General features: G+C 40.2%; 2 protein-coding genes and 1 long non-coding RNA gene across 8 annotated transcripts; 1 reads left to right on the plus strand and 2 right to left on the minus strand.

Moving 5' to 3' along the window:
* Positions 1-39,829: 39,829 nt before the first annotated feature.
* MTNR1A (melatonin receptor 1A) lies at positions 39,830-63,863 on the minus strand. Its single transcript, XM_041751282.1, has 2 exons — positions 63,635-63,863; positions 39,830-40,698 (listed from the first exon to the last, which is right to left on the minus strand). Exons 1-2 carry the CDS (start codon positions 63,861-63,863, stop codon positions 39,830-39,832), a joined length of 1,098 nt encoding a protein of 365 aa, XP_041607216.1.
* Positions 63,864-81,415: 17,552 nt separating this feature from the next.
* FAT1 (FAT atypical cadherin 1) lies at positions 81,416-209,591 on the minus strand. 6 transcript variants are annotated; one of them, XM_041753844.1, is made up of 28 exons: positions 209,244-209,591; positions 191,357-194,639; positions 153,284-153,598; positions 130,848-130,909; positions 126,791-127,120; positions 126,233-126,443; positions 123,899-124,038; positions 118,877-119,152; positions 118,546-118,756; positions 109,166-113,233; positions 108,418-108,614; positions 105,746-105,899; positions 104,666-104,908; positions 103,437-103,826; positions 101,804-102,018; positions 101,414-101,551; positions 99,353-99,496; positions 98,522-98,719; positions 97,117-97,918; positions 96,823-96,954; positions 94,770-94,927; positions 93,704-94,166; positions 91,650-91,803; positions 91,379-91,489; positions 89,201-89,832; positions 88,350-88,487; positions 83,785-83,820; positions 81,416-82,863 (listed from the first exon to the last, which is right to left on the minus strand). In XM_041753844.1, the coding sequence occupies exons 2-28, from the start codon at positions 194,619-194,621 to the stop codon at positions 82,235-82,237; spliced, it is 13,812 nt and encodes a 4,603-aa protein (XP_041609778.1). In that variant the 5' UTR covers positions 194,622-194,639; positions 209,244-209,591; the 3' UTR covers positions 81,416-82,234. The 6 variants fall into 6 exon arrangements, with proteins under 6 accessions (XP_041609778.1, XP_041609780.1, XP_041609782.1 ...); XM_041753846.1 differs by lacking the exon at positions 209,244-209,591 and adding an exon at positions 208,357-208,492; XM_041753848.1 differs by lacking the exon at positions 209,244-209,591 and adding an exon at positions 207,990-208,127.
* LOC121490157 lies at positions 173,356-177,340 on the plus strand. Its single transcript, XR_005987520.1, has 2 exons — positions 173,356-173,783; positions 177,129-177,340. It is a non-coding gene; the product is annotated as an uncharacterized LOC121490157 (long non-coding RNA).
* Positions 209,592-288,358: the final 78,767 nt, after the last annotated feature.

The following is a 288,358-nucleotide window of genomic DNA, read 5'->3' on the forward strand; positions in this document are numbered from 1 at the left end:
ATAAATAAATACAATCTTAGAAAAATAAAATGCTATTTATTTATTTATTTATTTATTTATTTATTTATTTATTTTTAACCCTCCCTTTTGAAATGTATTTTGGATTTTACAGATTTTCTGAAAATGACTTACAGTGATTTTCTGAAACTCAAATGGTGGTCAAATGCTAATATGAACACAGCCCTGCACAGAGGCTACCAGAAGCAACGTTGTCTTTATTCACTTCAAAACCAACTAACATCATTATTTACCAGGAGTCTGTGCCAGACCTAAAGAACACCTTTAAACCAAACAGAACTGAATATTCTTTGTTTATAGCAGAACCTTTATCTTCTAGTTAATTGAATTATAATTCTCTTTTGGCTGATGGAATTCTGATATTCTGCTTGAGTCCTAAACATGGGCTGGCTTATTAAGCAATGGTGGGCATTTTGTCTGTAGCATTAGAGTACCATTTACAATTTGGAGGGTCCCCCAAGATTTGGAGTGGAGAGAGGGAAAGAGTTAGAACAAATTGATATTTTACTACTGGAGGTAAAAGAGGTCTCAGGTCTACCTGAGATAATTGAGCCAAAGGAAGAGTATCAGTGAAAAGGAGGGGGAAGGGGAGAGAGAATGAAAGCAAGAGGGAAAGAAAGAAAAGCAACCCGGGAAGTCTCTTGATTACTGGGTTTGAGAGACAGAAATTCCAACTCCTCTGTTTTTTCTACTCCTAGACAGCTCTCTCTTTTCCTTCCCACCTTACACTAAGCTAAAGCAAAGCCTGGCTGGCTCCCTGGGAGCAGGACTCTATCCATATCTGTAACTCCTTGTTTCCACAGTTTGTGCCTGAACTGGGAGGACAGACCTGCTTTGTGTTTATTCTCATTTCTAGTTCCTCTCTCTCCTTTTTCTGGTGATCTCAGGAATAGGAGGTACTATTTCAGCCTCCAGGCCCATGCAGGGTATTCTAATCCATTTTGAGTTTGTTCTTATGTATGGTGTAAGCAAATAGTCCAGTTTCATTCTTTGGCATGTGGCTGTCTAGTTTTCCCAGCACCATTTGTTGAAGAGACTGCTCATCCATTGTAGATTCTTGACATTTTGATCATAAAATAGTTGATCATATAAGTTTCAGTTTATTTTTAGGTTCCACTGATCTCTGTGTCTGTTTTTATAAAGCTGATAACATATCGTTTTGTTTACTGTAGCTCTGTTATATGGCTTGAAATCAGGAAGTGTGATGCCTCTAGATTTGCTCTTTCTCAAGATGATTTTTGCCCCATGCTGGATATTCTAATCCAGACTCTTATTAAAGAGGTTTGGTAGTTAATTGGTGCTAGCTCAAAAATAAATGAATTATACTTAAATTTTCATTCTGCTACCTTTTTTCATAGATATTATATTATTCTCTTGATAAAAAAAAAGACTTAGGGAAAGAAGGAAGGAAGGAAGGAAGGAAGGAAGGAAGGAAGGAAGGAAGGAAGGAAGGAAAGAAAAAAAAAGGAAAAAGAGAAGGGAAGGTAGGGTAAGGTAGGGTTGGGTAGGGTAGGGTTGCCTTATAAGCCTGCATCACTTCAGAGTTCCTGGAACCCAACAGACCCCAGTGCACCAGTAAAAGCCACATAATAGCCACATGTAGTCTAAGAGTGAGTAGAGATGTCCGAGATGGTTGGGAAGCACCATTGCAGGCGAGTCCTCAGCTTTAGGGTGTCAAATGAGAAAACACAGTTAGTAATGACTTTTAATATCTTTTGTTAAAGAAGATTTTATTTATGTATTTATTTGAGAGAAAGAGAGAGTGGAGAGAGCAGGAGCAGAGGGAGAAGGATAAGCAGACTCCTCACTGAACATTGAGCCACACTTGGGGCTCAATCTCATAACCCTGAGGTCACAACCTCAACTGAAATCAAGAGTTGGACACTTAACCAACTGAGCCACCCAGGCTCCCGAGTTATGATGTCTTCTATTCCAAGGGAACACAGTCCATGGATGGGGGAGTACAGTGCCTCACAGGCAGGAGGCGGGAGAGCACTCTGAGGGATTTTGGCCAAGAGCAGCTTTTGTAGAGCTTTAGAAATGGCAATGAAGAAACGGCATGATTGGCTGGGGTTGCATATCTGACCTTTAAAAACATCAAGGAACAAGGAAGTAAGCTTAGATCCCAGTATTGGCTTGGAGTTTAGGAATTGGCTGACCAGATATACTGGTGAAGTGATGTTTCTGGTGAAGCAGAGTATTTACAGAGACACCAAAGTTCAGTTCATGAACACGGCACCCGGGCAGGAGCAGCTGCATCTTGAACCTAGAAATTTGTTTCCATGAGGAGCTGAAAGATTTTCAAAACAACACCAAGGATGCAGAGCAGTGATGGTGGTCACCCTTCGGGTTTGGTTCAAGGGCTGAGTGGCTACTTCCCCTGCAGGTCCACACAAGCCGGTTCCTTCATTAGGAGCAGCAAAGAAAGGCAACAGGATGAGGGAGCAGAGCAAAGACAGAGTCAGCACCCCACAGGCGCCCGAGTGGCTCTCCCCTCACTAGCTGACATTGAGCCAATATCCCTCCATCGAGTCACAGAAGGGCCCAGAGAATCTGACAAGAATAGGCTCCTGTCCCCATTCCTTCTATCCTTTGTGGAAAGCTGAGCGCCACCCTCTGTCATAGGACATTATAATTACCCCTGTTAGCAGTCTTTCATCTCTCCACAGTGGCTTTACTAACAATATGAGTCCTCCCAGCCGACTGGCAAAGGCATCCAGCCAGCAAGAAGGTTTCCAGGGAGACTCAGGGAGGTGACTGTGAGAGCAGGGAGGAGAGAGATGGAGGGGGAGACAGAGGGTAGCCGTGGGCTTCCTCCTGCACAGCTGTGTCTCCCAGGCCCTGGGGGCTGAGCCAGGCCCAGCAGGAGCCTTGACCCTACTTCCCAGGCTGGTTTCATGGCTCCCCTGCCAGTGAGAAGCCTCCGTGCCCCCGCCCCCCCAGGATCCATCTGAGGAAGTGACTGACCTTTGCAGTTAAATCATCAGTGTCCCCCCTGTCGGAACTATGGTATTGTCAGAGTGGGACGAAAGGAAAGAGTGACAGAACTGTGACACCTTTCTTGAGCAGAAAGTCTTGAGGAAAGGGAAAGAGATTGATGGAGGCTGTTAGAGGGGGCCTTCTGGGCCCTGGGGCCACACTGCCAGTGCCATGATCAGTGTGCCATGGAGAGCCAGTCACCAGGAAGCAGGGAGCCAGGGACACAGTGACATTGGGAGCCACTCAGCCTTGCAGACTGGTGGCCACACTCAAAGGGCCCTTTTGTCCACCACACCCCTCAGTGGGGCAGCAGGACCCCAGCCCCTGTCGCACAATGGGGGTTTCTGCCAATCTGGTAAAAAGGAAGCCTCGGTGGCTCGGTGGTTGAGCACCTGCCTTCAGCCCAGGGCCTGATCCTGGGGTACCGGGATGGAGTCCCACGTCGGGCTCCCTGCATGGAGCCTGCTTCTCCCTCTGCCTGTGTCTCTGCCTCTCTCTCTCTCTCTCTCTCTCTCTCTCTCTCTCTCTCTCTTCTCTGTGTGTGTGTGTGTGTGTGTGTGTGTGTGTGTGTGTCTCATGAATGAATAAAGTCTTAAAAAAAAAAAATCAAGCGAGGGCTTGGTTCCCTGAGGCAGCTTGGGACCTAGAGGCAAAGTGGCAACAGCCAGGAGAGCCATCCAGGGAGGGGGTGTGGGAGATAAGGAAAGCAAAGGTTCACACACTTTTTTAAGTAAAAGCAAGAAATCAGAATTTCTTTGATTTCCCACCAGTTTCCTATTCTAAAATAGAACAAAAGAGTAGAGGGATATATTTATTTTACCCTGCTTCCCTTTTCAAATGAAATAAAGAATGTAAGGAAAGTCAGGAAAGTGCTCCAGGCCTCTTAGCAAGTTGGGGTGGGGGGGGGGGAGGTCCAACTACAAAGAGAGAAAAGGAGCCACAAAGCGTTAATTTCTGCCAAAACCAAAACCGTAAACAAACCTCCTATAGCCCAGACTAAAGAGAGGTTCTGTTTTCACCACTGGCTCCCTGCGGGAGAGTTCTCTTAAGCTGGATTGGGAGAACAGAGAGAGCATGGGGTCGAAAATTGATTGAACACGAGCATGATGTCCAGAACAAAAAGAGTGTCTGCGGGATTCACAGGCGGCCTGTGCACAGGGTCCCCAGAGCCTTCCCGGCCCCAGGGGGTGGTGATTCGGGCAACTCACTTCTGAAAGTTGCTTTGTATTTTCAGCACAAATAAGGTTAAAGAAAAGATTTAAAAAAAAAAAAAAAAAAGACAAAGCGCTGCTATGGACAGACATACCCGTACAAATCAAAGATAACATTTTACTGCCAACCGTGGTTTATTCTAGGAACGGAAGATTGGTTCAACCTTTAAGTGATCAAGGTAGTTTGGCATCTCATACTAGGAAAAGATAAATCACACGATCTAAATAGATGCACAGAAATCATTTGACACAATTCATATTTGACTGTAACGAAAACGATCAGTAAATTAGAATGGAAGGGAGCTCTCTCTCGACCTGATAAAAAGTCACTCGTGAAGAGCTTTCAGCTTTCTCTCTGAATGCTTGGCCTCCGAGAACAGGAACAGGATGGGAAGACCAACTCTCTCACTTCTATATCCCACCACATTTGAAGTCCTAAAAGCAGAAAGGGGAAGAGAGAGAAAGAAAAAAAAGATGCACAGATTTCAAAAAACAACAACAACAACAACAACCCCAAAACCCAAACCTTTACTTATTAGGATTGTTTACATTAGTATTCCAAATAATTTTTTAAAATGCTATTGAAATAAGGGAGTTTAGTAAGTTTGCATAATCAAGGTCAATATAAATCAAATGTCTGACAGTAAATAACTGAAAATTCAAATTTAAAAAAATACCATCTGTAACAAAAATAAGTGTAATGTTTGAAGGTAAATCTAACAAAATATATGCAAAACTTACATTAAAGCTGTGAAACGTTTATTATTATTGAAGTTTAGTTCACATACTATGTTATATTAGTTATAAGTGTACAACATCTCAGTTCCACAATTCTGTAATTATTCACCGTCACTGTGGTAAGTACAGTCACCATCTATCCTATAACATTATTATAATGCTATTAACTCTATTCCCTATACTGTACTTTTAATCTCTGTAAAAATCATTTTATAACTAGAGTTTTTAACTTTTTAATCACTTTTTTTCTATTTCACCCATCCACCTCACCTACCTCCCCTCTTCTGCCAATTGGCAACTACCAATTTGGTCTCTATATTTAAGTCTGTTTATTTGTTCTTTGTTTTGTTCTTTAGATTCCACCTACAATTGAAATCATAGGGTTTTTGTCTTTCTCTGACTTACTTTACCTAGTATAATGCCCTTTAGATCTATCCATGTTAGTGCAAAGACAAGATCTTATTCTATTTATGGATAAATAATATTCCATTGTATGTATGTGTGTGTGTGTGTATATATATATATATATATACTATTTTATATATATATAATTTTATATACAATTATACAATTTTATATACAAAATATACAATTATATATATAATTTTTTAATCCATTAATCTATTGCTGGACACTTAGGTTGCTTCCATACCTTAGCTATTGTAGATCATGCTGCAATAAAGATTAAGTGTATATATATCTTTTCAAATTAGTGCTATTGTTGTTGTTTTGAGGGGGCTAAGTGCCCAGTAGTGAAGTTACTAGTTCATGTGGTATTTTAATTGTAATTGCTTGAGAAACTTCTATACTGTTTTCCACAATGGTTTCACCAAAATTACACTCCTACCAAGAGGGCATGAAGGGTTCCCTTTCTCCACATCTCCGCCATCACTTGTTATTTCTTGTCTCCTTTACATTAGGCATTCTGACAGGTGTGAGGTGATGTTTCATTGTGGTTTTGATTTGCATTTCCCTGATGATGAGTAATGTTGAGCATCTTTTCATACACGTATTGTCCATTTGTATGTCTTCCTTGGAAAAATGTCTATCCAGGTCCCCTGCTCATTTTAAACCAGATGTTTCTTTGGTGTTGAGCTGTAAAAGCTCTTTTTATATTTTGGATATTTAACCCTTTACTTGTTATATCACTTGCAAATATCTTCTCCTATTCCATAGGTTGCCTTTTGTTATTTTGGTATAGTCCCAATAATTTATTTTTGTTGTTGTTTCTCTTGATTGAGGAGGCATATCCACAAATATGTTGCTAAGGCCAATGTTTAAGAGATTACTGCTCATGTTTTCTTCTTTTAGGAGTTTTATGATTTCAGGTCTCATGTTTAGCTCTTTAACTCATTCTGAGTTTATTTTGTGCATGGGGTAAGAGGTCCAGTTTTATTCTTTTACATGTAGCTGAATTGTTTTCCCAACACCACTTGTTGAAGAGACTGTCTCTTCCCAATTACATATCATTGCTTACTTTGTTATAGATTAATCAACCATATAAGTATGGACTTATTTCTGAACTCATTATCTTGTTTGGCTGATTCATAGGTCTATTTTTGTGCCAGTAATATACTGTTTTGATTACTACAGCTTTGTAGTAATCTTCAAATGTGAGATTGTGTTACTTCCAACTTTGTTGTTCTTTCTCAAGACTACTTTGGTCATTCAAGGTCTTTGTGGTTCCATACAAATTTTAGGATTATTTGTTCCTATGAAACAATGCTGTTGATACTTTGATAAGGATAGTATTAAATCTGTGAATACCTTTGACCTGTGCAGACATTGTGATGATACTAATATTCCAATCCATGAGCATGGTATATTTTTCCATTTGTTTGTGTTGTCATCGATTTGTCTCATCAATGTCCTATTTCCAGAGTATAGGCCTTTCACCTCCTTGGTGAAATTTGTTCCTAGGTATTTTATTCTTTTTGTTGTAATTGTAAATGAAATTATTTTCGTAATACTTTCTGCTACTTCACTAATAGGGTATAGAAATGCAACAGATTTCTTACAGATTAACTTTGTATCTTACAGCTTTACTGAATTCATTTATTAGTTTAATAGTTTTTTGGTGGAGCCTTTAGGATTTTCTATATATAGTATCCTATCATCTGCAATGGTGGAAGTTTTTACTTCTTAACAATTTGACTGCATTTTCTTTTTCTTTCTTTTTTCTTTTTTTCTTTCTTTCCTTTCTTTTCTTTCTTTCTTTCTTTCTTTTTTTTTCTTTCCTTTCTTTTCTTTTCTTTCTTTCTTTCTTTCTTTCTTTCTTTCTTTCTTTCTTTCTTTCTTTCTTTTTCTTTCTTTCTTTCTTTTCTTTCTTTTCTTTCTTTCTTCTTTCTTTCTCTGAATGCTCCAGCTAGGATTTGCATTGCCAAGTAGAATGAGTGTGGTGAGAGAGAACACCCTTATCTTAGAGAAAAAGCGTACTTCTGATCTTAGAGGAAAAGTATCTTGTTAGGCTGTGTGTTCTTCATATATGACCTTAGTTCAGTTAATGTATATTCCCTCCAAATCTACTTTGTTGAGAGATCTTATCATGAACAAATGTTAAATTTTGTGAAATGCTTTTTCTATATTTATCAAGATGATCATATTCTTTTTATCCTTCCTCTTGTTAATGTGACATATCATGTTAGTTGATTCGCAAATATTAAATTTTCCTTGCATCCCTGGAATAAATCCCACTTGATTGTGGTAAATGATATTTTCAATGTATTGAATTCAGTTTCTAATATTTTGTGGACAATTGTTAAATTTATAATCATCAGAGATGTTGGCCTGCAGTTTTGTGGGATAGTTTTTGTTTGTTTTTTGGCTTTTGTTTTGTAGTCTTTATCTGGTTTTCATATCAGGAAAATACCTCGTAGAATGAATTTGGAAGTTTTCCTTCCTCATCTATTTTTTGCAATAGTTTGAGAATAGGTATTAACTCTTCTTTAAATGTTTGATAGAATTCATCTGGTCATTTGGAAAGCCATCTGGTCCTGGAATTTCATTGCTTTGGAGTTTTTAAATTGCCAATTTAATTTCATTAGTATTAATTCATTTGCTCCGTTTTCTATTTCTACCTCATTCTATTTTGGAAGTATGTATGTTTCTAGGAATTTATACATTTCTTCTAAGTTTTCCAGTTTTTTGGCTTTTATTTTTCATAGTATTCTCTTATAATCCCTTGTATTTCTGTGGTGTTAATTGTTCATTCTCCTTCTTCATTTTTGATTTTGAATCCTCTCTCTTGTTTCTCTTGATGAGGCTGGATAAATATTTATCAAGTTTGTTTACCTTTTCAAAGAATCAGCTCCTGGTTCCATTGATCTAGCCTCTTGTTTTGTTTTGTTTAGTCTATTTTATGTATATCCACTCTAATCTTTGTCATTTTATTCTTTCTACTAGTTTTGCACTTTGTTCTTCTTTCTAGGTCCTATAAGGGGCATGACGGGGTGGTTTAATTGAGATTTTTGGGCTTTTTTTGGTGTATGCCTGTATCCCTACAAACTTCCCTCTTAGAACTGCTTTTGCTCTGTCCCAAAAATTTTGGACCAATATGTTTTCATTACATTTGCCTCTATGTATTTTTTTATTTCCTCTTTGATTTTTTTGTTGGTACATTGATTATTTAGTAGCGTGTTATTTAGCCCCCATAGTTTGTCTTTTTTTTTTTCCAATTTTTTTCTTATAGTTGATTTCTAGTTTTATACAATTGTTGTTGGAAAATATGTTAGTTTGATATCATTTCAGTCTTCCTAAATTTATTAAGATTTGTTTTGTGGCCTAATAGAGTTCCATCCTGGAGAATGTTCCATGTCCACTTGGAAAGAATGTGAATTCTGCTCTCTTTAAATGGAATATTCTGAATATATACTAAGACCATCTGGTCTAATGTGTGATCTAAAACCACTGTTTGCTTGTTGATTTTCCGATACAGAATTCAAAGTAATGATCATAAAGGTATTCACTGGGCTGAGAAAAGAGTAGATGGACTCACTGAGAATTTCAACAGAGAGTTGGTAAATTTAAAAAAGAACCAGAGTTGAGGACAGCCCTGGTGGCTCAGCGGTTTAGCGCCACCTTCAGCCCAGGGCTGGATCCTGGAGACCCGGGATGGAGTCCCATGTCGGGCTCCCTGCATAGAGCCTGCTTCTCCCTTTGCCTGTCTCTCTCTCTCTCTCTCTCATAAATAAATAAAATCTTAAAAAAAAAAAAAAGAACCAGAGTTGAGGAATTAAACCCTGCTTAGCAGGGAGCCTGCTTCTCCCCTTCCTTCTGCTGCTCCCCCCCCACTCCGCTTGTTCTTACTCTGTCAAATAAATAAATAACACCTTAAAATATACTCTTATTATTTAAGTCAGCTATTCTTTTCCTGGTTGCTTCTATTCAAAGGAGCAAATAATTATATGTTTAGTTATATTTAATGTTATATTTTATATATGCTGTATGTTTGCATTCTAAAATACAATTCAACAGTAGAGAGAATATATAACAAAAATAAAAGATTGGCTGTTTAGCACAAGAAGCCTAGCTTTTGGCCTGTCTGGTCTTTGACACACCTTCCTCACAAAGCTTAGTCATTTCTAGCTTTTGATTTAAAGTAAGAGACTTTCATCTCTAATACAGGTCACCACCTTATTCATTTTCACATATTTAGAAATGTAGTTTATCTCAGAATTCATCTAAGGAGGAAAAGACAAAGAATAAGAAGCATCAAACAAGGAAAGGAAGAGAGTTCTCATTTAATAGAGAAATGTATTTTTACACCCTTAAGTACTGAGAGCAAAGATACCTCTTTGGCAAATCTATTCCCATGAGCAATCTCTTCCCATAAGAGCCATATACTTGCTGTTGAAAACATTTTGAAGGACATATGACTGAACTATGTTTAGAAAAATTAATATGACTTATTCAAGGTAAATATCTAGAAATCTTGCAGTCCTTAGGAAGCAAAAGAAGAATTCTATCACCTGACTACAACCCACAGATTTTCCAAAAACAGATAAAGCAATCCACTCTAATAGATGGTTGGCTAGTTAACTAACAGCTTATTTCCTATGCTGAGGAGCAAAAATTCTTTGAAAGAAGGACATTTTTTAAAGAGGTTGAAATAACATTATAAATCATATCACATTTGAAAGAAAGAACAGATATCTGTCTCAATGAGTAAAGCCACAACAGAAATAAGAATATAAGGCCCATGAAGGAAGGGTTTGCATTGTTTTCTACTGTAATCCCAGGGCATAGCACATGTTAAATAGTCCACGATGTGAATATGAGTAATGCTGCAGACAGAATTGGAGTTTGCATGCCCGGTGTCTTTAAATATAAAAAGAAAAAGAGAATACACTTAATCTTCTGCTCCCATAGTTTTATATTAATTATATCTACTCTAAATTTATAAACTTACAAACCACCTCTTGATGGATGATTTTATTATTCAACCTCTCATGAAGATTTCCAGGAACAAAGCTATCAGTTAGTGGATTAGACAAGGGTCTACAGAGAAATAGGACCAATAGGGTGTATGTGATGACTGTGTATCAACTTGAGTGGGCCCAGGTGCCCAGATATTTGGCCTGGATGTTTCTGTGAAAACATGGGGTTTGCATAAGTTTAACATTCAAATCAATAGACTTTGAATAAAGCAGATTACCCTCCATAATGTAGATGGGCCTCGCCTAATCAGTTGAGGGCCTTAAGAACAAAGACTGATGTTTCCTGAAGAAGGAGTTCTGCAGCTTTACTCATTGAGGAATTAAAAACTACTTAGCCGGGAGCCTGATTTTGTACTTGAAATGCAAATCAGAAAGCTTTTGTACTTGAAATGCAAATCAGCTCTTCCCTGGTTTCCAGCCTGCCTGCCCACCTGCAGATTTGGGGCTTGCCAGTTTTCATAATGACATGAGCCAGTTCCTTAAAATCAGTATATCCCCTTGCACACCTACTGTATAAGTCAAAGCTCTTCAGAGAAACACTGGAGAATCCTGACTAATGAGAGAGAGAGAGAGAGAGAGAGAGAGAATGAGAATGTTCAATTTTAAAGAATTGGCTCATGCAATCAAGGAGGCTGGCAAGTCCAAAATCGTACGATGGGCTAATAACCTACAGACTCAGGAAAGAGTTGATGCTGCAGCTCCAGTCCAAAGGCAGTCTTCTGGTAGAACTCTCTCTTGTTGGGGGCAGTCCATTTTTTCTTAAGGCCTTCAACAGATCAGATAAGGCTTACCCACATTATGAAGGTTAATCAGCTCTATTCAGTCTACTGATTTAAATGCTAATCCCATTTTAAAAATACTTTCACACAAACAGCTAGAATAATAGATGGGTGACTACATATCTGGGTACCATGATCTAATGAGGTTGACACATGAAATTAACCATCACAACACACATTTTTTACCTTTTTGAAAAAGTGCAATTAGGTGTCAAGGCTGAAATCTGCTTTTCATAACATCTTATTCATTAGCACCTGAAGCATCACATAAACCTTGACCACCTAGACTTCAGTTTTTTTTTTCTGAGGAACTTTATTACCATTCTAATCAGGTATGTTCTCCAAAATCAATAACTCAGTCCTTCAACATTTTCTTATCCATCACCCTGGGCTTTTCTACTCTGGAAATTCTTATCAGGAAATTAGAATATCCATCTGTGTGCCTCTACAGATTTAGCATCCAAATATGATAAAAATCACTATTTTCACATTTTATCCACATGTCTTCTCATCTCTTTAAATAATTCCAATAAAACCATCACAGATTAAAATCTATTACTGGAATCAGCTGCTTTCTTAATATAATTGAAATTCTGGTTCAAAATGGCATCCAGCTAGCATTCTCAAATCATTTTTTCTTTAACTTCTAACTAAAATGCAAAGAAAATCGAGGAGGAAAGGTTGAAAATCACAACACAAAACAGGCATCCTAATGTCTACTGTGTAACACATCAACAATAATCAGGAAAAAGATGAAACTGAATTGAGAAGAATCCAAGCCAGAATTTAGTACATCATATCAAGGTTCACTCCATAAGAAATAGGCCACTTTGAAAAGCTGAAAGTTTCATGTTTTCTGAAACTAAAATATGTGTAGCAATTGGTCCATGTTTCTGGAAAACGGAATTAATAGAAGTCAGACATTTTTTTTTAATTTAAATATTTATGAGAGAGAAAGAGCTCAAGCACAAGCTGGTGGGAGTCAGGGAGAGGGAGAAACACACTCTGGGCTGAGCAGAGAGCCTACCATGGGGCTTGATCTCAGGATCCAGAGATCATGACCTGAACCAAAGGCAGATGCTTAACTGACTGAGCTACCCAGACATCCTGAAGGAGTCAAACTTCTATCACTTTGGAAGATTTCTTTATGAGCTCTGCTATTGACAGTATTTGTGTCCCCCAGATATTCATGCACTGAAATCCAAATCCCCAAATTCATGCACTGATGGTATTAAGAGATGGGGCCTCTGGGAACTGATTAGGTTATGAGGTAGAATGTTCATGAATGGGATTCATGCCCTTGTAAAAAGATATAAAAGAACTTGTATTTTCTCTTTTTCTCTGCTGGCTAAAAAATGCATTCCAGTTACTATGGCCTTATAACAAATTACACCAGAACTCAAATGATAAAATACAACAACAGGAATTTGGGCCAGATATTTGGAGAAGTCAGAGCTAGAATGGCTAGTCTTTGTTCCACACTGTGGCATCAGCTAGAAGACACACAGGCTGGGGGCTGGAAACTTTTGAAGGCTCATTTACTCATATGTCTGGAGATTGATGCTGGCTATAGGCTGGGGGCCTCACTTCCTCTCTACTTGAGCCTCTCCCAATGGTCTCTCCCCACAGACTAGTTTGGACTTCCTCCAACATGGTGGTTGGGTTCTCAGGATCAAGTTGAGAGAGTGTATGAAAAAGAGAGATGGTATCACTACTTTTGCCACAATTTGTCAAAACAGAAAATCTTGGTCAGAGGAGGGAAAATAGACAGTCTCTTTTTTTCTTTCTCTTCACCTATTCCCCCCCCCCCTTACCCCTTTACCCCTAGTAATCACCAGTTCCTTTTCTCAGTATTTATGAGTCTTTTTGTTTTGTTTTTTTGTTTTGTTTTGTTTTGTTTTGTTTTTAGATTCTACATACAAGTGAAATCATATGGAATTTGGCTTTCTCTGTCTGGCTTATTGCACTGAGCACAATGCCCTCTAGGTCCATTCATTTTGTTGCAAATGGCGAGCTCTCATTCTTTTTATGGATAATACTCCGTTATATATGTATATATACCACATCTTTATCCATTCATCTATTGATGGCTATTTCCATTTCTTGGCTATTTTGAATACTGCAATAAACATAAACCTATATCTTTTTGAATTAGTCTTTTCATTTTCTTTGGATAAATAGTCAGTTGGGGAATGACTGAGTTGTATGGTAGGTATTTCTACTTTTAATTTTTTGAAGAACCTCCATATCGTTTTCCATAGGCTGCACCAATTTCCATTCCTACCAACAGCACATGAAGGTTCCCTTTTACCATATCCTCACCAACAATTGTTACTTCTTGTCTTTTTGATACTAGCTATTCTAATTGGTGTGAGGTGATAGCTCATTGAGGTTTTGATTTGCATTTCCCTGATGATGAGGGTTGAGCATCTTTTCATCTCCATTGACCAGCTGTATGTCTCTTTTGAAAAAATGTCTATTCAGGTCCTTTAACCATTTTTAAATCAGATTTTTTTTTTTTTTTTGGTGTTGAGTTGTATGAGTTCTTCATATATTTTGGATATTAACCCCCTAATCAGATATATCATTGATGTATCAAATATTTTCTCCCTTAAATGGATTGCCTTTTGGGGGTTTTTGGTGGGGAGCGAGTGGAGGTTGTTTCCTTTACTGTATAGAAGCTTTTTAGGTTGTGTAGTAGGTTCTGCCTCTGGATGGGAATGGAAAAATTCTGAAAAAACATGTAGGACTAGAAATCTTACTGCGGTTATTTGTAACCAAAAACAGTCTGACACATAATCCATCAACTGAGAGAATAAATGAAGACATTTGGGGACATGCAAGAATTTGGAAAGTTTACTACAAATTAAATATTTTCTAAAACGTCATTTCAAAAAATCACTCATAGCAAAATAAACAGATTAAATTTAGGAAAAAGAAGACATTTAAGGGGGGAAGGTAAGTTAAAAAGAACAGTAAACAGAGAGTAATGTCTAAGTAATTGATGATACACAATGTTAAAATCAATAACCTGCAACTAAAATTCCAGATGATTCTAATGTAAACATGTTAGAGTTTTCCTTGATTTTTTGACACTAATTTCAGATGCCAATAGGAAAATAACATAAAATATATGTTAGAAAATATGAGGATAACTACTTGATAAATAAAACAGCATCATAAAACAACAGTAACAACAGGAGAAGCAATGAAAATTGAATTAATTCAAATCAGATAGAAAGGAGTATAGGGGGTAGAAACAGAATCATGCTCACCCTGTTGAGAGGTGACAAATAAGATCTGTGGGGACTAGCAGAATTCCTGACCTGCATTTTGAAGTGATAGTGTCGACAGGGAACATAGTCAGGAGGGCAGAAGCCGTGGCACAAGCCATGGCAGCTGACAAATAAGATCTATGGGGAACAGCAGAACTCCTGACCTGCGTTTTGAAGTGATGTGTCAACAGGAAAGATAATCAGAAGGCTGGGTTTCCATACCACATGCACGCTTTTTCAAAAGTCACAGGAATTACACGTAAAAGTTGCCCTGGCTGGCAGTGAAACGGCTTGTTGGACTGCCTATAAAATCACCACTGTGTTTATTGTCATTTGGATCTTAAGGAGAAACACCATCCCTGAAAACTGGGTTAAGTGTACATGTAAGGGGGAAAAACATTACCAATTTCTGAAGATTATTATGGGTGTGAGATGATATTTTTAAAGCCACCACAAGTGTGGTAGTCATAATTTTTGCAGCTAGTCTCACAATCTAAATTATAAGATTGTAGATGTTTTTCTTTTTGCCTTCTTCCTAATTCATGTAAGGAACATGTCATGCTCAGGGAAGGAGTAAAATAAAAATGCACAAATTGTAGGGAAGAAAAGAAATGGAATAACTCCAAGGTATGGCAGGAGGAGCCCAGATACTGGCGTGCTAATAACTTCAACATTATTTACTTAAAATACTTTACCTGTCTCCTCCTGGGCTGCATGTTTAGAGTTTAACAAGAAGAAAAAAAAAAAAGACCATTTAGGGAGCTTTCTTTCTTTTCTTTTAAAGTATCTAATTTTCTCTTTTCAGTTAGATTATTTATAATCAATTTACTTTATTTCAAAAAGAGCCCAGAAGACTGACTCTTGAAATTTGAGCTGTAGAAATAGCTGCAGCTGGGTATTATGATAAAATGCTGATTTTGAAAGCACCTGGGAAGTAAACCATATTGATTATTATGAGCAAATGTCCTGTTTGATATATATCAGAGAAAGCCAGGCTGACATTGCTGTATTACGTTCTCCTAGAGAATGGCTTAAGTTGATTTTCATAGAAAGGAAGAAAAAAGCAAATACGGCTATGAGCTGATATATTTTTAACATTTCCTTTTGAGAAATATATGCAGACCTCTATTAACCTTTAATCCACCCACCTAATTTTTTCTCCTAACTCCCCCTATGACCTATTCCAGGCTTTTTGCTGACCCACTCACCCATTAGCATACCACTGGGTCTCATCAGACTCTCTTTTCCTTCTGTTTTTTTTTTTTTTCTCTCTCTCTTCCTTCTGAGGTCTCTCCCAGTCCAGTTTGTTCTTCAAGGACGAGTTCAAGGCCAACCTCCTATATGAGCTTTTCCAGACCACTCAGGCTTATAATTATCCCTTTTCTACAAATAAGGAACACTTCTTGACAAGAGCACTCGTTTTGCACTTGTATGAGTTGCTAGGGCTGCCCCAACAAATACCACAGGCTAAGTGACTTAAACAGAATTTTATTTATTTTTTCCCAGATCTGAAAGCCAGAAGTCCAAGAGTTAAGTGTTGACAGAGTTGATTTCATTCTGAAGCCTCTCTCCTTGGCTTGAAGATGGCCAGCTTCTCAGTGTATCTTCATATGGTCTTCCCACTGTGTTTGTCTGTGTTTTAATCTCCTTTTCTTAGGGATACCTAACCATGTTGTGTTGGAGCCCACCCTAACAACCCTCTTTTACCTTAATTTTATCTTAATTACCTCTTCTATTACCACTATCTCCAAATATAGATGGATTCTGAGATACTGGGGGTTAGGGCTTCAACATAATGAATTAGAGGAGACACAATCCAGCCCATAACAGTCTTCCTTCATAACACTACACCTTGATATTTCATCTTGCTGTTCCACATGGTTACCAAATGTTTATTTTCTGTATGATCCTTAAGAAGATGCAAAGCTTCAAGAACTAAGATCGAACATTTGTTTCTTTTTACCCTTGACAGCACTTTGCAGTAAGAAACGGACATCAGTGTTGTTGGAAAGAATGATGGTGTTTCTGCAAGTTCCAAATTACTCCTTCAAACCCTTGTCAGCTCCTGTGATACTCTCTTCTTCTATATTAATATTGCCCCCTTAGGACATCACTAACTCCGTAGATAAGAAATCATAGAATGGTGAGGGGTGGAGGTGGCCAGAGCTTTATCTGGAGGATGCAGGAATGAAGGGGGACAGTGCACTCATACAGTAATGGTGAATATGTTTCGAATGGGTATATTATTTGGTAGTGAAATAAGACTCACAAGTAATTATGTTCCACATTAATTTTATCGTATCATGTTCCCAAAAGTATCTAAAGAAGCTACCAAAGACAGCCAAGTTGATCTCATTAAATGGAATTCTAAGATCTAGAGGAGGTCTTTTTTAAGATAAAGCTTTAAATGTTTATTTTTCTTGTTGTTTACTTCTTTACTTCCTTACTTCTGTTGGAGACTGAGTCCAGGAGACTTTAAGTAAAACCTTAACAGTATTCTGTTGCTTATATAGTAGGGTTTTTAGGATGATAAGGGCCACTTAGATAGGTCAAGGGCTGAGACAATTTGGCAATAGGTCTTCTTACCACTATCTTAGCCCCATTTTTCCATCTGACAAATTCCTATTCATTCTTCAGTTATCCACAATCTCTGGTGCACTTCTGTATGAATTGTAGCTTACTTAAAATCTGCAGCCCCTAGCAGATTATGAAATTCCAAGGGCAAGAACAGTCTTACTCATGATCAAATGAACACAATGGAATGATGGGACACTAAGAGGGGTCAATGGGTCAGTAAAAATAATTGATTATACTAACAATAGCCTATAATTTGGGGCAGAGCAACTCAATCAATCTACTTGATCAGCTGCTGAATTATTTAAAATGTAGAACTCTTTCCTTTTATTTTTATTTTTGTTTTTTTTTTTAAAGATTTATTTATTTATTCATGAGAGACACAGCAAGTGAGAGAGAGAGGCAGAGACACAGGCAGAGGGAGAAGCAGGCTCCCTGCAGAGAGCCTGACGCAGGACTTGATCATAGATCCTGGGATCACAACCTGAGCCAAAGGCAGGCTCCCAACCACTTGGCCACCCAAGCATCCTTTCCTTTTCATTTCATTTTTTAAATTAAGATTATTTATCTATTTATTCATGATAGAGAGAGAGAGGCAGAGACACAGGCAGAGGGGAGAAGCAGGCTCTACGCAGGGAGCCCAACGTGGGACTCAATCCTGGGTCTCCAGGATCAGGCCCTGGGCTGAAGGCGGCGCTAAACCGCTGAGCCACCCGGGCTGCACACTTTCCTTTTAGTTACTTGGACATATTTCTAGATAATCTTAGACTGAGGTTCCACTCTATCCAATAAAACATATTTCTTTCAACTTCATATTAGATTCGCTACTAACACTACTAAATATTTGATTAACAGTCCAAGAAAAGCTCAACACTTTGATATGCCACCTTGTCACCTACAGGTCATTCTCTCAAAGTGCATAGCAGAATGCCTTCCTGTGGATACTCCAATTTTTCTGCAGAGTCATAGAATAAGGGCAGGGACTCAGGGTTTCCATCCCTGCCCCCATCACTTACTAGTTGTGTGCCTCTGGTAAAATTACTTAAACTCTTTGACTCTCAATGTTTACATGTAAAATGAGTGTAAAAATAGCCATACCTGCCTCATAGATTTGCTGTGGGAATTAAGTGACAGTAGGTGAACCAGAGGCACCACTTTATTTATAAGGTGCTTATTTAAAATGCCTGGTACTCACCAAGTCATATTGATTATTTCGATTAATCAGTTATTTTGTCAAGGACCTTTCACTTGGATGATAATCTATGTACACCCAAGTCCTAAGGCTTCAGGCATCAATTGCTCCTGGTTCCATGCTCAAGGGAAGACCTACCCCCTTTCTTCCCCAGAATCAGTTCTTAAGACCATTAATGAGGTTGGATACCCACTCTCTAAGTTCTAATTTCCTCATTCACCATCTTTGTTTCCAATCCTGCTCCCTTTCTTTCTTGTCTTCATGATTATCTTCTTATGAAGCCTAGGAAGCCTTCTAGGACATGGGGGACATGTGAGGGATGGGAGACAGGAACAGGAGCATGTCAGTTTGCTTCAGTGTCCAGGAATTGCCAGAAATCTTTCTAAGGCATTGCTCTTGGTTTTGAATCTCAGGCCTAGGCTGTATTTTGGCGCTTTTCTATATATTCTGCTAAGAGACTCCTCTCTGGATATTTTTAGGGTAGAACAGAGTCACTGTGTCAAAGCTATAGGGCTATTTATCTTTATATTTTTAAAGGAATTTCATTTGTGGAGTGTGTGTGTGTGTGTGTCTGTGTAATATTCATGAATGGATATTACACAGCCATAAAAAATAGGAGTTCTTGCCACGTGACAATTTGGGTGGATCTAGAGGGCATTATGCTAAGTGAAATCAATTAGATAGAGAAAGACAAATGGTATGATTTCACTTATACGTGGAATCCAGAAAACAAAACAAATGAATAAACAAAAAAACAGAATCGACCTTATAAATACAGAGAACATACTGATGGTTGCTGGGGTGGGGTGGGTGAGATGTGCAAAATGAATGACAGAGAGTAGGAGATTCAGGCTTCCACTTACAGAAGGAATAAGTCACAGGAATAAAAGGGCATAGAGAATACAGTTGATGTTGTAGTGGCATTGTATAGTGAGAGATGGTAGCTACACTTGTGGAGAGCATATAGCACATGGAGTTGTTGAATCACTATATTGTACACCTGAAACTAAAGTAACATTGTGTATCAACTATACTTAAATTTTTACAATATACAGAAAAGAAAAGTAGCCTCAGAACCGGGACCTTGGGAGTGCCAAGCAATGCTAAGTAAATAATGGCCTATTTAATTAAAATAACCCAACATTTCCTACCAGAAAAATAAAAACTTAAATAGTTTTAGTCCAGAAGAAAGATTTAAATGTTCAAAACAATGTTCCTTCACATTTGAATCCTTTTTAGTTTCAAAATGTTTTTTCATAATTACCTGATTTAATATTGAGCAATCCTTACACAGACAAGGCAGCCATTGCTCTTGACAATTTGTTGATGACACAACTCTAGCTTAAGTTTACATGGAATGGTATCCCAGTTCCTCTGACTCCTGATCCAGTGCTCTTTCCAATAATCTCACTGCAAATGAGAGAAAAAATGGAATAAGACAAAGAATAATCTCATTAAAGGCATCAATCTCTTCAAAGGTGAGAATCTAAGAACTCAATATGTAAGTACTCTAATGGCACACAGACCAAAAAGGGCTCTTCAGAAGGTCTTGAGAAACACCTTCTTTGAGCAAACATGGGCTTCTAGTGATAATCATATCATTAGAAACATCCACCCAAAAATTGTCCATGGAAATTATAAGGTCGTAAAAGAGCATTGCGAATATTATCAGTGGTTGCTAAAGTGGCAAAGTAAGAAATTCTAATGGGCTGCTGTGCTCCAGGGGGACTCTTTTCTATGAAGACTCATTATCTCAACCCAGCCTTTACAGATAATACAAGAATTTAAAAACCATGTGTGCTCATATTGACAGAAAAAACCCCAGATGAATAATAGGGTAGTAAGAATGCAAGACAAGAAATTTTTCCTTTCTAAGAATTATCAATATGTTGAAGAGCACCTTCACTTTTAAATTAGGAAGTGCAAAAATGTGTGATATGGTTTAGGGAAAAAAAAAAACTTCTGCTTTGGAAACTTCTTCACTTTTGCAAGTAATGGAGCCTTTCTGAATATTGTCAGAGATGTATGTACCTGGACTTTTCATATCACTTAATGTTTTTAAGCTGACTTTTAAAATAAACCTAATAATCATAAAATAATCATAATAATTGGTAGTTTTGAACCACAGATTTGGCAAAACCAGCAGAAACATGAATCATTTATAGTCAACCTAGAGGCTGGAGATATAGAAGCAGATAAGATATTCTCTCTTCCTTTCTGGAATTTACAGGAGTTAGGAAGAAGACAGAATGAGAAATTGGTGTTACTGGCATTGCAATTTGGTTAGCAATCCGAAGTGTACAGGCTGCTGTGGAAATCAAGGAAGATTTCACCAGGAATAATGTCTAAGCTGATACTCCCCACAGGAGTGATCTGGTGACCTTTTGAAGATTGATGACTCTCCTATGATTATCTTAGCCTTTTATTTTCTTCCAGCTTCAACAATGTTTATTGGAAAGAGCTGACAGGCAGGGGACCAGTCAGGAGATGAGATGGGCATGATGAGAAACTGTATAATTAGGATTATGACTCATGTATTTTACCTCTTTAAGCTCAAGTACTTAGCCTGGATTAAACAAATTTGGAAATCATTCTTTTCAAATATTGACCTAGCTCCATTTCCAAGAGCACTAGTTTGTTTATTGGAGTTACCCCTCTCTGCACACATTCATAGAAATCAGTAGAATCTATGAACAGTTTTGTTAGAAATGGGTCAGGGTGCTTCGATCCGGTTATGTTTCCAAGTAAGTCATTTTTCAAAGTTGTAAGGCCAAAGTAACACTATTAAAACAGGGGATTTAATCTTGTGTCTTACACAGCATAGTGACCTCTAACCTCTAAGAGGAATGTCCTTCAAGCACCAAAAAAGTTTCACAGTGAGTAATCAAAAAATTCACTGCTTGAAAGTAGCCATTAATTTAATCAGCATATTTTTAAAAATCAAGAATATGGGGTTCTATACCATTTCTTCTTCTATGATTTGTCTGCTAATTATCAGCATATCTAGGAAGGAATTTTTCCTCAGGAAAATTTTTTTTCCAAATTATAATGTTTTATCTTTTATTGTAGAGAAATATACATAATTTACCATCTTCACCATTTAGAAGTTCAGAGTGTTAAGTACATTCACATTGTTTGCCAAGACAAATCCCTAGATCTGTCTTGTAAACCTGAAACTCTGCATCCAATAAGCAACTCCCTAACCCTCCCCCCTCACCCCCTGCCAACCATCCTTCTGCTTTCTATTTTTATGAATTTGACTGCTCTAGAAAATCACAAAACTGGAATCATACAATACTTTTATTTTTATGTCTGGCTCATGTCACTGGCTTAATGTCCTCAAGATTCATCCATGTGGTAGCAGAGTCAAGAATTTCCTTTTTTAAAGGCTGAATAATATTCCATTCTATGTATAAACCACATTGTGGGGTTGTTTTTTTTTTTTAAAGATTTGTTTGAGAGAGAGAGAGAGAGCACAAGTGGGAGGAAGGAGTAGGCTTCCCGCTGAGCAGGGAGCCTGACATGGGGCTCAATCCTGGCACCCTGGGATCATAACCTGAGCAGAAGGCAGACAGTTAACCGGCTGAGCCACCCAGGCACCCCCACATTGTGTTTATCCATCCATCTGCCAGTGGATACTTGGCTGCTTCCACTTTTTGGCTTTTGTGAATAATGCTGTTATAAACATGAGCATTTAATTATTTAGGACACTCACCTCGAAGTGGGATTGCTAGATCATAGAGTAACTCTATTTTTAATTTTCTGAGAAACCACCGTCCTGTTTTCCATACTGGCTGTACCACTTTACATTCCCATTCTAGGAAAAATTTAAATTTCCAAGTAAAACTGTCAGTGAGAGTAGAATTAATGAAAAGTATATGTAGGTACATATTATATGCACAATCTTTTGAATAATTCTGTTGTCTCTAAGTTATTCTAGATGAATAATCAAATGAATTATATAAAATAAGACTGAAGCAATCATGTCTTTTGGGGCACTCTCATTGAAGGAAATCCTTTAAAAAAAAATAGAGTACATGGATTCTAAGACTGCAAAGATTCCCGTGCCGATGAGTACAACAGCGAAGGGTGCCTCCATGCTACACTGGGGGATTATACACGTGGGAGACTGGGTGGCCTGGTGTGTGGTGTGCAGGAGATCTTTAAGAACTATGGTTAGAATCAACACCTATGGGTACATGAAAGAAGCATGATTGTGCCCTCAATTAAATTGTAAAGATATCACAACAAAGGCCTCGGGCAACCCTACAGGGAGTTCTGGATCTAGGACAGGCCTTTATAATGGTCTCTAGTTGGCCTGGGTGTCCCAGGCCTCTGTACTCCGGCAGTCTTGGGACACAGATTGTCCTTCAGGAAGAAAGCTCAGTTATGGGTGAGGCACGCCTCCTTCCTCTACAGCATGGGCCCAAAGAGAGAATCAGCTGAGAAGCGTCAGCTCAGGATGGAATGCTGCTAGGCCCACCTGACCTTAGGGCTCCGTGAGTCTCAGCTCCTGATGAGCAGTCGTGGGTGTGTTGTCACTTGTTCCACGGGCAGTGCTCCATCGTTACTGAGGACTAGCAACCCGCCAGGAGCTCTTTTGCAAAGAAGTATACAGTTCTGCACAGCAGAGAGTGTCAGTGTGCTCCAGACCCTAGAGGTCTAAACCGTAATCATCCTCTTGGGGCTGCCATCCACTACACACACACACAGCTGTTTTTCTCACACCAGCGGCACTTCTGTTGCTGTAGCACCTGCCAAGCTGTATGGCCCCTCACAGCAGAATCAATTGTACCGGAGCCTGGACCTGCTAGACAGCTGTTCTTTGCTCTGGAAACCACACAACACTGGCAGCCTTGCTTGTTTACCAACTAGTATGTGGGGTAAAGTAAGCCGCCTCCAGAAACTGCAGTCATGTTTCCTTCTTAGTGGTGAGAGCTGCAAAGTGTAAATGTGTCCTGTATTATTGAGGGGGTGTCTCAGACCCCTGGACCACTAAAATCCTCACTTTTGGGGCATTCTGGGGTGCATGTATATTGTCCAGTCATCCAGTGTGCTTGCCACTTTTTGCTTATTTGGTCCAATTAACATAATGCGTCAGTAGATTGATGTGATGCTCTGTAGGATGTCCCAGTGATCCCAGTCCATCTAAACTACACTATGGGAGTAGGAGGGAATGGGAGATAAGCCCTAGTGCAAGACCATAAATGTGCCAAGTTCATGCAAACTGTTTCTGATCCTTTTTTACGACAGAAATGGGAAAGACTGCATTGATCGGATTAGTGGTTGCTGACGAGGTCCCTGAGCCATGTCACTCTGTTCCAACCCTAACACAGCTGTTGCAGTGGGCTACAACTGCAGTTTGTCGTAGCCCATTGTCATCCCCTTGGACTCGGCTGGCTTCTTTCAGGATCTGGCTGGTGATTTTAACATATCCCTGATTGCAATATGGTGTGCATTCCTGAATCCTTTAGGTTTTTAAGGTTGGCACTAATTTCTATTTCCTCCAGGATGTAATACAGACAGTTCCTGACTTAAGACATTTCGACTTAAGATGTTTTGACTTTATGGTGGTGTGAAAGCATTCAGGGGAAACCATACTTCAATCTTGTGATCTTTACCCAGGCTCATGGTTTGCAGTGTGATCCTCGCTCATGATGCTGAGCAGCAGCAGTAAATTACAGCTCCCAGACAGCCACCCCATCATGAGAGTCAACAACCAATACACATAAAACCATTCTGTACTCCTACGACCATTCTGTTTTTCACTTGCAGTAAAGTTTTCAATAAATTACGTGAGCTATTCAACACTTTATTATAAATAGACTCTGTGTGAGGTGATTTTGCCTGACTGCAGGCTAATGTAAGTGTTCTGAGCACATCGAAGTTGGTGAGGCTCAACTATGATGTTCAGGAAGTTGGGTGTAGTAAATGCATTTTTGACTTGCTATATTTTCAACTAATGATGGGTTCATTAAAATGTAACCACATTATAAATCAAGGAGAATCTGTATAGTTTTGAGTTCATAGTTTGGCTGAGGGGAAGAGGGCCAGGGATGGTTTCAGATTCTTCCATTTGTCTTTTCCCATTATAATAGCTCTTACCATTGGCCAAGGGACCAGTGTTGGGCTTCTGTCAATTACAGAGTATTTCCATTCTAGGTGTGTTTGCAGAACAGATACCTTGGTGCATCCCCTCCCCCTCATACCTTCACTCTTAGAGGGAGCACTTGTGACACTCTGATGACACATAAATGTCAGCCAGGACCCTGTATCCAGTTTTCCGACTATCTGGATATTTTCTTTTCCCCAGTGCACCACTGATGAAGTAAGCGACTGCCTGACTCTTTGGAAAAAGAGAGGCGGAATCATTACTATATGTACCTGCTGAGGTGTTTCCGGTTTGCTCTTTCTAAGAACCCAGCCTCTCCTTTAGTCAATGGGTTCGGAATCTGGATTCTAGTGTAGAAACTGAACGGGGGACCGTGGCTTTTCATTGAGGCAGCTCCTGATCATCCATCTTTAACTGCTTTTGATGTATAGATTGGTCAATACCTTTGCTGGCTGGTGCTGTGTTCTTATTAATCATGACCTGCCCTCTGGGGGTCAGATAGAAGGCTGCCCTTCCAACCTGCCATGTATTACAATGATTGTGCCCACCTTGCTCCTGAGGATTAAGCACTGCCACCTGGGCACCGTTGACATCCCGATAATCCCATTGCTATCGGAGAGTCTAGGTCTATATTGGCCTTTCCTACCATCTGCTGAGTCTACAGATCTGGATGCCTACGCTGAGCTTCTCAGTGATGCCCTTCTCACCGGTGACTTTCTACTTACAGCTTTAGTATAGGAAGTTTGCTTCAGGCAGTCTCATGGGGCATGGTCATCTGGTGGCTTTCTGCCCAACAATATGGCCACTCTGTACCCATTCTCTGAATCCTCTCATACCTTCTCACAGCATTTGCAGAGAATATTTGCACATTCCATCTCATGCTTAGTATGAGCTATCACTTTCTTCAAGCTTCCAAGAGCCACACTACCCACCAGTTAGCATCGTCTCCTTGGTCTTTGCCAAAGTGTTAAATGTTCACCCAGGAAAACAAGAGGATGTTTTCATGTTGATAAGCAACTGTTTCTACAACTTAACATTTCAGGTCCCCTGAAACAGCAACCTCAAGATCCACGTGTACTCCCTGGTCTTTGCCCATATTTCAGCAAACTGCCCTACAGTTTTTTGGGGATATAGTGTCTGTTCTCTCTTATTATTCCTAGAATTTTCCTAGCCTACTTTTGGTATGTTTTAACTTTAATTATAAGTCAGGTGGCCAGGAGAGAAGATGAGGGCAGATCCTCAGTAGGGCATTGTTGTCTTGTGAAGCAGAGGCTCCTGCATCACCTTCAGGCAAGGGAGGAACGTAGACTTGAACATGAAGAGTGATCATTTCTAGTGGATTTAGGGGATCTGGGTGTAATAAGCAGCTTCAAAAATGGCTTCCAGTATCCCCACCCCCTGGTATTCATGCCCTTTTGTAATCACCTATGTCAAATGTTGGCAGGACCTAGTGACTTGCCTCTAATAAATAGCGTGCAGCCAGAGTGTTGGGATGTCACTTTGGAAATGAGATCACAAAAGACCATGACCTTTTCCAGTGTCCCTTCTCCCTCCTGGTGCTGTTCACTTGCTTGTTCTCTTGTGAGCTTCTCTATGAAAAAGGCACACATGACAAGGAACTAAAGGCAGCCTCCAGACAAGAGCTAATGAGGGACTGAGGCCCTCAGTTCAAACAGATCACAGAAATCTTACCAACTGTTCAAGCTCAGAAGTGAATGTTTTCTACAGTCAGTCCCTGAGATGATCGCATCCTCAGGGGACACCTAATTGTAGTCATGAGAGAGACCCTAACCCAGACCAAGCTTTGACTAGCCCAGCTGAAGACCAGAACTACTGACCCACAGAAACTGAGCTAACAAGTGCATTGCCTTATGCCTGTACATTTTGGAGGAATTTGTCACATAGCAATCAGTGACTGATATGCTGGAGATTCCAGATATTTGAATGGACTGACCTAGATTTCCCCATCATAGTTTGTGTCCCACCCCTTCTAAATCTTAGTCCCAGCCTTGGCATAACAAGTTATGGTGGCTGAGAATCCCACCTCCTCTAAAGCTCTACTACTTGCAAAATTAATTCCTGAACCTGATCCTGAGTGTTTTTCTGTCTTCCAGCTAAAAGAGGTGAGAGTCTTAATATACTGCCAAGGAATCCTCTGGCTTTGACAGTTGGCTTTTAATTGGCATTTAACTTTTAGTTGTCTTTCTCCATATTATAGATTGCATTCCCTTCCATCAGTGACTCCGTCAAATGCACTGAAGGAAGCAGTTGCAAAAACTCTAAAGATCCAAAAAATTTATGCCTCCAAAGCCAACTTTTGATGTGGCCATTTCAGTTAGCAGACAAGAAAGAAACTCACAAAAGAAAACAGCTGTCTGTACATCTTATATCTGAAGAATCACACAACACCTGCAAAAATTGCTTAGCATGAGCAACTATCAATTCTTAGAGGTTCATTCTCGGTTCATTTTTCTATGCAGGGGTTTTACTCACAGGTATATCTGTATGCACTTTTGACCCGTACTTGAAGCAGCTGCCAGTTCTGCATTTGAGGATGGATTTTTGTACCCAAACTGAGAGCTCTGTGCAGGGCTCAGCCCCTGGGAAGATGATTTACATTCTGCAGAGAGGAGCCACCTCCAAGGTCCCTAGCTTACACTTACCTGTAAGTTCAATGAAACTAGAATGTTATGTGAACCTGAAGCATTTTCTGATAAAACTCATTTGTATATTTTTTATCTACTTCTGGAGAGGGTAAAAAGAGTATAAAGTCTATTAAATTTAAGAGTTCCTATTAAGATTAGCTTATGGGAACTGATAAGTACATATATAAATCTAACAAGGAAAAAAAACTTTTAAAAATGGAAAATAAATTGAACCATTTTAAAATTATGATGGTCTTTAAAAAAATAAAGATCTTTTCACAGAAACTAACAAACCAAGAAGTGCAGCTACTAGTAGCAAAAGTAATAACAAATAATGCACTAATAAATCTGAAACACTTCCAAGACTGGTAAACAAATGAATAATTGTACTTGGATCTGGATTCATTTAATACTCTTAATTAATATGAATCCTTGAACTATCTTGGTATCTTAGGTTGAAATGAAAGACATTAATTTCCCCATCAAAAATAGTGGAAATATATTTTATCAATTTAATGACTTTTCAATAGCAGTGGGGTTTTGAGACACAGTTAACACAATTAATCACTGTTTAAGAAAGAAATAAATGTGATATACTCCCATGTTCTGATTATCCCTTTATAAAATAAACAACTCGAGGTAAATTGTGTTTCTTCTGTGAGCCCACTCACCTTCTCACCTCTGCATTCTGATTACTCTAAAGTAAATTACGGATATATCACTCTGTGTGCAAATAATTTATTATGTATCTCTGAAAGACATTACTTTTTGTTTTAACTTAAAACACCATTATCACATCCTTTAAAGACTAATAACAATACTTTAATATTGTCAGTATTTAGTGTTTGCCTTTTAATCTTGTATTATATAATTTTTTAAATTATAGGTCATTTCAAACCAATATTACAAGTGGTTGATATGTCTCTTAAGTCTCTTTTAATATTTAGGTTCCCCTTATATCTTTTTTTCTTTCAATTATTTGTTAGAAAAGGTATTTTTTTCTTCTGTAGATTTTAGTATAGTTTGAAGTTTGCTGGTTGCTTCCCGTGATGTTAATAGGTGCACCTGTTCCTTATATTTCCTGATAATTTCTAGTTACATCAGATTCAGTTTTGAGTTTTTGGAAGACAAGACTACTTCACAAACAGTGTTGTGTACTATCACGTAGTTGTCTTTTTATGATGTTAGCTGCTGTACTACTTACTAATTATATGTTACCATGCCCTTCCTATGACATGGTGAGACCTTAGGAGAGCAAATACTGTAATATTCATCACTTTTTCCCTAATACCTAGCACAGTTTCTAGAACATAATAGGTGCCCAATAATTCCTAAATATTCAGTGAATCCAGGAGCTCATGACTCAGTGTCAACTCAAACTCTTTGTAGATCATAGGCAAAACAATTAATTTTTAATGAATTTCATGATTATTGTCTACAAAATGAAGAGATTGACTGAAACATCGCCTCTAAGCTTCCTTCAATGATCATATTAAATGGTCAAGAATATGAGCTATCTTGCCCTCACCAAAGGTTGGAAAAAGAAATAAAGGAACTCAGCCCATGTGCACATACTGATTAAGAAAAGAGTGTCCATCAACTGAAGACACAGTTAACACAATTAATCACTGTTTAACAAAAAAATAAATGTGATATACTCCCGTGTTCTGATTATCCCTTTATGAAAGGGATAATCCCTTTATAATTATCCCTTTATAAAATAAACAACTCGAGGGAAAAAAAAGCTTTTCCATTTTTTTAAAAAAAGCTTTTTACAGAAATGCATTTGCTAAATAGTGCAACACATTTGGAATAGGATAGAATTTGTTGGTTGCATCTTTCAAGCTAGACCTAACAATGTTCAATTAAATTAATCCCCTCCATGATGGATAAGAATATATAAATATATGATACTTGAACACGTATGAGTAGCTAATTTCTGCTGAGAAAAATGCTCAAAGCAGAAAAAAAAAGCCTATTGTGCATAAACAGGTGTATAACTTAATTATCAAACCACTCTCCATCCTTCAACACTATTTACTTATCACCAAATAACAGGAAAACAACCTAACCATCTTAAAGATAATGACAAGAAATCATAGTCATCTTTACATATATACATATATACATACTCACATAGAGCACAATTATTAGAACAGATACATACAAGCAAAGATCCCATTAAAGTTCAACTTCAGCAGTAACAAAGTATAGACATGCGTAAACAAAGTAAAAAAAAATGCAACTATATGATATCATGGGCTAATTTTTTCAAAAAATGCAAAAACAAACTGCCTTTTGAAAAAGTAGGCTCCATAGGTTTTAATTCAAATTTATCCAAGCTGCAAGAAAACAGTTAAAAGCATAAAGCAATGTCAGGACTCAGATTAATGTCTTATGCTTAGCTTTAAAAAAGATTATTTTTTATCTTTTTTTTAAGTTCGATTTTAATTCCAGTTACATAACATATAGTGTTATTAGTTTCAGGTGTACAATATAGTAATTCACTTCCACACACCGCCCTGTGCTCATCACAACAGTTATACTCCTTCATCCCCTTCACTGACTTCACCCATCCCCCCACCCCACCCCCTCTGGTAACCATCTGTTCTCTATAATTAAAAGTCTGCTTCTTGGTTTGTCTTCCTCACTGTTTTATTTTTCTTTTGCTTGTTTGCTTTGTTTCTTAAATTCCACATGTAAGTAAAATCATATGGTATTTGTCTTTCTCTGACTTATTTTGCTTGGTGTTATACTCTCTAGCTCCATCCATTTCGTTGCAAATGGCAAGATTTCATTCTTTTGTATAGCTGACTAATATTCCATTGTGCATATATACATACATAATATATATGTTCACATATATACACATATACACATACATACACACGTGTATATATGTATACATATATATGTATGTATGTACATATATAATGGAATATTACGCATATAATGGAATATACATACATATACCACTCTTTATCCATTCTTCAGTTGTTGGACACTAGGGCTGCTTCCATATCTTGGCTATTGTAAATGCTGCTATAAACATAGGGGTGCACGTATCCCTTTGAATTAGTGTTCTTATATTCTTTGAGAAAATACCCAGTAGTGCAATTGCTGGATCATAAGGTAGTTCTACTTTTTAACTTTTTGAGTTTTCCATGGTGGCTGCACTAGTTTGCATTCCCACCCACAGTTAAGGGGGTTCTTTTCTCTCCACATCCTTGCCAACACCTGTTGTTTCTTTTATTGTTTTCCTTAGCCATTCTGACAGGTGTGAATTTGCATCTGTGGTTTTGATTTGCATTTTCCTGATGGCAAGTGATGATGAGCATCTTTTCATGTGCCTGTTGGTCATCCGGATGTCTTCTTTGAAGAAACAAACGTCTGTTCATGTCTTCTGCTGATTTTTAGATTGGATATTTGGTTTTTGAGTGTTGAGTTTTCTAAGTTCTTTATATATTTTGGATACTAATCCTCTTTCAGGTATGTCATTTGCAAATGTCTTCTCCCATTCCATATGTTGCCTTTTAGTATTACTGTTTGCTTCCTTAGCTGTACAGAAGCTTTTTATTTTGATGTAGTTGCAATGGTTTATTTTTGCTTTTGCTTCCCTTGCTTCAGGACACAAATCTAGAAAAAAATTTGCTGCCTCTGTTCTCTTCTAGGATTTTTATGGCTTGAGGTCTCACATCTAGGTCTTTAATCCATTTTTAATTTATTTTTGTGTGTAGAATAAGAAAATGGTCCATTCTTTTGCATGTAGCTGTCCAGTTTTCCCAACACCATTTGTTGAAGAGACTGTCGTTTTTGCATTGGATATTCTTTCCTATTTTGTTGAAAATTACTTAACCATACAATTGTTGGCTTATTTCTGAGTTTCCTCTGCTGTTCTATGGATCTATGTGTCTATTTTTGTTCCACTACCATACTGTTTTGATGCCTCAAGCTTTACTTCTCTTTTTCAAGATTGCTTTGGCTATTCCTTTGTGGTTCCATACAAATTTTAGGATTGTTTGTTCTAGCTCTGTGAAAAATGCTGTTGGTACTTTTATAGGGATTGCATTAAATGTGCAGATTGCTCTGGTTAGTATAGACACTTTAACAACATTTGTTCTTCCCATTCATGAGTATGGAATGTCTTTCCATTTCTTAGTGTCATCTTTAATGTCTTTCATTAGCATTCTATAGTTTTCAGGGTACAAGTCTTTAACCTCTTTAGTTAGGTTTATTCCCAGGTATCTTATTATTTTGGGTACAACCATAAGTGGGATTTTCTTAATTTCTCTCTCTGCTGCTTCATTATTAATGTATAGAAATGCAACCAGTTTCTGTCCATTGATTTTTGTATACTGACACTTTACTTGAATTAGTTTATCAGTTCCAGCAGTTTCTTGGTGGAGACTTTAGGGTTTTCTATATATAGTACCATGTCATCTGGAAATAGTGAAAGTTTACTTCTTCCCTACCAATTTTGATTTTTTTTTCTTTATGTTGTCTGATTGCTGTGGCTGGGACTTGCAGTACTGTGTTGAATAAAAGTGATGAGAGTCAGATAAGAGGACCTTAGGGGAAAAGCTCTTACTTTTTCTCCATTAAGGATGATGATAGTGATGGGTTTCTCATAGATGGACTTTATTATGTTAAGGTATATTCCCTTTAAAACTACTTTGTAAATGGTTTTTATCATAAGTGGATGTTGTACTTTGTCAAATGCCTTTTCTGCGTCTATGAAAATGCTCATATGATTCTTATCCTTTCTCCTGTTGATGTGATGTATCATGTTGTTTGATTTGAGAATATTGAACCAACTTACAACTCAGGAAGAAATTCCACTTGATCATGGTGAACGATTTTTTTTTAAAAAGTATTGAATTCAGTTTGCTAGTATTTTACTGAGGATTTTTGCATTTGTGTTCATCAGAAATATTGGCCAATAGTTCTTTTTTTTTTTTTTAGTGGAGTTTTTGTCTGATTTTGGTATCAAGATAATGCTGGCCTCAAACAATGACTTTGGAAGTTTTCCTTCCTTTTTTATTTTTTGGAATAATTTAAGGTATTAGTTCTCTAGTAGATATTAACTCTTCTTTAAATGTTTGGTACAATTCCTCTGTGAAGTCATCTGGTCCTGGACTTTAGTTTGCTGGGAGTTTTTTTTTTTTTTTTTATTGACTCAACTTCTTTGCTACTTTAAAAAATTTTTTTATCACTGTATTTATAAATATAATTGCAGTACATTTTGGTGTCTGTCTGCTTTTGTTGATTTTGGTGGGAGTTCTCTGTGCCTCCTAGATCTGGATGTCTGTTTCCTTCCCCAGATTAGATAAATTTTCAGCTATTAATTCTTCAAATAAATTTTCTGTCCCATTTTCTTTCTTTCTTTCTTTCTTTCTTTCTTTCTTTCTTTCTTTCTTTCTTTCTTTCTTTCTTTCTTTCCTTCCTTCCTTCCTTCCTTCCTTCCTTCCTTCCTTCTTCCTTCTTCTTCCTTCTTCTTCTTCTGACTCCTTACAATGAAAATTACTACATTTGATAGAATTATTGACTTCCTTAAGCCCTCATTTTGCATAATGCTTATTTCTCTTTTGTTCAGCTTGTTACTTTTCACTATTTTGTCTTCTAAGTCACTAATTCATTCCTCTGCTTCTTCCATCCTGCTGTCCATTCTATCAAGTGTGTTTCTCGTTCCATTTATTGTATCCTTCATCTCTACTATGTTATTCCTATCTCTGTTTTAAAGGTCTCACTCATGTGGTCCACTCTTTCCTCAAGTCCAGTGAATATTCTTATGCTCATTGCTTTAACATCTTTATTTATCAAGCATGTACTTATATCTGTTTTGTTTAGATATCTGGCCATGGCCTTGTCCTGTTCATGCATTTGGGATAAACTTCTCTATCTTCTCATTTTGTCTGCCCCTCTGTGTCTGTTTTTTGTGTTAAGAAAGTCAGCTGTGTCTTCTGCTCTTGCAAGTAGTGACTTTATGAAGAAGAGTTCCTGAAGTGCCCTGTAGTGCAGTGCCTCTGTTCACCAGGCTCTGGTCCTTCAGGAGCATATTTTATGCGTTCTTTATGCACTACTGTTGTATCTGAGTCACTTTTCCTTTCCTTGAAGTCATCTGCACTGACTCTCTGCCTGTTATGGGTTGTGCTTGCTCTCTGTTAGTGGGACCCAAGCAGGCTAGCTCTTGGGCGGGGGGCATGCCACTGGGGAACTTGGGAGCAGGGAAGTTGGTGTTAGCAAAATACTGCTAGGCCACTAGTCCTATGCTGGATTCCATGAAGTGCTGTGGTGGCTGGTGCCTGCATGCCAATGCAGCCAGGGTGTACAGCTGGGCATGCTGTGGTTGTTCCGCTCATATTTAACTATTTTGAATTATCTAAACACTTATTCTCTAGCTCAATAGTCACAGAGTCAGCGAAGATATCATAGCTTCTAGGCACTAATACTTAAGAGTTCTTAGAGATTTGTTGAAATCATTATGGGAATAGAAAGTACAATTCATTTTTCCATTCCAAACAAAACTTTTTTTTACTCTCTGTTAATAAATCAGATATATTTGCATCACTCACTGGGAAGTCACAGTTCTATCAGAAATTAGAGCACCTGATTACCACAAGAAAAGAGAGGATCAGTATCTAATATCTAAAAGCAACAGTAATCACTTGGTTTTGAAATGGGCATATTAATAATAGACTCTTTGTCATCAAAGCACAGAAAGGTGTCCTTGTAATAAACTGTTTCCTAGGGTCAGACCATTATTACTTACAATGTAGCACAACATCTAAACAGCCTTTGATTCTTTAAAGCTATGGATGCTATTCATGGTCTGGAAAACCATCAACATTAAAGATGACACAAAAAGCAGCTTATTGGCGAAAATACACAATATGTATAGGTACACACAGGCACCCATACACAAAATCATTCTCCCATGTTAGGCTCTTTAATGGAAAAAAATATTGATAAGTAATTGCTTTTATTAATTTAAAATGTTTCTGTTCTAGAGATGGTAAATATTACAAAATATGATTAAGGCTTATGATTCTAAAATATATGTCCAACATTTCAAGACTTTGGCACAGCTAAGATCACACTCCTCTAAATGTTATAATTACCAGACAATCTCCTGGTACCCATTTAGTTTGTTACTGGATTTTTACTCTGTTTGTGACTGTTACATAATATGTACACTAAGATTTTGATTAAGTATCTCACCATTTGGGCCTTTCCCTATATCTTACAAATCTAATCTACATTCAGTCTTTGGTGTTTCAAAGACCTCTGCTAAAATAAGTACTCACTTATCAGCAACATAAATATTGAATATGATGAAAACCATTTTCTTTTCTTCTCTAAATTTTCACAACACAGTTTTAGGATATTTACAAAAGTTGTGATCAATATAGGAAAGCTGATGTTACCATTGTGGAGAACATAGCACTTTTTGTACTGTACAAGGTAAAATTTTTTTTAGTGGAGATTCCTTTTTTCAAGCACAAAAGTAGGGAAAAGTAAAAAGTGGGAAAAATAAATTTTAAAAATTATTTTTAAAAAGAAAAGACTGCTTATGCTCAGGCATTTCTCAAATATAATAATTTTGTAACTTAAACTGACTTGAAATGTACCTGTTTTATGCCAAATGTGTTTGCCTACTCACAGTAAAATATTTGATGATGCATCAGAGACAGTCAAAAAATGGTCAAAATTATTATTCATTACATAACATTCAGGCTGAATGTGTTTACTCAAGGAGCAATTATGGATTTAATATGTAAGATTGGTTAACCTCTCATATTACTTGCCAGAATATTTAAAATCTGGTAGTTTCTTCTGTCTTGTCAGGAAGAAAGTCATATTTATACATGGAAATGATTCAAACATAAATATTTGGTAATGAAATATACAGTAGAGTAGACAAACTGAAATTATTCCTCCCTCCCCTCAATCTATAGTACTTATTAGTCTTAAACAAATAAAATCATGTTTTATGTGATTATGTAGCTTACATAATAACATATAGGCAATATGTCCCAAACTAATCTCTTCCAACAGGTATGAGAAATAGAATATGTTTAGAAGTGACATTCTCTGGTAGCAAAAAAAAAAGAATCCTACATGATTTAAAATTTTCATAAAAGAATAGGGATCCCTGGGTGGCGCAGCGGTTTGGCGCCTGCCTTTGGCCCAGGGCGCGATCCTGGAGACCCGGGATCGAATCCCACATCAGGCTCCCGGTGCATGGAGCCTGCTTCTCCCTCCGCCTGTGTCTCTGCCTCTCTCTCTCTCTCTCTGTGACTATCATAAATAAATAAAAAATTAAAAAAAAAAAAGAATAGAATTGAGGCAGTCCTTCCAGTCATAATATTCCAATGATTTACTTAAATCAGAATGTTCAAAATCTTTGGTCTATCCATTTCAATTGGATATTAAGATAGGAACTTGAATTACATAATGCTAATAACTGTACATAATTCTAGCAATTGATCTTAGAAAAGACAATGAGATGTTTTGCTATCCTTGTAACAAATCAAACAGTTTTGTGTAGATTTGGCCTATCCAGAGTTTCAGATTCCACAGTGCTTTGGAAAAAAGGCATCTCCCCCTAATATTAATACTGGTACTATTTTCAGCCTCACACAGCCTCCAGACTATGCAGTAAAACGCTAGCTATAAGCAAGTAAAAATATGCATAAAATTTGTAAATGTGCCACTCAAAATTTTATTTCTTTTCATGTCTAACCCTCACTTACATCACCACTGGTACTCCAAATAGAAGGAAGACTATAAAATTATTACATTGATAATAACTCTGATAGATTAAAGAGGTTTAATTTAATAGAGGTTTATAGCTGATTAACACAACACAGCAAACTTCATGAGTTTGCTTCCTTGAATAATACAGTACATCTTTGGCCATGCTATTCACATACCAATTTGTACTAAACAACAGTCCATTTGATAAATAGTAATCTTGTAGCCTAAAAAGAGTTAATATTTCATGATTGGATTGTTTGTTTCTTTGGTGTTGAGTTTAATAAGTTCTTTATAGATTTTGGAAACTAGCCCTTTATCTGATATGTCATTTGCAAATATCTTCTCCCATTCTGTAGGTTGTCTTTTAGTTTTGTTGACTGTATCCTTTGCTGTGCAAAAGCTTCTTATCTTGATGAAGTCCCAATAGTTCATTTTTGCTTTTGTTTCTTTTGCCTTTGTGGATGTATCTTGCAAGAAGTTACTGTGGCTGAGTTCAAAAAGGGTGTTGCCTGTGTTCTCCTCTAGGATTTTGATGGAATCTTGTCTCACATTTAGATCTCTCATCCATTTTGAGTTTATCTTTGTGTATGGTGAAAGAGAGTGGTCCAGTTTCATTCTTCTGCATGTGGATGTCCAATTTTCCCAATCATGAAATGGGCAAAAGACATGAAGAGAAATCTCACAGAGGAAGACATGGACATGGCCAACAAGCACATGAGAAAATGCTCTGCATCACTTGCCATCAGGGAAATACAAATCAAAACCACAATGAGATACCACCTCACACCAGTGAGAATGGGGAAAATTAACAAGGCAGGAAACAACAAATGTTGGAGAGGATGCGGAGGAAAGGGAACCCTCTTACACTGTTGGTGGGAATGTGAACTGGTGCAGCCACTCTGGAAAACTGTGTGGAGGTTCCTCAAAGAGTTAAAAATAGACCTGCCCTACGACCCAGCAATTGCACTGTTGGGGATTTACCCCAAAGATTCAGATGCAATGAAACGTCGGGATACCTGCACCCCGATGTTTCTATCAGCAATGGCCACAATAGCCAAACTGTGGAAGGAGCCTCGGTGTCCATCGAAAGATGAATGGATAAAGAAGCTGTGGTTTATGTATACAATGGAATATTACTCAGCAATTAGAAACGACAAATACCCACCATTTGCTTCAACGTGGATGGAACTGGAGGGTATTATGCTGAGTGAAATAAGTCAATCGGAGAAGGACAAACAGTGTATGTTCTCATTCATTTGGGGAATATGAATAATAGTGAAAGGGAATATAAAGGAAGGGAAAAGAAATGTTGGGAAATATCAGGAAGGGAGACAGAACATAAAGACTCCTAACTCGGGGAAACGAACTAAGGGTGGTGGAAGGGGAGGAGGGCGGGTGTTGGAGGGGAATGGGTGACGGGCACTGAGGTGGACACTTGACGGGATGAGCACTGGGTGTTTTTCTGTATGTTGGTAAATTGAACCCCAATAAAAGTTAATAAAAAAAAATAAAAAAAAATGACAAAAAAAAAGAGTTAATATTTCAGTCTACAAAATTGTAAACTGGAAAACCAGGCACAACTGATCACATAGTTGCATTTTTCAGAGGCAAAAAACAGTTAGCTAAGGACATCCTACTTATTGATATTATAGTGAGAAAGCCAGTGATAATATTTTAAATGTTTATAAAGCTTCTACAGTGAGATTCCATTAGAGGAAATATGAAACTTTGACTCTGGTCTTTATGAGTTGCTTTTTCATTGTCAATATTTTAACTAGTTAGTCTTCTGATGTAGCAAAGAAAAACATTTTAAGATGTTAAGTTACATATCTGATGTAAGTGGTGAGATGCTCTACTAGGCAGACAATTTTTAAAGGACACAGTTTCTATTTAGTATTTTTGCTATTGTATAAACTAAGAAGCAAAATTCTATAAGGAGCAAAGGAATATACAGTTAACAGGCCACATAGTAATTTATCCCCAGGGACAAAATAAAAGTGTCCTACATTTTAAAAAGAGTTTAAGTACCATGGTTAATATTTTTAAGGTTCAGTTATCTGAAATTTGGAACACAAGTTTAAAAATTGTCCCTACAAATACCCACCATTTGCTTCAACGTGGATGGAACTGGAGGGTATTATGCTGAGTGAAATAAGTCAATCGGAGAGGGACAAACAGTGTATGTTCTCATTCATTTGGGGAATATGAATAATAGTGAAAGGGAATATAAAGGAAGGGAGAAGAAATGTTGGGAAATATCAGGAAGGGAGACAGAACATAAAGACTCCTAACTCGGGGAAACGAACTAGGGGTGGTGGAAGGGGAGGAGGGCGGGTGTTGGAGGGGAAGGGGTGACGGGCACTGAGGTGGACACTTGACGGGATGAGCACTGGGTGTTTTTCTGTATGTTGGTAAATTGAACACCAATAAAAATTAATTAAAAAAAATAAAATAAAATAAAATAAAATAAAAATTGTCCCTACTATTTAGTGTTGGTTCTGACTAGAACGTTTACACATAAATGATTTAATGGGTAAAGTTTTAGAGATAACTTACACACACAAATACACACCCCTACACTCCCCACCACGAACCATAATTTAGTGTTTCCTAAATATGCTTGATGGAAACAGTTATCACAGGAACATTTTATAACAATTGATAGCATTTCCAAGGAGATTCTGATTATCTAGCTATAGAGGTATTTAGCAAATATATCCAGATCATTTTTTGTTTTATGTATACAGTTGGCAAATCACTAACTCTTTCTACTATGTAATAGTTTTGTTGAAAAACTTTAAAACACAAGAAGCCATGGCTCTAATTTCCTGTGAAGCCCTCCTTCAGGTAACAAACCTGACAGTGTTGTCCTAAATAGCTTTTTTAGGATAAACTAGAGCCATAGTTTATGAAATCATAGTTACCTGTGCATTTTTTCCTAGACTTTTAGGATTATTAGGGCAATCAAATGCTGAAATGAATTATTAAAGAATATTTCTTTGAAATATCTATAAAAGAACTATCAGGGCACCTGAGTGGCTCAGTGGTTGAGCACCTACCTGCCTTTGATCCGTGCCATGATCCCGGAGTCCCGAGATTGAGTCCTGCATTGGGCTCCCCGCAGGGAACCTGGTTCTCCCTCTCCCTATGTCTCTACCTCTCTCTGTGTGTCTCTCATGAATAAATAAATACAATTTTAAAAAAATAAAATAAGAACCTTCTAGTTTAGATATTTACTTGCCCAAATAGATGATTAATATAAGACAAATTCAGCACTGTATACAGCTCTTTGATTCCTTGTCAATTTTAATTAAATTGATTAGATGACTTCATAAATCAACAGAGATCAGTTCAAAACAGCTTGAAACATGAATAATGACCTTCCATGACAAAATAATAAAGCAAATGTCTAATAAAGTCAAATAGAGTTTTATATTTTGTTATTGTTTTCAAATACTATGGCTATTGACACCTGAAAAAGAGTTCCTTCATGTAGCTAGCTCTTTATCTAGTTGAATGTACACCTTTTAATAGAGACCATATTCATGATCATGACTGTAGTTACCCAATGCTACCTACTGCCAAGGGAAAACTTTGTTGTGGTTGTTGCTGTTACGTCGAGGTATTCCCTGATTCACTTTCAGCCTTTTACTATTTAATGAATCAGTCATTCCACTTTTCTCTTTTTGTTCCATTTGCTTGTTTACAACTATGACACATTTGTTTTCCGACAAGAAATCTTCAAAAAGTGGAGGAAAAAAGCAATTACTTTGTGACATTCATTTGCAACAAAAGAAAAGTTTGCATACTCTTTCTCCACTCAAATACATTTAGCATTTTTATTTAAAATTACTGCCCCACACCCCTATCCCTGAACCATATTTTCAAATTAACGTGTAACTATCTTTATGTTCTGTATTTCTCTTCATAAGCAGAATTAGAGACTTATTCAAAAGGCTGATGGCATAGCAGTTCAATAAACTAGAGGCAACCTCTTAGAAGTGCAAGTTTTCTCCACTACTTTGTGTGTCTAGGCATCTGTCAAGAAGGAAGCAAACATGAAAGTCAGTAAAATCTTGGCGGTGCATATATCTTGCCAGAAGTGCTTTGTATTTTAAACAGAGTCCACTTTTATTAGGTTATTGTTGGCCATTAATGGAGAGGGTTTGCAGTTAACCCTATGTGCTACATCATTAGAACTATCCACAAAGAACATTCTGGCTGTACACAGTGAGACTATAATCCTTCTGTATTCCTTTCTGAAATTTTGATTCAGTAGTCCATATATAATTGCATTGAGACAGCTGTTGAAATATGCCATATAGTAACTGGCCACAAATAGCCACTCTGGGATCCTGGGTCCCACGCTGTCAGGGTTTGAAGCCACAGCGAGACCAATAAAATTTAGAGGAGCCCAGCAAATGGCAAAAAGTACAAAAACCACAAACATGGTGACAAAATTCCTGAAGTCCTGTGGTTTCATTTTGGGTTTACTGTCAGGTTTCACCCTCCGTCTGACCTGAAGAACCAGGATCCATATTCTCAGGTAACAGAAGACGACTATGGTCATAGGAACTATGAAATGGAAAACCACTACAGCTATCGTGTATGCTGAACTGATAGACTGTGCGAATGTGCAGGAGTAGATCCTTGGGTCATATTGCAGGGTTCCAGTGCGCAAGTTGGGCATGACTGCCACCAGCGTCAGCATCCATATCAGGAACACGTAGCAGAGGGAATTCTTGTTACTGTACAGCTTGTCATACTTGAGACTGTGGCAGATGTAGCAATAGCGGTTAATGGCAATTCCAGTGATATTGAATATGGAGCCGATGACACTCAGGCCCATCACGAAGCCACTGATTTGGCAGTGCAGATAGCCCAGATTCCATCCATTGTTAAATATAGATGTCAGCACCAGGGGGTATGGATAAACAGCCACCACCAGGTCTGCAACTGCAAGGCTCACCACAAATATATTTCCTAAAGGAGAAAGGTTTAGAAAGCACAGGTTATCACCAGTTTTATAGGGATTTCTTTGGTTTTCTTTCAGTTTTGTTTTTTTGTTTTGTTTTGTTTTTGTTTGTTTTGTTTTTTTACTTTTATTTATTTTTATTTTTTAATAATAAATTTATTTTTTATTGGTGTTCAATTTGCCAACATACAGAATAACACCCAGTGCTCATCCCGCTGTTTTGTTTTTTTAAGAGCTATTTCTGCAACTTAGTTAACCTGGCATCAAAGCTACTGCCATATTATAACTGAAATGGAAGCCATTTTTATCAGGAAGCAAGTCCACTGTTGGCCTCATCAAATCAATTCCACTGTTCACAAAATCCCACAATATGCCTAAAACAAGGCATATTCCATGTTCACAACTCTTGTTTTTCAAACGATTTTGGTTGCTGTCCTTGGAGAGCAGTGAATCCTTGAACCATAGTACAAGTTAAAAGAAAAAAAGGTTCTTTCATCAACTTTCTGAGTTAAAATATTGACTTCACCCCTTCCTAGTTGTCTAACTGGGACAAGTTATATAATCTCACCAAGTGTCTATTTCCTCTTCTACAAGATGAGGATAATGATAGTAGCCTCTTCATAAGGCTTTGATGAGGACAGATTGAGGGAATCCATGTCAAGTGCTGAGCAGTATCTATCATATGATAAGTGCTCAATTAATGTTGTTGGTATTCTACAACGCTCTCATCTCAGTCCAAAGGAAAAGGTAGAAATACTTCTAGATTTCATAAAGAACTTAAGGTATAAAAATTAAACCTAAATATTTTCTATGTGTTATTACATTTGAAAGTATAAAAACAAAAACTCTAGTTGAATTTTGTAAGATACTCCGCAACTATGTTCTTTACTTTTGTAGCTCATTTGCCTTTGTTTCTTACTATTCCTTCTGCCTTGAATGGCTCCTCTCTCTAATTTTTAAAATGCTACCCACTTTCCCAAATCCATCTTAAATGGAAATGCCCCAAGCCTTTCTTATTTGCCCAACGACATGGACGACCTTCCTCTTTCATGGGCTTCTAAATCACTTTATTCCACTTCAGTTAGATTAAACTGTAATAAATTTCATTCAACAAAACCTTATTAAGTGTATCAAATAAGCTGGATAAACAGGAATGAACAGACCAGGGATCCTATGATTCTCAAGCTTAGAAAAACAAAATTAAAAGAGAAGGAAGAATAATAAGAGTATGTGCAGAAAAAGAAGCAGCAAGGAATGGAATGAGCTGGAAAGAAGTGGTTAGGAATATTCCAGACAGAGTGACCATATATTTCATCTTTTATTGTATTTATTTATAAACTTAATTTCCCTATATTTCTATACTATAATACCCTAAGAATATGTCCTCTTTGTAATAAGATCTTGTATAGTAGTACCCAGTTGTGACTTTTGCTCAAATGTTTGATGGCAGTTATTAAATTGTCACCTCCCAAAATCTGCAATAAAACAACCTTTGTACTTGAGGTCCCTATCTGATTAATTTTATTCTACAGCCCTCCAAAAATTGTAAAGAAGTGAAATAAAATAGCAGCTGTGGCTAAAAAAAGGCAAGGTTTTGTCATTTAGGTAGGAATTTCAGATAAATTGTTGTAAAAACAATTTATTTGAAGACTGGTTACACAAGGCCAAATTAAAGCAATAAAAACAAATTTATTTTTCCCCACAGAACAATTTCAATCACCAATGAAATATTTAAATTCCAAAGTGGGCTTGTTTAATGAATTTTTAACTCAAAATGTATAATACTTTAAAAATATGTATAATATATGAAATTCAGCTACAGATTGTCATTGAAGCAGTCCATTTTTACCCAGAATGTCATGATGACAAACTGACATAAATAGATTTATTTTTAAAGTGCTTAAAAATAAGATCATAAATACTGTCATAGATTTCTTTCATAGATTTAATCCTCTACTCCATTTAGTTTATGGCAATTATGCTGCTTTTTTTTTTGTTCAGTCATTAAATTAATTAAATCATTAGTTTACTTTTACTTGAACTAATCCCCTTTTACAAGTGTTTCAAGAAAAAAATGTTAAGCTATAGACCCTATGCAAGTGTGGCTATCAGGTAGCTCAGCTGGAAGATTTATCACATTTGCTAGGTGTACGTAGAGTGTATATGTGGTGCGGAAGAGGAGGAATGAATTAAATTATCATGATTATATATATATTATAAGATCATCTCTTCCATATCAGCTCTATGTACCCCCAGATAGCAATCTATGCATTTTTATGGACATCCAACACTCCATTCAAACAGCACAGCAATACATTCTGAAATTTAAAATAATTTCAGTTAATGGCTAGCAATTCCTTATCTGTTGGATTTACTTCCCGTCCTTACTGCAGAGGAATTATAGATGCATAAGATGTTAAGATTGAGAGGAATATTCGTGATCACACAGGATAATTCCTACTTTTTAGAGATGATGAAAACAGAAATATGGGGTTAAGTTGGATGAAGTCATACAATTAATGCAAGACTGCAACAACGCTGTTTATTTGTTAATATCGCTCAGTGCATTTCCCTAAGAAAGTTCCCGTGGCCAGAAATAAGTAAGGGTTGGATATTGGGACCTCTGGCCAGGCAGGCCCTGGCTTAGAGCCTCTTCAGGCATAATTCTAAAAAAGCATCTTAGAACCAGAATGAGGGGAAGGGAAAAGCAGTTGGAGGTATACTGGTAACAAGGCTACACTGGTAACAAGAAGAAACAGCTGAGCGGCTCACACTGAGTAAAGACAGGCAAACTATAAGATGCTGAGCAAACATTCATTTTGGTGAACAAAACCTTAAACTGTAAGTGAAATATGGCACGGGTATGAATAAAAGCGGTTACTAGACAGCTGAAAAGCTGTCTTGTCTCAACTGCTTCATTCAGAACTTGTCCTGGGACTTCCCTCTGCCACTGGCCAAAGCAAGGTGCCACTGCTTCTCTGTTTACAAGTATTTCTCTTCTCACCGTCTTTCCACACCTCAAGCTCTTAACTCCATGAGGACAGTGCCCATCTGAGACCTCTTTCTCCCCCTCCATTAAGACCTGGAATACTGATATCTTTAAGCAAAATGTAGAGTGGATTTACACTGCATGGACTAAGCTGAAAGGACATTGGAATGCAGGGTTCCAGGGTCATGTTCCCCGACCAGAGACAATCTGCATGAGATGTAAGAGGTGAAAGTGTGCTCTGCGCTCTGAAGGTACCGCAGTGACTCTCTCTGGCTCTTTGATTCCTATCTGCTGGCCTGCAGTGATGGTGGGGGTACAGCGTGCAGCTCCTTCTCCTTCTCTGAGCTCCCCCCCTGCCTTGGGGAAAGTGAGAGACTGACAGGAGTTCAGTTCATCCTCCTGGGTCCCATCCCTTCCTCCAAGGCTCTCCTTGCTTTCCCTCTTGGCATCCATCTCTTATTCTCAGCTGCCTTCTCTGTGGACTTTAGGCTTATGATGGTTAGTTTTGTGTGTCAACATGACCACGTCATGGGATGCTCAGAGAGCTGGTTAAACATTATTTCTAGGTGTGTCTGTGAGTGTGTTTCCAGAGGAAATTAGCATTTGATTAGGCTAGATAAAATCCATGTCTTCCTCAGTGTGGGTGGGCATTATCCAATCCATTAAAGGCTAGAATAAGACAAAAAAGTTGAAGGAAAGGGGAACTCACTCTCTCTGTCTCACTACGTGGACTGGGACTGACACCATAGGTGCTCCTGGTCCTCAGGTCTTTGGACTCAGATCTAAACTGCACATGGTAGATGGGGGAACTTCTCAGCCTCCATAGCCAAGTGACTCAATTCTTCATAATAAATGTAGTAAGTGATAGATAGATAGATAGATAATAGATAATATTAATATAATCGATATATTATATAATATATAATTATATATACACGTAATATTATATATATACATATATGCATAATATAATTAATATATAATTATAATATATAATTAATATATAATATATTAATTAATATAGATATATTACCCCTTCGGCCCGGGGTGTGATCCTGGAGACCCGGGATCGAGTCCCACATCAGGCTCCCTGCATAGAGCCTGCTTCTCCCTCTGCCTGTGTCTCTGCCTCTCTCTCGCTCTCTCTGAATAAATAAATAAATCTTTAATAAAAAATAGATATATTAATATACTAATAGAATATAATACTCTCTGAACAGAATATATACTAACATACTAACAGAATATATTCTATTATTCTCTCTAAATATATTCAATTTATATATATATATATATATACACATACACATACTGCTACATATGGAACATGCCATTTCCTAAATAGGATATATACTAATATATTACTAGAATATAAATATATTCTATTCCTCCTGTTTCTCTGAAGACTCCTGACTCATACAAGGCCCTAGCACCAGACACAGAAGCAACAGTTTCAACTGGATTGTTTAATCACCTCTCATAATTGCTCAACTGATTTTGTTCTCAGACTGATTGAACCCTGACTGATACAGAATTTGGTATCAGTCCTTAAGGAGGGTTTCTCTGTAATGGTTCTGGGTTTCCTGGAATTGCTTCTCTAATAACATTAGATTTAAAGATACTAAAAATCTTATATATATATGTCCAGTAGTAAAGGGGACATCGGTAGTTCATGGCATGCAGTGGCAAAAAAAAAAAAAAAAAGTTACTTAAGTTATCACCTGTACTCGGGACGCCTGGGTGGCTCAGCGGTCGAACATCTGTTTGCCTTTACCTCAGGGTGTGATCCCAGTTCAGGAATCGAGTCCCACATCTGGCTCCTTGCATGGAGCCTGCTTCTCCTTCTGCCTATGTCTCTGCCTCTCTCTCTCTCTCTGTGTGTATATCTCTCATGAATAAATAAACAAAAATATTTTTTAAAAATTATCACCTGTATTCGCCTTCCAAGGTGAAGAATAAATTGGCGCATCACCCTCCTACCACTAAATACACACACAGACACACACCTAATTTTGACATGCTACCCCATTCCATTTGCCAACTAACCCAAAAAGCAGGCAGTTTTGAGTGGAGCCCAGAACAAGAAAAGACTCTGAAGCTGTTTTGCCATTTGACTCATCTGAATCCATGGTGTTAGGATTGTTTGTGGTAGATGTGGAGCATATAAGGCTCCTTTAGCAGAAGCACACATATGAGTGACTTGTAACTACAGACCCTGAGGATTGCTACATCCCTTTGCAGACTAGAATTCTAGTTTTTTGAGAAACAGTTTTTAACTTGCTACTTTCAGGCTTAGCAGCTTCTGAAAACTTGACAACAGACTATTAGGTGACAAAGTGTGATTGGAAAGATCCCTTATGGACAGTGTATTGTCTGACCCACTAAATCATAAAGTTGGCACTCACAGCATTGAAGAGAAGTGGCATAGACAAAATCTGGCTCAAGCAACCTCAGCAGAAGAAGACCTGTTCTTGTTTTGGTTTGGTTTGTTTTTTCAGGAGAGGATCTTGATGACATAACCTGTGGACATTAATGTTTCTTCAGCCTACACTGTCCCTGACCAGTAAGCTCACAACGTTATCATGCACCAGAAATAGAAGTTGCTAATGGGCCCGGCAACATAGAACTCATGAAAATGATCTGGTTTTAGCCACTGCTGTCCTACTGAATGCCCAACCTGTCAACAACAAAGACCAACACTGATATGGCACCAGTCCTCAGGAATATCAGCCAGACAGTGGTGGTCAGATGATTACATTGGACCATTTCCATCATCAAAGGGAGAGTTCTTTGTTCTCAGTGGAATAGAAGCATATTCTGGATATGGATTTGCCTTTCCGGACCTTAATTATTCACCAATCTGACATTCATAGAGCTGCAAGATGCCTTTGTCTTTATGATAAAAGCATTGCTTCTGACTGAGGAACTCAATTTATAGCAAATGAAACAAGACATTGTGGTAGAATGGCTTATGAAGGTTTAGTTTCAGGAGCAGCTGAATGGGCCTAGGGTAATGTCGCCCAGGTATAGTGTGTGTTCCAAATCAGTGACTGAATTCATAGATCAGAAAATCAAGGGTGGTAATGGTCATTTCTCTCTCATAATTATTCTAGTGACACCCTAGCAAAACATTTGCTTCATGTCCCCACAACTTTAGGTTCTGTTGTTCTAAAGTCTTGGTTCCCAAGAGAGGGCTATTCCACCAAGAGACAGAATAGTGGTTTCCTTAAACTAGAAGTTGAGACTGTCATCTGGCTACTTTGGACTTCTCAGCCTCCATAGCCAAGTGACTCAATTCTATAATAAATGTTACCCCGCCCCCCCCCCCCCCCCGCAAGGTACCGCAGTGGGCTCTCTCTGGCTCTTTGATTCCTATCTGCTGGCTGCAGTGATGGTGGGGGTACAGCGTGCAGTCCTTTCTCCTTCTCTGAGCTCCCCCCTGCCCTTGGGGAAAGTGAGAAGACTGACTAGTAGTTCAGTCATCCTCCTGGTCCCATCCCTTCCTCCAAGGCTCTCCTTGCTTTCCCTCTTGGCATCCATCTCTTATTCTCAGCTGCCTTCTCTGTGGACTTTAGGCTTATGATGGTTAGTTTTGTGTGTCAACATGACCACGTCATGGGATGCTCAGAGAGCTGGTTAAACATTATTTCTAGGTGTGTCTGTGAGTGTGTTTCCAGAGGAAATTAGCATTTGATTAGGCTAGATAAAATCCATGTCTTCCTCAGTGTGGGTGGGCATTATCCAATCCATTAAAGGCTAGAATAAGACAAAAAAGTTGAAGGAAAGGGGAACTCACTCTCTCTGTCTCACTACGTGGACTGGGACTGACACCATAGGTGCTCCTGGTCCTCAGGTCTTTGGACTCAGACCAGAACTGCACCAGCCTTCCTGGCTCTCTAAACTGCACATGGTAGATGGGGGAACTTCTCAGCCTCCATAGCCAAGTGACTCAATTCTTCATAATAAATGTAGTAAGTGATAGATAGATAGATAGATAGATAGATAGATAGATAGATAGATAGATAGATAGATAGATAGATAGATAGATAGATAGATAGATAGATAGATAGATAGATAGATAGATAGATAGATAGATAGATAGATAGATAGATAGATAGATAGATAGATAGATAGATAGATAGATAGATAGATAGATAGATAGATAGATAGATAGATAGATAGATAGATAGATAGATAGATAGATAGATAGATAGATAGATAGATAGATAGATAGATAGATAGATAGATAGATAGATAGATAGATAGATAGTATTTCCTCAAAAATTAAAAATAGAATTACCCTACGATCCAGCAATTGTACTACTGGGAATTACTCCCAAAACAAAGACACTAATTCAAAGGAATACACACACCCTTATGTTTATAGCAACATTATTTACAATAACCAAGATATGAAAGAGCCTAAGTGTCCATCAATTGATGAATGGATAAAGAAGCAGTGTGCGTGTGTGTGTATATAAATATGTATATTCTATATATATATGTAATATATCATGTATACATTATAATATATATGGAATTCTATTAATTATACTAATGTAACAATATACTTTATTATATTATTATATACTTTATATGATTATATAATATATATAATGTGATAATATAGCATCTTATATTATTATACATTGTATATATTACATCTAAATTTTATAGGTTATATATATTACATATTATATAACATGTATATATATATATGTGTATGAGAGAATCTGCTGCTCCCTCTTCCTCTGCCCCTCCTACCCCACTCATGCTCACTCTCTTGCTTGCTCTCTGTCAAATAAATAAAATCTTTAAAGAAAAAACTATGTTAACTCTATTTTGAGATAGTAGTCTTTATTTCCTTATACACTTTCCTTAATCTTGGAGAACTTGTTGAAATCTCAGCTTATATAAGCAAATTAATGGCATCCAGTGATATTTCTATTTAATCAGACAAGAGCTCTAAATCGCTAAATTCCGAAACACAATTACTGTCATTATTTAAAGAGGTACAATCATAGTATTGTCCTGTTTATACACTAAAGTTAAATGGGAGAAGAAATGAAATAAAAGTCAACACTACAAAAGTATAAATTAAGATTCTCATAAAGTTCATTTTAGAGATTCAAAATTTGACTCTATTTTTAGGAATTTAGAATGTAAATACTAAAGGTTAAACATTGTACTCTGCCTTAGAAATAAAAATATATTCACCAATCTTAATTCTACCCAAGTACTGAATAACAAAGAATTTATTTTGTTTCCCAGAGTGTTATATTTAAAGCACAATGAAACTTTAAGTTTAGCAATCCCATAATCCTCACAGCGTTAATATTGTCCTAAATTTGAAAGTGAGGAAATTAAACAAGTAATTTGCCCAAGGTCACATCCATTGGATGGCAGAGCCAGAATTTCATACCGGATCATTTGGTTCCAGAGCCTACATTCTTCAAAGGGAACACATCATCCCCCCAAATTGAATCTATAATAGAACTAATTTTCCACAGATAAGGAATGTTTCATATATAAAGTGTTGTGTATAAAACAACTATATATGTGTGTAGAACAACTGTATATATATAATATAACCTGTTTTATAAACAGACTTTTCAAAAAACTAATGTGGAAAGGGGCACCTGGGTGGCTCAGTCGGTTAAGCGTCTGCCTTTGGCTCAGGTCATGATCCCAGGGTCCTGGGATGGAGCCCGGGGTCGAGCTCTCTGCTAGGTGGGGAGTCTGCTTGTCCCTCTGCCCCTCCCCATGCTCATGCTTGTTCTTTCCTCTCTCTGAAATAAATAACTACGTTTTTAAAAAGTAAAAATGAAAATTTAAGCCAAATATTAAAATAAGGGTGAATTAGCTGGAATAGCATTTGTCTTGCCACAGCCCTCTGTCCCAAGCTCCAAAATTATCCTAAAGCTGGCACAGAGGAGACATCCAACAGGCATTAAAAAAAAAAAAAAAAAAAAGGAATGCATGAAGGATAAAAGCACATTATCCTTTTCAAGATCACATAAGAAGAGAGTTTTGTATTTTGAAATGTGTTAAAATCATAAAAGAGGAAATACTAGTTAATGATTATAACATTTATCATCTTCCATTTAATAACTAATGTTTTAAACTAAATGTTTTAAAATTTAAGTTAGTAGACTGGTTCTCAAACCTTCACTGACAGGTATTTTTCCAGGCTGTATTACCTTCTTCAAAAGATATGGAGCCAATGGATTATTTGCAAATAGCTATGCTTTGTCTCCATTATTAATAATTATTTTGAAGTTCTTTCCTTGATTATACCCCATGTGTTAAGTAGCTCTCTCTAAATATTTCCCTATTTATTACCTATTCTTTCATCCTGATGTTAATACTAACATCTTTTATTTGTGTAGTTTTTTTTTTTTAATTTTATTTATTTATGATAGTCATACAGAGAGAAAGAGAGAGGCAGAGACACAGGCGGAGGGAGAAGCAGGCTCCATGCGCCGGGAGCCCGATGTGGGATTCGATCCCAGGATCGCGCCCTGGGCCAAAGGCAGGCGCCAAACCGCTGCGCCACCCAGGGATCCCTATTTGTGTAGTTTTAATTTGAGTTTTAGCTACACTACAAATAACTTTTTAAAGTATTTTTTTAAAGATATGATTTTATTTATTTATTTATTTATTTATTTATTTATTTATTTGAGAGAGAGTGTGCACTAGAGAGCATATAAGCAGTGGGGAGGGAAAGAGGAGAGGGAGAAGCAGGCTCCCCGTGGAGCAGGAACTCCAATGCAGGGGCTCCATCCCAGGACCCTGGGATCATGACCTGAGCTAAAGGCAGACACATGACCAACTGAGTCACCCAGGCTCCCTTTCATTATTTTAATTTTTTTAATTATTTTAAAATTTTAATTGAAGTATAGTGGACATACAATATTTTATTAGTTTCAGGTGCAGAGCGTATGGCTCACCATTCATGTATATCACAAAATGCTCTCCATGATGAGCTTAGTTACCATCTGTCAGTTAGGAAGTATCTTCTAAAGCATGAGTACTTCAGGATTCAGCTCCCATCTACCAACCACCTTTAGATTTCTCTTGAAAAAATTTTGCACTTATAAACATGTTTCTTTGTATGCCTCATCTTATTTTTATTTGAAAATAAAAGAATTTTAAGTGCCTTGATTGAAAGTAATCTCTTTGAAAGGAAGATCCACGTTGCACACAAGTTTCACACGCTGTCTTGGATCTGACAAACCAGCAAGAATTTGCTGACAATTTATATTCCTTCTCATATTGTAGGTATGCAATAAATATTTATTTAAATGAATATTCAATCCAGTAAGCTCCAAAAGCACTCCAATATCAGAGCGGGTAAGCATCCTTTCAAGCCAGAAGCTCCACCACTCAAATCCAACCTAAGTAGCCTGAATAATATTCAGCACCAAGATTTGTTTTTCTTTTACTTGTCCCTTTTTCTAAGACTAAAGCCTTCAGTGTCATTGCCAAAAGTGGATAGCTCTGTAGAAGAATAAATCTTAGAGCATCTCAGCCAGAAAATCCATCATTTTATTCCCCAATTGCAGCATCACTGAATTTCACTGAAAGTTCTTGAGATGTCACATAGCGTCATCACATACCAGGTCAATTTGGTTAGCGAAGCTAGCCAAGTGAGAAAGGTGAGAAACTTAGGATGCTGATTGAGGAAGCATCTTTAGCCACTTTCAGAGAGGGCATGATTCTGGTGATACCATGCAGAGTTCTGAGCATGAACAACTACTTCTCTAAAAGCAATTAATTGGGGTACCTGAGTGACTCCATCGATAGAGCATCTGACTCTTGATTTCAGCTCAGGTCATGATCTCAGGTTCCTGGGATAGAGCACTGTGTTGGGCTCCACACTCAGGAGTCTGCTTGAAATTCTTTCTTCATCTCCCCCTCCCCCTTCCCGTCTGCTTGTTTGCTCTCTCTCTCTCTCTCTCTCTCTCTCTCTCTCTCTCTCTCTGTCGATAAATACATAAATCTTTAAAAAATAATAAAAGCAGTTAATTGCCTCTGGTAGCATAGAAAATCCTGACAGTGTGTGTATTTCCTTTTTAGAAAATAGGGCAGTTCTGTCATCCAGGCAACTTAAAACTCCTTAGGAAAAGGGAGGAAATTCAAACCACCTTATAAAGACGTTAGTATTCACCTCAAATATTCCAATTATCATTTCTCAAGGATACTAATAAAGAATGAGCAGAACAAGGTCCAGAGACTCTACAGAAATATAAATGACTTCCAAAGCAGATATTTCTTAAAACAGGTATTTTTTTCAATGGAAGTATAGTTGACACAGAATGTTACGTTAGTTTCTGCTTTACAACATAGTGACTCAACAGCTGTGTATGTGGTGCTGTGCTCACAAGTGTAGCTCCCATCGGTCCCCTCACACTATTACAACACCATTGACTACACTCTCCGTGCTGTACCTCTCATTCCCGTGATGTATTCAATCCAAACTGGACCACTGTGCCTCCCACTCCCCCTACCCTTTTTGCCCATCACCCCACCTCCCTTCTCACTGACAAACCACCAGTTCTCTATATTTATGGGCCTTTTTCTGTTTTGTTTTTATTTGGTTTTGGTTTTGGTTTTTTTTAGATTCCACATTAAGTGAAATCATATGGTATTTGTCTTTAACTTTTTTCACTTAAGTGTATTATCCCCTCGATCCACTCATGTTGTTGCAAATGGCAAGATCTCATTCTCTTTTGTGATTAATATTGCACTCTGTGTGTTTTTGTGTGTGTGCATATATGTGTGTGTATACATGTATATGTGTGTGTGCACGCCTACATGTGTATGTGTGTGCATATATATATACAGAATATATATATATCCAGACACACTACACATTCTTTATCCATGCATTTGTCAGTGGACACTTGACATTGTTTCCCTATCTAAGCTGTTAGGAATAATGCTGCAATGTATCTAGGGCGTATAATCTTTCCAGGCTGGTGTTTTTCCTTTGGATAAATATTCCAGAAATGGAATTGCGAGATTGTATGATAATTCTGTTTTTAATATTTTAAAGAACCTCCATACTGCTTTCCATAGTGGCTGCACCAATTTACGTTCCCACCAACAGTGCAACAAGGATTCCCTTTTCTCTACATCCTCAGCCACACTTTTTATTTCTTCTTTTTAATAATAGCCATTTTAACAGGTATAAGGTGCTATCTCATTGTGGTTTTGATCTTCATTTCCCTGATGATTAGTGATGTTGAGCATCTTCTCATGTGTCTATTGGCCATCTGGATGGCTCCTTTGGAAAAATGTTCAGATCTTCTGTCCATTTTTTATTCAGATTTTTTTTGATGTTGAGTTGTATAAATTCTTTCTATGTTTTGGATGTTAACTCCTTTTCAGATGTATCATCTGCAAATGACTTCTCCCATTTGGTAGGTTGACTTCAAGCTTTGTTGATGGTTTCCTTCTCTGTGCAAAAACTTTTTATTTTGATGTGGTCCCAATAGTTCATTTTTGCTTTTCTTTCCTTTGCCTGAGGAGACATTCCTAGAAAATGTTACAATGGCCAACATCAGAGAAATGACTGCCTGTGTTCTCTTCTCATATTTTTATGGTTTCAGGTCTCACATGTAGGTCTTTAGTCCATTTTGAGTTTATTTTTGTGTATGGTGTAAGAAAGTGGTCCAGTTTCATTCTTTTGCATGTAGCTTCCAAGTTTTCACAGCACCATTTATTGAAGAGACTGGTTTTTTCTCCACTGTATATTCTTGCCTCCTTTGCCATAAATTAACTGATCATATAAATGTGGGATTATTTCTGAGGTCTCTATTCTGTTCCATTTACCTATGTGTCTATTTTTGTGTTAGTACCTACTGTTTTGATTATCACCCCTATATATATTGAAACCTAGGATTGTGATAACTCCAGCTTTGTTCTCTTTCTCAAGATTGCTTTGGCTTTTCATGACCTGTTGTGGTTCCATACAAATTGTAGGGTTATATTCTGGTCCTTTTGAAAGTACTATGGTGTTTAATAAGGATGCATTAAATTTGTAGATTACTTCGGGTTATATGGAGATCTTAACAGTATGAATTCTTCCAGTCCATGAGCATGGGATATATTTCCATTTTTTCATGTCATCTTCATTTTTTTCATTAGTATTTTATAGTTTTTGAAGTACAGATCATTCATCTCCTTGATTATGTTTATTCCTAAGCATTTATTCTTTCTGGTGCAATTTTAAATGGAATTATTTTTAATTCAGATATTTTCAGATATTCTTCAAAGCAGATATTTTTGAAAACAGAGCCATAAATGTTAGTAAGAACTAAATGCAGGAGGTTTAATTTAGGACATTTTATCTTTGGTTAACTTTCAGGATTGCCAAGAGAAAAATGATTGTGAAAGCTAGCAAAAATAAGCTCCATCTTACCTGTGATTAAGTTAACGCTAGAAATTGATACTTATAAGATAAATAGCTGGTGGAACCAAAGATCAGATCCAAATGTAATCATGTAGATGCCCAAATTAATGAAGTATAGGAGTCCTAATCCACTGTCCTAAGGTTTCCAGGCAAATTCTGAGGATTACTTTGGCAAATTTGGATAAAATTTAGAGTTCTCTAATAATATACTACACAGACCAGAAACAGAAAAAAAAAGTCATGAAACTAAACAGTGGCTAAGAATGCAAGGGGAAAAATCAATAAAATGTCTAAAAATAAAAAATTCCCTTGAATCAATAATTGCAAATCTCATGAAGAGTAATAAGAGGAAAACATCAACAGTACCAACAAGAGCTCTATCAGATTGAGGATTACATTATACATTGATTTTATAAGCTTGAAATCATTTTCTAGGTCTGTACATACAGGTAGGTCATAATTTTTAAATAGTAACATACTTGTCTAAGGAAGTTATTGTAGCTTCCATAGCTGATTCATTTTAAATTAGAGAACAGCTTGGATATTTAGATAATCAGCCACTTAAAGGCTAGATATTGAAACAGCAGAATCTGAATCCTACTTGCTGTGGAGAGAAAATGTCTATTATGAAAGGAAAAATGGTGACATAAGAGAATTTGTGTAATTTCCATAATACTGCAAAAGAGAATTAGATCTCAAATGTTTAGTTTCTGACTGATTTCACTTCTTCTTGTTCATATCGTCCACTTACTTAAAAAATAAAGATAACATTAAAAATACTAATTATAGAACATATACTAAGAATAACATAATAATACCATGATTTCTGTAGTATTTTACAACTTCAAAGTAATTGGTAGAAGGACAGGTGGATGGATGAACAGAATCTAAATCCATCCTCCTAGCAACCCTGTGAGGAAAGAACCCCGCTGGACAGATGGCAAAACCAAGACTCAGAGAGACTGAGTAACTAGATCCAACACTTAGTACAAATAAAGGTATTGCAGATATACAAGACTCAGCCTGGGTCTTCTGATTTTAATCCCTGTGCTCCTTCCACTTTCACACTGGGTTGTGTGCTGGAATAAGAAATAGTGATCATTTATCTGTGAATTTGGGGGCTTTAGTTTTTTTTTTTATCTACCCAAGGAGATTTTATAAGGACAAATAAAACAAAATGTGGGTAAGTACTTTGAAAACTGAGACTTACTCTATGTGCATAAATACAAAGCGCTATATATTCTAAACAAGAAGTTTTTTTTCTACTTCATCTACAGAAATCAGATCAAAATAGCTGTCTGAAAAGTAAACCACAAACTATGATTTCACCAACTTCCTACTTTAATTTTCTCAAGCTTGGAAAAATGTTCCAAGTGCAAATAAATAAATTTTAAAAATAAAATTGTAGGACTGAAAAACTATATTGCTTTCATAATTGGAGTTAGCTTGAAAAGGTGCTATAAAATGCTCATAATTTAAACGTCATTGGTCATCAAAAGATGATCAGCAAGTTTTACAAAATCAGTTAAGGACCAGAACAATTTAAAAAAGACTGAAGTTTTATCACAAAAAGTTAAGATTTTCAATTAAGACACCAGAGCAGATTGTTGATGAATACTGTCTATCTGTTCTAATTGCCCATGTCTCAGAAGCTAGACTTTTGTTACAAATGTTTCCCTTATATCTGGTGTCCATGGATATTAAGTGAATCACAGGAAAGCATCACTTACAGTAAGAAGAGACTATAGGATCCAAACTGAATCTTTATAAAGAAAGATTTCTGAAAGGATAAAATGACTCAATAGTATTGTCCAAAATGTATTTTCTTTTTCTTTTGGGATTTGGGCAATTGGTTCATACACAGATATTTTATTTTGTTTTATGTTTTTGGCTTTAACAATCGCACAGAGCACTGGTGTTGAAATCACCAGTATATCATGTAACTAGTCACCTTTAGGACAATAGAGACATCCTAAATTGATTTTGCAAGAGACATTGTCTGATTCTTTGTTTCATAATGTGATGAAGGATTTATCTTCCATCCACTTTTGAACACCTAAGTGAGAGTGATGTGCTCACTCATGTGAACCCCCTGTTCTTTAGATGTGTGTTGCCACAAACTGAATAGTCAGGCTGGCTGCCAATTTATGCTCTTCTCCTGAGTGGTTACATGTTGAAGGGGTCACTGCTGGCCTAGAAGAGCCTATCTGATTGCAGGAGGACTGTTCACTCACACACACCACAGTCAGCTCATCATAAGTGTGTCCCCAAGCTCTTCCTACCCAAACACACAAGAACCTGCCTAAGTCACAGAGGACAACCCGTTGTTTCTGAGTAGTTGGTTACTTCATTCTCTTCCCAGAAGGAAGAACAAGATGGGAAATTTCTAAAATTTGTGTACATTTCTTGGGAAATAAAACAGGGAAAACAGATGTCATGTAGAGGTCTTTTTCTCCAGAAGATATGAGACAAGTGACCCAGAGGGTTTAGGACAAGGGAGGCACGCTTTCATGAGGACACCGTTTCCTCGGTCTGTGATGTCTGTCATCACTGGCTGTGTCTGTGTTAATGTACCCATAGTTCTTATTGCTAGTCGGTTTCATTGCAATCCAATCTCCAGCTTCATTGTGAGTTTAATAATTGTGTGAACAAAAGGATACCAGAATCAAAAAGGACTCACAGATATTATTCAACCCCATCATTTTACTGATGCAAAAACAGTCCAGGGAGATGATGACTTATCTTCAATTATAAATCCATTCAGTAAGGAAGACCTGGAGTCCAGTTTCTGGATCCATTCTCTTCCCAAGCTCCTCCCACACTTTCCTGTAGGACCTGATAATGTTTGTCCCTAACACAAGAGCACTCGACTGTGAGCACATGCAGACACTTATACTTGTTTCTCCCTCATCTCTGTTGCTAAACCCACCTCTTTCATCATGCCTTGCCCCTGACCTCTGTCCTGACATTTCTAAGTTAGGAAAGGAAGCTTCCATCTCTCCCTTCCACACCACTCCTCCCCATTCTCACAGGATCCCAAGGCGGTCAGAACTTAGAACAAGGCAGCTTCCTCTTGGGAGCTCATCAATGTCAGATGACCCAGCAATTCTGAGAATTACTTCAGTATATTGTGGTTTGAATGATTTTGTGGGCCAGCACAGAAGCCAAAATATCATATCATATATTCTTTTAAGACATTTATCAGTGAATTTCTGAAATATAATATGTTTATAAGTTCAAGACTATCTTTTTTGCTGACGCACAACAGATACAATTAGGAACCAGATACACATGTGACCTCTACTAAGAGATCAAAACTAATGATGGTGATTAAAAGGCACTGAAGAGCGGGAAGTAAGAAACAGAAGGGAAGAAAAAAGAGAAGGCAAAGGAAGAGAAGGAAAGAGAGCAAAGAGAAGATGAAGGCCGGGATACAGTGAACAGAATGGCCAAGGGCTCAGTCAAGGTAGCTATGGACACATTCAATGGGACCTAGCCTGGAGTACTAGTGACCTGATGTGAGCATGGCCACAGGTCATGAGAAGGCAGTGAGCCTCAGCCTTCGTTATCTGAGCAATGGCTACAAAAAAAGAAAGAGCCAAACCCAGTACAGACAACTATCTGCTTGCCAATAGTAAAAGAGAAAAATTGACATTGGTGGTTCCAGTACTTAGATTTGGCATAAATTCTAGTTCAAGTTGCGAATAATAATGCTTCCATCTATCAACACCCTCATTTCATTTCTCAAAAGTGATGTTCATGTGTGTATACATAAGGAAAAATACATTAGCCTGTGTATTTATGTTTTGTACACTTTACTGTGTGTGTTATGCCTCGATTTAAAAACAGTCTTTTTTAAGCTGGCACGCATGCCTGAGACTAAGCAGCTTAAAAACAGCCCTGGGCCATCCCAGGTCTAAACTCAGATCTCTGAAGCCCTAAGTCCATGTTCCCTCCATACTCATTGCAGCTTCTCTAAGTAGAAATGCAGGATGGATAGAGATAACACTGTGTAGGCCTGAGAGAAGCAAGTGCAAGCACTCTGGCATGGAACAAGAGTTACACTCAAGCATGTAACACAGCGTGGATGCTCCAGTCTTACAGTCATTCTGGGGAACTTTTTATGTCATTTTATTTCTTACAATACTGAGAGTTTACCCCACCATGTACCAGATTTTTTTAAAAAAGACTTTATTTATTCATGAGAGATAGAGACAGAGAGAGAGAGAGAGAGAGAGAGAGAGAGAGAGAGAGAGAGAGACAGAGAGAGAGACAGAGGGAGAAACAGGCTCCATGCAGGGAGCCTGATGTGGGACTCAATCCCAGGTCTCCAGGACTACTCCCTGGGCCAAAGGCAGGTGCTAAACCACTGAGCCACCCAGGAATCCCCCCATGTACCAGATTTAAAAATAATAATAAACTACCTCAGCTAAGTATCTCTCTAAAATATTATGGTGGCCCTATCTTCAGAAACAGAACACACCATATGGGGTTGGACCTTTCCTTGAATGCTCAGGATCATAATTAAGAAATACATCATTGGGCTATGCTGTTTTCAGGAGCAATTAATGGTGAGCAGAGCTATTTGCTTCTTAACAACTTGCCCCCCAAAGGTTGTATTGTTTAATTTCTCAGACCTACTTTTAGTGAATCTATTTCAACCAATGCTGTTGGCCACATGTGCTGTTCCTCTAAATGTGTCAGTCATCCCCCTAGTTTATGGCTTAAAACCTGGATGCTACTAGCCTCACTGTTGTACAGTTCTCTAAAAACAAATCAGCTATAGGAGAAAGCCTGTTATTATTTTTGCTTATTTCCATTTATTGGCTGTATTCTAGATAGGTTAGATGGCCAGATAAGTGAATTTTGAATAGGCAAGATATTATTGGACTCTTGCTTATTTATTTTTTTTTTAGTGAAACCTTACTTAAGCATAATGTACATAGAGAAAAACACACAAATTATAAGTCTACAGTTCAATGGTTTTTAACAGATTTCAACAACAAAAGAAGTTGTTTTGGAGCACCTGGGTGGCTCAGTCAGTTAAGCATCTGACTCTTGAGTTTGGGTCAGGTCATAATTTCAGGGTCCTGGGATCGAGCTCCATGTCATGCTCTGCTTCAGGCTCTGTGCTCAGGAGAGATTCTCTCTCCCTCTCCCTCTGCCCCTCCTCCCATACACTCTGGCTCTCTCTCTAAATAAATAAATCTGTTTTTTAAAAAATTGAAGTTGTTTTTAAAACACTTTTGTTAGGTATACCTAGATAAAGCACATAGCATCACCTACTTTGTCCTTTTCAAAGCATGCGCTATTTTCCATATGCAAAGTATCCTTTCCCACATGTGTGAGGCTAAGAAAATAGGTATTTTCTGTATTTGACAAATATGGAAAATAGAGGCTTGGATAACCGACTTCTCAGATCACAGAGCAGAGAGCAAAGATATTAATCGCACTGTTCCAGTGCAGGAATCTTCCCATTATTATGCAATGAAATTTACTCAGAAGGAGCAAATACAGTAGTATCAATTCTAGAATCAAAATGTGGACGGGAGAGAGCAGACATTCGGCCAGCACCTAAGAGCCTGATGGGCGTTTGATGCCTGTGTCTGCTCTTATTGACTAGTGTCCCTGAGACACGGGTGTTAAGCATTTTGAATTTTTTCTCTGGGAAGTCAAATGTCAATATGCTCTTTTGAGGCAGGGCAGGGGGATAAATAATCCTGCCATTATACTAGATTTCCAAAAGAAAGTTCAAAGCTTAGATGCCTTACTTAGCATTCTTATTTCTTTGTCATTTCTTCTATTCTCGTCTTTGCATCTTTTATCCCTAATACCAGCACAAAAATTTAATTGGAAGGGAAAAAGTGACCAATCATAAGAACTTTTGATAAGCATCCCCAAAAACTCCTTGGAATAAGCTACTTCTATCTGTTTCAAATTACCACCTATCCTAGGGAGCCTCAAATGGTTTGAATCGCAACAGTGGTACATCTGAATAAAAAGCCCAATTCCACAAATATGAAAGTTCAAAAGCTTCACAAATTAAAGCTCACTACAGGTCTCTCCGTTAGCTACAGAAATGTATTTTATAGATTTCCCTACTAAAAAATTGCTTAGCACATGAACGGAATACAAAATACAAAGTAGTTTGGAAGGTGCACTTCTTACAATTCTTTTTCATAAAACAGAAGCAGTAGAATTATTTCAGGCATGTGGATATTTTTTTAAATGGAAGTTCCTGCAAGATCCAAACTTCCCAAGTGCTGGAGCTGCTGCTACTAACAAAGCAGAATGGGCTCTAGGGGCAAACTGTGAATTTTATTCCCTGCTCTACCTCTTAGAGTATGCACGACCAATCAGTGTCCTCAGTCCCTCCTTTGCGAAGAGGCTAGCAGTGGCATCCCACCGCTGGGCTTCCCAAAAAATTCAGTTAACAGCTTTCAGAACTGTATCTGGCCCACAGGAAACTGCTTTTATTGCTAGAAGGGAAGAAGCCTCTTTGTTTGTACAGGGGAACAAAGAAATGCATTGGACAGGTCACAGCAAAAGTCCTATTATCAAACCCTGGTCCAAGGAATTAAAATAATCAGTAATGCAACAAAGAGATTGCAAAGCAGATTAACCTGTCATAAGCAGAGCCAGCACTCCCAGACCCCAGAGATAGAAGGGACTGGCAAGAAATCAGCCATAATGAGAAAGCAGGCTTCCCCCACAGCTTTGCTCCTGGGGATAAAAAAGATAATTCTTTTTTTTTTCTTTTAAGATTTTATTTTTAAGTAGTCTCTACACTCAGCATGGGGCTCAAACCTACAACCCCAAGATCAAGAGTCACATGCTCCAACTGAGCCAGCCAGGCACCCCAAGACAGATAATTCTTAAACCATGCTCACAGCACTGTGTTTTCTCATACCCTCTTTTTCTTTTTTTCACCCAATTTACTTAAACTAAACCAAAAGCAAAACAACTCACTCGTTTCTTTCATCCTCCCACCCCTACCCCCAGCCCTGGCAACCATCAATGTGTATCTATGAGCTTGGGTTTTTGCAGGGGTTTTTGTTGGTGTTGTTGTTAGATCCCACATTAAGAGAGATCATATAGTATTGGTCTTTCTCTGATTTATTTCACTTAAGTTTAATGCCCTCAAGGTCTATCCATGTTGTCACAAATGGCAAGATTTCTTTCATATATATATATTATATATGTGTATATATGTATTATATATGTATGTATATATGTGTATATATACATATATTGCACTTTGTGTGTGTATGTGTATATATGTTTTTTCTTCATTCACCTGTTGATGGACATTAGGCTGTCTCTGTATCTTGGGCATTGTAAGCAATGCTACAATGAACATGGGGGTGCAGGTATATTTTTGGTTTTTTTGAATAAATGCCTCGAAGTGGAATTGCTGGATCATATGGTAGTCCTATCTTTAATTTTTTGAGGAACCTCCATATTGTTCCACAGTGGCTGCACCAGTTTGCATTCCAGCATAGAGTTCCCTTTTCTCCACATCCTCACCAAAACTGTGACTTCTTGTTGATAATAGCAATCTGATGGGTGTGAGGTGGGTTTTGATTTGCATTTTCCTGATGATGAGAGATGTTGAGCATCTTGTCACGCACCCATTGGCCACCTGGATGTCTTCTTTAAAAAAAAAAAAAAATTCTATTCAAGGGCTCCTGGGTGGCTCAGTTGGTTGACTGAGCAACTTTTGATTTAGACTTGGGTCCTGATCTCAGGGATTGAGTCCCGAGTCCTCTGCACTCTGTTTAAGGATTCTCTCTCCCTCTCCCACCACCTCTCCCCCCTTTCGAGTGCACACTCTCTCTCTCTTTCTCTCTCTCTCTCTTTCAAAAAACAGTCTATTCTGATCTTCTGCCCATTTTTAAATAATTTTTTTTGCAACTGAGGTGTATAACTTCTGTGTCAATTTTAAATATTAGCTCCTTATCAAATATGATTTGCAAACATATCCTCCCATCCAGCAGGTTGCCTTTTCATTTTGTTGATGGTTTCCTTTCCTGTGCAGAAACTTCTTAGTTTGATGTAGTCCCACTTCTTTATTTTTGCTTTTGTAGCTTTTGGTGTCAGATTCAAAAGCTCATCACACAGACTGTGTCAAGGAGCTTCCTGCCTATGTTTCTTCAAAAGCCTCTTGAAGGCAGAACTTCTCTAGTTTAAGCCAATCGCATGTGAAATAAGGTTATTCAGTTCGTGTTATCAGGCAATAATCAAGTTAATTCTTAAACGACTCCCTATTCCAAGTATTATAGTGAAAAGGAGGGCCCTCCCAGGAGAGAGCTAAAGGAAATCACAGCATTGATCAACTATTTTATTAGAACAAAAATACTACTTTTGACAGAGGTACAAGTGCATGGTTCCTTCTCTCTGCCCCCACCTCCAAAATGTCAGCTTCTAAATAAAGAACTCGGCACCTCATCATCTCTTGAGGATCTGAACATCCCATGTCCTATGGAAAATCATCCCCGGTCTCCCACCAAAGATAAACCAATTTCAACTCATTGCTTGGAGGATAAAGCAAGTTTAACTCGAACACAAAATCCCCTCTAGTAGTATATTATATGTAAATATACTCTTTACTGCAATATTTCTATTTTTAAAATGGAAACCTATTTAGCTTGAAGGAATAACAATCATGTGTGGGAGCCCTGGGAGTCTTTTTAAGCAGTCTAAAAACTGAAAACTTTCCTGACAACAAAACTAAAGGAAAGCTCATTTCACAGCCTTATTTTTTTTCTCCTATTTTAACAAAGCAAGGGAAGACAAATTATATGTCAAGCCAAGCCATTGATAAATTCATTAATCTGATTTGGAAGGACTTTTTTTTCAGATTTTATTTATTTATTCATGAGAGAGAGAGAGAGAGAGAGGCAGAGACACAGGCAGAGGGAGAAGCAGGCTACCTGCAGGGGGCCCGACTGGGACTCGATCCCGGGACCTGAGCCAAAGGCAGATGCTCAACCACTGAGCCCCCCAGGCGCCCCAATCTGGAAGGCCTTCTTTTTTTTTTAATTAATTTTTATTGGTGTTCAATTTACCAACATACAGAAAAACACCCAGTGCTCATCCCGTCAAGTGTTCTGGAAGGCCTTCTTGAGGAACTTTCTGCCACCTGTATCTGATGTCTCTCAATCCAATAAACCTCAGAAGCTGATCACTGTACAGTGGGGTTTTTCCCCTAAAAAGAGAAACTGACTCTGGCAAAGTGTTCGGTCCTTAAGGGACTTGAGACCCCCTGTCTCATTGTGGGGGGCTGGGGGTGGGGAGGAAGAAGAGAAGGGGGGGAACCCTCCAAGGACAGCAAGTTAAAGGAAAAGCAAAGTGACGGGCTTCTGTCTCTCTCTCTCTTGGGAAAAAGCGCTCAAAGTCCTCGGGTTTTTTAAATAAAGAATTCACTTTAGCAAAAGCTAACTGACAGCGGGGGAGGGGGCCGCGTTCTGCCCGGGAACGGGGGCGGGGGGGGCCGTCGGGTGACCGTGGGGGGCTGCCCGGCCCCGGGAGCCCCTACCTGCGTTCCTCAGCTTCTTGTTCCGATACACGGACAGGATGACCAGGAGGCTGCCCAGGACGTCCACCACGATGGTGAAGATGAGGACCACGGCGAGCGTGCAGGCCACCCACGGGGGGCGCGGCCCCGCGGCGCCCTCCCCGCCGCCCGCCGCCCGCTGAGAGGCGTTGAGCAGCGCGCTGCCGTTGCCCTTGGGGGGCCCGCCCGGCGCGCCCCACGGCCCGGCCATCGCGCCCTCGGAGCGCAGCGCCGCGCCCCCCTCCTCCGCCCCCGCTCAGGGCTCCGCGGGGCCTGCCCGCGCCCCCGCGCCCGCCCGCTGGCGAGCGCTCCTCCGCGCCGCCCCGGCGGGGACCCCGCACCTGCAGCCCCGGCGGGACCCCTGCACCTGCAGCCCCGGCAGAGACCGCGCACCTGCAGCCCCGGCGGGACCCCCGCACCTGCAGCCCCAGCGGGGACCCTGCACCTGCAACCCCGGCCCGCCCGCGGACACCTGGCGGGGACCGCGCACCTGCAGCCCCGGCGGGACCCCTGCACCTGTAGCCCTGGCGGGGACCCCGCACCTGCAACCCCGGCGGGGACCGCGCACCTGCAGCCCCGGCGGGACCCCTGCACCTGCAGCCCCGGCGGAGACCGCGCACCTGCAGCCCCGGCGGGACCCCCGCACCTGCAGCCCCAGCGGGGACCCTGCACCTGCAACCCCGGCCCGCCCGCGGACACCTGGCGGGGACCCCGCACCTGCAGCTCCGGCGGGGACCGCGCACCTGCAGCCCCCGCGGGGACCCCGCACCTGTAGCCCCGGCGGGGACCCCGCACCTTGTAGCCCTTGCGGGACCCCTGCACCTGCAGCCCCGGCGGGGACCCCGCACCTGCAACCCCGGCGGGGACCTCGCACCTGCAGCCCCGGCGGGGACCGCGCACCTGTAGCCCCGGCGGGGACCGCGCACCTGTAGCCCCGGCGGGGACCCCGTACCTGCAACCCCGGCGGGGACCGCGCACCTGTAGCCCCGGCGGGACCCCGCACCTGCAGCCCCAGCGGGGACCCTGCACCTGCAACCCCGGCCCGCCCGCGACACCTGGCGGGGACCCCGCACCTGCAGCCCCGGCGGGGACCGCGCACCTGTAGCCCCGGCGGGGACCGCGCACCTGTAGCCCCGGCGGGGACCCCGTACCTGCAACCCCGGCGGGGACCGCGCACCTGTAGCCCCGGCGGGACCGCGCACCTGCAGCCCCCGCGGGGACCCCGCACCTGTAGCCCTGGCGGGGACCCCGCACCTTGTAGCCCTTGCGGGACCCCTGCACCTGCAGCCCCGGCGGGACCCCGCACCTGCAGCCTCGGCCCGCCTGCGCGCGGACACCTGGCGGAGACCCCGCACCTGCAGCCCGGCCCGCCCGCGGACACCTGCCGCCTCCGGCCCACCCCCCCCCCCCCCCCCCCCCCCCGGGGCCGTGCCGGCAAGCCCGTACCCACAGCGCCCCCGTGCGGGAGCTGTTCGCACCGCGCCGCCGGGAGCGCGGGCAGCCCCAGGCGGAGGGAGGAGCCAAGGCCCTGTGGCCGACCGGTGTGGCACCATCCGCACCATCGGGGGACAGAAGCCGTGCTCCCCAGCTCCCCCCGCGCCCGCCCCCACCCCACGGACTGCAGGGGCCAGCCAGGATTTCCATGATGTTCCCCCCAAGAGCTCCTTTTATCCTGATATTTCTTGAACGCTGCCCTTCACATCCGTGTATGTCAACTACCTTTCAATTAAAAATAGAAAGAAGTTATCCAATTTATAAATTCCAAGTTCCTGGGGCACCCGGGGGGCTCACTGGTTGAGCGTCTGCCTGTGGCCCTGGTCGTGATCCCGGCGTCCTGGGATCCAGTCCCACATCGGAGCCCGCTTCTCCCTCTGCCTGCGTCTCTCATGAATGACTTAAATAAAATCTTTTTCCAAGAATTCCAAGTTCTTGTCCCCAACCCCTGTGCATGCCTCTGGCTGCTGCCCCAGGTAGTCAGAAGGAGAATGAGGACGCTTGAAATGTCAGCTTGAGATGACGGAAGATTGCACCTGGAAGGCCGATCCAAAGCAACTATATAAACTTTTCATCTCGATTTCAAATGTCAGTGGATCGACTAGTTCTATAGGAGCCTCAGTCTTGCTTCAACAACCCACAGAGGCGGATATTCTCTGGCAGATTTCTTTCCGGAGTAGGACAGATCCTAGACACCTCTAGGCACCACACCCGCTCTCTCTCCCTGTGGACCCCCAAGTTTATGTTTGGCGCATACTCACCTGTAACCTTTAAAAACATCTTCACTTGGCCATTGAAGGTGTCCAGGAATTCTGCGACCTCATTATGCAACTACTGGCCACCAGGTCTTGGAAATGATTCCAAAAAAATTTGAAGTGTGACAAGACAACAGCAGCTGGAACTTTTCAATAAAGCAGCCAAAGACTGGTACTTATTAAGGAAATAAATAAATCCACGCCTAACCCAGGGTACCCCAGCTTCCATTTTCTCTTTGAGATCAATTCCCTTGCGTTCATTACTGTACTTGTTCATGAAGTGTCTTACATACTTGGCTCTGTGCTCATAGTCTTCCCCTCCAAATGGCAGCGTGGGCTGTGCATGCGTAAGGGAGATGCAGAAGTGAAATGCAGAGTTCACAAAAGAGGAGAGCGTTGAGGAAGGAATTTAGAAATTAATAGACACATTAAATGAGTTGAATAAGAGGATTTTTTAAATTACTAAATATTATTTCTTAGAAAAGTTTTAGGCTTACAGCAAAACTGAAAGTACAGAGATTTCCCATATATCCCCATCCCCACACATGCACAGTCGTGCCCACTAACTACATCCCACACTGCGGTGGTACATTTATGATGATCTGTGAACCCAGCCTGATTCACCACTGCTGTCCCAAGTCATAGTTGACAGTAGGGCTCATTCTTGGTGTTCTACATTCTGCGTGTTTGGTCAATTGTCTAATGATGACGTGTCTCCACCATTACACTATGTTCACTGCCTAAGAATCCTCTGTGCTCTGCCTTTTTTTCCCTCTCTCTCCTATCCCTCAGAGCCCCTGACCTTTTAAGTGTCTCCATAGTTTTTGGCTTTTCCTGAACATCCTATAGTTGGTATCACACTGTATGTGGCCTTGTCAGATTGGCTTCTTTCACTTAGTAACCTATCTTTGAGTTTCCTTAATGCCTTTTCATAGCTTAATAGCTCATTCTTTTTAATGCTGAGTAATGTTCCATTGTCTGGATGGACCCCAGTGTACTTATCCATTCACCTGAAGAAGGGCATCTTTGTGGCTTCCAAGTTTTGGCAATGAAGAAAGCTGCAATAAACATCCTTGTGCAGGTTTTTGTATGGATATAAGTTTTTAGCTCCTTTGAGTAAATACCAAGGAGCACCACTGCTGGAGCATATGTTAGGAGTGTGTTTAGAACCTGTCTCCCAAAGTGGCTGTACTATTTTGCATTCCCCCCAGTGATGAATCCACATCCCCATCAGCACTTGATGTTATCAGTGTTCCAGATTTGAACCATCCTAACAGGTGTGTAGTGGTATCTCATTGTTTTAATTTGCGGTTTTCCTAATGATATATGATGTTGAAAATCTTTTTCATGTGCTGACTTATTATCTGTGTGTCTTCTTCGGTGAAGTGTCTATTCAGGTTTTTGGCTCATTTTTAAAATCACATTATTTGTTTTCTCACTGTTTAGTTTTAAGGGTTCTTTATGTATTTTAGACAACAGCCCTTTATCAGATGTGTCTTTTGTAAATATTTTCTTCCGGTTTGTGGCTTATCTTCTCATTCTCTTCATGTAGTTGTTCACAGAGCAGAGGTTTTTAATTTTAATAAAGTGTAGCTTATCAATTATTGCCTTCATGGATTAAGTCTTTGGTATTGTATCCAAAATTCATCTCCACACCCAAGGTCATTTAAGAGTCGTCCCATGTTATCTTCTAGAAGTTGTAGAGTTTTACATTTTACATTCAGGTCTATGATCCACTTGAGTTAATTTTGCAAAAGGCACAAAGTCAGTGTATTTGCACGTAGATGTCCAGTTGTTTCAGCACCATTTGTTGAAAAGTCTATCTTTGTTTCACTGTATCACCTTTTGGTCCTTTTCAGATATCAGTTGACTGTATTGGTGGGTCTGTTTCTGGATCTCTGTTCTAATCCATCAGTGTATTTGTCTATTCTTTCACAAATACCACACTCTCTTGATGACTGTAGCTCTGTGGTAAGTCTTGAAGTCAGGTAGTGCCATTCCTCTGACTTTGTTCATCTCCATTAATACTCAGCTGGTTATTCTATCTCTTGCCTCTCCACATAAATGTTAGTATCCGTGTGTCTACGGACACAAAAGAATTTGCTGGGATTTTAATTCACATTGCATTGAATCTATAGATATAGGTGGGAAACTGACATCCTGACAATATTGAATTTTCTGATGTATGAACACAGGTTATGTCCGCATTTTTTAAGTTCTCCTTGGATATCTTTCATCAGAATGTTGTCATTTTTCTCATCTAGATATACATTTTTTAGATGTATACCTAAGTATTTCATTTTTAGGGGCACTAATGTGGAAATGGTAATATATTTTTTATTTCAAATTTTACTTCTTCATTACTGGTATATAGAAAAGCAATCAACCTTTGTATGTTCGCCTGGTACTGTGCAAGTTTGTTATAACTGCTTATTAGTTCCAGGCATGTTTTCGTGTGTCTTCTTTGGGGTTTTCTACATAGACAATCATGTCATCTGTGAAAAAGACAGTTTTATGTCTTCCTGCCCAATCCGTATACCTCTTTTTTTTTTAAGATTTATTTTATTTATTTATGATAGTCACAGAGAGAGAGAGGCAGAGACACAGGCAGAGGGAAAAGCAGGCTCCATGCACCGGGAGCCCGACGTGGGATTCGATCCCGGGTCTCCAGGATCGCGCCCCGGGCCAAAGGCAGGCGCCAAACCGCTGCGCCACCCAGGGATCCCCCAATCCGTATACCTCTTATTTCCTTTTCTTGTTTTACTGAATTAACTATCGATTCCAGTATGATGTTGAAAAGTAGTGGTAAGAGGTCGCATCTTTGCTTTGTTCCTGATCATAGTGGAAAAACTTCTGACTTCTTACTATTAAAGAATGATGTTAGCTGTAGCTTTTTTTTGTAAATGTCCTTTGTCAGGTAGAGAAAGTTCCCTTTATTCACAGTTTACTAAGAGTTTTTATCATTAATGAGTATTGGATTTTGTCAAATTCTTTTTCTGCATCGATTTCTATGATCATGTGATTTTTCCTTTTTAGCTTATTATTGTGGCAGATTACGTTAACTGATTTTCAAACGTTGAACCAGGCTGATCTACATGGGATTTATCCCACATATATGCTATAAATTTCTCTCTAAGCACTCCTTTCAATATATTCCACAAGTTTTGATATTTTCATTTAAAATTATTTTTTAATTGCTCTAAAGTTTTCCTCTTTGACCAATGTATTATTTAAAAATGTGCTGTTTAACCTCCAAGAATTTGGGGATTTTCTGTCTATCTTTCTGGTATTAATGTCTGGTTTAATTTCAGTGTGGTCTGAGAGCAGATAATGTATGGTTCCTAGTCTTTTAAATTTGTTAAGATGTGTTTTATAACTCATAATGTGATCTAACTTGGTCAATATTCCCCGTGAACTTGAGAAGAATGTGGAATGAGCTCTTGTTGGATTTTGTAGTCTGCGGATGTCAACTATGGCTAGTTGATTGATTGGGTTCTTGAGTTCAAGAATATCCTTACTGATTCTTTGCATTCTGGATCTGTCCATTTCTGATAGAAAAATGTTGAAGTATCCAACCATAATAGTAGATTCATCTATTTCTCCAGTTTTATCAGTTTGTGCCTAATGTATTTTGAGGCTCTGTTGTTAGGCTGCATACATGTGAAGGATTGCTATTTCTTCTTTATCATTATATAATGCCCCTCATCCCTCAAAAGTCTGAAGTCAGCTCTGCTTAAAATTACTATAGCTGTTCCTGTTTCCTTTTGATTAGTGTTAGCGTAATATATCTTTCTTCAGCCCCTTAATTTTGATCTACATATGTCCTTATATTTAATGTGGGCTCTTTGGTAGACAACATATTGCTGGGTCTTGTTTTTTGATCCTCTCTGACAACCTCTGTCTTTTAAGTGGTATACTTAGACTATATATGTTCAAGGTGATTATCGATACCATTGGATTAATATCTACTATACTCCTAGTTTTTCTATTTTTTGCATTTGTACTTTGTCATTTACTCTGTCTTTTGCTTTAGTTGAACATTTGATATGATTTCATTATCTCCTTTCTTAGCATATCAATTCTTCTATTTTTTAAAAAAAATTAGTGGTTATCCTAGAGTTTGCAATGTACATTTTTAACTAATCCAAGTCCACTTTTAGATAAGACAATACCTCTTCGTGGGTAGCATAGGTACCTTATAATCACAAAATATTTCTAATTTCTCTCTCCCATCCTTTGTATCATTACTGTCATTCATTTCACTTAGCTAGAAGCATTTATAAGTATATATGAGTACATAAGCATACATAATCAAATACATTGTTGCTCTTAAAATTTTGAGCAAACCCTAATCAGTTTGATCAATTAAGAATAAGAAAAAGAAGTTGTTATTTTACCTTTCTTCATTCTTGGATACTCTTCCTTTCTTTATGTAGATCCCAGTTTCTGACCTATATTTTCCTTCTTTCTAAAGAAGGTCTTCTAACTTTTCTTGTAAGCAGGCCTACTGGCAATAAGTTCCCTCAATCTTTAAGAAAGTCTTTGTTTGCCTTTGCTTGGAGAATAATATCTTGGTACAGAATTCTAAGTTGTTTTTTTTCCTCTCAACATTTTTAGTATTTCCCTTTACTCTCTTTTTGCAGGTATAATTGTTATATTTGTTCTGCCACAGGCAAGGCATTTTTCCCTTTTTTTGATCTTTAATTTTCTGCAGTTTGAATATACCTAGATATTGAAGGGCAGGAGAGTTATTTTTTTTTTTTGCTTGTTTGTTGCTGGGGGTGGCGAGTCGGGTGGGGGGGGAGGGGCTTGCATTTATCCTACTTCCTATTCTCCAAGTTTCCTGGATCGGTAGTCTGGTGTTAGACATTAATTTTAGGGAAATTCTCAGTCATTACCGCTTCAAATATTGTTTCTGTTTCTTTCTTTTCCTTCTGATAGTCTCATTACATATATCTTATGCTTTTTGTAGGTATCTTACAGTTGTTGGACATTCTGGGTTTTTTCAGGATTTTTTTTCTCTTTCCTTTTCCATTTTAGAATTTTCTCTTGTTGTATCCACAAATGAAGAGATTCTTTCCCCAGCCATGTCCAGTCTACTAATGAGTCTACCAAGACATTCTCCATTTCTCTTTACAGTGGTTTTGATTTCTATCATTTCTCTTCTTAGAATTTCCACCTCTCTTCCTACTTTATCCATGTGTTCTCACATGCTGCCTACTTTTCCATTAAAGCCCTTAGCATATTAATCCTATTTTTAAAAAAAAAGTCTGATCTGATAATTCCAACATTCCTACTATCACTCTGTTTCTGATGCTCCTTCTCTTCAAACTAGATTTGTCTTTTAGTTTGCCTTGTAATGTTTTGTTCAAAGGTAAACATGACCTATTTTATCCAATAGAGAAAAGGAACTGTGGTAAAAAGGCACTTAGTGAAGTAGTGGTGAGGCATGCGAGGAGGACAAGTGTCCTGTAAGCCTCCGATGAGGGCTGTTAGTGAGCCTGTACCCTTGAACCATGAACTTCTCTTGTCACGCCCCCTTACCCCCACCTTTTGTGGGACAGGATGGCTGGAAGGGATTGAATATTTATATTTCCTTTCCCCCACGTGAAAATTGAGAGCTGCTAGGAGTTGGGTATTTCTCTCCCCCACCCCAGGTATGTAGGTTAGGCTTCGATAAAACCCTAGCAGTGTAGATTCTGGTTAACCAGTTTCTCCCGAGGGTTGGCCTTGTTAAAAAGAACAGAATACTTTGGCATATTTCAAAATGTGTTTTCTCCTCACCCTGCTGGGAGCAGTAGAGCATTTTTTTTGTGATCTTTTCTGTGAAGGCCTGAAAGGGTAAACTCACAGAGGTGTGGAGGCCCTCTGTAACTGAGTCCTTCTGGAGTTTTTAACTCTCAGACATGTCTACACAGAACCTCGGGTAAATTGATTACACTTCAGATTTTCCTGTCTCACCTTGTGGGTTCCTACTCTGCTGAGCTGTGATTCTCTGTATCCACCTGTCCCTCTCTCCAGTTGTGGGGGCAGTGGTTTGCCTTGTGCCCTCACTTCTCTTATGGCTCTAGGAAGCATTGCTGATTTTTCATCTTGTTTAGGATTTTTACTTGCAGTTAGAATGGAGTGGCGACTTCTAAGGTTCTTATATGCCAGAAATAAGTATTTACAAAAATAGTTGATTATGACCAAATGGAGTTAATTCCAGAAAAGAGGATTTGTAGAGCATTAAAATATATTAATATACGTTACCATATCAATAGATCAAAGGACATAAATCACATGATCTTCTTAATTCATGCTAAAATAATATTTAAAAATTCTGTACCCATTCCCAATTTTTAAAACTTTCTATAACTTAAATAAGAAAAGAGTGAATACCATAAAGAATATTTCAAAATAATGTCTATCTTAGACTTAAAAAGAAATACAAAAGTTACCTTCCTCAAGGCTGGGTAGAAGAAGGAATGTCTGCTAATATCACACCTATTTAGCATTGTGCTGGATGCTTCTGATAATGAAGTGGGATTTTTAAAAAGTGTGAAAAATCAATATTTGCAGGTGGTAGGAGTATATATGTACTTTCTTAAATTCCAAGAAAAAAATGAAAGCACATAACAAGAAGATCTGCTATATATATAATCACAACCAGTATAAAATTACTGGGAACTGGTTTCATCAGCATTGTGCAGGGCAATGTGTAAATATTTTTTGAAAAACTCGAAACCTTGCTGAGGATCATGAAAGAAAACACAAAGGGAGAGACACACCATGTTCCTGGATTGCAAGCTTAAAAATTAATTTCCCAAATACTTTCTACCAGCCCAACAAAAATACCAATAGAGATTTTAAAAATCATGAAACTTCTTAAAAGAAAGTGTAGCAAAAAGGATTTGAATAAATGAGCGGGAGAGGGCTTGAGCGGCCAACATTAAAATGTCCATTAAAAGTTCCAATAACCAAAAAATAAAATAAAAAAATTAAAAATAAATAAAAGTTCCAATAACCAAAAGCATGTGAAAGTCATCAACAATTGAAGATAATATAAGGTATAGGTTTGATAAGGTTCATGTTTCACATCAGTGGGGGAGAGTTGGAATAGTTAAAAAAAAAAAGATTCATTTAAAGAAAATATAGATTTAAAAAAATAAAAGACAATGTAAGTAAGTACTTATGTAACCTTGGGGTGGAGAGAACTCTGATCTGGGAAAGAAGGTATTCCAGAAAATTCTCAATCTTTGAGAAAGTCTTTGTTTGTCTTTGCTTGGAACAGTAGTAGCTACCATCTGCTGCACACTTAGCCTGTCCCAGCTCTGGGGGAAGTATTCTCCATGCATTAGCCTATACAATCTGCTAGCAGTCCTAAAACTTTGGGCATTGCTAGGAGTATCTTCTGGGATGAGAACCCCGTGGCTCTGAAAGGTTGTGTGGTACACCGAAGGCCCACAGCTAAGATCATCTACCCTTGTTACTGAGCGGTACTGTTTCTCAGTCAGGATAGACTTAACCACACAAAGGTTAAAAGTTCTTCTGTTTTGAACAATGCCATAAATAAGTAAAAGCCAGATAGACCAGGGAAATGATTTGGAACCTATCATACAAAGTATCAATGACCTTAATTATATATAGGATTTGTTTTCAAATAAAAATATTTCAGGAACATAATTAGAGAATTAAAAACTCTAAAGTATATAAAAATATATTTAAAAATATATTAATACATAAAATATATGTGCAACCTCTCTTTGAGAAAGCAATAATCAAATGTATGGGAAGTTATCATTCCAGCTATCGCTTTTGAAAACATTAAGAGGAATGGTAGTTCCAAGTGTGATCAAAAAACTATTAAAATGTGAGAAAAAGCATTCCTGTGTACTATGTATAAATCTTAACTGCGTACCTTTGACCCAGTAATTCCACTAATAGAAAATAATTGGACACATGTTCAAATGTGTGTGGACATATGTTTCTTCCAGTATTGTTTGTAACATTTGAAACCTCAACCTCTTATAATTGGGGTTTTGATATATTAATGTAATAGGTGAATACAGAGGTATAGATGTCTCTCTCTCTCTCTCTCTCTCTCTCCCTCTCTCTCTCTCTCTCCCACAATAGAGGGTACATATAGGGAACCCCACAATCTCTCTGGGTGGGGATGAGGAAAGGGAAGCTGGGAAACCATGAATAGGCAAAGAATAGGAAATCTCCAAAAGGAAGGAGCTGGGGGGGATCCCCAAACTCTGACTGCCCCTGTCAGAAAGTGAGTGATGTCCAAAACCACACACATAAGGAGTGTACTCAAAGTAGCCCTAAAGACAAGGTCTAACTCAGACTAGAACGGCCACCCTAAAACAATGCCCATTGCTCCTTGGAGTCAAGTCAGATTTTCCAAGGCTTCCCTAATTTGGCCTTTCCAGCCTTGACCTTCCTAACTATCCTTTCCCTCAGCCAGGGCACCTGGTCTACCCTCTGAACTGTGACCTTTTCTCTCATTCCTCAAACATTGTATTACTCACTTCCTCCCTGTTTCCCTCACGTTCCTTCTACATGGAACACTCCTTCCACACCTTCCTTGGGAACCACTCTGCTCTCCCCCTGAGGTCAGGCCCCACATCTTGGTTATGCTTTCCTCCTTTGTGTTCCTGCGGTTCACTGTAGCCCTTTATGCTAATACCACAAGCCACACTATACCTGTTTTCTTGCTGGACTCCCACCACAGGACTGTGGGAAGCTGAGGTGATGGCTTGTGCTCAGTTGCATCCCCAGGACTGAGCACAATATCTGAGCTTCAGTATACACCAACAATTATTTGTTGAATAAAATGAGAGAATAAATGAATCCATTGCCTGCTGGCTTTAAGATGATGTAATTTCCATGAAATTATGTCTTTCATCATATTTGGAAACTTCTAATTTATCAGAAAAGACATTGCTATTTGTCAGACTAATGGATTTTTAATGCATTTGTCACCCTCAAGTTACAAGACATTTTCTCTGTATCTCTCCAGTTAATAACAAAGAGAAAGTATATTTTTTCAAGGAATTTTTATGTTCCATTATAATAGCTTAGTTAATATGGATTTTATTTGCTGGCCTGCTATAAGAAGAATACTACAGTTAGGAAGGAACTCTGGAAGATGTAAAACACAAAAATTCCAATTTTCTTTAGAATATATATGTGTTCACTAAATGTGTGCATCCTAGTTTCAAGAACTAAATATACCATTAAAGAACATTTTTTTGCCATTATTAATCACAAGGCTTCATTTCATACTAAGACAAGTGAAATATTGCTTGTAAAAGAAAATGAATAATAGCTCAAGGAATATTTGGAATAGTTGAAGTATTTCTTGGGGATACATGTAACAATACATGACAGAAGTAGTAACTACATGCAACTACATGGCAAGCGGTTATAAAATAAATGTACCCCATGATTTCAGCTGGAATCAGTAGAGTTAAAGGAAAGGGAAGTGCTTGTATGAGAACTGGACTTGGAATTGGCGAGGGGCTGGTTTGGCCAGAAAGTCCTAAGACTTCTCTTCCAACTCAGTGGCCTCCCGGGTGGACCCCAGGGGTACTGATAGTCTAAGGCACCATTCTCTGTGTTTCTTGGGTCTTTAGGAAGCAAGGAAGGTAGAAAAATGCCAGTTGATTTATCATCAAGTTCTACAGTGTGTTATAAAATTTCTAGTAGCAGGGATGAAGTGAAAAGCTGCATAAAACTAAAAAGAAGTTAAGGAAACTTTCCCCCTAATTGGAGGCATATGCAAGGATTGAGATAGGCAGAAAAAATGGGTGTGGTGCCATTTGAAAAAGAGGGAAATCTCATTGTCAAATGTTCAGGGAAGGGAGTAATGTTACCTGGGAAAGACAGGGAGCTCCTGTGTCTGCGCAAAGGGGCTGGAGAGGCCTCTCTTGCCCAAGGCAAGGAGAGCAATTGCCTCATTCATTTCTTCAAAATTTACTTGCCACCCCTCGGGAAAATTAACACAAGCATGAAATGCCTTAAAACACCTATTTTTTTCCCCCTGTCATCTAGGGGGCAGGTGCGATAATCAAAGATAGAGCTTTGAATATTGCCTGCTGTACTCAAATACAAGGTGATAAAATGGGCGTGAAGGAGCAAATGCACAAGCAGCATTCCCCATGGCAGATGGTCATGAAGACTCTTCCTGTTTAAAGAGATCTCTGAGCATCTGCCTGCGGCTCAGGTCATGATCCCCGGGTCCCAGGATCGAGTCCCGGGGAGCCTGCTCCTCCCTCTGCCTGTGTCTCTGCCTCTTTCTCTCTCTCTGTCTCTCATGAATAAGTAAATAAAATCTTAAAAAGAAAATAGCTATCTCTGGAAGCTCGTCAAGGACGTGATGGCCTTGGCCCTCCCTTGGCGTGGCACCAGCCGGGAGCCAGGAGTTCCCCTCCTCATCCACCCCTCCAGGGGCGTCTGTCCATTAGGTCTGAGCGGGACTCCTGGTTCTCCAGGGGGCTTGGATCAGGACCTGGGCCTGCACCCCCACCCCCGCCCCAGCGATTTCAGGGCAAATATGGACTGAGCACTGGTGAGAAACTGCAGTGAGTGAGAGCATGAGTAACCCAGAAAGGACTACCGTGCACCAAAAAAAAAAAAAAAGCATCTGAAATGGCCAAGTGCTGGGGAAGGCCCCTCGTTAAGAGGGGCGCTCAGCAGGTGCAAATGCCCCCGCGGGTGACAAATGATCTCACAGTGACACGGCCGAGGTCCCCTCTCCACCTCCGTGGCTGGGTGCACGCGCGCTGCTGCATGTCACCTAGGCCGCAGCAGGAGGCCCTGCGCTCAGTTCCTTTCGTGAGGCCCACAGGGGAGAGAAGCTGTGTTACGCCGTCCTCAACTGCAAATTACCGACACGTCATCCCCAACTCGTCCCCACCCCCCCATACTGTCACCGCTGAGGTGCTACAGATAAACAGGACAGTCAGATCACGCTGCCTCAGCTTCGAGTCAACACGCAGAACACTCTCAAGTCGCTAGGAAGAGTTTCTGACTTTGATTTCCTGTTAACTCCAAACGTGTGATTGTTCTTTCAGCATTTGACGTATTCTAGAGTATTTCAGGAGGTGGGAGTTCAGTTCTTATTCAATATATTGCTGCATAGCACACACCCCTTGACCACACTGACATTTTTTTCTCAAAGGCCACAATGACTACCCGTGAGCAAGTTTTGTTCACTTTTATGTGTGCAGGGTATAGCAAAGGGTAGACAAGTATTTTTAAATGGAACCCAGAAAGTAAATTGAACTGAGCAAATGAGTGAGAGTGAACAGATGGATGGATGGATGGATGGATGGATGGATGGATGCAGACCAAAGGCAGAGTGTGAGAAGGGGCACCTGACCCTCAGGAGCATTATTATTTGAATCCCAGGTGAATGGAGAGTATATTTTTATTTTGTTAAATGAAGCAGGTAGAAAAATAAGACACAGGTGGTAACCTGTAAACTTGACCCTAAACACTCATCCCATTCCTCAGAATGGGGACTTGATCTCGTTCATTCACCGAATGGCAAACATGATGCTTCTGGCTTTCATTGACTGGAGCAGAAACCCAGAAACAACTTCTGGATAAATGAATGGCAAAAGGGGCACCTTGAGACTTCACTTGCCCCCACATCTCCCAGTCTCCAAAGTGGAATGCAGTGATTTAGTGGAACACAGCCAAGATGCAAATGGCCAAAGAGCTTTGGCCTGGATTAGAGGCAATTAGTCAAATAATCTAAACTAGATTGGGAAACTTCCTTGAATTGTGGCATGTTCTGTAAAAGCACTAAGGAAATGCAACTTTCAGGGGTGCCTGAGTGGCTCAGTCGTTCAAGCATCTTGATCTTGGCTCAAGTCATGATCTCAGGACCGCCAGATGGAGCCCCAGTCGGGCTCTGCACTGGGCATGGAACCTCTTAAGATTCTCTCTCTTCTCTCCGTCTCTCCCTCCCTCCTCTGAAAAAAAAAAAAAAAACTTTCACAGGACACATTTTAAAAATAAACTGTTAAAAGGCTTCTTTGAAGACTGGGGGGGGCAGGGAGGGGAGAAAGAGTAACAGCAGTTAAAGCATTTGGTGACCCCCTACCTTGTGCCAGAATTGCTGGTGTGGACTCTGCCCTTGGAGTTTGGTTCCTTTCAGAGGCATTTCAGAAAGGACAGGGGGAAGCAGCTTTGAGACCAGAATCAGGGCTTCGAATTTCAGTCTCAACACTGACCTGTGGAGTTACCTGCAGGTGGTTATCTTGTGCCTGGGTTTCCTGATCTGGAAAGTGGGGATGATAAGGAGGGTCACTGGATGGATTTAAAGGGTTACTAATTGCAGAAGGTTTGGGATGTAATGAGCTCTCCTAAGAACCACTCATTCAGATTGTTGGTTTGATCCCACATAACCCCTGTAATTATTAGCTACACGTCTTTGTCAGTGAGGAACCTAAATAGAAGTGGTTGGTTAACATCCCACAGCTAAGAAGTGGCAGGGTGCAATCTTGAACTGAGCCCTGTGGCTCAGAAGCCAGCAGTCTCTACCTGCCACTGATGCTGAAGGCATGGATGTTTGCGGGTGTACCCTGAGGATCCATGGTTTTAAAAAGGAGCCTCCTGCCAACAGAGTTCAACCGAAGCATTAGGTGGCAGAGTGCCCGAAGAGGGGTGGGGGCTGCAGTCTGATCAGGTCCTGGAATGCCTCGCCCGGGGGAAGCAGGGCATCATCTGCCTCTGAGGCCCCAGGTCTCGGTGAGGAGGGTGGGTTCTGGCATCAGGACCCCCCCCCCCAAGGTCGAATGGGGCTTTACCACTTGCCAATCTTATCATCACAGACAAATGTGTTTCTCTTACATAAAATGCAAACGATGGTAGGAGAGACTCGCCCACAGTGTGGTTTTAAGGGTTATGAAGGCAAAGCTCTTGGAATAAAGCAAGGTGCAGACACCGGAGTGTGTTGCTGCTGTTAACCTGGTAAAGAACAAACTTCACTCGGTCATTCGTTGTGAGGTTATCTCCAGACCCACAATGTGACTCAAAACCATGGCACAGAAATTGTCAGACCACAGTTTTCAATGACCTGAGGGTATTTTTAAATTTTGTGAAATTCCCCATTAGACGTAAAAACTCAGTATCTGAGGTAATTCATAGAAACAATCTCAATCCAGTAAGAGCTTTATTAGTTGGGTTCAACCTTTGTGCATTTGAAACATTTGGTTTAAAGAAATGTGTTTTTAATAAGGTAAGTAAAATTTTGTTCCACCCTATCTTAAAGCATCTATTTAAAGTATACTTACCTTTGAAAGATGAGAAAAGGATTCATTTAGGGAAGAATTTAAGAACACAAATCACAAGAGCATCACTGAAAAATGTTTGCAACCCTCATTTTCAGATGGGCTAATTATCCGTATTTGGCAAGACAGTGGGGCCTTGCTTCAAGGTCTTTGACAGGCATGAGGAGATTGACCCACCATCTGGGTGGATGACTCAGTCCTCTTCCTACATTCTTCCCTTCTCCCTTCTCTTTAAAAAAATTTTAAGTAGTAGCTACAAACATTACAATGAATGGAAGCAATCGTCATTAGACATTATGAGGATTTGTTTGGCCCTTGAGACAACTGCATTAAACGGCTCTGGTTTAGAGACACTGAGCTCTTATCTTCCTTGTTCTTACAGACACCCCGCAGCCCTCATAGCTCTTTGTAAGATCTTTTGGGCCCAGTGACATTGGCGTTCAAATGCTCGTTTTCTGTCTAGTGTCACTTGAAAACGTAGCCTCTTCCAAGGCCACACCGGCTAACAGCACGGTGACAAGTGCATTCACTCCCCAAGTGTTCACACAAGCAGAGGTTTTCTTGGGGGAAAAAAATACTTGTCATTCTTTGCAAGTGGCTCATTCTGTTTGCAGCAGAGGCAGTAAACTGCTAGTGAGGAAATTAAATTCTGACAAACAACTCGCTCTCAGCTGGTGCACTAATTGAAATTGAACCTAATGCCTTTGATGAAGAGCGATCAGAAAGTACACAGAACGCCAGTCTGCAAAAGGGAAAGAACAGCCCACGTTGACCTTCAGAAAGTTACTTGAGCTGAGTCACTGGGCTGGGTGAAGGTGGAGAGTGCAGAGGGGAACCTGTAACCGGAGGTGGTGGGTGGGCGTTGGGGGTCGTTTTTTGGGTCTTACAGATCATAACTTAACTGTTCTGTTTCTATGAAGCCACTGGAAATTGAATAGAAATTCAAGCTAATTTTATGAAGATGATCCAGTGTTGACTATACTTTATTTCTCACAGAAACCAACTCAAAGAAGAGAAGAGAAAGCCAGATTTCCTACAGTTTTCTCTACCAAAGCTTCCTTACACCGAGACGCCGACCCTGCAGCCCGCTGGGTGGGGAGGAGCCTGGGCATCGCCCCCTGCAGCTGGCACCTCTGGTTTCCAGCAGCATCCCCCCTTCTCACCACTGTGCCATAAAAATATCATCTTCTGCATGTGCCGTGACAGGGAGCGGACAAGGTAGGGGGTTTTTGTCTTTTTTGTGAAGAATAACATACGCTAGATGACCAAAAAATAGGTCTTGGATAAATTAATGAAACAGTCACAGATTTTAAAAAGGAAAGGAAAAATTAAACAACTGCTTCAGAAAAAGGGGGCGTAGCAAAGTAAATGGAAACAAACATCATGTACTACACTTAGTGCAGCAGTATTTATACCAGCAAAACAAGGAGAAAAGTTACGGTATAACCATATTGAGGTGGGTTAGGGTCCATGGCCTTCTTCAAACATCACACTGAATCAGTATGCAAGTCTTAAAAAAAAAAGTGAGTGACCCCAGGAAAAATATATAGACCTAAAGATAGGAACGGGAAACAGAAAAACAGCTTAGAGTTGTAAGTGGTTATAGCAGAGGGTATGAGCTTGCTCTTTTTTCATTATACGTCTTTTAGCTCTGATGGTTAAACTCTGCATAGAGGATCATTTGCTAAAACAAAGAAAAAAGTATCTTTCTGCAGTTCTAAGAACGCATGATTCTTTGTCCCTCATCTCACAGTGGCTGGCACATAATAGATAATAATTACCTGTCAGATGGATGGATTTCGTGGTTTAAGTACACAAGGAAAATAGCTTCTCGATGTCCCATTAAATCATACACAAGCAGGATTGTGATTACAGAAGATGACATGCTATATACTTTGTTTTCAATAGAAGTCATATGTGAAGACCACCGAAGCCTTTAAATGATAGCCAATCAATAGTGAAAAAATGTAGAAAGGAAAACTTTCTTGGACTTTTAGTTGGAAAACACATAAAAGAGCGCGGGGTTAGATTTATACCTGTCGTTCTGAGCAGGGTCAGGTAGCCACGTACTGCCACCTAGTGGCGACATCTGTAAGTACCGCCTGGTGTGGCCACCGGACCTTTCACATTTAAGGCCACAAAAAGCTAATGTCTCTACATCCATCCAGAACTGAATCCTGAAGAAGAGTCTAAATACAGAGGAAAAACAGGCAGTAAAGCTAAAGTATTTTATTAATAATTTATTGTCAGTAAGAAAGACTGGCTAATGGTAGTTTTTCAGTAAAAACCTTTACAAGACCATTGCATCACAAATATACAGACACTATAAAAACTGTGTCATGATGGTTTTGGTTCTAAACAGGTATGCAGAAGGTCCCCGTTACACTTTCCAGTAATGAAAAATGCTTATAATTCTAAAATACACCCACTTATTTAAGACATGTCCATGTGGAAGATCTTTCCTCACCCTATGTACAGCTAGAAACGAAGGACTATATTGAAATGTCTTAATGAAATGTCACACTTCAAGGGAAGAGGACATATAATGAAACCCTGGTTATATTAAAATATCAGGGTGCTAGGTAATGACACTAACACCACCAAAATTCGGTCCAAAACAAATGCACAAAATATCTTGAAAATCTAGTTAAAACTATGGGAAAAAAAAAAAATCAAATCTGTACATAGAATTTACAAAAAAAAAAAAAAAAGGGAAAATTAAAATAATCAAATCTATATAAATACATGAATCATGCTAACAAGATGACAAGACTGATTTTCGTTTCATTACTTGAACAGACAAATGTCAATGCAAAAAGATGTTCCGAAGTGGCACAGCCAAAGTAAATATCATCCAATTACAGTAGGTTCAGACACTGGAAATGGCTAACTCGTCAAGAGGTGCGTGATTCAGTGCAGCCATGCCTGTTTTAGCTCACCAAAAAAAAGCGCATAAGCACTGCTGCAGAGAACGATGCGAAGATCATTTCTATAATAATCTCCAGGTTCGATAAGGTCCAGGCACTTTGGGGGGAGTCTGAGCATCAGACCTGCGTGTGTTGCTGCGCCTCTAGTGGAGGGACTGTCACCTCTTCAAAGTGACCATCATCTCCACTCTCGTAGTCACTCATCATGACCTCAGACTCCACTTCACAGCACGCCGACACATCCGAGCAGGAAGCCGTGGAGGCGTACACAGACATGGGCATGTTTTCTACAGTAGGGGCTTCAAAGTTTCTCGGATACCCTGAAGGGTAGGGGGCATAGGGTTCTCTACACGTACTGTTCTCACCACTGCCTGTTTTTTGAGGTTCAGACATATCGACGGGATAGAAATTGGGTAGATACTGATTCAAGTTGAACCTCTGCCGGTTTCTCGATGAAGAACCCAGACTACCTGCGGCGGGCATGTCTCTAGGAGGGTGTATGGACTCAAACTGTTCGCTGAATTCTGGGGGTAAGGGGGGTAGTTCGTCAGGCACGGGGAAGTCTTCCGGTGGTGGTGGAAAGTCACTCTCGATGTCGTAACCTCCAGGGTAATAGTCTGTATCGATGGCATTTGGATCTGCTGAGTACAGGGGGGTCTGTTCATCAATAACCTCGTAATTGGGGAATTCTTGGATATCTGGCAGAGGAACACTTGGCATCCAATCCGACGTATCCCAGTGATACCCTTGGTAGAAAAGAGAACAGATTTCATTGTCTTTCTTCCCAAAAGAGGCAGAAGAGCTCAGGGTAACACACAGAAGTGCACAGGCATCCACGGGTTCATCCACGTGGAGGCCTCTGGCCATCGCACTGAGGACCTCCCCACTAGCCACGTTTTGACAACCTCTTTGAACTAGGCCCTATTTCAAAATGTGGACTTACAGTTCCACGTAACTATCTAACATTTAAGGAAACAAGTCTGAGGAGAAGCAGTGTGCTAGCATCTCAAGGACATGCACTTTCCTACAAGCGATTCCAATCAGCCTTCCAGCTTGTCTCTGCCATTCAGAACCCCCTGCTCTATAAGAAGGCCACTGGTTCGGGCTCAGGACACAATGAAGGAGTTTGGTCCGTTAAAAAGACACTTAATGCAACTATTTAAAAATAATAAAAGTAATCTTGAACATGCTGAAATTTTAAAAAATTCCCTTATGGTCATGTTTATACTAAAAACTGTATTTAAAAAGCTACGAATGACATTAATATTGGTAGGTAACAACGCATGCCTCCAAACCAAGCAAAATGCAATCAAACACTGAAAAACAGAACACAATTTTTGATAGATTACAACAGTTTTTGTTACTTTTACGAGGACAAAGGATAACTTCCAACTATATTAAAAAAACAAACAAACAAACAAAAAAAAACAAAAAACCTCCCACTATGGGGATGGCTCCTCCTTTCCCTCCGCCCCCATCCCGGGATTACGACAGACAGGTGGGGCGACATGTGTTTAGAAGGCAGCGCACACACAGCTCTGCACTTAGTTACTGCGGCATCCACGGAGCAGACAAGTGAAGCAAGTCAGCCCTGGGGTCAAATCTTTACCAATTTTTTTTTTTTTTTTTTAGTGAGTATCAATGAACAACTGGCATGCATAAGTCACCTCTTGATTTGCTGAGGTCAGGAGCAGCCAAAGACTCTTTTGGTGGCAGAGTAGAAAGAAAAGAAAACATTTATAATTAAACCAGAAAGATGGCTGAAAAGGCAATCAAGATCATTACATAACACAACGCGAACTGTTTATCCAGCCCCATCGGCCATGGGCCTGCATCTAAACCATCACCTACGGAAGTTCCAAATGGCTGAGAAATGCACGTAGCACAAATGAAATGGGACGTGGGAGGAGAAGAAGAAAGAGGGATGATGAACTTTGCCAGGAAACTCAAATATGAGTTTACTTTCTTTTCTTTTGTTCCTGGCCATCTGAACCTGAAAGCACATAATCTGGTTAGGAGTCATTAAAGTCTACAGGCTCTAATCAAATGTAAATTGATAAGGGACTTACATGGCATCTTCGTTGATACTAAGCAATATTATAACATGATCCATGAGACTCATACTTTAGCACATTTCAGCCCTCGGATGTACGTTACATTCAGACAAAGTCACCAACTCAGGGACTCGTGAATGCCTAGAAGAACCCCTCTCCAAATTTTGCCTGCTCTGAATGTGACTTGATGTTCCCATGGCTCCCCTCTCTCTGGAAGGAACATGGGCTGCGCTTACTCCTGTCCCCACCCCAGATCTGCAAGGCCACTCGCTCCTTCAGAAGTTCCACTTCCTACACAGAACTCCAGCACCAGGGCCGCCACAGGGAGATGGAAATGCCATGTGAGTCAGGGCCACGCGGCCCCCGGGCAGGCTGCTTACCCTGGCTAAACTGCAGGTTCTTATCTCTGAAAGGGGAGTGGAAATCCCTTTATTAGGAGGATTAAATCAGATAATGTAGGTCAAGCCCAAACTCTTAGCTCTTGTCATGATTCTTATTCCTGGAAAGTAGTAATCGTGGTCCAAATATGGTCACTTCAGTGCTTTTCGGAACAAAACCAATGCCTTCCACGCATTCTACAATGTTCCTGAAAACCCACGTAGTGAAGAAATTTGGAAAAGAGAGGATCTGATTGATGGTTCTCTTTTAGGAATGTGAAGCTAAAACTGTAATGACCACAGTGGCTCTAAAAAATGAGTAAGCCGGTATTTAGTCAATGTCTACCTATAGAAATGTTTTTAAAGTCTACTGAAAATGTAGTTTCTTTTTCAAGAGAGGACTGACCACCTTTGTCACTCTATGGGAACTCGAATCTTAAAATTCAAGCCAGTATTTTCAACTTTAAATTCAATTTCTATTATTTTTCAATGAAGGAGATTCCAGGAAATAATGGTTTTATGTTCTGCTTTTTAAAATCTCATCCCTAATTTAAGATACAACTAAAATCCACTAGACAAAGTAGAGATTACTTTCTGATTCACCAAGACACAGTACCTGTTCCTAAGAAGGTGGGTGTGTGACTCCCTGGTACCACTGCCTGGCCCATCCTGTCCCGAAACCAACTCAACTTAATCCTGAAAACCTACATACATGCCCTCCCAAAGAGAGGATCCCTTACGCTTTCTGTAATCCTGAGGGTGTATACCTGCAGTTCTCAAGGTATGAGCCTGGCACCAGTAACTTGTCAGGAAGGTAAATCAGGCTTTTAAACAAGCCCTCCTTGGCGAGGTGATTTACGGTTTAAAAGCTACCAGGCTGTGCGATTTACATGTAATTACTCAAAACTTCAAGACATTAATAAAGGGCTGATTTAATTTAAAGTAACTATAACTTTAGGTGTTGATCAATGCCCTTTCATACAATTTTGAACAGAGAGATAAAGCTTCGTATTAATTTTCACTAAACCATATAATGAAAGTAATTACTTTCTACCATGTTCTATCATTATCCTTGATCACAGGGAAAATCCAGAAGGGAAGAGTCGGTTTTAGGTAATTATAAAAGCTGTATGTGAATGTTATTCCTGTGCAGAGAATTAAAAAAATTTTTTTTTAGCTAGGATGACTTCTAACCTTCTTAACACTGTGCCATGTAAAGGCAAGTTGTCAAGACCCCATGGGTCACCTCTGAGATCTACTTACATTCGCTACGTACTGTTGTTCACGATAACAAAGACGTAACATACGTAAGAATATTTCTGCAATGTATCTGGATTATGAATATACATACACACCTGCACAAAAGTAGTCAACCCCCTCAAAACCACAGATCATTTTTTTAGACACCAAACAGGCAGAAGCACACTATTCTAGCGGCAGTCACATTAAACACAAACACACAGCACACGTATTGTGACTATACCTTCTTCATTCACCGTGTCAACGACAGCGTTGACAAGGTGTATTACAGTCACTATGGAAGCTTGTAAAAAGGTACAAAAGGAGTAATTAGGAAAATCTTCGGTTAGAAAACAGTGCATTCAATAGGATTCTTTATATGATTATGCCTGACCCCTATACTCTTGCTCTTACAGATCTCAGACATTTTCTAATCAAGCTATATATATATATATATATATATATATATTAATCAAAGGAATAAATTACAGTATAATGTGGTTACTTTAAGAAATTTTTTAGCTCTAAGTTTTCTCACTTACGGATCTAGTCATGACAAAACAATCCTTATTTTAACATCTCATGGGCAAAAGACTTCACATTTAAACAGTAAAGTACTTGCTAAGCCAATTTTCTGGGTTTATTTAATGAATTTGCACGTTCCAAGAAAAATTGAGCGTTACATAAGAAGATAAAATATGTAATATAAATACAAAAACTGGCTTTAATTCTGTTCTGTGTACTCCCACTCCAAATTTCTTATCTATTTTGCAGACGGGCTAACAGCTGGAGACCTAACATACCAGCAGAGAAATGCAGACTGTCTGCCTGGCTGTTTCCTAGGTAAACTCCCTTTTATTTGTGTACCAGATTGTTTTAAAGCCTCGACGCCAAGATAAACACGTGTGCGTGTGGTAGACAGCACAGTGGCCCTCTGAGATGTCCACATCTAATCCTGGGAGCCTGTGAATATGTTACCCCATCCCTGGCAAAGGGGCTTATTTTGCTGATGTGATGAAAGATCCTGAGGTGGGGAGATTTTCCTGAATGGTCCGTATGAACTCAATGTATTCACACAGGTCCTGGAGAGGGCAGAGATCCCTCCTAGGTGTGTGTGGGGAGCTACACATGCCGGCCAGGAGGGGCAATGCTGTCTTTGCCAGAGGATGGCCTCTAGATGCTGGGAAAGGTAAGGGAGCAGATGCTCCTCTACAGTTGCCAGAAAGGCAGTAGTAGCCCTGCTAACACCTTCACGGGAGCCTACTGACCCGTGTTGGGTTTCCAAACTATAGAACTGCAGGATGATAAATTTATCTTGTTTTAAGCCACCACATTTGTGGTCATCTGTTATAGAAGCCTCAGAAAACTAAAATTCTTGTCCAGAATCTTAATACAGTCAATACAAACACTACTGAATAGGTTTTCTTCCTCACACTGCAATTTCTAGCAATTAACTTTCATAATTAATGTGACCACAGTTTAATGGTATTTAGGAGTAGTAAGAAGAATGGTGTTTCAGGGAAAGGAATTAGGAAAACACTGACGGGACTCTGAAATATATCTATGAAGAGCATTTAGAAAACTGACATTAATGTTTTAAATTAAACTTAATGAAAGAATTCAATTCTGTTGGTTTAATAAGCTAGAGCTATGCTCATATACTCCGTCCCTAAGTAATGCCCTGTTCTGACACCTAACATGCTTGAAATCAGAAGTAAATGGAGTAAACTCATGGCCATCTTTAGTCTGGAAAAACAATGCAATATCTTATGAACTATACATTACTCTGGGTTTAGAAGTAATGGTGGGTTATTTCTTTCAACCAAATATTTGAAATGTTTAAACACAATACATTTTTATGCAAAAAAAATATTAGTCAAACTTACTAATTCTGACCTTCAAAAATTTCCACTAAAAACTATTTTGTTATTGAATGTTGACAGTTTTCTCTACTGGTATGTGCTAACATGGCGAAGCTGCGCGTGAACGCACATTACCTAGGGAAATCAGAGAAACATAACTGGCATCAAAGATCCCATTGTCCAACTTTCTTCATTAGAAATATAATCCAACTTACTAGCAGGCTCTTAAACTGTGCTCTCAGTCAGTACGCTCTGATCCAAATGGGAGCTGGGGCCGCAGGGGAGTCAGGGGAAGAGACAAATAAAACCTTGTCATAGTGAAGGTGCTACCAGAGCTGAACATTTCCGACCAGCGCATCGCCTCCCGGGGTGCATGAGGATGGGGTTGGGGGTGGGGGATGACTGGGCTCAAGAAAGATACTGCAGGCATTTTTTTTAACCCCATAAAACCTCTAGAACATTTACTGTTGTGCAAAGAATAATCAGAAAAGATAGTAGATTTTCTTCCCTATTTCTGACAAGTTGCTGCAGTTCAAATACCTATCCCATAAGAACACTTAAATATTTTCCCAAGCAGATGTTCATGCAAGTTGTACAAGATGCTGTGGACTGGTGGTCCCCAGTGGGACGTGAACACAGTCTGAAACATCTACCGCGTTCCGCACACGGCGCCACGCCAGCAGCGCAAGCGCTTACTCACCATTGTCATCGCACGACTCCGACTGGAAGGAGCTGAGGGACTGCACCTCCGACAGGCTTTCCCGGGCGCTGTAAGGATGGGAAGGCTTTTCCTCCAGAGGCTTCTTGGAGAGACAGGGATCGAGATCCACTACTTTAGCTAAAAGGAAGAGATGACAACGGTCAGCACCATGAGGGCAGGGCCTCTGGTTTTGTTCACTGCTAGCACCAAAAGCAGCACCGAAAGACTGCCTGGGACTCATTTACTAGATAACAATGAAAAGATAAAAGGAGAAGCATCTGAAAAACAAAACCGAAACCTACAAACCGGCAACTACTCTCAGGAATTCACAGAACGGACGTTGTCAATAAACCCACTTGTGGAGATCATTAGTATGGGGAATTAGAAGTTCCTTCTAAGAACTACCTATAGCCATTTTTAAAGCATCGAAGGACATGTTGGGCCACTACTAAAAATATGACCACTTCTGCCCATATTCTTTTAAAAAATCCTAATTTCTTTGGCATAAAAAGCCCCCAAACTCCTAGTTGAGAAGCCATATCCACTACAACAATGAAATGAGTGTAGTCCTGTTCATATTAATATTCAGGAGAGACCCATCCCCTGCTTGGTGTAACATCACAGCCACAGCACTCAGCCAGGGCAGGTTTTTCACATCACACCAAAGGGCCCTGGGGTTGGAGCCTACTGACCCCGGCCAGAGTCCCAGCACTGGACTGGGACCACCGGAGCCTATTCACCCCTGGCAGAGTCCCAGCACTGCATTGGGACCACCGGAAGCTCAAGCAGAATGTTTAAGGGCACCGCTGGGCTCAATGACGTTTTACTCAGAGGCAAAGAGCCGGTCTTACTGTCATAGTCGAAGTCCCAGCTGGGCTTCTGGATGGAGTCGCTGTCCGAAGGGGAGTTGGAAGGGGGCGGAGGAGGCAGGTTCGGGGCCACGCTGCAGACGGCCACGGCCTTGCGGTGTCCGTGCCCAGACTCGGGGTTGAAGGTGCTGAATTCCGGGTGCTCTGGGATGGCAGATCCTTCGAAGGAATTGCGGTCCAGGTTGTTCCTGGAGTCGCTTGGAATGCTTGGAGTGTAGGAGATGGGACGGACGGGCACCTGGGGGGGGATGTCGGAGTAAATGTTCTTGTTGAGCTTTGAATCGAAATACGGTCTCTGCAGGAACGCGGTGGCGGGGCCCAAGTGCTTGTCCTCAGGTGTAGCCTGCTGCTGCTTCTTCCGACTCCTCATCTTGCGGCAGAGGACAAACACCATCACCAGCAAAAATATCCCCACGATGAAGACGAGAATGCCTATGCCTTCGCCCAGCCCGATGTTCCACGGGGTCGACACGTACTGATTGGGCGTGGCGTCCTCACAGTGTCGGCCCCTGTAGTCCTGGCTGCAGTTGCAGTGGTAGGAGCCGTGCGTGTTCTCACACAGCGCCCCGTTGCGGCAGGGGCTGGCGGCACACTCGTCGACGTCACTCTGACACCTGCCAAGAATGAGGACAGGCGCTGGCCATGCGGGTCCCCATAGGTCAGCGCCCAAGGACGAACCCCAAACAACACATGGGACCACTGGAAACCCACTACCAAAGATGACAATAATTACAACAAGTGGGGGGAAAAAAACACCTTTCGTGGAGTACGTTAATCACATGAGTCTATACTTGGTACATCTGGGAGATAAACATTATGGCAAGCCATACTGAACTTTTCTGGGATGTCACAGATGAGCAAACCAAATTCACAGGCTAAGTATGCAGTTTGTTTCTGATTCTCTTTGTTTAGAATGTGCATTTTTTAAAGACTTTATTTGAGAGAGAGAGAGAGAGGGAGAGAGCATGCAAGACAGAGCACAGGTCGGGAGGAGAAGGAGAAGCAGACTCCCGGCTGCACAGGGAGCCGGACGTGGGGCTCAACCCCAGGACCCCGGGATCATGACCTGAGCCAAAGGCAAATGTTTAACTGAATGAGCCACCCAGGCGCCCCAAGAACCTGCATTTTGATACACAGTACGGTGAAAACACTTCTGATAGGCTAGCTTCAATTTCTAAGAAAATGTTCCTGTTTGGAAATAGGACACTTCTGTAAAAACATGTGAAAGGCTAGAAAACTGTTCCATTTTAAAATGTTTCTCCTGCTAAAAGCCTCCCACAGCCCCTCCTCACCTGTCAAACATTTGCAGGCCACCCCGTCCCCTCTGCCTTTCCATATGGGTGCCTGACGCTTTTCAGAGCTTCCCTCCTTTAATAAAACGTATCTATTGACCTTCCCCCATACCAACTGCCACCGGAAGTCTAAGACCCCTCTGTCAAATATATTTAGTGTTAACTGACTAGAATTAGGAAAGTCAGCTTATGAACTAAGACCACATGACTGATGGCAAAATTGAAGACTCTGACCACCGCTGAAGCAAAAGCCATGCAGATACCTGCACGCAGCTCACACTCAGAGCCTTCACGCAAGACTGATAGCGAACGCTTCAGTGAGGCACGAGGCACTTACAAATAACATGCACAGAGTAACTTTTTTAAACTGAGCTAGTGAAAAGCCATCTGGGAGCTAAAAAAAACCTGCCTCTTTCAGTGGGCCAGCAAGCACCTCTGTGCCTCATTTTCCTCCCCTAGAAAACAACCATCACCTCTTAGCATTATGCCAGGGATTATAAAAGAGGCCAAGAGTTGAAAAGCGTTGCTAGATGGCTACGTAAATGTTCGTTACAGCGTATTATGGAGAGGTCATTGGCATCCTGCCTCAAAAGACAGGTGACAACTCCATGTGTGTCTGCCTTAATAAACATGTACTGCCTGTTTATAAGTTTAATCTCTGAATTAGAAATAGATATTTTCAAGCCCTATATTGTATTTACTGCTCAGTACTTTAAAGAGTGAAAGGATAAATTCTACAAGGACCTAAGGGTGGGGAACATGAAATTCTAAAGCCATGTCACCCAAATTAATAAAGTTCGATTGCATCTGTGAATTGATGGGACACGAAAGCGAGGTGCAAATACAAATTTTGGATGAAGCCACTTACCTTTCTCCCCTGAAACCCGAATCACACTGACAGACAGCACCATCCAAACTATCAAAACATGTTCCACCATTTTTACAGGGCTCATCTTTGCAGTATGGGCTCAGCTGGCACCTGGAGGAGGAGAAGGAAATATGCATTAGCCTCACACTTTGAATGCAAATAAATACCGCACGACAGAGAACAAGTAGATGTAATCCTATATATATAAAAACAGTAGGCACTTTCAGAACTTTCATTCTGTCATTTTGACAATTAAGAGAACCACACCCACCTCTGACCGGTATATAATCCTCGGCATTGGCACACAAAGTCTCCATTGTCCACGATGCAGGTGCCACCATAAAGGCATGGGTTGGAGGAGCAGGGGTTGACGCTCAGCTCACAGTACGTCCCTATGAACAAGGCACTGCATTTGCAGTAATAACCTGCATGAGCAAAAGGGAATAAAAAAGTCCAATCATTCAACAACGCAAGAAATGTATCTTAGTATATTGGTTTTTACTTTTATTTTTTTTATTTTTATTTTTTTTAAATTTTTATTTATTTATGATAGTCACAGAGAGAGAGAGAGAGAGAGGCAGAGACACAGGCGGAGGGAGAAGCAGGCTCCATACACCGGGAGCCCGATGTGGGATTCGATCCCGGGTCTCCAGGATCGCGCCCTGGGCCAAAGGCAGGCGCCAAACCGCTGCGCCACCCAGGGATCCCCTGGTTTTTACTTTTAAAAGAAGCATTAGGGGGTGCCTGGGTGGCTCAGTTGGTTAAGCATCTGCCTTAGGCTCAGATCGTGATGCCAGGGTCCTGGGATCAAGCCCCACATTGGGTTCTCCGCTCAGCAGGGAATCTGCTTCTCCCCTGACCCCCAGCTTGTGCTCAGTCTCAAATAAAATGAGAGAGAGAGAGAGAAGTCTTAATTCTCTGAGACCCGTAGAAGTTAGTAAGATTCCCATTCCCTCTGGATAAAATGTTGTCAGAATCAATAAGATAGAACTCCCACTGTTGGTATAACCAAAACACAACGAGCTGCAGAAAGAACTCCTAATTAGCTTTAGTTAGTCATAATTTATGTGAGGTTACTGGGCCAAGCTGAGAGAGCAGGGAAAAACAGTCCTTTATTTGAGCGACCTTGCAGACTGACAATACTTACTACTGAACAGCCTAATTTATTTGCAGCTCACACACTTTTGAAGGCTGAGATCATAATGTAAAAAGCCCTCGGAAGACCACGAGCAACCATCAAGGAAAAGGGATTATCATATTTGTCCAAAGGAGCATAAAGAATGTCAGACTCTTGCAAAGACTGTGTGACATGGGACAGAGCACGGGGTAGACCTTTTCCCAGTGTCTGTCTTTGGGGAAGATGGCAGGACTGCACTTTCCTGCTCTCTCTGAAGTTGGGCACGGCTGTCCAAGTTTCTTTCTTTGGCCAACGACGTGACCCTGTGAGCTAGAAACTCGACAAGCCAGTATGTGGCTGTCACATCCCCGTCCTCCTCATGGTAGCTTCCTTTAGCCTCACCCCTGAGGGAGTCAAGGAGGACAGCGTCCTCGCTGGCCCACCTTGGACATGTGATACGAGCACAGTACGACTTCCATGCGGAGTATTACTGTGGGGATAACCTGTCCTGTTCTTTGCATGCAATATCACAAATACTTCCCAAAGAAAGTTAAGAAAAAGCCGAATCCTTTGAAATCCCTCTGATGTGCTATTCTCATTTTGCTCTATTTATCAGGTAGCATGACTGTCCTTTCCTAACACCTATTACTGGTATGGGAACAAACGGGGCCAGGTTACAAAAAACGAAAACTCTCCTATGCTAAGGCTTCAAGGATAGGACTGGCGACACCTCAGGAGGGTTCAAGGCATTCTGGGAAACCATATGGCATTTATAGCAAAACCAGCAGCCCCTAGGTGCTGAGCCAGCAGGTCAAAGCAGGCACCAAGAAGGACTAAGTGTACAATTCTGAGTCCCACTGGGCCAACGTCTACGTGGTTGGAAGGATGTGCAAAAATGATTAAGGACCAAGAAGCAGAGTTGGCTGTGGATTGCCCGTGGTTCCCGGTGCGGAATGACAAGTGTCTGGACATAAATCCTATCAAAGCACCTGCTGTGTGTCTACAGAAGCTCGGCCTGTGAAAACCCGCCCCCTCCAGCCTGGCTGTGGGGAAGCATCCTGAGTCAAGCCCTGCCCTGGGACCCCTCAATTCCAATACTGACCAAAGTATCTGACACCATCTGGCTGCGAAGGAAAAAACGAAAAGACCTGAGGAACTTCACGTGTCTAGCCACAAAACGCTTTGAAGATGACTAACACGAAGCCTACCTCCTGTAGGTGATGGATGGCAGATGCCTCCGTTCTGGCAAGGGCTGCTGGAGCAGTCTTCCGTAGCTGTTAGCAAGCACCCAGGAGAGACGTCCACCCATTCTTCAACGTGAGCGTAGCTTCTTGGTTTGTTATTTAAGGGGAGCTCCTGCCCATTCAAATAAATGGAGTCCATACAGCCCCTGAAACCGTTACCGACTTGGGCGCTTCTTCCATGCCTCGTGCCTTGCTGACGGATATGGCCACCGAAAAACACATGGTTGTCCAGGTTTAGGGTTTTCAGAGTCCCAGGGGCTGTGCCTGATGCAGTGTGGACCTGGTCCAGAACCAGCCTAGCGTAGTTTCCATTCACTTCCAGAGACACTGCATGCCACAGCCCATCATTGACCTGAATGCTCTGAACGGACACAATTCCGGGGCCGCTGCCACAGTCAAATTTGTACTGTAGCCTTCCGTTATGAATCTGTGATAACAACAATTACCATTCACATTACTCTCTCAGAACCTTCCGTTCTGAACTCTGATCACACATCTAAAGGAGAGGTATGTTTAGCTGCTGAAGGAGAGGCTGTGCATTTAGGCACCACAGCACACATGCTCATCTGATCACTGCACACAGCCTGAGAAAAGTGCCAAATGCACATCCAAAAAGCATCATGGGATTCACCAACCATTAACTGTTAACTGAAAAACCACCAAAAATATATTATCAGGTACAATCAAAAGTGAATCATGAATTGAAAAAAAGATCATTACCACTTACAAGCACTTGTGAATGCTTTCTATAAACTCCCTATAACATTAATTAATAAGATGTAATACCAATTTTTAGAGTTTGAATGTTAATGTCACATGACCTAAAAACGTGAGGAACAGTAGCATTTCTATGCTACTGCAGAGAAAAAAAGAGCTCTTTAACCCAAAAGTCTTAAACTTAAGAGAGGTACCAAGGAGCTATTTAAAATGTGGAATAAAACCATTTCCCTTAATTTTGTTTTCAAAAATGGACAATGTGAATATAAAATGGTATTTTGTGTTTTTAAAGTCTTCAAGTACAAAAATATACCTCCAAGATGCTGTAGTCGGTCCCACGTGCGTACATCACAACTGCATGCGCCGAGTATGTTCTGAGCCTCATGGTCAGTTTCATCTCCAATTTGTTTTCATTTTCCATTAGACGGTATTTCACAAAGCTGTTTCCAGTAAATGTTACAGATGAACTCCCTGTGAATCACAAAGAAGAAAACATAAATCAGAACCAAGTTGAAGCATATCTGTAAAAGTGAGATTTTCCCCCAACACTGACGCACATTTTTATTTAAGGTTAAAACATTATGAAATCCAATTCAATGGAAAATGTCTATTTGCTTCAATAAAAAGGAAAGCATAACTGGATTTCCTTTTGGAAGAAAATTAGACTCCTGTATCAGAGAGAAATGAATTCTAAAACAACGAAATACCTAAATATAAAAATGTTCAATACAAAATGAGAAGACAATTGAGAAAAATATTTACAGTTTCAGGTGGTTTGGGGAAACTTTTCAAGGAAGATATAATCCCCAGTCTCCAAAAATGTTGAAAATAGTATCACTCTCCAGAGGTGGAAATGGTATGTAAAGTTATACAGAACTGACAAAAATTAAATTTCAAAATGACAAGAGATACTGTAAACTAATCAAAACATCAGTACTACACAGTGGGATGGAGATAATGTTCACGCTCACAGAACACACGGAATGTTCTACATACAGAAGACAAGAAACAGACAAATAACCCCGACAAGCAAGCAAAGAATACAAACAGGCCAATCCAAGAGAGGGAGTGCTAGTAGGAATAAATAAGACTTTCACAAGAATCTGGAAAAATGCAAACTAAAGTAACTAGATAGCATTTCATGCCTGCTGGATGGGGAATTTATTTTTTAATTGAAAGCCTTACATTGGCAAGAGAATGGGGAGTGAGACCACCACACACGACTGCAAGGGAACTGGTGTAACTTTCTGGGGAAACTAACATAATGGTATATTTAAAAATGTAGTTAATCTGATGCTACAAATCCTAGTTTAGAAATAAATTATACTATAAAATAAAAGCACCAATAAGACTATTACGTATAAAAAGTACTTTAAAAAAAAAAATTGAGAGCAGCCCCAGTGGCTCAGCGGTTTAGCGCTGCCTTCAGCCCAGGGCGGGATTCTGGGGACCCAGGATCGAGTCCCATGTCGGGCTCCCTGCATGGAGCCTGCTTCTCCCTCTGCCTGTATCTCTGCCTCTGTTTCTCAAATAAATAAAATCTTTTAAAAAATGAAATGAAATGAAATAAATGAAATAAGTAAAATAAAATAAAACAAAATAAAATTAATTAATTAATTGAGGGCAGCCCCAGTGGCTCAGCGGTTTAATGCTGCCTTCAGCCCAGGGCGTGATCCTGGAGACCTGGGATCGAGTCCCGCATCGGGCTCCCTGCACAGAGCCTGCTTCTCCCTCTGCCTGTGTCTCTGCTTCTCTGTCTCTCATGAAAAAATAAAATAGAATCTTTAAAAAAAATAAAAAATTGAAGTATAACTAACAATGTTGTATGAGTTTCAGGAGTACCACACTATAATTCAACAACTCTGTCCATTCCTGAGCACCTCACCGTGATTAACTGTAGACAAGGATTCATTTTTAACACAAGCAAACATCTTTACAAGCTCGAGCTCTATAAACAAGGAAAATGTCAAATAAACTAAGGTACAGCCACACTCAAAAGCATGAGGCTTCCGTGCGTGGATGTGGGAAGATGCCCACAACATACAGTAAGCCACAGTAAAAGCAAGCAGACTGTGAGATGTGGTAACTTTTTGAAGAATGTGAGAAAAAAAGCACACCAAATGTGTACATATGGGACCACATGTTGATATGAGCACGATCAGAGAAGAAGAGCCTCCCTCGTAACTCGGGGGTGTTATTACATGTAAGAGGAAGGAAAAGTTACTACGGCTCCTCAATCATTTGTATGCTTGACCTGTAAGGAATACACTTTACAGTACCTGTCAACCCCAATAAAGAAAACGATGGCAAGAAACACTGAAAGCGACTTTTAGAAATAGAAGCACGCTTCCTTACTGAACTCTTACCTGGGCACTGACCGAACCGGCCCCCCGGGCAGACGCAGGTGTATCTGTCCTCTCCGGGGTCAGTGATGCACTCAGATCCCTCTGGGCATGGACTGTCTTCACATCCGTGATGGACAAGGGGGCATCTTCCCTCTGTTTAAAAAAAAAAAAAAAAAAAAGAGAGAGAGAGAAGGGGGCGGAAACTAATTAACAGAAATTTCAAGAAAATGATCATTATTTCGTTACTGTGTAGCCTTTAGAGGCTGTACATGAAGTGATCTGTGCCACCTACTATCGGATACTCATGTGTGTTACCTGTGCAGAGACACACAGCTGTTCTGTGGTGGCGCGGAGTCACGAAACTCAGTCTGGCCGTGCTATGCGTGGACATAACGTTTTCATCCACGGTTACCTTCTCGTCACAGAATTTCCATGGGCAATCCAGTCCTGCACACAGCTTCTGGAATACATCCAAGATCCTAACACCAATGATTTCCTCAATGTCGGTCACGGAAGAATTAATCTTGTGCAGGAGCTGTTTTGTTGAAACGTGGGCACCACCTGATTTCTCTACAAAGAGTAAGACATCCAGATGTGGATGAGGTTCAGAGGGCTGCAAACTAACAATCTGTATGTCGTTCCTCCTTGCACCCAAGATGTTCCGTAAGGCTCGCTGGAAGTTGCGCCAGTAGTCGCCAACAAACTCCTCCGGAGTGAGATTGGCAAAGCGGATGGCAATGGTGTGGTTCAGCATCTCCTGTGTTATCTGTCGGATGTGCACTGTGATGTCCGCCACCGTTGTAAACTTCCCATCGGTGACGCTGATGTTGAGAAGGTACTGCCCTATGTCTAGTTTTTTGTGTGCTATCAGCTTGCCCCCTGTGCTGGAAACAGAGAAGAGCTTGTCCATCTGGGGATCGAGACTGTAGCTTAAAGTGTCATACACGTCTTGGTCTGTTGCATGAATCTTCCCAATGACACCCCCTGAGTATTCCTCTCCAAAAGCAGTAATGAAAATTTCTAGTGGTAAGATTGCGGGTGGGTAGATGCTCTCCTCAATGACCTTAATGTCAATATAGGTCAGAGATGACAACTGAGGCTTTCCATTATCTGCCACCTAGGAGGAAATGAAACAAAACAAGCTTTGTCTATGTCATTGTTTACAACTTCTTTATTTTTAAAAGATTTATTTTATTTTATTTCTTTGTTCATGAGAGACATAGAGAGGCAGAGACACAGGTAGAGGGAGAAACACGCTCCCTGTGGGGAGCCCAATAATATGGGACTCGATCCCAGGAGCCTGGGATCACGACTGGAGCCGAAGGTGGACGCTCAACCACTGAGCCACCCGGGCATCCCTGTTTACAACTTCTTAATAAAAATATATTTACGTTATTCACACTTTAAAAAATGACCGATTATTACTTATTTCTCCATTTCTTATTTCCTATCAAGGAAAAGGATAAATACTTCCTCGTGGCCCTTTTGCTAATTCATAAGGAAGGTCAGCTCCACCAATGTGTATGATCAAGTAACCCAATGAATAAATCAGCCCCCTCACAGTGCCCTGGGATAAAAACAAAGGTGTGGCAAACAAACAAACAAGACAGTTCTATTCATTTTGTTTTCTCATGAAAGTAAGCTATTCACATACAAGAAGACAGCCGCCAAAGGAACGCTCCTCCAGGAATCCACAATAACATCACAAGGACTTTCGTACCTTAACATGCAGTAGATAACGATCTTTCACTTTCCTCTTTATGGTCCCTGACGTCAGGAGGACCCCCTGCTGGTTAACGTCAAATGCTCCATCATCATTCCCACTCACAATGGTGAAAAAGAAGGGCGGGCCATTATGAGAGGAGTCCTTGTCGGTCACGATCAGCTGCAGTACACTGAAGCCCACAGGCTTATTTTCCTGGAGGGTCAAAAAAAAACGAAAAACAAAAAACCCACGATTTTCAACAAAACTAAAGCTATGTGGTAGCAGACACAGGCAAGTTTTCTAGAACATGAAGTATACTAAAAACAAGGCCTGGTTGCTGCTCCATTTGGCAGGAAGAGAGAGAAGAGGAGCTGCTGCTGGTGGTGGTGGTGGTGTTGGTGGCGAAGAGAAAGAGGTGAAGGGAAATGGAGAAGAGAAAGGGGTGAAGGGAAAGGCAGGGGTTCGGAGACCAGAGGGGAAGGGATGTATAAGAAAGGATGCATGGGGAGCAGAAGCGCAAGAAAGATGGAGTAGGAGCAGGGGAGACGAGGGAGGAGGTGAATTAGATACTCTGATGCTTCTCAAATACAGGACAGCAGAAAATAAGATTAAGGATCAAGCTAGTGAGAATCTTAAAAAGCACAAAAAGAAGAGAGAAAAGCTTGGCTGTTATCTTGAAAATGCTCAGCTCTTAGTATTGATGGACTAATTTTATTTACTCTTCTCATTTTCCTAAAAAGTAATCTTTGGAAAAGATAGGTACTTCAAATGAACAACTGAGGCCAACAGAAGAACTCGTTTCAAAAGGGATGTGTTGGAGGAACACCGTCAGCACCCCAAGATTACCTGGATAATCACACTGTAGTTTCCCTTGGAGAAGACGGGAGCATTGTCGTTGACGTCTGACACGTCGATGTTCACGGTGGTTGTGTTGACCCTGGGTGGACTGCCGTTATCAGACGCCTGAACTGTGAGTGTGTAACCTGAAATCTTTTCGGACACAAGACAGAGAGAACACATGTCCACCTCACAAGGCCCAAGAACAGGCCCGGAAGGGCAGATCTGAGTACCCGTCCTCACTTGCTCTGTCTCGCACGTGGGCAACTCCCCAGCCTACAAACAAGCACACTGCAAGTACCTACAGGATGGGACATATTCGCTCAACAGGAAAAGTTAGCGATGGTGGTTAGATTCCCTGATGCCTCTTGAAACATACTCATTCCATTAAAGCTTTCTAACTTTAAAACCGATTAACGGAAGTCATAAAAGAGATAATATAATGAGAAAAGTGTTGGCAGAGCTCAAAGGCTGTTGCTTTTGCAGTAACAGGGTTGGCAAGTTTCTCTAAGACCCAAAGAGGACTGTGAGCCAAAAGCTGAGGGAAGATGCTTTCCACCCCCGAGGGCTTACTCATCTTCAACACCAGACACTCCGCATCAGCCTCCCCCATCACTCAAAGTAGCCAACTGTCTAAACCCCTCAGGACGGTTCTTCGTGACCCCCTGTACAAAGGCCGTGGCATCGAGTGAGGCGCATTCTGTCCTAGGGTAGTTAAGCTCCCCCTGTTAAGCTCCCTCCTCCAGTAGGAGAGTTGGAAGAAGCCAGAAAGCCGGTTCAATCCCAGAGTATGTTCTGCAGAGTAAGCCCTGCAAGACGCTCCAACAGGCAAGGGCAATGCCTGGGACACACGACACACCATCGCACTAGACATCCGCACGCTGAAGGTGCGGACAAGCACGTCAGTAACCAACACTACGTGCTCTTCGGCCAGCAGTGCAGCAACTGCTAGCCTAACAGCGGTGGCTCCCTAAGCCTCCTGCAAAGTCCTTGCTCAAAAGTAACAGGTCACAACAGGAATGAAGGAACTGAGACTTGAGCTCATCACCGTCTCCCCAATTCCTCTGGTCTTAGCTTTACCTGTTATTGTTCTGGAACGACACTCTATTATCGCCAATGTCCTTTCAATTCACTTCCAGATTTTGGGACCTCTCCAGGCAGCTCCCTGTGTGTGGGCGGAGGTGCGGCCGGCTTTCCCTCGGTTGCTCACATTTACCTCACTGCCCCACTGCCTCCAGAATCCTCTCCAGAGGCCTGTGCCATTATCTGTAGTTCCAGCTTTCAGGTTTCTGGAGTAAAATCTCCAAATACTGGCTGAAAGCTTTTCCTTACACGTGCCGTCTGCCACCAACCGCCCCACGGAAGAGCAGAGGCCGGGCCTCTCCCAGGGCCAGCTCACAGCCTCACGCGGCCGGCCCCCTGGATCCGGGGTGCCCAGCCACAGCCCACGGGCACCACGGCCTCCTCCCTTCAGGCCAGGCCCCTGCAGCCCCCAGTCCGGGCCTGGCGCAGGTCTGCCCTCCTCGCACGGGGACCCACCCCTGGACGGTGACAACCAGGCTTGCAAATACTCGGTGCCACCCCACTGCCTGCAGTGTCCAGTCCGAGCCTCTGATTTGCCCCCAGCCCCCCTTTCTTGGTAGGACTCCTCTACTCCAGTGCAGCCTAAAGGGTTCACCTAAACGTACAGCGTGTCCTTTCCCTCCACGCAGTTCCTCACAGGGACTCCCCTTCTCTCAGCGACTATAGTTTTCTGAGTCTCTGCCATTACCGAAAACCCAGCAACTGGCTCCATGAAGCTCCCCCCAACACTGGAGGCAACACAAGTTTCTCCCTGAATATAAACTTTTACTCCAAACTCCTACCAGTCAGTCTGAAACACGTCTGACGTTCCTGAGATTTTCATACTGGAAATGCTTTCCAACTGTGCCTTGTTTGTCAGGGCCCGAACAAGGCTGGTTCCTACCCTTCTCATACTTCCCCATCGTGTCACAGAGGGGGGCACGCAAGGAACATCTCTGTCCAGGTTTGGTAATCAGTAAACAATTTAAGCCACACTTTTGCACATACCGTTTCCCGGTCTAGAAGCTTGGTCACTTTCACTTCTCCCTTGGCAGGGTCAATCGTAAATGGACTTCCTTGGTTGCCATCTATGATCGAATAGCGGATGCGGCTGTTGGAGGGCCCATCAGTATCATCAGCCATGACCTAGGAAACACCACACTGATGCTCAGGAGACAGCTAAGGAAGGGACTGGCGTCTAAGCCAATCTCTGCTATCAACAGCTAGCTATTACAAGGCAATCATTTACCACAGAGTCACTCATCGACTGGGAGAACAGATGACATTTCACAACTTCCAATTATTTTCGAGTAAGGCCACAACAAAAACTGGATCGATCCTCCTGAAATTTCTTGCAAAGTCCCAAAAGAAGAACACGGCAGGGGAGAAAATACACACCGTGATGACCGACTGCTCGAGAAGGGCATCCTCGCTGATCACTGCCGTGTAGGTGTCTTGGCTGAACACGGGGGAGTTGTCGTTGATATCGGTGACGTTGATGTTCACAGTTGCCACATCACTCAGGGAAGGCGTACCTCCGTCAGTGGCTTCTACAGTCAGGTAATATTCATGGGAGCTTTCATAATCCAGATTCTCAATGATAAATATGGCCCCTGTAAGAGAAAAGCCAAATGACGTCCGGGACTTTCAAATGCCACCACTTTCTCCCACTGTGCTGGAGACACACTGCTAAACAAACCATTTCTGCTTCAGAAGTTACTTATCCTCTATGTATGTTTTCTAACTTCTTAATTCAGCAATTACAAATCAGGAAGTTGCGAATCCCTGGGTCTTATTCATGTCTCTGTGATATTTAAATGGCTCTCCAGTCAACGCTACATCCCACATCCCACCATAAAAATGTTTTTATTTCTTCTCCCTTCTAAACCACAGTTTACTACAGATGTCACTCTATTAACCTAAAAAGGAAAACATAAGAATTCTATTCTTTGGCCTTTCTTTTCTTTTTCTGTTTTTCTTTTATAGAAATGTACATCTCTTTTTTCTATCTCCAGAGTAACTACTTACATCTTGTCATTAAAAACAGAATCCCTGGGACGCCTGGGTGTCTCAGTGGTTGAGCATCTGCCTTCGGCTCAGGTCATGATCCCACGTCCTGGGATCGAATCCCGCAGCAGGCTCCCTTTAGGGAGGCTGCTTCTCCCTCTGCCTATGTCTCTGCCTCTTTCTGTTGTGTCTTTCATGAATTAATTTTTTAAAGTTAAAAAAAAAAAAAAACCACAAAAGACAGAATCCTTTTTTTTTTTAGGTCAGAATCCTTTTTTGATTTAATAATTTCCTGAGCATCCTTCCTTATAGCTCACCCTACAAAGGAGCCCTAAAAAATAATAATTCTATGATTATTTGTGCATTAAAAGTACATTTTAAAGTAGTATCATCACACACCTACTCTTCATCTGGAATGGTCACACACAAATACAGCTTGAATGAAGTGACTTTTTACAACGTTTGAAGACTTCTAGCTCTTTTAGACCACAGGTCAACAAGACAGTGAAAGTGTTTACGCAGCAGGAGTCAATAGCTCCTAGGACTCTTGACCTTGTCGATAGTCATTCAGTGTGGTTAAAAGTACTTCAGCTATTCTATCTAACGAGCATAATGAAGACGTCAATTTTAATGAGTTATCAGATGCCTCCTATAGCAACTAAGATCAAAGAGGTCGAAGCTACTGTTTGGCTTAAGAAGCTACCTTCACATGGCTTCAATATGGGAGAGAACAAGGGGCCACTACACAAGATCCTCTACAATCTTCTACTCTTTATCTTTACTAATTTACTACATCTGACATCTTGACTGAATTACTCGTGTGCGATACTTTAATTTTCCACTTAAAAGTTCTAAACCACTTTGAATCCCACTTAAACCATCAACACAAAGAAAACCTGAGTTTTATCTTTTTAGGGTATCTAACTGCTGATTTATGTCTGCCGCTTTGTATCACGTAGAGTGCTGAGCCATCCAGCCTTTGGAGCAGAATAAAGGGCTTCCTCTCATTTACAGGGTAGGTTACCTGTTTTAGAATCTATGCTGAATTTTCCATGTTCATTTCCACTTATTATCGAGTAGGTGATTTCTGCATTTGCTTCAATATCCCGACTGGCTGCGTACACTTGAAGAACTTCTGTTCCGATGAGAATGTCCTCAGACACGGTGGCACCATATTCACGGTATTCAAACACGGGTGGGTTGTCGTTGATATCCAAAACTGACACAACAAGAGTGCCAGTTGCTGTCAACCTCCTTGGGAGACCTTGATCTACAGCTTTCAAAGTAAGGGTGTACACTGCCTGCAGTTCTCTATCCAAGGGCTTTTCTAACTGAATGATTCCAGATAGTTCATTAATGGAGAACTGCCCATCAGCAGAGTTGATGAGTGAGTAGGAGATCTTCCGATTCAGTCCTGGTAACACATGACAGACATCACATCAGATCGTTTGATTTCAAGGAATTTAAACAATTAAAAAAAAAAAAACATGTAGTGTGTTTTAAAAGGGAAAATGCTAACACATGTTCCTAGACATTCTTAGGACTATGATCTTTAAAAAGCAAACGTTTCCATTAAAAATTGACTAATTTAAATATAACTTCATCATTATCTGGCTTTTTAAGACTGTGTTCTACAGGAATGTCTGCTATAATACCCAGCAGCTCTTTTACAAGAAAGTCTATTATTTAGCATCAGTGTCAAAGATCTGAGAAGTAACATTTTTGTTAGTGCTCTAATTCTTCCGTACTAGTAGGACTTAAGAAATTATTTTTATTCTCTGCTACAGAAATGTTAGAAACATGTATCCTAGAGCATTATACTCTCCATAAAAATTGCGAAAGGTCTGTAAAACTCTAATAATGTAACATCACTTCTGTTCTATTTCCACATTAAAATTTCTACATCACTAAATCGTTTATTCACAAAATAACACTTCACTTAATTAATTCAAATGGATATGAAAATCAATTAATAGAGTCACTAACCATAATTTTAGGGATACCACAGATGTCTTAAAATTTTAAGTACATCGGGCACAATTTTGAAACTTGAGATATTCATTAAAAATGTAGACTTTTTTAATGAATTCATGATTCTAAAGAGTTCATTCTACTTTTAATGCTGAGGAATTAAATAATACAAGTTATTCAATATGCCTAACATAAGATAAGCTAAAGAGACTGAACTTGAGATGTGTTTTGGCCCAGAGGTCCCTATGATCTTAGAGCATGGCTTAAAGGCAAGAGCATCACCTAGACCCCCTGCGTCAGCGTCTGTGGCCTGCACTCTGGTCAGCGGCGTCCCGGGCTCTGTGTTCTCGAACACGGTGATGGTGTACAGGTCGGCGGAGAATTCAGGGGCATTATCATTCACGTCTTCTACCGTGAGCATGATATTTGCTTCACAGAATCTGCCCCCTCCATCTGTGGCCTTGACGAGAAGGTTATACACTTCTTGCTCCTCACGATCAAGAGGGGCTAATGTTTTCAGTTCACCTAAGAACAAATCAAAAATAAATGGATTTACCTGAAATTTAAGATGTGAACTGCAAATGCACCTCCTGTGTCTTCTCCTTTCCTCTTACAGTGACAGAATTTTGAAGGCACCGTTTTATCAGTGACAGGAGTAAACAGCTGCAGGAACCCAGAGAGATCCAGGTTTCCAGACCCTGCTGGGTGCTGGCTCTTCACATCATAAAGACTTTGAGGCTAGGACCTCTCAGGTTATATATAATGTCAAAGAAACACACACACACTCCGAAAAAGCGCTACCTAACTTGCCAAATTTAAAACATTTTTAAATTGACTCATAGCCTCATATGTTCACAATTAGTTCTGGGGGTGGAGCTGCGAAAAAACTGTTACTTGGACTCCCGACTTTAACAAGACACCAAATTGTAAGAGGGAAAGCAATCTTAAAGATTTAAATACAAATAGAATACCATTAATAAAATACCATTAATCATTTTAGAGTATGCTAAATTATTAATGCATGCCCATGAATTCAAGAAAACTATATACAAAATGGATGAAGCAGAAAGTTTGAGATATTCTTAAATTTCTGAATTACTTTTAAAAAAAGAAGTTGATATTAATCTAAATTTTAAATCCTTGGTTCAAGTGGGTGATACTGTTAATTTAATTTTTTTTGTCTCACCCCACATTTTACACACAAAGCTGTGTAGATTTCTAAAAGATGCCAATTTTGTAATATCAGAGTAAATTTTACAGGAACAAAATGTAATTTCAAATTTCACACGTGACCTAAAACCACCCACATGTATGAGATGACTTTGTTGAAACAGTTAATTTTGCCCCAAGTCCCATCTTTACCTGTGTCTGGATTTAGTTTGAATTTTTCTGCACCTGGACCAAACAATGTGTAAGTAATTTCTGCGTTGGAGCGGATGTCTGCATCTGTAGCGGACACCTGCATGATCAGCTTCCCAGGAAAGGCATCTTCTGGAATCGTGTCTGAGTATAAAGTCTACAAAGATTTTAAGCAATATTGTAAACATAAGACATTAAGTTAAGGTTAAAATGACTTGCCAAGGGAGTAAGAGGAAAAAAAAATCATTTAACTTCTGTCATAGAAAACATGGGAAATGACAAAATTTAAAATCCACAGAGCTGTTTCTCTTATGTTAAACACATTTAAAACAAAAATATAAGAAATGAAATAGATTTATAAGAAATATGATTTTATAAGAAAACGGGTTTTTCTTAAACACATTTAAAACAAAAAGGAGTCATGAAACAGGTAACAACTCCTCTGTATCCCTGGAACAGTCTAACTTGACATTTAACTAGAGAATTCTGAATACTTGAGTATCTGAGTTGGTTTCATGTTTACCTTAAATTCTTGTAAGTAGTATTCCATAGTTAACCAAAAATTAGGAGAGTAAATGCCTGTTACATCATGTCTACTTCATTTCGATACAGGAAATTTATTATTTGCAATCTTTCCTAACACATGATCAGATAATTGCAGTTGAGAGATCTTCATGTCACGGGAGAAATCAAAGAATCCCCAAAGGCCCCCCGGGGTGGGGGCAAGTGATGCTGGGACCAGGGCTCTTCTGCTACCCTTCCCTCCCCATCTGACCGAACTCAAACATAATAAATGGCTATTTCCAGTTCCAACTAATTAGAAATTCATGCCATAAACCAAAACATAAGACAAACAGGTTAAGATTTTGTTAACTTTTTAACATGAGCTCAAATTTGAGGTAAACTACATTTTATGGCTCATGAAACAGGATATTTTGCAATACCGATGATTTCAAATGATCTAATGTTCTTTTATTATTCCCAAAGATGACAAGGCATCATATCCAAGTAATATGCCAAGTGTTAAAAACACACACACACATTTATTTTCTCTAAGACACACACAGCCAGCATCCTCTCCCCTCCCCCCCCCCCCCACCCACACGAAATACTACTGCCAAAAAAGTCTCCATGTGGGTTGGAGTGAACACCTCATCCCTCTGGAGCTCCCCCTTCCCTCCTGATTGTGCTGTATCCCCGGAGCACGGCTCTGTCCCCTCCACAGCTGCGACTCTGCCCCCATCCTCCCCCCCTTTTTTAAGGCCATTTAATGCCTCACTCTCCCCAGCCCTCCCCTCATCTTCCACCCTTCTTTCCTTGGAATCTCCTCTTCCTTTGGGGGCCAAAGCTATATACTTATGAACACACACCCTCCCCAAAGTCAGGCAACCATCTACATCAGGATCCCGAGCCCACTGCCTCCAAAGCCCATCTTGAGCCTCCAAGTTCTGTTCCACATCTCCATCATCCGCTTAGCAGCCACACCTGTACTTGCTGCTGTCCCGCCTCCTAAAACTACCCCCACCCCTCATGGAGGAAAGGAAATACCCCTATGTACACTCTTTGTCCCTTTTTGTTATTAGCCTCTCACGCAGACTCCACTGTCAGGGATCCATGCAAACTGCCGGTTTATGGATCTGTCCCTAATCTCCACCTGCATCCCTGCTGTCTCTACAAGTCTACAAAACCTGGAATGTCCCATTACCTTATAATTAAGGAGTCTGAGAGGAACACAACATGCCTCCTCTCAAACCAACTCCACCCCAGGCTTGTATCTTTGGTCTTTCTCCCTCACTCCTGGAGGAAATAGCAGAGGCAATCCTGATCTGACATGCGTGCCATTCTGTCACATGCAGGCAGCACCAAGGGATCAGCTTGTCCTCTGCTCTGTCTTCTGTCCCTACTCCTTTTGCTGCCACTGCCTGCCTTACTACCCCCTGCTCTCACTCGTGCTAGCCCTTATGCACACGACACCACCAAACTCCTCTTCTGTAAGGAACTCTTTGTTCCTGTCATCTCCACCTTTCAAATACAAAAGGATTTGAGTCTCTATTATCTCTAGGATCGAGTCCCTATTATCTGTAGGATCAAGTCCCAGTTCCTCTGCTTATCTAACCACTACCTCCCAAAGGCTGCACTGCTCCTCACACACTGGCTGCAGGGCACAGCTGCTTCAGTGCTCACCTTGCAGCCTTGGATGGGAAGAGCTCCTCTTTCGGTTATTTGTTCTCATGTTAAGTGGGATCCACAGCTACAGAAGCACATTCATTAACCTCTTAGTTTCTCTGGCATGTAGAAGGGCAAGGGCCCCCAAAACCAGCTTGTTAAAGCAAAAGGAGCTTTGTATATGATCTACTAATCGGGTGTTTCCTCCAAATAATCTCATCCCCCAATAAAGGGAATGAAAACTTCACGGAACAATTTAAGAGTTAAACACAACTGGAACCCTGTCCAACATTTACAGTATGTTTGAGATTTTTAAACTACTTAGCATTCCCCAAAATAGTTCCAGAGCTAATCCAACTCTTGACCCACTGAACACTCCTCTGCCTCAACAATAAGAGGTTTAAAATGTGAAATGTGTCCGAATTATACCTAGAAGCACATGACAGTCCTACTTAAACGGGTTAGGAAATAAATTCAAATTCATAATATATAAAGATAGAAGAGCCTACCTTTTCACAAATTGGACTGTTGTCATTTGCATCAAGAACTTTCACTTCAACTATGGCTTTTGATGAGAAGGTCCCATCAGTTGCTGTGATAGTCAGAAGATAATTGTCCCTTTTTTCCCTGTCTAGAGGTTTCTTCACATAGACCTTCCATTCATTCTGTACATTTTCAATAGCAAACTGGCCCAAAGGATCTCCTCCTATTAATAAACCAATGGAGGAGGAGGACAAATTTGTTGAAATAAGGAAAGATGTAAGTAACTGCAGAAATAAGCTGCACAAAATATATATAATGTTATGGTTTAAAAGAATTAATGGTTTTTAAAACAATTATTACATTTAAATTTGGTATATTGCCTTTCCCACTTACCATCCGCACCCCAAAATCAAGGCATTAAAATGTATATTGAAACAAAGCAGTAAGCTAAATAAAATGTAAAGCCTACTAAACAATACTTTAGCCTATATTAGCCTATATTGAAACTATAGTTAACTATATTTATCATATGCAAAGTATAAAGTTCCGCAGAAGGAATCATAAAAATAAAAAACAGTCAACTGAGAAACAACTGTTAGGTTTCCTCAAAGAACTTGAAATGTAGCTTAATAGATGTTACTTCTACTTATGTTAGACATAATTTTACTAAAATCATCCCCTTAACTCCCAATGTACCTAAAACATGTATTTCAAAATTTATGCCTCTAGTACAATGTATTTTTTAACTTTAACCATTTCATTTAAATGTCTTACCTGTTATGTAATAAGCAACTTGTCTGTTAATTTCTTCAGAATCGGCGTCCGTGGTGCTTAAGATGGCAATGACACCGCCTGGTGGATCATCTTCACTCACAGTCCCTTTATAAATCTCTGCTGTGAACCGTGGGGGGCTGTCGTTGACGTCAGTGACAGTAACATCCACAATGGCCGTGGAGGATAGCTGAACCTTTTCACCATGATCTGATGCAACCACTTGGATCTGGTAACGGTCTCGCTCTTCATGGTCAAGTTCCTTCAGGGTTGAAATCCAGCCCGTCTCCATGTTAATGGCAAAAGATTCGATGACTTCAACACTTTGTGACTGGTCTAGACTGTACATGACTTGGCCATTGGTTCCTGAATCTAGATCAGAGGCCCTGATCTGGATGACCCTACTCCCTGCTGGCAGGTTTTCAACAATAAATGCCTCATATGGGTTAGACTCTAAGACAGGACTGTTATCATTTGCATCTTTCACTTGGATACTAACGTCCACAGAGGCCACCACTTCATAGTCCTCATGAGTGCACCTGGCAAGTATGGAAAACTGGTACCACTTAGTTGTCTCATGATCAAGACTCTTCTCCAGTTTCAGTCTGCCACTCTGTCTGTCGATCACAAAGAACTCATCCCTATTACTCTCAGGGGTATTCCCTTTGATTAGGCTGTAAAGAACAGTCCCGCTATGTTCTGCTCGGATGAGATCGATCTCTGTTCCGATGGGCATGTCTTCTGAAACTGTATAGGTATAAAATGGCTCCGAAAATTTTGGAAGTTGTATTTCTGGTGGAAGTATTTTAACATAGACGGGCACAACAGATTCTTTTGATGGAGACCCACTATCCACAGCTCTCACAAAGAAAGTAAAGAACTCATTTTCTAAGCCAATTAAGCTTTCTTTTGTAGTAATTATGCCAGACAGTTTGTTAATTTCCAAATTCTCTTTGACACTTTCAGAATCTGCTTCGATGGCATAGGTGACATCAGCATTGGACCCTTCATCAGCATCACTTGCAAGGACTTTAATGACTGATGTCCCTTTGGGAGCATTGGATCCGATGTCCACTTCATACTTGGTTGCTCGAAACTGGGGTGCATTGTCATTGTCATCTGTGAGGATGACATTAATGGTGCAGAAGGCGACTTTTCCTCCAGCATCCTTAGCCATTAAACGAATCGAGATTACTTTCTCTGCTGGGGTTTCTCGATCAAGTTTCTCCAAAGTAAATATCTGTCCTCTCTCATTGGTGTAAAATCTGTCTTTGGCAAAGTCATTTACAATATGGTAAGTAATGTGACCGTAAATACCAGAATCCCCATCAGTTGCTTTAACCTCAATCACCAGGGTGTGTAAGGGAGCATTTTCAGCTAATTCCACTTCATATTCGCTCTGAAGAAAAACAGGACTGTGCAGATTGCCTCCAATTACAGTTATATGAACCTGAGCTGAACTCCTAAAAACTCCATCAGACACAGAAACGTTAAGACTATAAAATGGCTTCAAGGTGTGCCGGCGCAGGTTTGAAAGTGTGATAATCCCCGTTTCACTGTCAATGACAAAATTCTTATGATCATTGCCAGACAGAATGGAATAGTCCAACTTGTCTATGTCGGAACTGTCTGCATCATAGGCTTTGACACAAGTCACGAAATGCCCATGGATGGCATGCTCACTAATTTTGGCTTCATAAATCTGCTGGTCAAACAGGGGCGGGTTATCATTGAGGTCCGTGACATCCACCGTGACGATCACATCACTGCTCAGAGGGGGCATGCCACCATCCACAGCCCTTACAAAAATCTTGTGCTGCTGGAACTGCTCATAATCCAAAGCTCTGACTAGTGAAATGAGGCCAGTGCTGCTGTCTATGTGAAAGTGATCATGACTCTTGCTATGATTCCCAAACATATGGTATGAAATTCCTCTATTGGGCTCTGAATCAGAATCTGTTGCCCTAACTTGAATGACAGACGTGCCAATGACAGATGCCTCAGACAGGGTCGTGGTGTAAGACTGCTGAACAAAGACAGGAGGGTTATCGTTGATGTCTTCCACGATTATGTCAACAAACACTTCAGCATGAGCACCAGTCAGGGAGTCGGTTGCTCGTATGCTTAGTTTATATGCTGGGTGGGACTCAAAGTCCAGAGGAGCTATGACATTTATAACTCCCGTGTTGAAGTTAATAGTAAACTGGCTGAAGGGATCTCCATCTGTGATGCTGTAGAACACTTTCAACCCTTCTGGGCTGTTGGCTTGTATATGGACAACCGGACTGTGCATCTGGATATTCTCTGGAACCTCTGCACTGTAGAAAGGTTTTTCAAACACAGGCATGGCTTTATTCATAACAGTGATGGGAACTATAACTTCAGCTGAAAAAGCTGGATTTCCTCCATCTTTTGCAACCACTGTGATGAGATATTCTTTATTTAAGGTGTCAGGTTCAAATTGCTTTTTCAATGAAATTTCACCTGAGGATCCAATTTGAAAATGTTCATGATGTTCCTTAAGGTAGTAATGTACTTCTCCATTTCTGCCACTGTCTCGGTCCACGGCGGTCACGTGGCGAATAACATGGCCCACCACGGTGTCCACTTTAACAACAGCATAGTAAGGAAGGTTGACAAACACCGGTGCATTGTCGTTTTGGTCTTCTATGATGACCTTGACGACCACGTGGGCCACCACCGAAGGCTTCTGCTCTTGGGTCACTTCTACGACTACATCAAATGCCTCCTGCTGCTCACGATCGAATGGTATGCCAGTGGTTGACAGGACTCCTGAAGTCCGGCTTATTTTAAATCTGCGATCTGGGTTGAGGATCTGAAAAAACAAAGGCTCGTTGATTGGGTTCCCAATGGCAGTAATGACAGCTAATGTTCTGGCTTCGGTGGAATTCTCTTTCACTACTGCAGAGTAGACATCCTGGGTAAACTTCAGCTGACTTTCTTTGCTTTCTTTCACATTAATTTTCACAGAGGTGAAGCTTACAAATCTGCCATCAGACACTCTCACAGTGAACTCGTAGCGGCTTCTTAACTGAGTTGTGTTCTGTACAGTTATAGTTCCGGTCCGGTAGTCCATAAAAAACTTCTCCCCGATGTTGCCTTCGGTGATAGAGTACATTAACTGTGAGAAGGCACTCGAGTCAGCATCTGTAGCATTTACTGTGATGACCTTCACTCCTCTGTATGTTGGCAACAAGAGAGATGCTTCATATAATGATTTGGAGAACACAGGAGGGCAATCATTGATGTCAATTACACGGATAGTCACATTAGCAGCGTACTCAGCAAATAAACGTGGTGTCCCCATGTCATGCACTTGTACAGTAAAGTGAAAAGTACTTGTTTCTTCATAGTCCAAACTGAGGACTGTATGAATAGCACCGGTGCTGGAATCAATAGCAAAATATTTGTGTATAGATGGTTCTACAATGTGATAAACAAGCAAAGCATTTGATTCTTTGTCAGCATCAGTTGCTCGAATCACTAATGGGGCATTCTTGTCTGTTAGGACCACACTGTTGATTGAAGCTGATTCGCTAATGAGTCCTACATATTCTGACTGCATAAAGACTGGCAAGTTGTCATTTTCATCTTGCAGATGCACTAGAACAGTTGTGTTAGTAGACAAACCAGCCATGTTAGTTCCTTGGATAATCAATGTGTAAATGGGCAAAGTTTCAAAATCCAGGGCTTTCTGAGTGATGATACTTCCAGAATGTGGATTGATATCAAAAACTTCAGCTACATTTCCATCTTTTATCTCATACACCACTGATGACTGACTGTGGGCTGTCACCATTCCAACAAAACTTCCAATGCCGATAGTTTCACTGATTTCCACAGAATATTCTTTTGATGTAAACTTAGGAGAGGCATTGTCTGCGATCGTAACAGAGACATGCACAGACGCTATTTCACTCATTGGTGGATTGCCTTGATCGGTAGCTTTTACCATTAAGTCATATTCCACTTGGCTATTTCGATCTAATTCTCTGGCAGTTTTTATAGAGCCCAGGATGGGATCGATTGTGAAAGAATTTCCAATATTTCCTAGGAGGAGGGGGAAGATAAAAACATGTTAGAGGAAAATACAAGGACCAATACAAGTCATAGTTGGAGATGCAGAAACAAAGCTATCTTTAGAAGTGATATTCTATAATTAAACAGAAATCCAGGGGTTATCAACATTTGAGAGGAACTTGTTTCATTTACAGCCTCCTTAAAGGTGGCAGACTTTTCAGAGTTTTGTTCATAAATTATGAAAAGCAAGAAATAGAAGATAGATTACTCTACACCAAAAGCCGAACTCACTCACTATTGGCTGAACCAGGATGTGATGTGGAAAGAAAGCATGGTTATCCTTTTGTAAGGCCATTAATAATTTTCCAACAGTCCCTCAAAAACTTGGGAATATACTTCTAGTTTCAGCCTTTATCACCTGCAAGTTCTCATGGTTCTTATTCATTATGAAAGGGAAGATGTCAATTCACTAAGAAAATTTAACAAGCTTCAAGAGTGTTGTCCCTTATTTCAAATGTTCAGGGAATGAAAAATGAGCTTGTGTACAATCTGCCACCCTATGTAGGTTTCAAAGATTTCAGTACTATTCCCTTCTTAATCTTTTTTAGGTCAATCTACCCTCTATGTCAATGGTTCTCAACTGGAGGTGATCTTATCTAGATGAACATGCAACAACATCTAGACACATTTTTGGTTATCACTACCTAGGTAGGGTGTGCTACTAACACCCGGCTGGGTAGAGACCAGAAATTGCTGCTAAACTCCCTACAATGTACCGGACAGCCCCCACAACAAAGGGTTTTTTGCTTCAAAGTGTCAACAGTGCTGAGACAGAGAAACTCTACTCTAGAATAGACTGTTTTACTTGTTCTCTCTGGACCTTTCCAGCTATACTGAATAGGTGTATTTAGCTTCAAATGCAAAATAGTCCTGGTTTTGTATCATCATGGAAATCTTTCTAAAGACATCAGCAGTTCACTCGAGTTTAGGAGTTTACCATCTTTTCGGATGGCATGCGGCAGTGTTGGGAGGGTCTTCAGGTTCGATCCACCTACCCACCCACACTTCATCCCCTGTCTCACAATAGTCCAGAATCCAATCTCCTAGTCACAGAACTGAATTTATTTTCCCCAAATGAACAATTACATTTCCCAAAAGAAAGTTGACTTGCCACTTAACTGCTTTTTCAAGTTCTGTTTTCCTGTAGGCTTGCAACTGCATGGGGCATGTCATAGGCCAGAATGACTTATTGTGATTTGCAGATTTGGAGATTGATCAAGCACTCCTTTCTCTACACCATTACTAGTAAAAACACCTCTTCTATAGCCTTCATTTCCTTAATACATTTTCCAACAATCCATGATACAATTTTTTTTCTGAGGCCAGATCCAGTCTGGCTTTCATTAAGCCTGCCTGGCTCTGTGTCTAGGCCCCACGGCCTTGCGTCATATCTGCAACAAGGCAGAGGCCCAGGCTTTCTCCAGGCCCTGAAGCTCTGAGCTGAACTCTTGCACACAAACAGCATAATACTGCCTCTACCACGCCTCACAGACACTAATTTCTGCTTGTCTGCATTTATGAGTCAACAGTCCCAGATCCTCTCATTGTGCTTGAGTCAGTCATCAGAACTCCAAGGACCTCTCTCCTACCTGGGCATCACCCCATTTTTCAAAACCATGACTGGTCACCTGACTGATAGGGAGACCATGAAAACCTGTGGACAATGCTCTTCATCCCCCACCCCTTGGGCTTTCCTAGGTCTGCACTAATGAAGCAGTTGACCTACCATATTGTACGTTCAATCATCTATACCACTTTCTCTTATTTTTATAGTGAAATTGAGCTTCAAACAACACAAGGCCCTACATAGCGGAATGAATAGATTTTATCTGCACTGAAGCAAGCTGGAGGGGTTCGAACCCGCTACTTTCCATACAACATACTGCCTGCCCTCCAGCCATGCTGGCTCCTCACTCCTCAACCAGATATGTTCTCATCTTAAGATGACTGTGTTTGCTGGGTCCTCTCTGGAACGGTTTTCCCCAGCTATTCTCATTGCCCATTCATTCATTCATTCATTCATTCATGTTTTACTCAAATGCTCCTTTGCTTAGAGAAAGTGATGGTGAGGTCTTCCTTTATCTTCCCAATTAGAATGGCTATTTCTGTTCCCTTACCCTGTTTTATCCTTCACAGCACACATTGCAATGTTCTTATCTGTTCTCCCACTAAAACGTAAGCCCCATTTAAGCATGGCTTGTTTTATTCATCACCTTATCACCTGTACTTAGAAAAATGCCTGACACATAGGAGACACTCCGTATATATTTGCTGAGTGACACAACTTGTACACATGTATGGAAAGATAACAAGGCACTATATTTCTATCTTTATTTGGGTTTCTTTTTCTGCATTTTATGTCTATCACTACCGACAACCACTTGTTCGATTAAGCTCTACCTTTGAAAGTGTTAACAAAAGAAAATATGTACTAATAGTTATTTCTGATAAATTTTTGCCAGATGTCAAATTCAAAAACATTCTTACCTGGAATATCTTAACAAGAAGGTTAAACAGGAACCCAGGCAACCAATTAACACATGGCTCCTACATACATAGATGCTGGGGCAGAAATCATGAGCTTGGTGGATGGGAAAGCAACACGTTTATGTGGAAGCACACTAGTGGCTGAGTGTGCTCAACTGCTGAGTGGCTTCAACATGCCCCTGTCTGATGTAGCAACAGGTCCATTCATCAACTACTGAAATACACATACACTATTTGTGAGGGAATGAACAGGGCAGTGGTAGAGTACCAGGTTGGGGGTTTAGTCATTCACGTTAGCTGGAGATACTGGTGGTTTCTAAATAGCCTTAGATTGTTCTATTTGAAGAAAGCAATTATCCAAAGATGTGAATCTGTGCTCATCAGCTATGACTGTATTACACACACATACCCCAAAGGACATGTCACGAAGCTGTGAGCAGAAATCTATTTCTTCCCACTGTGCACATGCTGTGGCCGCTCAGTAAAGTGCTGACCACCTGACAGTTGGCCCCCTGAAGTGGGAAACCTAAGGTTTCAATTGCAATTATATTTAACCTAAGTGTGGGGAAGAAAATCAATTCTACTCAGTAAGTGTATGTATGGAGTGTCTTCTATTTCGAGGCATTATAACAGTTTTGAAGTTAATAACTTTAAAAAAAAAAGAAAGAAAAGAAAAGAAAACCCCATCAGTCCAGAGTATGGCCCTGACTGTCTCTAAATACAGAAGTCAATTGTTAGGGAAAATCTCCTTTAATTAATTCTTTTCCCCTAGAGACTCCCAATCAGACCAAACCTTTTTTGCTTAATAGATTGCTGCTAATTAAACATGCAGTGTTACAGCCTGAATTTATAACTAGTTTTCAGAACTTTATTAAATGTAATCTGACACAAAGGAGAAGCAGGTGAATATAAGGAACTTAAATGAAAGGAAAAATGACTATTTTACATTTGCTACTATTCCAACAGATTCATACACATACACAGACACACGCTCCTGCATTTTAATGGTAGCTGTTGCCCATAAAGTAATTCTTCAGCACACTTTTTACATTACCAAATCTATAAAGATTATCTTCTTAGAAGTCCGAATTCTATATCGAAATAGGCCCTTGGTATTATCTATTCTTTGAGTGGAGATATAGTGCCATTCTTGGAATACCCAATTACTAATCCCATCAGTCATTACAAGCATTTCAAGAATGCACATGCCTTCAGTCAGGCACCAACAATCATATTTTAACCACCCAGTTGTTGAAAATTATGTGAAAGCTAAGGGAAAAGTTTAACATTTTCTCCTACACAAACCCAGGCGGTTTGTCTATGAGAAAATTATTTTACTGAAGTGCTCAGGCATGCACAAATGGAATGCACTGTTTTTTTAACAGCTAAATTTCTGAACCAGTGGAAAAACCTCATCTTTGTTCAAGGCGCTAACTCTACTACAGTTTAATCCTAAACTACAGGCAGTATGTAAGATCTTCTTATTTGTGGGTAATGGACTAAATTTGGTTGTTTTCAGGGAAACAAATGAAGCTTCAAATGTATTAAGAAATAAAAATAGTTTGATCACATAATACACATCAATTAAGTGGCTTTTTTAAAAAATAACTCTCCATGTGCTCAGCTTTTGATCATATGACCTATAGTTAATGTTTACCTCTACCAATTCTACTGCCTAGGAAAGGCACAATTTTTAAATATGCAGAGGAAGGAAGTTAACAAATCAAGTTAAGTAGATGATATTCTAAAATCATTATAAGACAAAAGAATGAGAGAGTCTATATTCTTTGTACTAACAATTACCTTGAGAGACATGGAAAAATGGAAGCAGCCTTCTTGATACTTCATCACTTACTCATTTTATTTGGCATGAGTAGAGAAGGTCCCAAAACAAAATGAATTATGACTAAACAAATCTTATGTTCTAAAGCAGATCCCCATTTCAATCAGTAGCTCCCCTTTTGCATGAAATACATTCATGGACCAATGACAGCCTCTACTTATAACAAGCTCCTAGTATAGCACTTGACGCATAAAATATGCTTAATCAGTCCACAGAATGAATAAATGTAAGACTATGAACAGCAGCATAAAAGATAACAGAGAACAAAACATTTCACTTTGCTACAACTCTTTCTTGGTGACCCTCCTTGTCACCACCAGCAAGACTCTGGGTCTCCTGCCCTATCATACCTAGAAGGAATGTCCAAGGCCCTCCTTGCCCAACTCCAGCAGGCTGCTAAGCTTTCCAACATCTCTAGTCCAAATCGCAACCCTGGGGCCTGCTGCAACAACCAAACTCCACAAATGGAAACTCAACTGTTAAAGGTACATGGGGGTGAAAGGGGCAGAAAAGCTAACCCTGGGACAGAAGAGGGCACGACACCCAGCACTCTGTCATGGAACTTCCTATTGAGCCCAAGAAAAAATACTGACTACAAGATAAATAATTAAGGCAGTGGTTTCCTAAGAGTGGTTCATAGTTAACAAATACTATGAAGGAAAATTCTGTATGGTTAAAACACTGCGGAGACACTGAATTGGACCAAATACAGCACTGAGGAACTTCTCAGAGTCTTGAACAATGCTAATAATGTTTTTTTATTGAAACTTAGGACTCTCTTTGCTTTCTAGTGAGTTAAAAGCTAAAAAGAGCCTTCTTTCTCCTAATATGAAAAAATGGTAGCTAAAGATTAAGCAATTTTTACAGTGACACAAAGAAATGTTTCTACACATAGAATTTTAGAAAAATGTACTTTTTAAAGTTAGCCTACTGAGAAGGGCTCCAAAAATACCTGATTCAATTGAATACAGCACTTCTGCATTCTTCCCCTTGTCCTTGTCCAGAGCTGTAACCTGCAACACCACTGAGCCAACTGCCGCTGATTCATAAACCCGCCCTTCGTAGGAGGAACTCGTGAACCAGGGGGCATGGTCATTGGTGTCACTGACGTTAATAACAATCCGGGCAAAGTTGCGCTTTACAGGGACATCTTGATCCCGCACCTGAAAGAATCAGTAGGTTATCAATACTGTTGGAATTTCCCTATAATTTGTTAAAAATCCTCTCAAACATATGGAACCCCTTAGGAATCAAATGGCAGCCAAAAGGGTAGAGAACCGTACCATGACCGTAAGAACATGCTGGTGGGTGGCTTCATGATCAAGTGTTTCAGAAGTAGAAAGAGAGCCCGTGGCAGGATCAAGACGAAATTTCTTAAGACTCAGTGGATCGCTGCTGCTCTGCAGAGTATAGATTAACTTGTTTTTCTCATCCTTATCCACAGCACTGATTTGCAAAATTTCTGTTTCTGGGATTGTGTCTTCAGGAATAACAACTTCATATTTTGATGCAGAAAACTGAGGACGATGGTCATTTGTATCTATTACTTGGATGAATACCTAAAATGACAAAATGACTCACATTACAGTAATATCTTTAATTATGATATTTTAATATTTACAGAACTAAGGGAGAAAATGAGATGCGCAGTGAAAATTGATTATTTTTTAGCACAATGAAACACAAAATGAAAAATAAAAGCAACAAAAATCTAGAATAAAATATATTTTTTTAATTTTCCATTGATCTATTTTTTTTTTTTTAACTTTTTTTTTTTTTTTTAATTTTTTATTTATTTATGATAGTCACAGAGAGAGAGAGAGAGAGAGGCAGAGACACAGGCAGAGGGAGAAGCAGGCTCCATGCACCGGGAGCCTGATGTGGGATTCGATCCCGGGTCTCCAGGATCACGCCCTGGGCCAAAGGCAGGCGCTAAACCGCTGCGCCACCCAGGGATCCCTCCATTGATCTATTAACCAAGAGTAAGATAATGAAGACCTTTCTAAATTCCTGAAACTCACTTTGGAGATATGTGACACCTTTCCCACACTTCCTTCTGACTGTACACTTAATTTCTCTCAGGTCTCCACAGGAGAGAGATTCTAGAGTACCTGGGTAATAAGAGAGACTACTTGAGCAGGATTTACAGAAGATAATTTCCTATGTCAGATCTGAATCTCCAACGACCAAGCTAGCGAGGTGAGTATGATAGTAGATAAATACTGTATTTCAATTTCTTGTTCTAATCTTTGAGACTCCAAATTCCTACTGATAAATTAGAAATGTGCTTTAAAAAAATAAAATAAAATCTTTATTACATTTTTGTGATCATAAAACCTACATATAAATAGTAAACACATCATTATAGTTTTGTGATCATAAAACCTACATATAAATAGCAAACACATTCATTTCCTAGAAGTAATTTAAGTACACTGAAAAGATAAGCTCTCTTAAATGTCAACATAAATAAAGAGGGAAGAAAAAGCCAGTCTCTTAAAAAAACTCAGTCTTAAGATGAATTAGAAGTATTTGTTTTACTTCAACAGTAAAAGGATTAATTTTCAGATTGAAAAGATGGTAGTGATTTCCACCATGCCTTATCCACACACGATTATAAAGATGGTTTATAGTTATAAACAAGAAATCTGAGCTTCTTTGGCATGTGTGGAATAAAAAGGTTCACCAGTCCAAACAGTACAGGAGGCCAAAGTCCCAGGAATGCATAGGTTAAGCTATTAACCACACTGGTGCTAGCACATGAACTACAGATCTTTCCATGAAGACTATACCAGTGTTCTCATCAAACACTACATCAGTGATGGATTTGTAACACTAAACTTCATATACATACTAAATGCATTCCCTAAACCACAGGTTTTATGTGAAAGTCACATAAACATTTGAAACTACAGACCATTTCTTAAGGTCAATGATGATTCAGAAGAGATGGTTTTATAATTTCTCTAAGTTAAATCATTATATATTCATTTCCACTATAAATTTACGTATTACTTTTCTAATGGAGGGAGTATTGGGCAGAAGTAGTTTAATCCTGCTCTAAAGTCAATTAATCATGACTAAATAGGAGCAACCAGGGTAAAAACAACCAATTTTGATATGGCAATTCTAGTGAAACACATTCATAGGGCCCCTGTACACTCAGCACATACCTACACATTACTGGGGTGCAAACAAATGTGTTATAGCCCCTGCCTGCCCTCAGGAAGCTTTTAACCTCAGCAGGCGAGGTCTTACACATATGAAGCATAATGAGGTTCCACATATTATCAAGTACATTATCAAGTAAGTTTTTACGAGTCCAGATATGGTGTGGAACATTCTGAAAGCTTGTAAGGAAGAGATAATACGGCTTTGCCTGCATAAGTCTTAGGTTGGCAGATCAATGTATACAGGGAAGGGGCGAGGACCTTGGTCAAAGACATAACGGCAAGAAGCCACATCAAACACCCTCTCTTGGAGACTGGTGAGAAGGACATGGAACTAAGGGATGGGTGGGGGGTAAGGAGAAGGTGGCATCTAGTACGCAGAACCCTGACTCCAAAGCAGAGGCTGGAGAACTATATCCTGGATGCACTGAACTACCTGTCAGAGGAAGTTCACCTTTGCGGCCTCTTCCCAACCACGCAGGCCCACTCCGGCAGTGGGCAATGCGGGGTGAACTGCAGGGACAGAGGATGGAGACAGGGAGGGGACTGAGGTGTCAAGCAGGGAGTCCAAACCAGTGCTGATGTGCAAGAGCGAATGGTCTGTGAGCATGCACGGACAACGGACTCCATGGGCTTTCGATGCAAGCATCCCATGTACTACCTCATTTACCCTGCAGAGTGCCCTCTGAGGATAAAATCACTATGACCAATTTCCTGATGAGAAAAAGGGTACACAGAGGGTTACAGCCACTTGCCCACAGACAGGGTAAGAGGCAAAGCCAAGGTTCAAACCAATCGACCTGCACGTACTGTTGATCCTCGAGAAACCAAAGGGAAATAGGAAAGCAAAACGGTTTCAAAGAAAGAAGAAGCCTTAACTGTATTTGCTAAGTTACCCTGAGATACCAGAAAAAGCAAAGTGACTCACAGTAATACTGGTCAGCATCTAAGCGGAAAACGGCAGGCCAAGAAAGCAAGGAGCAGCGCTGTTTCTACAGAGCACCAGGGATTACACTAGGACACCCCCTCCTGCCCCATTGCCCAGCTCTACTGATGATGCACCAAGGCTTAACCCCACAGCGCCCTCCCCCCCCCCCAAACCTCTGATCTGCCATCCGCTGCTACTGACCTGCACACAGCAAAATCTGCCCTGCTGGTTCCTGAGTTTTACCGACAAACCTGAATCTACCCTGTGTTTCAGTTCTTTTCTTTTTTTTTTTTTTTAATTTTTATTTATTTATGATAGTCACAGAGAGAGAGAGAGAGAGGCAGAGACACAGGCAGAGGGAGAAGCAGGCTCCACGCACCGGGAGCCCGACGTGGGATTCGATCCCGGCTCTCCAGGATCGCGCCCTGGGCCAAAGGCAGGCGCCAAACCGCTGCGCCACCCAGGGATCCCCTGTGTTTCAGTTCTTTATCAACCCAATTCCTATCTCTGTGTTGCTCTTCAGGTGGTATTTTGCTGCTCTGTCCTCATCCACATTCTTATCTCCCTATTCTCTGACCCACAAGGAAATCGAAACCTAATTACTGACTGTCCTCTTTGTCCCATAGGTCAGTCTGGGCCTTGTAACCACTGATCCTCGCTCGACCCGCCCAGCCAGCAATTCATCAGAATATCTTCAAGACCCTCTGAAAATGACTCAAAATAAGTTACAGAGGTATAAATGAAGCACTAGAACTTAAGATATTCTGTGTTCCTGGAAAGACTGTAGTCTATTTCCTGGGTTTTTCAGGAAATTCTAGTCAACCACATTTGACTACCACATTTCATACTAACCTTTTAACTGTACTAGCTAAAACTACAATTACCGGGCAAGGGAAACAGTGCTACTGATTCATTTAGTGATAAGCAATAAATGCTACGGGTAAATATATCATCTTCATTAATGAGAATGCGCAGCACAGAGGGCCACTGCTTATTAAGTCCCTTTTGCTATATTTCTGGTTAGAAATTTATTTGAACTGGTCCACATACAGCTATACCTTTAAAACTTTCAAATTTTATCCTGTTAAATTTATTATAACTCTTGATGTTTTTATTCTCATTTTCATGTTCTAAAGTCTAACTTCTATAATGAGAACAGTTCCCAACAAAAATGAAAATTTAATACTGTACTAAAACTTGTACGTGACAATCTCAAAATGACCCCAAAGCATGGTAACATGTCAATTTTAAATCTACTAAGGATCACAAGTGTGAGAAAGGAATAAGGTCTTCTCAAAACTGGTTCTGAATCATCTACTTACTTATTAATTAAAAAGACATCACAGACTCTTATTCTTCAATGCAACTAAATGATTTAACAGATGACCTGTTTCATTTGAGATTTAAAATAGTATCATCTAAAGATAAAAAACTGGAATTCAGAAGCATTTTATCTTCTAATACTTACTTTCTTCCTTTTGTCTTTTAGGACACAGCAGATTACAGGTAAATATTAGCCTCCACCACCCTAGGGGGTAAGCTCTCTGGGGGTAGGATTTTGTTTCCCAGTATTCAGCTTCTAGAACAATACCCAGCATATAACAAATGTTCAACAAATTCTCAAGCAGCCCACACCGAGAATCAAAGAGAATTTAGATTTAATTTTTAGGGTTTTAACACTGAAATTTGAAATCCCAGTAATCTGGCCATCTCTTAATCACTCGATAGGAACAAATAAAGATGTTAAAGGAATTAGGAGAACAATTTTATCAGCCATTTTATGCAACCTTAAGGTAGCCAGAAGGGGAAAAAAAACTCAAAGTGATTTAAAAGATAATTAAGCCTCTAATGAGCTTTAATGAAAATCACTTGGACAATTCATCCTCAATAGTAATACCATTTATATTAATACTGTTTGAAATTGGTATAAAATTTTGATTTTGAAAATTAAAAGTGGGGTTTTTTTTTTTTAAGCCTTCTTTCAAAACTTCTAAGACTGGTTAATTACAGGCCAAACCTAAATCCAGATTTGCAGTTAATTTTCTTCCTGAAATACAAATCCTCGGCGTGTGTTATGCGTGAACTCTCTTGACACAGTAACTCTTCCTGGGAGCCTCAGAGGGCAGACTCAACCGTTCATACCGCCCGTGGACCCTGAAATCCTAACAGTCCTTCTCCGACAAATGCATCATTAGTGATTCACTTACCTGTGTAAGGATAGTGGTGGTTCCATCTGTAGCTTCTACTGTGAGGTTATAGTTTGATTTCTCTTCCGCATCAAGAGGTTTGGCAACAATGATGGTCCCGGTGCCCTTGTCCACATCAAAGTCACTGTCATAGTTGCCACCTAGTTGAAGTTAGGGCAGACAGAAAAGTATGAAAATCTGTCATTTCTTTGTGGCTTTCTGATTCTTCATGACAGGGGAGGAAAAAAACCACTTCTGATACATTGCTCAAGGTGATTCCAAGGAGCTTTCATTTTGAAAAAACAAGAAAAAAAGGGCCCATTACAAAGATAATGCCTGCTAAATACACATTTGGGCCCTACTAACTGTCCTACTGAGAGGAAAGAAAGCAACTCTGAAGACAGAAAAACACTGCTAATATTGCCAATGAATTACTTTCAATTCGCTTTTTCGGGGGTTCTGAATAACACTTTAATTTATATATCCCAGTAACTATATGTAACATCCTTTACTAAACCAAAGTCAGCCATTTAGATGTTTAATTACTCAAAATACATACACCTGATGCACGCTGCCCTTATAATAAATTAACTATTAAAAACAAATGTTAAAATAGTGACAGTTGACGTCAATTACTCCTGGCTCTTAGAGACATGAAATGAAATTTTCCCCATTGTGGTCAAACACAAAGCTTAATGAAGCAAAAGTTTCAGTACTACTAACATTACCCAAATGCATTCCCAATTATGTTCTAGATAAAGCTCTCTCTTCAAATCCATTGAACTTGAGATACTTTTACCAATGAAGTGAAATGGAATGAAAGTAAACTCATAATGTCATGATGATGTTCTATTACTAAATCTTGCCAAAAAGCCACAGAACACCACACATGGAAAAGAAAATCTTCAGTTCCACCTAAAACTAAGGACCACCTCGTAATGTACTAGAAGGCAGCAAGTTGGCAACTGGGATGGGTGACCACATGCACACCACAAGAACAAAGGACGATGAAAGATAGTCACTGGAAATTAAAAAAAAAAAGTTCTAAAAACGGATGCTTTCATTTTAGATCTCATAATCTGAGGCAAATTATGTGATCTCAGCAGATACCTTCTGCTGTACAGTTCGGGTCACAAGTCATCTGAAAGATGTAAAACACTTCTCTAGCAAGCGTGTCTCCTGGCACAGCCACAGAGGAAGCGAGCAAGCATGGAAAGCAAGCAGAGAACAAGGAAGAGCGGTCAATCAAACCAGTCCCCGAGGCAGGCAGTGTTACATGGAGTTACACGCTGCACCACAGCAACCTGGCCCGTCTGGAAATGTGACAGCAGTTATCAGAATGCAAACACACTATTTGGAGTGTATATAGTTCATTGTGCAAATCATCCTTTTTTTCTTTAGAACGGAAGTAATGGTTTCATCATAGATGATGACCTAGACAATTTTGTACAATGACTCAAAGTGGGAAAGAGCCTCACTGTCTGGTGTGGGAAGCGGTAAAGCCCGGGCCACTTGCACCCCGGGACCCTGGCAGCCCACGTCCAATCCCCTTCAAACGCTGACACAGCACGTGGGGCGAGGGTGGCCAACGGGTGCAAGAGGGGGAGGGGATACGAAGGACCGACTGGGGATGAATCACAATACGTACTTAGGCTTTTCAATAGCCTCATGATTAAAATAATGTGAAGAGGATTTAAAAAAAATAAGATGTCAAAGTCTAAAGTGCATTTTCTTTTTTAAATGTGTTAAAGTATGACATTCTGTGTCTAAACTCAATTAAATGGAAAAGAAAAATGAAAAAGTGATTTAGGCATTTAATCTTTATTATAGGGTAAACTAGTCTCAGGGACTCTGCTTCCCACATTCCCAAAATGTGGTAAATAAAACTAAAAAGGCCAGTTGGCACTGTCATTTTTAAGTTACACAATTAAAATCTGTAAGATTATTCCCTATAAAATACTGACATGTGACAGTCACACAGTTATTTTAAGCATTCAAACCACATTCAGTAAAAATAGCAATGTGCCGTATGTTATACATAAAGAAGGAAAATTAAGAAGTTGTGCTTTAGGACCAAAACATTCAGATTTCTAACTTCTTGAGGCCCTTTTGAAAACCCTATTTTTACATTAATGATATGGTGTATACACAGCATCTATTTTAAACAACTTTATTACCTACTGGGTATTATAAAACATTTTGCAATCAAAATACTGATAATTTAAGACAAATTCTCCAGTTCTAGGTCTTACTCCCAAATTTAAATCCTGAGACATATACAGAAATCAGAAAACCAAAGACAGGTTTTCCTCAGTGTAACCTATATAAGGACAATGAAAGCTGAGGAATCCTTACCAATGATGTCAAACCAAAGAGGCGTGCCAGGAGGCTCAACAGTTATCACTCCAATCATGTGAGCCACTGGATCACTTTCCATGACAGTAAAGGTGAAAAATGGTTCTTCAAATGAAATCGGTTCCACTGATGGCTTGGGTTTGGAGATCCACTCAATATGGAGTCGAGTGGTTGATGACTTTTGGGGGCGACCATTATCAACTGCCTTAATCTATAAAATACAAGCAGAGGGGATGAAGGGAGCAAATCAGAAGTTACATCCTATGACTGAAACACAGATCAGTGTGGTCTTAAACTGAGCCAATTTCAAACACTTAGTATATGTATCCGTATTTTCCCCATGTTTAAGGTTTGATTAAAAAGAGCAACCTCTTCATGCCACACTCAACAAATGTAGTAACTGGAATGACAGCTGAGAAGAGAAAACCAAAGCCACATGTCCCAATGTTAGGTCAACAACGAGGCCACTTATTGAAGAGAAAGTTTTAAGAGAGGGGATATTAGACCAGATTAATAGTCCAAGTACGTAAGAAATTCAAAGACTACATCTTAACTCACTGAAAGAATATCATATTCTCCAGCTCCAGAAAACTTCTTGGATGAAACCACTCCGGTTTTTGGCTCAATAAAAAATTTGCCGTGCTCGTTTCCGTCTTCAATGCTGTAAGAGATCTCTGCGTTGGGACCGTCATCTTTGTCTGTAGCTATAACACGATAGATGGGCTCGCGCTTGGCGTTCCTTTCTCGTTCTGGTCTTTCCCGCTCTGGGAGCCTGATTTTGTAGAACTTTTGTAGGAACTGAGGTTTGTTGTCATTTTCATCAAGGATTTTCACGATTACTCTTGCAATGGTGGATTTGGGGGGGCTACCGTTGTCTGTCACAGTAACCTGTTTTTGAAAGGTAACAGATCAACAGATGTTTTTAAAATAGAACTATTTAAAATAAAAAAAATAAAATAAAATAAAATAAAATAAAATAAATAAAATAAATAAAATAAATAAAATAAATAAAATAACAGAACTATTTAAAAAGGGACTACCTTCCTCCTAACTAATGATACACCACATATGCACAGACCTGTAAGGCTCACAGCATACCATCTCCTCTCCTTCTGACAACAGCCTTGAGACTATGCCATGTCCCATTCTAGACAGGGACTGGGGGGAGCGAGGAGAGGGCCAAGAAAGAGACAGCACTGAGTCCTGGCTCTCCCCTCACCACGCCACCCCTCCCTACTCAACTGCAGCTACGACACGAATGTCACCAAGATGGCAAGCTATCAAAAACAACTTATTTTTAAGCCAAGAAGAGATGCATGAAGGTTTGGCTTTTAAATAGAGTCCTCTGAAGAACACTGTACACTCTATACACTAAAAAAAAATATCAAATCTCCAGATATTGCATTAAAAACTTTCGTTTTTAGGCCTCTACAGTAACATCAGGTAGATCATCAGTTCAAAATGTATGTGAAGTAGCATGCCTTTTAATAATAGCTGTCACCATTTTGTTTTATTGGATTCTCTTCTTGTACAGAGAAGTTCTCCATGGTTAATACGGATATAAGAATTTTCATTTCAGACCCACTTACTAAATAAGATTTTCAGTAAAAGAAATGTAAAGTAAGTGTCATTCTAATTATTCATGTATTGAATTTAGGAATAAAAACCCAAGCCTTCAGGACTGTAGTGGCGAATGCTTCCATATGCAGTTTCCCCCCAAATCAAATGCCCACTTTTACTCTGGTGTGGACATTCAAGATCACAACCTGAGGAATAGCTATTTTTCTCTGACCACATCCTCCAAAATGAATGACTGAAATACCAAAAATATTAAATTAAACTGAAGTTTTCTGTGGAACTATTTTTTTTTTTAAGTTTGGGGAGTGTAAATCCTGTTGCTTATAGAAGTGTGAATAGATTCCCGACGGTACCTGCCAAGAATATTTAAGTAGTTGCTTAAAGCACATGATTGACCTTCCCACACTCTCAAAATAAAACAAAATCTACAATTACTGTTTAATTTTACTCTCTCAAAACATTTCCTTTTGATCATTTTTCCTATGATCTTTAGGGAAAAGAGAGAAAATTAAAGAGAAATAGAAGCGAGCACTATATTTTGTGGTAATCCTCACCAAAGCGTTCTTAAGGCTGGGTTCAAATAACCAGTAGCCAGTAACACAGCTTTTAACACAGGAATGGAAAAAAAACTCTCCTTTAAAGACAAATCAATGCCAGCATTGGCCCTCAACTACACCACCACAAAGGACTACAAAAAACATACAAGGTATGAAAACAAACTATTACAAAGTCATATTTCCCATTAACATCTTAATATTATCTTCAAAGTCCTGAGTATCTTCTACTTGCTCCCAAGCAGCCTTGGATGTTGACCGTGAAAAGGTGGCTCTAGAGTGAGGCACACAACTGGACACCTGTGCAGCTCTAACCAGGGTGTGGGCCATAGGGAGATGCCAATGCCTCTGACCTGCTGCTCTGAGGGCATGCCCCCATTTCCCTTTTTTGGGAACTGTATTCTCCCTTCTGTCGAACAATGTAGTGACCAGATCAAAATTCTAAACTCTGATCAGAAAGAAAATTCAAGGGAACTCCATGACTTATGACTAACACTCGGATGTAACACATGACGAAGCTATTAACTATAGGGGCACCCGGGTAGCTCAGTCAGTTAAGCGTCAGACTCCTAGTTTTGGCTCAGGTCATGACCTCAGGGTCCTGGGATTGAGCCTCACGTTGGGCTCAGGGCTCAGCATGGAGTAGGCTTGAGATTCCCCTTCTGCCTCTGCCCACTCCCACTGCTTGTACATGCTCTCTCTCAAAATAAAGAAATACAGAACATAAAGACTCCTAACTCTGGGAAACAAACTAGGGGTGGTGGAAGGGGAGGAGGGCTGGGGGTGGAGGGGAACGGGTGACGGGCACTGAGGGGGACACTTGACGGGATGAGCATTGGGTGTTTCTCTGTATGTTGGTAAATTGAACACCAATAAAAATTAATTTAAAAAAAATAAAAATAAATAAAAAATAAATAAAAAATAAAAATTAAAAAAAATAAAGAAATAAAACTTTATAAAAAAAGGCAATTACTAGTTCTAACAGTGGCTGTGAAACCACCTTTCTAGACATGATACTCATGTGCACACACTACAGAGCTATAAAAGTAAATATTTTATTGACAAAGTTAGAAGTGCGACCAATGATGAAAATGAAATGAAGCAGGCAGCATTATGAACAGCAAAGGCACACAAAGAAAGAACTAAATGCTAATAAAAATAATAATAAACCACAGTTTAGGACTTTCTCAAGTACCCAGAGTAGAATGGAAGACTCATGCAGGTGAATCACAACTCAACAAGCATGTGGTCTCTTCTGGCTCCAGTGACTAACACTGGCCTTCTACACGTGGCAGAGAGAAGTCCACAGAGGTTCCGTGTCTGCCCTACTCAGTTTCCCTCTCCATGAGGCTACCTCTCCTCAGCCTCTTCCTGGCTTGTAGGCCCTACACACAGCAATCACATCAGGCCTGACCCCCACAAGACGCTCTACCTTTCTCCTCCATGTGACTCCCATCCCCACCCACACACCCTGCCTCTGGTCCACCAGCATGCCAGGAAGCAACAGGCTGTGTTTCTCCTTTCGGGGACTAGAAAGGCATTTTAAATTAGCCGTGAAAATGAGAAGCCTATGGGAAGAGACCATCTGATAAAAGTGCATGTCAGTCTTTAATCTTCTATTTTTGAAAATGTTTCAAAAGCACAAACTTTCTACAATTCAGTTTAAAATGCAAACAACAATGCAATTATTTAAGAACAATGACGATGGAAACTAGAAGTTATAGTTGAACTAGATCTATTATAAAAAATATCCCAAAAACAGAATACTGAGGAAAAAAATGGAGAAAGCATACAGTATGGGGGGAGCGGGGGAGGAATGGGATAACTGGGCGATGACACAAGAGAGGGGGCATGATGTAAAGAGCACTGGGTATCATATGGGAGTGTTGAATCACTGATCTCTACCTATGAAACTAATAATACATTACATTTAATTAACTGAATTTAAATTAAAAAATTAAATACAAAAAAACAGGAAAAGAAAGACATACAGCAAAGTTTCCCTTATGTAAATGAAAAGAAAATTCAAATAATTTTGTTCTCAGTTTGTTTGCTCTGGATGTGAGCACAAAAAATTAACACAGAATTTAAAACAATGGTCTTGGGCAGCCCGGGTGACTCAGTGGTTTACTGCCGCCTTCAGCCCAGAGCCTGATCCTGAAGACCCGGGATCGAGTCCCACATCAGGCTCCCTGCATGGAGCATGCTTCTCCCTCTGCCTCTATCTCTGTCTCTCATGAATAAATATAAAATCTTTTAAATAAACAAATAAAACAGTGGTCTTGTGTTCTGGGGATAGAAAGGGATTTAAGGGGACGTGACCTACACTTGCTGAGGTTTTCTTTCCCCTTTATTTTGGTTTTTAATCATGACCAGAAGCTAATATAACTAAATCATAAGAGTTATGAATACTAGTTAATGTGAACAAGAATGCTCTTTCCTATATTTATATTATTTTTTAAATAGTTCAAAAAATTGCTTACTTCTAATATATGTTCATCTTGCTGCTCTCGGTCCAGTTTCCTTGACGTCGTTGTGATAAGACCTAGAAAATGGTAACAGTTCATTAATCCTTACAAATAAATCCTTACAGTATCTTGTAATTGAAACCACACTGAGTGTAAAAGTCTGAGCAAATCTCTGGGTTCTGAAGGGGGGTAAAGTGATAATCCAGGTCCAATTATTTTATTTACACACAACATACTTTCTCATTTTAATGATTCTTAAACACAGTAGATGAAGGATGAAGAAAGTGGCAAAACTCAAATCAGTGACTTTTTTTTAACGGTTGGAATAAACATTTTGTCAGAAGAGATTTTTCAAAAGTAAGATGACGTTATCCAGGTTTTCAAACTCCTCTAACTACTGCAGTGATGATTAAGAATTAACAGAAAAATCTTCTATAACTATATTAAAAAAGGGACCACTGGAAAATCTAATGTTGACTATGATTTATTACCTTTGAATCATTAACCTTCATAAGTGAAGAACCGTTATAAAAGTAATGTGATTTTCCAGGACACACTGCTCAAGTACCAATTAATTTCCAGTGAAAGAAAACAAAAATGATCCTCAAAGAAACCCCATATTCTTTATTTGATTTTTCTATCAAACTAGAAAATCCATAGTTTCAATCTCTAGAACTTTAATAACAGTCGGCTAAACTATCAACATGTGTTGAATCCCGGAGGACCATTAAAACTGATTAAATATATTCTGTACTTCACACAACACAAAATTCCCCCAATCACTAAAATATCTTCTACAGCCTGTGCTGAGTCTGATGCCAGATCTGAAGCTCAGGTAAAATCTAATGTGGCAAGACACCTGCCAGGAACCCCCTTTCTCCCGCCCAGCTTTTTGAGGATTTTTTTCACACAGGGAAATACTTCAAATAATTGATATTTAAGAACAGACTTTATTGCTATAATTGATTTTCTCCTATTATCCTAATTTCACACAACTACCAATTAAAGGCTATTCGAAATGCTTCTTTAAATTTGTAAATGAAAGATTTGTGTTTTCAATTAATCTGAAGTATTTTTTTTTCCTTAAATAGTTACTAAGAATCTCAATCAACATTATATTCCCCCAATTTAAGGAAGCAAGGTGCTCTTGTTAACAAAACAAAAGACTACATCGTAGACTAGAATCTGGGGTTTTTCCCAAACCATACTTATAGATTAAAAGAGAATGCATTACAATGGAAGGAAAATGCTTTACAATGCTTAATGGTGTGAAAACACTGCTTTAATGTGGCACAGGTTTGATTTTCATTAGTCAAAAACCTTTTAAAGTTAATTCCTCTTTTTTCCTATCAAAAGTTTACCACTTTCTGATTGTGGTTTTAAGTAATTCAAGAACGACAGGAAATCACTGTGATTAGGTCCCATCTAATTGTCCTAAGGTGCCCATCAAAAAACTGTTATCAATGGGGCAACAGCTTGGCACTTTCACAGCAAAATAGCATCCTGCTTCTGTAGAACCTAATCATTTGTTGCATGAATATCCTTTAGCAAATAAGTTTCTATAGCAAACAAGTAACTATCCATTAGCAAATAAAATTTCCCACTTTACAGTTTACTTATAGCACAGACTGCTCACAAAGGATGTGCCCACATCCATGCTCCAAATTCAACATAAAGACAAAAAACAAACATGTAGGTTTGTTACTTGCACTCTCCATATGTTTCAAATTAATTCTCCTCTGTTAATGCAAATGGAACATTAATTTCATTCAAATACAATGAATTCTAATGTTCCTTTCTTATACATTTTTTTTTTCAGCCAGTTACTGCTATCTCCACCCCTTCACCTCCCAGCTTAGATATCATTTCTGAGGCCTGCCCTGACAGGTGTGGCCTGGGTCCTGCTGCTGAGTTCTGAGCTCTGACATCTGCTCTCTCGTAACATCACCCCACGGCACTACAGTCACGCATCTTGAGGTCTTCTTTTGTAGCCTGCAAAGCCCATGAGGACAGAGCCTGCCTTCCTTGTAGATCTTGGTTATATGGCTACATCTCTATTACTCTAAAAAAAAAAATACCTAAATGTGTGAACACATGAATTCCTTAAAACCATTAAAAGATCAGCATTAAAAATATTTGAGTGACACACACACAAAACTACACTTGGAAATAATGATACACATTTATAGCTTTTCTATGAGCTAACAGAAAATGATTTAACATGCATTTATGCTGTGACAGGTGGTCCAGGTGACGGTGGCATCCAGCAGACACGGAGAGGCACAGATGTCAAGTGCGGGGGGGGGGGGGGGGGTAGTTGGAGGCAGGCAGATTTGGGTTATACCACAAGCAGAAGAGGATGTGAGGAAAAAAAAGAGAATGGTGGGCCAATGTTTTATGAAAGCAGGTGACAGCCATGTTTAGAACCATGAGGAAGCCTAGGGAGCATTTGGCTGAAAGAAAACTGTGTGTCCCACAAGCCCAGGGCAGAGAATTTTAGGGAGAAAGTGTCTCCTCCAAGTAGGTCAGGGAAGCTTAGAAGAGAAACTAAAATGAGAGCCAGGGAGGCAGGAAGGAGACTAAGAAAAGTACTTCTCTTATGAAGAGGAGACATGCTCACATTGAGCGATGTTTTGAGCAAGTACACACATGAGGGATGATGAAGATCTAGACCCGGGCTCACCAATACAGTGGCCGCCAACCTTGTGTGGTAACCGAAATTTAAATTACATGTAAAATTCTCATAAACACATAATAAGATATTTCAGATGAACAAGATGACCTTTCTTTCTAGATTCACAACACTCAGGCCAAAAGAAATCCTACGGGAAAGTGCTACATTGCTTTCTTTTGCCTAATACCAACCCCAGGGGGAGGCTGTGCATATATATGCATGGTGGGGAGGTGGGGGTGGCAAGAGGTGCTGCACCCCCTAAGGGGAAATTCATGCTTGTAAAATTTGCATAGAAAATGAACTCTGACAAGAAAACAAAATTTCCTAAGGAAGCAGGACAATATGAGGAAAACCATGGATAGTAATGGGAAGTACCCTATACCTTAAAACAGTTGACCCCATTAGGAGGCTATACCCAAATATGCAGAGCTCTAGCCACAACACCTCCGCTGTGGAATCCATCATGCATTTCATATTCATTTCCACTGTGATTCTGTACATCTCAATCCTACTTGACAAACACCTGTATCAAAAGATGAATCCCAAGAATCCTTTTCCTACATACCCAGGACATGTTATTAACCCTGTTGCTATTAAATACCCTAATAAGTATATCCCTTTCTTTCATTTTAAACATTTGTGCTCATCTTTAATGTTTATTACAAAATCCCAGGAAGACAAATACTTAATAGAAATAGCACAATTTTAGAAACAGCATGATATTTCAAAGCTAGAGAGAAACCTTCAAGATTATTGAGCTCAGCTGCCTAAGCCAAAGGGAAGTTAAATTGTCTCAAGGCCACCAGTAAGTCATTAATCAGAGTTAGGATTAGAGTTCAGTTTTCCCGACGCCCTAATGAGACGGTTTGGGGTTTCTTTTCCTCCCCATCACCCTGTACTGCATAACTTACTGCACTTTGGTATTTTAAGTCTCCATAAACTCTGAACTGCGACTTACATAAAATTTGGGAGAACACACACACACACACACACATCAGCAATAATCATTATTCATTTAGTAGGTCAAAAAAAGCAAGTTAGAAAGTAAAATGAGTGGACAAAGCAAGAAAATATATATGCAAATGCTGCCTTTTGCAACTGTGCTTTATCTTTTCTGCGGAGCACTATTAAATTAAAAATAGAAATGAAAAGAGAAAATTTCTTTCCTTGGCCTAGAAAAACATCTCATTGTGTAGACCAATATTATATAGAAGAACTGAGTTAGCAAAAATACTATATTCTCACCCACTAGCAGCTACCAATTTACCTCATAAATATATGTAAAACTAAGAAACCAACCTTTCCTATGGTTGAGGATCATTAAAAAAAAAAAAAAAACTCTTCATAGCTTTTCAATACCACATTAGCATTTAGAGACGAGAACCATTTAAGAACAGTTAAATTAACTGTTTCAATACAAAATTTTACTCTTTGACGTTTCTTATAAATCAATACTAAAAACCACCTCCGAACTTCCCAAAGTTTAAGAGATCAAATGGACGTCACAAAGCAGGTAGCACATCAAAGTCACCATGAAAGGATTAGTAGGTGAAGATAACATGAGACCATCCACAAAGGTGGAGCTATATTTAGGTATTCGTTCAACTGCTCTGTGGCATGCACTAAGAAGGTCTTGTTGCCAAGGAACAAAGGTGAAGGCAAAGACCACATTCAGGAAATAATATGAAAGTGAGACTTGAGTGTAGAGTTCATATAGAACACAGGGAGAGGCAAGAGCTCTTGCTGAGGGCTCTCTAATCGAGGAGAGCTTTAACTTGGCTGGATGATGAGAAACACATAGTCCTCACAGGTAGTCTAGCCGTCTAGACTACTAGACAGTAGTCCCAGCAGACAACCAGCCCAGCACCCAATATGCAAGTGAGGCCATCCAGGACCAGCCAGCCTCAGAGCCAACCAGTCAAATGAACACTGCATGAAAAGATTGGTCAGGCCTGGACAAGACCAGAACTGCCCAGCAGAACCCTATACTAAACTATAGGTGGTGGTTGTTTTAAGCCACTCAATTCTGGGACAGTTTACTACACAGCAGGAGCTAAATAATGCATCAGATGACCTCATCTCTAATTGTTATCTGACTTCCTAGATGCCAAGGTATTGTGCTATGAGCTTTGAGTAAATTATCCCATTTAATCCAGATGGATATAAGTGGCGATATCTGTATCATAATAAATAAATATACATTTTCACAGGTTCAGAGAAATTAGACTGCTTACTCCACATCACTCAGCAAGGTGCGGAGCTGAGAGTTCAATACACTCAGAGCACCAGAGCCTGAAGTCCACAGTAAGGATGAGGGAAACGAGAGGGGGAAGTGAAAGATCTCGTTCTATAAAAGATGGTTTGAAACATCAGTGCTGCAGATGTAACTACATGACAGCCAGGGAAGGAGGAGTGGGAAAAATTTCCAAATGGGATTAAGGTTCAACACAACAAGAAAGCAAATACTAATGATAAGTAGTAGGAGTTCCCAAAAAACCAAAACTGTATTTAAATTTTAAAAAAAAAGGGCAGCCCGGGTGGCTCAGTGGTTCAGTGCTGCCTTTAGCCCAGGGTGTGATCCTGGAGACCCAGGATCGAGTCCCACATTGGGCTCCCTGCATGGAGCCTGCTTCTCCCTCTGCCTGTGTCTCTGCTTCTCTCTTTCTCTCTCTCTCTCTCTCCCTCCCTCTCCTAAATAAATAAAACCTTTAAAAAAATAAATAAAATGAATTTTTTAAAAAAAAGGCTTGGTTTTGGAGAGAAAACAGTATGGCCATGTGTTCACCTTGCTTGGCAGGAAATTTACTCTGAACCATTTTCCAATGACTCTACTTGAGAAGAAGCAGAGGAAGGGGAAAGACCAAGGAAGGGGTGGAGGTTGGGGGGAGTCTACTCACCTAATTCACATTTCCCATTTCTCTGATTATTCTCCTCTAGTCCCTACAACTACTTTGGCGTTTGTACCCTTTTGCTCATTTTAGAATAATGCATGAGCTACAGTAACAGATATTGTAGAAAAGTAGCATCCAACAGAACTTTCTGTGATGGGCAACTTCTTCAATGTCCTCTGAGGTAGCGCCCAGCAGATGTGGCTGCTGAGTACTGGAGGCATGGCTCATGGGACCGCAAAGCTGAATTTTTAAGTTAATTTAAATAATTTAAATAGTCTCCAGTCATTTCCACTCTTTCAGGGAGGATCCAATTTTCAAATTATCCCTGTCAAAACCAAAACCTGGTAACGACAATATGCCAAATCTTTCTCTGTAGTTAGAATTTGAAGCAGTGATTTCACGGCAAATATATTGGTATCAAATTCTAAATTCTGTAAATATTTGTCTTAAAGAGTGAAGAAGCAACAATGTCCAAGATTCTGACATGCTGATGCTGCCGCACAATGCTTCCCTCCGCACATCCCTTCCCTTCTCCTAGTCTTTCTCACTTGGGCTCAGCTGGGGACAAAGAAACCTGGTTGGTTGGTGGTAGTTTACAGCTTCACCTAAGCACCAAAAAATCAAGAATCTCTGTGTTGAAAGACTCGGGGGGCGGGGGGGGGGAGATCAATACCAACTTTTATTTTTAGCTTCTGATTTCTAAGAACTAAAAATTAACCAATGGCATGTATGTTCATATGTTCATAAGCACTGTTGATGCTGTCATAAGGTTTACTAACTCAAAAGTCACCCACTTGTTCAGTCTGTGTTTAGTTATTCAATCCATTTTTTCAGGACTTCTTCTCTGAACACTCCATGACACACAAAGAAAAGCTTAGGACAAGGCCCATGTCCTCAAAGGCATGCAATTCATTTGAGGAAACTAGCTCTTAGACCTAAAAGGTACAGACAAGTATTAAACTATGGTCTCATAGCTCACTTTTTAGGCAACACTAATGGTGTCCCCTTCCAAGCATCTGGCTCTGGGCTAGGCACTATATTGGTCATTCTCAATGAATAATCACAGCAACCCCACAAGGGAGCGAATAATAGATGATCTTACGATACTGGAGGCTGGGCAGCCCGGGTGGCTCAGCAGATTAGCGCCACCTACAGCCCAGGGCATGATCCTGGAGATGCGGGATCAAGTCCCACATCAGGCTCCCTGCATGGAGCCTGCTTCTCCCTCTGCCTGGGTCTTTGCCTCTCTCCCTCTCTCTCTCTCCTCTCTGTGTATTCTCATGAATAAATAAATAAAATATTTAAAAAAAAAAGATACTGGAGGCTTCTGAGGTATACAGTCACAAAGCTAGTAAGTGGCAGGGCAGAGATGTGACCCTAAGTCCATCTGCCCCCAGAACCCAAACTCTTAGCTCACACAAATAACCTTAAATTGCATACACCATAATTATATATTTAGTGTGTATAATGATCACATCACAAAATTATTCAGTGAACACATAGGAGCTTCTTACATTATTCTAAGACTACCTCTAGCCATCCAGTCTGGCTTCCTTTGTGAACGTCCTCAAGACTCTGTACCCTTTTTACAGAGCTTTATTAATCACAGCACTATTGTGATTAGCCCCTTGACTGTAGGTATGCAATTTAAGTGTATTATTTTCAACTGTTTTCCCCGATTTTGCTGGAACACTTTAATATAGCCAGTTCTTTACTAAGTTCAGGAACTTCAACTGTGGTATATATGGTGGTAAAATAAGTATTTAGTTTAAGACACTGTGATTTCCTTAGGAGTTGTTACTACCATGATCTGGAAGTCTGATTTCTACCTTCCTACTTTCAATTCCCATCTCTTTTTAAATATTTATTTATTCATGAGAGACACAGAGAGAGAGAGAGAGAGAGAGAGAGAGGCAGAGACAGGCAGAGGGAGAAGCAGGCTCCATGCAAGGAGCCTGACGTGGGACTCGATCCCAGGTCTCCAGGATCACGCCCTGGGCTGAAGGTGGCGCTAAACCGCTGAGCCACTGGGGCTGCCCTCAACCCCTATCTTAGCAAGGACTGCTCCCAGGACAGTCAGTGCTTCAAGAATCAGCAACACTAAGAACAACTGCGATAAAACTGTAATACCCCAGTAAATAGGCTGTTAAACACATGGTTCAAGCAAGTTTTACAAAAACTAAAAAGGTAATATATGATACGTGATATGTGTATATGCCTTCATAAAAGTCCAAACCCCAAATTTAAAAATTAAAACTTAGAAATATGACAGTAGTATATCTTTTACAATTTTTTTTCCAATACTTCTTTTTACAGAGGAAGGGGCTGGGCAGAGAGAGGAAGAGAGAATCTTAAGCAGGCTCCACACCCAGCACAGAGCCGATGTGGGGCTCAATCTCACAGCCCTGAGATCATGACCTGAGCTAAAATCAGGAGTGGGAGGCTCAGGCGACTGTATCACCCAGGCACCCCTCTACTACGTTTTTTAACCAAAACTTAATAAGAGTGTATCATATGTTCTAAAATGTACTCTTACTGTAAAAACTAAGCTTCCTAGAGCCAAAGGACATTTAAAAGGAAGAGGAAGCTGACTCTCAGTTCTGGAGGGAGCCTCCTAAACTACTGTGTCTGAGAGCCAGACGTAAATTAAGTCTTCCTTTTTAAAAATTAATATATAAAATATGCAACAAATTGTACACAGTTGAATCTTTTTAGTATTTTTCATATTCTTTCCTCCCCCATGGGAGGAGTGAAATTAAAAAAAAAAAAAAAAAAAAAAAAACACCCTGGGGACACCTGGTTGGCTCAGTGGTTGAGTATCTCCCTTGGCTCAGGGCGTGATTCTGGAGTCCCAGGATGGAGTCCCGCCTCAGGTTCCCCATAGGGGAGCCTGCTTCTCCCTCTGCCTGTGTCTCTCTCTCTCTGTGTCTCTCATGAATAAATAAATAAAATCTTAAAAAAAAAGAAAAGCCTAAATATTTTTCAGTAACCCTATTAACAATAATTATAAATACTAGCTTAATGCCTTTAAAATATAAAGCCCTAATTAGAAAATTATTTCAACTAAAAACCAAGAGAGAGAAAAACCCTTTTATTCTGAAGAAATTAAAACAATTTCTTGCTGCCTTTTTCCCCCATCTATTTTCTTCCTTCCTCACTGCTCTTTTAAGAGTTCATTTAACAAGCACCATGGGCCTCGGGGTACCGTGAGAATAATAAAGAAAAAATGTTTCAAAAACTATTTACCCTGTAAAATATTCTTTGTCAGAAAGAATTTACCTGTGCTTGCCCTACATTTGCCACAACGATCCTTTCTAGTTTAGCCATAATGACCTCTCATTCCTCTTACATATATTATAGGCTATGAAAAAAAAAACACAGTAAAATGCCTCTACCAGGAAAAATTAACACAGATGCTACAAAATAAATAGAGAAGATAGGAGAGGTCAGAAGGTAAACAAAAGCATTTTAGAACTTTATGGGGGAATGTATTTTAAATTCTGGGCTCATGATGATTTTTGTTTTTTAAACTTCCACTGTACACTACTGAAATACAGCCTGCTTAAATTTGTTAAGCTACCAAAGAACCACAAGGACTAATCAAATGCATGGAACACAGGGGAGGAAACACAATCAGTACTTATTCTACTTTGTTAAATGAAGTATTAAAGCGAGGAAAGCACAGTGAGACAGGAAAGCAGGAGACAGAAACTGGAGAGTTCCACGCAGCACGTGACTGCCGCTCAGTAAATGCTTTTCCACGGGACAGAAGACCTTACACATCAGTTCCCAACCAGCTTTAATAAAATGAAAACGTTCTCAGAACAAGGCTGATGACAACAACTCCAAGTGACAAAGATCCCAGCTCGAGTCCCAGGTGACCATCTACATCTACAGTGGGTAGATGGAGGTACCCAGGCGGTAGGACGGGAAACTGGACCAAAGATAGCATTTCTCGGGCAGCCCGGGTGGCTCAGCGGTTTAGTGCTACCTTCAGCCCAAGGCCTGATCCTGGAGACCCGGGATCGAGTCCCACGTCGGGCTCCCTGCATGGGGCCTGCTTCTCCCTCTGCCTGTGTCTCTGCCTCTCTGTCTCATGAATAAATAAAAGCTTAAAAAAAAAAACCCACCAAAATAAATAATAAAATAAAATAATAAAATAAAATAAAATAAAATAAAATAAAATAAAATAAAATAAAATAAAATAAAATAAAATAAAATAAAAATAGCATTTCTCTGTTCAAACTTTAAAAGACTCCTCTTCCAACAGGTGCAATTGAAAAGTCCTATGAATTCCACCATTTTTTAAAAATCTTTGTCAACTGTAAAGTGAGTCTTGAGCAGCAACCACACACTCACTAGCACGTCTGGGTCTATGCTGGATTTAATAAATGGGTATGGGTTGGGCCTGGCCCTGGAAGCCCTAAGCTGAGCCCGAATGCCCACCCACACGGGCAGGCACCCAAGCACCCACTCGGACAAGGCAGGGCAGCCCTGGAGAGACAGGCAGGCAGGGAGGCTGGGCATCGCTAGCTCAGCCCCATTCTAAAAATACAGATTGCCTTAGAGGCCGAGAGAGGACTTTGCATTTTTCCTGTAGTTATCACTCAACATCCACCCCCCCGGAGCTTCAGACCATGAGCTCAGAGATGCTCCGCAGAACCGCGCGGTCTTTATTTAGGTGGTGCAGGGCCGAAGCCCGCACGTAACCGGCCCGCCTGGAGCTCCGCCGGCAGCTGCGGCATCTGAGCGGCTACTGTTTGTCACTGCAGTCCTGGTGCCGGCAGGATTAGGCTTAGAGCCAAAAATGGGATTCTATTCATAGACTGTCAAGGCTGCACAGGCGCTCGGGACTCACTCGGTTCGGGGTTTCAGAGTCCCATAGAAAATCCTTACTTACAAAATGAATCCAACGACCAAATCTAAAGTCACACGGGTAAGTGCCTGGGTAGGAATTTATACCCTGAAGTCTCCAAGACCTCTCTCTTCTGGCTTTAATTCCATTTTACTAGCTGTTTCTTGTTGAAACTTCATGGTATTAAAACCTAAGATAAACACAAGATCAAAAGCCACATGCATTTTATCAGGAATTGCCTTCAACATTCCTATAAATGTCAGATGCAGCAGAGGTGGGGAGGGAAAGAAACCCAACCCATTTTATAAGGGCCACATCATGTTGAGAAAAAGGGCACCTAAATGGAAAATCTGAAAATACTGGTCCTTAAAATAATTTTGAGAAAGGCACGTAAATGGAAAATCTGAAAATACTGGTCCTTAAAATAATTTTAAGAAATAATATTCAGCAATGTATGAAAAAAAACAAACCCAGAATACTCCTTTATAAAACTTATCAGAAGGATTCATTTCTAACAGATTTTAAGAGGAAAAGCGTATCTTCTTCATCAGTGCAAAGCACTGAATAAAACTTCTTTCAGGTTCTTTCTTTTTTTATTTCACTATAAAATAAAAAATAAGCAGGAGGAACAGGTAAGAAAAATCTTTAGACTTTTCCTTAAAGTATCTGCCTGGAAAAAGATTACAAATAGGTAAAAACTTTTTTTTCTCCTTAAATGAATTCCTGCCATTGTAAAGTGACTGGCCCTTTATTTCCTTCCTTTGTGGCTATCAAATGTTACCGGAAACCCTTGGAAGTTGTTTGCAGCTGTAGCTACTTCCTATTGCACTTTGTTCAGCCTCCGTTCCAGCCACAATAAAACACCATTTACTTTGAGAAAAAAAAAAAATATATGGCAGTATGATACTGGACTAGAACACGGATGAGTACCCAGCATCCCTGCAAACCTCTAAGTCACACAATTGTCTTTACCATGCTTTAGGGATTACTACACATAAACTACACATTCACACACGCACACGCATATATATGTATATAACTTCTATAAACACCACCAAATCTTTCTGAAATCAAATAAACATGTCTCATACTGAACTTAAAATAATTCTACATTAAACACACTATCCTACATGTAAATAAATGAATGAAAATCGGGGCCCTGTATAAAGTTGTCCTCTACAAAGCATGTGAAGCTGTCATTAGGTATTTGGAACCATGACTATCTTAACTCAGAATAAGGGAATAGGAACAAAACTGGAGAAAGTGGTCAAGATCTGATAAGCATACTTACGGCCAAATGTGAGAGCGGGCATTTCAACCTCTGAAATAGTTTTAACAGGATACCCCAGCACACACAAAAAAGTGTGAAAATCTCAAAACTTGGAAATACTCTATTTTCTAATGAGAAATAGTTTTTTTTCAAAGGAGAAGAGAGCTAATAGTCTGTCATCAACGTGCTAAATCTTATCTGAGACTTTAACCGTGATAACTAATATCCTAACTACTATTCTTTGAAGAATAACTTTAATAATCTGGAGAAGCAAACACAGATTGTTTGGTTTGTTAGTATATACTGCTTAGCCATGGGAACAGTTCTCAATTTTTACTTGATGACTATCAAATAAATAGTCTACCCCTGAGAAATAAATCAACAATTTAACTAGTCCAACTAATAAAAAGACCTGTATATCAGGAGCCAAAAAACTACCATCAACCTGTTTTTGTATGGCTTGCAAGCTAAGAATGGCTTTTACATCCTTAAAGGGCCGGGGGAAAAAAATAAATCAAAAGAAGACTATATTGTGACACATGAAAAATACACGAAATTCAAATTGCAATGTCCATAAATAAAGTTTTATTGGAAGACAGCCGTGCCCATTCATTTTCATTTTGTCTTTGGCTACTTCCACTCAGTGACAGAGCTGAGTGGCTGTGACAGAGACAGGATGGCCCACAAAGCCTAAAATATTTACTACCTTGCCCTTTACAGAAAAAGCTTAATGTTCCTTGCAGTACATGGTTAATAAAACTAAGTTTAAACATCTAGCGTTATTTAGAAACTTCATGCTCTTTGGTCTAAAAATATTATAAAAATAAGATTAGCCTAAAAAGCAACCATTATGTCATAGAGGAATTCCTCGACACAAAGAACAGAGAAGGTACAGAAAAACTGGTTCCCAAACCACATTTACATCCCAAACCCACAAGCACACCGGGCGAATGTGGGAGGGGCTGTGCTCCCAGAAGTGGCAGTTAGGGAATTTATGTCTTTCTGGCGCCAACCCCCAGGTGACCTTTACCTCTCTGAAGTCATGTAATTATTTGTAAAATGGGAAAAACACCAATGGGGAAGACAGCAGACTCTTGGTACTGTTTGCAGCTCCAGCCGTCTCCCAGGGTTTCTTGTAAAGAAGAAGTATGTGAGGTTGCTTGTCAGAGATAAAGCTCAATGCACCTAATACATAATAAGCTACACTTGTCAGCAGCCCTCTGACTCCTAATGAAAGTTTTGTTCCGGCCTGATCCAAGAGCGAGGTCAAGGAACAGCGGCAGGGTGCAAGACTGGTCCAGGAAAGATCAGAGAACAACACAGAAGGGCGGCAAAGGAAGGAAAGCCACGGTTTGCTGGCTTCTCTTTGGCGGTCTTTTTCAAGCTCAAATCTCAAAGGTAACAGGCATGAGAGAGCCTGATGGAAATCAGCCTGAAGAGAGAGAAGCAGCAGGACTTACACGATTCAAACTGTGCCATGTGCTCCAGATCCAATAATGAGAAGAGATCAGCCTCCAAAAGAGGTGAAATTTTAACTCTACAGAATTGATAAAGGAAAAGCTAAGAAAATAGCTAAAAGCCTCCAACTCGTTTTTAAACCATTTAAGATTCCAAGGGGATGGAAATGGATCCAACAGCTGTCAAAGAGCCTAAGCCCTTTTACCATGCACACGCAGAGACACACAGAAATCACACACTCACATATATTCAAGAAGAATGCCTCTCCTTTGACTTACCAAACATTTCTGATGCATTTACTTTTAACCATAAAAATTGTTTTCAGTGTATTTGTTCCCAGACAGGAAGATATACATCCACAAATAAGAAGATATAAAAATATATTTACTAGACAGCGTAAAACCAGTGGATCAGCAAAATGGGTGGTGAGATGGACGTGCATATGCACAGATATTTCTATGATAATGTGGCAAAGTCCCCGATAAATAAAGTCATTTTCCTAAAGCACAGCATCCAAAACCATTAAGAGAAAAACCCAAGATGGGTATCACTTCATGTCCTATGACCGTACCTGTCTAGAAAGAATAGGAAAAAAACAGTTATGTCTTCTTGTTTGTATAGAAGGGAAACAAACTGCAAACACTAGCTGCCTCAAAGTGTTTCAAAATGTAGGTTTTATTATTCAAGTATGGTGAGGCCCACAAGTCAGGAGACCACTGTCACTCAAGAGAGAGTTGGTTATAATCCCCAGAGGGGACACACCATGCCACACAGGGGCACTCAGGGACACGCCAGGTCGGCCAGGGGGTAGAAGGAAGGAGGAGAGAGCACGGGAAAGAGACTTTGTTGTGGGTTCCACAAAATACACAAGCAAAGCAGAAGAAGCAGGTTTAGGACTGGCCGGTTTGAATGATCTCAGTGGGCTCTGGAGCAGAGAGGGCTGTGCTGGTTGTCTGATACCTGAATCTGGGAGATTAAGGCAGGTGGTCAGATAGGGGCTCAAACAGAGAACACAGCTAGATAAAGGAAGTGATTCCAATTATGGGTTCTGGACTTGCTTGTATGCATATGAAAAGTGGATCCTATGCAATCTCTATGCGATTTCAGTCTCTGCCCAGGTCAGGGGGGCCCTAGACAGGAGAGCATCAAGGAGAGAGAAAATAAAACCTAATTAATATATTAAGGAAGAAAACAGTGTGTCTATGGAACTGAAAAGGAACAAAAAATTTCCACTGGATACCCTTTTGTACCTTTTGAATTTTGTACTCTGAATGCACTATTTATAACAGGTAATGTAATTTATGTAATTTATGTTCTACACACACAGGCACACATGCATCTGTGCACAAACACACCTCTGCTTTCCAGCCTTCCTAACTAGAACACAGTGATGATGGATGGTTCCAGCCAGAACTTGAGAATCCCCATTCTGGGCATTAGGCACAATACTGTGATACAAATCTGGGGATGAAAGTGTACCACAAACAAACCCAGAATGTTGCTGAGCTTCTACTTAAGATAAACCTAGACACTCAATTTTCACTCCTTAAAAACATACCAAAAAATGGCTAAGACGACTCCTACTAATTACATGAGGTTTTAACAGTATATACATATTTATGGAAGTTCTAAATTGAGTAAGCTTTTTTTTTTTTTTTTTTTCCCCCAATTAAAAAGCAGTAGCTAAACTTCCACCACTTCCAGCCAGGGGGGCAGATTTAGCCTCCACCAGAAAATAAAACAAAACAAAACAGACAAAATAAGTGAAGTAAGGGTTTATGGGACATGAGGTAACAGACAAAGACAGCCAGTCCTCCCTGAGATGGGAACCTACAATGTCCCAGCTTATAGCCTCAAGACAGTTTCCAGACAACTGTCCCCTCCCAGGTGAAAAGTGAAGAGAAATGCGAGTATATGTCCACACAGAGACTTCTTCCTAAATGTTCACAGGAGCTTAATTTGTAACAGCCAAAAAGCACAGGAACACAAATGCCCAACAACAGGTGACCAGATAAATTACAGTGTACCTAGGCAAAGGATACCCCACAATAAAAAGGAAGATCCTTTTGGTACTAAAACATGCAGGAATCTCAAAGCAAATACATTAAGTACAAGAAGTTTTTCCAGGAAAAGAGAGTATATACTCCATGAGTCCATTTCCATAAAACTTTAGGAAATGCACATAGTGACCTAAAGCAGATGAGCGGTTGTATGAGGATACAGGTGGACAAGAGCTGGGGGGACGGGGAAACAAGAGGCATGGGAATCTTTTGGAAGAGACCGATGTGTTCACTGCTTGAGTGTGGGAATGGTTTCACAGCTGTATTGCTAGGTCAAAACTTACCAAACTGTTGGCTTTAAATGTGTGTCAGTTATACTTCAGTACGACTTTTTAAAAATAGATAAGAGAATAAAACTATGGTCTTTTCTAAAGCACGCCCGCACATAAAAGTAACAACACTTCAAAATTATCTGCAGATTGTGAAAGTAGCATATCACGCCTCAAAAGTTAAATTGTTAATACGGAGTAAAAAGACATTTTGCTACGGTGGTTTCAGTTTCCTGAGGCTGCTTGTAGAATCATGAAAGCTGTGAGGTGCACACTGGTCCCTATTGTTCAGGACTCCCCTTCTCTGTCCTTGACATGCCACAGAACGAAGCTATAACACGTTTGTCTGCAGGAGCCGGGCCTGTCAAGGCTCAGACAATCTAACATTCTGTGCTCCTGCCTCTCTCCCACTTGAGCAACAGCGGGATTTATGTTAAAAGAAGTAAATTTAACAAACAAAAAAGGACTTTAAAATACAGAGAACCGATGCTGCCAAAGAGGAGGTGGGGGCAGGTGGGAGCAGAGGGGGTTTGCGGGTGTTCTGGGGGGGGGTGTAAAAAGGAAATTTACCCTGACATTGGATGTAATTCAACAAAACATGTTAAAAATTCATGGTGTCAACAGAAGTGTGTCAGGAAAGGAAAAGAGAGCAAGTCTCTTCTGCTTGTATACCCTGAAAAAGGAAAGCCCTGCCCCCCAACCCACCCCCTCAATTAAACAACATAAGAACATCCAAAATGAAGAAAAACAGTTCCCCGCACCATGGTCAAGCACAAAAATGTTCAAACCTGCCGCTTAGGACCCAAAATTCAGATTACCAAATCCAGTCCTAGGAAGGTTTTTTGGTTTTATTTTTAGGTTTTATTTTTTCAAAAAACTATTTTGTCCTAATAAGACAAAAGGAGAAAAAAGTGGACTGTGGACATGCTTCCCTCCTCTCCAGAATGACTCAGTGAGGTCACCTGTTTTAGATTTCTACAAAACATTCTGAGGAATTACAGGCACATTCTTAAAAATAGGTCCTTATTTATAAAAATAACGTAAATATTGTCTTTCAACCGTTATTCCGGTATTGAAGATTTTCCCAGCGCATTCTCCCCCATACTCCTCTAACTTGATCGCCTGGCCGCTAATGCTCATCACCACATCAAACTGTCCCCCAACATGACGAACATCCCCTACCTCTTCTCCAACCGTCCACTTTCCCGACCTTCAAAATCAGCCCAGTAACTTGTGCAAGGGGCCTCACCCTCCTAACTACACCCACCCCATCAATCTGTTTCTCACCTCCTCCAGAGTTGTTTATCCCAGTCCAGGGCCACACTACCCCGTACCCACAGAAGTTTCCGTTTGCCATTTCACGTCCATCGACTATGAACTTTCCAAGCATCTCTTAACATGCTATATACAGAGGAGAGGCTCAGTAAACGCTTGATGCAAAAACACATGACTGAATGGCAATGAATTTAAGCTTTCTCTAGTCTGCTGGACATCCTGAAAAATCACCAGGGTCCTGAACTTATCTTTACCACCAAGGAGCAAGTGGATGCATTTTATTCCATCAAATGTGTTTATCCTGGATCAATTTACTAAAGTCTTGATTAATGCAGTTAATAGAGCAAATGTAGCAGATGTGAATGGAAGAGGAGGTGGCATCTTTCCCATAAATGATTCTGAGTGTCTGCACTCTGTAGACGTCCCTCGACAGGCGTGCAAAAAGGCTCGTCACTAATCACTAGATGGAAGGACCAGGAAGCCAGGTTTCCCCACGATCCCAGAGGTGAAAGCCTCACTCCTGCCCAAATCCCCTGATTTCCAGACCACTGATTTTCTCACTCAGCCATTAATTATTAAAGAACATGATTTAGGGTCTCCAGGTGGTGTTATGGTCAGTAAATCACAGGAACTTTCTTCTACAAGACTCTTTCATCGGCCTCCACGATCTGCCCTCCCATAATACCGACCTACCCATTAAAAATAGGTCTGCTTTAAACGTTTTGAGCAAGATGTATACTTTGAAGCATTGCAGTTGGGGCCCTGAGGATCATGCTCAAAGTTTCTGCTGAGTTGGGGGAACAGAATCATCTGGAGACAGGCCTTGTATAGCTATGCTTAATCTTTAATAACGAAGAAGCTAAAATACGGTTATTTCTTGATCTTTAGAGACTTTACGCGACTTGTGAAATCATTAGACTTCTTTACTACCCATACAGTTTGTAATATACTTCACAACAAAAACATTCTTGCGTTCTAACTATAGTTATTCCCCACTATTACCTGTCTTCAACTCATAAAAAAAAAAATAAAAGCTTCCTGTAATCCTTATGAATTTGCTCCTGTGGCCCTAGCAGCAGGATGCATGTGCTTCCCACCCAGGGGTTTCTGGAGCTGGCTGTGGACCCCCTGGAGGGGATTTATTATCCCTGAAGATCAAGAAGTTGTCTCAGCAAGACATCCCCTCCCAAGAACTGTCAGAATAGAAAGCTGTAACAGAAGATGCGATGCCACATTAATCACATTTCTTCGACACACATCAGCAGAGCAGGGCTCTGGTCCTTTCAGAGGCCCCAGAGATCACCAAGGTTTCAAGGCTGCCCACAACAGACATCAGTTCTTTAAGCGTCTTTAATTACACATTATGCCCAGACCTAGAGCACTGCCTCAGATGTTCAAAAAGCACAATTACTGCTTGCTTGTTTGCCTGTCTCTTCACAGAAGATTCCCTCTAATCTAGAAGAGAGAAGACACAGGGAAAATGAATACACTTTAAAGTCTAATTCGTCAATTTTAAAATTGGAGATAGCTATATTCTGAATTATCGTCCTCAAGACTAACTTCTAGATTCCTACTGCCTCCCAATTTGACTCTGAAACCCTGTGAAATTTTTATAGACTTCTTATCTTTCTTCTTTTGTGTTTCATAGTGCCTTCTAATTTTTTGGCTTGGTTCTCTTTCATTTTATTTCACAAAAATGAAGCTGAACTTGGCTACTGCTTGTGCAGTAAAAACACTATGCAAGTGTGCTACTTCAACAAGCCTCTTGTGAATCATTTACAGATGCTGATTCCAGTCTTCATGACTCTGTATAATCTCTTCATTCCAGGCCTTTCTCATGGGCTCAGGCTCCTGCAGCCTACCCCCAATGCTTCCAAAACAACTCTCAGATCTTGTCTCTCTCTTCTGTAATTAAATTCATATATGGCTCAATTATTTTTTTTTACTTTATTTTTTGGTCTTCATTTCATTTCCTCATAAGTGCACTCTTTAATTCCCATCACCTCTTTCCCTCATCCCCCCACCTCCTCCCCTCTAGTAACCATCAGTTTGTTCTTTAGAGTTGAGAGGCTGTTTCTTGCTTTATCTCTCGCTCTTTTTTCTTCTTTGCTCATTTGTTTGTCTCCTTAAATTCTTCACATGAGTGAGATCATATGGTATGTCTTTATCTGACAGACTTAATCATTACACTTTATAGCTCCATCTATGTTGTTGCAAATGCCAAGATTTTGTTCTTTCTTATAGCTAATACTCCATTGTGTGTATGCATATATATACACGTGCGTATGTATACATACACACACACACACACACACAGACACCATTTCTTCATTTATCCACTGATGAACAACTGGGTGGCTTCCACTGTTTGACTATTGTAAATAATGCTACTATAAACATCAGGGTGTACGTATCCCTTTGAATTAGTGTTTTTCTATCTTTTGGATAAATACTCAGTAGTGCCATTGCTGGATCATAGAGTAGCTCTATTTTTAATTTTTTGAGGACCTCCATACAGTTTTCCACAGTGGCTGCACCAGCTTGCATTCCCATCAACAGTGCAGGATGGTTCCTTTTTCTCCACATCCTCACCAACACCTGTTGTGTCTTAAGTTGTTAATTTTAGCCACTCAGGTATGAGGGGAGGTCTCATTCTACCTTTCATTTGCATTTCCCTCATGATGAGTGACACTGAGCATCTATCTCTTCATGTGTCTGTTGGCCATCTGGATGTCTTCTTTGGAGAAATACCCATTCAAGTCTTCTGCTCATTTTTAAATTGGATTATCTGTTTTGCAGGTATTGAGTTGTAGCAGTTCTTTATATATTTTGGATACTAGCCAATAATTAGGTATGTCATTTGCAAATATCTCCCCCCATTCTGTAGGTTACCTTTTAGTTTTGTTTCCTTTGCTGTGCAGAAGCTTTTTATTTTCATGTAGTCCCAAAAGATTAGTTTTGCTTTTGTTTCTCTTGCGTCAGGCGACATATCTAGAAAAACGTTGCTATGGCCAATGTCAAAGAGGTTACTGCCTGTGTTCTCTTCTAGGATTTGTATGGTTTCAAGTTATTACATTTTGAGTTTATGTTGTGTGTATGGTGTGAGAAAGTGGTCCGTTCATTTGCATGCTGCTGGTCCAGTTTTCCCAACATCATTTGTTGAAGCAACTGTCCTTTTCCCATTAGATATTCTTTCCTGCTTGCAGTGTCAAAGATTAGTTGATCATACAGTTGTGGGTTTATTTCTAGGTTTTCTATTCTGTTCCACTGATCTATGTGTCTATTTTTATGCCAGAACCATACTGTTTTGAAGACTGCAGCTTTGCCCTTCTTTTTCAAGATTGCTTTGGCTATTTGAGGTCCTTTGTGGTTCTATACAAATTTTAGGATTGTTTATTTTAGCTCTGTGAAAAATGCTGTTGGTATTCTGATAGGGATTGCGTTAAATGTGCAGACTGCTTTGGGTAGTAAAGACATTTTAACAATATTTGTTCTCCCAATCCACGATCATAGAATATCTTTCCGTTTCTTTGTATCCTCTTCAATTTCTTTAATTAGTTTCTTACTGTTTTCAGAGTATAGGTCTTTGACCTCTTTGGTTAGGTTTATCCTAGGGATCTTATTATTTTGAGTATCACTGTAAATGGGACTGTTTTCTTAATTTCTCTTTCTGCTGCTTCATTATTGGTGTATAGAAATGCAATGGATTTCTGTACACTGATTTTGTATCCTGCGACTTTACTGAATTCATTTATCAGTTCTAGCACTTTTTGTGGAGTCTTTATAGTTTTCTATATACAGTTATCATGTTGTCAGAAAATAGTGGGAGTTTTACTTTTTCCTTACCAATTTGGACACCTTTTATTCCTTTTTGTTGTCTGATTGCTATGGCTGGGACTTCCAGCACTATGTTGAATAAAAGTGGTGAGAATGGACATCTCTGTCTTGTTCCTAACCTTAGGGGAAAAGCTCTCAGTTTTTTACCATTAAGGATGATATTAGCTATCCTCATAAGGCCTTCATTATGTTGAGGGAATGTTCCTTCTAGACCTACTTTGCAGAAGGTTTTTATGATGAATGGATGTTGTACTTTGTCAGCTCAATCATTCTTAAATCATTTTTTAATTTTTTTTTTTTTTACAGAGTGTGCACATGCATGCGGGTGGGGGAGGGTGGTGCGGAGCAGAGGGAAGAGAGAGAATCTTAAGTCAGCTCCATTGTCAGAGCAGAGCCTGATTGGGGCTCAATCGCAGGACCCTGAGATCATGACCTGAGCCGAAATCAAGAGTCTGATGCTTAAATGACTAAGTCACCTAGGCACCCCCAACTCAATCATTCTTGATAATCAAACCTCATTCTTTTTGCTTATCAAAGAGACACATCAAAATTCAGCCAGAGCTAAGGCATAATTAACTCACAAAAAATAATCTCATACATTCAAGATTAATCTTGTACTTAAGTTTACTTTCAACAATCAAGACAGACTCTATGAATGACAAGAGGTTTAAAAACAACCAACATTTTAATATGCTTTTTAGAGACAAAACATATACACTGATCTCTACCTGGTACAGTGGTTTTGGTACAGATACTGACCTCAATCTTCTTTCTACCTCAAAAATAAAATTCAACAAAGAACACAAAATAAGAATAGTACAATAAAGTGGACAGCGAAGACTGGTAAGGAAGTGGAAAATGCCTCTTTAATTTTGATTTTTGCATATTATTATATATCAAATAGACAACCCAGTAACTTAACAGGCCAACTCCCCTAGAATAAGGAAAAGAGATAATTACCAAAGACATGATGGCGGTATATACATACATTAGTCAATCTCCCTCTTCAGAACATTTCGTTAACCAGATTCTATTGAAAAGTACATCACTGAACCATCCCTACTTTCAAAGGCCAGTGATCTATTCGATAAGAAGTTTTCTTTCCAACAAATAAACAATCCTCACAATGTCATATGGTGATTCTGTCTTAAGTGCGATTAAGAAATCACAAGTGGAAGCTCTTTTTTGTGTGAAATAAGGCAAAAGAGAAGAACTAATAAAAACAGAGATGCTGTCAAATGTAAAAGAACAAAGATTAAGAGTTGATACTGATTTCGGAAGAGTATTTTGGAGTCAAGGAGCTACCCACTTACAAGCAGGGGGTCAGACCCTGGGAAAACAGAGGGAAAACCTGATGTATCAGTTCAAGAAGGTAACTGCTCCCAATCTGAAAACTGTTTAATCTTGATCCTCTCTTGCCTGCAGAGCCACAGAAATACTCTATGAAAAAATTCTAAAACCACACAGAAAGATACTGCGAATTGTGAAATTCCTTTGATAATTCTTCATAAAAAGCAGAGTTCAGAACACTGAACACTTAGCAGCAGTAGAATCTGCAGTGAGTTTAAGATATATCACTAATTTAGGAGCTTTTACTGAAACACTGTATTTGTTTTTTCACCTGAAAGTGAAATTCCACTAATGAGCAAAGTCATAAAATAAGCTCTATAAAAACAAGTTCAAAGGGGATAAAGAAAAACATTTGGATTAAGTTCTCATCAGGAAATAAAGCCTTGTTTGGAATAACTCAAAGGGGAAATGATTTATCAAAATAAAGAAAAGTGGTAAAATTAAGAAAATTCTTAATTTCCCCGCATCCAGAAGTGTTAAGCATAAAGGTTTCACACACTATCGATACATACCTGTTTTAGGATGTATTGAAAAAAATCCTTGTGGATTTCCACTTGTAATTTTGTACATCAGTTTGTCATTAGAGCTAGAATCTGGATCAAATGCCTCTATTTGGACCACTGATACATCCTTGGGAGAATTTTCTATTATTTCTGGGTAATAAACAGGCTCTGATGTCTGCGGTGCATTGTCATTGACATCCTCAACCTCTATGTAGATCTCTATAAATGAGGAGAGAGGCACCACACCCCGATCTGCTGCATAGACTGTTAGCCAGTAATGCGAGGTAGACTCCCGGTCCAGTCGATCTGAAGTCTCTATGACACCTGGAAAGAAAGAAGACAGCATGTCGTCAACAACAACAACAACAACCTGCCTCGTTGACCAAGTGTCAACCTAAATAACAACTCTTTTTCTCAAAGGCTTGTGCGTCACTTAGAGTTGCATGCTCTCGGGCACATTAGCCTCTGTTTCTTTCTGTAAGATGGAAACAACAGTATGTTCACAGGTTGATTAAATGAGCAAATACACACATAAACAATTAGACTAGCATCCTGTGGGTAGTATGGTCTGTCCAAGTGTTTATTATTATTAGTGTTAGGTGTCGGGCACCATGCAGAACCCTTTACAAATAGTATCCCAGTTAAGTCTCAAAATAACCCAAGAAGATGGGCACTAAGAGATCAGCTAATGGCCCAGTGCTCTGTGTTTCCAAGGATGAAATTTGTGAGATTCTCTATTTTTCCTAAAGGTTAATCAGGGACCAAGAGACAAAATCAACAAGCCATGATCCAGGTCAGAGCCCCCAGTCTGGGGGCCTGCTTCCCACACTGCATTCATGTGACTGCTGCTAGAGTCTAGATACAGAGGCGACATTCCTCGGCGCATCGCAGTTTGTTATACACAGAGTACAGCGTGTCAAAATCCAGAATAAGGGTCTGCTCAAGTCTCTTGCCCATAGAATGAAACCCTTTAGTTTCTTTTAATGCCCCCTTAGGCAAATGGCAAGACAACCAGTGTGCTAAAAATATAAATTCTGCTACAATCATGAGTAAGCTCCACAAGGGCAGAGGCCACATCGTTCTTGAATTCCAACTGGCAGAGCCTGCACCTTCCCCAGAGCCCAATAATTACTTATTCAATTACTTATTCAATTAAATAGGTTTATATATTTACTTATCTATTTATTTTTTGTAAATAGATGCCTTATGCTGAAGATGGTACAGAAAGTTCCTCAATTGGGACCCAAACTAGAACACAGTTCCTACTAAGTCAACCAGTAAAAGATGAGTTACAGGATTACAAAGAGGGTTAAAGTGTCTGTAATGTTCTGGCCCAGCCACTGAAACCAGTCAAAACCTTACTCAATTCCAGGATTAACCACTTCTCAGGATAATGATAAAGTGGAAATATCCATTACTCTTAGGGAAATCCCACCTGTTTATTCAATGGTGTGATCCTGTCCTTTGGTGTTCCTGAAATATTGCACTTCATTTTTTTTTTTCTTGTGCATTAATCATTCTGAATGAATGCTACTTTTGAGGATTCAACACTATAGGATTCAGGTTGGACTTTGGAAATCCTACAACTCTAAGCATTACTGGTTACCCATTCAGCAAACTACTACAGGAAAAAGAATAATTTTTTTTTTTTTTAAGATTTTATTTATTTGTCAGAGAGAGAGAACACAAGCAGGGGGAACAGCAGGCAGAAGGAGAGGGAGAAGCAGGCTCCCCACTGAGCAGGAAGCCCAATGCAGGGCTGGATCCCAGGATCAGGGGATCATGACCTGAGCCAAAGGCACATGATTAACCAACTGAGCCACCCAAGTGCCCGAAGAAATGTCAATTTAATCTGCACCGAAAATGAAACCGTGTTTATCTCAACCAAACATAAATCTGCTTTCTTACGTTTTGATCACTGCATTAATGTACATCTTTACTTATGTGAAGCAGTATCACAAAAACTCACTTATTTCGAGTGTCAGATTATCGTATCTAACACCCCCCCAAAGGTTTACAAGGTATAAATACCAAACTTAACCAAATATTAAAATGTGAACTAGATGACCATGAAATGAAGACCGCTATTCAGAAAGCATAATTATGTACAATGGTTTCATTAATTCTTAGCAAACCCTCAAAATGGATCCATAATATTCCCATGAATAATGAACAAAGCCTCACAACTCTTAAATAAAAAGGAACTAACTGGTCTCCCTATGCAGCAGAGGTAACTGTCAGAAAAATCCAGCATGTTTTCCTTTTTGTCTAATCCAAACATAGTCTACGTGTATCCAGTCTGTTCACTAAATTAGTAAAACTCTACCTGTTTTTGGCCTGAAAGAAGAGTGTCCTTAGTGACCAAGGGAAAAGTAATGTTTTCCAGTTTCCCTTTTCATCACCCCCATCAAGGGGTGCAAAGGAAGTCAGGGAATAACAGAATGTTCTCTCTACTCAGATTGCATATTAATAAATGAGTGTACATATGTTCTTTGTGCTCTGCCATTAAAATGTAACATGATTCCTCTGACAGGTGAAGAATTAGCAAATTTCAAGAAGAAAGCTACATGGTTGGTGTTTGTATTTACCTCTTTCTGGCTCTAATACTCCCTTCATGTTGCTATCTGCTTTTTTTTTTTTTAATTGTGTCCCTCTAAGTGTGATCTGTAGGCATTCAGTAACAATGATAATTACAGAAACAAATTTGTTCAGTGTTTACTGTATGCCAGGCACTATGATAACCGTCTCACACTCACTACTGTGTTGTCACAGCCAACCTGACTACATATATGGATCTATCATCCTCAAATGGCAGATGAAGACCTCAGATTAAGAGTGATGAGGAACTTTCCTGGGGTCATAATAAATGGCAGAGCTGGAGTTCAAACACCATGAACCTTTGACGTCAGTGCCAACAAAATGCCACTGGTCCAAGGTAGTACGACATAAATGTAGTAAACAAAATATAATGTGAAAACTCTAAAAGGACAAGTCAAACCTATTTTTTTTTACATGTCAGTATTCAGAAGGATTGTATTAAATGTTCATTCACATATAATAACTTTCTCCAGTTTCATGGTGGAAGAAAAAAAAAGAAAATATATAATATTTGCAGTTTATATATAAGTATCTAAATTACGTAAGTATACAGCATATAAGTATATATAAGTATATAATGTAAAATACAAATACAAGGTTTAAATCACAGGCAAAAGCAGCTATTTCTTTTCCATCAAGTTTCACTTCGAGTCTACTCTAAGTACGCGGACTGTAGCATACAATTATGGGATGCCTTCTGCTGGGAGCCACCCTTCTCCCCGCTATCACCTGGCAAATAGAGGATCAACTGTATCCTTCTTTGCGTGACCTTGTAGCCACCATCAGGAGAAGTTGTTTCCAAATCCAAGGTAACTCCCAGATATTTCTTAACATTAAAAGTTAGAGGACAGGGATGGCTAGGTGGCACAGTCGGTTAAGTATCTGCCTTTGGCTCAGATCATGAACCTGGGGTCCTAGGATCAAGTCTCACATCAGGCTCCCTGGTCAGCGGGGAGTCTGCTTCTCCCTTTGCCCCTCCTCCTATTCATGCTCAACCACGCACTCTCTCTCTCTCTCAAATAAAATCTTAAAAAAAGAGAGAGCAAAGTGGCTCTCCTCAAATATGGGAGAAAACCAGGATGGTATTAATTAGCAATTAAAATATTAAATATGCCTAAGAGAGATGCTCAGATGTTCATCTTTCATGAATTCATGGAGTATATATATTTATATCATAGTAATTGCTAAGATGTTTATGTTTACATGTATTTTAATTATTATATCCTTGTAAAAAATTATTTAATACAGCTTAGAGAGAACTGTAAAATAAAGTGAATTTTTGATGCCAAAGGGAAAGGAGGGCATACTGAGTTATGTCTTCTAACAAGAATGCTCAAATTCACAATAATTCAAGTCAGCCTACTGTATTTATAAGTATTTTTTAAAGTACACAAAGGGCTTGCCTAGGTACTTCACATGCATTAAATCACTTACAGGACACACACATACTATAAGATGTTCACCCCAGCTTTACAAATGAGGAAAGAGGCTCAAGCCCTAGAGGGGCTAAGAAACATGCTCCAATCAACAGTTGTGGGATCTGAATCAGACGGTCTGATTCCAGGACTCAGGGTCTTCACCACAGGCTAGACTGCCATGACCGAGCCCAGCATCACGGTCACAGGTTCCACGGCACCAAAGACACTGGGGACCACCAGGGGCTGATGCCATGAAGAGAAGCTGCAAGTTTTCAATTGCTTACGTAAAGGTGCTCCCCCCCCCACCGCCCCAACACCTGAAGGACAATAAAAGAAAGGAATATTCAAGGACTCTGGCCACAGAGGTTCGGGGAGAGTGCCTAAGTCTTATTCTAACTGCTGATTCTACTTCTAAGCACTATTTTTAAGAGCAGAAAGTGGGAAAAGACCTCATGTATGCAAAGTTATTTTATGTTCTGCTTTTTCATCTCCCTGCTCAGTCACGATGTGCATCTACTGAAGACTTCCAGGCACGAAGCACCACACTGAGCTCCACCTTGACCCGGGGAAGAGCCAGAAGCGGTCTGGGCTACACAGGGACAAAGAAAGAGTAGCAGATCTAGCCTTGGCGACCTCAACAACAGTAGACCGGCAATCCAACAGTGCAACTCCCTTGTTTTTATAGAAAGCTGGAAGGATCTGCCAAGTTTAGGAAGCTAAGCAGGTACAGAGTTTAGAATCTAGAATGAGGCACCTCCTCAGTCAGGGGCTCATCAGAACTGAGCATCTGGAAGACAAGCAGTGTCCACACTCCCACCTGTATCCCCAATCCTCCCTGTAGCCGCCACCAACATGGACAGATGGATTCCCTCTGTAATTTCAGCAGTACCTTCAATCATTCATAAGAGACAAATCTCGGGGCACCTGGGTGGCTCAGTGGTTGAGCGTCTGCCTCTGGCTCAGAGCGTGATCCCGGGGTCATGGGATCGAGTCCCATCTGCTTCTCCCTCTGCCTATTTCTCTGCCTCTCTCCCTGTGACACTCAGGAATAAATAAATAAAATCTTTAAAAATAAAATAAAAGAGAAATCTTCAAAATTCTACACCGAGGACTCCATCAGTACCTTTGATGCCAGAAAGTGACAACCAAAGCTCCCAGCCAGCACTGAAGTGAATCTACTTTATTCTCAAAACTTCACCTCCCTCCTATCAGTCTCTACCCATGACCCCAGCTTCCAATAACCACCTTTTCGGCACGTTATAAATTCCCTTTTCCTAAACAATTCTCTAACAACTACAGAACCACCAACGACAGCTATAAATTTCCAAACTCCAGTCTTGAAGATACCGCTCATTAACACATGCCACATTAATACCATATTTATTTGGCACATGTGTCCATCCACACACAAACTCTTCCCTACATCTTCAAACTTCTTGCCTTCTTTCTCTGCCATCTCTGCTCTTATTTTTGTTTCCTTTTTTTTAAAGATTTTATTTATTTATTCATGAGAGACACACAGAGGCAGAGACACAGGGAGAGGGAGAAGCAGGCTCCCAGGACCCCAGGATCACACCCTGAGCTGAAGGCCAATGCTCAACCACTGAGCCACCCAACCCCTCCTTCCCCTGCTTTTACTTTCCGAGGGGCCAAGAATAGCATGCAACTCGATGATCTGTAAGCCTGGGCTGTAAGAGCAAGAGAAGTGGGAGCCCAGACCCTCCACAGGTCTCTCCAACCAGAAGATCAAGAGCAAGGTTCTCCCGAATCACGAGGTTCTGGTACAGTAGGGGAGGTCAGGGTGCTGCTTCGTGATTCTGGGATGTATACTGTGAGTATGGAGACAAGTTTAGACAAGCCTGTTATATGCACCACCCAGCAATGTTACAAGGAATCATTCCTTTGCTTTAATGAAACATGACAGAGGCAATAAATGACTAGCTTTCCAACCTCAAGAATACAATGAAGACATTTTCAAGAAAAGTTGTTAATAAGCTGAGAAATTTGAAAGAAGCCGGAAATCTGGAGCTCTTAAAGTAAAAATATTTATCATTCCAAACATACCCTCTAGGATTTCAGAGCCACCACCAGATGTCACTATGGAAACTGACTTTAGAAGTGCATACAGTGGAACAGCTAGACTGAAAGGGGAAATAAATACAATGTAATTTTGTTAAAAGAGCTTGACCCATGTAGTTGAAAAGAGCTCACAGCAAAATGTCTTTCTAGAAGATTCATGCCTGTCCATATGTAATAATTAGGTACCGATGCTGTCTTTTTCATATCCTGATTATCCCAAGGTTACAGGCTATAGTATTAGTTCCTCAAGTAAATGATTCAAAAGCACAGAGAGGTTTCCAAGAATAAACCATTCCTGCTACCCACCACTGATGGCTAATGGCGTTAACTCGAATATTTGTCCTTGAATAGGAAAGGCCAGCACGTCCTCCAGCTGACACGTCCTCCAGCTGACACAGGTGGAACAGGATGCTTTCAACACAGTGATTTTTAAGGCAAAAAGTAAAATTATATGTAGCCACTATACTGCCAAAAATGTTTTAACTCAAATTTCCATGGCCACAGAACATCTTTCTTCCTGGAATTTTCTTTGTTTAACAGGTCTTGGCCCCCTTATCAAGCCCCAATGCCAAAAGTTTCAACAAAACCTTGCTATTTCAGATTCTTCAGCTACTCCAGCTCAAAAATACTTAGCATCAGCAGCAACGGCCGGGCAACAGAAATTTGCAAATCTTTCTCTCCTTTCTGTTAGATCATGCCACATGCATTTTGTTTTTAATTTTTCTGGAACCAAGCTGAAGGCAGCAACTGTATGAAAGCCTCTTTGGTCAATCACAAGAAAAACAAATCATGTTTTGTTTTAAACATGAAATACAATTTTGGATAATATTTTCCCTGTGGCAACAAGCAACTGACTACTTCTTCCTCTAATTCTGTAGTCTTCATCATACACAGAATAACTCTTCTGGAAATAAATGTTTTCCCAAGTATAAAAACAATACTCAATTTTTTTTTTTTTTTAGATTTTTTTTTCAACACTACTCACTTTAAAAGAACAGATACTTTCTACACACTGGAGATGCAATATCTATGTGTCTGCAATTAATCCATAAATGGTTATAATTTTTTCCTAAATATGGAAAACCCAGAAATCCCACAGATGTCATATTAAATATTAATCTGCTACAAGACATTCTGCTTTGAAATTAAATTTTAAAAGCAGACTATAGGCTCCCTCTTAAAATGCAAACCATTTGAGGGCAGGGATGTTTTGCCTGTTTTGTTTGGGCCTGGTAAATAGTGGGTGCTTGTTAAGCATGTGTTGTTGAAAAAAAGGAGGTCCATCACCAACCAACCAGTTAAGTCTAAGAAACATCCATAGCCAACACAAACGAGCAGGAGGGGACAGGAGGACTAAACGTAATGGGGGAGCCTGGGCAGGATCCTGGACCAGAAAAGGCACACTGGGAAAAAGCTGAGGAAATCTGAAAGAACTCTGGGCTGTAGTTAGTAAGAATGTATCAATATTGGTTTATTAATTACAATGAAAAGACATACTAATGTACAACATTAACAGGGGAAATTTTGTGTGGGATGGGGCTCAATTTTTCTATTTAATGTGTTTCCTTCTTTAAGGGATAAAATGTCCAAATTTTTATCTCATTTTCATTAAGTACTAAATGTTATATATATACACATACTTTTATGTGTGTGTATACACATATATATAAATCAACTTTTTTTTTTAAAGTAAGCTCTACACCCAACATGGGGCTTGAACTCATGACCCAGAGATCAAGAGTTGCAAGCTCCAGGGATCCCTGGGTGGCTCAGGGGCTTAGCGCCTGCCTTCAGCTCAGGGCATGATCCTGAAGTCCCAGGATCAAGTCCCATATCGGGCTCCCTGCATGGAGACTGCTGCTCCCTCTGCCTGTGTCTCTGCCTCTCTCTCTGTGTGTCTCATGAATAAATAAATAAAATCTTTAAAAAGAAAAAAAAAAAAAGGTGGGGAGTTGCAAGCTCCACCAACCCAACTAGCCAGGTGCCCCGTCCCTATAAGTGAAATTTTTAAGTGCTTGAGATCATACAAATAGAGTAAATATCCCATGCTTCTGATAAAAAGAAAGGTCAAAATAAGTAAAATGAACCAACTAAACAGCACCCCTCATGGGCCAAGCAAGCTGCTATGCTAGACAGTTATACTAACACACTGCATAGTTCAAGATACCTCGCTGCCCTCTTACAGCTAAAAACCGAGTAAGTCATTTTGTAAAATCGTCTCTCTAATGTAACTAAAGACATGGTACTGATTATTACCGTGACTCGATCTTTCAAACCAATGACTTGCTTGCTGTATCATTTGATGAGAAGCCATTCATGACTGGAAACACAGCAAGGGAAACATTAATGATGCTGCTGCTGCTAATATTATAACCACAAACACATATACAGAACTCATAATGTGCTAGAAACTATTTTAAACACTTCTCATATATTAATTCATTTAATCTTTACAGCAACTCTATGAAGTAGATAATATGCTCAACCCTATTTCACAGAGGAGGAAACAATACCAACAACTTGCCCAAAGTCACAGTTTGTTCATGTGGACCTGGGATTCCATCCCAAAGACACTGGCTTCAGATTATCATGCCACAGCACCTCCCAGTCTCTGGCTGTGCCCTCTAATTAGAAAGAAGCATGAAAATAACCGAACACAGCCTGCAGTTTCCAGAGAAAAAGTCCTGGTTTCAATGGAATGTAAAAAATGTAATGACCAGATGGGGAAAAAAAAAAATTGGTTTTGCTGTCTTCACAACATTCAGGGATCTAGGTGAAGGATCTGATGCTAGAAGCCTTGTTGTTCTGTGCCATTAAGGCAGGAAGTACAATTCAAAATTTCAGGAGAGGGGATCCCTGGGTGGCTCAGCGGTTTAGCGCCTGCCTTCAGAGCAGGGCACGATCCTGGAGTCTCGGGATCAAGTCCCACATCGGGCTCCCTGCATGGAGCCTGCTTCTCCCTCTGCCTGTGTCTCTGCCTTTCTTTCTCTCTCATGAATAAATAAATAAAATCCTTTAAAAAAAAAATTTCCGGAGAAAAAGGAAAGTATTTTAACATCTAACAGTATATATGATACAGCTTTTTAATAAAGATGTGTATATTAATTACACAGAAAAATGCCACTGATATATAAATTAAGAAAACAGATGAGAAACAAACCTTTATAAAAGCATATAAAATATGACCCTGGTTCTGCTTAGTTCTGTTAAAAATAAAAACCACATAAACACACAACACACTATTATATGTGCGGGGGTAGGGGGTGGGGCTTATAAATAAACAAGAAGATGGAGAGGCAATAAAGTCAATCCAGGGGCGAGCCAATTTTTTTAATGTTTAAGTTTCTGTAACAATGAATTTTAAGCCATATTTAAAATGCACATGATAGAAAAACCATTAAGGACCAGCAGTCCTTTAAAAGTTTTGCCAGTATAACCTCCGCATTTTATTTTCCCTTTATATTTTTAGATATACTTTCTTTCCAAGTATTTATCGGTTTCATTTAATGTAAATAAATGTGTAACAACGGACAGACAGCTTCAAGAACTAAAATTCACAAGTATTTATATAGGAAACGACTTACAAAGTTTCAGGTCTAGGAAATTCTGTAATTATATAGCCCGGAGTTAGGTCATAAATTAATGATTAAAGGGAAAGCTTTTTATGCAGTAACTACCAATCTGTTTTTTCATTATTTAAACTGCCTATTTCAATCATCTTAATTAAAATGTAGATCTATCAACTCTTTCAATTAAAATTGTTGCAATAACTTTAAAATTAGCTGAGGAAGCTTTCTGACTTGCAAACTTACTAAAACATATTAATTAAGTTCATAATCAGATTTTAAGCATCATGTTTCAAGTCCAGGGATTTCTTTAGCTTTGCAGAGTCATTCCCATGGCAAGCTCTACTAAACCATGTTTTCATGCTTTGTTGAGAAATGATTCCAAGTTCTGATTTCTATGTCAGAATCATTAATATTGTTAATGAGGGCTTTCATGGATAAGCTCTCTTAAAGAGGATCATCCTTGGATATCAAAAGTAATATCTGAATACATATTAATTGGATAAAACTACATACACAAGACAGTCTTTAGAGGCATTAAAGTTCAAAGGATATATTTCACATACCTATGCCAAGGTTTCTAGGAGTTTGTTGTATATGTTAGAAGCTATACACACGTTCAGTGTTGGTTATTTTTTCCACGTTTATTAGATGCACGCTCAGCAAATGCCTTATATATGCCATGTTATTTTCTTTAAGATTTTGAGAGAGAGAGAATGAGTGTGTGCAACAGCGGGGGGGAGGGGGGCAGAGGGAGAATGCCAAGCAGACTCCACACTGGGCATGGAGCCTGATCTGGGGCTCGATCCCAGGACCCTGAAATCATGACCTGGAAACTTAACCAACTGAGCCACCCAGGGCACCCTTGCCATACTATTTAATCCTCACAACTACTCTGTAAGCTCTGTGTTTTCAGAGGTTTCAAGCTGGAAAGTCACTTGTCCAAAGTCATTTATTCACCATCATAAAAGGAATACATTCATCAATGAATTATTTAGTGAATTCCCTAACCAGTTAGCCATCATAGAACTTATATTTAATAACTTGTTTCAGCCTCAAAAGTTTATTAGCAAATTGCCTTAAATTACCCAACTGGTTGCAAAGAAGAAAGAATCCAAAACCAGAGCCCAAACTCCTAAGCACCAAGGTGTTTCCCTCTGCTTTTCTTACTCCTATGGGATAGCAGGGCTGTGATTCACCAGAGAGATGGGACTCTCAAACCTTGGCTCTTTCCTTCTTAGCTTGTGTAGGTGATGTCCATTAATCCATCACTATCAATGAAAAGAAAAAATAACACATAACAGAAGCATTTGGCCATGGAAGAAGGAAGAACAGGACTTAAAAGTATAAACCCCACTAACGGTGGCCCAAACAGATCCCTACACAAAGTTCAAGAATCCCATCTAAGTTCAGGATAAAAAAGGAAAAAGGACATGAAATAGAATCCAACACTGTTCTAGATTCAGTGTATTCAGTATTCTAGAGTTAGTTTACAGTTGGACCTTTGAACAACATGGGTTTCACATGCATAGATCCCCACTTAAACATGGATCTTTTTCGACAAACGCAGTACAGCGCTATAAACGTTATTTTCCCTTCCTTATGATTTTCTTAACATTTTCTTTTCTCTAAGTTACTATAAGAAAACCATATATAATACTGTTAGCACACAAAATATGTGTTAAATTGACTATTTTATCAGCAAAGCTTCTGGTCAACAGTAGGCCATTAGTAGTGAAGTTTGAGGGGAGTCAAGTTATATGCAGATTTTCAACTGCCAGGAAGCTAGAAGGTAGAAGCACTCTTAATCCCCACATTGTTCAGGGGTCGACTGTATTTTTCCCATCATCTTGCTATGTAAAAATTTAGACTGAATTTATATTACATACAACATAATAGGTGGTATATGAGGCACGATGTAATACTGAAGATCACTGTGAAAATATCAAAATTGAGCTGTGAATGTAGTTAGTAACTTTAAAATACTGAGTGGTGGGTGGTAGATCCAGAACTCTAAATGTTAAGCCAGCTATGTAAGTTTTCTATCAGATAAAAACTGGTATTTTAAGGAATACCCCTTTTTGGAAAAATAAATCTTCAGTGACTTTTTAATCTAGTCCCAATATTTAAGTAACGGGTTTTTTTTTTAAACTGTATCCTATAATATCCTCTTCATTAAAAAGGATTTTATATTGCTTATAGTGGCCTGGATCTTGCTAGAAATTAATCTCAAAACTGGCATTACTGATTTACACTTTCTTTAATTCATTCAACAAACAGAGTTCCTACTGTTCGCTAAGCATGGCATAAAGGTGCTAAAGAAACCAAGAGTAGTATAATAAGGTCTTGTGGGAAAGATAGTGAAGTAAAAGAATAATTTATTCCCTAGAACAGTGAAAAGAGGAAGAAAGCACAAGTATTTGAGAAGGGCAACACAATCATTTAACAACTAGCTATTTTAATACTTTCTATTTATTTTATAAATATTTTTTACACAAAAGGAAAATAAATCTTTCCTCAGGTTATGAGTCCCTGCCTGAATTGGATGATGCAACATGTAATCAAGTAATTGAGAAAAAACTGACTGCAATTGAGAAAAAACTGACTGCAACAATTCTATTTGGTAAGCAAAGATAGGGAGAGGAGGTGAACATACACCAAAATGGTGCACTAGAGGGATGAGTAAATTTTTTCTTTGTGTATTTTCTAATTTTTCTACAAGAAATACACATGCACTGCATAAAACTATTGTTTTTAAACCTGCATGGATAAAGGATTAATCCAAAGCGTATTCAACAGAACTGAAGAAATTTCAGCAATGTAAAAGCAACCTTTATAAGTAAAGAGTGACTGACAGGTTTCCATAAGCCTAGTAACAACTGCCCGAAACATTTGTATTGCAAAGTATGTCTTTGCATGAAGAAGACAAGGCACTATTCAGTGATTAAAATGTCAGCTGAAATGACTCAGCCTCATGCCAAACTCCTTCCAGCAGTCCCTTGCTAAAGAAGGAAAGGAATGAGATCCCTCTGCTATGTTCAAGTACTGCACTGGCCACTGTATAAACACAGCTCTTTCCAGAAGAGACCGTTGTCTCCAGAGTCCTAGAATGCACAAGGCTCGTAGAAGAGCAAGTTTGCCTTTTTTCTACGGTTTGTTTAGGCTTCTATAAAACAGATTCTAAACACAGAAAACGGCACCTATTTATTTTTCTTAAAATAAAACCTAAGACCCACAGGCAGTTCAGTCATGCCAAAAGGAAGGTATGTTTTACATGAACTGAACACCAGTCGAAGCAAATACAAATCCCCCCTCCCTTTCCTATCCATTCCAAAGACATCTTTCCTCACTTTTGATCCAAAAAAAAAAAAAAAAAAAAATCTGTATTAAATTCTATTTTAACTACAAAGCAGTATTTAAATTTTTAAAAACTCAAATTATTTTGCAAATTTAAAAGGGTAATTTAGAGGCAATATTCAGCTACTTTAAATATCCACTCTGCTGCCAAACCCATTACGTGTAAGAACTCAGAAACCCGTTATGCCTCAATTTCCTCAAGTAGAAAATGAGGAAAATAGATGTAGCATAAGGACTAAGTGATCAGTATAAAAAATAAATAATTACTACTAATAATCTATTGTGATGCTCAAGAATCTAAAGTGAAGTCAAGATTTAGGAAGACTCTTACCAGAAGTGTAACACCTTAATTCCTAACCTCTGTTCTCACAAGGATGCTACTATTACTCCAGGGAGTTAACTCACTAACAGAAACTACATTATAAAGTAGTGTTTAAAACAGAACTATTAGAATCACTTAGCCACCAGGAGACTAAAACACTCCAAAGTGTTCTGAACTGAATACTGCAGAGGAAAAGTAATTCAGACCACCGTGGCAACATTTTCAATAGACACATAAATAATTTCCATTGATGGTATAAAAAATATGTTACGTGTGCACAGCATGCATCAATGCTGCTCAAATGGCCTCTGAAATCTGTTATTAACTCTCCCCTAAACCCCAATAAAGTACAGTGACTTTTATGAGACACTATAAAGTCCCAATTTCAAATATGGCATGATAGTCCAAAGTAGGAAGAATCACATTAGAAATTCCTGGAGCAAAGAAAGAACATTATGTCCATCTTTGCCCCAGATACCATCTCCTGCCCCACTTATTTTCATCAAATTTTGATCAAATTTCAGCAAGATTCCAATAGTTGCTACAGATCATGAGTTAAAACGAACTAAGTTCAACAAAAAAACGCTGCTAGAATGTACCATGATCTCTAAAAAATTTATTTGAAGCATAAACCTTATACCTACGTGTGTCAGTTATCCCTTAGCCACCCTATGTACAAAACAATTAGGATCACATGGAGATGAGGCATGTCAGATACCTCCTTAACTAAGAACTGGGAAGAAAACCCAAGATCCAGGTAACAGGAGTATGAATCATATGCCTCCCAAGACTTTTCTCAAACTAACAGTAACTTACCTTCTGAACTGCTAAAGACTGTCAATGTTTCTAACTCAAGGTGTTTTATGACCTAGACACATAAAGACTTTTTTTTTTAAACAAAAAGAATGCTTCTGACAGAAAAGAACTGGCTTTTAATGATTTCCTTTATAAGTAGTTAAAAACAGCAATCTCATCCAAGGGTTTTTATCCCAGAGAATAAGAAAGTCTATTACCAAAGGGGAAAATTGGTTTGGCAAACCATCAGAGTTGACAGGAGTGGTAAGAAAAATAGAAGAGCATTTTCCTTCCTTTCTCCTTGGTACTGGCGATAACCTGCTCTCACTGGGGTCCCCAAGAACCAAGCATAAAGCCTGGATGGGGAAACAAAATGAGCAACAGAGTTGTGGCTCAGTAAGACAGTCAGCAGTAGGGGAAAAGAAGGAGCCTCTACCACAAAACTGGAGGAAGACGAGCTGCTGGTCCCCTCCCGGGTTAAGGCAGGGCCACTCCCTTCCCTGGGACAACTGCCCGGTAGCCTGGCCATTCACCTGGGGGCACAGACCATGCACCTGCCTCCCCACCACCTGACACCACCTGGCCCCTGCAGTTCTCACCTCCCTCACCTCCACTTCAGGCCACACAAGCCTGTTCGTATTTCAGGGGCTGTTCTTCCCAAGGAGCAAAAATTGCCCTCAACAGTCTCAGCTCACACTGCCCCCCTAGGAGCTTCCCTGACAACTCAGTTTTAAAGAAGGTCTCATTGACAGCCTACAAAAAACCCTGGATCATCACAATGCCCTGTTTAATTCTCTCCACAGTGCTTCTAAGCTGCGTGTGTGTCTGTGTCTGTCTTCTTCAGCCTGGGTTTATTACTGGTCTCCTCTCTCTAGGAAGAAAGCTCCACAGGCTCCAGAGGGCTGTGTGTGTATGTACACTGCAGAAACCCCAGCACCCATGAGCTGGCAAGTGGGAGGCGGTCGCTAAATGGTCATCAGCAAAAAATAGATAGATAGATAAATAAATAAATAAATAAATAAATAAATAAATAAATAAATAAAATAAACACCAATAAAAAAAATGGCTATCAGCAAGTGAATGAATGAAGGAACTCTTTATCAAGGCCTTTTCCAGTGTCTGAAATCTTACTTCTATGACATACTCCCAAAGCTTCCATTTCAGAGGCTGCTGGTGATTTCTCCAAAGTCCCCATCCTTTGGAGAGCCAAGCAGGATTTGAGTCTGCTTGACACATGGATTCCAGGGCCACTAAGACTTCCCATCCTCTTCTCCATCCCCACATTCTCATTTCCCCACAACCTCCTGCCAGGCTTCTAGCAGAGTCCAATAAACTGGTTCTTCTCCCTAAGATCACAGATCCATCAAGATCATGAGGGCTTGCTGTTTCATTCTCTCTGCTGACCTTCTAGAATTACTAACCCTTTTATAGCAATCAGACAGTACTTCTGAAAATGGTTAAATTCACACAGTAGCACCCCAAATCTTCACTGAAAAAAATTTTAATGCAATTTTAACAAAATATTACATATAAAATTTAATAAAACTGTACTGTCCTGTTGTTTTCAAGAGTTATAGCACAGTAAGATGACTACTTAATTAATTCCACTGAGCTAACACACAGGCATCCTGTAATTCACGTAAGCAAATAATTGAATAAGCAAATTAATAGTTTAGTAAACTAGAGATATATGCTTACCTACTTAAGAAAACAAGCTATAATTTATCATATTTATTTGTATTTAAGAATGCATTTATTCTAGGGGTGCTTGGGTGGCTCAGTCAGCTAAGCATCTGACTGGGGTTCAGGTCATGATCTCAGGGTCCTGAGTCGAGCCCCATATAGGGCTCCCTGCTCAGTGGGCAAGCCTGCTTCTCCCTCTCCCTCTGCCCGCCACCTTGCTTGTGCTCTCTTGCATACACTCTAATAAATAAAATCTTTAAAAAAAAAGAATATATTAAATCTGTAAGAAATTCTTCATTCCATAGAAACTATCTACCCGCTCAATTTGGTCATTATGAACTACAGATATTAGACAATAATAAACTATATCATCTTCTCTTTAAAAAAAAAAACTTTTTTTTAAAAAAGTTTTTAATTACATTTTTTTTAAGTCCATGATGTGGACTGAACCCCCTCCCCAATTATACTCTACCCACCCCGGATGCAGGTTCCACCACATGGTACATATTGGTGCTTTGTGCTTGACACTGAAATGAGTCTGTAAAAAGGCCAGGCACGGCTGTGAGAGGGGAAGGAGAAAGTGCTTTTGCAAATTTCCTGTTGGCTCTCATACAAGACTCACTAGCTACTGTTAACTGTGCTTCTTCCTGAGAAATGTGCCTGCCTTCCACACCTGAACATTCCAACGCACAGAAAGTAGAACTGGCACTTGGCCTCTTTTCAACAGGATGAAATAACTACGAAACTTCTTTATAGGAAACTGTGAAATAATTACCATATACCTTCCAAAGCAATCAATATTCTTTTCAGAAGTCGATGACCATATGTTAATCATTAATTTGGGGTTAACAGGGGATGGAAAAAAAAATCACTTGTCTCTTTACCCCACCAGTTTGAATCCCAGCACACTGAAACATCTTCAGATAAATAATTTAAATAGGGTAACAGAACAAATATGTAACCAATCTAAATTAAAATGGTAACCTCTGGACACTGTAACATATTAAACCTAAGAGGTGCCAGTTTTCATTTACCATTCTGTGTTCAGTTTGGACTAATTGAATATGTCAATCTCTTATTGTTTTTGGCAACTTCTTTTATGTCCAAAATCAAGCCATGAATTTCAGGAATTCAGCAAGCAAGCCCCTTCTGTGCATGAAACACTGTATCTCAGAGGAAGAAAATGAACCAGTGTCCTAATCCCTTGGGAAAAAAATATAAAGTACGTAAGCCGAAGTCTCAAAACCAAAATGACAGAGAAGTAACCAAGCAGCACAGACCCATCTTATCTGGCCTGTGATTCACCTCACCTTTCTTTCACTATAGAAGGGCACTCCAAGGGCATTACCCTTAGATGAAACAAAGCATTCCAAAAAGGCAAAGGCATTCACATGGAGCTCTTTTCACAGGGACAGCAAGAACAAGCCTTACATTTCATGAATGAATAAGCTGTAATGAAGCATTTCTGTGTCCCTAAATAAAATTTCAAATAGCTTATAGTGTGTTGCACTGCAGAGAGCATTAAATGACCATGACAATGAGAAAATTAATAGGAAAGCCAAACTTCCCTATTTTTCAAAGTACAAACATAAAATATATGCAGGCCAAAGATTTTACTTTAAATGAAAAATCTTCATGGGGATGTTCTTAAAATCACAGACTTACAACCAGCCAACAGAGGCCTAGGCCTGCCTGAGGTTGCTTTAGGCTTCTCCTGACTCTTCAGGTAAGGATTATGGGTTCAAAAACAAAACAAAACAAAACAAAACAAAACAAAAACAACTTTTTTTTTTTAAAACGAAAGTTACCTTTTCCTTTGAATACATCTCAGAGGTTCTTTTCTTCAACTTTTGAAGCATTTAGCCAGTAATTTTCAACCTGAATAATGCTTTCTATATATGGAGTTCTGTAATTAACACAGATCTCTGATTTCCATAAAGCCAACCTACATTTGGTTACTTTAAAAAACAGTGAAGATTTTTTGTTAACTTTTACAAGAGACTACTTTATTCCCTCCAGCCTAGGTAAGAAGCACGCACTCCCCAGTAAAAAAAGAACACAAGGGCAGACCCTGTTCTCACACCATAAACACATCTAAGTTCACCTTATGGATTTGTAGACGGGTCCATTTCTAGGCAACCAGGTTGGGGGAATCCGCTGTAAGGAAATCTGCTTCCCCTAGATAAACAGTCTAATTGTAATGTTACAAAAAACTAAAATTAATCAAATCCCTACTCTAAATTCTTTGACTCTCTGACTCACTTTTAACAATCCCTAAAGCTTGAATTCAAATATGTACAGGAAGTAAGCATTGGAAGCATTGGAAAATAAAGCCCTGAAGAGCTGTAATCAACCAACTGTTCCATTAAAACAGACAACCACTGTCTGGTTTAGAAAAATAATGGATTTCTTACTTCCAGATGATTAAAGATGCATCCATTCAGTACGGCAGCCTTTAGAATGAGTCCCCCAAGGCAAGTAAGGCAGAAAGTTTGTGTACCATAATTATTTGTGAATTTTCTTCTCCATCCAGATTCTGAAGAAACCATGTAGAGATTTTTTTTCCTCCTTACTTTCTCCCATCTTTACTAGTAAATTAGACTTTAAAATAGGTTTTATAAGTCACTGCAATTATAAGTATGCAGTATGAAGCAAACAAAACATATTAGTGAATTTCTGAATGAGTACTCTTTTTCTTTCCCAAGGGCTCAATAAAATCACCTCAGTATATTTAAATCAATGTATTAACTTCATAATATCTGGACACATAATTTTAATATTTAATTCTTAGATCCAATGCCTAAATCATCAACTAAAACGTTACCACTTTTTTAAAAAAACTGTTCTCTTTGCCCAATTATGTTTTGAATAAAAACCTGTGTTTTATCTGTGTCATACCCTTTCCTGGGTACTTCACTTGAGTTAATAGCTGTCAAGAATTGCTTGTTGCCTGATAAAAGATCTTTGATAATTTGTTCTGAAATCATCCCATGAATAAGATAATTTGTCTCAATTCAATCACTATGCTGCTGTGTATATATTAGCTATGGACTCAGGTTAGTGAATCAATTTACAAGGACCACTTAGGGAATATAGAGAGAAGAAACTATATTTGTGGTTGTAACAGTAAAATCACTTTTTTAAAAATTACTGAAGTATAGTTGACATGCAATGTTATATATTAGTTTCAGATCTACAACAGTGTTTGACAATTCTAAATATTACTCAATGCTCACCACAGTAAGTGCAGTAACTGTCATCATCCAACATGATAACAATATTACTGACTATATTCCCTGTTCTGTGCTTTTCATCTCCATGACTTTTTAACTGGACATTTGTACCTCTTAACCCCATTTATTATTTGGAATCCCTCACAGCAGCTAAAATTAGAAATTCATACTAAACAGAGTCTTTTATAAACAGTAGCTAACCAAGGGAAATAAAAAGCTTCCATTTTTAGAGGTCTCCCCACAGGACCTTTATCTGGCAGACAGGAAGCACCCATTCTTTTAAAAGTTACAGAAATAAGCCTTAAGAGGTCATTGGAGACAGAAATCCAAAAAAGCTAAGCAAATCAGAATACGGTCTCAAAAAGTTGGCTTATAAAAGAGTAAGAGTTTTCAAACATATAAGCCAGACACAAAACTAACAATCACCATTTCATATCATGACATGTAAGCAGACACAAAACTAATAATCACCATTTCAAATTATGATAGTCCCCTAAATGAAGATTTTTCCACCAATAATACTGGCACCTTTTCAGTTAGTTTTTAAATCCAAACAGTGTCAGCAAGAATGCTGAGATGAATACTCTCAAACTGCTAATGAGACCTTTCTTTCTGGATGAACATGTGGCAATTTGTCTGGTATCAGAAAGCTTTTTAAATGTCTAGTTTCTTTGACCCAGTAATTCTACTTCCTGAAATTTAGGTGAGGGCAAAATAGAAATACATCAACAATTAAAAATGTTAAATGTTCTAAAATTGGGTGTTATTATACATATTACAGTTTATCCCTCTAATGGCATTTCCGTACAATCAAGATTCACATTCTGTAAGAATACTTAAGACTCATAGAAAGCTGTGCATAGGTTACAAAGAAGTCAACAATATATATATGCACTACATATATATATATATATATATATATATATATTTTTTTTTATCCAGTACCTGGAACTATAGAGGGTATGTGTGTGTGTGTGTGAGTGTGTGTGTGTACATACACACAACTTCAATAGTGCTCTAGGCAGTAGAATTTTATGTTTTTTCCTTCTTTCTAAAAAGCCTCCATTTTCCCAGACTTCTACAATGGTAATATATTGTTTTATTTGAAATTAAAGCTCATTTTAAAATGTGGGTTAGGTCTCTGCCAATTTTGCCCAAATAATCAACTCTTCAGAGGAGAAAAAGGAAAAATCAACATTATATAATCATTTTCAAACTCCCCTTCCATGACCTTTAAAAGGACTTCTAAAGCTAACAGACTCCCCAGCAGGAAATAAATCTGCCGCTGAAGGGATGCACCCACCGAGATACGGCAGGATGCACCGTGAGCGGCTTTGGCAACAATTTCCTTCTATTATTCCTTCCCTTCCAAGTCCTTTTCAATTCAAGGAGAAGCCTGAGGAAGTTAATAGGTCCTTAATACGTGCTCTGCGGCCTGAACTGATTCCTGTTCACAAGGTAAGAGCTGAGACCTCCCCCCACCCCCATGGCCCTTTCACACGGGCTTTAGCAAATCCCCTGCCGGGGGCCAGCCCCAGGGCAGCCCAGTCTTCCGCAGGCCAGGCTGTGACCTAATCAATGGGTCCCCAGCAGGACAATCCCTACATTCAATAGTCCTGAAGAAAGGGACAGGGAGTGGGGGAAGAGTTCAGGCTTTACTGAGGAATGCTATTTACCTGTCACAGTGATGGTTCACCCAACAGGGGTTTAAAAAAAAAAAAAAAAAGAAAGAAAAGAAAAGAAAAAAGAAAGAAAAAGAAACCTGTAGGTAGTACTTCAGCAGATTCCTGGCCAGCAGCCAGCACAAAATAAACATATTTACTTAAGCTTCATTCACAACTTGTGATGTGAAACTGTTGAAGCCCAAATGGAAACAGGTAGATCTGGGATATCCCAGGGCAGCAGTAATGGGAACACAGAGTAAACTAGCAGCCTTTGTCCACTTAAATCCCGTGCAAAGTCTCAGGACTAGTCTAAGTAGGGCCAAAAAAGTCATCTCGGTGTGCACATCCAAAATTTACCCAGAAAATTCCAGTATCTAAAAATGTGACTTTTTAATTCCTAAAACAACACTGAAACAACACAAGTTTACATAAGAGGGACTTAATAGAGCCCATAATTCCGAAAAGAATAAAAAATAAGGGTTTTGAATTACTTATGCAGGTTAACAATTTTGTAAACCCACAGGCACTCGTTTGTTAGTGACTAAAGGTGGCTTTCACTTGGAAATGGTAGACCTCACCTAATCAAATATTTTCCAAACTAATTCTGTAAATTTGTCTTAAGACATCATACTTGCAGAGAAAGATTTGCATCTCATAGGTCAAATCAAATTAGAATTTCTCCCAACCCCAAATATGCCTGCAAAAAAGCAATTCTGAGTGGGGCAAACTAAATAACAGATGTTTATCCTGAAAAAAAAAAAAAACGCACTTGAGTCACTCAGAATTTTATAAAAGCTATCACTGGACAATTTTTAATTGAAAACAAAATCCTAATTTGAAATTAACTGTTAAGCTGTTTTCCTACATCCATTAACACAAAACAAGAGAGAGCCCGAGTCAAATGGTTGCAAAATGAGTTTCCATCTAGCTTTGACACTAGTTTAACATCACAAGAATTGCTTTACTGTAATATTTTAAAAGCCATGCCAGGATCTAGGCCATCAGCATCTTTGACAAAGAAATTTTCTGCAACACCAGCATAATGGGTTTTTAACATCCTCACTGAATGCCATTAGAAGAGGGTATCTGACTCCCACACAGCACGGAACTCAGAATGCAGAATGACTTAACCCTTTCCACCTCCCGTAGGCAAGGACACACCAGGACACACCAGCCAGTTGCAAGGGGATAGGCCCTGAAGCCACCACCTCACCTGGGTAACAGCCTTGCTTTGATCCACAAATATGCTTTAAAGTGGCTAAACTCTACACAGATCTCTAAACTGATGCAGTGGTAATGGATGGTGGAAATGGGCCTAACGCAAATTGAAATTTGTTCCTAAATACAAAATACACATGGATTTAAAGATGTCAGGTGGATATCAGAATGTAAAAGATCTCATTAATATTCTTCTATGCTGATTTCATGCTGAAATGACCCTTTCGTCTGCTAGATTAGGAAAAATTTATACACTATTTGTTAAAATATTATATTCTAGGTCAGCACCTCTAACCTTAGGTTTCTTTCTCATGAAATCTACATATCTGTTCTACAACCTCAATTTCACCTCATGTGAGAGTTTTATTTTAATTTTTTTTAAAGATTTACTTACTTCAGAGCACGTGCATGCCAGCACACTTACATGTGCCTGAGTGCAGGGGGAGGGTGGCAGAGGGAGAGAGCGTATCTTCAAGCAGACTCCACACTGAGCATGGAGCCCAATGCAGGGCTCTATCTTATGACCCTGAGATGATGTCCTGAGCCGAAACCAAGAGTTGGATGCTTAACCAATTGAGCCACCTGGGCATACCCCAGGAAAGGAGCTTTATCAGAAACTTGATCGTTTTGATATTTAATTATCACTGAACTCTCTTAGGCAGCGAACAATGAGCATACACTTATGTTTTACTGAGGCCACTTTTTTTTTCACCTCCAAAGATTCTATTTACTTGCTTGTGTTTCTAATGTCTTTGAGGGGGGAAAAAAAAAACCTAATTGGCCCTAACAGAACCCTATAAAAGACAGTGACAAGTTTCCTTTTCCATATACAGGTCAATGTGCTCAATGACATTAATTCCCCCAAAAAGAAACACCAGAATACTTAGTGAATTAGTACAATTAGGAGTTTCTGTTTCAAATTCTGTGATTTCTCTTTTAACTCATCATGCAGCCTTTCTTCCTATTCATTCTGTTGCAAAGTCCCCTAACAATTCTAATACAAGCCAAATTTAAATAATAGTAAGCAGCACTAAGATACATCTTTAAGTTATTTTTAATACACTGCCACTTAAGCTGAAACTCAGCAAAAATATCAGGGATGGGTCAGAAGCCAAAAGATACCAAAGCAACACTCCGGTGTTTCCCTCTCTACTCCTGTTTCTTCCTTCACATCCCCTAAATCATCCACCTCCTTCTCATCCAACGTCCCCCATGTCTTTCTTCCTCTAAGAAAAAGCAATAAATGAACAAAATAATTTGTGACAAATTCATTAGCAAGAAAGGTGGTGCTAATGAGCAAAAATAGCATCTGCAAGCAAAGGGCCACTATGAACAACTCCCTGCTGCTTTTACTCCTCAACCCATCTCTTCCTCTTGCATTAAAATGCTGTTCAAAAACTGAGATTCTCAAATCCCCTCAGGGGCAAGAAACTTAAGTTTTTATTATAGAAACTGAAACAGTGAAAGAACAGAGGACTACTACTGCTTTGGTATCGTTAAACCTCTTGGAATACTCCTGGTTTCTCTTACTTAAAGTTCAGCTTAAGTGGAAACCTATTAAAAATAACTTGAAGAAGCTCTTTAATACCACAAAATGTTTTAACAGTATTAAACATCTGAAGCATATAGCTAACTAAGGTAGAAATTTCTTAAAACACCATGGATATTTTCACAATTTTCAAAAGGCTTTAAATTCTGCACATTTAATATCCAAAAGGAATATCCTCATTAAAGGAAAAAAAAATCAGTGTCTCTGCAGCAGACTAAAAAATGAGCCCAATACTTTGCAACTCCTCCCATCAAGAGGTGCAGCCTATTTTCCTACCTGCTGAATCACCAGACTCAGGTGATAGAATGGGAGAAGTGAGTATGCATAAATTCTGAGCCTAGGCCATGAGATCTAGCTGCTACTCTCTTCCAGCTCTTGAAATCCAGGCTAAGCAGCAGATTGACGACAGACACAGGCCCTAGGAGCCCTGGCCCCAGCCAACATCCAGTCAACTCCCAGAAGCCAAGCCACCAAGCTGAACAGCAACCGATGTAGCGGGATCAAAGGACAGACCCAGAGAGGTCCAGCCCAAATTGCCAACTACTGAACTGTAACCTAAATAAATGGTGGCTGTTTGAAGCCAATACATTTTAGGGCAGTTTATTTCCCAACAAAAGGCTAAATAACACAATTCTCTATTACTTTTTTTTTTTTTTTACAATATTTATCATCAACCCACATACAATAATAAAGTTCCAACTGAGCTTTGGACCGGTCTACACTTAATCCACCACATCTTCTAATCTCCCTTGTCAAATCTAACTGAACCCGGCTCTTGTCTCCCCATTTCTGTAACTCTTCACCTGTTCTCAAGTGCCAAATGGGCCTCCTCGAACAGAACTCTACCAAAATATGCAGAGAAAACTCTCACAAAGGTTTTCAGACCTTCCTTTAATCATCCTAAGGGGTTCTTTATAAATTAGAAAAACAGAATTAACCGAATAAGCAATTGCTGTCTATTGACATGGATGAAAGGTTCACAGAATTAGTCGCCAGGGTAACAAAAGTAGACCATGAACAAGCGAGAGATTTTTTTTAAAAAAAATGTTATTTAGATGCACTCATTTAAGTGAGAAAAGTATTTTTAGTTCTTACATAATTTATTCTCCTTCAAATAGTCTCATCATTGGATTCCCCTTAATTCAACGAGGCTTTAAAAGAAGGGTTGCTTATCAGTAAATAGCACCCCATCTACAGAAACAACCAAAGATCTACAAAACACTCAAATAGCTTTTTAAAAGGTTACATCTATATGTGTTCAATTTAATCCAGGAAAAGGACAGTTTCAAAGACTCTGAATCTCTAGAAGTAATTACTTCTTTGAAACTTTAGGAAATTCATCAATAATGATAACTAACAAAAATAGATGCTACTAATCTGAAAGTCTTTCAAAAGTTCAAAAATTTGCCACATAGTGTACAACGTAAATGGATATTCATCTTTTAGACTTAAAACAGAAGTGTTTTTCAACCCAGAGAATGCTAGAGGCAACAGTGCCATTTTACAGGTCAAGACAACAGCAACACATCATCTTGTATTATGCACCTGCAAAGTCACAGATTTTAAGATTTCTAAGATTTCTAATTCTAGGCTCTGGTATTCAATCTGACATATTAAGTTGCTTCTCCAGAGGACAAAATATAAACAAAAGGAAACTGCATTGCTATTGAAGTTTTGTTAAGGATGTTGTTCTAATTTTCCTGTTTTTAGCTATTTCAGAGGTAAGGGGAAAGAGGGCTTTTAAATGAAAGAGCAGTTTTATCTGCATTAAAAGGACAAGCAGACCTATTGCATGTATGACACTTCCACTGGATACAGAAAGGAATTCTAATTGGGAATAGAGAACAAATTTTAAAGGTCTTTCCCAGTAATAGTTTCTAAGGAACTGGGTTTCCTTTTAATATTCTATAATAGTCTAACTCACTTCCAAATCATATTCATCCATCAAGTGCCTGATGGGTGCCTTCCATGTGCGAGGTACAGTTCCAGGCAGTAGCAACTCAGGACTGAACAAGGCAAAGTCCCCACCTCTGCACGTAAGGCTTACAATGCAGAAGAAAAATGACAAAAGCAGATTTTTAATATGTTAAAAAAATCACTCTTGGCATATACTATATGTAAAATGCCATTTAAAAAATCATGAACCTTAAATTATAAAACTTTATAGTCTCTAGACGTGATGATCCTTAGTTTGACTTCTTTCTAAAATCAACAGCGCTGAGCTAATTAAAGCCAAACATGGGTATTATTCTTATTCATGCTTTCCTAATCAGCTTTCATCTTCTACAGGAGGCTAACACACTATTAAGAAAAAAATACTTCTGTTAAAAAAAAAAAGGTTTAGATCAACCCTTTAAAAGTAACTGACTTCCATTCTGATGCTTCAGCCAACAAACTAACTCACAATTTACATAGCAAATTCATCTTTCTTCCATTAAAAATGTAAACACCTTCAGCTGAGCAACAGATCAAAAGAACAACATTATGTGACAAACATTTACTGGGTTTATCAAAAGAAGAACATCACGGAGTAAGTGTTTACTAAATACCAGCTGTGTGCCAAGCACTGTCAGAAGACAAAGATGTCTGAGACTGCCTGATGTCAAGCAGCTTTAAGTAAAGATGCAAATAAAAATATTATGAACTGGAAGCAAAGGAATTTTAGAGAAACTTTTACCTAAGAATTTATGGTGGGATTGCTTTAAAAATATTTTAAAGCTAACCCAACTTTAAGATTTTATTTCTTTATTCATGAGAGACACAGAGAGGCAGAGACATAAGCAGAGGGAGAAGCAGGATACCAGGACCCAGGACCCCAGGAACATGACCTGAGCTGAGGGCAGGGCAGACACTCAACCACTGAGCCACCCAGGCGTCCCAAGTTAACCCAACGTTACAGTCACTTTCCAAAAAACTGTTTCTGCTTTCAACTAACAGAATGTCCTCAACTTATGTTAAAGAAAACATTACTTCATGAAAGATTCCAAAATTACTGTTTACAAAAAGTCATCTCCAGGGGTCAAAAAACAGACTGACTTGAAGTGATAGGAGTATCAATGTCCATAAATCACAGATGAGAACATTTTGTCACACACATATTTGTTCCGTCTGTCACTGTAAAGCTGTTTTTTGTTGTTGTTTTGTTTTGTTTGTTTTTTGTAAAGCTGCTTAATGCTCCTTTTAGATGGCAGGAGAAAACTCTTTATTATAAGAAGAGCCACCATTAACAAGTCATTATTTTTCAAATTTTTCCTTTTGTATGGAATAAGGGACTATTTACAAAACTAAAATAGGCCAATTAAATCCCAAATGCTCTGATTTTTAAGTCCATTTAAGTAAAAAGACACTCTGTTAAGAAAGTTAACTTTATTATTAGAAGTCTAACAGGTCATTTTATCTTAATAAATAAAGGCACACAGGCTGAGCAACAGAGGGTCTCCATGGTAAACTAGCCACACAGGAGATCAGATCCTGGCCTAGAGGGTGGCTTACCTTAAAAATGGATATACTGGGCAGCCTGGGTGGCTCAGCGGTTTAGCACCACCTTCAGTCCAGGATGTGATCCTGGAGACCCTGGATCGAGTCCCCTGTCAGGCTCCTTGCAGGGAGCCTGCTCACCCTCTGCCTGTGTCTCTGCCTCTCTCTGTGTCTCTCATGAATAAATAAATAAATAATCTTTAAAAAAAAAAAAGATATACTGAGTATTATGTGTATTGTAATTATTTTAATTGTCTTGTACACTTACATGAGACAGGGCTATCTGATGATACAGGCTTGTAAAAAACTATTCTAAAGGCTACGGTATCACTTGTAAAGAGTCTTGAATGACAGACTGTCTTGAATCATTTTAAGCACACACACAAGTACACAGAAAAGTGGTTGCCATGTGTCTATTGTAAAGGTTGATCTACCTCACCTATAAAATAGAAATGACACCTACTGTGTAATAAGCACATTTTAGACTAAGTGGCATGAAGTGTATATAAAAATAGGCTCAGGCTATTGAGCATCTTTCAAATGCATGTCACTACCACTGTCACCGTCGTCATCATCATCAGTATCATCTTCCTCCTTGCTATCTGGTCCTCCTTTATGAGAACTCCTGAGGACTGGCAGCCCTGGAAGCTCTAGAATAGAGATCCAAGGACATGGAGGTTTAGCTTTTCACAAGCCACCTGCTATTACAACCAAACTGCAAGTCTCTGAAGACAAAATATACAGCTTTCAACAGATTCTCCAAAGTTTCTGTAATGCTAGAACTATTAAGAACCATTGTCTGGAAGTCTAGAAAGAGACAGGTGGTGGAGGAAAGGTTTCTCTCCATCTTATGACTACCATTATTGATACAGTAGTACCATCAGTTTGTTGAGTAAACAAGCGCTCTGCACTGCCCTGCCTGCCTCGGTGCTAGGGAGAGGCTAGAGGAGTTACTCTGTACTCTGTCCTTTAGTTCTAGAAGACAGACAAGAAAGAGAGAATACCTGACTTGTGACAGAAGAGCATTTGCAAAGTGCCACGAGAGCAAAGACTACCTGTTTCAAGAGAGGCAATAATGGCTTGTTAGGCCAACCTAACCAGTATTCATCAAGCGCCTTTTATAGGAGTCTGGTGGTTAAAGACTTAGCATCTACCCACACAAGAAGCAGATGATTTAGAGGAAAAAGGACAAATAAACATTCATACCAGAGTGATACACTAATACTAAAAGAAAGTACACACGAGAAAAGAAGAAGAATGAGCTCCATAAGGAGGACAAGGCTCGTCAGGAGATTTACTCCGCAGAGTTAGGGTTAGTAAGAGCCGATCAAGGGATCAATGTGTCCCCCAAAGGCTGGGAGATAGGACACAATGGGGCAGAGCAGGGTGGAGGGCCTGGCTCCATTTGGCTAAAGCACAGGGGATGAATGGGAGCCAAGGAAGGAGAGAGCACACACAAGGGGGAGGGGGAGGAAAGTCTCCGAGGCCACAACACCCTGTGTTAAAAAGCTAGGGCTTTCTGTACGGGAGACGCCAAAGGGTTTTAATAAAGATCCGATGATAGATGAACACCTCTGCTTCAAGCTTCATGTCTGTATGACCACAATACCCTCAAAGCACCACACTTCAAACCACATCAATCTCCATTACACCACGTAAACACCCACACACACGATTTCAAAATTCAATGGCACAAGGTCAATATGTACCATAATCCCCATCACTGGTCATATCTTTAGAATTTAATACAGGCCCTACATGAACACAGCATATTACCATCCAATTTTACTCATGAATTATTGGGAAGATCTGGGGAGACAACTTAGGAAAAGAGCTTAAAATAGGGCTGTACATAGTAAGCATTCAATTAATGTGACCTACATTTACACAGGGATGGTGATAAGGGCAAAAAAAAAAGCTCACTGGTGGTAAAAATATGGTTAAATAACCACAAACTAGAAAGAAATCTTCTGAAACCATGGAAATTGCTGGGTAACTTTTATCAAAAAAGGAAAAAATTAATTAGGCTGAAACTAAAAAGATTACATTTAGTACCTCTCTTGGCATGTGAATCCTGAACTCTCTTCTGGGCCACCTGGATGCCTCAGTGGTTGAGTGTCTGCCTCTGGCTCAGGGTGTGATCCTGGGGTCCTGTGACTGAGTCCCACTTCGGGCTCCCTGCGTGGAGCCTGCTTCTCCCTCTGCCTAAGTCTCTGCCTCTCTGTGTCTTTCATGAATAAATAAATAAAATCTTAAAAAAAATAAAATAAAAAGACTCTCTTCCAACAGGTCAGCTCCCTCAGCCACGTGGAGGCCTAACAATGTAACAGGTTCCAGACCATTATCAGATATTCTGGAGATGTCACTGTTTAACTAGCAAGGCAACTTCACTGCTAAGTCTGACCCTGGAAGTGCATATGTGAATAGTTTCCTAGACTGTCACTGCTGTTACATGGGGTAACTGCCAATTCGACAAGTACAAGCATGTGCCCTCGAAAAGGAAGCTCTCCAAGCCCATTTATTCCTAGTAACAAAGACATGAAAAGACTGTGCTTCGAAGCATTATGTCTTGGGCAGCATGCACTATTTTTAACCAACATGGCTTGATTTTTTTTTTAAAAAGTGCCATTAAGGTAACTGCAAAGTGTACAAAATAAAATCTAATAGATAATGAAACCTTGACAAATACAGCCTTATGAATTAAAATAATCCAGAGTCAAAACAAAAGGGGAAAAATGGCAAAAAAAAAAAAAAAATTCCAACAATAGACAAACACCCAAAGGTTTAGAATCTACTCAATTTTCATTATTGGGCAATGCAGACAATATGCTGGGGGGGGAGGGGCATACCAAGCCAGATATTAACTGAGCATTAAATCTCTATCCACAGAGGCTATTCATCAAGTAATGGACACTCAAGTCTTAAAGGAGTCTTGGAACATAAAAATGGTTCCTTGCCAAGAGGGCTGAGAAGAACAAGTTCACTGGCACAAACCAGATGGCCAGGGAGGACAGATGCTGAAGCCAAGACCTCAGTAGGAGGACACTGCCAGAGACGAGGACTACAGGGAACGTGATACAGTGGGAAGGGGGTGGGGGGAGCTGTACATTAACTTCAGCTATTCAGCGGGTTAAAATTGGTTTTAAAGGTTAGCCAGGACCCAAACAACCACCTAAAACATGGTTTTGATGAGAAAAGGTTCCAATTAACATCCTGTACTGTTCACAGAGGCAGCATTATTTATAAGAAGATTAGACCTTCACAACTGCAAACAGGTGAGACACTAGTCCATCTCCACTAGACAGTGAGACCCTCTGTACTCAGCATGAGTCCCTCACTACCGATCACTTCATTGGAATAATCTTAAATTGCTTAAACACCACCCTATGTATTTCTAAAATTCTGTTCATGTCAACATGCTAAAGACCAACATGCCACCTTGAGAGGAAATGATGGAAGAAGACTGTTAGATCCAATACTATCTGGGATTCAGGTCTCCAGCCCAGCTCAGCTCAACCCAGTTCAGGATCCCACTCAACTAGTAGTTTTCAGGGGCGCCTGCATGGCTTAGTCAGTTAAGTGTCTGCCTTCAGCTCAGGTCAAGATCGTGGGGTCCAGCGATCAAGCCCCGCATCCAGCACCCTGTCCTTCTACCTTCCTCTCCCACTTGTGTTCTACTCTCTTAAATAAATAAATAAATAAATCTTCAACTAGTTGTTTTCAAATAGGCTTCCTTAGAGCATCTCTAGAACACTCTACAAAGAGTGAGAGGCAGTGAAATGTAGCCTTGACATGCACAGTCCTGCTGGTTCTGCCAACTGGTATCCAAGAGGTCTTAGGCAAGTGACTTAGCTTCTCTGTGAACTGCCCTCATCAGCAACATGGAATTGTATCTATCTTGTAGTCATGACAATTAAATAAATTAACATATACAGGGTGTTTAGAACAACACCTGGTAGTAATAGTAAGTGTCTGTGGTTCATTTTACTGACATCTTTCATCATTATTATCATAATCACTGAAAGCACACGGCCAAAGGGAGCATATTCGAAGTTGTTTTTTCTACTCCAACCCATCCAGATTCTGGCCCTCACCAACATTTAGGATTACATAAAGGCACTGCAAAGCTTCACCGCATTCTGCTTCACAGCATCATACCACCTGTATGTCAGCCTTTAGAGATTTACAACCCAACTCCTCCCCACAAGTATTCAATCAGGACTCAGAGCATTAACTTGTTAAATACCATACAAATAACTAAAGACAAGCGGATCCTGTTTTCTCTGAAAACAAAATGAACTTCCTTAGGATTCCTCATTAGACTCTATTTGCACCTTGACATCCTCCAACTTCAGAGGAGGATCCTGTCCCCAGCAGAAATTACCAGGCCCTCCCTGCCTGGACTAGGATCCTCACACGCACAAAAGAGCAAATTTTTACTCCTAAACAAAGCAATGGCACATTATCAGAATACAATTTCTGCCAAGCCCTGATTTCCTATCTCACTGTGGCTAAGAAATTGGGGTCTTTTCTGCTCAATGTTCCTAGGAAGAGAACAGAGAGTAAGAATACCACAGCAGCTGCGGCCACACAAGGCAGGAGATGCCAACACAGAAGCCCTCTCACCAACAAATCTGTGAACTCCCTGAGTCTCTGTTCAAGCCCCTGCTGCCAGGAGTCCTCGGCCCAGCTCCAGAAGCTCCAGAAGAGGTAATGGGTCCCCGCACAGCACACCACACTCCTCAGGACGGCCCAGCTTTCAGCCACTCTCAGACTTTTTGGTCCTAACAGAGGCCATGAATATACGGTCCCTGGCATTCTACTTCCTGTCAGGACAACAGGCCCCAGGAAGAAAACATAGGTCCCTGGTTGTATGCGTAAGATCCTACTTTAAGTTGGGAGAGAAAGTTTTTTTTTTTTTTAAACTTAAGTAATTAAGATAATAATTAAAATATTCAGACTTCCACCAAATCTGAAAGGAGCCCCAGAAACATTTTCCCTTTTGCTGAGGTCAACAGTAAGGCTAACCTGGCCTGGAATGCCCTTCTAGTCCCACTACACAAATCCATTCATTCTGTGCCCCCTAATGAAGGAGAGCCGGGAGCTAGTCTCCAAACGGGTAATCCAGAAACCGTGCAATACCACTCCCTCATGATGTGAATGCAACCATGATCTCTTAAGAGAAAGGTCCCATATTTCACGAATGATGATTTATCTTGTTGCAGCAGCTGTACTTCCATATTAATTCTTTGCAAGTCTTTTCACCGAAATGTAAATTTTAATTCTGAAACCACAGCTGGGATTCTAAGGGCAACACAGAATTAGTAAGTTTAGAAATTTGCTCTTATCTTAATGAAAAACATGGTCTCCCCAAATAAGTAGATGTGGAAGAGGGAAACACTTACTGGGTTGCATTATACTAACAGCCAAAAACTGAACCAAAGTACTCTAGTCGGAAGGGAAAACATACTTAATGGCATCCTACTCCAGGACATATACATCAGGGGAATAAGGCCTCAACTATCAGCAGTTTAAAAAAAAAAAAAAAAAAAAAAAGATCTTTCGGCTAAGCATTTTTCTAGGCAGTTCCTTAAAGACTAACAAGAAGCTGCACCTTTTTACTGATGCCCAAGTAATAATTAACTTGCATGTGTACCTATCAGCCAAGAACACGAAGCTGACTTTATTCCATAAATCTGGGAGAGAGATACTCCAGATTCTATTCTGCTCAACGTTGAAGATTATAACAAAGCTGGTTGGGCACTTATTTGCAGTGAGAATGAGGGTAAACGCTGAGAAGTATAAAGTCAGACAAATGAAAAATCTAAATGTGACATTACACACGCTTCGGAGATCCTCTACTAACATATTGTTAAATCTGCTTTATGACCTTCTTGGTAGATTTTTCAGGAGACAAAAGGAGGGGGGTGGTAATTTTAATCAGAGCCCTAGAGATCAGCTCCCTAACAAGACCTATTTCCCAAATTGTTTCACGGAACCTCCAAACCTGAAGTGGACAATCACGTGGGCGTGGATTTGTCAGAACAGTTCATCAAAACCCAGAGGCCTCTCCAGGAAAAGCATGTGACACAGTGAGAGATTATCAGAGGAGTCAAATGACAATCACCCCCACGCTGCAATCCCATGTTACCTCCCTGCAAAGCCAATTAGCAAAATATGTACAAAATGCAGAGCTAACAGGACTGTACATTTGGCTGCGTATTTTAGGTAGTTCATAGAATTTCTGTTTCAAAAAAAAAAACTAAAAAACTACTTTTCAGGGGATGTTTCACATGTAAGTAGACTTTTTTTTAAAGAAATAGAGCATAAAAATAGTAAGAACAAATTCAGATTCCTGATTATATTGTTCTATGAAAAGAACACAAATGATACACATATTTGACAATGCTGAAATAGATAAAAGACCCCCAAAACTTGTTATTCAACCAACACTATAGTTTAAAGTTAAGTCAAAAGCAAGACACGAACAATTAAGCGGACAGGTTCTTGATCCTACACCAGCCCTTGTCACTAGAAGACAAAGTAACAGCACAGAAGAAATGGGCAATGAACAGCATATGAAGTTCCAGGAAGATGCTATTAAGCCAGACCCAAGCCAGGCCATCTCCAGCCCACGCTGACTTTCAGTGTCAGGTCCTAGGGGGTCCCCACCTGTGTTCCTGAAAGCCCCCTACTTTTCTTCATCGGACAGGCACCTCTCCACATTTTCAACCTCCACTAGGAATTAGTTAGACAAGCCCCAAAAAAGAACATACCTAATTTTAGTATTTCTACTGCACAAAACATATTGACTTTTCCTGAAGGAATTCTACACTGTGATGCCAACTGTCTTGCCAAGAATCTCTAAAATAACCCGGGCTGATAATTCTAAAATAAGTAGAGATGATAATTCTACTGCCAAAAACATCTTATAACGTATATAGGCCAATGTGTAAATACTATTGTATCACTATTGTATCAATTCCAAAAAACACATAACCATTAATCTACGGTATATTAAGTATTTTTTTTCTGTCAAGCCAAAGACTGCAACAGATGATCGAGAAATTTCCGACTTTTCACCTTCATATGTCAGTATTTAGGGAGACACACACCAGTTTCTTACACACTTAACAACCCTGCAGCCCAGTCTCATTTCACCCCACAGTCCCCACTAAGTTACCAGGAGAAAACTCTGGCCTTGCCATTGAGCTCTGAAAACTACTACAGGTTTCAGAACACGGCCTTGTTTGGTCGGTTGCCTTACTATCCTGCTAGTAAGAATATCCCAGTCTCTTAAATTTATAGACAAAAAAATACTTATTTCTAAGTGAGTCTTTGAAAAGCAACAATAGGGACGCCTGGGTGGCTTGGTCAGTTAAGCGGTTGGCTCTTGGCTTCAGCTGAGGTGATGAGATCAAGCCCCACATCAGCCTCCATGTTGAGCATGAAGCCTGCTTGACGTTCTCTCTCTCCCTCACCCTCTACCCTTCCCCTGCTCACGTGTGTGCACACACACTCTAAAAAATAATACATACATAAAAAGCAACAATAAAGGGACACCTGGGTGGCTCAGTGGTTGAGCATCTGCCTTTGACTCAGGGCAAGATCCCAGGGTCCTGGGATAGAATCTCACAACAGGTTCCCTGCAGGGCACCTGTTTCTCCCTCTGCCTATATATCTGCCTCTTTCTCTGTGCGTCTCATGAATAAACAAAATCTTAAAAAAAAAAAGCAACAATAAAAATACTTTTCCCACTTGAAAGAAAAACCCAAAAGGCACTGCTCATATAATTAAGTCATCAGGTAATGTAAAATAAGATTGTGGTCCTATTTTTGTCTCAACTTTAACTTGTACCAATTCTTTCTAGGCTTTCAAGAGCTACTTCAGAAAAGGGGGGGGGGGGGAGTAGGAATAATTATTCTTAGGAAATTCATAAACATATGCATTGTTTCAGCTGCAGTTCTTAAATTTGGGGCATTCTTCTACGTTGATGTTGTACCTGAAAATTCAAATTAATATTGGAGAGGAGGACAAAATATTTATATATTCTACTCTTCAGATGAGCGACTATAAGAAAATAGTGTGACCAACAGAAGCCAGTAAACTATTACTTAAATATCTGGCTATAAAACCCACCTGCATCCCCAGGGGTGTGCACCTAATCACAGCTGGTCCACCCGAGACCCACCCTGAGCACCAACCCTAGTCGTGTCCCCACCATGCAGTCCCATTCCCGCTCCAATGAGATGCAAGAAAGGGATGGTGAACCGGGAGAAATTCGCCAAACTGCAAGCACAGGTGCATGCTGGTGAGAAAGGAAATGCTCGCCCAGAGGTGGTTCATAAAACAGCTACAGCAGATGATAAAAAAAAACTTCCGCTCTGCTTGAAGTTGGAGGGGTAAACAGTATCTCTGCTACTAAAGAACTATGTTCACAAACCAAGGAACGGGGGGGATCTGCTTTGGCAACGCTGAAGCACAGGCATCCCTGGCCGTGAACACTTCCGCCATTCCAGACCATACTGACGCCGCCCAGCATCTTAAAGCAACTGGGTGCCCACAGTCTGACCAGTTCAGGACAACTGGCGGAAGCTCTGCCCACACAACCTGTGGACAGCAAGTACTACCTGCTACTGGAGACCAGGATGATGGTGATGCTCTGGATCTCTTGGAGAATTCAGAACAAGCAAAGTAAAATGGGTCAACTTCTAAAGAAGACAGAACCTGAAGAAGTTACTGGCAACTGTTATATTATACTAGCACTTCCTTTTCAAAATGTTGTTCAGGGATCCGATAAAATCTAGAGCTCTTAAGATTTTTAAGCCCAAACTCCTTGGACATGGTTTTCAGTTTTTGCTCAGACACAATTCATTCTTTGCAGCTAATTAAGCTGAAGAAGCCTGGTAATAAAGTTTGGAGCAAGGTTAATAAAGTTCTCTACCTAGTATATGGTTTTATTTTTTATGGCACGGACAATGTACACAGAAAGCAAAGTTATTTTATAGAAAGCTAATCGTGACATGTCATATGGCTGATAATCTGATGAAATCTGATTAAAGATTTTAAATAGCAGTAAAATGTAAAAAAATAAAAAAATAAACAGAAATCTGGTATTGGGATACCTGGGTGGCTCAGCAGTTGAGCATCTGCCTCCGGCTCAGGGCGTGATCCCAGGTCTGGGGATCAGGTCCCACATGGGGCTCCCTGTGCGGAGCCCGCTTCTTCCCTCTTCCTGTGTGTCTCTGCTTCTCTGTGTCTCTCATGAATAAATAAAATTTTTTAAAAAAGAAATATGGTATTTTATACATTAATTATACTGAAATTAAAAAATAAAGACAAATAAGTATCTAGAAACTTAAAAAAAGAATTAAAAAATAAAACCTGGTATTTTAGATGAAAGGTATAAAAAAAAAAAACAAAGGTATATAATCCATTGATACTTCTATATACCATGCTACTGGTATATAACTCATTAGAAAAAAAATTCCATGAATAAACAAAAGTACATTAAAAATATTACAGCCTCTAAAATGACTCATTTCTAGGATAATAATGTTTCTTGTACTTTATGCATGTTAGATATACACATGGTTGGTGGGGTGGGTATTAACTAAAGAATTTATTTGTGGGATTACTGAATATAAACTTAAAAAGTTTCAACGTATTAAGAAAAGCATCTTTTTTTAGAATGGATATAGTCATAAAGGAAATACCAATGAGATTAATAAACTGAACTCTATCTATGGCAGTTAATCTAGCACTGTGATTACTACCCACAGTTTCCTTCTTTTCCACCACCATTCTCAGAAGGCAGGACATTCAAACCCAAACTAATCATTAATTTACTCAATCATCCAACATTTAATGAGCAGCTTCTATATGCCTGGTACCTGCTTGCTAGGGCTGAGTAAACACATGAGCTAAAAGCCTGTCCTGAAACGTGGTTTGGGGCTGAATTGGCTCCCCCAAAATTCATGCGTTCAGGTCCCAAACATCTCTATCTCAGAACATGATGTAGATAAGAACTTAAAAGAGAGAAATAAAATGAGCTCATTAGGGTGGTCCCTAATCCAACAGGACTGTTGTCCTTTTGAGAAGAGATGAGGACACACACATACACAGGGACGATGGTGTGAAGACACAGGGAGAAGACAAACCAAGGAGAAAAGGCTCAGAGAAAACCATGCCAACACTTCCAGCCTCCAGAACTGTGAGAAGAGCAATGTCTGTGGTTGAAGCCACCCGGTCTGTGGGGAGGAGACTGACACAGAACTGTAATATCCATGAAAAGCAGCTAAATTAGAGATGTGCAGGAGGTGCGAAACAATACACACTCTGGCATAAACCGGCTGTCTTGGGTGTTCTGGCTTCCAGGTGGAAGAGAATCCTAACAAAGCATTCCTACCACTTCCAAGACATGAACAGACCCTACCGCATGCTGGGCAGCTCTGTCAGGTTCTTTCACTTTACCTCGCATTCATCCTGCAGCCATTCTGAGCGTCCCCATCTGACCCAGGAAGTCGGTTTCCATAAGATAATTAACCTGTCAAGATCACCCCACGAGCAACCGAAAGAGCCAAGTCCCTTCAACACTGCTCTACCCTACATCTGCCTCTCAACGAAACCTGGAGGGGCTCCCACGGAAAGCAGCCCACACCCGGGAAGGTTTAGCAGAGGGTCCTCTCTGTGCACTGCATCATCTCGCAGGTGTTCAATAACCTCTGCAAGGCACGCCAGGTAGTGGTGGGGGCTGTTCTAAGTCTTGCAAACACACTAGCTTGAAAAGCTCTGGAATGCTTTCTCAAAGTTACAGCAAAACCACAGTGATGCTTCTGATAATATAGAGCACAAACTTAAAAGATCAGTATCACTGGTGACGATTTCAACTTCCTCCAGTGTGTGTGTGTGTTTTTTTTAAACCCATTTTATCCCAAGTCATTCAAGTTCCTCTGGTTCCAAACTCACTGCTTACAGCACACAGAGCCACCTGGAAAAGCAGAAAAAGCATGCCTGTGCACTTCCACGTTGAGCCCGGACAGAGGCCGAAAGGCAACAGTAAAGCAGCTAGCGCCAGGCAGACGTTCACTTTAGGAAAACCAGAGTAATAAGAATATATTTACCGGTTTCTTCATCTATTTTGAAAACACCAACCCCGGAACCATCTCTAATGGAATAGCGGATCTCCCCGTCTCTTCCTGTGTCCTCATCACGAGCAGATACTGTCATTACCGAGGAACCAACTGGGACATCTTCTTTCACTACACCCTTTTCCACGAAGCTGGAAAACACTGGTGGGTGTAAGTTCTCATTCACGTCAATGACCTCAACTTCCACATAGCAAGTGGAAGACAGAGAAACCGGCTTCCCTTTGTCTTTGGCCCTCACGGTGAGATTATACACTTGCTTCTTCTCAAAGTCCAAATGCTGCACAATTCTGACGGCTCCACTGAGTTTATCCACATCAAAGTGTCCTTCTCCGTGGTCCAGAAGACTGTACCTCACTTGGCTAGACTGACCTAAGTCAGGATCATAGGCCTCCAACCACATGATTATGGTTCCTTCTGGAAGGTCCTCCCGAACTTTCACACGGTAATTAGGTGGAATGAATCTAGGTGGGTTGTCATTAACATCCTCCAATGATACTTTCAAAAGCACAGTGGAAAGCAACTGGGGCTCTTCTCTGGCTTGATCCCTGGCCTCAATCTTTAAGTAATGCACCTGCTGTACTTCTCGATCCAAAGGGTACACGATTTTAACAACGCCGGTCATGCTGTCAATGGAAAATTTATCTGTGTCTGTAAGAATAGAGTAGGTCACGTGTCCATTTGGCCCTAAATCTTTATCTGTGGCTTCGACCTGGATGATTTCACTATTAATCTCTTTGTCTTCGCTCACTTCCACAAAATAGCTCTCCTGTAAAAACTCCGGGGGATTATCATTGGCATCCAGAACTCTGATGTCTATGAGACGCCAAGCGGCCTTCTGTGGTATACCAAGGTCAGACACTGTAATGTTCAGGGTGTACTTGTCCGTCGTTTCACGGTCAAGCGGCGATAAGATTTTTAGCATTCCAGTTTCCATGTCAATAATGAAGCAACTATCCTCATTTCCTCCAGAAATAGCATAGACCAGTTTTCCATTGAAGCCAGTGTCAAGGTCAGTGGCATTCAGGACAATTATGTTGGAACCCACTGGATGGTTTTCCTTTACCTCGATGCCAGTTGGAAGGGAACTTCTGAACTGTGGAGTGTGCGCATTGACCGAGTGGGAATCAAAGAAAACATCCTCGACCTCTCCCTGACTGTGTAACTTATTGGCCTGCAGGAGCTTCTCCGCCAGCATTTTGGCAACGCCAGTCTCTTCACACTGCAAGTGGACTGGCTTGCGGCTGGCGGCCACCGTGAGGTTGATGTATAACGGCGTGGCAAAATTCTCTCCATCTGTAGCTGTGATTCTCAGGCTGTGAAAGGACACCCTGGTCCCCAAGCCTTCCAGGAGCGACTGCTTCAGGGACAGCACCCCAGAGTTGGGGTTTAAGCTAAACAGATCCAGTTCATTTCCAGCTTCAATCTGGTATCGGACCAACTGAAGTTCATCGGCATCGATGGCAGAAACGGTAGTTATTTGCTCCCCCACACCTAGATCCCTGGGAATCGTTCCCTCACAGTTGATTTTCTCAAACAAGGGCGTGTTGTCATTCAAGTTATTGAGGGTCACTGTGGCAAGGACTTCGACTTCCCGGCGGTACGGCAAGCCCCAGTCGGATGCCCGGATCCTCAGAGTATAAACTCGAGGCATGAGCTCATAGTCCAAGTTTTCTGAAGTACTCACAGCACCGGTGAAATGGTCAATGACGAATGGCACGTGATTTAAATTGGCAATACTGTAAGTCACATACCCGTTCTCCCCCTCATCGGGGTCTACGGCACTCACACTCATGACAGCCGTACCAATGGGCACATTCTCATCAAAAGAGGCTTTGTAAGCGGTCTGGGTAAATTCAGGGGGATTGCTATTTGCACTTAAGACTTTAACCAAGACTCTGGTGGAGGCTCTTCTGTCACTGGTTGTCACTTCCAACTCAAAATGGGACGCCTGCTGTCTTTTAACTGGTTCTAAAATGGAAATGAGACCGGTGTTGTGATTTAAACCAAATTTAGCTTTTCCAGGTGTACTTTTAAAAACATACCTCAGATGAGAATAACTGGGTGTGGCCTTCACCATGACCACGGGTGTATGAGAAGGAGCAAATTCACTGATTTCCACTCTATAAACATCCTTTTCAAACTTGACCGGGCCGGCTTTGAACTGTGGAGAAGCCACATGAATTACTTTTACAGAAGAGAACTGGGGAGGAGTTCCTTTGTCTTTAGCCTGCAGTGTCAGATTGTAGCCAAAAGGATGACTGTCCCAATCAACGCCGCCAACTGCTTTGACTTTATATTCTTTACTCCCCGGAGAGGACCTCACCGTTTTAAACTGCTGAAGGAGGTCACCGGCCACAATGGTTAAGGAAGCTATTTCCCCATTGGGACCCTGATCGCAGTCATCCACTGTTACGATTGCGTACGTTGGGTCCTTGTCCAGTTCTGATGGTGACAACGTCACGGCTGTTATCACGGGAGCACATCCGTTGGCCTGTTCCACATGAACGGTCAGCTTGGCCATGCTGCTGATACCACTGCTACCATACAATTTCATCCCACGGTCCACAGCCAGAATTTCCATTTCATAGAGCTTGGTCTCTGCGTAATCAAGTCTACCAGTTAAAACTACTGTGCCACTGGTTGGGTGAATAGCAAACATGTCTGTTCGGTCTTTGAAACTATAGTAAAACTCTCCATTGGTTCCTATGTCTGCATCTGTGGCACTGACTCTTGCAATACTGGTCCTTATGGCTGTGTTTTCGGGTAAGGAAACACTGTACGAGGTGGGTGAGAAGAGAGGTCTCAAGTCATTTGTATCCAGCACTTGCACCCTGACCTTGGCTCGTGCTTCAGCATTAGTATTTTTTTCAACTGCTTTGACTATCAAGGTGTAATGGTCTTTCACTTCTCTATTAAGAATAGCTGTATTTCCTCCTTTGGTCCTTATTCTTAAGAAGCAAAAGTCTCCAAGAACATACTCTTCAGCTTTGAAAAGGTTTTCATTGTCTCCAGAAACAATTTTGTACCTTAACTCCCACGATGGATCTGTAAGGTAAATACCCATCTTCACAGGATGCCCAACATAGGTTTTAGCTGCGGAGTTTTCATGCACGGTGACATTGTAATGGAAGTGTGTAAACTGGAGAGGGATCTGGGCAAGTGATGGGCTTCCGTCACCATCTCCAAAATGCTGCAGGAGGAGGAGCAGAAGATAAAGCAAGTCCAGGGATCTCCCCATTGCTTAACTCTCAGGAGCCTAAAGCAAAAGAAAGAAAGAAGAATCATGACCTCAAAGAAATAAAACAAAACAGTGAAAACCTGTTTTGTTAGTTTGCTTGGGACGTCACGTTTTAATAAAGTATTGTATGTCTGTATGGAATATAAATAAATGCAGTAGTTTTTAGGATTCTTTTTCCTGTTCCCCAAGTATCAATACCTCGAACACCTCTGTTTTTACTAAGTTTAGGTAAAATCTTTTCTCATACTTTGATGACTCAAAGAATCTTAAGGAGCATCAGATCAAAGCCTGCCAACTCTAACAACTAAGTTGTATTCTTAGACTTAAATCTTCAAGGCAAACATAACCAACTGTTAACAAAGGGAGATAACAAACATGTTTTAGGTTTACTTATATGTAATAAATACCGGAGAGCCCACAAATTTAATGCCACTAAAGTATCCTAAGCCCAAGAAGCTTTGAACAATTAATTTAGAATAACAAAAACTCTGAAAGGTGATTTCATCTGACCTCCCACAATGACATTCTGTAATCCTATTTCAAAATTCATCCTGAAATAATTTTTTAAAAGATTTTATTTATTTATTCATGAGAGAGAGAAAGAGAGAGAGAGAGAGAGATTGAGAGAAGCGCAGAGACACAGGCAGAGGGAGAAGCAAAGCAGGCTCCACGCAGGGAGCCCAACGCGGGACTCGATCCTGGGTCTCCAGGATCACACTGTGGGCTGAAGGCAGCGCTAAACTGCTGAGCTACCCGGGCTGCCCTGAAATTATTTCTTTGTAGGAGTAATTAAGTTCACTCCCTACAAAATGTAAGGGTTTACTGTCTCATTTAGCACCACGTAACTACTTAAAGATATTAAAATAATTATAAAATAATTACAACACTTTGATCCTGAGGTCACTTCTAAACCAACAGGAGTCCAAAAAGAGCCCATTTACAAATGGAAAACAGCAGCTTAATGTCAAGCAGAACTTTTCCTAAGTCAGCAAAGCAAATCTCAGCAACCACATTAATGTTTTATCTCCCACTGCTGTCAACAACCAGTGTTCACAACTGAATACAAGACACACACATACATACACAGCTAAGGTGTCTAAGCTAACACATGGAGAGGGCCAATCAACGCAACAAGGCAGTAGGCCCTGTGGGAAGGTCAGAGGGTACAAGAGAAGGCAAGGGAGCATTTAAGAAAGGGTTGCCTTTCAAGTGGGAAGCAGGCGGTCCACTGGGCTGGCCTGCCGGGTGAGCAGGACAATTATTTTCAGATCAACTGTTCCTCTAAATACCTACAAATTCACCCTACAAATCAACAGAGCCTCACAAAACATCCCCAGTACACTCAGTAGAGGACAGCATTGCACCTCGACAAAGTAACTCCCAAATGAGTATTCATAGAACATAAGTCCCACCCAAAGGTGAAAGCAGCCAGGACACTGGAGGACTGGTTTCAAGGCCAGTTGAAATTAGCACCCCAGCATTAATTTACTGTATCCTAACTGCGCCACTGCCAACTTTGCCCCATTAGTCATTTCATGAAGGGGGGGGTGGAGCCCTGATACACACGAAGCAATAAGAAGCCTAATAGATACTAAATCATACCCCAGTTGGGCACCTTAACTTGTTCTTTAGCTATCATGCCATGTCCTCAACAGATAAAGTCAGGAAATTACAAAGACTTTTGACCTCCAGGAGAACAATTATCATTTAAACAAAATAAGAAACCAGTTTTCTCCCCAATCTCTTCAGTTGTTCAACAGTTCTAATATTCAGGGCAATTTTAACTATGTAATGATCAAATAATTTTGTCAAAACAAGGGAAAACTTCAATTCAACCTACAGGTATAGGGAATGTGCGACAAGACAGACCATGTAAGGTACAAAGAACTAATGACTATTTCCTGATCCCGAGGCATTCATAAACTAGGAACAAAATACACGTATATATGGACAGAAAATGCTTTTAAAAACACTTAAGAAGCTAACGTTAAACACGCATTGTCTTTTGTTTTACTAGATTAGTGCTATCTTTAGAACAGAGTATTAGGCAGGGTTCTACAGCAAGCAGTTAAAATATTGTGGCTTAATTCTACATATAAAATATTATGCAGCCACAAAAAAGAACAAGACAGCACTCTATACATTGCTATGTAGACATGTCCAGATAGGTTAACTGGCAAAATGAAACTGATCCCATTTATGTTTGTAAAAAGGGAGGGGAGATGGAATTGTGTGCACGGTAGGTACATGAAAGGGCTGAAAAATGAACACAAAAACTCTAGACGGATAAAAAAGTAAACCATCAACAGTGGTTACTGCTGAGGGAATGTTCATGCTACATCTTCACTGTTCTATCTGAATTTTTTCAGCAAAGGTGCATGTTATCTGTATCAATCATTCACTCCCCTCACCAATTATTTGACTCATTCAAGGAGCATTTAATGAATACCTGCTATGTGCTAGAAATAGTTCTAGATGCTGGGGATACAATAGTGAGCTAAACTGGCAACAAATCCTCATGGAAGACACGTTTCCTGGTGAGAAACAAGCAAAGAGTATGCCGCATGCTGAGGATGAGACAGGGAAGAGAAAAATAAAGCAGGACAAGGGACTGTGGCCAGGAATCTGAAGGGAAAGAGAGAACCCTATATTCAAAAGGCCCAGGGCACATTTTAGATTTTAGAATGTTCAGTATTATCCTGGTCTCTACCCATTAAAACCCCCTGAGAAGCAAGAGACAGAGAAACAGCAGAGACCACTGTGGCTGGGGTACCGTGAGGGCAAGGGGAGAGCTATACAGGGAGGATTTTTTCCATAAATTTTTAATTTTAGAAGTATTTCCAATTTATAGAAAAGTTATGGAGATAGCTTCCCCTGTTATTCACAGCTCAATTATGGTACACGCCTTACAACTAGTGAACAAAGTGAACGAGCACTGATGCACTGTGATAAACCAGTTAGAAGATTATTGCAATAATTGAGGTGACAGGCCTTGGTGGCTCAGCCCAGAAAGGCTAGTGCTGGAGGTACGGAGCAGCAGTTGAATTCTAGATCTATTCCAAGATTTGTGGATGACTTGAAGGGGCAGAGGGGGCAGGGGAGGGAGTGAGGGGAGAGGAGAGAGAGAGAGAGAGAAGGAAAACAGGTATCAAGATTCCAAGGACCCTGTGCTGAGCAAGGGAAAGGAGCTGCCAGGCCCTCGGAGAGGAAGAGGATCTAGGGATTAAGAGCAGGAGTTCAGTTTCAGAAAGGTCAGGTGGAAATGCCCACTGTTACCCAAGCAATGAGTGGGCAGTGTGGGTGAGGTCCGGCCTGCAGACCCAAATTTGAGATTTGCCTAAATAAATACGGATTTTATTTGAAGCCATAAAACTGAATAAGACCAGGGAAAGAATACAGATCAAAAAGAACATTAAACACAGATCCCTGATGGTCCCCAAGAACTGGAGGACAGACGAATTGATTAAGAACCAGCCCAAGAGACAGGACACAGTCACTGACACAGAAGCTCTGAACAGTGGCGTGGGAAAGACAATCGGTCCATCAATCTTTGAATAGCTGAAGCCTAACATCAGAACATGGAAATGACCCTGAAATACCGGCTGGTACCACTGCTACGCACACTGCTGGCTGGCCCCGGAGGCCTTCACCCTGCCCCAACCTCCCCCCCACACACACACCCCCCTAAGCCCTGCCCAAGGGAAAGGCCCAGCACTCCGCAGCACCGTAACTGTTCTCTCCCCACAGCATCTCAGCCACTGGGCAGGGCCACAGCAGGACCCACTCTTCTCTCTGGACTACCCCCTGGGGGACCACACTCATCACAGAAACCCTTCGAACCCTGGAATGGACTCTGCAAACCTGGCTGATGGAATGCCACTGTGATTAGAATCAACTGTTAAAGGAAATCCTTTTGATCAGGGGGAAAAAAAAAGTCCGCTTTTAAGTAGGAGATATTGTTAACATTTTGGTTACATAACTCGGAACTGTGAACTCAGGTTCTGCTACAAAACGCCACCATCAAAGAAACAGTGGCTATTCCTCTATGCAGAACAAACAGTTAAGGTTGAAGGGGGAAGGAAAAAGACTCAAAAAAAGATACTAATACCATTTCATCTGAGAAGTACATTACCTAGAGTTCATGCTTATGAAAATTAAAATGATTTTAGCTGAAGGCTACACTTTGATATTTAGAAGGTGATCATACTACTTGAACTCACAGTCAGTTAGGATTTCTTAGATGCGTTTTGCGAAGTGAAAATCAGGAGTGTTTACTTAGTTCAGCCCTTATGGAAAAGGGCCTCAGGTCCAAAGCTGAAATATCTTTAGCATAGATTTCTGAAAATCCATAAATGAGAGAAAAATAATTTTTCCACTAGAAATCGGATATTAACATGCTCATATTTCTTCATTAGGGAGACCTTCACGTCAAGTATTCCAAGTCAATTACTGTGACTGCAAATTCTTTGCAAAACAGGACGCAGCCCCAGTGCTGCGAAAAATTCAAATACTTAGATCTAAAGCTGAAGATTGAGAAATGTTTCATAGGCTTCCGAGAGAGGATTATGTGGGACGCAGCATTACACATGCATAAAATCTATTAAATGTTGTACATTCATTATTTAGAGGTCCCAATTCTTAACACACCATTAGCCCTCCAGGCTATAGGGAAACAGTATCAATTCCACCCGTGATGACAAAAATACACAAAAATATTCACATGAAGAACTCTGTTCTCCCTCAGCGTGCTCTCCCACATACTCCCATTCTGTATCAGCAGCAATAAGAGCATCACTTATTACTGAAACTCAGAGCTTAATGTTCAGTTTGAACAGCGTCACATTTTAAAAGTACTTCTGATTTTGAAGATGTCTAAACTGCCCAGAAGATTACGTTTTCAAAGAAAAACGTCACAGAGTTGTCAAAGACAACGATATGAAATGTGACTTTTTAAAAAATATTGTATATTAGGGGATCCCTCCCTGGGTGGCTCAGCGGTTTGGTGCCTGCCTTTGGCCCAGGGACTGATCCTGGGGACCTGCGATCAAGTCCCGCATGGGGCTCCCTGCGTGGAGCCTGCTTCTCCCTCTGCCTGTGTCTCTGCCTCTTTCTGTCTCTCATGAATAAATAGATAAAATCTTTTTTAAAAACACTGTATATTAACTAAACATTTAACGGTCTCTAAAATCATTTATAAGAGTCAAAAAAAGAGATTGTATCATACTAGGGAAGTCTGTTTCTCAACTCTAACCAATTCACAGCTTTGTAACATTTACAAGAGGAAAAATAAATCATTTTCCTAATAAATTATAATAGCCATGAAGAGTACTTTTAGAAGTATCCATTGTTACACTGTGAAATTAATGGGTGGATCTTTATTTCCTGCGTGCATACTAGATCTTTGTAAGCCGTGTTAAGATGTTTGTCAATCAGGGATCCCTGGGTGGCGCAGCGGTTTAGCGCCTGCCTTTGGCCCAGGGCGCGATCCTGGAGACCCGGGATCGAATCCCACGTCGGGCTCCTGGTGCATGGAGCCTGCTTCTCCCTCTGCCTGTGTCTCTGCCTCTCTCTCTCTCTCTCACTGTGTGCCTGTCATAAATAAATTAAAAAAAAAAAAATTTAAAAAAAGATGTTTGTCAATCAGAATGGGGGGCGGGGGGCAGCTATGAAGCCAGAACTGAACAGCAGCCGTAGGCTTCATATATATCATTTAACTGCTTCTGGTAATTCTGCATGTTGTTAGTTCTGATTGGAGCTGCAATAAGTCTGATTACCCTAAGCGATGACTTGATTTAAATACTGCCTTCAAATGATCAACAACTGATTCCAATTTAACTCAGAGGCGTCTTCGAACTACTGACAGCGAGAACTCCAAGCCTCTCCCCTCAGTACATGAGAACTTTTTTCCAGAACTTAAGACCTTAAGGAAGTTAAAGAGACCTCCTCCTTTTTAAGTGGCCTCCATAGAAAATCTGCTATGTAATTTACCTGCTTTGAGCCCACGAAACCTCTCGAGGTATGTGAAGATGACGGTCTCCGGCTGTTCTGTGCTACTTGACATCAAAGACGAGACGGAAGGAAGCCGGCGGCGCAGGCCCTTCTACTAGGGAGGCCTGGCTACTCCCTTTCCTCTCCTGCTTCTACAGACAAGACATGACCCCTATGTGTTACTCACCCTCCAACCACTTTCTCCTCACCCAGGCTCCAGGGCAAACACTGCTCACCGAGAAGCTCCGTAAACACAGTTTACGCCTCTAAGATCCTCTCACCTAATGTATTTTTCTCTGCAAAGAGGAATCCTTTAAGTGTCACCTTCACGGGGCAGCCAGTAATTAACACTGGCCACTTCCCCCACTCCCAAATCAGGGAAGGGTTACTCCTGGCCAAATTACGATTACAGTCATTTCTGGGTACACGTACAGGTATTCCACTAAATGATGGATCAGGAATGTGGATGTTCCGTGTAAGGTAAGAAAATGGAAAGGCACCACGTAGAAAGTCCCTCCTCTGCCTCTCCCTGAAATGCTCTCTTCCCCTGTTCCCCCTTCTTCCCACCTCGCAGAAGGGATGGGACCCAACCAGCTACAAATAAAGACGCCCTGGGAGGCCGTAGGACGCTGCCTCTTCTGAAGTTCTCCCCTAAATCATCGCTCCCTCTGGAACACCACACTCAACAACTCCATCACAACAGGCCCCTGTTGCAGCGTCTACACACTACATCCCTACTTAAGAACAAACTTCATTCCAACCTTCACTTCCTACAAACTCACACCTTAGGTTTCTCTTTCTCGTTCAGGGAAAATTCTAAAAACATTCTTGCTCGGGGCTACCTGACTTCTGCCTCCTGTAAAGAGGCCATCTCTACCCCTGACTGCTCTACAGGGCCTCACACCCATCCTGGCAACACAAACCGCTTCTCCCGGTGTGGTGTCGCAAGCCAATGTCAGATCAGATGCCCTTTCCTCAGCACTCCCTGACTCAATGTCACACTGCTCACGCCACCGCCAGCCCCAACACCGCTGTGTCCTTTACATGTCACAGACTGCCTAAAACGTGGCAATCCACCACATGTAGAAGATGAAGGACAGTTTCCCTGATTCTCTTCCAACACTCTTTTATACTTTCACCTTCACGTTTGCCATTACAAACCTCTTCCATCTCTTTTAACACATGTCTAAGGTATTGTCCTTAAAGACCTCATCCAATCAGACCTCATGCCCTGATTGTAAAGGATCGTTCTGGAATCCCACATTCCAGCCTTAACCACCACCCCCCGCCCCCCGCCTTAAAGAGCGGGCACACTCCTCCTGAGATACCATCAGACCTATGTGACACAGCCTCTCACGCACTCGCAGTTGCAAAACACCAGCCATTCCAACCTACTTTTTCCATTGTACATTTCTATGCCAGAAGAGTTTCGACACTTCCCAAATCACAAATCACTCAGGCTTGCAACCCAAGAAATCAAGTAAGAAAGATGGGGCTGGCAAACATAAAAACTGTGATCTAGCCCTGGCTTTGTCCCTAACCGACAGTGCAGATTCAAGGAAGTTAGCTAACCTTTGGGATCCATTTCTTTATTTGGAAAACTAGAGACTGCACTAAAATCTTTAGGGGTGCCTGGGTGGCTCCGTGGGTTAAGCGTCTGCTTTGGCTCAGGTCATGGGATCCTCAGAGTTCTGGGATCGAGGCCCAAGTGGGCGCCCTGCTCAGTGGAGAGTCTACTTCTCTCTCTCCCTCTCCCCCTGCTCGTGCCTTCTAATAAATAAATCTTTAAAAAAATCTTTACAGCCTCCTCCCACCAGAGAGACTCCTCTCTCCCCACCCTGCCCCCACCACTTCCTTCTTTCACACACATGCTGATCTTTTAATTCTATCAAACCTCCATATCTAAAGTTATTGAGACTTCTCAAAAATTGTTCCCTTTCTCTTTCTGCTGTTGCCATCTAGTCCTTATTTGTATTTGCTCAGATACAGGAAAGCTAGGATTTCCTAGCTTTCCAGTATGCCTGCTTTCTGGCGCCATTACTCCTCAATCTATGGGCCACAATCAAATCTATCTCATGAAAACTTCTTTGCAATATCAGCCCCTAGTTTGCAACTATTCAGTGTTTCCCCTTAGCCGGCTTATTTTATGAAGTGTATTCTTCTTGGCCTTATAGTAAAGATCTCTTATAATTTTACCTCTACCTGCTTTACTAATTGAATCTCTAACTTACTTTTCTCTTTCAATCCATAAAGGCATCCTCCCCACAGGCTGGGAACAACCAAGCTGTCCAGAGCAGATGACACTGCCTAGTGGTAACGGCTCCAAACTCGTAAGATTTCCATCCCCTGCCTTCTTAGAAAAGGAAAGCTGAACATGATGGTTTTTTCTGCCCTTCATTCCTCACATTTATTTTTTTTTAAAAGATCTTATTTATTTATTCATAAGACACAGAGAAAGAGAGGCAGAGACATAGGCAAAGGGAGAAGCAGGCTCCCAGCGGGGAGTCCAATGCAGGACTCGATCCCAGGACCCCAGGATCACACTCTGACCAACCCTGAGACACCCAGGTGTCCCACATTTAGTTATTTTCACCTCTCTCTTCTACCTTTCTTTCCTTCCCTTCTTAGCGCCTACCCCCATAAAAAAAGAAAAAAAAAACTATCCTGTCTATAAAACAATGTAAGCCCAGGTCATAGATTTTCTATGTTCTACTTGCACAAAAGTTGTAAGGCATGTTAAAACGGGTTTAAGGAGGCATTTATAATAAACCAATCAATGCTTTTCCTAAAGATGACATGGTATGCTTTGGCACGCCACAAATCATGTCACAACTAAAGTTTCTCCGATCTGCTTTCCACACGTCATTTCCTGTCCTTGAATTATTCCCTTCTGATTCACTCTTCCCTCAGAAATCACCCTATCCTAATATCCATCTCGGCACCCATGCCCAGCTCACCAAGGTGCTGGGGTGAGCCACCCTGCCCTTACCATGCTGGATACAACCGACTGCTTACTTGTCCTCCCCCACTGGACTGTAAACTCCTTGACGGCAGGCAGTGTGATTTGTTCACCTTGTTATCCTGTGTCTGGCCCAACGTTGGGCACAGAGGAGATCCACGGCTGCTGAGTGCATGGAGACTGGAAGGCAGGACTCAAGTAGGGGAGGGAAGGGAAGGAGGGATAACATGGGGAAATACACGCCCATCCTGAAATTAACAGAAAATCCAGGTGCAATCACCAGGCCAGTAAGGACAGTGCAGATGGCTGCCCTGGAGATGGCTCCGATTTCTAGCAGCTGAGAGAGAGGTCACCACCCACCTCAAAATGCTTCCAAATTGGCTGTAAGAGATGCCAGATCAGTTTCTGTGATGCAGAGCTTATTTTGAAGCGCTATGCTCGGTCTATGAAGGATAAGAATTAAATACTGCCTGATTTTCCTAGTTTGTAGAAAGGCATTTAACTATAGATTTATCTCCACACATATAATAAACTTTGGCAACTGAGCAAGAACTTTGGCAATTTTATTTAAATCTGGGACTCAAAGAAAGTTTAAAAAAAAAAAAACTTCACAATGTGAAATAAACCGATTCTTCATTGGATGGAATACATCTTGAATCAGAAGACAAAATGGCAACTCACTCATCTTAGAAGGAGTGAATCATCTAGAATCACATTTCAAAAACTCCTTTCCAGTGCCTTAGGATAAACTAACACTTGCAAATTGACCAATTAAGTGAGACAAAAAAATACAGTTTGGCTTCATCATCTATATAATTTGGTCAAAAGCAAGCTTACCTACTGCAATTTCCCACTCATAAAGATTAAACAGACACCTAGCCTTATGGCTTCCTGCTATTAACTCAGGTCCTTTAGGCCACAAATTAGGCCACTGAGACATTTAATGCAACGATAATGCACTAATTTGATTCAGTTTACTGAGTCTATGTAAAATCAGCCAAACTTCGGTGGAAAACAGGTGGTGGCAGACTTGACAGGGAAGTTCTTAAATAACCCATAAGATCCCTTTCACCTCTAACATTCAAAGAAATAACTGCTTCAGAGGTGGCTCAAGAGCTAAGTCTACAGAAATGCACTAAAGAGGCAGGGGAGCTGGGGACCAAAAACCATATTAGTTTACACATAATTTTCAGATTCGCCTTTTGGCACTTGTCCACAACATGGATTAAATGATGTATTAACATGATGATAACCCACTGGGGGAACTTCTAGTGACTAATTAAAAGATACAAGGAATATACAGGTGGCCTGAGCACTTTTATTAAGTCCCCTAACAATCTCACTTCCTTTCAGAGTGACAAGGAATTTGGCTCACTTAAGATGTTCCTTTTTCAAGAACTGGGTTCCCTAATGCACACTCTATTCAAATCAAATCTTATGCTGAACTTGTTACACACCATGTTTGCCTTAACCTAGAGTTATACCAAGTGCTTTCTTTTTAAATTATGTAACGCTTCAAGTATTTTAAAATCCATTTTAAAGTCTACTACTACACTAAGTACAGAGGAATAATAGTTCTAGGTGTCCCTTTAAAATTCAAAAATAAAGCCAAATATCATATATATGATAATACTAAGGTACACAACTGCAGAAACATTTTCATGAGTAACTGTAACAACTGGACATGTTGGGTAACAACCACAACTCTCAGAATAATATGGAAAAATAGTACCAGAACCTACTTTTCACTCGTGCAGATACCTAAAACCTACCTCCCAAAACGCAGAGCCTTAAGAGGCTGCCTTTATAAAAGATAAGATCATTTGCCTTTCAATTTTTTTCCAATTTTAACAGTCACTGTAAATATCCAGTATAAAGGAAAAAAAAAAAAAGTAAAATCAAATCTACCAAGCACCAGTTCAACAAAAGCCACTTAATGAATCCGTAGTTCAAACACACGCAAAGAAAAAAAAAAAAAACAAAAAAACTTGAGTGCACAAAAAATGTTTGAGTTTACTTTCCTAATGCATACAATTGCGTCCTTGTTTTTCAAAGCTCTGCAATTCACATCAGTGGGAACAACAAAAAAAAAAAAAAAATCTCACGGAGACCACAGAAAGTTAGCTTCCTGGAAGAAGGCACTCTGAGTCAAAAAAAAAAAAAAAAAAAAAAAAAGCAATGAAGAATGAGAATCCCTCTCTTAAAAAAATTAAAAAGACCTTCCAAGTTTCTCTTCTAGGAAAAAAAAGGGGGGGGGGGTAGTAAGCAGCGCATTTTGCAGAGGTCGGGCCCCGCCGCTCATCAATCGCACCGCCGCCCGCGTTCCCCCGAGCGCACCGCACCGCACCCTCCGAGCCGCGCTCCCGCGGGGCGCGACCTCTAAGAGGAGGGCCCCGGGGCTGCAGGCGAAGCTCCCGCAGCTCCGGCCCCCGGCCTCCGCTTTCGGGTCACCCACGCCGGCATCTCCCGCGAACCGCAAGAACGAGCCTCCGGGCGAGATCAGTCAAGCCCTCGGCGCGCACGGGCGTCGCCGGGGAGGGCGGCGGAGTTTCCGAGCTCCCGGGCGCCGCGGAAGTCCGCGCCCTGCGGCCGCCGCTCGCGCTCCCTGCAGCGGCGGGGCCAGCCCGTGCGCCCGGTGCAGCCCGGCCCCCGGCCCGGTAATCCCCATTCGGCTCACGCTGCAAACCACCCCCCTCCCGCGCGAGTCCCGAGCTCGTCCCGAACTTCCCGAGCGGGCAGGCGCCGCGGCTCCGTACCGGCTTGCAGCGGAGCCGGCTTGCAGCAGCGCCTTCCCGGCCGCGGGGGCCGCGCGGCGCTGGGCTGCGCAGCCGGGGGGCAGCGCCGCCGGAGCCCCAGGCCGGCCGCCCCCGGAGCTGCAGGTTGCACAGCCTCCCGGGCACCGGCAGCCGCGCCGCCTCGCTGCGCGCCCCCGCCCCGGCCACCCGCCCTCCAGCCCAACTTCGATTCTATCAAACTTACGGCAAAGTTGGCCCCAAGTGGCCGCGGCGCTCCCGGGGACGCGCGCCCCGTCGCCTCAGCGCGCCCGCGGGCGGGGACGGGGGCCCCGGGGGCCTCGGCGGGCCCCTCCTCGCGGTCCGCGCGCCCCGGCTCGGCCCGCGCTCGCCGCCCCCGCGTGCCCCGGCTCGGCGCCGGGAGGTATCCCTCCGCCCGCGGCCACGCCCGCCAGCGCCGGCGCTCGTTTCGGCGGCGCGGAAACTCGGGGCTGACTTGCCCGGCGGCCGGACCGCGCGCCCGCGGGTCCCGGAGCCCCTCGCCGACTGCCCCCGAGGAGCCCCGCCGAGGCCCGGCGCGTGGCCCTGCGGCGCTGCGGGGAGCCGCGAGGGGCCGGCCCTAGCGCGGCCCTGGGTCACGGCCGGCACCCCGACTAGTGCAGGGGAATTAGCGTGGGAGGTTTCCTGCTGGGGAAGGGGAAAACAGTTTAGCTTAAGGGAAAAAAAGAAGAAGAAGAAGAAGAAAAAAAAAAAAAAAGCCAGCTCCGGCTAATAGAGCTTTTGTGGGTTCCCTTTACAGTCCTAAATCTGCATTTGAAAGCCTCCGTTCTGGGTCTGCAGTTGCCCCGCGGAATGAAAATCTTCCAAGAGGTCTCCAAAGGAATGCAGGCAGGTCGGATCCACTTCCTCCTTCCCTCGCCCCGAAGATCCAGGGAGAATGAGAGCGCTTCCTCCGCCACCTCTGTGCGGAGCTGCTGAAACCCCGTAACCTCCCGACCCCGGTAACCGCACCCCAACGCCAGCCTCTTCCGGCGGACCCCCCCCCCCCCAGCCCAGGCTCCCACGTCTGCGGGACAAAAGGCTGCTGCGCCGCCTCGTGCGCTGCCCCAAGCCGGCAAGTCCACCCCACAAGCTGGGAGCCCAACCTCACGTGAAGCTACGAGGTCCCTAAGGGAGCAGGGGAAGCCCCGGGCGCCCGGGCGCCCAGCTCGGCGAAGCGCGCCCCAGGCCCGAGCGCGCAGGTCCCGGGGGGTGGGAGCCGGTCCTCCGCGCCCGCAAGTCTCCAGGCGCCCGCTCGGCACAGCTGACACTCGGCTGGAGCCCGGAGAGCTCGGGGGGTTGGAAAACAGCCCAGGGAGGAGGGTGGACACGACCTCGGAAAGTTTGTGGGACTCGAACATTTACCACTGCGAGGACAAAGAGGCCTGATTTCCCCCGGCACCGGGGGAGGGGGCTGCAGGGGGAACTGCGAGGCAGATGCGGGCGAGGGGGAGTCTAGGGTTAGAGGGAGAAATTCCTTGGTTCAAAGTTAATGCAGCCTCCTCTTAAACCATCCTAAAGAAGGTGCTTGGGGGAAAAAAAAAAAAGTGTCTAGCAGGTTATGGCTGGGAAGGAAAAAGAACGCCTGCAGAATGAATGGTGCGGATTCGCAGCACTATTGCTGCGCTGCGCATTTTTTGGAATACGCACCAATTCACACGCCCAGCACACACCACCGTCCGAACACTCGGCCGTGGCCATGAATGCGCCAAGTGCGCCCGGAGTTACAGGTCAATTTCATGCACGCAGCACCTCAAAATAGGTGCCCTGATCTCCAAGCTCCACCGGCTCGCGCCTCTCGCCGAATCCCAACTCTCGGCAAATCACAGTCACACAAGAACACCAACAGTTTGCTGGGGGAGGGCGGGAAGAGTGGGAGGGGAAAGAAGAGAGCAGAAAGTAAAAAGACCTCATCATCCTGGAACATAAAAAAAAAAAAAAAATCCCAAGATGCCTTAAAGGGCGCAAAAGAATTCCCGAAGACAATTACCATTCGCTAATAAATCAAAACCCTTACTCGAGCTAGAACATCTGTTTGGGAATCCCGGTTTTCCAGCCTCGCCGCGAAACCTAATCGCCTGGAAGAAGTTGCACTTTTTCGCCACAGGAACAGCCGAGAGCCAGAGATGGAGGTTTCCGACTCCGGCGCTGCCACGTTTTTCGGCTCTTCTGAGCCCGAACGAAACGAAATAGAGCTGCCTCTGTGGCTACCATCGAGTTACCGTCACAGGAAAGGGAGGCGTAGCTCAGGCTCCACGTTTGTGCTTGCCATAGCTGGTCCTCCCCAGCCCTGTCCCCAAAGGGTGTTGGAAATTAGGGGGATTCGGGGACGGTGCCTGCAAACAAAAAACGCTTCCTCCCAGCGCCGCGTCTCCAACCAGGCCGCCGAAGGCCGGTATTTGAAAATTAAGGCAGCGAATGGGCTGGAGCGGGCGGTTAAGCGAAGGCTGGGAGCTCACGCCCACGTCCCGGGAGCGCCCGGCAGGTCCAAGTTCTCGGTCCGCGCGGAGCCGGGCAGGGACCGCGCGCCTCGCCGGGGGCCCGGACTAGAGGGCGCTGCGCCACTGCAGATCGCGCGGCCCCGAGGTGCGCCCTCCCTGGGCACCATTTCTATAATAAGTTACATTCAAAATAATGCACAAGCAGCAGAGCTTTTCAAGTTCTTTTGAGCGGTGCTATGTATGTATTTCATGAATTCCAAAAACCTGTGCACACTGATCTTCCCGTTCCCGAGCCGCGTGCCTCCGGAGCGCTGTGCGGCTCGCCAGGAAGAGCGAGCCTGTAGGATGCACACGCTTCCCTGCACTAGCCACTAGCTAGCTCGGGACCAACGACCCCCCACGTAATCTCATCTGCGTTTAAACTTCTATACAAAAAAGGCCTACACTAGACAAAAGAACTCACCAGTCCAGCCCCTCGGGTCCGCGGGCGCTGGCTCCCAAGTCCCCCGGCAGCTCCGTAATGCGCACGCAATTCGGGTTATTCGTTCAAAGCCGGCTCTGAAGTCCCAACTTTGCCTCCCTCCGATCTTCAGCACGTCCCCAGCGGGCGTGCGATGCGCCCGCGCGGCCCGGACCCAGGTGGCCACATCTCCGGAGGCTCCCGTCCCGGGTGGAAAGTTGGGCACCAAAAGCAGGAGGGCGACAGGGGAGTGCGCGAGGGCCACGGGCCGGGGCCGGGGAGAAGCCAAGTTTGTCGGGACTTGCCCAGGCAGCGAGCCGCCGAGTTTAGGAGTTGCGGCCGGGAACTGCGGCGGATCGCCGCCTCTTTCCCCGCTCCCTCCCTCTTGGAGGCGCTGGGGGAGGGGAGGTGACGTCAGCGCCCCGCCTCGCCCCCCGCCCCGCGGCGCGGCCGGGATTCTCCTGCGGGGTCCGCCTCCCCGACCGGCGCGGCGAGCGAGCGGGAGGCTGGGGCGGCCTCCGCTGCGGCAGCGCGGTCCGCCCCGAGGCGCGCGTCCCCCTGCGCCGGCGCCGCGGCTCCGGAGCGGCCCCGGGGCTCTGCTGGGCGAGCCCCCCGCCCCCCCGCAGCGCTCCCCGCGCGCGCAACTGCAGGTGATGCTCTCCCCCTTCTGCAGCTGAAATTCCGTCGCGACGCGTCGCCGGCCGGGGGTGTGCAGGGCGGAAGCAAGAAGGGTCTCTGCAGACTTGGCCTGGACGACTTCGACTTCGGGGCCCTCCAACTTCTGGATGTGATGTATTTTTAAATAGTTCTTGGGCTCTGGCGCTGTTTGTGGTCTTTGTGTTGAAAATCACAGAGCCATGTTTTAATTTTCAAGTCCTTTCCAAGAGCGCCTACGGGTTTTTTTTTCTTTTTTTTTTTTTTTTTTTTACACGAAGCGTGTAAGGTTCCGAGGGGTGTGGGCGGGAGACGGAGGAGGAGCCAGTTTTTAATGTGTCTTACAAATCATCCACAGTGATAGGGGCCATACACACACCAGTCGTAATGTAGACTAGGATAAATGCAAGCACTGCTGAAATCCCATTTATAAATGATCGCATCGCTTTTCTGTAAGCGTCCAGGCGCATGGAAAAGATCTACGGTGGAATGGGTTTGGGTTTGTCTTTTTGTTTGTTCTTTTTTTTTTTTTTTTTTCCTTAATGCTGCTAAAGTAGCAAAATAAAATCTCTCCTGAACGGCGTGAAATGTCCAGGGAGCCATTGCTGTGAGTTGACACTGGCCACAGAGGTTGGCAGTAAAATTCATAGAACCCTGGAAAGGGTGAGCACGCGGGGAGCCGGGTCTATCAATACGTTTGCAGCCACGGATGTAAATCTGCTGGTCTGTTTAGCTGGTCCTTCTCTTTGAAAGGTAAAGAGCAAAACCCTGAGGACACGGGAAACAAGGCAAGGAGTTAAACAGTTACGAGTCGAGCAAGATTAAGTGTTGGAGAATTGTGTATGAGGAAGTCGCATAACTTCTCCAAATTTCAGTTTCCTCCTCTGTGATAAGGAAGAGTATGTGTTTCACATGGTAAAAATGTATTCCTGTATTTATTCATTCAAAAAAAAAATTTATTGAATGTCCTGTATTTGCCAGGGAGATAACATTCATTCATGCAGGCAGCACTTGGAGCAGCATCTAAAGTGTCTAGCAAGCGCACAGTAGTAAATCAGTAGCCTTTTTCTTACCCTCTTCATTCTTTCCAGTATGTCAACTTTCTCATCTCTAAAATTAGGAAGAGTTATCACAACCAATTCAAGATATGTTTTGACTTAGAAGGGAAGAGAGGGCAGTGAGAAGCTAGGAGACCAGAATTTTGGGGAAGGACCTTAGAGGCCTCGCAGACCAGAGGGCAGCCGGAAGGTGCCAGATTCCTGAGGAGGGAGGAAGCAATCAAAAGAAAGACTGGTTTGGGAGGCCAGCCTGTCAGTGCAGAGGACAGACTTCTCCTGCTTCACTATTTCAAGTACACAGGCTCACTCCTCTTATGTCAATAGTTGAAATTAGAAATTGACCACATATTACAAGTTCTTGTAAATGAGGCACATAAATTTTTTCCAGATGCTGCAGTGCAAGTCAATTTGCTTTGCTCTCCGAGTCTTCAGAGTTATCATAGAGAAATCAAAGTATTTCCATTAACACACACACACACACACACACAAAAGGAACATGTCTAGAATTGATGGTATCAATTAAAATAGCTATTTTTAAAAACAAAGTGAGAGGGGCAGAAAACTTTTAACAACCTCAGACCTGCATGATCCAATACCATAGGTAGATACTGGCCACAAGTGTCTGTTTAAATTAATTTAAAATTCAGTTATTTTGCTCTCACTGGCTACATTTCAAGAATATGGTATCAATGTATGGCTAGTCGCTACCTATTAGTTAGGTCTAATGAAAGAATATTTTCGTCATGACAGAGAATTCTATTGGACAGCATTATCGTAGACTTTGCTATTGTTTTTGGAATGCTACATTCAAAGATAGTTTTTCATGCACCCAATATTGAGTTACTCCCAAAGTAAAACCAGAAAACCGAAAACCAACCAGAATCACAGAAGCATTCACTCATTCTGCAAGTATTTCTCAAATACCAACAAACGCTATGAGAAATTGTAAAAGACTCAAATTTTAATGAGTTTAGATGTGGTTGGTGACTAAGAAATTTTAACATGGCCTAACATGGGCTGCTTTTAGTTGTTCGCTTTCATTGCCGAATACTAAAACCAGGGAAAATCACTAAACTTGAAGCAGAAAAGAATTCTATGACACTTTTAGGCCTAGTCCTAGGATTAAATGATTCTAAGTAGTCTGCCTGATTTCTGGCATCCCACCCTCTCTGTTCCTTGTCACTGCTTTCTCCTCCGCCTTTACTCCCTTTCTGCCTACACTTCCTGGAGGTAACACCCTCTTCCGCCCTCTCTGCCTTCCCCTGCTTTGGAATCATTTTACTCTTTGCATTCAAATACAGGTCTCCTCTGGGATCCCTGTACTCTCCTAGGGGGCCATTAGAAGAGACAACTACTCAAATCTGATAAGAATCAGTGGAAGTTAACTATGGGTATGAATATGTTAATATTCCTAGTCCCTTTCATGTGTATTGTAACAAGGGCTTTCTTGAAGCTAAAACGTAATGGTAAAATTTTATTCTAATGGCGAAATTCCAGATGCCATGGCCAGTTGGGCAAATATTTGGAGGCATTACAAATCACCTAGTGGATGGCTATTAAAAAAAAAGCATACCTTCATTTTAGGGATAAATACATAGTAGAATAGGCTGGTTGTGGTCATTCTGTCCCTACAAAGATAAGATCAACATCCTCAAGTGCTTTGGGAAGGGATCTCACTGGATAAATATAATTCTTATGATGTTTTCTCAGCTCAGTAACCGAAGGATCCCAAGTCTACCTTTTTGAACAGTAAGCAATGAATCATTCAGAAACTGTTAAAACACTTTCTCCACAGAGGTAGTAGAAAGAACATTGCACTCAAGGACAGTAGATCTGGTTTGAGTCTAGTCTTCGCCACATAAAATCTAATGTATTTGATCATTTCTGAATTTGGGAGTCTCGCTTTCCTTTATAAAGGTGCATCTCAAAGAAACCCCCTCCTCCAAAAATGTCTGCCTTGACAGTTGTGGGAGATAACCAATAAACAATGTTGATAATGACTACAATACCATTATTCTCCTCAGATTTACCCACTATTTCTTACCCTACCACAACATCCCAGCTATGAGGCTTTGTAGAACCAATAGTAAACAGTAACCTCGATTTGAAGGCAATTATGCTCCAGACTCTGCTCCAACTTCTTTGTATGTATCATCTCATGTAATTCTTACAAAATTCTGTAAAGTATTAGCAATTAATACCCTACCACCTTGTTCCAGATGAGAAAATAATGTTTAAGTAGATTAGGTAACACTCTATCAATTTAATACACTAATTCCTATACCCTGCACCTCATGTGAGTGCTTTATGAACCAAGGTGGTTGTTGTGGTTCAAGAACCAACCTAAGAAGAGAACAAAAATCCATCAAATGATGGCTGGAGAAGATACTCCTTTGTAGCAGCTACACTTGAGTATGGAGAAAAAAAATTGTTTAAAAGTGGGTCCTTTAATCACAGAATGAGAGCATCACTCATTGTGTTTAGGAGTGATATATATGTAATACATCCATTACTAGTCTGACTCTCCTATTTTTCTAGGTAGATATACTTACTCTTCAACACATTTTGATTCAAAATCATTGTCTGGCTTTTAACTTGTTTAGTCTGAACAGCAGAAAAATACACACCAATGGTTCTCAATGAATTCTGACAAGGACTCTCTCACAGGATTTCATGATCAGCATTCCAGTTTATGCTTCACTTTTCCTACTCTGCAACCGCTAGCGTTTCCATCTCTTTCCAATTCTCTCCTTTCTTTCTTTTTTATTTTCCCATAAAATGAGAAAGTCCCTCTGCCTATCCTTTCTGACTATTAGGATCCCATCCCTTTTCCTGCTGGAATTTTTTTGGTCATAAAAGCTAGTATGAGACTAAAAGGATCCCATTTGGGAAATGAGAATTGTAATAGTCCCCCAAAACCCTTTCTTTAAAAGATGATCTATCTAAGCCCAAGAGGTATTTCTGTAGCCTTTATCAGGGACCAATTGCAGCTAATGAGATATTAGAGGAAGTTTACGGGAGACTTCTGGGAAAAAAAAAAAAAATGTTCTCCCTCCTAAAAGAGATCCATCCACAAGAGACATTATGTCTCTCTTTGGACATTGTCGGATTAGGATGTCATGCCTGGGACTACTGTAGTTATTCTACTTGCTGAGGATGAGACCTAAACCAGGGAAGACAGATAAAGGTTCTCAATGACATTGAATTAACCCTCTTTGAAGGCCATCTTAACTCAAGACTTCTTTAATGGGAGATCATGTTTCCATCTTATTTAACCTGGACTGTGTCTGGCTTTGGGGTGCTTGTACCTGACATCATCTCCCACAGCTAGATAATCCTTTTTAAAATATAAGAGGGATTGTTTGAAAGACAAAATAAGTGGATGTACCTCCTCAACTCATGAGTCCGTAAGAATTGAGCCTGACTCCAATGATAAGATGAAAGAACACTTGGAGCTTTTTCCTTAATGGTGAGAAAAAAGTTTTTAGGTACAAAATGGTTCAGTCTTGCACACTGTCCATTTTTCTACCATAAGGAAGATGAATATAAGGATATGAAATTTTGTTTTTTTAACCAAAAGATTTTCCTTCATTCCTACCATTCTTTCCTCTCAAGTGCCAAAATCTTTTTAGCATATTTCCCAGTATCTTTGTAATGAACTCCTAGAGGTAATTTCTTAGAATCTACAGTGAATGTTAACCAAACTAGGATTTCAAATAATTATCAGAGGATAAAGCAGTCAGCTGGAGTGCCCACTGGCAGTAAATCCATGACATTTGGAATTTGTATCTGTTTGTTCCTCCGATTGCCAATATCTCACGCCAAGCCAAAAAGGGAAATCAGTGTGTATTCGCCATGGTCCACTTTGTCCACACTTTCTTTTTTTTTCTTTTTTAAAGATTTATTTATTTATTCATGATAGACACAGAGAGGGGGTGGGCAGAGACACAGGAGGAGGGAGAGAGAAGCAGGCTCCATGCAGGGAGCCCAACGCGGGACCCGATCCCGGGACCTGATCCCGGGACTCCAGGATCGTGCCCTGGGCCAAAGGCAGGCGCTAAACCGCTGAGCCACCCAGGGATCCCCTGTCCACACTTTCGCACTTTGCCCTTTACCGAAATAGAATCATTTAAAAAAACTTTTTTTAAATTAAGACATGCTATGGTTGAAGATACGGTGATCTTTAAGTCAGCTTTATTGTTTTATATGTTTAGGAAAGAAGATAGTCTGCCTTTGCCCCTTTTCTTTTCTTTTTTTAATAATAAATTTATTTTTTATTGGTGTTCAATTTACCAACATACAGAATAACACCCAGTGCTCATCCCGTCAAGTGCCCCCCTCAGTGCCCGTCACCCATTCACCCCCACCTCCCCGCCCTCCTCCCCTTCCTCCACCCCTAGTTCGTTTCCCTGAGTTAGGAGTCTTCATGTTCTGTCTCCCTTTCTGATATTTCCCACACATTTCTTCTCCCTTCCCTTATATTCCCTTTCACTATTATTTATATTCCCCAAATGAATGAGAACATATAATGTTTGTCCTTCTCCGATTGACTTACTTCACTCCGCATAATACCCTCCAGTTCCATCCACGCTGAAGCAAATGGTGGGTATTTGTCGTTTCTAATGGCTGAGTAATATTCCATTGTATACATAGACCACATCTTCTTTATCCATTCATCTTTCGATGGACACCGAGGCTCCTTCCACAGTTTGCCTTTGCCCCTTTTCTAAGCAACAATGTGTAAAAAAAAACCTCTTCTCCTGTGTGAGTAGACAAAGAACAAAGCAATCTTTGTAAGGTAAGGAGAGTGAGAGGGGATTCTGGCCAATTGGATCGGACAGGATTCTTGCTGTGGGCAGCCAATGTGATCCCATATTACCCAGGAGATGGTGGGGATGCCTACATTTGATCAGATAACGAAAGTAGGGGATTCCAACTAAGCCAACTTAAGAGGATTCTTGCTACAACTGGGCGATGCAGGCCTGACAACAACAGACACCAAGGTCGAGGCCTGGAGGGCTTAGAGAGGCCTGTCTAGAGCTTGGTCCAGGAGAGCGTCTTTGTCAGTAGTGGGCCCCTTCTGTTGTTTTGACTCTCCTGTAATCGTTTTTCCTGAAAAAGCAAAGGAGAGGAACAACTGTTATTAATCAGGCCTCTAAGACCTTTTGAATCTCAGCTGTAATGTTTGCAGGTTAACATTATTAGTCTGTGTCACTGGTTTATAAAAAAGCCAAACTGTTTAAAGAGGCTGAAGTAGTGCTTAAATGGGTGAAGGCAGAGAACTGTAGAAGAAAGGAGTCAGGAGTCAGAGGATTTAACTGAGAATTTTGCTTCTGACGCTTACTGGCAGGTTACTGAGCTTCATGAATAGCAATGTGATTTGCTGGACTCTAAGAAGGGTTCCAGTGATCCCTACTTCTGACATTGACACCTTTGTGTAATCTCCTCCTATATCTCACCTACCAGGGTCTGTGACACTAGAATAAGCCTAACTGATGGTATGTCACTTCTGAGATTAGATCATAAAAGACAATGAGCTCCCTTTCTCTCTCTTTTTCATTATTTGCTCTGGGGCAAGCCCAAAACCCCCATGGTAAAGAACTGGAGTCTTTTTCCAACAACCATGATCCCAAACAACTTGGAACCAACCAACTTGAAACTCGAAGACTAAGTGGGTTTTGTGTGTATGTATGCAATTTGTTAAAGATGAAATTATCGATTCAATGGACCATCTCACACAGCTAATTTGCATGATTGAACAGGCATGCAACGAACCAAATGTGCCCACAATTACCTTAACTACACAAGGTGCTGCTGATTCATCCACCTGATGGATGAGAAAGAGTTTCTTGGCACCAACTTACTTAGTGATGTTATTTGGTAAATAGGAGACTCCAAATGCCAAAACAACTATCGTAAGCCATTTGCCATGATAGTTAAACCTAACTAGAGATAGACTTAAGTGTATACAAGATTGTGTTATTTAAGGCTTGTAGGATGCCATGCATGTCATGCTGTTAGTAGAGCAGAGATGTTCATCTGGATTTTCTTATTCTTTCTAAATGACATGTTGAATTGTGCTCTGTAATAAAGCTGATGTCACTTAAATGTTGACTGTATCCTTAACATAAAATCCCTTTGTCATGTCAGATCATGCCTTATATCCTCAGGCTTGCCGTCACATGATTGTATGTTATCTGCTGCTGCTCCTGACACTGAAAGAGAATAAAGGGGAATGGTTATCCCCATCCATGGAGAAAAGTAAAGTTAGATTCTTATCTCAAACTATGCACAGAAGCTCTCCCTTGATGAATTAAAGATGTAAGGCTTTAAGGCCAATTGTTAAGATATTTAGAAGAAAGTATACAAAACTAATTTATTTGGGACTATCGAAGAATTTACTAGATAAGACACGACTATGTTCTGACCAAGAAAGAAAAGATGGAGAAATTCATTTCATAAAAATTAAAACCTCTTATCAAAAGACATCATTTTATGTATGAATTAACTAATTTATTTATTGATTTATTTATTTGAGAGAGAGAAAGCACGAGCAGGAAGGCAACAGGGAGAGAGAATCTCAAGCAGATTCCACACAGAATGCAGAGCCCAACTCAGGGCTTGATCTCACAACCCTGAGATCACCACCTGAACCAAAACCAAGTGTCTGATGCTTAACTGACTGTACCACCCAGGTACCCAAAAGACATCATTATATTTTTTACTTACTTTTAAAGATTTTATTTATTTATTTGAAAGAAATCAGGCATGAGCAGAGGGAAGGCAGAGAGACAAGCAGACTCCCCCCCCCAACACAGGGCTCCATCCCAGGACCCGGAGATCATGACCTGAGCTGAAGTCAGATACTTACACCCACCCAGGCACCCCCAAAAGGCATCACTTTAAAAACTGAAAATGCAATCCATGGGTTGGGATGCTCATTTGATAAATATAATTGACCAAAAAACTAATATCTTTAATATAAAGAAGTCCTACAAATCGAAAACAAAAAGATTTGATGAGAAACAGGAAAGATTCAATAGAATAATGGGGAAAATCACAAACCTATAATTCGGAATTAAAAATGAATAGTGATTGCACATGTAGGGGATTAAATTGTGGCTCTCAAAATATCTGTCCATGTCCTAATCCCAAAAACCTGTGAATGTGACCTTTTTGGAAAAAGGGTCTTTGAGGTAATTAACTTAAGAATCTTGATCATTTCAATCATCCTTGATTATTTGGGTAAGCCTATATCTGATGGTAAATGGATTTATAAGACATTCAGGTGAGAGACACAACGAAAAGACCACAGGAAGGCAAAGGCAGAGATTGAGTCCATGCAGCCACAAGCCAAGGAATGCCTGCTGTCACCAGAAACTGGAAGATGCAAAGAAGGATTCTTCCTGGGGGCCATCAGAAGGAGCACAACTCTACCCCAAACTTGATTTTAGACTTCTGGCCTCCAGAACCATAGGAGAATACACATCTGTTGTGTCAAGTCACCCAGTAATGGTAATTTGTTAAAGGCAGCCCTATAAAACTAATACAGTGCATAAGAGAAACTTTCATTCGCTATTAGAGAAATGAAGGATACAGTTCTCAGTGTAATACCCTTATACACAAACCATATTGGCAAAAATTAAGATGTCTGATCATATTAGAGGTGACAAAGATAATGGCTCAACAGGAACTCTCATACAGTACTGGTAGGATTGTAAATTGGTGCAAGTATGTTGGAGAACAATTGGGTATTGCCTTGTGAAGATGAATTGACACATTTCCTGACAACTCCGCCATTCTATCATCAGATTTAGTACACCCAAGAGGCACTTTAAAACATACCCAAGAGACATGTATAAGAAAATTTACAGCAGTTTTTTGTTTTAAAGATTTCGTTTTTAAGTAATCTCTACCCCCCCACATGGGGTTCAAACTCACGACCCTGAGATCAAGAGTCACACGCTCCACCAACTGAGCCAGCTGGAAGCCCCCTAAATTTATGGCAGTTTTGTTCATAATAACGAAAAACTGGAAATGCACACACAACAAGAGAATGAAAAAATAAATTGCAGCATCTTCACATTGCGAAATTTTCACAGGGAAAACGAATGTGCTATTGTTACATATAACAATATGAATGGTTTTTAGAAGTAGAGTCTGGAGTGAGAAATAGAAATTGTAGAGCATTTGTTCAAAATCCAGAAAAACTAAACATTATGTTGCTTAGGAAAATATGCATAAGATAGAGCATATTCATTTTTAAAAAAGGATCATGGCTACTCTGAGAGTAGGCTGGTGGATGTGTTGAGGAGATACACTCTGCTACAGGAATATTCTAGTCCCGAGATGGGAAACGGGATCCGAGATGATTATATTTGTTCTGTGCTTATTAACTTAAACATATTTTATGTAAGCTCTTCTTAAAAATACATTACTATTAAAAATATGTAATACCCAAATGAAATAAGCAAAGGAAAATGCTGTAATCACTGGGATCACATAGAGATCATCTGTAACCTAAAGCTATCAGTGTGTCTGTTTAAGACCTTTCGACAGGTATTTGGAGAAATGAAGGGTAGCAAGAATGGATGTAACCTCAAATCCAGAAATGGAGAGAAATAAAATGACCCTGTGCACATGTGTTGAAGTGAGAATAGTCTATGATCGTAGGTAGTAGGGAAATGGTCCATAGCTCAGACGAAGGGAGACAGGACTGCCTAGATAAAAGTCTGACCCATCACAAAAAGCTTTCCTACACTTAAAATCCTAAGAGTCATGCTTTGAGTAAAGATGAATTAGTGGGATCAAGAGGCCAAAGCTACCAGGTACTCTTAGGAAAAAAAACCAAAGTTGCAGAGTATACAACTAGAATACCCACCTGGGCCTTTTAGCTCCAGCACAGATGGATGTAACCTTGTAACTTGACCTTGTGTCAGCTGTTTTAAATGAGTGTGTGTGTGAAGCCGGGCAGAGTTCAGTTGTTTTTTTTTTTGTTTTTGGTTTTGGTTTTTTGTTTTTTTTTTTTTTTTTTTTTTTTTTTTTACCTGTGTGCTTAGGTCTTTGGTACAAAATCCCCAGGGCCTAACAAGCTTCGCACGTTCACTTATTGGCTATAGGGAATTATTCTATTTGAAGTGTACCATCTGTTTCCAGTTGGGGCCCTAACTAATACAAGCAGGCCTATTAATTATCTCTCTCAAACCAGCTGTTGGCAATCCTGGGAGTGGTTTTCTGGCAGCTATTACCATACACCATTTGCCTATATTCTTTGTAAACAAAGGTGTCAGTATAGAGCAGTGATTCTCAAAATGTGGTCTCTGACCAGCAGCACTAGCATTACCCGGGAACTTGTTAGAAATGCAAAGTTTGGCTGCACCCAAGACCTACTGAATCCAAAATTCTGGTAGTGGGCCAAGCAATCTGCTTTAATAAACCTTTCAGGTGATTCCAATATGTGTTAAAGCATGAGAACCCTTACTCTACTCAAATCACAATGGATAGTACAGCATCCTGAGCTAATAGTAGGTGAACTTATATTCTTTTTTTTTTAATTTTTATTTATTTATGATAGGCACACAGTGAGAGAAAAAGAGGCAGAGACACAGGCAGAGGGAGAAGCAGGCTCCATGCACCGGGAGCCCGACGTGGGATTCGATCCCGGGTCCCCAGGATCGTGCCCTGGGCCAAAGGCAGGCGCCAAACCGCTGCGCCCCCCAGGGATCCCGTGAACTTATATTCTTAAAATAAAAACCGTATATTGTGTACAACATGATGCTTTGATATACGTACACATAGTTAAATGATTACTAGAGTCAGACTAATAAACGTACCCATCTCCTCAAGGCATCTGGGTGGCTCAGTCAGGTTCGGCTCAGGTCATGATCCCGGGGTCCTGGGATAGAGCCCAGAACCAGCTCCAGCTCCAGCTCAGCGGAGAGTCTGCTTCTCCCTCTCCTTCTCCCTCCCCTACCCTCGTGCTTGATCTCCCTCTCTCATTCTCCATCTCTCTCAAGTAAATAAAATCTTTAAAAAAAATTCCCATCTCTCTTAATACCTTTTTTTGTGTGTGTGTGCTAAAAGCACCTCTTGAGATCTACCCTCTGAGCAAATCTCTCCTATATGATCCATTACTATTAACTGTAGTCATCATAGTGTACATTAGATCTCTAGAATGTATTCATCCCATAGAGCTGAAACTTTGTACCCTTTGAAGAATATCTCCCCATTTTCCTCATCTCCCCACCCGGGTAGCTATTCGTTCTACTCTGTTTCTGTGATGTTTGACTTTTTGTAGATTCCACACATAAGTGAGATCCTACGTATTTTTCTTTCACTTAGAATAATACCCTCCAGGTTCATCCATGTTGCTGCAAATGGGGCAGGATCTCCTTCTTTTAAAGACTGAATAGTATTCCTTATATATAAACCACCCTTTAAAAAAATCCACGTATCTATCAATGGAGACTGAAGTTGTTCCATATCTTGGCTGTTGCAAATGCTGCAGCAAACATGGGCTTCCAGATAACCCTTTGAATATTGATTTAATTTCCTTTGGCTATCTGCCTAGAAGAGGGATTGTTGGATCATATAGTGGTTCTATTTTTAATTTTTATGGAGGAAAACCTCCATACTGTCTTCCATAGTGGCTGTACCAATTTACATTCCCACCAACAGTTGCCCAAGGGCTCCTCTTTTTCTCCACATCCTCACATTTATCTTTTGTCTTTTTGATAACGACCACCCTAACAAGTGTGAAGTCATCTCTCATTGTGGTTTTGATTTGCCTTTCCCTGGTGATAGTGATGTTGAGCATCTTTCCATGTGTCTGTTGGCCATCTGGATGTCTTCTTCGGAAAAAAAAATGTCTATCTAAGTCTTCTCTCCATCTTTTAACCATCTTATTATCATTATTATTCTTGCTATTCAGTTGTATGAGTTCCTTATATATTTTGGATACTAACCCCTTATCAGATATATGGCTGGCAGATATCTTCTCCCATTCTATAGGTTGCCTTTTCATTTTGTTTTCTTTGATGTGCAGAAGCTTTTAGCTTGATGTCACCCTTGTTTGTTTTTGCTTTTGTGGCTTGTACTTTTTATGTCATATCCAAGACCAACATCAAGAAGGTTTCTCCCATGTTTTCTTCAAGGACTTTTACATGTTCCACATCTTATGTTTAAGTGTTCAACCCATTTTTAGTAGGTTTTGTGTATAATGTAAGATACGATCCAATTTCATTCTTCTGCATGTAAATATTTAGTTTTCCTAGCGCCATATGCTGAAGAAACTCTCTTTTGACCCATTGTATATTCCAGGTGTCTATGTTAAAAATTAAGTAACAGTGGGGCACCTGTCTGGCTCAGTCAATGAATTCTTGGTCTCAGGGTTGTGGGTTCAAGCCCCATGTTGGCTGTGAAGATTACTTAAAAATAAAATCTTTTAAAAAAGAGTTGCTATTGTATGCTTGGGTTTATTTCTGGGCTTTCTATTCTGTTCCACTGGTCTGTTTTTATGCAAATACCATAGTGTTTTGATTGCTGTTACTTTGTAATATAATACAGCCTGAAGGGAAGAGGGAAGGGGGTGGTTTTCCTAGAAACCAGGAAGAGTCGGATGTGGCTACCTTGAGAAAGAAGTTACTTGCCAATGAAGGACCAAGGTAACCACACAGGAGGGAATCAGGGGAGTAAGTACCCTGATTTCACTGGCCTCCCTCTCTCCCTTCCTCCCTCCCTCCCTCCCTCCCTCAGTTTCCATCTGAATACCTCAGGGAAGCCAGAGAGCCAGGAAAGCTATTGAAATAATCCACTAGGCCCAATCTTGGGGGGCACAGAGCCGAGCACAGGGCTGCAGGTAGTGGGGCAAGTGAAAGATACTAGGTTCCTGCTAACTCACGTCTTTTATTCAGCAGCCCTAACAGCAAATAAAAGTTGACAGGGAGATGATGGGACCAGAGAGGCAACGCATATTCTGAGTTCTTGTCCCATTTGCTGCTGTGTTGTTAGGAAATAGCACAGTCTGAGTCTGGCTGACATTTACGGAATTCTCCAACACTGCAGAGGTAGAAGAGGTTAGGAGGGAAGCTTAGAGACCAGGAGAAAAACATTCCCTCTTGATGAATTTAATGTGGGGTGAGTCTCGGGGGATCACTATGCCATCATATTAAGTAACTTAAGGCTATTTCGACAATGTTCTAAATAGATTACTTTATTGGAGATTAATGAACTGAAGGTTCCTGTTGAAGAGTTTTGTTTGTTAATGCGATCATTATCTAATTCTAGGCTCATACCCTCCCAAATTTCATAGTGAGTGGAAAAAACAAAACAAAACAATTTCAGTGTGTGATAATTACTCTCCTTGCAATAACAGGGCAGAGGCAGGCCAGGGTCTAGTAGCTCCAGCTCAAGGCAGAACTTGCTAGCTTATTGGATGTTCACTATGTTAATTTGTGGATTGGTTATTACCAAACTTAAAACTGTGACAGTGAGGAGAAAAATACTTTTTATCTTCCAGCAGGATCTACCATTGGAGAAGGTGCTTTAAGGGAATCTCAGCTACCCCTTCTTCATCTCAGTAGACTGTCGAGAAGTGACAAGGCAACAGTGTAAGTGGATGACATCATTGTATTTGGGAGAATATTATAAGAGCTCAAGAAATGGTTCTCTAATGTCCTATATATCTTAGATAATAACTAAAAATGATCCCATGAAAACCTACAGTTTTTTTGTGACCTCATAAATCATTTATAGCATAATATTCCAAGACTGTGACCACTACCACCTGGTCAGCTTGTAGGAAGTAAGATCTTTTAGGGGTTCAATATTTAATGTCTACTGCACAGGGCATAGCCCCTATGCAGAAAACCTATCAAAAACCTCATTGTTCAATCTTTAGTTTGATAAAAGTTCTTCATTTTTAACATTTCTTGATATATATATTTTTAAAACCTCCTTAATCATGTCTCTTAATGACTCTGTTAGGTAAAGTGCATTTTGATTAAATAGCCAGCCATAAAATACGTTTACATTGTGCTTCATTTGGCACTGACTCCCTGATATCATATTGCTTGGATATGAAATGAAGGTTTCTGGAAATGAACTGAATACTCTGACTACAGAAGCCAAAGTAACTGGCTTACATCTGTTTGGTTTTTTTATTTTTCTTTTTTGAACTTGTACATTTGTCATCTGTGATCTGTTTATTTTCACTATGAAGAGATGATGAAGAGATAGGTTTCTAAATTTTGCCTGGAGAGAGAGATACCCATTTCTCCAGAAATGTTCTACTTCTGAGGTGTCCTGTTTAAGTAAAAATATATGTAATTTGCCTTTAGACTATGTGAATGTATCGTAGACAGTTTAAGCAATGGGAATGTATTCTGGGCTACCTTTAGGTCCAGATACCACCTGTTGAATAGTAATTTTTTTAATAGAGTTTTTATTTTAGGGCATGTTTTAAATATAGTAAGTGCTTCTGTTAAAAGCACTAACTTTTTGGCAGATTTTGTAGTCTTGGTAGTCCACCAATTCAAGTAAACCCATTTCTGAAAATCTTCAGGACGCCCTAAATTCTTTCTTTGTTAAGTTTAATGTTCTTCTGAAATGAATAAAAAGTTAGTTTTTGAATTCCACAATAGAAGCAACTGCTATTTGGTATTGCATTTTATTTTAATCTTTTATTCTTTCAAACTTCCGTTTCACAACTAAGAGTCTTACTATTAACATCGCAGCATTTGGATGGCTGAGCATCACCTTTACTTGTGCTGTCCCAGAACAGGCTGAGTATGTAGGGCACAGTGACTCCGATCCTTATACTTCTTGGAAAAGAACAAAGCAGACATAGCATCCAGAGGAATGCCCACAAATCCCTGGCTTTTTTCATTAAGCAGCTTTTTCATAACAAATTGTGCCTCTGTGATCATTATCTTGGCATGCTACACTAATTCTTTTTGGACAAGATTACATATCCAAATGTAGAGACCTAATTTGAATGTTTTTCATTCAACTTTAAAAAGTGTTGAATGTTTTTACACATTCTATGAAATTACCTACCAATTAACTTTATTTTAGGCTCCGATTTGACCCTTTGGTTGGCTAAATTTGTGCTGCACTTTCCATGTGCAAAGACTCCTTTTTTAATGCATCTACCCAGTAATTATTCACTGAAACTTCATAGAAAAATTGTTTTGCTGAAGTATACAAGTGATACAGAGGAAAGAACATTGGGTTTGCAGTCAGATCAGACGTTGGTTAGGCTGCCATTTGTGACATGGGATGAGTTACTTTATGGCTTGGAGCCTTAGTTTTCTTATCTGAACACTTACATGATAATATTTAGCCAATACATTATTGAAATAACATTTGTAAGTACCTGAAAAAGTCTGCAACGTAGCATGTCCTCAAATACAGGTTTTTACTTTCTCCCTTTTAAAATATATTTGTTATCTATTAACTGCTGTAAAATGTATTCAAATTCTATTTATTTGAGCAATAACCTAAAAGTCTGTTTTATATCTTTAAAAGGCATAGATTAGAAAATTGTTATATAGGAAATTTTATCTCCTAGCATAATACAACTCTTCATGCTGAACTCTAATACGCTTTTTTCCAAAGATTTGGGTCTTTAAACTATCTTTAGTCCTGTTATCAGTGTTTTAGATAGGGCCATTTGGATGCAAATTAGCCAGAAAATGAACTCTGGTAGAAGTATTCATTTAGAGACCAATATTGTAGTACTCTGATCCAAAGAACTTCCTCACAAAATGGGATCACACAAAGGTCAGTTGTAATAAAACAAAAGCATAAATCAAAGTAGAATCTTCCTATAAATCAACAGCAATACCCTCAGTTACCACATCAATCAAGATTATTTATAAATATGTCGATAAATAGTGGAGCATCTCTTGGTTTCTCTTCATGTTTCATAGTTTATACAACGTGAATACTTTATAATGTAATCCATAAGGTAAAAAAAAAAAAAAGAATCCCATTGTTTAATAAATATCCATCCATTCACCTACCTTCAGGACACTCCCCTAGGGTGTTAATTATTGTGAATCCATTCTTCTGTGCTGGTGGTTCTCAAACTTTATCAGGCATCAGAGCCACTAGGAGCCTGTTGAAACACAGATTGCTGGTCTGCACCCTCAGAGCTTCTGATTCAGTAGGTCTACGTTGGGGCCTGAGAATCCGCATTTCCAACAAGCTTCCAGGGGGTGCTGAGGATGCTCTTGCTCGGGCTGGGAGCGCAAGGAACGGAGTGCACATGCTCAGAAAGAGGAGTGAGCCCCACCCTTGTTTTTTCTCTTCCTTTTCTCTGCACTCTCCCGCCCCAGTCAGAATGGGGTGTAGCCAAACCGCCGTCCCATCCATAGGAAAATAAGCGGCTTGTGTTGTAAGCCTCTGACATTTGGGGGTTGTTTATTATCCTGGCAAAAGCTGACCAATGCATAACATTTCATTGTGGCATTGTTTTAATAGTGACATTTGGAAATGATCTGAATATTCTTTAAAAAGAATAAAGAAATTGTAAAATGTTCAGAGAGTGGAATAGAAGTTAAATCGAGTGAACCATTGCCTTTTATATGAATATATAAATCTTCAAAACAAGGTTAAAAAAATACCTCACTGCAAAAAGCTGCATACAGCATAACACAATTTATAGAAATTTTAGAAAAATATCAAATATTATTCTATATTCCTTATGGATATATATATGTAGTGAAACTATTAAAATGTGGCTAGACTAATAAATTCTAAATTCAGAAAAGTGGTTACTTCTCAGAGAAGAGTGAAAAGAATGAGATTGAAGGGTGGAGAGTAGAGACCTTCTTCTGTATCTATAGAGTTTTGTTTCTTTAAAAAAAGAGGAATAGATGTCAAAGCTAGTGGATGTTCTCTTCTTCCTGCTTTCCTTTATGGTCAGTGTTGTTCATAGCACAACAAAAACTATCTTTTAATGAAAAGAGCTTCCGTTGGCGCTGTTTTATTGACAGTTCCCTAGGTCAAGAAGCTTTTTGCATGTGACAGCTGAGTGAGGCTGCGGTTTTGAGATTCTCAGATTAAAAAACCGAAAAACAATAGAAATAAGCAGCTCAAATTCTTTGCAGATTAGCCTTTTATGTTAAACATGGGCAGATATCAGGCCATGTAGTATCAATAAGCATGCAGGACCAGTTATTTCCTTTTTCTTGAATGCTGTTTCACTTACTTGGTTGGAAAATTTGATTTGATTTGAATTCATTAAAAAATGCTTGGATAGGCTTTGAGAGATTACACTTGAAGCCCAATTTCCCCTCATTTTGTTTTAAGTAAAGACAAGAGAGCAACTGAGGTGGGTATGATTATTTCTTCACCCACTCCTTCCATTCCCTTCAGGAGGAAGGCAAGGGTATAGAGCATTGCCTTCCAAATCCTATAGCACATCAGAATAATCTGGAGAGCTTTTGGGAGGCAGAATTTTCCAGGCCCTATTTTGAATCCTACCAAATCTGAATTTTCCAAATATAAGGCTGAGAATCTTTATTTTTCTGTCTTTCCTTTTTTTTTTTTTTTTTTTTTTTAAGTTTCCTACAATGACTGTTACCTTCAAAGGACCACAACTGCCTCGTTCTCTACTAACTGAGAGCTTCTCTTCTGGATTTGCTCCTCATGGCTGGATATTGCTCATTTTATCTCTTCTATGAAGCTGTAAGCAGGTGCTAAACACTAAGCAAACCAAGAAAAACCAAAGTATTAAGAAAAGTAATAACATTATATAAAAATTGATTTGCACAAGTGTTATAAACTTATGTGGGTCTATTAGGAGAGCAACCCGGTTACAGAGTTACCCTACTGAGCTCTGGATTTACGAGTTGGCATATGTAAAAGATTTCCTCAGAGCTGCACTGAGGATATTTGTGTTCCCTAGGTGTGTACACATGCCTTCTACCCAAAGTATGCACCATAACTCCTACTCAAGGTGTAGGATATAGAGATGCAAAGCCTGGGAGAACTTTATTTTGGCAACTGGGATCTTTTAAACTGAAATAGTTGTAATGATAACCTTTTACAGGCTTCCTTTTAGAGATACCTGTGTTCTTCGTTAGCAATGTTTTGCTGGCATTGGCAAAGTGTTAATATATTTTTATCATTCAAACCAGTATGCTAACTCTTAATTGATGTGTGTGTGTGTGTGTGTGTGTGTGTGTGTAAGTGTTGCAACCAGGAAAGCAAGAATAAAAATAAAACAGAAAAGCAGCAGAAAAAGGAAGAAAGTAGATACAAGGTAGTGTATCACCAATTAGCTGCAGTTCTACTAGAAAACACAGCTGGTTGCCTTGTCATGAGGGATATCTTCTGAGAGGCCATATGGAGCTATTCCATCTTGGAACAATGTCAATGAGAAGGAAGGGCCAAGAATTTGCCAACTCCTTCCTTCTCCCTTCTTGCATTGGTCAGAGTTTGCCTGAGTTCCTGTTTCTCTTACCAAGGCCCTTGAAGCAGTCTGGGGAAGAGAGCCACAGGACGCAGGGCCAACTTGGGAGCAGGTGCAGGTTATGGCACCACTGTCTGTAGCCTGTAGCCTCGAGGCCAGCTAAGTGAGCAGGTGCATCTTAGCGATGACCTAAAGAGTCCAGGTACCGTCTATGGGGCGGTAGAGGCATGCGGGCTGAGGCATAAGATGAGGAGCTATGGGGTCATGCCATGAGTGACTTAGAGGACTGAGAGCAGCTGCTGCCATGAACCCAACTAGGGAGTGCGCTGTAGCGACTGGCCACCATCGTGCAGCTGGTGAAGCAGCTTAAAGAGCTGTCCTAACCAGAGCCTCCCTGTGTTTTGATGCCAGCTTGGCCTTCTTGAAGGGGCTTCAGTAGCACCCAGCCAAAAACCACAGCCAAGCAAATCCAGGGAGGCGCATAAGCTGAGTCTGCTACACCAAGTCTGCTGTGCAGGCAGTAGAGAACATGATTCTGGGGCACCTTGTGTCAGGCAGTAAGGAGGCTGCCAAACTTGGGTCTTGTCAAAAGGACACAAGTGCCAATTTGAGAGTGCCTGTTGGCCAAAAACATGATAATCTCCCCTGCAAAAAGAAGTGCAATGGATTGCAACACATCAAATATATAAAATAAAAGTTCACAAGTTAACAGTGATACTCCAAAAAACTAACTGTGGTTATCTGGGGGCAGCGGGAGGTGGGGTGGGGTGGGCAAAACTGGGTGGGGTGGTCAAAAGGCAAAACTTCAGTTAAAAGAAAAATAAGTGGGCAGCCCCCGTGGCACAGCGGTCTAGCGCCGCCTGCAGCCTGAGGTGTGATCCTGGAGACCCAGGATCGAGTCCCACGTCGGGCTCCCTGCATGGAGCCTGCTTCTCCCTCTGTCTGTGTCTCTGCCTCTCTCTCATTCTGTGTCTCTATGAATAAATAAATAAAATATTTAAGAAAAATAAGTACTGGGGACATAAGGTACAGCATGACTATAGTCAGAGCTTCTAATATGGTATGTTTGAAAGCTGCTGAGAGGGTGGATCCTAAACGTTCTCATCATAAGAAAAAAAATTTGTAAATGTATGAAGTAATGAGTTTGGATGAAACTTACTGCAATATGTGCATGTTGTTTCGCAATATATGCCTGTCAAGTCATCATGCTGTACACTTCAAATTTATTCAGTGTGGCGTATCACTTATATCTCAATAGAACTGAAAATAAATGAGTGGATTAATTGACTAATAGACAAATAAAGTGCAGAATGAATAATAGAATTTGAGAGCGTTCATTTTGCAGACTTTAATAAACTAATGGATCTAGACAATAATAAACAAAGGCCCTTAAAACCATTAGGTAAAAACTTAAGGGGGAAACTTTATAAAGGATGGAGCAGCCTGACAATACCTGAACCCATGGATCAATCTTATTACTAAAAATGGAACAGACAACCAGACACGAAGTTAACTACCTCCTCTACAGTATTTGTGTCTCAAAAAATTGAGCCCGAATCTAATTAAGCATCTCGATTTACCAGTTTATAAGAAACATAAGGGAAAGAGGAACATATAAATTGATACCTTGAGGATGCAATCCGCTAAATTCAGAATAAGGGAACTCTTCAAAGACAAAATAACCCATTTTTTCAACAAATGGCATAGTAAAACTGAGAGTGGGCACAGGGAGACAGTACATATTTAAAGAGGCTTAGAAAACATGTCAGCCAAATACATTTTTAGGATCTTATTTGGATTTTGATTCAAACAAACCAATTTTAAAATACATCTTTAAAAATCTGGGAAAATCAAATACAAGCTGGGTGTTAGATGATATTAAGAATTTGCTGCTAATTTGTCAAGTGTGGCCAGACACTGTGATTATGTTTTTTTTTTAAGTCCTTATCTGTTAGACATACATAATTGTCTCTGTGGGTGAAATTATATGGTGACTGAAATTTGCTTTTAAAAATCCAGAAGAGGGATCCCTGGGTGGCGCAGCGGTTTGGCGCCTGCCTTTGGCCCAGGGCGTGATCCTGGAGACCCGGGATCGAATCCCACATCAGGCTCCCGGTGCATGGAGCCTGCTTCTCCCTCCGCCTGTGTCTCTGCCTCTCTCTCTCTCTCTCTGTGACTATCATAAATAAATAAAATTTAAAAAAAAAAAAAATAAAAAAAAAAAAATAAAAATCCAGAAGAGACCAAAAAATGGGGAAAAACAGATGAGAAAATAAGGACAAATGTGGCTGGCTTATTGATGCAAGATGAGGATATGTGGCATTCATTCTGCTGTTATCTCTCCTTTTATGCATGTTTGAAAATGTCTATAATAAAAGGCTAAAAAATTAAAATACAGGAACACACTGTCTTTAAACAAACATACAAGCTCCCGAGTTGGTTCTGATGAACCAGCCAGCTTTGGGAATCATTTAGGTAGAGAGGACCTTGGAAGGCAAGTGTAGAGAAGCTGAAAAGGCCCCGCCTCCCTCCCACCCACACTGTTCACAGGTGCTTGCCCACTACCTGTGACAGCTCTCCTACAATTGGTCAGGAGGTTGTTCTCAAGGACATACAATCTTGAGTGATGGGAAGACAATCAGAACTCAGGCTGCTTGATGTGATAGCTAGTGGTCCTATTAAAGCTCCTTCTCAGATAAAAGAAAAAGATTAATGAGTGTTCATATTTAGCTCCTATTTCCATGAGAAAGCCTGTGGAAAAGCATCTATGGTTAACTAATCTGGAAAATAAATCAAATTAGTCACTGTTGAGGCTTGCATTACAATCCAGAATAAGATACATTTTGTTGTTGTTGTTGAGTGGCTTAGCTTGAGGGTAGAACTTTATGGTGGTTTTTATGACACGAGATTTGCTATTAATTATTTCAGAGTTAGTTTAGTTCAGCTTGTTTTCATAACTAATACTAATTTCAACATTCTTATGTAGACTTCTAGATATTTCCTTAAGAAATAATTTTATCCTGGAATTGTTGGGTCAAAGTATGTGAATATTTACAATAGTTTCTCACTACTAATCTATAAAGAGGAAATTTCACTAAATCGTTATCAAAGTTTACCATTTCATTTTAAAAGATTTTCTTCCTCTAAAAGCAAAAAAAAAAAAAAATCTAATAAAATCTAGCTGAAAAGAAATGAAAGAAATATACCCATTCCTTCACATGCACTGTTTCATTTACTCCTAACAACAAACTTATGCCATAGGTGTATTTTTTGCACTTGATAGAGGTAGAAATAGAATTAAAGAGAATAAAAATCTGATGAAGTAGATTCTCAATAGATGCTGAGCAATGAAAGTTTAGAGGTGCTCTAATTTTCATTCTTATAGCAATATCCACTCATTGACTTTTTGTCTGTGGTACTGTTCATTTTTAGTAGTTGAGACTCAAAGCATTTAGACATTTAAAGTCTTTTGAAGCTCTGAAACATTAGAAAATTTAGATTTCTCTAACCATTCTAAAAATTTTGCATCTCAATACAAACCACCATTTGTAAGATACAATAAGAGCATTTCTATAAAATAGATTCATTTCCATCCAGATTTGTGTGTGCATGTGTGTGAATGTATATAAAAGTAAATTTCATAAAATTTCAAGGGAATTAAGTGAACCCATAGTATGCATCAGGTCTAAGGTATCTTATAAGGGAAAGTTCCCTAAATTTAAAAAGATGAAAGTCATTCACTTAACAAGTATTTAGTAAGCATTTACTCTGGACCTCTTTGTTTCAAGTAAATCCGAACCTTTAGTGTGGTTCAAGGACTGCCTGGATGGGAGTGGGGTCAGCTCTCATCTAGGTGCCCTGGGATGGAGTCTGGTGGTACCTGCCTGACTTCCAGGCCCATTGTCCTTCAGACCACACACGATGCCTTTTGTCCCAGTGACCAACATCCTGGCATCCATGAGAAAGTTTGAAATGCCAGACCACTTGTGGTCCAGAACAGAACCTTGCACATAATACAGGTGCTTGGTGAATAAACACCGAATTAATGCTAACAGGAAGATTTGCTTCTTGAGGGAAAAAGCTGCCAAATCAAAGGCCACTCTAGCGGGTGGGATTTCAGATGGCTGTAAACCATGTTATTATCATAAGGGCAATACATATCTGGGTCCTTGTGGCTTTTCTTATGCCAAACCAAACCTGTGTTGTTCTAAAGATCTGATTTCCTCAGTGACAATGAGAATAGAGATATTTGGTTTTTACTTTATGCTTTTTTTTTTTTTAAATTTCTGTTAACAATGATGGGTGAGCATCAACTGTGCCTGTTTTTTAAAAAAAATTATAAGTGACCAGCTTGCATGACCTGATTACCAGGGATGATGACTTTCAAGCAACCACCACTGCCACCATATATAACTAGCACCAAGTGTGCATGGAATAAAAAAGAAACATAGTCTCTAGCCTTGAGGAAGACACCACCTCGCTGGCATCAAATGCCACGTGGATGAGCCACAACGAGAAGATGCTTTTTAAAACTTCTTATTTTATGCTTGTTAAAACACTTTGGTTGTGTTATCTCATTTGATTTTGAGTGTCAATTCTTGAATGACACTTGCATGCAAGCATGAACTAAAATCTTATGTGGAAGATGGTCAGACCTCATTTTTGTGTGTGTGATAGCGTCTCCTGCTGAAAATAATGCAACAAAAGGAATAGAAGTATTTCACTAGAAATAGTGAAGGCTGCACTTGCTTACACATTATGTGAGCGATGTGTGGTTTCAACACTGACATTGTTGGCTAAAAAAAAAATCCTTGATATCCTTGGGGGAAACTTCTTTCATGCTAATGCCACCTATTTAGCTCTGGAAGCTCTGGTGAAATGGAGGGGAACTTTGAGGGCTGTTAAATTGACAGGCATGCTACTCTGTTTTAAGTTGTATGACCATGAAAATCATAAGTCTTTACAAAACTGTTTTTCTAATTTACAGTGCATTTTAATAAGCATAATTCAGTTATTTAATTCCCAGTAGCCCAGAACAGAAAGCAACACTGTAGGTGGCTGATTAATAATTTATGTTTATCTTTAGTAACTAACCATGTCAATATGTGAAGATGTTCTGAAAGAAACAACATATTCAAAACAGACTTCCTTTGCTATGTAATTTCTTTGGGATATTTCATTTTTTAAAGTGTTTATATTAAAGCTTTAAAAATGTACTGCCTATCCAAATGGTATTTGTACCTCATATTTAATGCCATTTATATAAATGTTTAAGGGTAGAAAATTATCAGCTCAGCAACTGTTTAAGGAAATTTATTTCCTGTTATCATCTGCTATGTTAAAAATATCTTTTTGAACATTGTTTAAAGCTTTACACTTTAATATGCTTTGGAATAAACCACATAGGCCCAGGTCCTCTAAAACTTCTCAAAGTTTTCCCAGATTTTCCTTTATGTTAGCAATAATCGTGTTATTATTTTTGCCTTGTACCATCACATATGGCTAATTAATGTGTTCCCAAATCCTCACAAATTGCTGGGTGCATCAAATCTTCATTTTTCTGGCGATACATATTATTTAATGGAAAGTTCGATCTTTCTTAAAGGAAGTAACTTCAGTCAATATCATCACTAAGATGATTTAGGTAAACTTATTGACAAGAAAGACCATATTTTATAAATATTTATAAAACATTCCAAATATTTAACAACTGATAAGGTGGGGGCATTGGCCAATCAGAATAGACCCAAGCCATAAAGCTGAACAAAGTCCCATAGGCCCCCTTTAGGGACAGGTGTGAACCATTTAGTGGCTGGATCCTGAGAAGGGAGGAGGAGGGGTGAGGCTAGTGAGAGGCAGAGGAGGAATGGAAAACACTAGAGGGCTCATAACAGTGACTCCACGCCAGGGGTTCTGAACTCTTGACATTTTGGGAGGAATAATTCTTTGTTGTTGGGAGCTGTGCTATCCAATGCAGAAGGTCTGATTGCATCTCTGGTTTCTAGCCACTAGGTTCCATTGTCACTAGGCCCTCAGCTGTGACAAACAGAAATATCTGCAGATATTGTCAAATGTCTCCGGGGAGGCAAAAGCACCCTGGCTGGAAACCACTGTTATATACCATCTGGTACAGAGATATTTCAATATTTTTAACAACCGTTACATTCACACCATCACCCACAATGTCTTGAACTGTTGCCTGCCTTGTAGCGAGTGCTTAAGAGAGATTGGATGAATAAACGGGTGACTCATTCAAGTAGTCAACACAGTGGGAATAACCTTTGAGGAAAGGTTGACTCATAAGTTGTCTTTTGTACTTTGAGTGCGGGTACATCTTGATTTACGACCAAACAGGTGTTTAGTGAGCTCCTTCAACATGTTGACCACATATTTGACACTGTGGAGGCTTCTGGAGCATGAGGCCAAGGATTGTCTGCAATTCTTCTCACTCTGTACACTCTGGATTGTTTCCCCCACTGTCATGGTTTTCCCTTACACGCGGATGGAGTCTACACCAGCACATCTATCCCTCAAGCTCTTTCAGAATTTACGCTGCATCTCTTCTGGCTTTGTGCATAGTACACCTTAAATACAAAATCTTGAGAACTGAACTCAGCTTTTGCCTCACCTCCCTGTATCAAGACAAACTCCATGTCCTGCTTTGTCAACATTAATTAGATCATTATCACTTCACTCATGGTGATCATCGAAAGACAATGCTTTCTCTTGCAAGTCCTACTCGCAAACAATAATCACTAAATCCACTAAACCCACCAAACAGTGTGGATTTTATCCTCTTCTTGTTGTTTTCTGTCCAATTGGATTAATTCTCGTCTTCCAGACTCTGGTGTGTTCTCTCTCAAATTCAAACTTCACACTGCTTCCGGTGTCATCTATCTAAATGGCAACTTAATGCCATATTAAAACGCTTCTGTTTTCTAAAGGATAAAAATCTAAGCTCTTTAGCAGAGTTTCCTAAACCTGGCCTCTGCTCAGTCTTAGATTTCCTGCTCTAGCAATTCTGAACAGCTGTCAATTCCCTGTTACTTCTAGGCTCTACTTGTTCCTTTGATCTGAAAATACCCTCTTGACCCTTTGTCACCAAACCAACTCCAAATCCTTTAGTTCAGGTGACACCTCTTCTGGGCAGTCTTTCTCGAATTGCTTATCCTGGGCTCAGTGATTCTTTCATTTTTGGTACTCCGAGCCCTCCTTAATGGTAGCGTTGTCATCCTGGATTGAAATCATCTGTTTAACTATTACATGGCTCATCACTTGGGCTGAGACTATGTCTTAGGCATCTTTATAGCCTCAGTTACTGCCATAGGTGCTTAATAAATGCTTCTGGTATGATCTCAATTCTGGAAGAAAGAAAAAAGCTGGATATACAGGAAAAAGGACTGGAAGGATATCCATGTAACATAGCTAGATTCTAAACTTTTGCCTTTTTTTGGAACTTTCTCCCACCTTGGCCAAAAGAAGTATCAGTGTGAGACTAACCCACATTACCACATGACACACAGGAAACACAGTTGCTTTGCAAACCTGGGGAAGGCTGGAAAGAAATGAGGTGAAGAGGGAGAGAGGGAAGAAGGAAATAGCAGCAATGACAAAAGCATAAACTTTGGTAATCGTATCACAGTAAATCCGTGTTCTCAAAAAACCTCTAACCCTACTCCTATTGAGAAAAATTTAAGAAGAGAATGCATATCCAACTATAAGAGTGCTGCTTACTTCCTTTGTAAGTTGTGAACAATACCCACCTCTCCTTCCGTACCATCCTGCACGTGCTCCCTTCCACCCTAAATAAACCTTACTGAAATAAAAATTAAGTTTTGTGATTTTTTTTTCCTGCTGTTTTCAAGGACTCAAGCTCAATTGAGGACATAAGGCTAGCAGATGGCATAGTTTTAAAGAAGTTATAATATTTGGGTTGAAATTCCCTACTCTGTTAATTATGGCCCTGAAGACTTCTTGTCACAAAAGCAAAATTTTACAACCCCTTGACATTAAGAATGTTGATACTCGGGCCCTAGTACAGCTGCCTGTGCATGAGGCCAACAGATGGGCATAGTGTTTCTAAAGAAATAAAAGGCTGCATTGCTCAGGTTTAAATTCTCTAATCCAGTCACTAAGGCTCTGTGAGCTCACTGCATGAAAAAGAGGGCTGCTGCTTCCTCATTTGAAGAACCTATTGGCTCTCTGGTGCCCTTCCTGTCCCAGCCCTGCTTCCTACTTGGAGCCACTGGGAGAAGAATGTTAAGAAGCCATAACCAACCCAATTAGTGTGTCATGGAAGATATTCCTGTGGTTGGCTCATTCTCATGAGCCGAGCCCTCACCTGGTGCTCTTCTGGAGGAACACTTTAGGAATGGGGACAAAGGCAACGATGTGGAAAACCAACAAATTATCATATTTTCATATTGTTTCTAGAACAAGGCATTACATTTGCAACTCAATGAGGATCTATTTATAGTCTGTCAACAGACAACAAGATAAGCACTGCAGGCCCTTTTACTCACAACAGCCTTTTGTAAGAAACATTTCCATGCAATCCATGTGCAAGTTGACTAAGCTTGTTGAATATCTTAAAATATGGGATGATGAATATAGAAATGGAATATCTGCAACCTAAAGGAAGCTCAATGTAATCACCAAGGAAGCCGAATGTTAGCTTCAGCAACATGGTTTGGTGGGAAAAGTCTCACTTTTCCACCAGTCTGGCCCCAGCTCAGATCTTGTAGGTGGCACCTACCAGCCATGTGACTTTACATAAACCGCTCTGTCCCCTGACCTCTGGTTTATTTACATGCAAAACTGGGGAAATAATAACTACCTGCCAGATCTGGTTGAGCTTGAAAATTTGAATTTAAGGTACTAGTGCTCATTGACTAGTACTTCTTCCAAATGGAGATTATATTTGTTCACCAAAGGTTCGCACTTCATCTTTCAAAGGCCCTATGCACTGTCCTCAGGCTTTACCAGGACTTTGGTTTCCCATCTTCTCTTCTGTGGCATGGGATCAGAAATGCAGTCATTTCCCTCTGCTTCACCTCCGATTCTCTAGGCTTCTGCGCTAGAGAGGTGTTTTAGATGTGACCATTTATTTTTATTTTCTGTTTTGAAGGAAGTGACAAATAACTAAGGTTTGGGTTTTACTTATTTATAAGAAGATAAGTTTCCTTGCCCAACGCATTGATATTAAACTTTTATGGGGTGAAATAATAATTGTTGATGAAGATGTGGAGGAGAAGGTACCCTTGTGCCCTATCAGTGGGAATGAAACTGGGGCAGTCACTGTGGAAGACAATATGGAGGTTCCTCAAAAAATTAAAAATAGAACTGCCCTATAATACAGGAATTACACTCCTGGGTATTTACTCAAAGGATATAAAAACACTAATTAGAAGGGACATATGCACCCCAGCATTTATAGCAGCGTTATTTACAATAGTCAAATTATGGAAGCAGCCCAAGTGTCCATTGATAGATGAATGAACAAAAAGGCATTGTTATATATTATATACACAATGGAATATTATTCAGCCATAAAAAACAAAGTCTTGCCATTTGCAACAACATGGATGGAGCTAGAGAATGTAATGCTAAGAGAGTAAGTCAGAGAAAGACAAATACTATGTGATTTCATTCATATATGGAAATTAAGAGACAAAACAAATGAACAAAAATGAGAGAATGAGAGAGAGAGAGAGAGAGAGAGAGAGAGACAGAAACCAAAAATCAGACTCTCAACTATGGAGAATAAACTGATTGTTATCCCATGGGGGTATGGGGGAATTAGGTGGTTGGGATTAAGGAGGGGATTTGTGATGAGCACTGGGTGCTGTGTGCAAGTGGTGAATCACCATATACAGAATTTAACTTCAACATTAAATTGATCTAAAAAATATACACCTGAAACACAGTGTCTTAACTATACTGAAATTAAAATCTAAAAAATAAAAAAAAAATTATGGAATAAAAAAAACTAGATACGAAGGAAGTCTGAAAACATTAAAAACTACAGATGTTCTTGGGATTAGTATCAAAATATTGTTGAACGTTGCATGGATATTAACTGGGACTCTAACCCATGTTGACAGAAGAAACTTCCCATGGCATACATACTAATGCTGGACTGCCTGCCAAGCGGTTCCAACATTTGTGGGTGGCCAAATGCAGTTTGCTTTACTTAATGAGGTGAAGTACAGTAGGAGGGGGGAAGAATTTAGGTAAATCCTTTGTTCTTACTGATTCTAGAAGAACAAGCTACAACAAGCCCCATTTGTCCTTTCCAAGAGTAAGTTTATACTTGAGTAGGGTTGAGAGAGAATCATGTCCTCAATTTCTATTAATCACCCACCAAGGGGAGGCTGTGGGATTGGCTCTGGGGGCTTAGTTTAAGCAAGAGGATTCAGAAGCCTCATTTCTATCAACTCTTGTGGAATGATTGCCAGCAAGATCTGCTCTCTAACACAATTGCCCTCTCCCTGTGAAATTAGTGGAACCATCCTTTTTCTACCCATTTTGTCCCTAGAAGATGGACAACCAGGTAAAACTCTCAACTTTTAAGCAAATCTAATTTCTGGTTTTATACCTTAGCACCTTCTCATTCCTATTCAAACAGCTCTGCTGTCCAGGTCTGACGCTTGAACACCCTTGAAGACTACACACTGGTCTTTTGGCCCCTAGCTTCTATGATTATTTATTATTCACTCATTACCCCCTGGGGGTTGCATTTCTCCTCCTCTGTCACCCGTTAACCCCAGTGCACCTGTTCTCCACTGCAGGTTCCTGGAAACAATCTGAACTCAGCAATGTGTAATTTAATTTGAATTTTCAAGTTAGAGGGGATCAGAGGCACTTGAATATCTGGCATGGGGCCTTTTTGAGAAATAGAAAGTTGCCCTCTGTTAATGGAATGTTAGGCATTAGCAAGATATATGGAAAGGTATTTTATATTAGGGTGGTGGGAAAGAGTGAGTGAGAAAATGGGATCTCCTGACTAATGAAGTGACTGAACACAGATTTAGTAAACATTGGAATACATGATTTGATGAATAAAATTACTTTGAGAAGGCAATGGACTCGAACTTAGCATTTCCAAATGATCTTGGAAAATCCAGCATGGTGAATGAATGGGATGCCATATGCCTGGCCTCATTCTGTCAATACAATATCACCACAGATTATGTACATTCCTCCCTCCCTAAATTTACACCTGTTTTTCTTTCTCCTCATCTTTCCTTCTCTACAGCTTCCTCCATCAGCTTCAGCCACACTCATTTAGAACTTAACGCGGGCACTGAAATATTTCTTCTTGGTCGTACAGAGAAAAGTTTGTTTCGTATTTGATGCAGTGACCTCTGTATGTGCTCCCTTTATTCAATCACCTACTGTGTATTATAAGAAAAAGCTTTGAGGGGCCCCTGGGTGGCTCAGTCGGTTAGGTGCCTTAGGTGCTCCGGTCATGGTCTGGGAGCCCTGGGATTGAGCCCTGTATTGGGCTATCCGCTCAGCGAGGAGTCTCCTTCTCCCTCTCCATCTATCTCTGTACTCTCCCTCTCTCTCTCTCTTACTCTCATAAATAAATAAAATCTGAAAAACAGAAAAGAAAAGGCTTTGAGGTCTCTACATGAAATTGATTGTAAAAATATCCAGTGTTCTATTGAAGTGCATCCCCCTTGGGTGGTGCCTGCCATACAGGACCTTACCAGTTTCGGCCAGGACCAAAGATAAATAAAGACCCGCTTCCATAATTGTCCTTTCATGAGTGGAGGCAGTAAGAGAAGCAGCAACGGTATTAACTAGGTAATGGGCTCTCGCTTGCTGAATGCTTCCCAGATGCCGGGCGTTGTTCTAAGCACTTTCTGTGAATACATTCATTTACACGGCATGATGATCCTACAGGAAGGTATAATCAACTACTCATAAGGGACAGCACTGAGGCTGATGCCAATCTTCCACTGGTCTAAGAAGGTGGCAGGTGCTGTGTCTTTGGCCTAGCTGGAGAACAGTCCCCTGGCAAGCAAGGGCCAACGTCAACCCCTACGGGGATCCCTCCCAAAATCTGACCTGGAGGCCTGAGGCCAACGGGGATTTGCAGAAAAGTTAATTTAATCCTATTCATGGGCACTGAACACATCTTTTTCTCTTATGAAGAACAATGGATTAAAGGAACTAAGCGAGGAAACTTAAATCAGATCCAAAAGTCTCATAAAATAATTAAATACTGAACATGACCTATTGAAGGCCAAATATGTCCATAATTAATACTAAATGAATGTCTGCAACACATTTCTAAAGTATGCTTTGTTTTACTAGCCACCGTAATTGGATTCAATTCAGTAATTCACTTAACTTTTTCCTTAAAGAATGGAATTGATGTGTTGAGGAATTGATGTATGTTCTAATGATTGTTTTCGTTTAGTCTTCTGCTATTAAAAACCAAGTCACGGAACAACATATTTAGTAAGGAGCACGTACTACAGATTTTATCATAAACTGAACAGACTCAATTTCCCTCTGCCCTCGTACTCCGTCCTGCTGCTATATAAACTCTGTGTTTTGACCTTGGAAAATCTGGCCTCCACTTGCATAACTTTGCTCAGTCGGAGGATGCAGCCTTGGTTAGCGAGGGTTTAAGGAACCGCATGCAGCTGGACTCAGACGAGTAAGCAGGTAAAGGTGAAATTCAGAATTACGGGTTGAAGTGAGCAAGGATTTGTTAACAACTGTAAAGCTTTGAGGCTGAGGATTGGGCCTTCTCTCGTCACGGCTAAAGAGTGAAATTCTCTTAGCAAAAACATATATTGAGTGATAAGATAATTTAGGTTGATCTTTCCCACCAGCCTCACCTTCTACCTTTGAAGTCTGCAAAGTGAAAAAGCAAACAAAAACTGGCCAATTGTGAATCATTACTTAATTATTCATGAGGTATATGGTACATGTCAAGGAAAGGGATTAAAAATGTTTGCTGCCTTCTGCCTGAGAGACAAATGTTTTCATGGGGTATATTTATCATCAAAAACCATGTAGCAGTCATGTGTTCTGGGCCAGGAAAAGAAAAGGATGTAAGTTTTGTCTCTTACAGACTGAGCAATGCTTTGGGACAGGCATCTGTACATCTCTGCCAAGCAGAGGGCTACCAAATGTTGTGTTAAACCTAAGATGATGGTGGATTATTAACGTTTGCCCTTTCTGATTTTTCCCCAACATCTGGAACATTTCCCAGGGTGCAGCTTCTACTTGCAAGGGAACTTGAAATTCCCAGTGTTCGACTTGAGGCCAATAGAGATAAATCAGAGCCCACTTTATAAAAGAATAGGAAGATGACTTGAAATACTAATCCTGATAGAACCCACTGACATGTCAGCCTGGATTCTGACTAGCGGATCAGTGGTTAGGATCCCCTGTATCTGGTGCCTCAGGGGAGGGACCTCCAGAGAGAGCTGGGCCCAGGCCCTGGGCAGCCCAGGGGTCAGGGCATCTCATCCCAGGCTGTCTTAGCATCCCTGCGAGGTAATGCTGTCATTCTGTGGGCCTAGAGGGCAAAGCATTGAACCAAAGAGGATTAGTCCCAGCCCTAAGGTCTAATGGAATTTACCTTGTTTGGGATCTATCTCCCATGGTTCTGTTTCTCCCTTTTGAATGGGAATGTCTATCCTATACTTACTCCACCACTGTATTTTGGAGGCACATAACTTGTCTGGTTTCACAGGTTCACAGCTGGAGAGGAATTTTGCCTCAGGATCAGGATCCTATCTCAAGTCTCGCCCATATGTGATTCAGATGGTATTTAAATGAGACTTTGGACCCTAGGCGTAAAGCTGATGCTGGAATGAAGTTCAAGCTTCTGGGGCTGTTGGGATGAAATGAGTGCATTTCACATGAGAGGACATGAATTTGGGAAGGACAGGGGCTGAATTCTATGTATTGAATTGTGTCCCCCAGTACTCATGTGTTGAAAGCCTAATTCCCAATGTGATGGTATTTGGAGACGGGACCTTTGGAAGGGACTTAAGTTTGGATGAGGTCATGAGGATGGAGCCCTGATAAGAAGAGACACCAGGGAACTTGCTTCCTGTCATTTTCTCCCCACCATGTGAGGAGGACCAGGAAGTATCTGCAAGCAAGAAAGAGGACCCTTCCTAGAAGCCACATCTCCTAGTACATTGGTTTTCACTTCCCAGTCTCCAAGGCTGTGAGAAATAAGTATTTATTGCTTAAGCCACCCAGCCTATGGCATTTTGTTACAGTAGCCCAAGCTGACTAAGACAGCAGGCTTCTTAGCTTTAGGCCTTAAAGATATGGGATATTATTAGCATTTTAATCCTAATAATTATGACTATAATAGTAATGGCCAACATTAATTGGGTGCTTACTGCATTCCAAATGGGGGTGTAGCTGTGGGAAAGTCTACAGACCGGGACTTGGTGGAGCCTTCCTTCAAGGACTCTGGGAGACAGGGAAATGAGGGGGGCGTCTCGAGAAAGCAAGGTGTTGAACTATGATTTCAGCTGCATCACAATTTCCACAGGCCAGGTACACACTGTAATGTGTTCCAAAAGAAAAGAAAAAAGTTTTGAAATCCAAAATAATTACATGTTGACTTAATCACTAATCTTGATGAAAATTTCATTTAAACTCTGTGATTTCCATTGGAGGTATGATAAAAATGAAGTGCTCTCTCTGCATGACTTGTGAATAATAAGCTTTTGAGTACCAATAATTTGACAGCAATGGGCTGAACAGAATAAGCATTTTGATCTCTAATCAGAGAAATGAACACCTGGGAGAATAAGAATAGAAAGTAGTTGTAGGATATGCATTTCCAGAAAATGTAACTTCAGGAGGAAACAAAACAAAACAAAACAAAACCCAGACCTAAAAATTGCCAGAAATCAATGTTTGTCTAGTAGAATTGCTTTAGCATTCTTAGTCCTTTTTCTTTTTTTTAGCATTCTTAGTCTTTAATTTTCTATTTGAATGAATCTTCTTTTTAAAGTAAACAATGGAAAAAAGAGAAAAGTTTGAAAATTTTCAACTCAGAGGGGGAATGTCCTTCATTTTGCTGTAATGTTTTAAAACCAGCTAGATGTGTTCTCCAAATGAAGTAGAAGGAAAGAGGGTGATATTAGAAAAACATAAATCAACCCTGAAGTATGTAATTATTATGAGGTATGACTCTCCCTTAAAACTTTGCTGAAAAATATAAGGAATAATAAACACTTCTAAATTATTTATGCTCTCCTAGTATGCTCTGACTTCCCATTTCTGCTTTTAGAAACTTTGCTTTTATAATCTGTTTTATTTTTATTTACTGAATTACGGAATGATGAGTAATATTATTATTGCACAAGTGACTTAGACTATTATAAGGTCTCCTTTGGTTACTGTGGCATGCTTCAACATTTTTAAGAAAGGCTGAATGGGTAAAGTTGCAAGTGCTAAATGTCCTGTTATTACCTAGGACTTCAATCACCCTGAGTATGTCCTGCTGCTAACACATGTGGATTCCTGAAGGCATTTTAGCAGGAGTTGGTGGCAATTGTTGCATCTGTAAACTCTGTGAATTTGCATGTGGCTGGTCTGGCCGCAGCTCTGCTTCAAACCTCCAGTCATGCAAGAGAAACGGGGCTCAGGCCTCTAGAAAGAAAGCTGTGAAGAGGAGTGTGCTGGTTGGTGTTTATGAGTGTTTGTGTTCCATCCCGTGTCATCACATATAAATTAAGATGGCTAGCCATTTTTCTACTCTCTTGTGTTTTTTTCCTCTTAGGAAGAGAACATATTTTTGAGCTGTTATGTAGCTGGTGCAGATCTGTTTTAAAATTTAGCACACTAGATGCTACATTTCGTTTCTTCCCAGTATTGATGATTAGTATGAATCACTACCTGATGGAGAACTCCATGCCTGTTTATTCATTCTGAGACTGTCAGGACTAACCCGGACTAATCATGTTTGTTCTCTGCACCATCACGGTCTGGTTGGCCCTTTGTCCTCTCAAGCTTGGTCTTCTTTTTGATGTGCTTGGGTGTGCCCGGGGCGGGCTGTGCGACTCAGCACTGCACTCCTTGCCTGCATTCTCGGCGTCTGCACACCCTGTGGAATGACAGGCCTTCATTTGCGCCCTCTCGGTGCCCTGGCACTCTTTGCCCCTGCCGGAGTCCTCATGGGAAATGGCCTCACATCCCTGCATTCAAGTTCATTAAAAGCCCTGTTTCTCTGACATAATCAAAGCATTCAGTCTCTCATTGATCAATCTACAGACCAGCCAAGCAATTGAGAAAAAAATTCCTCTTTGTTCTCAAAGGTTCATAGTGTTTGGAAATTATTGAACAGGTGGTAGATACTTTCTGTTTTCACTAACAAAAGGCAGAGTACCTGCCTGGGATTGGGGAGGGAGGATGATAAATCTGTTAAGGCCACCCTAGGCCACCTCCCTGGCTGCAGAGAAGCCAAAAAGTACACAGACCCCTGATAAGTAAATGATGGGGAGCACTTGGGTTTATCTTCTCAGGGGCCAGATCATGTTAGGGAACCCTTGGTAAGATCCTTTCTTATCTGTTCGTAGGTGGTCACCATCTTGATTCTCATTCCGCCGCCCTCCCCTGTGGGGAGAGATTGTCGAGTGGGTTAAATGATAGGATCTAAAAGAGACCCTTTCATCTAGGTGGGAAGAGGCTATTAAAACAGGTCTCTAAAAGTACTGGATTCCGAAAAATCAAGGGCGTAGTACACTCTGTGGTACAGGGAATTTTGACCTTGGAAAGTGTCCTATTGTTCACCTAATTATTTGGGAATATTTATTTTTAAGATTTTATTTTTTTTATTTGAGATATATATATATATATATATATATATATATATATATATATATAGAGAGAGAGAGAGAGAGAGAGAGAGAGAGAGAGCACAAGTAGGGAAGAGCAGAGGGAGAGGGAGAAGCAGACTTCCTGCTCAGGGGGGAGCAGATCTGGGGCTTGATCCCAGGACCCCAAGATCATGACCTGAGCCAAAGGCAGACGATTAAACGACTGAGCCCCCCAGGTGCCTCTATTTTGGGATATCTTAAAGACTAGTCCTATCGTGCATTGACTTTGATCACTGAACAGCACTACTAGAAGTAGACAACCAGAGATAATTCGATACCTTTAGCTTCAACCCCTAACCGAGAAAATTACTTATTTGCCTAGTGATTTTCCACCACGGTTTTGCTGTTCTTCTTAAGGAGCCTGTGGGAAATGTTATCGCACAGGTTATCTCATTTAATCTATTCCAATATTATGAGGTGGATATTATTTATCACCATTTTCAAATATAATACCTGAGAAGAGAACTTAGCCTTTGTCTTGCGTAAAGCTGTGCTTCTTCCATTACTGCAAAGGCTCCTGTCTTGTGTGGGACGAGAGGATAAAAAACAGATCCACAGATGCATAATTCTTTCTTTAAAATTATCCTGCTGCTCATTTCCATCTGGTTCCATCTACAGAACAATGCGCTTTGCTACCCCACTATCTTCTATCCTATGGTAGAGCCACTGCTCGGAGCTAGGCCTGGCTCTAAGGATGCCTCAGTTGTGTTAATAGTATTTTCAATCTCACGTTGGCACCATTTTAATGAGTGTTTGTCAGCAGGATTTGACTCCTAAAATAAACTACATGGGAAATCTATAGTCCTTTTGAAGATGTGCCCACCCTAAAATAAATAGGTAGGAAGCTAGTATTGGTTAAATATGGCCGTTCTCAATCTGTTGTCCTCAGACTTCTAGGGATCCCTGAGACCCTTTCAGTGGGGCTACATTGTCAAACTATTTCAATAATAATGCTAAGATGCTGTTTGCCTTTTCCACTGAGTGGATATTTGCTCTGATGGTGCATAAGCCATGGTGGATGGAGCTGCGAGTGCCTTAGCGTGAATCTAGGTGGTGGCAGCAAGCAGTCCTTATATTCTTTGCAGCCACAGACACAAGAAAAATGGCAGTTTCATTAAAAAAATATCCACGATGAGGCAGTCACACACAATGATCAATATCGTTAAATCGAGACTCTTAAATTCAAGAGTTATGTTTGATAGTATGTGGGGGGAAATGAAAAGTATGCATGACACACCTGTGTAAGCTCCTATGGGATTGTCTTGAGGCAAAGCACTTCTGCAACTGATGAGTGGAGAACTGAACTATTCACTTTTTTCCTGCTGTCACACCATTTTTACTTGGAAAAACAACTGGCAGACAAACCGTGGTTATTCAGACTTGGGCACTTGGCAGGCATTTTCTTGAAAATGAATGAAGGAAGCTTGTTGCTTCAAGAAAAGCAACTGAGAGTATCTGTTGCCAGAGATAAGATTGAAGATTTAAAGGAAAAAAAAAAAACTAGAATTGTTAAAGTTGTATCTGCCACTGTGATAGCTTCCCAATGTTTAAAGAATTTTCAAAATGAGATTTGGTCGTGATATTAACAAATGTTGTTTAATGTTGTATAATGAAATGTTCTAATAGTCAAATGTATGCACGATTTAGTGAGCCGATATTTTCCAAACGATGAATATGTGACGTCACGAAATCACTCACGTGGAAAAATATCAAAGCGAAAGCTGGAACAGTGGATTTCCATGTGACAGAGGATGAAAACTACATTAATGTTGTTTCAGGCCCCACACTGCAACCAGCCTTTAATAAAATACCACTTGTCAAGTTGTGGTGTAGTATTAAATAAGCATATCCACAATTATTTGAGAAGTCTTTTAAACTACTTCCTCTTTTAACAGTTATATGATTGTGAAAATGGATTTTCTTCATATGCTTCAACCAACATATCACGTTACAACAGATTGAGTACTGAAGCAGATATGAGAATCCAGCAGGCTTCTGCAAAGCAAGTCATCCAAGAGATTGGCAAAATGTAAAACGATGTCATTCTTCTCACTAAACTTTCATTTGAGTTTTGGAAAATACAGTTATTTTTTCATTAAAATCTATATTGTTTATGTTTAAAAATAATGGCTTTATTGTTTGTGGTAGGCTGAATAATAGCCCCCTTAAGGGATCCACACGGTAATCGGTAGAACCCATGCATAGCTCACTTGATTAGGGGACTTTACAGATGTGATTAAATTGAGGATCTTGAGATTGGGTGCTATTGTGGGTTATAGGGGTGGGCACCCTGTAATCACTAGGGTAACTTGAAGGAGGGAGACAGGAAGGCCAGGAGCAGGGAAAGGAGATGTAATGAAAGAGCCACAGATTGAAGTGATGCGCCTTGAAGATGGAAGGAGAACCATCGTTCACATAACGCAGGCAGCCTCTGAAGCTGCAAAAGGCAAGGGGAGGGATTCTCCTCAGAAGCCTCCAGAAGCAATGATGTCCAGCCAAGATCTCCATTTTAGACTCATGGCCTCCAGAGCTATAAGAAGATAATGTATTGCTTTAAGCCCCTACATTGGAGTAATTTGTTACAGCAGAAACAGGGAATGAATATAATGTTATTTTTAAAAGAATTAAATCAATACGTTAAACATGTCTTAGTTTTCATTCTGCATATGATAAATACTGAGAGATACATTACATGCAAACAAAAGCTCTTTGGAATCCCGGCAATCTTCAAAAGTATAAAGTATTCTGAGGACAAAAATTCTGAGAACTGCTGCCTAAGAGATGGCAAAGCACCAAGATGGAAGAAATATGAATCCCTGAATGAATTTATAAGCTCAGCTGCCTTGCCAGGCTGAATTGTCTGCTCATCTCTGGACTGCTATTTGCATAAGAGATAAACTATCTTATTTAAACTGCCGCATTTGAGATCTCTGTGTTACAGCAACCTGGCCCATACCTAAATAAAGTTATCCTTGTGTTTTCTTCTAAGTGCAGAATTCCATTTAAAAGCCAATTATAATTCATTTCATGAAGATTTTTAATTCTCATCTGATTTTTAATTTAAAAAAAAAAGGCCAAAATAAAATTAGAGATAGTTTTAGGAAAGTTTATCCTTTCCCTATTAAATGCTGCTTCTTACTAATATTGAGACATTGTTTCTCAGTTTTAGAGAAAAAATAAAGTCTTTATATGATCTCCCTAATCTGGGGATGCCCAGGTGGCTCACAGGTTTAGTGCCTGTCTTCCACTGAGGGTGTGATCCTGGAGTCCAGGGATCGAATCCCGCATTGGGCTCCCTGTATGCAGCCTGCTTCTCCCTCTGCTTGTGTCTCTGCCTCTCTCTGTATGTCTCTCATGAATAAATAAATAAAATCTTTAAAAAAAATATGATCTCCCTAATCCTTAGATTGAGATGAGAACTTCTACCAGCAATTATCAGTATGATCATTTGCTGTTGGTGCGTTTGTTAATTTTTGCTATTCTTTGGATCTATCAGCAAATTGAAATCATTTTGAGAAATTAAAATAATGATGCTTATAATTTTGCCTCTGAAAGTATCTTGGTGTTTTGCTTTTTTTTTTTTTTTTAATTTCTAATCACTTGATAAGGCAGGTTGGGAAGAAGCTATTACCATTTGGCAAGTGAGGATGTAATAGGAATGCAGAAAAAGTATGAGACTTGATTCAAATGATAGAAGTATCTCATGGCAGGGCCAATCTAAAACCAATTTTATGAAGATGTACTAAAAGAGCACAGTTTTGTTGATAGCCTACAACTGGCTATTTTCAGAATATTTGGTAGATTATTAGCTGGTAACTGTTAGATAGAAATAACTGGTTTCCAAATAGCTTTTTAAATAAATGTGTAACCTATCAAAATTCCATAGGCAGTGAATTTTTACCTACATTCATTATTATGAGTAATTATCATTAGAATAACAATTTAAGGACAGTAACAAATATTACCACAATATCCTCAGTTGTGCTGTTTACCTAAGAAAAGACTCAAGGTCTAGAAGCTTTAAGTGAATAGCGTGAAACCTGAAAAAGTTACGTCAATAAAGTAAAAATAAGCTAGAAGACTTAAATAGCTAGAAAGACCACCAAGTCTGTATATATAAAAGGAAGCAGCGGGAGTAGACAAGATGTCACATCACAGAACATATCCTTTGTGAGAAAAAGCTAAGATATTCAAAACAACAATGTCAGAACAAACTTGCATATATTCACATGGCACATGACATTATGATTATTTTCTTCTGACAGAAATAAATTATATAAATAGGACATCAAAAGGAGTATGTAGCTTTGATCTCATTTCTAATTAATTGCACCCAGAGAATTTTCAGATCATATAAGTGTGGGATAGTAAGTGTTACTTATGTAAATAATTAATAAGCATCTATGATCTATTGGGCTTTTATCTGTCCTTCCAAAGAGGGGAAGTTCTGCACAGTTCAGCCAGTAAGAAATAAACTCTTCATTTAACTCTCTTCTCTAGGCTTATTTCTTTACAACTTGGTGAAATTTCCTCAGAAGCAAAGCCATTTCCATAATCTTGTTTAGAAGAGCATATTCTAGAGCACAAGCTACAATTAAGAGTTCCTTTCTAAACATATGCGAGGCAGAGTTTGGGTTTGCCACCCACATCTGATCTCTTATTTTTCCATAGAGATAGGATCGTAGCTAGTTTTAAGTGTCCAACAAAGGACTTCAGCTTTTAGACCCCTAGCAATGAGGTGTGTCCCTAGGACCGACCATAGGATGTGGCAAAGGAATGTGAATGGAAGTGAGGTCTTTACCTCCTACTGACTTCCTGAAGGGGAAAGTTTTGTCCCTGGACAGCTGCTGATGTCCAGAGCCGCCTTGAGAGCCATGTGGTAAAGATGCCGAGGCTACGGATGCCTTGGGTCCCTAAAAGACCACATGGAACAGAACCTCCCTCCGACAAATGCTCACCTCAGACTAACAATAAAGAGAAGGAGGCTTCTTTGTTGCTTAAACCCCTGGCTAATAATACATTGCTGAAGAAATTAAATGGAATCAAACAGGTTTTAAATTCTTTCTAAACCTATATTTATAAACCTTAATCAGACTAATTCTGCTTCTGTGAAGTAGGTGAAATCTGCCTATAGAATTGGATCTTGGTAATTTGCCACTCTGCTCAGTGTAGATTGTTTCAGGAGTGGGAAGAGTAAAAATTGGAGCCATTCTTTTTTTTTTTTTTTTTAAAGTAGACTCCATGCTTAGCATGGAGCCCAAGTTGGGGCCTCAACTAACCACCATGAGATCAAGACCAGGTCTGAGATCAAGAGTCATACATTTAACCCACTGAGCCATCCAGCCAGCCCTGGAGCCGTTCTTTATGAGCATGCTCAAATTCTCTCCACCTTAAGATTTCTCACTTTATATATACACCCTCTTTCTATATTCTTTTCACCGAAAATCTTTATCCAAAGTGTTCAGGCACTGGCTCTTATGGTTTTTTCCCCTATCATATTTTTTTCTTTGGTCTTTTCCTCTCTGCACTGAAATATACTCTGGTCTTCTATATACTGGAAAACATTTTCTTTTAGTTGTAACTCTATTTCAGGTTATCACCTTATCTGTTTCTGCTCCTTATCTTTCTTCTCCTTTCTCCGGTCTTTCTCAAAATTCTTCAAGGAATATTTAACCCTTTCTGCCCCAGTTTCATATAACTTATTTCCCAACCCCATTCTTATACAAAAACTTCTTTACTGGGCAGCCTGGGTGGCTCAGCAGTTTAGCGCTGCCTTCGGCCCAGGGCCTGTTCCTGGAGACCCGGAATCGAGTCCCACATCGGGCTCCCTGCATGGAGCCTGCTTCTCCCTCTGCCTGTGTCTCTGTCTCTGTCTCTCTCTCTGTGTCTCTCATGAATAAATAAATAAAATATTTAAAAACAAAACAAAACTTCTTTCCTTACTCAGTATGCATGAATCCCATTATGTCTCTGTTAGTGTTATTCTTTCTAAGGATTTGTACAATATTATTGATTCTGTCTTTTTGTTCTACTTCTTTGACCATTGCTCTGAAACCTCTACTTTGTCTCATCTCCACCTGGTTCAAAATGTATATAACTCCTGAGACCTGTCTTTCAACTTCTCTTTCTCTGTCTTGACTATCTATCTACCCCCATGGATTGTCTTATGAGGGTGAACCTCCATCTATTATTTATCGCTTTTGTATATTTATATGAGTGACTTACCAGCAACTCAAGGTCAACATTCTCAAAAGAGTAATCACATTCCTCTCACAAAAATTACCTCTTACTCCTGATTTCTACATTTCTCCTCGTGGTTACATTGTTTTTCCCACACTCAGACTTGAAATTTCACAACACATTTTTAACAAGTCTTTCCCTTCTCCTTCCCAACATTGAGCTATCTGCTGTGTCTTTAGTCTTGAAATAATCCTTAGGTCCATTCCTGTGTTGACCTACCCCTGACTAACACTGTAATGCAGGTTCAAATTCTTATTTTTCCTAGGCTTTTGCAATATTCTCCTCAACTCTAAATCTTTCCCATCCTTCAACCCCACTCATATGCCACTGTCATAGTAACCTTTCTATTGTGCAGAAGTCAGCGTACCATTTTTCCCAATAAGAAAAATCTCCAGTAGGTCCCCATTGCTTATATTTTAATTTAAAATCCAATTTAATTAACATATTGTGTACTATTAAATAAAGTGAAGACTTCTGTTGAATTACAAGACCCTTTGCATTCTGTTCTTAAGGTGCCTTCTAACCCTATTTTGTACAATATGTAACTCATCAGTCAGCCAGATTGATCCCTTGATCTCTCCCTGATATGTTCTAACCTTTCCCACCTCCGTGGCTTTCCCTTATGTAATTCTCTTTCCTGGAATGCTACTGTCCTTGTCTTCATTGGATGAGTTCTTACCCCATCTTACTCCGTCTTCAGGCTAAGCTTTAATGCCACCTCTTTCATCAGAGGAAACAGTGCCCTGTCTAAACACTATAGCAGATCACCTGAATCATTCTTATGTCACCCTTCAATGATGTGTGAGCTATTGTCATATGGTGCAGGAGAAGTCGAACACTGGTTTCAGTCTTGGCTCTGCCACTAGGTGAGCAAGTTATGTTACCTCCTCAGTCTATTTTTCTATGTATGAAATGCAGATAATAATGTCTATTCTGTCTCAGGATTTCTCAGAGGATTGTATTAGACCATGTACCAGGTAGAGTTTGGTAAATTATTAAACACCTTATAAACATTACTTGTTAATATTATGATTATCTATTGTTAGAACCTCATTTCTCCAAATACTTTAAGCTTCTCAGATATAGGAATAATGTGTTGTCTTTTCCTTCTCTCTTGAAATAATTGCCAGAGTGAACTTGTACATAGAATTTGCTTAATACATATTTGTTGAACAACAACAGAAACAAACCTAGAATTAAAAGGAGAACCGAAAAATAGGATAAAACATTCAAATGGTCTGCCTATATAATACTCTCCACCTGAGTGTGATGACACAAAGTTAGAAGAAACTTCATATTTTTATTTGACAGGTCATGTTATTTACATTGCTTAAGGTTCAAAATGACTACATATTAGCCTACAGGATAAGGAAACACAAGTGTGTTATCGCTTAAATATTAAAATACTCCCCAATACTTTAGGTACACACATAGAATGAAGTGATTTTCCTTCTCTGTTTAAAGAATCCAAAACCAAAAACCAAAATCCAAGGATTTAATGCAGGTGGAAATGCCATAAACATGCCAATTTCTTTAGAACATTAGGTGGATGGTATTCATTATTTCCAGGCAAATCCGTGCAAGTGAAATCATCGGGCAAGCATTTGTTGATATCACACAGTGATTTGTATAAATCAAAACAAGAAAATCTCTGTTCAGACAATAAATTCCTCTGGAGGTTGATTAGAAAAAGAAAATTTTTAAAGAGGATTAGAAGATAATTTTCAGCAGGAGGCCAATAACATATAAAAACATAGTCATTAGCATTCTCTGGGGATGAATAAGAGTTAGACAAACCGGAAGGAACAAGGCATTCTGATCTCTGCTAAGGGGCTTCAAAATTAAGTGCCAGAACCATCTTATTGGAGACTGAGTGCTTTGTGTATAATTGTCTTACCAATAGGCTTATTCCAAAGAAAACAACAGATAGATTCATATATCCCCAAATGAGAAAAAATGTATTTTTTATCCACATGAGCATATATTATTATGAGAAACTTAGAATTTTAACGACTTTATTATTCTAACAAGGAGAACAGCAGCTAACACTTGGAACTCAGTTTCCCACAGTCTCCCCTTTCTACACCCGTTAGGACTGCTGCTTAGCAAACCCCACAGGCTCCTTGGGTCTGGGTGTGGTGGCTGCATGTACAAGGCCACCTGTACTCCATAAATGTTCTTCCGGTGTTCCGTACCGGGCTCAGAATTCTCTGGAATGTCTTCAGTGAATTGCTGTTAGGAAGGTCCCCTGCATTATTCCCCTTGGCTGTTCTCTAATTTTATTCTTCAGATCAGTAGCACCAAAAACACTGCCAGGAAAGAGCAGTTGAATGGTTGCTCTCCTTTCTCAGTGGTTCCAAAAGAGGTGCCTTTGCAACAGATTTTTAAGGTAAAATGTTAACATACGTTGACATAACTGTTGTTAAAAAGAAAGTGAAAGGAGGTTAACGAAGGGGCACCCGGGTGGCTCAGTGGTTGAGCGGCTGCCTTTGGCTCAGGGCCTGATCCCGGGGTCCTGGGATCCAGTCCTTCCTCAGGCTCCCTGCAGGGAACCTGCTTCTCCCTCTGCCTGTGTCTTGGCCTCTCTCTGTGTCTCGTGAATAAATAAATAAAATCTTAAAAAAAAAAAAAAAAAGAAAAGAAAGAAAGGAGCTTAGAGGAAATCATGTGAATAGGACTTTGAAGTCCACATAGAAGGGAGTTTTGGTTGCTGCCTTTTTACACACCCAGACTGCTAAGGTGGGAGCATCTCACCCATCCCTCCCTGGGCACCCAGGGGCCAGCTCGGGCTCCCTGCACCCCACCCCCTCGGCCCACCCAGGGCACGTTCCCCTCCTGTTACACTCTCACTTCTCCTCTCTGAGCAACGCTACATTTCCAGCATGTTTCTCTAGGCGCCCAGGCCCCAGGTGTGTGGTTGCACCTTATTTTTGGAAGGGCCGAGGTGAGGAGTGGCAGTTTCCTTAAGCAATACTGAATGTAATTCCCCACGTTGCCAGCAAAGTGGCAAACCAATATACGAGTGTGTGCCTCAGCCCACACTTTGCAGGAGGAGCAGGATTTGGCCTGAAACCACCAGTGGGTCCTTCTCCTTCCCCTTTTTGGACTTGTTGGAGGACTTCTTTTCTTCTTTCTTTTTTTGGCTTTGTGTTTTGCTTGCTCCCTACCTCCCTTGGGCATCCTGGAGCTGACTTGGTGCTGGCTCTTGGTTTGGGTCCCCTGTTACGAATACTACTGTCGTGTATTCCTCTGCTCCACAAACAGAAATACAGCATTTCGTGTTGTTCCGAAGAATGCTTTTGGCACATTTAGACTCAAAATAACATTATAGTTGGAGAAAAATGCATGCATATGGACACATAAACACACACCCCTGAAATGTTTCATATATTTTAATACCAGTTTCTTTGTTTTCTGGCTTTGAAGTTAATATATTCCAAAACTTGAAGGATTAAAAAAAAAGAAGAAGAAGAAAAGAAAAGAAAAACAGTGACAGGATCATTTTTAATGTTCTGTTTGAAAACTTTTCTCCACTTAATGTACTGGCTCGGACCTGCCAGTCATTCATGGATTTGTTCAACAAGCGAATGTTTTTCTACTGCCTCGTAAATGCCAGACACGTACTAGGCACCTGCAGGTTTGGGGACGAGGAGGATGGCCTGGGAGAGAGGAGCCCTGGTCTATAAGACATCAGCTATGCTGTGGGGGACTCATAATTTAACAGGCCATAGGAGAGCAAAGAGATGGACATGTAAATAATTAATTTTACCTCAACTCATTAAGTGTTGCAATAAAAGTAGATATAAAGTCCTGAGGCAGTAATTACCAGGCACTGTGGCTCAAGGAAGCAGGAAATGCCTCAGAGACTAGCCTAATAATTATGATGCTTCTGCTGTACTTTGTACCATTGTTTAAGATTTATGTCCAATCTTAAACCATATGACCTATTCTTTTTACTTGCTTGTGGCTCTCCTTGGGGAAGATGATGAAGGGAAAGAAGTAGAAATTACCTCAGCTACCTTTCTGCTCCAGGACTGTGGCCTTGACTTATTTTTGTAAACTTTCTGATGATGCTTCCTGTAGAAGAGAAGCTTTATGCCTGGGGAGGCCGTTGGAGATGAGGCCCAGTGCTCAATGTGGGGATCCTGGGGATCCCTGCTCTGTGTGCCAAGAATTATATTATCCTGGGGAAACATTTGAGGAAGTAGAGACTCTAATATGTTCCTAGAAGGCAAATTCTTTTTTACTCCCTCAGGACCCGGACGTGTGTCCACTGCCTCTCTCAGGTGACTGACTGAGAGAGACAACAGGTGGGCCTGTGCTCTTGCTAGAATTAGAAACTTGCAAGTACGCATCATTCATCTTTCACTGAACTTTCAGGTTTTTTTTTTTTTTAAGCATTTCTTAGGCTATGATGGTTCCTGAATTAGTATTTCAAAGTATTCAAAGTATTTTCAAAGTATTATGGCCATCCAGATATATCGCACATGAGGCCTAAGACACTGCAGCGCATATGAAGGCAATTTGTCAACTGGGGAATCCTGAATGATTCAATCAATCAGTATTACCTTTTGCTGAAGAGACCCCCCCCCCTTTGATGTCAGCATAAACCGCGCATATTTCAGGTGGTTAGATAGAGATGTCATTTTGCAAACAAATTTTCAAGAGACTCTTTCTTCTCTTGTCTTCGTGATCGAAATGTGGCCACACATCTGCTAGCCAGGCCCCAGGGTACTTTTTACTCTCTTTCTTCCAGTGCTTTCAGGGCAAAGCACAGGGATGAACTTTCCTTGAGTTTGCTTCTTGGCAATTTTAGCACCTGTCCTGGTTTGCTGGGGCTGCAGTGTGAGCCACATTTCTTCCCCCTGGAAGATAGTTTGTCTTCCCATACAAAGGACGAGTGTTGATCACTTTTTTACCTGGCCTTCCATTTGTCTTTCAGTACATTTTCAATCTCTTTCCTCCATCATTCCCAACGGTTTATTTTCCCCCCAAGAGGAGAGAAATGCCATTCCTGGCTTGTCTTGCCTAAGCCTGTCCTCTTCCTGCTCACAGGACTTCAATTGTTACGAGAGGTTTGCGTTCCTACATGTCTTTTTTGAGTCACAGACCGCAGTGTTTAACATGGGAAGATCACTGCCGTAGCTGTTCAGGAAACGGAGAACATTAGTGAAATTCCTTTCATGAAAAAGCACATAAAAAAGGAACAGCATATCATTTTCATTTAATTATCTGAATCCAGAGATTCTGCACTTACGAAAGCCAAACAGAAGTCCTTTTAAAAAACTGTCATCCCAGTGAATCTACATTTTATTTTCTTTGGCTCGTGTGTGATCCCTAAAGTGTGAATGTGTCAGCTGTCAACCTGCTGATCTATTTTGCATTGTCTCGATACTTTTTAGCCACTGGGTGAAAATAACCTTTACTCCTTACATATTTTGAAATTTTTAGAAGTCGACTTAGCATCAAAATTCTAGAAAACTCTGTACCTGTTTCTTTTCTCTCTGTCTTCCATCTCTTTGCTGTTGTCCACCGTTTCAGTGACGTGTTTGAAAGGAAGTTCAGTGAGCATTTAATTTCTTTTCTTAGATGCTCAGGATTGACTCTATGATAATTAATTTTGGTCCTTCCTTCTCTTAACTAAAGTCACCTGCTAAGTAACAGCCCTCAAGAGATACTATGGATTATTTTTACCCTTTCCTCCTTCTACTTCCTATGAGACACATCACATATGGTGATACGTGAGGCTGCTGTTTGGCTCTCAGTTCCTGTTACTTCCATGGATGGTGCCATAGGTTGGCAATTTTATCAAAGAGAGTATTTCCATTTCCACCAACCCTGCCAGCCACAACTCTGAATTGCTGGCCTGTAGCGCTTTTTAATGTAGTTATATAGCTGTGTTTCAGTTAGTAAAAAGGATATCACTCCTCTGCTGGCGATATTTGCAAATATTTCAAATGTAAAGGAGATGAAAAATTATACTTAAAAATCCTCTGAGGCTGTTTTGTGTGAAAGGAAGGAAATATCTCCGTTTATGGTCAACACAGAGAGTGGAGCAGAACTGCTTCCTAATATTCCACACCCCTTTCTCTCATTAACATGTCATTTTGACATCCCCTTCTCTCTCATTAACTCCGATGTGCTTCCTTTTTCCCGTGAACTGAGGTCCTGTCCTATTTCTGGAGTCCTGTCCTCTTCTCCCAAGTTCCAGCTAAGCATATTATGAATAGATTACTTGATAAACTAATTTCATCATTAATATTAATGACTCAGTTGGTTTTCCATACAATGTCTGCCTTTTTATTTAAAAAAAAAAAGATGTATTTATTCATTTGGGATAGAAAGAACATGTGTGTGAGTGCGTGTGGGGGAAGAGACAGAGGGAGAGAATCTTCAAGCAGACTCCCCGTTGACCATGGAGCCTGACGCAGGGTTTGAACTCACAACCCTGAGATCATGTTCCTGAGATCATGACCTGAGCCAAAAGCAAGAGTCTGATGCTTAACCAACTGAGCCACACAGGAACCACACAATGTCTGCCTTGATTCAGGGTTTCAAATTTGAGGAATGATCAATAAGAGAATATTAGACACTCATATCTAGGTATTTATATTTAAAAATTCATAGAACCTTTAAGACTTTAAACCTTTAAAAGGAACAAGTGATTTAGCATTGGAAGAAACTCCTTCCCACTGCTTCCAGGGACTGTCACATCCTCCTTTTCATTCACTTAGTCACCCCAGTCACTTTTGCTCCTACTTTGTGTCTAGTACTGTATGAGTCATATTGCAATGAACAAAGCAGTTAGCTTTAAAAAGTGAGGTTTTCCACCCTCCTATGTCACAGCCCAGAGATATCAAAAACTCAAATTCCTTTTACCTTCCTGTTGTACCATCATAACGTGAGTTTTTTCCTCATGATCCTAAAATGTTGGTTCGTCTTCTATCCAGACATCATAGGTCCAAGGAGAAAGGAGAGGGAAAGACCTTAAAGGCAGGGTGCAAAAGGCAAAGGTGCATGCCAGTTGAGTCTTACAAATAATTTTTGTGAGCCCCACTAGGAAACTTCCAATGATCTCTTACTGGCCAAAGCTGGATCCCATGACCACTCCTGCTTGGAAGGTGAGCCTTTTGGCTGGTCACCTTGCTGCCCGAACACCACCCAGGTCCTGTTATAACTAAAGACTGAGAGGGACACTTGGGTGGCTTGGGATGCCTGGGTGGCTCAGTGGTTGAGCGTCTGCCTTTGGTTCAGGGCATGATACCGGGATCCAAGATTGAGTCCCACATTGGGCTCCCTGTGGGGAGCCTGCTTCTCCCTCTGCTTATGTCTCTCTCTCTCTCTCTCTCTCTCTCTCTCTGTGTCTCTCATGAATAAATAAATAAAATCTTAAAAAAAAAAAAAAAAAAGACAGGGAGAGTGAATTCAGCATAAGAAAGGAGCCATGCTGCCACAGGGATCTAGCCAGCTTGAGAGCTGGAGAAGGCTAGTTTTTTTTGTTTTTGTTTTTTTTTTAAGATTTTACTTATTTATTCATGAGAGACACAGAGAGACAGAGACACAGGCAGAGGGAGAAGCAGGCTCCATGGAGGGAGCCTGATGTGGGACTTGATCCCAGGACTCCAGGATCACCCCCTGAGCTGAAGGCAAGTGCTAAACTGCTGAGCCACTCAGGGATCCCTGGGGAAGGCTAATCTTAAGAAGTAATATTATCATGAATATAATGGAGAAGTGAACAGGCCAAAACAAGGGTGGAGTTCAAGCTGAAAGAACAACCTGGAAGGTGAGTACTGAGGTGGCTTGGAGCTTGGTACCTCAAAGAGTATGAAGAAAAACAAGTTGAAAATAATGCTGGTGGCAAGAGGTGAGCACAGTTCTCTATTAAGGCCAGTAGGATAAATAAAGGTGTCCTTTCAAGTAGCACTAGAAGTTTTAGATTTGAATCCATGGATACTGGAAAGTATTGGCATATTTTAGTGAAGGATTGGCTTCATGAGCTTTCATTTTTATAACACTTGGATTTTCCCAACAGGGACTAAGGAGGACAGAAAGGAATAGGAAGGACCATTTTTCTTCAAGCAAGGATTCCTGATATTAGCCTGGGCTAGGCCAGAAGTGCAGGAATGGAGAGTAGTAGATCCGTTTACGATGGCAGGACTTGGCAACTGTTCTGATGTGGTATGAGGCAGGAAGAGGGGACTTGAGTGAAGGAATGAAGAGCTCAGGGTGATGCCCGGGTTGCTGACCCAGAGACAGTGATGGTGTCGTGTGCTGAGTTGGGAAATGCAGCCTCTGGGGGAGGGTAGACAGTGATGAGTTCCATCTCAGACGCTGGTGCTTGAGGTGTTTGCTGGATATTCAAGGGGGGGCTGGGGGGGGCTGTTTAATGTATAGATGGATGTTAGGGCCTAGAACCCAAGAGAGAGCTCCAAACCCAGGTTACAATATCTTGGATATATGATTATAACTGAGGCCACGGGAATGGATGAGACAGTTATAGGAGAGTGGGTGGAGTATTGTTCGAGAAGGGTGGGTGAAGTAAGGAGCCCAAGACAGAAGCACTGTGCTTAGAAGAAGGAAACATTGAAGAAGGTGGCTGGAGGGACCGTGGTGAGTCAAGAAAGCAACTCTAAAGGGAGGACAGAGGTGTGACAGAGAGTTTCCAAATGGGTAATGTCACAGCATCTCGTTCTGATGCTGCAGGAGTTTCATGGCTCTACAGACCTGGCTGAGTAGAGAAATCTGTCACACCCAAGCAAAGTCCAGCAGAAATCAGGCCAACACACTGGGTGCCCGGCCTAGGAGAGCACTGGAGACAGAGTGCATCTACTAATCTCCAGTTTCCATCACAAAGGAGACAGGCAGGTCCTCAGGGAAGCTAAGAAGGACTTGAATAAAGATCATGTCAAATGCCTTCAGTCTGCTCTTCCTATTTCCTTAGCTCCAGTGGCCGCCCTGCTCCTATTCCAGCTCCTATTTTGTGTTTAGCTACAGAAATTTCTCTCAATTAAAATAAGACAGGCTCTAATTACAGTTATTTACTCTTTGGAGGAAGGGTGTTTATGCCAAAGTGTTATTTTCTAGGCTTTAAAAAAAAAAACCTTAAATTCGAATGGAGCAATAAGATTCATTTTATTTTAAATTTGTAAATGAGAACTGCAGATTATTGGGACAGTGGAAGCTTAGAAAACAATCTTTCAAAGAATGCTCAGCGGATTGGGTAAGAACATTCAATAAATGCCCCCCGCTGTACCCCCAGCCTTCCCACTTGCCTAAAGAAGATGATCTCTGGACACAGGTGCTGGGGGTTAGCGCCAAAGACTCCCAGCATGTCTGCCAGCTTTGGCTACATGTTTAAGCTCTCCCTATAGACCCTGCCCTCCTGGCTGCTCCACTTTGGTCTTCCCACCCTACTTCCATCCCTTGCCTCAAGATTCCCAGATGCTAAGAGAACATTCTCTTGGTATCCTTCTCCTCTTTCTACTCTGTTGGCCCTGGACCAGGATTTCTCACTTTCCATGCCCTGAGACTGGACTACTGCTCAAAGGGTACCTCAGTTGTGTGTGAGAGAGATAGACATTGGATAGGAACTTAGAATCCTTTATAAAACACAAGGAATCTCAGCCAGGGGGCATTTAGATATGATACCCCATGTGGAGAGTTGTAATTTCATTTACTGAGAAATTACATTGGAAGGTTTTGCCTATTTACATGTGGATAACTTGTGCGTTTGAGTGGGGAAGATGGGAGGTAGGATGGGATGAATGATTCTGGTTGGTGGCAGGTTGACTAAGTTAAAAGGAAATAAAATACATGGTTTCAGATTTATGTATTAGATTCAGATTTTAGGTCCTGGAATACGAGGGGGAAATGCCTAAAACTGTGGTTTGTGTTAAAGTAAATTGTAATTTTTGGTATTAATGTGAACCCTTCGTATTCCTAATAATTATATAGGATAATAGGTAGGCATATTGTACTGTATAGGCAAGAATATATATGTATATTTTATGTATGAATTGAATCTACACACATATGTAAATCTCTGGCCAATTAAGAAATTCCATATTGGCCACCCACTTCTCTTTAGTTCATCAGCAATTTCCTTGAGCCACATCATTTTTATTTATTTTTTATTTTTTATTTTTTTGTTTTTTTTTTAATTTTTTTTTTAACTTTTATTGGTGTTTAATTTACCAACATACAGAAAAACACCCAGTGCTCATCCCGTCAAGTGTCCACCTCAGTGCCCGTCACCCATTCCCCTCCAACACCCGCCCTCCTCCCCTTCCACCACCCCTAGTTCGTTTCCCCGAGTTAGGAGTCTTTATGTTCTGTCTCCCTTCCTGATATTTCCCAACATTTCTTTTCCCTTCCTTTATATTCCCTTTCACTATTATTCATATTCCCCAAATGAATGAGAACATACACTGTTTGTCCTTCTCCGATTGACTTATTTCACTCAGCATAATACCCTCCAGTTCCATCCACGTTGAAGCAAATGGTGGGTATTTGTCGTTTCTAATTGCTGAGTAATATTCCATTGTATACATAAACCACATCTTCTTTATCCATTCATCTTTTGATGGACACCGAGGCTCCTTCCACAGTTTGGCTATTGTGGCCATTGCTGATAGAAACATCAGGGTGCAGGTGTCCCGACGTTTCATTGCATCTGAATCTTTGGGGTAAATCCCCAACAGTGCAATTGCTGGGTCGTAGGGCAGGTCTATTTTTAACTCTTTGAGGAACCTCCACACAGTTTTCCAGAGTGGCTGCACCAGTTCACATTCCCACCAGCAGTGTAAGAGGGTTCCCTTTTCTCCGCATCCTCTCCAACATTTGTTGTTTCCTGCCTTGTTAATTTTCCCCATTCTCACTGGTGTGAGGTGGTATCTCATTGTGGTTTTGATTTGTATTTCCCTGATGGCAAGTGATGCAGAGCATTTTCTCATGTGCATGTTGGCCATGTCCATGTCTTCCTCTGTGAGATTTCTCTTCATGTCTTTTGCCCATTTCATGATTGGATTGTTTGTTTCTTTGGTGTTGAGTTTAATAAGTTCTTTATAGATTTTGGAAACTAGCCCTTTATCTGATATGTCATTTGCAAATATCTTCTCCCATTCTGTAGGTTGTCTTTTAGTTTTGTTGACTGTATCCTTTGCTGTGCAAAAGCTTCTTATCTTGATGAAGTCCCAATAGTTCATTTTTGCTTTTGTTTCTTTTGCCTTCGTGGATGTATCTTGCAAGATCTCTGGCCAATTAAGAAATTCCATATTAGCCACCCACTTCTCTTTAGTTCATCAGCAATTTCCTTGAGCCACATCATTTTTAAACAGCTGAATTCTATGGTGTTATATATGGAAGGCTCCAGAGCAAAGGCCCACCCCCTGTTAATAGGTCCATCATCATAGAGTTGGGTTACTCAAATGCTACCTTTTCTTTAAAAGATGAAACTGCTTGAAAAAGTGAATAAAAGTTAAAAATGAATTATCAAATTCTTTATTGTCACCTCAAACAACCCAAATGAGAAATAACTGACGATGTAGAAAGAATGCAGAAGGAACTCCTTCTGTTCTACAGAATGGTGGCCACGGAGTGGACCATATTTACCTTTTGAAAGCCAGTCTTTCAACTGCATTCATCTGTGATGATAAATTTAAGGCTTACATCAACGACGAGAATGGAAAGAGAAAAATGAAACCCTTTGCCAGAGCTAGGCTGGGCAGCTGTTATTTTTTGTTAGGAATATAAGAGTTTATAAGAAAGTAGCCCTTAAGGGATGAAATGCTTATATGTACAATCTTTATCGAGAAAGTCCTCAGGAAAAACCTACTGATAGAACCCTGTAAATATACATATCTAGAAACAGATGAGGACATATGATCTAATATACCCTCACAAGCCAGCAAAGTGCAAAATAACCCTGCATTCTTCCATTTTCCTTTAAAAAAGTAATTTATTTTTATGTTTGTCTTTTCAAAGAATGCCATGACAGGTTCTGACCTTGAATCTCTCAACCTGAGAAGATCTGCAACTTCTCTGCTGGATGGGCTGCTGCTCCTCATCCCCATGAGGCCTGGAACCAAAACTCCAGCCTGTTTAACCTCTGGGTGCTTTTAGAATGTGCAGATTTCCAGCCCCCCGTCCAGCATTCTGGTTTAGCAGACCTGAGATGAACACAGGAATCTGCGTGTTTAACAAACAAATCAGTGAATTTTAATACAGGGGGTTTAGGGAATCCCACCAAGTAAACACTGCCCTAGGGCTAATCTTGTTATTAATTAGTTATTGTCAGCTAAAAGCATTTCTTCCCTAGAGATGAGAAACAAAGTCCAAACTTAAAGCTTCAGGGAAAAATTTCAAACTGGCAATCATTTTCTAAAATGTTGTTTTCACCCTAAATTTCAAGAGCATCATTCCAGATAGTATTATTCCCATGCATTTCTCAAAAATTTAAAATCTATTTCACTTTGAAAGAATTCTAGAAAGGTCAGTTTCAACAGGTGAGACCTGGAGCTACTATAGACTCAGTTTGTGCCTCTTTGTTCCAGCTCCAAACCCAACACCCACAAGTGATATTCAGATTTCTGCCTCTGAAATTCCACAGTGTCCTGGCAGCTAGATCATTGTGGCTGCCCTTAATTATTTACTAAGGCTGAATTCCTAAAAGTGGAATTTCTGGATCAGAAGCTAATGTTTAATCTAAAGGCTTTGTATGTATAGCCAAATCACAAACTTAAGTAATCGTCATAATGAAATCAAACATGAATGCTTACAGCATGGGAGGCGCTGGATTTGAACCTTTACTGTGACATTAAAATTTAATTTTCTCGTTATGCCCATTTTAAAGATGGTTTTAAAAATAGCCTAAAGGACTTTAAAAAATTGGCCAATTTCACATATCCGGGAAGAAGGAAAACCAGAACTGGGACTTCATCTTCCTGAATGCAAACTCTTGTTGCTAACCACTTGGCCATGCTGCCTTTTGAAAGGTTGTGCTAATGGACACTCACACCAGGAGTGTATGAGCACTCCTGTTGCCTCACACTGCAGCCATCTCTGGATATAACTTTTTAAATTGCCAGTTCTGTGGGAATACTTACTAGTTTAAGGAGTGAACTATTTTTTTTTTTTTAACAGTAGTTCTAGAATTCAAGTTATAGCCATAGACAGAGACTAATTCCTTCTGTGAAGATTTCCTATTGGGTAGTTGCTTTAGGAGGACAGACGACAGTCTTTAGATACTTGGTGGTAAACTGGTTCTCAGACCCTTTCTAATGCCATGTGTAGTTGAACTAGGTGCCGTGGTAGGACTAGAACAAATGCTGAAGTGCCTGTCACTGATTATTCGACTTTAACTGAAGAATTTTAATTGGTTTTATTATAATCTATTTACATATGACTTCTGAGCTCAATTTCTCCCCACGTGGATTTGATATTGTTTTGAATCTTCAAATACATAATAAATAGGATAATTCAAAAGAAAACAAAAGAACTAATTTTAGTTAAATGAAAAGAGGAAATAAACATATGAGGTGTAGGGTGTAGAGTTTGGTTATTATAGCAGCCAAGTTCTTTTTTAAAAATTTTAAATTCAATTAGCCAACATCTCAATTAGCCAACATCATTAGTTTCAGATGTAGTTTTCAATAATTCATCAGTTGCATATAACACCCAGTGCTCATCACATCATGTGCCCTCCCTGATGCCTGTCACCTAGCTGCCCCATCCGCCCTCCCCTCTTCCCCTCCCCTCCAGCGACCCTCAGTTTGTTTTCCAGAGTTAAGAGTCTCTCATGGTTTGTTTCCCTGATTTTTTTCCCAGTTTCCCCTTCTTCCCCTATGATCTTCTGCACTATTTCTTATATCCCACATATGAGTGAAAACAAATGATAATTGTCTTTCTGTGATTGACTTATTTCACTTAGTATAATACCTTTCAGTTCCATCTATGTCTATGTAACTGGTCAGTATTCATCCTTTCTGATGGCTGAGTACTATTCCGTTGTGTATATGCACCACATCTTCTTTATCCATTCATCTGTCGAAGGACATCATGGCTCCTTCCACCGTTTGGCTATTGCGGACATTGCTGCTATGAACATTGGGGTGCAGGTGTCCTGTCATTTTACTACATCTGTATCTTTGGGGTAAATAGTAGTGAACTTGCTGGATCATAGGGTAGCTCTATTTTTAACTTCTTGAGGAGCCTCCACACTATCTTCCAGAGTGGCTGCACCAGCTTATGTTCCCACCAACAGTGTAAGAGGGTTCCCCTTTCTCCATCCACATCCTCACCAACATTTGTTGTTTCCAGTCTTGTTAATTTTAGCCATTCTCACTGGTATAAAGTGGTATTTCATTGTGGTTTTGATTTGTATTTCCCTGATGATAAGTGAGTGGAACATTTTTTTCATATGTGTGTTGGCCATTTGTATGTCTTCTTTGAAGAAATGTCTGTTCATGTCTTCTGCTTATTTCTTGACTGGATTCTTTGTTTTTTGGGTGTTGAGTTTGATAAGTTCTTTATAGAGCTTGGATGCTAGCACTCTGTCAGATATAGTCACCTGCAAATATCTTCTCCCATTCTGTAGTTTGCCTTTTAGTTTTGTTGACTATTTCCTTTGCTGTGCAGAAGATTTTTATCTTGATGAAGTCTCAATAGTTCATTTTTGGCTTTGTTTCCCTTGCCTTTAGAGATCTGTCTTGCAAGAAGTTGCTGTGGCCAAGGTCAAAAAGGTTGCTGCCTGTGTTCTCCTCTAGGGTTTTGATGGATTCCTGTTTCACATTTAGGTTTTTTATCTATCTTGAGTTTATCTTTGTGTATGGTATAAGAAAGTGGTCCAGTTTCATTCTCCTGCATGTGGCTCTCCAATTTTCCCAACACTTTTTATTGAAGAGACTGTCTTTTTTCCATTGCATATTCTTTCCTGCTTTGTCAAAGATTACTTGACCATAGAGTTGAGGGTCCATTTCTGGGTTCTCTGCTCTGTTCCATTGATATATGTGTCTGTTTTTTTTTTTTTTGTATAGCAGCCAAGTTCTAAATTTAGCTGAGTTCTTGACAATGGAAACATAAAATGTTCCATAGTTCCCACTGGCCTTATCAAATGGAAGCATGTAAGTTTTTCTGGAGAGCAAGCTTTCTGGCTCTAAAATAAAGGATATGAAATAGGGGTGCCTGAGTGGCATAGTCAGTTAAAGGTCCGACTCTTGGTTTTCACCTCCAGCCCTGATCTCAGGGTTGTCAGATGGAGCCCTGCCTTGGGCTCAGAGCGTGGAGTCTGTTTGGAGTTTCTCTCTCTTTCTCCCTAGGGCTGCCCCTCTCTATGTGTGTGTGCTCACCCTTTCTCTCCATCAAATAAATAAATCTTAAAAATAAATAAAATAAAATAAAATAAAATAAAATAAAATAAAATAAAATAAAGGATACTGGATAAACTAATGGTTGATGCCTTCAGGCTACAGTATTATAAGCAGAAATAGCCTTCAAATGAATACTTTTCATGTGATGCAAAAGAGATGTGCTTTTAAATAAAATTATACTTGTGAAAATTGTCTTCTAAAAGTTTAAGAAAATGAGGTGACCAACCACTGTAAGGGGGAAATAATGACCTCAATAATTCTATTTCTAAATGATTTGATACTATCAGTTTTCTGATCCATGAATGTATAGTGTTTCACAATCTAAGCTCCTGGTGACTTTTGAGTAAGACACTGAAAATTATCTTAATATGGACCATTCATGCTTCAAAATATATTAATTCTTAAAGCTTTTAAGTGTGCCTGAGTAATGAAAATTCACGGCTTTTTCTCTAATCACAACAAGCTCATAACTTCTGCATGGAATCCACCCTCCAAAAAAATGCCTTGCCGTGCAGAGCTATTCTTTGGGTAAAATATAACTGAGGTATATTATCTTAGCAGGTCTAAGGTTGTTTGCATTTTTCAAAGCCTAAATTTATGATCAACACGGACAGAATGAGAGTGCTGGCAGCCATCATTTTAGCTAATTTCCAAGGTGGTTTAACCACGATTATTTTTGAAGAATCAAGGATTTCTTCCTTAAAATATAATGTTGGAAACTTTCAAGCCAGTATTTCTACTTTTGGATAGTCATTCTAAAAAAAGTATTTGAAATGTGGGCAAAATTTTTGATCTTTAGTTTTGCTATATGGGGGACATGAGACCTTATGAGCCCTGGATATTTGCCTGACTGTATGGAAGCATTTTAATATGGTACACTGGAGTATTTAGCTTATGGTTTAGAGAACACTTAGAATAGAAGCTCCTTGAGGAAGGTAATTTTGTGTGTTTTGTTCTTTCCCATATCCTTAGTATCAGAAGTGTTCATTATGCTTTTATGCACACTCAATAAATATTTGCAGGATGACTGTGTATTGAGTCATTTATTAACTAACTTTTAGTCAGCTGAACTTAAGTACCTGTCATTGTTCTAAGGAGCTTAGATGTATTAATTCTTAATTCTCACAACAAAACCAGGAGGCAGTTACAACTATTGTCTTCATTCTACAAATAAAGACAGAGTGACCCATGAAGTTTGAGAACATGTTCAGGGTTACACAGCTGTAAGTGTTTCAGCTGGCATTTGAACTCATGTGATTTATTTCCACTGTCCATGTTCTTAACAACTATTGCCTGCTTTAATAATATATATTAAAATGGTAGTTGGAAAGAATGGACAACTATTCTAATCTTTTAATTTCGCTTGCTGGGTGGACTGTAAAATCTGATCTCCTGATCAGAACAAATGAGAAGATTCTTTCTCTATGTCCGAGGTATGGTTTGTCTTGAAAGACCAGGGAATGGTTTAAAAAAGCTGAGTTGGCCAGTTGAAACTGTTTGATAAAATATGATAATATAATCTATTTACACAATTCCTCTTTCACAATTGCCTGAAAGTACAAACAAGGTTACTATAGCAGAAACAAAATAGAGTTTCACTGTCTCCCTGCCTTCCTCCATGGAAATCCCAGCCAGCTCAAATTCTACCCCCAAAGACTTTTGAGATTCTTTTGGAGATGCTTTATGGGGAAATACCATGAGTGGCTTTAGTTTCTTTTCTGGATGTTTCTTCCTTGTTGTTGTGATTACTTCTGCTAAGGGGATGTGCATGAGTTGCCCTTTCTAAGGATCCTCTGCCTGAAAGGCCTCTCCTGGATTTCCTGGCACTGGTGGGTCCAGCTGTCTCCCTCAGTTCACTGAGTTCTCAATTCTGACACTCAAAGTTAAGCTACACTTTTGCAAAAATGATAAAGTAGTATTGTCTTGTAGAGCTTTTGTTCTTAATGGAATTGTAATTTGGATTTTATTCACTATTTTTATTGCAGCTCCTTTTCCTAGAACTTAAGCATAGTGCACTTGTACCCAAGAACATGTAAGTAATGTTTCATCTTGTGCTCAGAACCACCTCTACAATGCACTTTGCTATTCTTTCACTAAACATGTATATCTTGAGTAATGTCTCCCTTCAGATGAATATATTTCTTTTTTTTTTTAGATGAATATATTTCAAAGAACCTCCCACCTGTCATTTAAATAGAGCCCTGCCAGGTGGACCTATCTAGTTTTCCAGATATGCCCAGACATGTCGAATCCTGGGTTTAATACAACTTAGGTTCAAACTGGATTTCATACTCACTAAGATAAAAATGATTGTATTCTGCAGGTATTTTTGTTTGATTATTCTTGCTGGGGTTCCCTTCAAGTTGAAATTGAGGTAAAGGTGGCCCTCCAGAAAGTTAAACTATAGGATCAATTTCTTAATTGATCATCTTGTATCACAAGGAGAAGGGAGAATGACTTTTGGGTCTGTTAAGTCTGTACCTAAGCTGAGGCTGTTAGCATATCTAAGGGAAGAGTAGGGAGGATGTGAACCAAGAAGGGCTGGGCACTATTGGAAACCTAGAAAAATAGAAGTTAAAGAAACAAATGATGGCAGAACCAACCGACCACTCTCAGAGCGGGGAAGCAGCTTTGGTCAACAGACTTCAGCCATTTCTATCCTAATAGAAAGGACATTCCTAATAGAATGGGCTGCAAAATGTCCTTCTGCACAGACTATTTGAATTCCATTGGCAACACCATCCTTCTTGCAAGAATGATGAATCAGATTATCATGCCTAATGGCATGAAATATTTAATTCAGCCACTCTCCCTTGTTCTGATTCATGTACTTTAATATTACAACTTTTCCTACTGTGACTACCGCTGATTCCTTTGAATGCTTAATATATGATTGAATTCAAATATACTTTCTCATTGAATCTTCTGATCATCTGCGTGAGGGAGGTGAGGACCGCTCTCCTAATGATTTGGGCGAAGAAACTGAGGTTTAAAGGTGTGAGTTCAAGTCTAAGTTCAGTCTTTGCTCTGAGATTTGACTTCAACAGGTATCTGTCTGTAGGAAAATAAAGGAGGATCACTGAGACATGATTTTGTCTTCTACAATAACTGAATTCTCTTTTGAGGGATAAGTGAATTATAAACATTAAGCATCAAACATTGTATATTCAGTTAGGCCAAATAGTTGCCTGCATTTTCAAAACATAAGATTTTATTTCCTTTTAATAGAATTTGATTTTCTTTTAGTCACAGGTTTTGCTTCTCAGATGTTATTTATTGTTTTAATAATGGTAGAAAAGTGTATAGAGTATAAAATAATCAAAAGCTGATTTACTATTGAAATTGTACCAATAGATTTAGGATTTATTGTTTTCACCCCCTAAAGTCCACATTTTTCTAGTCTTTGGCTTATGGTTTCTAGTCTCTGTCTCCACACACTTCATGATTATTTTGCTTTTAGTTCCTGTACAAGGTTAAAATTGATTTTTCAGAACTTCCAATAACAATTTATAAAGGATATAACTCCAAAGGTGGCATTTCCAGCCGAAGTGCTTAGCTTATATCTGTTAATTTAATATCACAAACTTCTTTCTTTAGCACAATAATTTATTTCTCAACAGAGGATGTGTGAAGGACAAAAAGTGGGCTAAGTTAAATGGTACTGTTTCTGCCAAAGTGTTCTTGAGACATTGACATTATATATGGAATGTAATAGCGGCTATCATTAACTCAGAAGAGTTTTGATGTGAAGGTAGATCTCTCACTAACACATATTTAACATTTATACTAGGCTCTTTCTCTAAAATTCAGAATTATTTGTTGAATGATAGATCAACAATTTACTAACAATAATGTTTTAGATTTGCTCTTTCATGTGCAATATGTGACTATGTGTATGTGACCTGTAAGTTTTTAGTGTTTCTTTGGTCATATTTTTCTTTGCCGTCATCAGGGTGTGCTCATTGTTCTTATTTTCACATCTTTAAAGGCTCTGTAAGGCCATACTACTTCTCTAACTCTGCACATGGCTAAATATTGGTATAATGAAAGAAGGAGGGGCGCCTGATGGCTCAGTCAGTTAAGTGTCTGCCTTTGGCTCAGATCTTGATCCCAGGGTCCTGGGATGGAACTCCATACTGGGTTCCTTTCTCCGTGGGGAGCCTGCTTCTCCCTTTCCCTTTGCCTGCCACTCCCCCTGCTTGTGCCCTTTCTCTCTCTCTGTCAAATAAATAGAATCTTAAAAAAAAAAAAAAAAAAAAGGAAAGAGGGAAACAAATGTTAGAAAACCACAGTATAAGAAGAGTCTTATCTATAGATTCCCAGCGTTTTTCAATCATGCTATACCATCAACTTTTCGTTTTTCTTCTGGCATGTTGTTTTTTATGTGGGCAATAATTGTTCTTGTTTTTGTGATCACTTAATATGATGGCTTAGAAACATTGCAGCAATGACCAACACTGAAGTAATTGCGGACTTAAATCCTAAGGCTAAGTTTCTGAACTATTTGGTAGAGCTTTTAGGGGATATTCTGACCATGCCCTTCCTCCCACCCTCCCTTCCTCCTTTCAAAAATCACTCTGCGTCTCTATTGCTTCAGTGTGAGTACTTGCTTGAAGTCACTTGTAGGTCAGGACTCATCATGGTATTGTCAGTTCCTAGGACCTGGTACCTGCTGTCACATGACATTGTAGGTGTTGAAAGAATATCAACTGTAGGTAGACTGGGTTCACCTGAGAACAGGATCACTGATGTTCTGGAATCAAGTATTATATAGTGCTAACACTTTTCTTCCTGAATATATCTTAGGAAGGCCATTTTAAAAGTCTTTATGAGGAGCCTTTCAAAGAAGGCTACAGAGTTAAGCTCCAAGATGTTAGGTCCTGTTTTGTTATTTGCCAATAATGTGAGCAACATTCTAAAATAAATACTACAATATGCTCAGAAATTTCTGCAAGTCTTTAAAACGTTAAGCTAAGTGTGAGTGTTTTATGAGAGCCCAGTGAGTTGGCTGTGTTAGCTATCTAGCCTGGAGCAATGAGAGAGACTTGTAAATAAGAAACTAACCTTTTTTACATATAGATTTTATTTATTTATTCATGAGAGACAGAGAGAGAGAGAGAGGGGCAGAGACACAGGCAGAGGGAGAAGCAGGCTCCATGCAGGGAGCTTGACGTGGGACTAGATCCTGGGTCTCCAAGATCAGGCCCTGGGCTGAAGGCAGCACTAAACTGCTGAGCCACCCGGGCTGCCCAAGAAACTAACTCTTAGTTCTAGGGAATAAGTCTTTTCAAAAATAAGATGTTCTTTGCCCATATTTGTACTAAGTTTTCCCAAAATTATTTGGTCTTCCCTCACTTCCTCTAGTGGTTCCTAATTACTAAATGAGCTAAAGACTTCATCAATTCATTCTGAAGTGAGAAGAATTAGTATGATATGGTGAATGTTAATAAGGTTATCATTTTTTTTTCTTTTCGAAATATTGTTCTTAATTCTGATATTGTGCCCTTCCCACTATTTTGGTGTTAGAACATTCTTTTGAAATATGGTCGCTGTTCTAATGGTTTTCTTTTTTTAGAGAGGGAGAGTGTGTGCATGCACAGGGAAGTAGGGGAGAGGGAGAAAGAGAATCTTAAGGAGGGTCCATTCCTAGTGTGGAGCCTGACTCAGGGCTCCATCTAATGATCCTGAGATCATGACCTGAGCTGAAATCAAAAGTCAGATGTTTAACTGATTGAGCCACCCAGGTGCCTCGATTTTTTTTTTTTTTTAAGATTTTATTTATTTGAGAGAGAGAGCATAAGCAGGGGGAGTGGCAGGGAGAGGAAGAGGGAGAAGCAGTCTCTCCGCCAAGTCAGGAGCCCAGTGTGGAGCTTGATCCCAGGACTCTGGGATTGTGACCTGAGCCAAAGGCAGATGCCCAACCAACTGAGCCACCCAGGTGCTCCTTTTATTTTCTTTTAAAAAAATGTTCTTACCGGACAAAAGCTTGAAAGGTTGGTGACTCTATATTAATCCCCAAATTTATATTTGAAATTTTATAAATTTATAGAGTTGAAAGTTGGCAACACCAATTATAGACAAAATCTATTGTAATATTTACTTCCAGATTTCTCTGAAAGGGAACACACTAAGCAACAGATATTAGAAATACTTTCAAGAATGTGACAGATGATTTTTTACATCAATTAGGTGATGAGTCACCACCTGTCAAGTTTCCACTTGACCATTATCTTTTTTTCAACATTTATCCTCTCTACACCTCTAATACATCATGGCTTTGGTACTTTTGTATCTACCCTGCAGATAGTCACCACTTGGTTCAAAATCCAAAGAAAGAAGGCTATCAGATTTGTTTTGTCTTGTGGTTCTCATATCATTTCAGGGCGTGATTTACAAATGATGCTCGAGGTTGGATGTGACTCAAGCTACAAACTTAAGAGAAGTTTTTAAATATCTTTTCTAATTTTGAAATAATAGTTTGAATAGGAATAAAGCAGAGTTTGAGGATTGCATCACAAAGTTTGGGTTTGAGTTGTGATTTACAATAAGTTGGGGATATATTTTTCTCTCTAGTTTTCATTAGAAGATCACTTGGTAAATCTAACCATTTGCAGAAAGATAAATGGGGATTTTTGAGTCCCAAATGTTCCATTAAGGTGACATCAGATCTTTTCTCCAAATAGCTGTTTGGCATAATGCACAATGGGACAGATATAATGTGTAGTTTTGCCAAATGCTAGTCATAGAAGAAGACTCTTATGTGAACAAAGTAGAATGAATTTATAAAGACTGGATAAAGAATGTTATTTTTTTAAAGATTTATTTATTTATTTTGAGGGGGAGTAGGGGAGCGAGAGGGAGAGACAGAACCTCAAGCAGCCTTGAGATCCCGCTGAGTGCAGAGTCCAACTTGGGGCTCGATCTCATGACCCTAAGATCCATAACCTGAGCTGAAACCAAGAGTTGAACACTTAATTGACTGAGCCACACAGGTGCCCCAAGAATGTTATTTTCAAATATGAAATGTAACTCCTAAATATAACAGGCAGAAGGAGGCTACCTTCTAAGTTATTAAAAGTATAAAAAGATTATTTTGTTATATACCACTATGCCTTAGACATGAAAGGCACTAAATAATATCTTTGAATGATTGAAGGAACTGTTTATATCAGTTTCATTTACCAATACAAACTATACCTAAATGTATGGTATAAAATCATACATTATTTTTTGTCGATACAAATTTGTAATTTGCCAAATGCTTAAAAGTCTATAAGGAGGGATCCCTGGGTGGCTCAGTGGTTTAGCGTCTGCCTTTGGCCCAGGGCGTGATCCTGCAGTCCTGGGATCAAGTCCCGCATCGGCTCCCTGCATGGAGCCTGTTTCTCCCTCTGCCTGTGTCTCTGCCTCTCTCTCTCTCTGTGCCTCTCATGAATAAATAAATAAAATCTTAAAAAAAGTCTATAGGGAAAGAAAGAAAATATTATATAATATCTATACTTCAAATAATTTTGAAGTTATTTTATTGCCAGAGTTAAGTCACATAGATTTTCATATTCATTTTAATTTTAATCTATAAGTAATATTTAAAAGAAAGCAATAAGGAAAAGCAACTTTTGAAATGAGTTGACAATAATTCCATATAGCCCAGTTACCAACAAAATGTTGCTTTCATTTTTTTTCCCAAACACATTTTAGGGTCTGTGTCTACAATTGCCACAAATCACATAGCAATATATGTAGAATTAAGTTTTAAAATCTGAGGCAGTTTATCACTATGTTAAGAGTTATAGAGGGGAAGAAAGAAGCCCCGAGATCTAGTTTTGCCTTTTTCTTTATAAAATAAGGATCTGGATTAAAAGTTTTAGTATTTCTGCAGCTTTATATTTCTTTATATATATATATTTATTATTTATTTATTATTTATAAATTATTTATTTTAGAGAGAGACAGCATGCAAGATCGTGCAGAGGGGGACAGGCAGAGGGAGAGGAAGAGAGAGAAGCCCAGGCAGACTCCCCGCTGAGGGTGGAGCCTGATGTGGGGCTCAGTCTCAGGACCCTGAAATCATGACCTGAGCTGAAATCAAGTCAGATGCTTAACTCACTGAGCCACCCAGGCACCCCTGCAGCTTTATATTTCTAAGCTATAAGAAAGACGTTTTAAACATGAGCTGAAAGGGTCACAAAAATTAGCAAAATTTTCATTCAAAGACATGAATGTTATTCAATAGCTTTTGAACAATTTGTTTGATTAAATTATTTCCATCTCATTAAAAAGTTTGGCAACTCTTCCCTATTCCTTGTCTCATTTGCACAAAAATTCACTCAGTTTTTTTTTATGAAACCTGTAGGGTTTTGTGTTTTTGTTATTTTGAAGACAGCGATGTGTGCATTAGCATCTTCTCTCCCAAAGCACAGGGACCGTACCATACCTCGTTCAGCTTTGTAATCCATGACAACATCTGGCGTCGTGTCTTACACAAAATGCTAAGCAAACATTTATTAAATAATTGATCGACTATTACAGAAGGTATTAGCCAGAGATTCGCTAGATAAGCTACAGCATTCAAATTATTCATTTATTCATTCAACAAACACTTGCTGAAGGTTTATTGTGCACCCTTATGCTGGGCTGGAGGCTAAAGAGATAAAGGTAAATAGAGTGTGTGGAAGTAAAGAATTTCATAAAATAGCAGGCTGACATTTAATGAATAAATTGCCATTCAGTGTGATATATCAACAGAGTAGGAACTGATGGTGTATGGGTGACAGTAAAGGGTCCCTGGACCAGAGAATGCTATTTCTGAACTAGGTCATAAAGGATTACTATGTGTTTGTAAAGCAGATGTTCTGTGCTTGCAGTGTGGGTATGGGTGTGTGTATTGATTCCAGGGAAAGAGAATAACCTGGGCCTTCAGAGAGGTGAGAAACAGCATGGTGAGTCTGGGGCAGGCTAGGGGGAGGTGGGGATATACAACACAGAGTCTGGGAGGAGGGTGGGGACAGATGAGAATGAGTGGTTGTGGGCAGAGTGATGGGGAGACAATGACAGGAGAAGTCCCCATCACTCCACTGGATCTGTAGAGGATGGTTTAGGGTGGAGGGAGTCCACTCCCACTTCCCAGGGAAGACCCACTTCTAGGCCCAGGTGAGAGATCCTCAGGGCCAGGTCTCAGCTGGTGTCAGAGGTGCTCGAGGGCAGCAGATGCTACCCTGCTGCTTATTACTCTGACCCAGAAAACTTGAGATTTTCACTTGCATTAACTTGTATGGATTTTTTTTCCCCTAGAAAAACGTTTGAAACTTAAATAACAATCAGGACTAAGAAGACCAGTAGAGAAGTCCAAAAGTTATGAGAAGTATGTGAAGGATTTTATTTTATGAACAAAATACAAATCATATTGGAAATGAGCAGATAAACACAAAACCTATTTGTCTCAAACTTTATTAAATAAACCTAAATAGGAAAAAAAATTTAAAAAAAAACCTAAATAGGTGTTTTTTTTTAATAACTGTTTATTACTGCTAACCAGATAGTGAATTTTTTTTAAGCTAGCACCAGAACTAATTCTATATCCAAATAAATTACTTATGTCTGTTACTTTTATTTATCGTTGATCATTAGTAAAACTAGTTGAAAAGTGGCATATTATTTTATGTGGTAACCTACGTATATTTTTAACTTTTTATTATGGAAATTTTAAATATCTACAAAAGTAGACTCAGCACAGTAACCCCAATGTACTTCTCATTCAGTGTCAACATTCATGACCTCATCACAATCTTGCTTCTTACACTTTCTCTTATTATTTTTTAAATTGTTTACTTTTAATTAATTTTTCTCCTTTTATTGTTTTAAAGCAAATCTTAAACATTTTATCTATATATCTCAAAACTTCAGCCTGTGTCCCCTACAGATGAAGATTCTTTAAACAAACAAACCTAACTACAATAGACTTCTAGCTCTTAAAAATTAACAGGAATTGTTTCACTGTATCTCTAACCAGGGCTCAAATTTGTAATTATCTCTTAAATGTTATAAACAGATTTTTAATTGTTTGAGCGAGGACCTCAAAAAAAAATAAACACACGCAATCACCTAATATGTTTAAGACTTTATTAATCTGTAGGTTCCAGTTCACCTCACAGTTTCTCCCAATCTAGATTTTGGACGTTGTCACCCCATAGTTAAATCACATCTAACACGTTTCTTTGCTCTCTGTATTTTTTTGTAAATTGGTATTTGTATCTAGAGGTTAGATCAGACCAAAGTTCAATGTTATTGGGCAGCATGGGTGGCTCAGCGGTTTAGCGCCACCTTTGGCGTGATCCTGGAGACCTGGGATCGAGTACCACATCCGGCTCCTTGGGGGGAGCCTGCTTCTCCCTCTGCCTGTCTCTGCCTCTCTCTCTCTGTGTCTCTCATGAATAAATAAAATCTTAAAAAGTTCAATATTATTATTATTATTTTAATTATGATTATTTTTATTTTAGGTAGACTTCTTCATGGATAAATTGTTTTTCATTAGGAGACTCATAATTTCTGATGTGTTAACTTATTATAATGCTAACTGTTGTTGATACACAATACCTATATCTTCATATACATATTTTAATTTTGAAAGTTTTGATATAAAACTATTCAAATGGATTTTCTGAACAACCAAGATTTGTTGAGAGAGAATAGGTAAGTGTCACCTGAGATTAACAACAACAAAAAAACACTTCTAAAAAAAACATAAATGCAAGTAATTCCTAATGATCCCATCAAAGGTTTGTTTCATTTATCCAAATTATATGCCATGGATCAGCAAGCACCTTGACAAGAAAACTTCTTTATGTGTGATATAAATCACCAATTGCTTCCTTATTTAAAAACTGGATGATGATCACAGCTTTGTGACTCCATAAATTTGAGTTTCTAATATTATGCAGAAGAACATAAAACCTGTTTATGCATTATAATGCAGCAATAATGTATCTTTTCGCAATCATTGGCATAACTAAATCTACTAACTTGCCTATAGCATGCATAATGACAAGTTTGCAAAATGATCAGAATTTTAAATTTTAATTCACCTGCAATCCAAATCCCTGCAGCAATTAAAGAGAAAACCACACATATCAAACCAACAAATGCCTTTAACTGGATAAGACGCAATTTACAGGGACAGTGTCTTCATATGCCCTTTGAGGCTATAGCCAAACTAGAGTCCAACAAACGTAATTGCATATTAAAATAAGTCCTGATTGAAATGATTTGCTTCTGCATCTTCTTTAAAATATTTATAGAAGTTCAACAAAAAAACATAATGCTAGTTTCAGCTGTCCAAAGGATTATTTTCCTATGTTTTCGGCTAATACCATGGAGGCAAAAATGAAGTGAAGACTTGAGATATTTATCTGGCTCAGGAATCAGCACATTTTTTTCTGCAGAAGTCCAAATAGTGAGTATTTTAGGTTTTGTGAGCCGTTTGATCTCTGTTGCAACTACTCAACTATGCTACTGTAGCAGAAAAGCAGCCTTAAACAATAGGTCAGTAAATGAACATGCTATGTTCCAACAAAACTTTATTTATAAGAAACAGGTAGTGGGCCTTGTTTGGCCTGTGCATTGTAGTCTCCTGACTCCTAATCTGGATAACTCAAGCCAAAACTTACTGCCTATAGAAGAAAATATTTTTTTCTTCCTCTAATTGAGGCCGGCCGCCCACATTAATTGAGTTCAAAAAAGGTAGCTTAACTATCCCCTTCATTTGATATGTGTAGACACGGTTTTTGTTATATTTTTAAAGCAAGTCCTTTGAGAAGGCCAGCTACCTGTATAAGTTTATTAGAATTAATGAGTAATAAGAATGGATTGTCCTACATAGAACAAAAGAAATCTGTCAGAAGGAGGTTCAATACTTAATGGAGGCATTGTGCATTTTTACTTGGTTTTATAAAGCAACTACTTCAAAGTTGAAGACCAAAGAAAACTTGAACACCAGAAAAGAGAGAGAGAAGGAGAGAGAGAAAAAAGAATTTTATTTGGCAGGGTCAAAACTCAATCATTAACTGTAACATTAAACATGAACTTTGTATTCCTGTTACTTCAAACAACAATAACAACAAAAACCTCACAATCCATTTCAAGTTGGGAACTCACTTTAAAGTAGCTATATGAATTGTCCCATTGTCTGAAATTCAAAATGTTCACCCTATCTTTAATTTGTTTACAATTAACTTTTGTTACGACACTGACAATTGCATAAAATAACAATTCCTTGCAAAGAGGTCAGGCAATGACAAGAGTTTTAAAATACTACATTTTTAATATACTTTATAAGCCCAAGTGAATATATTCCAGAGAGAAAAGACAATTTATGTTAGTCTGAAAATTTAAAAAAAAATGTATCTATAATTTGTCTTGAATTTTCCAAGATTAGTTTCTGGATGGTAAATCAAGGTTACATTTTATTGTATTTTAGAATGTATAGAGGAGCCTAACGCGAACTCCATGGTGGACCTATAAGGCAAGTGCCTTCTAAGTTGTGATCAACTGAGATGTACTGAAACCTAGAGACCTAGAAGGAACTTTATCTCTTAGGGTGAAGTGACTGTTTTCCCTGCTAGGGAGCACAAATACTTCCTTTATGCTTGGACTTGTTGCCAACGGACATTTTTCTGGAGGTTGTCCAACTTGTTTTGCTAATGTTAAAAAGACAACTCACAAACATTCAACATATTACCTAACTCTTGCCATTTGTACCCTCCTTAATTCTATGAAGTGTCAAATATTAAAGACTGCTCCACGGTCCATAGGCATTATGTTTTGGCTCAAGGGAAAATCAAACTTTTGAAACATAAGATTTTACAGTGTGTGTCTTTTCTTTCAAATGAGGCTTGACATTTGAAAACCTTAAGATTGGGGACACAGATAAGTGATCTTTTTACATACAGAAGGCAGAAAAAGGAATTGGTAAACAAGCTCATGACTGCTGTTTATAAAATCTGCTAATGATCCTGCTAATGGGAGACAGATTAAGGAATGTATTTTCCATGGATTTATCCCTGTAGCAGCTACAATGAAGAACTATGATTTTGGCAGTCAGTTCCCAAGATGGTTTTTGTGATTGGGGGAGGGGGGGTGGCGGGGGAAGCAACACAGATTACACAGTGATGGACGCTGTGTGTTTGTTAATTATATTTACATATTCATAGACAGGGTCTTTAAACTACTTTAGCACAAACTTGAATCTGGATGTAAAAATGTATTTTTTTTAATGATGAAACTATAAATATGAAACATGTCCTCAGTACTTGTTCTTGCTTGTATGCTTCTGATCTCATCACAGCAATGCTTGTTTTGAGGGAATTTCTGGCTGCACTATGCTCATTTGTACAGTCTTAGATCTGATGACCTTTAAATTTATGACCTACTAAATAATCTTCTTCGGCTTTGGAGGAAAAAGAGATGGGTCAATAGAGTTTTAATTACACAACGCCTGGCAGTGACCCTGTTAATAGAATACAGATTCCACAACACATAAAGCAATCTAGTCGTCCTTTACATTTATTTACATTTTGCTCTAGCATCTTGCCCTAGAATGTTACCAACTGAAGAAGTATGGTTTTTTAGAGCAGCGTAATGAAAAATAGTTCATATACTCATTAAGTCTGAGAATATCCTTGTGTGTCTGTTTTTGGGGAAGCACATTTTTTCCAAATAAAGATACATGGTGGTTCTTTGAAATGTGTAAAGCATTTTCTGGAAAAACAAGCATGTGGTGTTATCTATAGCAGCTATGACTCTCACATTTTTTTGTGTGTGTGTGAATATCTTTTGAGTTTGCAAGCACTTCTGGTCTAGCTTTATTGTTTTAATAGAAGTGAATAAGTAAGTTTTGACTCTGTGAAAGGTGATACATCCCTGAGAGGAGCAATTCTGACAGGGTGTCAACAAGTTCTCGCAGATCCAGATCAAGCCAACTACAAGGGGAGATAACAAAATCCTTTCATGGTGTTACAATGGATGATTTTCGGTTAGAGGCTTTAAGGTGAGGATTACAGTGCCAGGCAAAAATGACTAAGTTGAAATGCTTTGGAGAAAAACTCATCTCCGTGTTGCCATTTGCCTTCTAGACAATTCTCCAACAAATTTGGCCGTGGGCCGGGATTTCCTTTAGAACTCTGAGAGGTTTAAAGGAGTGTCTTACTAGACACATAGGGATACCCAGCAGAAGAACACATCTTTGGGAAAGGGAGAATTGTGAGAGGTTTTTGTCAAGTAAGGAAGAACTAAGAGCAAGGCATGACACTGTGGTTTGGAGAAATGGTTGACTTTGGTAGATAAAAACCTCAGATACTGCCTTTGGAAAAAGTTCGTCATGAACTATTTCCGCCCCCATGGAATAGTGAAGTTGTAAGTCAATTCTCTGGGTAATTAGGTTGTTGTCTACATATACTCAGTTTGGGATTCTTTTTTTTTTTTTTGTAGAATGAAAGTCAATTTACTTATGTGTTGTTTAGTTTTTGAAAACTCTTTATTGTAGTCCACAAAGTGCCCATATTCTGAATGGATACAGCTTGATGAATGGTCACAATCATCACTATGGTATCCAGCCTCCACATCAGGACACAACATTACCAGCATCTGGAAGCTCTGTTTATGTTTCTTCCCAGACACTTCTCCCACTCCTAGGGTAACCACTATTCCTTATTTTCTCAATCACAGATTATTTTTTATTTCTCCTAACTTTGTATAAATCGAATCACAGACAATGTATTCTTTTGGGCTTGGCTTCTTTGGTTGACATTGTATTTGTTAGATTTATTTATATTATTATGAGTAGACTTAGATTGTTTATTTTCATTGCTGCCATGTATTTTATTGAGTAGATACATCACAACTTTTTAATCCATTCAACTGTTTTGTGGGTGGTTCCCAGTTTTAATGATTAGGGATAGTGCTGCCATGGGACATTAATGTACTTGCTTTTTGGTGACTGTCTATGCACTTCTATTGTATACATGTTTGCCTTTAAAAAGTATACTGTGTTATAGTTATTTAAAAGTATTTGCTGGGAAGCCTGGGTGGCTCAGTGGTTGAGGGTCTGTCTTCAGTTCAGGGTGTGATCTGAGGATCCTGGGATCCTGCATCGAGTTCCCCTCAGGGATCCTGCTTCTCTGCCTGTGTCTTGGCCTCTCTTTCTGTGTCTCTCATGAATAAATAAATAAAGTCTTTTTATTTTTATTTTTTAAAGAAACAGGTTGTAAAAGTATTTGCCAACTCCAAGATTGAAATCATCTCTGGGTCTACATCTATTGGTTTATTTTTTCCCTCTTAATTATTGGTCATATTTTCTTGGCTCCTGCATGCTGAGTAATTTTTTATTTTATGCTGTAAATTATAATTAAAAGACTCATAGAAGGCCCACATGGCTTTGTCTTCTACAATAGTGGGAGCAGACTGATACAGAATAAGGGGAGGATCACCTCTATCCAATCAGAGATTGCAATGGGCTAGGGCTGAATGGGTTGCAGTGTTAGCAAAGATTAGTGACATGTTGCTTGCTCCTATTCCTTGAATGTAGTTCTATGATATTTTTATTGAAAGACTATTAATTATCCTTCTCTTCAGTCTTTTCTTAAAAGACTACAGGAGATCCAGCTCTGTCCTTTGAAAAGTTTTCAGTCCAGCTCTCAAGCCACCTTTCCCAGGCAACTTTGAGAAATGGCAAAAATCTGATTATGTGCTTGAGGCAGACTTCTTCCCTGGCATGTGTGTTTTCTAAGCTCTGAAACCTCAGGTAATCTCGTCCTGCCTTTAGGAGTTTAAGCCCTGGCACTACAACCTCCTACCAAATCTCAGAACTCAGCTAATGGCCCGTGAGGTCAAACAGCAATGTATTTGCAGTTCTTTGGAGTTTCCATGTTGTCCTCTAAGCACTATACAACTGCTAAACGCTTTTCTGGTTTCTCTTTTCCCTGCAAAACATCTCTGATCAGACCTAGGCTATACTCAGGCTAGAGCCAGCAAATGCCTGATTATCATCAGATATCCTTATAATACTTCCGTCACCCTGAAATTTTAGGTGGTTTACTCTTTGTTCTTTCCACAGCTTTCTGATGACTTTTCAAACCTATTATTTTAAATATATCTTTCTTTTTCTACTTTGGCAGCACAGAAGCGTTGGCCCCTCACAACCTACTACATCTCAGAAACAGAGGTCAAATATATTAATTTTAATTACAGGTTGTAATATAGAATTCCTTATATTTTACATAGTAAGGACAATATCTCAATTTGTATTCTCACGGCAATTCTATGAATTAAGCAGATGTACATCAGTCTTTCTATTTTATGGATTAGGGACTAGGGTCCAATAAATTAAATCTCTTGCAAAAGATCAATCTGCCAAGGGGCAGAGAAGGACCTTTTATCTTTTAATTCCCTAAAGTCCAGTGCTGTTTACTGCACTCCACAACTATTTTTAACAAATAAATACACGCACAGTCACAACCACCTTGGCAGACATTTAAATACTAATCACAGATTTGAGACCAGTAGGATAATTTTATATGTCTGTTTTTTTTTTAATTTGATACCAGTGGGGGAAGAATAAACCTAACTGGAAAACTACATACATGATAGGGTTTATAGGACACTAAAAACTATAACCCTGCCCCCCTCCCCAAATTCATCCTACCCTCTGTCATGAGGAATGCAGAGAATGTCATCATTCTGACTTTAACCCTTGGGGTAAATGGAACCTTCCTGAAACTCCTTGTCAAAAGGCAGACATTCCTGTTTTTCTATATCATGATGAGGACGAAACCTTTAGAAGATGGAAACATGCCATAAGAAGTGAGCCAGAGTGCCGAAGGGTACCAACGTGAAAAGAATGTATCACGTACAGATGGGTAACGCACACACCTCGGAAAGCCAATGCAGGTGCAGGTGAACTACGAACAGCAGGATGGTCAGAGAAGACCAGTAGGGTGAGGGGTCGGTTGGCCATACAGCTGTAGATGTTATAGGTGAAAGAAACCTGATGGGTGGGTTGAAATGTCATCAAGTACAACCCAAAGAATGACAGACTAAAAGGCGTGGATGTACGTTAGGGTTCACAGTATGAATGTCATTAGAAGGCAGCAGTTTACAGTTCAACACTGTCCCCAGATCTTCCCATTACCTTTTGCTCATTGATGTTTCCTCTCTGCCTCTTGAAAACATTTGCGCTTATAACCCTTGGCTAGTTAAATCATTTTATTTTATAGATGAGATCCTTAGCCTGAGAAGTGGCACATCCGGCTTAATGAAGCGTGTCCTTCTTGTCATTATTCTCAGAAAGCACCTCCTCATATTAGTTCATAACCTATTCATCACTAGTTTACCCAGTGGTTATTTCACTGCACAGTGTGCCTTTTTTTTTTTTTAACAGCTTTTCTTTCCACTCGACTGTCTCTTCCTTCCCTCACCCATAAAAGAATAGACATTTTTTTGCTTCAGGTGATTGATATAAGGCCAATGGGTAGAAAATATGAAGCAGATTTCAACCTACCTATGATAATTAACACTCTATAAATTTCAGTTGTCTCAAAAAGAAACAGTGGTTTTGAAATAACACACGCTCTGTCACTGGAAGTGTTCAGGCCAAGGTTGGGGATACTGAAGAAGGAATTCCTATATTTGATGGAAGTCTGACTTTGAGATCTCTAAATTGCTTTCCAATTTAAGAAACATATATAAATCCTAATCTGGATCTGTAGCATCTGTCAATTTAGCCTCTGTATGTCTACCTCGGAATCCATCTCGAGCTCCAGAACTGCACCTTTACCATGACAGCTCTGTGTCTATCTCTATGTGACATAAAACATATAAACTAGTTTTTGCACTCACACATTTGCTTAATAGAAATGTATCCTGTATGTATTGTGAACAATACAGCATAGCATTTTTGGTGCTGTTGAGAATGTAACAGGGGACTGAAATGTTGTTTCCAGAAATAGCCACGCCCAGTGAGATTGTTTAGGATTAACAGACACCATTTTGGAATAAACTAGAAGTGAAAGACGTTGAGGATTCTACTCAACATCTTTGATTTAATCTGTGAGTTGATGAAAATTCCCATGGAATATTTTCTAGGGTTTAGATTTCTATCCAAAGCAGTCAGAGGCCTTGTGTTCCAGGAGTTTGTGCTAACATAAGCAAATCATTGCTGGGTCTGGGCAGAGATTGCAACCATAGAACTTCATGAGAAAGAAGGGTCCTTTCAAGAGATTTTGTATCTATGTAAGTAAAGAACTCTGAAGGAGTTAAAGATTTTGTTTTCATTCTTTCTTTTTTTTTTTTCTTTTTCCTTGTGAAATGAAGAAACAAAACAATTTTTGTTCCATTGTAAAATTATAACTAATGAAATGTTTGGAGATCCATAAGGCTAGACAATATGGCAAGGCTAATTGAGTATTTAGAAAATTTCATTTCTTTAAATAAAATGCACAAACACATTGAATAGTTTGCAAACTTCCTATAATTTGGAAGTAAGTACTTTCTTGGCTCAAAATTTCAATAGTTTGTTTTCCCACAACTAATGTGACAGAATGAAACGGAGAAAAGGAAAGTAGAAAGGAATGGTATTAGTCCTCTAATATGAAATGTCTAGTGACTTGACGGCCGTGGAATATAGTACAAAGTTCTGAATGGTTTTACTACTTTCTTATACAGGAGAAGTATTTTATAGGAGAAGAAAATAAACTTTTTGCTTCATGAGACACCATTCCTTTTCCAATACCTATAAACGTCAGCAAATTTCTTTCTAGCATCTTGCCACATGTAGGAACTTTAGATTGTAATAAGGATTTCTATGAGGCAGGTTTGAATCTCTGTATCTAAGATCCATTGCGAAATCCAAGGTTATGAATATTTACTATGTGATTTAAGATTTTTTATAGTTTTAGCTTTTATATTTAGATTTTATCTACTTTGAGTTAATTTTTATGCATGATGTGAGGTAGGGGTCCAACTTCCTCACCCCTTTTGGGTACGGATATCCAGTTGTGTTCTATTACTTAGATTCTTCTTGGCAAAGAAAACCAACTTTTTGATCCATAAGAAAGCCATTCCTTTTCTAAATAGCTATAATTATTAACAGATTTCTTTCTAACATGGAAGACTTTTATACCATGATAACTGTTTAAGAAGTATGTATGAGTTATAAATGTTGAAATTTGAACTTGCCTTCTATCAGGTGAAAAAGGCTAGTACATTTCAGAATATGTAGTAAGTTAGTATTATTTAATAATTATTTGTTAAAAGAGAATTGTTGGTGAGGTAAGACGTACTGAGAGAATATCTTTGGCTTTTGAGTTCAAAACCAAACTGCTACCACACATCTCAATGACAATGAGGAAGTTACTGCACCATTCTGAGCTTTGTTTTCTGATCTATCAGATAAGGACAACAGGATCTATCTCCTATGATGAGTTATGATGATTAAATGTGATAATGTATGTAAAACTGCCTTGAAAACACTAAGAGCTCAATAAAAATTTATTAGGATTGACCTTGGCTTGGCTCTAAGATGATTTCATTCTGGGGATGTAGATCTTCATATATTCTTTTTTTAGAGCAGCTTTATTGAGGTGAGGTACAATTATTATAAGCTACTCAATACCTAAACCCAAGCCTGAACCTGCTCTAAAATATTAAGTCTATTAATTTTACTTTTAAACATCCATGTACAGGTTTGAATGTGAATTTGGTTCTCTAGGGTAAACACTTAGGAATAGAATGGCTGGGGACACCTGGGTGGCTTAGTGGTTGAGTGTCTGCCTTCTGCGCAGGGCGTGATCCTGGAGTCCCAGGATCGAGTCCCACATCGGGCTCCCTGCATGGAGCCTGCTTCTCCCTCTGCCTGTGTCCCTGCCTCTCTCTCTCTCTGTGTCTCTCATGAATAAATAAATAAAATCTTTAAAAAAAGGGAATAGAATGGCTGGAACATATGTCACATTTATTTAACTTTTTAGAAAACTGCAGAAATATTTTCTGAAGTAGTTGTACCACTTTTTATTTCCACCAATTGTGTATAAGTTCTGGTTGCTCCATAGCCTCACTTTCACTTGGTCTGGTCAGTGTTTTAAATTTTACTCATTCTAAGGGGTGTGAAGTAGTGTGTCATTATGGTTTTAATATGCACTTCCTTAATTGATTCATGATACTAATTTTTACTTATGTGCTTGTCATTTGTACACCTTTGGTGAAGTGTCTGTTGAAACTTTATACAATTTTTATTTGGTTGGTTTTCCTGCTGAGTTTTGAGATTTCATCCTATAGTCTAGATACAAGTTCCTTATGAGGTATGTTTTGCAAATATTTGTTTCCTAACTTGTGGCTTGTCTTTTTATTCTCTCAGGGGTCCTATCAAAGACAGAAATTTTTAATATTGACGTAGTTAAATTACGCCAATTTGTTGTTGTTGTTATTGTGCTTTTTTTGGTGTTGTGTCTAAGCAATTTTTGTCTAGCCCAAGTTCATAAATATTTCTTAAGTTTCTTATAGGAGTTGTCTAGTTTTAGGTTTTACATTTAGATCTGTGATCCATTTGAGCTCTTATAGAGAATACAAGGTATGCATTAACATTTGTTGCACATTTATATCACAATTATTCTGGTACCTTTTGTTGAGAAGACTTCTTTCTCCACAGTATGGTCTTTGCATCTTTCTCAAACATTAGTTGTCTCTATCAGAGTCAATTTCTGGACTCTATTCTGCCTTGATGCCAATAACACAGTGCCTTGATATCTATAGGTTTTAATAAGTCCTGAAATTAAGTAGTATGAATCTTACAATTTTGTTCTTCTTTTTTCAAGTTGTTTTGATTATTGTAGGTCCTTTGAATTTCTATCTGAATTTTTGCATCAGCTTGTGAATTTTTTTCAATTTATTTTATTTTTTTTTTTATTTACTTATGATAGTCACACAGAGAGAGAGGGAGAGAGGCAGAGACACAGGCAGAGGGAGAAGCAGGCTCCATGCACCGGGAGCCCGACGTGGGACTCAATCCCGGGTCCGCAGGATCGCGCCCCGGGCCAAAGGCAGGCGCCAAACCTCTGCGCCACCCAGGGATCCCCAGCTTGTGAATTTTTACATCAGCTTGAGTTAGATTTTTGGAGATTATGTTGAATCTATATCTCTATTTATTAAGATTTGAATCTTAATATTGAGTCTTTTGACCCATAAAACAGTATGTTTCTACTGTTTAGATTTTCTTTATTTTTCTCAGCAGTGTTTTGAGGTTTTTGTTGCACAGGTATTTATTCCTAGCTATTTCACATTTTTGATGCTACTGTTAATGGTATTTCATGGTAAATCCAGTTTCCAGTTGTTCATGACTAGTCTATAGATATAATATTGATTTCTCTGTATTGATCTGGTATCCTGCAATCTTGCTAAAATCATTTATTAATTCTAGTACCTTTTTTGTAGATCCCGGTGAATTTCCATCATAGACAATTTCATCATT

Source organism: Vulpes lagopus, chromosome 4, assembly GCF_018345385.1.
Source record: "Vulpes lagopus strain Blue_001 chromosome 4, ASM1834538v1, whole genome shotgun sequence".
Taxonomy (NCBI): Eukaryota; Metazoa; Chordata; class Mammalia; order Carnivora; family Canidae; genus Vulpes; species Vulpes lagopus.

What these genes read in the sequence shown, in the direction of transcription:
- MTNR1A (XM_041751282.1), bottom strand. Translation starts at nt 63,863, where the DNA reads ATGGCCGGGCCGTGGGGCGCGCCGGGCGGGCCCCCCAAGGGCAACGGC. An exon ending in CAAGAAGCTGAGGAACGCAG is followed by an intron (nt 40,699 to 63,634) that starts GTAGGGGCTCCC and finishes TTTCTCCTTTAG; the next exon opens with GAAATATATTTGTGGTGAGC.
- FAT1 (XM_041753844.1), bottom strand. Translation starts at nt 194,621, where the DNA reads ATGGGGAGATCCCTGGACTTGCTTTATCTTCTGCTCCTCCTCCTGCAG. An exon ending in CAGCATAGATTCTAAAACAG is followed by an intron (nt 102,019 to 103,436) that starts GTAACCTACCCT and finishes TTTCTCTTACAG; the next exon opens with GGGCCATATTTATCATTGAG. An exon ending in GGAGTCGTGCGATGACAATG is followed by an intron (nt 83,821 to 88,349) that starts GTGAGTAAGCGC and finishes TGCCACCAAAAG; the next exon opens with AGTCTTTGGCTGCTCCTGAC.